Source organism: Choloepus didactylus, chromosome 18 (assembly GCF_015220235.1).
Source record: "Choloepus didactylus isolate mChoDid1 chromosome 18, mChoDid1.pri, whole genome shotgun sequence".
NCBI classification, from domain to species: Eukaryota; Metazoa; Chordata; class Mammalia; order Pilosa; family Megalonychidae; genus Choloepus; species Choloepus didactylus.
In genome coordinates, this window is record NC_051324.1 from 21,028,487 (window position 1) to 21,306,069 (window position 277,583).

The following is a 277,583-nucleotide window of genomic DNA, read 5'->3' on the forward strand; positions in this document are numbered from 1 at the left end:
AAAGCCTGGTTGGTGTAGACTGCTGTGTAAACATCAATAAAACCCCAAAGTACCACATCCTCAGCATTCTTGGGCACAATGGCTTTTTGTTTTTAGTGTTTTCCTTCTTTTAAAGATGAATTTCAGGGTTGCAAACATGAAGAAGAATGATCGCCATGCCTTGGACTCATCTTTGAGTCTGTAATGAGTTAACATCTCTCCCAAGTGAACATTGATTATGAAGGCTAATTAATCGCTTTCCAGTTACAAGAACCCTCTGCATTTGCATTCAGAGAAAGTAGAATCCATAAGCAGAGAAGATACTGTTTATTAAAATAAAGCAAGGGAAACAAAGGGCTTCTCCCTTCAAAATCCTTTCTATTTAACAAAGTTTTAATCAAGAAATGAAACACACAAACACAAGAAATATGTACAGGTAGAAAAAGTGTGTATTCTCCAAGCCAAAATGCAGTATTAATTGAAGAGAAAACTAAAGCAATGCTTTGTAGTTGCCTGGATTTCCCTAGGGGACAGCAAGTCAATGCTTATCAGCCTTCCTCAGAAGAGACTATTTTGATTAATATCAGACCCATCTGACTCAGTCTATTAAACCCTGAAGGAAGGATATTCTTCAGATATAAAAGATATGTCTTTGATTAAGAATTCTACCATATTGCCATTCCAAGCATTAACAACCATGTGGCACCTCTAGAAAGAGAGAGCCTTTGAATTCTAGGAAGACACACTTACTAAAATACCCAGGTTCCATTTTGTAACCTCTTCTCAGCTCTCTGCCTCAGGAAGGAACCCGAGATGCAAAAGTGTCCCCACTGGAGAAGGAACACACTAGTTACATAATTTATTTCACGGTCTGCAATTTAGGGTCAATTACTTGTGACATAATTCCTGCTTAAAGATGATGAAATATTAACAAAACTGACAAAAGCCTGAAGAGAGAAGGAGCGTTTGGTACCACACGACCTGCTGGTTGACTCCCTACATCTGACACACACAGCTGATGTCCAGACATCAGAGCATTATTTTCTCTTTGCCTCCCAGTGTGTTCCAAGAGCCTCGATGCATTGTGCAGCTAATGTGGAAATGTTACATGGAAGGCAGGGGGTGGGGATGCGGGAAGAGAATCATTTGCATTTCAGCTCTTTATTTTCAAACTTCTGCCCAATCAGCACTGCTTTTCTCACATTACTGCGCGGCATTTCTCCTGATGGCCGTGATCAGCCTTCTGCCATATTCTCTGTAGTCCACGGGTTTCACATCCACCACAGAGGCCTTAATTCGAGACTCATCCTTGAAAAGACAAAAGCAGTTTGTGAATGACTGGAAAGCCTGTGGCATGGAGCAGTGGTAGTAATGCCCTTGGCTTCAGTGGCTTCAATGATCCCAGCAGGAAAAAACACAGAGATGTGCGGGATTCAGTTAAAGAATCCAATTTTAATATTTAATTCCAACAATGAAAAAGTCTGAGCCAAACTCAGAATTTCTGGGACTGGTAGAGTGGACAGAAATGTCCCTTCACCACATGCTCTTTTCATCCTTTCCACACACTCCCGAACACTAGAATGGGACAGATCTGAGAGGGCTTATTTAATTCAACTTATCTTCTTTATAGAGGAGGAGATAAGGGCACAGAGAGACTAAGTGACTTGCCTCTTGCCACACAGCTAGTTCTGAAAGCTGAGCTTTCATTTCAAGAAAAGCTGAATGGGGGTTAAAAGAAAAAGCACTTGGGGCAGAGGAGGAAGACCTGCTTTAGGTCCCACCGCAGCTCTGGGTGAGGAGACCTCTCTGCACCTTGCCATCCTGTCCATACCACGAGGGGACAGACCGGCCCTTCAAATCCCTCCCTGATCCTACTCCACTCCCTCAATCTTTTCCACGATGATGTCTGACCCCTTATCACATTTAAGGCTTATAACAACAAACACACTTATTAACAGGTATTAAGGTCAAGGCCTGATAATAACACAGACTGGGTAAACGCTGCAGTGAGCGGGAGTATTTTCAGAACCCCCCACTCCTCACTCATTTGCATCCAGGGATTGAACGGTGACTTTAGAGGCAGAAGGGATGACGTTCAGAGAGGCCACAAAGTCCAGCTCAGGGCTTTGCCCACCTCAGTGTGCTCGGTGATTACAGCGACGTGTGTAAGTGTGGGCGAAAGCAGAGCGTGGGAGTTGGACTGCCTGGGTTGGAATCTTAGCTCTGCCCCTTGCTAGTACATGACTTCAGGCAAGTAACTTATTCTCTGTAAGCCTAAATTTCACCAGTAAAATGGGGATAATAACAGTTTTTATAAAGATCAAGTGAGATAATACATGTACAGTAAAGGGCTTAGAACATCTCTAGCAGGTAAAAGCGCTCAATAAATGCTATTTTATTATGGCTAGTAAGTCAGCAAATATCTGGCAGCTATTACTATGGCCATGTTGGTGGGTGACAAACAGCAATTTCCCCTTGCTAGCCCGCTGCACTCCGAGTGAGTGTACTTACATTGTAGGTTTCCAGTTTGACCCTGATCTTGAACGTGAAAGATCGAAAGTTGGCGTTCTGGAAAACTTCCTCAAATGCCTGCTCATTCTGCAAAAAACAAAAATTCAGACACGGAAACTACTGGACTATCTGAAAATATCTATAAGACTTCTGGAAAGGCTTTGAGAAAAATCTCTCATAGAGAAAATAATTACCCCAGTGGTTTGCAATTACTTAGGAATGATTCATCTACAGGTGATATTTCATTATATAAAACTGTGTAAATAGAATTTTATTAAAAACTAAAACATTCTTAGGAAACACATTTCTAGATTTCAAAAACTTGAGACAGATCTGAGGCCCAGCATTTTCATCACAAATTAAGTAATGGGGGGAAAAACACTCAAGTCTCAAAAACACAGTCCTTTCTCTCTTTCTCTTGCCCATCAAATACCATAAGATTTAACTTCTTTATTAAAAAAAAAAATCTGGTAAGCAGAGGGGGATTAGAAAAAGCATTTTCCATAGAGTTGTATAAAATAAACTTATAATTTATATAAAATTATAGTTCACATCAGCCAAGTATTATCTTTGTAAGCCACATGGAACATGAAAACAGCTTTTTATGTAGAACTCTTTTTTTGTAAAGGTAACTTTATATATTAAAAAAAGTCCTCTAGACTTTCAGATATGCAAATAAAACATGTTAAACATTCAGAAAATTATACATGCTTTCATTACTCTTAGAAGATGAGGGAGAGCATTGAGCATACTCCAAGAATATCATGGTTTCTGGGGGAAGATTTCTGTAAGTCCTCATTCACCAGCAGTAAAAACAGTCAAACATCATCAGCTAATAAAACAATCCTGAAACGCTGCCTCCAGTCTAAAATTTGATATGAAAATAGAGAACTAGGCAAAACAGACAAAAGATATCATACTTTGAAATTAATTCCAGTTATTTCTGTAAAAGGGCTTGTTGGGACTTTTTTCATTGGGACTATTTTCAGAGATCTCAGAGACAATTTAAAAAAAGAGGTGGGGGGCAGAATCAAACAGAACCAAGGATAGGAAAGAATAAGAAATACATTCCAATACAAATGGCAAATACTTTTTTCTTAGTGGCTGTTATAAGTATTCTAACCAATCTGAATGACATGGGAGAAAATCTATAGATAGATGCTAATTTTTTCCTAAAATTTCAAACTTTAAATTTTGAAATATTTTCAAACTTACAGGACAGACAATAATACAAACCACATACAGAGAACTCCAACATACGCCCATCCCCTCGCCCCAGATCCACCAATTTTAACATTTTGCCACATCTGCCGTATCATTCTACCTATCCATCAATCCATGAATTGATCTATCCATTTGTCTGTCTAGATCAGTTGCTAATTATGTGACTTAGAAAATACTGCTTATATTGGTTCTCTTTACATGTTTTATCTGAGCAACCACCTTTCCTAAGTCTATATGATTAGTAAGCTATTCCCCACAATGAAAAAACATATGTGAAAATACAAATTTATAAAAATGAAATGGATAAATTTATCTTATGAAAGAAAGTCACTTCATAAGAATTCCATCTGTCTCCCTGGAATATCAAGTACCTTATACGTGTATTTGAATCAGGATTTGACTCAACTTTTTAGGAAGGCATTTATTATATTAAAAAATCCATTACCTATACTTGAAGTTATTTCAGAGGACAACTTCCTGATCTCAAGTAATCACAGTTGGTGTGCTAATAGCAACAGAGAAATAAGTGGTTTATACCTGTGAAGTACTTTGTTTTTAAAGCACTTTTATATATATAAGTTACTTCATTGCCTCATTATCAGCACATCCAAAATGGCCAAATTTAGACAAAATTAGATGAGTTCTCAATCATGAGACTGAAAAACTACACACAACACACAAAAGAAACACCCCCCCCCCAAAAAAAAATTAAGCAAAATTGGATCAGTGTTATATAGCATGTTATTATAAAACACGTGGCTAACCTTCTCTTTTAATTCCCCCAGATAAGCAGCACTTTGTCCGAGGATAGCCTCTGCAGACTCCTGGAAAGAAGTCACCCACTGATTCTCTTGAAAATCTGCAATATTTACCTAAAAAAAACCAACTCTATATTATTTCAGCAAAGAAGTAATAAAAGGAAGACATACTCAGGAGACTGGGAATTTAATTCTTTCTACTCAAAGTTAATTCCCAGGTGGAAAAAAAAATTTACCATTAAACATACTACATTTTTTCCCAAAGAATGTGGAAGGCATCATAAAAAAGAAGTTAAAAGAATATGTCTGGATCACAGTAGGAATACAACATCCTACGGATGTGGAATTTCAGACCTCAGAGGAGACATAGCCCAACTAAACTCACCTTTAGATGTAAAATACAAGCACCTGGGACTTAGCTCCTTTCCAGCTGCAATGAGCTTGGGGCTAAAGGTTTTCGTAGCATCTCCAACGAGTCAGAGCAGTCTCTGCATTTTAAATTGATTGTAAATTCTTCAATGAACCAAGGAGTTTTGATATCAAGTGTTATGATGAAAAATAAGATGGCCCAAATGTAAGGTTAATGGCATCATACACTGGGGCTCACACCTAGCTGATCCCCTGCAGTCCACTTAGAGAAAGGGCCTCACTCTCAGGGTGAGAATAGCAGCGCTGCCAGTTTATGGAAATGTGTCACATGAAACAAGTGTGCAGGGAAAGGCTGATGGAAAACTCTCTAAAGCAATTTTCTTCATCTTGGCTCAATGAAAAGTTTATGGTTCATGAAAAATTAGATTAAATGTAGAACTTTCCTGCCGAACTATCATTTTAAAGGACAATCAGAATGTAGAAAAGGTAGAAGGACTTTTACTTTTTTAGTTAAAAAACAGTGCAAGAGTATTCACTGCAAAAAACAGGAAAATGCAGAAAATAAAGAAAGAAAGAAAACCAACCAGAAATAACCACTGCAGACAGCCTGGTCTTCTTCCTCCCTGTTTTCTATGTACGCACCTCAAGACCATGTAAAACGTACCATTTTCTAATTTGCTATTTACAATTAATATAACCTAGCATTTACTTAGGTCATTTAATAGTCTTCATTAACAATGGTTTTAAACATTTTAACTGTGGAAACTTTGTCAAATAAACAGCAAATTCTAATGCCTTCATGGTATTCTGTCATATGGAGAGTCAATAAAGGAATAACCAATAATAGGAAAGATGTTTAACATATATCCAATTTTTCAAACTAAAAAACAGCATAATAGACAATCTTATATAGATATAGCAACTGATTATTTCTTTAGAATAGGTTCCCTTCAGGTGTTTACTGTGTTAGAAAAATAAACATTTTTGAGGCTTCTGATATATTACTGCCAGATCACTTTCTAGAAAAATGAGTGCCTGTTTTCTTGTACATTCATTATCATTTAGTAGGATCATTAAAAAAAACAAACAAAAAAACAAACCCAACTTACACCCATCATTTTAGAGTTTTCTAAAGCAGAAAGAAACAGTTTTTTACAACCCAAAAGGCCACAATCCCACATGAGTACAGTCATGTTCCTCTGAAGTCAGCTCTACCAAATCTTGAGGAACACTATCTACAAGAAAAATAACTAAATACAGGCATCAGCTGTATAAGTTCAATTACTGCTCTCCAGAAATACCATTTCAAATTAATTTATCTTCATAACTGTTAGCAGGCGAGTGCCACCAATGCTGTAATTGTACTACATGCACAGCAGACTAAAATCAGACAGGGTATCTAAACAGTATGAAAAAAGGCTTTTAGTGGAAGAAAACAAGACTGCTATTCATCTGAGTGAAAGATCCCATACTTCCTCATTTATAGAACGATAAGCTCTTCGGTGCTTACTCGCCTGCAGGCTTCCCGCCAAGAGCCGCTTTGTGTTTGCTGCTGGGCCCATTTGCTGCTGGGCCCACAGCAGGACTCGGGAAACACCACAGCGGTTCTCATCTGCCCATTCTACTTACTGACAGGATCATGCGGTACTTGAAATTGGGAAATTCACTGTCACACTTCTCACAGCGGTATAATCCATTCTGCTGATCAATCACTTTCTTGTTGCAGTCCTGAGTTGGGCAGGCCTGGTACATACAACTCTCCTTGCGGAGATACACCACTGTTGCCACACAGCTGAAATAGTCCGCCTTTGGGAGAAAAGACTGACATGAGACGCAGAGCACCAAACCTATTCAGGACCCTGAACCCAGAGCCAGATCAGCAACCTCTGGAGCTTCCTGATATCTCAGACCAAAAGAGGCCAAACAATAATGTGGATGTTTAAAGAGCTTAGGCTAGTGCCCAGGCTAGAAGGCTCTAGAAAAAGTAAGACTCCTAGAAGAATGCCTAAAGGGTTTCTCTGTATTTCCAGGGTAGGTCCAGATTCAAAGCATGACTTGAAAGTCTGGATGCAGATGGGAGCTCTCTACGCCTTTTATTATTTACTGTCTACTCATAGATATAAAAAAGAAAACAGGGTGACAAGAGAACAGGAGAGAGGTTGTTCCTATGACAGATGACACAGATCTGCCCAATGTTTAGTTCTCAAGATACCATATAATAGCATTATCAGTTGCTGTTGATGACAATGATGGATAAGAGAACACAGTGAAATGAGAAAGGAAGGAATAAAAACTATCATGTATATTAGGAAAAGACAAAAAGCAGGGGTTGCTGTTATTTGGGAGCATAAAGGAGAAACAAATGATTCAAATATTGAACTGCTGACAGAATACAAGTGTAGGTTAAGACGGGAGGAGGGTCATTAAATACAAACATTAAACGGACAGCTGCAACTAAAGTCAAATCCCAGAGCCAATCCTTGTCAGAACACTGGCGACTGTCAGCCTACGAAAGGGCTGCCTGTTAAAGAACATGTGGACTTCCTGTCTGACATGGAACCCGATGAATGCTGAGTGAGAGCTAAACCTCGAAAAACATCTTGATGTGTGGACACTTCAATCTCCAAGAGCAATCGCAGAAAAGAAACAGACTTGAAGGCCATTTGTATTATAACACACAGCCTGGTTATTACCACTTCTTCAAGATTCCTCTAAGAATTAAACATTTTTCTGCCCCAATATACATGAGGAATACAACACAGTTCTACTAGTAAACCCGGCTGCTCCCCTCTGGCAGCGATCCTCAGCCATCACATCACGCTTTGGTCAGAACCCCCATGAAGAATCATAGCTTGGAATTAATGCCTCACAGTTGGCATCAGAAATCAGATTTGAAAACTCATCCTTCTGCACACTTGCCATGCGATTAAGGAGAAAGTTATGAACACAGGGTACCTTGTCACCTTGACCCAGATTCTCTGATTTAACCTCATACAGGGTTTTCCAGTTGGTGTTGCCCCCTCCTACTCCTCCACTCTTTAGATCAGAGATGGAAACACCATCTAAGGCTTGTCCTTCTGAGTCAAACCTGAAAAATAAACAAAGACTAATGACAGCAACAGTATATACTGCTCTAATGTGCTACTCTCCAGAGGTAGGCTATCCACTCCTCACTCAACTTTTATAGGTCACGGTCCTGTAGGCTGAAGTTAAGTGTCTTCCTAGTTGTATCTTAAGTCTACTGAAGCATGACCCTTCTTTTTATCTCAATTATTTTGATGCCCCCCAGTGGTCAAGACAGTGCCAAAGCACTACAGAACCTTTTCTTCAATTAGCCTTGAATATCAACACTGGTCAGGGAGCCTGAGGCCTAAAAACAGTAACTGGAACTCTCAACAACAAAAAAAGCAATGATCTAGAGCTCTGGGATAGTTCTTTGGGCTACTGATGCTCATTCTCGGTCAGCAGCTATATTTTGACCATCATGGAAATGTATCAGTATAGAAAAGAGAAGTCAACATAATGTAACAGGTTAGCAAAACTGTTTCCATGGTGAAAGAGCTTTTAAGCCTTACACAGAGTCCAATAGATTATACAACCCAAAGTAATTTATTAGAAGGCATTACCTGGTTTCTTATAGATTTACCTTCTTAGTGAGATTTTACTTATGACAATATTCAAGTTAAAATTAATTTGCATTAAAATTCTTATTAAAATTGATTGTACTTCTTGATCAATATGAAGGGTGGGGGGAGGGAGAAAATGGCTCAAAGCAGGGAGGAGTTGGCCTGAGATTAAAAAAATACCACACGTCCTCCAACAGCTAACCACATACAGAACAGGCTTCTTAAAAAGAATGGCTGCTGCTCTAAGCTGCAGACAATTGCCTTCTCATTCTGTCAGGTAAGCAGCTAAATCCGTCACAGAGGCCCAGCACGGTCCATAAATTTGCTTCACCACCACTAGCTACACAAGTTTACGGTTTCAAAAACTCCAAGGAGATATTTGCCACCGAAGACAGCTCATCAGGAGTCAACAGAGCAAGGAGAGAGGGAGCCCTTCTCACAATAAAAATTCCACATCGTTACAGCCAAGATCTAAACATCTCAAATCCTTGTCTAGTGGTGTATGCGCACTGAACTTCTCTTCAACTGAAGCCAAGTTATTTTATGCTGGCAACAGCAACATCTTATGTGGACTGGGATCACGGCTGTTGACAAGTAAAATATGAAGACCTAAAGTGGGCAAGCAATTAACCTGGGGTCAAGCTCTAGAGACTAAAAGAAAAACCAAGCAATAAGGATAAACCACAGCCATGGTCACTTCTGGTCAGACTACCAGGGGGTGCTACATTAGGATGCAATACAAGCTACAGAAACAGTTAAATAAATACACGTGGCCCACACTCAGACTTAAGTGACACGCACACTCCAGTAAATGTTTCGTGGTACTATTTAAATACTAACACTCCTGGTTCACATTAGACCCAAAACAAAAGTGAGAAGTATATCATATGAGCTAATTCTTTAGTCACTTAAATCCTAAGTGGACGCATCTTCCCAGTAATAAGGACTATTCCAATTATTTAAGCTCAAGCTAGTTAAAGTGTTTTCCCTGACCACATCAATTCTTGCATACCATGTTTCAGTTTGAAGTGGCTCTTTTAAGGCAGAGTTTTAACGCCCTAAAAAGCTAGATATACTGAGTAGACCGTAACAGGCTCTCCTCATCCCTTGAGTGCTTTGGGAATAACAATATAATGCCAACAAAAGCCCATTGTTCCCCACCACACTTTAGCACAGAGTCCAACAAATACACATTTGAAGGCGTGATCAGCAAAAGACTTGAGAGAATAAGAAAGCACTGCCTCCTCCCACACCACAGAAGCCCCCAGTTTTAAACCCAGGAAAAAAAGATGCACTCAGTTTCCAGCCCCTCAGAACAGAGATGCCAAGGCCTGACTGTACCCTGCTTTGGCAGGATCGAGGTCAGCGTGCAGCACTTCCATTCTAATTGCCTCCTCTGACTCTTCAGGTTTGTCATAGGATTAGAGTTTGTCAGTTTAAGGGCTTTAAAGCCATCCTCTCAGAAGGTATAATGCCTCCAAGAAACACAGAAATTGTTCCATTCAGTAACAGAGCCCTCTGCTTGGCAGACAGCTCACATACTGATCGTAACAATTGAAAAGAAGCGGCTCTTCTAAAGCCCAGGATCAAACAACCCCTTTGTTTAGCCCCACATAACCTACCATCCACGAAGCTTATAGGCCTCTGGGATGTCAGGATTCACAATGACAGTGCTTGAAGACAGTACAGAGAGGCTCCGTCCACCAAAATCAGAAACTCTGGCTCCTTTGATAGCCATCACGGGCTGTCTAGAACCATCAAATCTATCAGCCTGCATAACAACAAAAACATCAAACATACACAAACAAGTGTCATTGGCAGGCACATCGGAGGAAGAAATATTTTTACAGAAAACAAGGAAAACAGCGAATAGTAAAGTGAATGCAGTAAATGGAACCTATATAAGATAGACCTCACACTCAACAATATGCTCAGACACACATCAAAACTAATCTATCACTACTTTCCTAGAGATGGAGAAAAGAGCATTTCACTACGTAAAGCTTAAATCAGTCAATCTCACAAAAGTGAATCAATAAGGATTTAAAATATTCCCTAGACAGCCTAACCCATCTCCACCTACATGGCCAAAGCCCCACAACTCACAGAACTTTGGAGCTCTTTTAGGTCACTGCCTTCCTGCCCACACTCGTGAGTGCTCAGTACTTACATCTTCTCCCCACAGAGTAGCAGTCACCACCTTCCCTGACATGTCCATCAGGTAGATCTCTCTCTTAGAAACTTCTCTGTTATTAGATTTCACTGTGATTTTAGTGGCATCTTCATAATTCTTGCAGATTCCAATTATGTCTAAAACAGAGGTATGTTTTAATAAGAGATGGTCAAGTCTCCCACTATAATATGACCAAAGGTTGAATAGCATTTAAGTCTTACACCTTCCCTACAAATTGCAAATAAAACTAATAATCACCTTCTGTTTGTTCCCATATGTGGACTTACCTACAAGTGAGTCTTTAGACTTATTCTCTAGTTCACCAATCCCAGTGAAATCAAAGTGAACTGTAGGTAAATGATGACCATCTTCACAGGGCATGACAGATGTCTCATTATTGAAGGTCATCTCATAGTCATTTTTAACAGCTGTGAATTGCTTGTTAGCAATCTTTAGGGTGCCTTTTGAGAAATAATAAACCTGCAGAAAAGGCCAAGCCACACAAGATGGGACAGTCCATCAAAACAGACGTAAAACCCCTTAAAAACCACACAACTCTCTACCAGACAAGAGTCCCCTCATCCTCACTCCTCCATATAACTAACTGTTTCAGTTTAAGAAACATCCCTACTGTCATACCTTGTTCACTTCAATAAGGGGAAAGAACTTGTCCACTTGCTCGTTGAAAGCAGTAACTCTGATTTCACCCTGTAGAAACATGTGAGAATCAGCCAGAATTGTGGTGTTCAACACCAAGTTTTACCAGTGAAAAACAGGACACTAGTGTCAAAATGACAGCTTTAGAGCAGCAGCACAAGCACAAACAGGATCCATGAAGAGGACTACCGACACTCCAGAAAAATGGTCTTCAACCATTCCAGCTCCAGTGGAACACTGGAGTTTCAACTAACTGATCCCATAATCAGGCTCTAAGTTAGAAACATTAAAAAAAAGAAAAGGGAAAAAAAAAAACAAAACTAAGTGAGCTTAATATTCTGACAACAAAAACAAAACAGTTTTGAATCTAAAGTGACACAACTAAAGCCCAGTGGGAAGTGATACTGCCATCACATAGTCAATACATTTGGGTTGTTATTCCATCTTCAAAAAAAAAAAAAAGGAGCCAACCATTTTGTTTTCACAAGGGTTTCAAAGAAATACGCAGCACTCTAGAAAGAACACTTAAAGTACATTTTAGGAATTCTAAACAAAATTAATGGACATATAAACAGCTATCAGGATTGTCAAAATTCCACAGCTTGGAAATTACTTATTTCATCTTTATGGTTTTGTTTTGTTTAAATAAAACACACTTAAGAGTCTGCACAGTCAGAATCCATTTCCCACAAAACCATTCATTTAGCAAGGTGGCTGGTGCATGCCTTCTACTGTGGCCCAGCACCACTTCACTCATAAGCAGATTATCATAATCTAGGGCTTCAGCTAAGCCTGCCAGCGAGTCAGACATGACATCTCTGGTTTTTCCTGCTAATTTCTACTGTTATAAATGCTTTTGTTTAAGACCAAGAATTTTATTTATAACCTTTAACACTCTGCCCCACACAGCATCAAAAAACTAACAGAGGAAGAACGAGGACAAACACGTTTCTTTTGGCCTGCTCTTATTTTTCACCTGATAGGCCTGCCCTGAGATTAGCTCTCTTTTTTCTCAAAGAGTTGACTACTCCTATTTCCCCACTTGACAATACTCACACTTTCATCAACCAGTTCTAAAGAGAAAAGCTTTCCTTCCCCTCGGGAATTGCTCCAGGTACGGATCTGACTTTTATTGGTAACTCGAGCACAAATAGTCCACCTAAAAACCAAATAGGTTATATTAGTTTTTTGAGTTTTACTTGGAAAAGACCTGAAAGGTTCTCCACCATCTTCCTATGGCCTTTCTTATCTTATATATATTCTGTTTTTCAATGTTGGCTGCATTTTAATCCAACTAATTAAAACCCTAAGGTGGCATTCAGGTTTGACAGTTTAAAGAATAAGCAAATAATAAAACATACAAGGTGACTTAACATTAACTCATTCTCCTGTCAAATAAGTAAATTTACAAACTCCCTTCTTTCTCCAAAGGCATCACCAAGGCAACAATATCCCCTTAATGAAAGGTTCTAAGTTAGAAAAAGCAGTAATATCAACCATTATTTCCCACTATTTTCAATTATGGGAATGCATATAACTGGTGTCAAACTTCTGTTTCATCTCTAATACACAATGAATATGAAAATGATGCTATGGAGCATGGTGTAGGTGAGTCACCAAAGGAAAACAGACCAAAGCCAGGTGCCCTCGGAGAGGGGCCACTGAGAAAGGAGGTGCAGGGTCTGAGACCCAGGCAAGGTGTCCATCCTCATTGTAGGCAGGCAAATTCGTCACCTTATTTATAATGTCACAGAGGAAAGTATCTTCTCTACCTTGCAAAGTAATGGAGAATAAATAAAAACATACCTGAAAGAATTCTGAAAAAAAGAAATCACTAATTTCAACTGCTCCCCTTAATTTTTAATGGAAAAAATGTCATAAAAGAAATGCATGCTAAAGGTGTATCAATGTGGTTAATACAAAGAGTAGATGTTTTTAGCCAACTAAATCAGAGGGACAATTTTTAGACTAAAAGTCACCCATTTGTATGGTAAGATGAAATGCCTTCTGAACTGGCACAAATATTTATCTTTATTCACAGATAAAGAATCAAGTGATTCTTCAGGCAGTAAATATTTTTAACTTCAAATTCTTTCAAAATGAATGACATTCCACAGGCTTTGGCAGATTGCTATTTTTGCCATCATTTTTGGTAAGAGAGTTAAAGGTTGCCACAATCTGGTGGTGACCCTGAAGTTCAAGGATAAATAACCTAAAAGCCCATAATAAATTTTAATACTATTTTGTAAGTATATCCTGAACTAATTCTAAGGAACAACTCACTTGGACTGGTAAGGGGTAAGGCTGGCAATGGGTACCACTTTGGACTGTGTTCCCCCGGGACTGTTCATGAGGTTAGTATTTCCAGCTTTTCCAAATGTCTTTGAGACACCAAAAGACTTAGATACGGTGGAACCTTTAAAAAAAAAAACAACACAAAGGACAATCCATTATTCTGTCTAACTTCTATAACTTTTGCAACGACTCTCAACTACTGAGTTGCTACTAGAAAAATCATTGAAAATGAGAGGCAAAATTTTTCCTTTTTAGAATCCAAGAGATATGGGGATCCAATAGAGACTGAAGGAGGAGGCTAAAAAAAAAGCAACCTAGAGTGAAGACTGGGTACACAGAAGTTCAATATCGTATTTGCTGACTTAAGCCCTGAGGTTCAAGATAACGGTGGGCCTCTTTCTGAGGTCCACCCTGTTAAACTTTCCTGTTCCATCAATGGGCAAGTTAATGGGTCAGAGAAAAGAAAATCAACCTTCTTGATGGCAGATTAGTTGCATAATAAAAAAAGCAAAAGAAGGCCAAGGAAGAAAAGGAAGTAGTGGATGAACCATCTGAAGTGAAAGAAACCTATCACAAATATATCATTTCAAAATGTTCCCAGAAAAATCCCAGTCCTCAACTGGCCTACAAGACAGAAAAGTCTAGAATGACGTCTATGGGATTAGGCTTAGTTGGAACCAAAGTGCAAGAATCAGTTTTTGGTTCAAGGCCTAAGTGGTTACCGAGACCCGTTCTGCCTCCTTTATGTAAGCCTAAGCAGCTACCCTACACTTAGAAAGAATAAGGAATTAAAATAACCATACCTTCTATATGAAAATATTTCTTCAGAAAGGAATTTGGTTAAAAATGTAAATCTACCATTTAGTCAGCATTTACTTACTGAGTTTCCACAGAATGTACACTATTCTAGGTATTTGTAGCACTTAGTAAAAAAACACACAGACTATTCCAGATCCTAACATTTTCTATTCTAACTGGGGAATCAATAGCAGTAATTTCTTCAACAGTAACAATTACCTCAAGATTATGCAACTAAGCACATGTATATACATACATATATACAATTATACAAACACACAACACACACACATCAATTCATCCAATTTTTCGTGCCAGGTAACTTCCTTCAATCTGCATCCAGTTCTTTCATCATCCAGCTGATGTGTGTTTAGGGAACACTGATTTTTAAAAAATAAATTTGAATGTAAGCCAAAGATAGACAACTGGCAAAGTAAACCCATGTGGTGGATGGGGAGGAATAACACAATATTTGTTATTTCAGCCAAAGGAAGTAACTTTTGGATAACTTACCACTCTAGATTATCTAATCTACCCACCCCTGTTCAACAGTACATAAGTACATTCCAACGGGGAAAAGTTGTATGTCTTGAAAAGTTTCACAGAAACATTAATGTCGTCTTAACCTTGATTTTCTTAGAATCTTAGTATATAGAAAAATAGAAAATAATAGTTGAGAGACGAGGGAGAGGTGTATGTGAAGCTGTGACAGAAAAAAAGGACCTTTAAAAATAAATCCAACCAAATTCTACAAATCATAATTTTCAATGGCCGACTTCCCAGATCAAGAGATTCCTAAAGCAAATGCCAGAAAGCAAACAAAATGATTTCATTCAAGCCTCTCAGGACCCACTGCAGAGAAAGTTAAAAGAAGAAACTATTTCTCATCCATGAAAGTAAGAAGCAAAGCCTATGACTAATGTAAATAATACTCTCTTCAAGCAAAGGAAAAATACCCAAGAGAACCCAAAATGGGAAACTTGGAGAGACAGGCTAAATTTAATAAGCTAGATAGTTAAAAGACAAGAACTTAAAAGGAATGCAAATTCAAAGTCAGAGGGTATAAAACCTAAAGGTGTGGGAAACTAATATATAAACTATTAACTGAGAAGAGTATATATATCATTCTGATAAAAAAGGCATATTGTTACTTATCTTTAAAAGACTACCTTTAATCATTTTTTCAATACATCCTTTACAATAAGAATCTGAATTACTCCTTGCAAGAAGCAACTTGGTCATGAATGGCATTTTGAAAACTCCCTTTAGTTCCAGATTAAATTTCAAAACATTATTCAAAAGCCTGACACATACAATCAACAGATGTCCTCACGTGGCAATCTTACCCATTCCTGAACTTCCATTCTGTTGCTGGGGCTTGCTGGTTGGTGGACTGGTTGCTGACACAGGAGTAGGAACAACCTGCTGCTGCCCATGTCCTGAGGATCAAAAGGGAGGGCCATTTTAGTGCAAATAATTTGATTTAAAAGGTTTAAAGTTAAGTGGAAGAAATACTCTTGAGAAGGTGTAAAATTTTGATTTTGTCAAAGACTCTCACAGGTCAGAATTCATGCTGATATATTCAATTGCATGCAGTGAATTTCCTAAGGGGGTTCACGTCTTGTTTTCATTACATAAAAGGTTGGCTCCATTTACCTTTCACCTGCTTATAATGGATAGCTTTCAGTTTTAATGAGGCTCTCCCCTAAAGTCTTGCCCAATTCTCCTGCATGAACTTGCAGTAAAGTCACTGGGCTAAATCTGTGACATTACCATTATTTCCATAGCAACAAATCGATGTCATCAACAGAACTGTGTGTTCACGGCAGGATCTATCAGAAGAAAAAGCTGGGTGGTAAGAAAAACCTAAAAGCAGCTCAATTGTCTCTGAAGTGCTCCTGCTTCAAAGGAAAAGGTGACATTCAGAAAATTTCTACCTGTTCCTTCCCAAACAAAGCAACCTTATTTTGCAACTGACAGTTGGTGGAAAATAAGAGTTGAAAGAGTCTCAGATACCGTGAAGTACTAGTGACCTATCACAGCAGGGAGACAGGAGAATGGAATTCACAAGCAGGTGTGTGAAGGAAATAGGAAGATTAAAGGGCACTGGAGGGGAAATGAACATGTCTCTCAAGCAGAAAATAAGAAATACATACCATAAGAGTAGCCATTCCCCCCTCACTCTTTATACAAATGTTTAAGTTGTAGTATGTTAAAATTGTAAAATATACCTAATAAAAAAAAAATCCAACAGACTTATGGAAATTGATTTTGCTTTTGAATGGCTGCTCACCAACAGAGCTTGCAGCATACAAGAGCAGCTCAAAAACATTGCCTGGGGCCCTTAAGAACTTAAACGGTAAGCACTGCTGGAAAAGTTCCTCACCTGCCACCCTCTCTCTGCCTTCTCCTACTGCTGAGTTTAAGTTTCTCTGGGTATTCCAAGGTCCTAACTCAAATGGGCATTATTACACATGGATTTAATTTGCTTCTGCCAATATTAAACTCTTTAACTGGCACAGCTAAGAGAGTTAACTGTGCCATTAGAGTAAAATAAATTTAGCATAAAATTAAAAAGGTTAAATGGAATTATTTATTCTTTAGTTCTTCCTATGGAGAGAAAAACTGAGACCTATTTACACAGAAAAAATAGCCTAGATTATTGACAATGAAATTTTTGTGTTTTCTTGTTAGCTTTTCTATTATCTCTGAATTTACAAAGTGTCATGTGAAATTCCATGGGAGAATTACTCTTCTTTGACAATGTGTCATGAAAGAACATTTTGAAATTCTACAGCAAACCTTTTTTAAATCAGTAGGGAAAAATGAGTTACTCAGTAAATAGTATTGGGGCTAAGCGACTAGAAAAAAAAAATAAACTGTACCTTTACCTGCTTCATAAAATATATTTGTAAGAATCAAAGATTTAAACATTCAAAAACAGAACCACGAAAATACACAAATCCCTGCTATACTCCATCCCAGTTCTTCCCACTCCTCTACAGTCTCAAAATATCTAAACTGTGAAGTCCCTTCCTCGGCGCCAGACTGCTTCTTCAAGTATCTTGCTGAGCAGAATAGGGTCATGGGATTTTGCTGATCTCATATATTCAATGTTTATCCAAATGTAACTTACCTTACCTATCCTAAAATAAACATTTTTTTCATGTTTTAATATCTGAATTAAAGTTAATGTGCTATAATTTATTTCTTAATACATAATACAATGGCACAGTCTTAGAGTTTTAGATTCAGTGAAGTATAGTTAACAAGTCTGCAATTAAGTCCTATAATAGACATATCAATCATCAATGACTTTTTTTGAGTGCTTACTACACACCAGGTACAAGCCTAATTCTTATTCCATTTAATATTCAGCCTGTGATGTAGATACTATTATTCCCATTTAACAGAAGAGAAAACTGGGTCAGAGAGGTCAACCAACTTGCCCAAAGTCACACACACAGACTAGAAAGAGGCAGAGCCTCGTCTTGAACCCAGGTTTGTATCGCTGGATCCATCCACATCATCACCACCTAGTTATTCTTAATTGTAAGCAATCACAGAAAAACTATGATTACATAAAGCATAATTAATAATTATAAAATCTGATAATTAGAAAAAGTTATCAATCTAGTTATGAGAGCAATCTGTAACTCCTGCTCTGAACCCCATATGCAAATTTGGCACAGGAGACAAGAGACAGCCCCAAACCAACCAGATGGCAAGAATCCTGGTGCATCCTAAATAGCAACAATGGTCCTTCAATTTAATGCTCCGCAACACAAGCAGCTGACCACAAGACTTAAATCAGTCCACGGCTAAATAAAAATCTTTCTGAAAATTAAAATTAAACTCCATGGTAGCAATACAGAGAGACTCAACTTTTGAAAATCTTCTGTTTTGTGCCCCCTGCACATCAAATCATTCCAACGAGATGGATCAAGGTCATAACTCTTTTGCTCTATGCTAGCTTATCACTGGCTCTGACTCAGGAGGGAAATAGGATATTTAAAAGCAGACTTTAGCTCCTCAAGTTACTTGCACTCACATCTATCATTTTTATTACTATTATTATCATTATAATGGTAAATGAACCATCAGCAAAGAAAACTTTTCTAACAGACAACGGAGTATGCAAAATAACAAAAAAACTAAACGTCTACCAGTATATTCTTAACAACTGCAAAAAAAAAAAAAACACAGAGAATGCAATCCAATAATTATTTCCTGTTGGCAGAAAACAGACAGAATAAGGCTGAAAACAATTCCAATTAACATCTCTGAGTAATACCAATAACTATCATGTAAGAAATTTAAGTCTACATAAATTAGAAATAGTGTAGCTAAATAGGACTAACATACATACTTAGAAAAATACACAGAGCTAAATATAAGAGATTTAAAACCATCCAATCCAACAATGTAGAAAGCATGATTGTTTGAAGTTTTTTATTTCTCACATTTTGAAAATTCTGTTAGTATCTTTATTTAACGTTTGTATTACCGTAGACAATGATACATAATAATAGAGGAATTTCATTTTGGAATTCCTCTATTTCTGGGCTGGACTTAGTCAATTAATTTTACTGGTCACCTGCTCTGTCACAGGCTCTGGGTTAGGTGCTGGAGGTTACAAATCTAGCTTTAGTTCTCTAGCCACTAATAAGAGTTTCTTTGACTTCACAATGGAGAATCAGAAACCATTTCTATGAAAAACACTGAAAGGTAGTAGACACTATAACAAAGCTATTTCCATGATGATCCAAGTAACAATGTTGTTACTGATTCTGTTACAATGAAATTCAATAGCAAATAATCCTGAAAATCTTCTCTCATCCCTCTGTACTTTAACAGGCCCTGAAGAGAGGGAACCGTTGGTATAGCTGGGTATTTGGACCCGAGTTTTTCCCATAGCTTTACAGTTCTGACCCCAAGCAGTAATTTTCTTTAAACCCTTTCCTATCCATCTTTATTTCAAGCACTTTTGACCCTGGAACACAAAATGTCCAAAGCAACCATAGCCATTCAATTATATACAACATAAAAAAAAAACATAAAAACTATCCAAAAGTGATAAAGTTAGGCACAATCGCCTTCCCTTTGCCCCTACTGCATTTAAAGACTTCAAAGAGGTGCTAATCATTTGCTTTGTCTCATGCTCTCCTTACTAGAAGAGTAAGATAACCAATGTTATTTGAACAAAACTTCGTAACTGCAAAAAAAAGGAGATGTTCCAATTTAATATTTTAGAACTTTACCTGAACAGGCTTCAGCTTTCCCTCTCCAATTTAAAGCAACAAAATACTAGGATTTGGGTGGGTAACAATTAATACCTAGAACGTTCCATTTCCGGAAGGATCATGGCCATGGCCTAGTCCCGAATCTTCCCACCCCTCTTAAAAACCACACAGAGCAACAAGGAAAACGAATGTCCACCCATACACACTAACCCACACATCATAGTTCAACTACATAACAAGACATTGTCGCAAAGCAGTAAACACCGTAAGAAGAGCCAAGGCTCTGCAATTCATATCAGAGATAAAAGACTAATCCCTCCAAATTTTGAAGAACTCCTAGAAATTGAGAAGAAACAGGCCAACAACCCAAAAGAAAAATGGGCAATAAAAATAGCTCACAGAGAATTAGAAAAAACCAAGAAGTTCTCATATGAAGAGATGCTCACCTCACTCAGAATACAAATTAAAAACTACATTGAGATACTTTTCACTTAATCAACTTGATAAAAATTCAAATGCTGTTGGCATAGATGTGAAGAAGCCAGTATTTTTGTGCACTGTTTGCTGGTGGGAATGCAAAAACAGTACTACAGTATGGAGGAGAATGCAATCTAATCTACCAACCACAGACACATTTAGCCCTGGCCTGGCAATCTCACTTCTGGGAATCTAACCCACTCTGCCCATACAACTATGTATGAATAAAGTTACTCACTACAGCACTGTTTTGACATCCAGAGCAAGGAAACAACTGAAGTGTCCATCAATAAAAACTGGTTAAATAGATCATGGAACAGCCACACAATAGGATCCTGTATAGCTGTTAAAATTAATAAATGAGAAAGTGCTCTAAGCATGTAAATGGAAACATCTCCAGGCTAAAAATCTTAAAAAAGCAAGTTTCCAGGAAGCGTCCCCGGTATGCCACCTTTTTTTGTAAGCATAGTGGAGTATGGAATGAGAATATACAATGTTTGTATTTAGTTATATGTGCACAAAGAAAACACCTGTATGAAAAAAAAAGAAACCACTAAAGCTGGTGACCTCCAGAGGGCAACAGTTGGGGGCAGGGTGGGAAGAGGCTGCTGTAGGGCAACACTCCTCCGAACATACATTTTTGTAGTTTTGACTTTTGAGATCACACTTTCTATTCAAAAACCAAAATTAAAAATAATGTTTACTGAAGAAAACGTCTTATTATTTTAATTATATTTCAATTTTTAAAATGTGTTCAAGTTTCAATGGACAAATATACCAACATGAAATAGAGATAACATTGAATTATGTATATTTCTGTAACAGATTCACTCACATAACCTTTTTACTTAAATACGATTTTCATGACAGGCAAGAATTTTGGTGTGAGAGTTAATCTTTGATGGTCTGGGCAGAGTAGAAAGCGTCCTCAGTTGGAAATCAGGCATACTAAATTTTCATTTCTTGATGCAACTCACTTGCTGTTTGACTTTGGGCAAGTCACTTTATCGCCTGTTCACCTTCACTTTTCTTATGATTAAAATACTCGAACTCTAAGATAGTTTTAACCATTAGAAATAGAACTGATACTCTGCCAGGGTTCAGGCTACCACAATGAAAAAATAAAAAAGAGAGAATGGCCAAAAAATTTCCAAATTTGATAAAAACTATAAATGCACAGATCCAAGAAGCTTAACAAATCTCAATACATGAAACAGGAAAATCAAGGCACATCATAATCAAATTGTTCAATACTAATGATAAAGAGAAAATTTTAAAAGCAGTCAGAGAACAAGTCATGTTAAGTGCCGAGAAACAAAAGTAAGGATGATAGCAGAGTTCTTTTAGGGATAACAATGCAAGCAAGGCAGTATCTTTAAAGTACAGAAAGAAAAAAACTGTCTATTTAGAATTTTATACCCACCAAAAGTATCTTTCAAAACCAAAAGAGAAAACAAACAAAAAACCAAAACAAACAAAAAAACAAAAAACAAAAAACAAAGGAGAGTGTTTGTATGGATCTACATCTAGATGTTCTATTCTGTTTCACCGATCTATATATCTATCTCTGACAATACTACACTGTCTTAGTCAACCTATCTTTATTCTAAGTCTTAAAATGGGGTAGAGTGCAATACTAGGGGTCAAATAAGTGGGAGGATAGGGGTATGAGGTGTTTGGGAATTTCTTTTTTCTTTTTATTTCTTTTTCTGGAGTAATGCAAATGTTCTAAAATTGATCATGGTGATGAATGCACAACTACAGGCATGATGATACTGTGAATCACTGATTATATACTTTGGATGGATTGTATGGTGTGTGAATATATCTCAATAGTTACATTAAAAAAAGAGAAAAGCTGAAAGAATTCATCACCAGACCATCAGTATAAGAAATGTTAAATGATACCAGTTAGAAATATGGATCTACACAAAGGAATAAGGAGCACCAGAAATGGCAACTACTTGAGTAAACATATATGATTTTAAAATTATTTAAACCTCTTTAAAAGATAAAATTGACTTCTAACAAGAATGATAACAATGTAGTGTGGCGTCTCTAACATAAGTAAAATTAAAATGTTTGATCACAGTACAAAGGCTGGGAGGGGAGAAATGGAAGTAAGATTCTTCTATACATAAAGGGGTATAATATCACGCACCGGTAGATTGTGATATGTTAAAGTACATACTATAAATCCGAAAACAACCAGTAAAATAACAAAGAATTATAGTTAGCAAGTCAACAAAAGAGACTAAAAAGCAGAAAAATAAGAAAAAAGGAAAAATAAACACTCAGATGGACAAATAAAAAACTAACAGAAACATGACAGACTTAAACTTAACCGTGTCAATAACTATAGTAAATGGTCTGAACACCCCAATTAAAAGGCAGAAATTATCAGATTGGTTAAAAAAGCAAGACCTACCTATAAACTGCTTATAAGAAATACACTTCTAATATAAAGATAAAAATAAGTTAAAAATTAAAGGATGGAAAAGATACACAAAGCTAACACTAATCAAAAGAAAGCTAGGGTAGCTATATTAATATCAAACAAAGTAAATTTCAAAGCAAAGAATTTCACCAAGGATAGAGAAAATAATTTCATAATGATAAAGGAGTCAATTCATCAAGAGGACATAACAATACTAAAAGTTTATACACTTAATAACAGAGCTTCAAAATACATGAAGCAAAAACTCACAAATGCAAAGAAAAAATAGACAAATCCACAATTATAGTCAGAAATTCCAATATTACTCTCTGAATAACTGAAAGAACAAATAAAGAAGAAATTGGTAAGGATACAGACTTGAACACCAGCAATCAACTTGACCTAACTGACATTTATGGAATATTCCAACCAACAATAGCAGAAAACATGTTCTTTTCAAGTATGTGGAGACACCATAATGGGGACATAAAGTAAGACTCAACAAATGTGACAGGATTTAAGGTCATACAAAGTATGTCACTGACTACAATGGAATTAAATTAGATATCAATAGTAGAAACATCTCTGGGACATCCCCAAATATTTGAAAACTAATAATTTGAAATAACACAATGTCAAAGAAGAAGTCAAAAGGGAAATTAGAAAGTATTTTGAACTGAATAAAAATGAGTACACATATATCAGAATTTTGTGGGACTGTCACTAAAGTAGTACTTAGGGGATATGTATTTTTTGGACTTTTTATTTTTTAATTCGGTTTTATTGAGATATATTCACATACCATACAATCATCCATGGTGTACAATCAATTGTTCACAGTACCATCCTATAGTTGTGCATTCATCACCCCAATCAATCCTTGAACATTTTCCCTACACTAAAAAGAATAAAAATAAGAATAAAAAATAGAAATAAAAAAGAACACCCAAATCATTTCATCCCCCCATCCCATCCTATTTTTCTTTTAGGTTTTGTCCCCATTTTTCTACTCATCCATCCATATACTGGATAAAGACAGTGTGAGCTGCAAGGTTTTCACAATCACACAGTCACATCATGTAAGCCACACAGTTATACAACCATCTTCAAGAATCAAGACTACTGGGTTACAGTTCAGCAGTTTCAGGTATTTCCTTCTAGCTATTCCAATACACTAAAACCTAAAAAGGGATATCTATATAGCGCATTAAGAATGCCCTCCAGAGTGACCTCTCAACTCCATTTGCAATCTCTCAGCCACTAAAACTTTATTTTGTTTCATTTTGCTTCCCCTTTCGGTCAAGATTTTCTCAATCCCATGATGCTGGATCCAGGCTCATCTCCACAAGGCATATTTTGCGTTGCCAGGGAGATTTACACCCTTAAGGGATATTTATAACACTAAACACCTATTTTAGAAAAGAAGAAAGGTCTCAAACCAATGACCTCATCTTCCACTGTAAAAAAAATTAGAAAAAGAGCATATTAAATCCAAGCAGAAGAAAGGAAATATTAAAGATCAAAGCAGAAATCAAAATAGAAAACATAAAAATAAAAAAAATTAAAAAATTAAAAGATAGGTCTTTGAGAAGATTGATAAAATTAACAAACCTAGCCAAACTGATCAGGAGAAAAGAAAGAACACAAATTACCAAGAGAAAAGTGACATCATCACAGATTCTACAGATAAAGTATAACAAGGGACTATTATATATTTTTATTCCACCTGATAATTTCTGCCTTTTAACTGGGGTCTTTAGACATTTAATATAGACCATTAAATTCAAAAACTTAAATGAAATAATTAAATTCCTTGAAACATACAATCTACATAAGCTCACTCAAGAAAAAATCGACAACCTGAATAACCCTATTATCTACCCATAAAAGAAACTGATTTTGTAGTTAAAAATCTTTCTCTAAAGAAAACTTTGGGCTTCACCAGTGAATTCTACCAAACATTTAAGTAATATTAATTCCATACAAACTCTCTACAGAAAATTTAAAAGAAAACACATTCCAACTAATTCTATGAAGCCAGGATTACTCTGATACCAAGATCAGACAGACATGACAAGAAAAGAAAACTACAGACCAATATCCCTCATGAACATAGAGGCAAAAATTCTAAAAATTTAAGCAAATCAAATCTAACAATATATAAAAAAGATCATGAGATCATGAGAACAGGATTCATCCCAGAAATCCCAGGTCAGTTTAGGATCTGAAAAATTAATTTCTTTAATTCACCATATCAATTAACTGAAAAAGAAAAACTATATATATGATCATCAACAGACAAAGAAGAAGCATTTGACAAGATCAATTCTTGATTAAAAAGTCTCAGCAAATTAGGGATAGAAGTGAACTTCTTCAACCTGATAAAAATAAATCTATGAGTGTTAAAAATGGGATGGTACTGGAGGAAAAAAAAATGCAGTCAGTATAAACTAGAGTTTATAGTTAATGGTTACATTATAATATGCTTCCACTAATTGTAACAAAGGCAATATACCAAAGCTAAATGTCTATAATAGGGGGATGTAAAGGAGGGGGTATGGGGATTCCTGGTGTTGGTGGTGTTGTCTGACTTGTTTATCGTATTTTATTTTTTCTTTTGTTGCTTTTTAGTTGTCACTTTTTTTCTTTTTCTTTTTACTTTTTTTTTTCACCTCTTCTTCCTTTGTGGAAGAAATAGAAATGTCCTTATATAGATAGCATTGGTGAATGCACAAGTTGTGCATTCCATTAATTGTTTACTTAGGATGGAATGTATGGTGTGTGAATAAAACCATCTAAAAAACCAACAGAGGGATAAAAGTGCTGGAGAAAAGGTGGAGAAAGGGATGCACCTAATCACTGTTGGTGGGGAAGTAGAATGGTACAGCCCACCTGGAGGGCAGTGTGGTGGTTCCACAGGAAGCTGGGCATGGGGTTGCCATAGGTCCTGCAACTTGGTTACTGGGTATCTACTTGGAAGAACTGAAAAGAGGGACATGAAGGGATATTTGCACAGAGGGGTTTATGGTGTCAGTAATCACGATTTGCAGTGGATGGAGGTGACCTAAGGGTACATCAACCGATGAATGGAATGGCAATCTGTGAATGTAATACTGAACTGCTACAAGAAGAAGTGAAGTTGTGAAGTGAATGGACATTGAGGACAGTATGTTGAGTGAAATAAACCAGAAATGGAAAGAAAAATATTATAATGCCTCAATAATATGGACTAAATATAATGTGCAAACTCTTAGAACTGAGTCTGAGAGCATACGTTTATTAGGGGAAGGCTTATTGTAAAGGTTCCTAGATTGTAAGCTCTTACATCTATCCCTGAGCTATAATGGTTATTTCTAAACTCTGAGATGCTGAGCTCTTTGTGTATAACCTTGTTGGTCTCTGGAACTTTGGGTATCTGTGTGACACCTGAGACTCAGAGCCAGAGTCCGGAAGCTATAAGTATCAGCATTACCCCATACAACAAATGTTAAATAGTCTGAAAAAAAGAGATACTTCAATTAGAGATATGAATGACATGGACTTGGTTAGGACTAAGGTAAATCAGACTGAAGAGTAAAGGATGATACTGATGGTGTTTTTGAAGCTTCAGCTTCTGTATGGGACCAAAGGAAGAGATGTTTATTAGGTGCAAGATCTGTATTTTTTGTAACACACTATATAATTTGACTTGTATGGTCAGTTTATTCAAACAACATAATTACATGGAGTGTTGATTGGGGAGTGAGGTCTGGTTGGTTTGTGCAGGTTAGTGTGAAGCCCCAATACATCTCAGAACAATTCTGGCAGAGAACGAAGATGTATTTGCAAAGCCCCTCTTGACAGGACTATGGGAAAATCCTGGAAATATTAAATTTCTCCACATGGGGAATTAATGATATTCTCACAAGCACTGGGGACTACCAAATTAGGCCGAGCCCTCAATCTTGGAGCTTGCCCTTATGAAGTTTATTACTTCAAGGGAGAGGCTAAGCCTACTTAAAATGGTGCCTAAGAGTCACCCCCAGAGAACCTCTTTTGTTGCTCAGATGTGGCCTCTCTCTCTAAGTCAACCCTGCAGGTAAACTCACTGCCCACCCCACTATGTGGGACATGACTACCAGGGGTGTGGAATGTGGGACATGACTTGTGGTTGATGAGTTTGGCCCTGGCATTGTGGGATTGAGAAAACCTTCTTGGACCAAAAGGGGGAAGTGAAATGAAACAAAATAATTCAGTAGCTGAGAGATCTCAAATAGAGTCGAGAAGTTATTCTAGAGGTTGTTCTTATGCATTATATAGATATCCTTTTTAGTTCTTAGTGTATTGGAATAGCTAGAAGGAAATACCTGAAACTGTTGAACTGCAACCCGATAACCCTGATTCTTGAACACAATTGTGTAACTATAAACGATTGTATAATTTACACTGTGTGACTGTGTGATTATGAAAACTTGGTGGTTCCCACTCCCTTTATACAGTGTATGGACAGATGAATAGAAAAATGAAGACAAAAAGTAAATGAATAATAGGGAGGGTTAGGGGGATGGGATGTTTTGGGTGTTCTTTTCCACTTTTTTTATTCTTATTTTTTTTTATGTATGGTAATGAAACTGTTCAAAAATTGAATGTGGTGATGAATGCACAACTATATAACGGTGCTGTGAACAAATGATCATACACTGGGGATGACTATGGTACGTGAATATATCTCAATAAAATTGAATTAAAAAAAAAATCCATGAAAATCTGCAGCTAATATGGTTAATGGTAAAAGACCAATTGTTTTCCCCCCTAAGAACAGGAACAAGCCAAAGATGACTAGCAAGGCCAATATTTTTTCTTGTGTAATGGCCCTTTAATTTCCTCCTGTAGTAAAACAGTCTATTCTTAGCCCATGTCTGCTTTGCTACTGGGGTATTTTTTTCCTTGATGTATAAAAAATTCAGTAAATATTAAAGATATTGACTCTCTGTCAGTAAATATCAAAGATATTGGCATCATATCTCTTTTAACTATTTTATCCCTAGTTTAAACTCACATAGCTTTTTTTTATTTCAGTGTAGTCCAATAATGCTTTTTGAAGTCTTCCAATCCATTTATGTAGCACTTTCTTCTTCATTTTTTATTATGTTTGATGGTTTGGCCTAAGTGAGGTTCCAATTTTCTTCTTGATGGAGGGGCAGACAAGCCTTCTTCTTTTATAGGGCCAGTGATCTGAAAATGATTCTTTACCTTTCTCAAGAACTATCATCTCTTTTGTTTAAAGTAATAGATTTTTTAAAAATCTAGGCACTAAGGATACAACATAGAACAAAACAAAGATGGTCCCTGCCTTCATGGATGTTACGCATGGCCCAGCAGTAAACAGGTTACGCATGGCCCAGCAGTAAACAGTGATTATTTGAAAAACTACTAGTGTGGTAAGTGCTATCAAATGAGTATTGACTATCTGCTTTATACTTTTTTAAAAAAAATGGGCATAAAACAAACCTTAGGAAAACAAATTTCTCATTAATATTGTTCCTAGATAATTGTTATTTTAAGTTTACTCTAAGTGGGATCTTTTCCAATTACATTCTCTAATTTTTCCCCTTTTCCTCCTATGATCCCTAACGTCATTTTTTTTTTAATAGTGAAAAAAACCCGATGGAATAACATGGTTGCCAGACCCCCAAATCATTATTGTTTTATTAAGACTAACAAATCAAACTGAATGCCAAAAGTAGAATTCTAGATACATACAGAGATCTCTACTTTTTATAGAGTGCTGCGACCTATATGAAGTATTTTACCTTCATTATAGGGTACTGGATTGCCAATCTTTAATCCAACTGCTTCAGCTGATTTCAAAACTTCTAGTTCCATCAAAATAACTACTCTCCTACAAAGGCAAACAAATACAAACAAGTTAGAATTAAAAAAAAAAACCCAGAAGCCCTTCAGTCAAATGACTGAAGCTTTCTCCCAATGATCATTTTTATAAAACTATTTTCCTTTGTCAACTGTTTTTCATTTCTGTATAACTTGAGAAGTATATATCACTTCCTACATAAATATTTCCCTTAATCTTTCACTGCATCATTATCAAGGCTTTTTATGATTGCAGGCTTTCATTTTCCATCTAGTCCCTTAATTAAAATGCAGCATGCTTACTATACACCGTATCTTCAAGGAACAACTGACATGATAAGAATTTAGATTACTAAACACAAGAATATATAGCACAGAAAAAGATGACCTGTTTTCAGAAATATATACTGATCTAAACAATGACTTTTTCCCAGTGAAAACCAATGATGACTGTAGATATTTAAAAATGTAATTATTACCTATAATTAAGAACCTATGGCTCTTTGACCTACCTTTAACCCTGATTAAAATCTTTCATTAATTTCCCAATGACCTTAGACCAGAAATGAAAACTTTTGACCTGGCCTATAAGGCTGAATGGTCTGGCCATCACTAACTTCTCTCTAGCTCTTCTCACGCCACTGCCCCATGGCTCTACGCCCCATATCCAGACAGTTATCTTTCAGTCCCTGGGACATGCTGGTCTCTCCTGCCACAGGCTTCTGTTCACGCTGTGATGCTCTTCTCTCATTCTGCCATCATCTAACATTCATTTTTTTAGCTTTCCTTTCAAACATGACTTCTTCTAGAGACATGTCCTTAATCTTTAGTTCAATGAGTGTTTTTTTTATATATATCCTCTCCTACAGCCAAGATTTCTTCTCTTCAGAACACTTCTCTTAGTTTTTACTTATGTATTTCTTAGTGATTATTTATTATCTCTCCTACTAGACTGTAGTATTTTCAATGAGGGCAGGTATCCTCTGGCACTAAATGCAGCAATGGGTCCACAGCATTTGCTCAATACGCACTTGATTGAGAATGTCATGATCATGCTTGCATTTTAAAAAGAACCACAATATGAAGATGGAATCTGAGGGGAACACAAGTGGAGGCAGGGAGATCAGCTGGAATAGAAATGATGGTGGCTAAATTAGGGTAGTGGCAATGGAGATGAAAAAAGTGGATGGCTCATAGCAATATTTAAGCAATAATAAACCCAATTTCATTGTATATTCTTTAGTCTCATTGCTGTATTTTGGATTTTTACATACAGTTGCTCAATTTGTGCTTTTATCAGGTTTTCATATGGGGATTACATTACTTAAAATAAGCTTGAAATGGCCACTTCTTGAAAACTAGACAGAAATATCCTGTAAAATCTGACAGATATTTAGTGGTAGATATCTAATGACCTTTCAAAAACTGTCTAGAATATACAAAAATGGAAGGGTTGTTAATTATTTAGCATTACCCTTAACATCAAAATCTAAGAGAATACACACACAAAAAAATCAAAACTAAGTTCATCTAGTAATATACATACATCCTAAATAAAAAAGCAAGATTAATCTAGCAGCATATTAAAAGAATATACCAATACCAATTTATAGAAAATACAGGTGACAGAGGAACAAGTTCAATGATTTTACAGGGATACAATCAGCAAAATCCAGACTGTGGTGGGAAACTATGCATTAGGGTAAAGAAAAAATGATCCGGTTTCTTTAAAAAATAAAAAACAAAAACAAAACAAAACAGTAATGGAGGAGGCACCTACAGATTCAGAGACTCAGAAGACACATCAACCTACTGTAAGGTGAGCTTTACTTTGGATTCTGATTCAGATAAATTGTTAATAGTGTGTATGGATATATAATTGAATTTATATGTAAAAATGAACACTGGTATTTGATATTTTAGGTAGAAAAATGGCATTTTTAAAGGGTATCCTTTAAAGATATATACAAAATATTTATGGATGAAATTATAAAATGTCTGGGATTTGCTTCAAAATTAAAGAGCAGGCTACTGGGGAAGGGATATACATAAAAAAAGACTGGACACAAGGTGATAGTTTGAAGCTGGATGATGGGAAAGGAGGGGACGCATAATTCTATTATTCTGTAGTCTATCTACTTTTGTATACATTTAAAATTACCTAAGATAAATAAAAAAAAAAAATGTTTTATAAAAGAGAGAGGCAAAGAAAGAAACTGAGCAAGCGTGTTGCAAAACTCTTTTTTTAAAAAAGCCAAGTTTATTGCAGGAATGCAATCACAGTTCAATATTAGATAACCTATTACAATAATTCAAAATATTAAATTAAAGGTCTAAAAACAATAATTATATCAAAATATAAGAAATGCTTCCGGAAAAATTCAGTAGCCAAAACTATAACACAAGGACCTAAAAAATTAATAATAACTAGCTGTTGATAAGGTTAAGGGGAAACAGGTATTCTTATAAATAACAGCTTTATTGGCATATATTTCACATTCCAAAAAATTTGTCCTTTCCAAGTCTACAATTCAGTGATTATTTTTTTTGTATATTCAGAGTTGTACAAGCATCACCACTATCTAATTTCAGAACATTTTTATCACCCCCAAAAGAATCCCTGCATCCATTAGCAGTCATTTCTCATTCCACTGCTCTTGGAAGCCACTAATCTAATTTCTGTTACTATGGAATTGCCTATTCCAAAGCAGGCACTCTTACACAATGGTGATGAGTATGTTAATCATATACCTTCTACAAACAGATGTCTTTCAACCCCACAATACTAATTCCCGTAATCTACCTTTCAGAAAGAGCATGTAAAGATAAATGTACAAGGATGATTGCTAAAGCTCTGTTTGGAATAAAAAATTATCAAAAAGGTAAAAAGTGGAGGCGGGGCAAGATGGTGGACTGGTGAGCTGTATGTTTTAGTTACTCCTCCAGGAAAGTAGGTAGAAAGCCAGGAACTGCGTGGACTGGACACCACAGAGCAATCTGACTTTGGGCATACTTCATACAACACTCATGAAAATGTCGAACTGCTGAGATCAGCGAAATCTGTAAGTTTTTGCGGCCAGGGGACCCGCGCTCCTCCCTGCCAGGCTCAGTCCCGTGGGAGGAGGGGCTGTCAGCTCCGGGAAGGAGAAGGGAGAACTGCAGTGGCAGCCCTTATCGGAAACTCATTCTACTGATCCAAACTCCAACCATAGATAGACTGAGACCAGACACCAGAGAATCTGAGAGCAGCCAGCCCAGCAGAGAGGAAACAGGCATAGAAAAAAAAAAACAACACGAAAAACTCCAAAATAAAAGCAGAGGATTTTTGGAGTTCTGGTGAACACAGAAAGGGGAAGGGTGGAGCTCAGGCCTTGAGGCGCATATGCAAATCCCGAAGAAAAGCTGATCTCTCTGCCCTGTGGACCTTTCCTTAATGGCCCTGGTTGCTTTGTCTATTAGCATTTCAATAACCCATTAGATCTCTGAGGAGGGCCCATTTTTTTTTTTTTTTTTTTTTTTTTTAAATCCTTTTTTCTTTTTCTAAAACAACTACTCTAAGAAGCCCAATACAGAAAGCTTCAAAGACTTTCAATTTGGGCATGTCAAGTCAAGAGCAGAACTAAGAGAGCTCTGAGACAAAAGGCAATAATCCAGTGGCTGAGAAAATTCACTAAACACCACAACTTCCCAAGAAAAGGGGGGTGTCCGCTCACAGCCACCATCCTGGTGGACAGGAAACACTCCTGCCCATCGCCAGCTCCATAGCCCAGAGCTGCCCCAGACAACCCAGTGTGACGGAAGTGCTTCAAATAACAGGCACACACCACAAAACTGGGCGTGGACATTAGCCTTCCCTGCAACCGCAGCTGATTATCCCAGAGTTGGGAAGGTGGAGCAGTGTGAATTAACAAAGCCCCATTCAGCCATCATTTGAGCAGACTGGGAGCCTCACTACACAGCCCAGCAGCCCAGAACTGCCCTGGGGGGACGGCACTCACCTGTGACATAGCACAGTCATCCCTCAACAGAGGACCCGGGATGCACAGCCTGGAAGAGGGGCCCACTTGCAAGTCTCAGGAGCCATACACCAATACCAAGGACTTGTGGGTCAGTGGCAGAGACAAACTGTGGCAGGACTGAACTGAAGGATTAGACTATTGCAGCAGCTTTAAAACTCTAGGATCACCAGGGAGATTTGATTGTTAGGGCCACCCCCCCTCCCTGACTGCCTAGAAACACGCCCCACATACAGAGCAGGCAACACCAACTACACACGCAAGCTTGGTACACCAATTAGGCCCCACAAGACTCACTCCCCCCACTCACCAAAAAGGCAAAGCAGGGGAGAACTGGCTTGTGGAGAACAGGTGGCTCGTGGACGCCACCTGCTGGTTAGTTAGAGAAAGTGTACTCCACGAAGCTGTAGATCTGATAAATTAGAGATAAGGACTTCAATTGGTCTACAAACCCTAAAAGAACCCTATCAAGTTCAGCAAATGCCACGAGGCCAAAAACAACAGAAAATTATAAAGAATATGAAAAAAACAGACGATATGGATAACCCAAGCCCAAGCACCCAAATCAAAAGACCAGAAGAGACACAGCACCTAGAGCAGCTACTCAAAGAACTAAAGATGAACAATGAGACCATAGTACGGGATATAAAAGAAATCAAGAAGACTCTAGAAGAGCATAAAGAAGACATTGCAAGACTAAATAAAAAAATGGATGATCTTATGGAAATTAAAGAAACTGTTGACCAAATTAAAAAGACTCTGGACACTCATAGTACAAGACTACAGGAAGTTGAACAACGAATCAGTGACCTGGAAGATGACACAATGGAAAATGAAAGCATAAAAGAAAGAATGGGGAAAAAAATTGAAAAAATCGAAATGGACCTCAGGGATATGATAGATAATATGAAACGTCCAAATATAAGACTCATTGGTGTCCCAGAAGGGGAAGAAAAGGGTAAAGGTCTAGGAAGAGTATTCAAAGAAATTGTTGGGGAAAACTTCCCAAATCTTCTAAACAACATAAATACACAAATCATAAATGCTCAGCGAACTCCAAATAGAATAAATCCAAATAAACCCACTCTGAGACATATACTGATCACACTGTCAAACACAGAAGAGAAGGAGCAAGTTCTGAAAGCAGGAAGAGGAAAGCAATTCACCACATACAAAGGAAACAGCATAAGACTAAGTACTGACTACTCAGCAGCCACCATGGAGGTGAGAAGGCAGTGGCACGATATATTTAAAATTCTGAGTGAGAAAAATTTCCAGCCAAGAATACTTTATCCAGCAAAGCTCTCCTTCAAATTTGAGGGAGAGCTTAAATTTTTCACAGACAAACAAATGCTGAGAGAATTTGCTAACAAGAGACCTGCCCTACTGGAGATACTAAAGGGAGCCCTACAGACAGAGAAACAAAGAAAGGACAGAGAGACTTGGAGAAAGGTTCAGTACTAAAGAGATTCAGTATGGGTACAATAAAGGATATTAATAGAGAGAGGGAAAAATATGGCAAACATAAACCAAAGGATAAGATGGCCGATTCAAGAAATGCCTTCACGGTTATAACGTTGAATGCAAATGGATTAAACTCCCCAATTAAAAGATATAGATTCGCAGAATGGATCAAAAAAAATGAACCATCAATATGTTGCATACAAGAGACTCATCTTAGACACAGGGACACAAAGAAACTGAAAGTGAAAGGATGGAAAAAAAATATTTCATGCAAGCTACAGCCAAAAGAAAGCAGGTGTAGCAATATTAATCTCAGATAAAATAGACTTCAAATGCAGGGATGTTTTGAGAGACAAAGAAGGCCACTACGTACTAATAAAAGGGGCAATTCAGCAAGAAGAAATAACAATCGTAAATGTCTATGCACCCAATCAAGGTGCCACAAAATACATGAGAGAAACACTGGCAAAACTAAAGGAAGCAATTGATGTTTCCACAATAATTGTGGGAGACTTCAACACATCACTCTCTCCTATAGATAGATCAACCAGACAGAAGACCAATAAGGAAATTGAAAACCTAAACAATCTGATAAATGAATTAGATTTAACAGACATCTACAGGACATTACATCCCAAATCACCAGGATACACATACTTTTCTAGTGCTCATGGAACTTTCTCCAGAATAGATCATATGCTGGGACATAAAACAAGCCTCAATAAATTTAAAAAGATTGAAATTATTCAAAGCACATTCTCTGACCACAATGGAATACAATTAGAAGTCAATAACCATCAGAGACTTAGAAAATTCACAAATACCTGGAGGTTAAACAACACACTCCTAAACAATCAGTGGGTTAAAGAAGAAATAGCAAGAGAAATTGCTAAATATATAGAGACGAATGAAAATGAGAACACAACATACCAAAATCTATGGGATGCAGCAAAAGCAGTGCTAAGGGGGAAATTTATAGCACTAAACGCATATATTAAAAAGGAAGAAAGAGCCAAAATCAAAGAACTAATGGATCAACTGAAGAAGCTAGAAAATGAACAGCAAACCAATCCTAAACCAAGTAGAAGAAAAGAAATAACAAGGATTAAAGCAGAAATAAATGACATAGAGAACAAAAAAACAATAGAGAGGATAAATATCACCAAAAGTTGGTTCTTTGAGAAGATCAACAAGATTGACAAGCCCCTAGCTAGACTGACAAAATCAAAAAGAGAGAAGACCCATATAAACAAAATAATGAATGAAAAAGGTGACATAACTGCAGATCCTGAAGAAATTAAAAAAATTATAAGAGGATACTATGAACAACTGTATGGCAACAAACTGGACAATGTAGAAGAAATGGACAATTTCCTGGAAACATATGAACAACCTAGACTGACCAGAGAAGAAATAGAAGACCTCAACCAACCCATCACAAGCAAAGAGATCCAATCAGTCATCAAAAATCTTCCCAGAAATAAATGCCCAGGGCCAGATGGCTTCACAGGGGAATTCTACCAAACTTTCCAGAAAGAACTGACACCAATCTTACTCAAACTCTTTCAAAACAATGAAGAAAAGGGAACACTATCTAACTCATTTTATGAAGCTAACATCAATCTAATACCAAAACCAGGCAAAGATGCTACAAAAAAGGAAAACTACCGGCCAATCTCCCTAATGAATATAGATGCAAAAAATCCTCAACAAAATACTTGCAAATCGAATCCAAAGACACATTAAAAAAATCATACACCATGACCAAGTGGGGTTCATTCCAGGCATGCAAGGATGGTTCAACATAAGAAAAACAATCAATGTATTACAACACATTAAAAACTCGAAAGGGAAAAATCAATTGATCATCTCAATAGATGCTGAAAAAGCATTTGACAAAATCCAACATCCCTTTTTGATAAAAACACTTCAAAAGGTAGGAATTGAAGGAAACTTCCTCAACATGATAAAGAGCATATATGAAAAACCCACAGCCAGCATAGTACTCAATGGTGAGAGACTGAAAGCCTTCCCTCTAAGATCAGGAACAAGACAAGGATGCCCGCTGTCACCACTGTTATTCAACATTGTGCTGAAAGTGCTAGCCAGGGCAATCCGGCAAGACAAAGAAATAAAAGGCATCCAAATTGGAAAAGAAGAAGTAAAACTGTCATTGCTTGCAGATGATATGATCTTATATCTAGAAAACCCTGAGAAATCGACGATACAGCTACTAGAGCTAATAAACAAATTTAGCAAAGTAGCGGGATACAAGGTTAATGCACATAAGTCAGTAATGTTTCTATATGCTAGAAATGAACAAACTGAAGAGACACTCAAGAAAAAGATACCATTTTCAATAGCAACTAAAAAAATCAAGTACCTAGGAATAAACTTAACCAAAGATGTAAAAGACCTATACAAAGAAAACTACATAACTCTACTAAAAGAAATAGAAGGGGACCTTAAAAGATGGAAAAATATTCCATGTTCATGGATAGGAAGGCTAAATGTCATTAAGATGTCAATTCTACCCAAACTCATCTACAGATTCAATGCAATCCCAATCAAAATTCCAACAACCTACTTTGCAGTCTTGGAAAAGCTAGTTTTCAAATTTATTTGGAAAGGGAAGATGCCTCGAATTGCTAAAGACACTCTAAAAAAGAAAAACGAAGTGGGAGGACTTACACTCCCTGACTCTGAAGCTTATTATAAAGCCACAGTTGCCAAAACAGCATGGTACTGGCACAAAGATAGACATATAGATCAATGGAATCGAATTGAGAATTCAGAGATAGACCCTCAGATCTATGGCCGACTGATCTTTGATAAGGCCCCCAAAGTCACTGAACTGAGCCATAACGGTCTTTTCAACAAATGGGGCTGGGAGAGTTGGATATCCATATCCAAAAGAATGAAAGAGGACCCCTACCTCACCCCCTACACAAAAATTAACTCAAAATGGACCAAAGATCTCAATATAAAAGAAAGTACCATAAAACTCCTAGAAGATAATGTAGGAAAACATCTTCAAGACCTTGTATTAGGCGGCCACTTCCTAGACTTTACACCCAAAGCACAAGCAACAAAAGAGAAAATAGATAAATGGGAACTCCTCAAGCTTAGAAGTTTCTGCACCTCAAAGGAATTTCTCAAAAAGGTAAAGAGGCAGCCAACTCAATGGGAAAAAATTTTTGGAAACCATGTATCTGACAAAAGACTGATATCTTGCATATACAAAGAAATCCTACAACTCAATGACAGTAGTACAGACAGCCCAATTATAAAATGGGCAAAAGATATGAAAAGACAGTTCTCTGAAGAGGAAATACAAATGGCCAAGAAACACATGAAAAAATGTTCAGCTTCACTAGCTATTAGAGAGATGCAAATTAAAACCACAATGAGATACCATCTAACACCGGTTAGAATGGCTGCCATTAAACAAACAGGAAACTACAAATGCTGGAGGGGATGTGGAGAAATTGGAACTCTTATTCATTGTTGGTGGGACTGTATAATGGTTCAGCCACTCTGGAAGTCAGTCTGGCAGTTCCTTAGAAAACTAGATATAGAGCTACCATTCGATCCAGCGATTGCACTTCTCGGTATATACCCGGAAGATCGGAAAGCAGTGACACGAACAGATATCTGCACGCCAATGTTCATAGCAGCATTATTCACAATTGCCAAGAGATGGAAACAACCCAAATGTCCTTCAACAGATGAGTGGATAAATAAAATGTGGTATATACACACGATGGAATACTACACGGCAGTAAGAAGGAACGATCTCGTGAAACATATGACAACATGGATGAACCCTGAAGACATAATGCTGAGTGAAATAAGCCAGGCACAAAAAAGAGAAATATTATATGCTACCACTAATGTGAACTTTGAAAAATGTAAAACAAATGGTTTATGATGTAGAATGTAGGGGAACTAGCAGTAGAGAGCAATTAAGGAAGGGGGAACAGTGGTCCAGGAAGAACAGATAGGCTGTTTGGCGTTCTGGGGATGCCCAGAAATGACTATGGTCTGTTGGATTCTGATGGATGTGGTAGGAACAAGTTCACAGAAATGTTGCTATATTACGTAACTTTCTTGGGGTAAAGTAGGAACATGTTGGAAGTTAAGCAGTTATCTTAGGTTAGTTGTCTTTTTCTTACTCCCTTGTTATGGTCTCTTTGAAATGTTCTTTTATTGTATGTTTGTTTTCTTTTTAACTTTTTTTTTCATACAGTTGATTTAAAAGAGGGGAAAGTTAAAAAAAAACAAAAAAAAGAAAGAAAAACAAGGAAAAAAAAAAAAAGATGTAGTGCCCCCTTGTGGAGCCTGTGGAGAGTGCAGGGGTATTCGCCTAACCCACCTCCGTGGTTGCTGGCATGACCACAGACATAGGGGACTGGTGGTTTGATGGGTTGAGCCCTCTACCATAAGTTTTACCCTTGGGAAGACGGTTGCTGCAAAGGAGAGGCTAGGCCTCCCTATGGTTGTGCCTGAGAGTCTCGTCCTGAATGCCTCTTTGTTGCTCAGATGTGGCCCTCTCTCTCTGGCTAAGCCAACTTGAAAGGTGAAATCACTGCCCTCCCCCCTACGTGGGATCGGACACCCAGGGGAGTGAGTCTCCCTGGCAACGTGGAATGTGACTCCCGGGGAGGAATGTAGACCCGGCATCGTGGGATGGAGAACATCTTCTTGACCAAAAGGGGGATGTGAAAGGAAATGAAATAAGCTTCAGTGGCAGAGAGATTCCAAAACGAGCCGAGAGGTCACTCTGGTGGGCACTCTTACGCACACTTTAGACAACCCTTTTTAGGTTCTAAAGAATTGGGGTAGCTGGTGGTGGATACCTGAAACTATCAAACTACAACCCAGAACCCATGAATCTCGAAGACAGATGTATAAACATGTAGCTTATGAGGGGTGACAATGGGATTGGGAAAGCCATAAGGACCACACTCCACTTTGTCTAGTTTATGGATGGATGAGTAGAAAAATAGGGGAAGGAAACAAACAGACAAAGGTACCCAGTGTTCTTTTTTACTTCAATTGCTCTTTTTCACTCTAATTATTATTCTTGTTATTTTTGTGTGTGTGCTAATGAAGGTGTCAGGGATTGATTTAGGTGATGAATGTACAACTATGTAATGGTACTGTAAACAATCGAAAGTACGATTTGTTTTGTATGACTGCGTGGTATGTGAATATATCTCAATAAAATGATTAAAAAAAAAAATGTAGCTTATGAGGGGTGACAATGGGATTGGGAAAGCCATAAGGACCACACTCCACTTTTTCTAGTTTATGGATGGATGAGTAGAAAAATAGGGGAAGGAAACAAACAGACAAAGGTACCCAGTGGTTCTTTTTTACGTCAATTGCTCTTTTTCACTCTAACTATTATTCTTGTTATTTTTGTGTGTGTGCTAATGAAGGTGTCAGGGATTGATTTAGGTGATGAATGTAGAACTATGTAATGGTACTGTAAACAATCGAAAGTACGATTTGTTTTGTATGACTGCGTGGTATGTGAATATATCTCAATAAATGATGAGTATAAAACTTAAAAAAAAAAAAAGTAAAAAGTAAATAAACTCTGACACAAACACAGGCTCTCAGCAGAGGCAGGAAAGATTACAGAGGACACCACTGCACCAAAGTGAGGGAATAAGCCAAGGCCACGGGAGTGCAAATCTATCCTTGACTGGACAGAATGGGCTCTGAAGGTCAAGTTTCCCAGTGTGGTGGTTTGGAGCTATGTACCCCAATTTTTAATCTTAATCCATTCTTGTGGGTGTGAACCCATTGTAAATAGGAACTTTTAATGATGATATTTCAGTTAAGGTACCGGCCCAGATGAAACCTGATTAATAGGGTCTTAATCTTTACTTACTGGAAATTTTAAAGAGAAGGTCACAGAGGAGTGTGGAAACCATGAAGATCAGCTAGAGGCTCAAAGTCAAAGGGAACTCAGAAGAGAAAGAAAGATGGCCGCCATGTGCAATAGCCATGTGACAGAAAAGCCAAGGAACCCCAAAGATTGCCAGCCAGCCAGAATATACAGACCCCAGGTCAGGAAGCAAGACTTCTAGTCTCTGAAACTGGGAGCCAATAAATTCCTGTTAAGAGCCAACCCATTGTATGATACTTGTTTTTAGTAGCTGGGAAACAAACACCCAGCAAGGACTCTACTCAAACCCCAGCAAAGCTCTCCACTCCTTTCCACAACCAAGACCTAGATGGCAGACAAGTGGATAAAAAAGCACCATTTAAGCACTCAAAGGTAGCCTAGAGTAGAAGGTAACCAGGTCCGAAGTGGGAAGGTTGACAGAGGAGATTTACTTTAGCCTAGATTACCATCAGAGCAAACATGAAGTCTGGACAAAACTGTCCATGTTAAGCATGAGTAGGAATAAAAAGAAATGACAGCAACAATGCAACATACAACAGCACATAAAAATGAAAGAAACATGGGGGTGGGGACAAAAGACAAATAACCCAATTCAAAAGAAAGCATAAGTCAAAAAAAGTGAATAACACTCCCCAGAGGAGTTTTGCCAAAATAAGTAAGACTATAAATGCAATAAAATAAAAGCCAGATAATGAGATAAAATAAGAGACTGAGAATGAAAGAGAGCTTGAAATGCTAAGGAAATACTGAAAACAAAAGTAATGCCATTACAGACCTAAAATCTTAAATTAAAAACATCAAGGAACAGAACAGAGAAAGCCAAAAACTGAACAGCTATTATGCTGTAAAGGCTTCAGATAATTCAATATATGCGTTACCAAAAAGGTTAAAGCAAGCTGAACACATATATATGGAAGACAAAGTCACCTATAACATGTAACTGGTATCCCTAAAACACTGAACTCAACAGACGAAATGGAAAGAGCATTAAGGAATAACACACAGAAAAAATTTGTCAAAAAAAGGGAAGAATGGAGTTTGTGGGCTGCAAGGGCAAAAACCACACACCAGAAAAAAACTGACTTAGAATAAATGACATTGAGACACAGCCTGGTTTAGTTACTGAGCTTGAAGTAAAAAGACAGAATTCCTCAGGATAATGATAGAATAAGCAAAGCAACTACAAGGGAAGAAATTCAATCAATTTGGCCTTAAGATTTCTCTAGCTCAACATTCAACATCAGAAAGCAAAATTCTGAGGGTAAAACTATGTAACCCAAGAATATGGTATCCAGCCAAATTATCATCTAATATAATGGCAAACAAGTTGATATCAGGGAATAAGGCACTCCAGAAAAAAAGCTTCTGAATGAAATCCAACCAAAAGAATCAAAATAAAGAACTCAGAAATCAAGAGGCCAAAGTAAAAAGACTAATGGTGAACATTAACCCTTTTAAACACAGAGCTAAAACTGAAAAACTGTGGGAATTATGGCTACAGAATAGCATATAAATATTATAAACCTTGAAAAGATAAAAATGATATTAGCAACAAAATTCAAGAGGTGGAAAGGAGGAACGCTAGAGAAAATTTAAGAGTCCTAATCAGATTAACATAGAATTTGAAAAATTAATTGAACATTTTAGTATTGTTCACAGTTGTTTTTTTTTGTTTGTTTGTTAGTTTTAAACTTTTTATTTTGAAATACTCTGAAACTTACAGGACAGACCCAAAAACAACTCAAATCCCATACTCCAATTTACCCCTATCCCCCCAGATATCTGGATCCACCAATTTTAACACTTTGCCACACCTGCCCTATAATTCTATACGACAGCTATTATCCATCTATCTATCCAGTTGTTTTGTTTGTATTTCTACTTAACAAGCTAATGTCTGAACACTTGAGTGCATATTGTATACATCATGCTCCCTGAACACTTAATACTGTCATGTGCATTTCCTACGAACAAGGATATTCATTTATGTATAATCACCTTAACTGCATTACCAAGTTCAAGAAATTAAAAACTGTTATACCACTTGCAGTCTATATTTCATTTTCTCCCCTATGTCCTAATAATGCCCTTTTGAGCCTTCTTTCCTTCCATGTTAGATCCTGTCCAGGATCATGCATTACCTTTAATTGTTGTGCCAGTTTGAATGCATTATGTCCCCCCAAATACCATTATCTTTGATGTAATCTTGTGTGGGCAGACTATCAGTGTTAATTAGATTGGAATTCTTTGAGTGTTTCCATGGAGATGCACTCCACCTAACTGGGTGATGACTCTGACTGGATAATTTCCATGGAGGTGTTGGCCCACCCATTCAGGGTAGGTCTAAATTAATCACTGGAGCCATATAAATGAGCTGACAAACAGAAGGAACTCAGTGCAGCTGTGAGTGGCATTTTGAAGAGGAGCTACAGCCAAGAGGGACACTTTGAAGAAAGCACAGGAGCTACAGATGAGAGACAGTTTGAAGACAACTGTTGAAAGCAGACTCCTGCTCTGAAGAAGCTAAGGGAGGACAAATGCTCCAAGAGCAACTGAGAGCGACATTTTTGAGGAACTGCAGCATAGAGAGGAACATCCTGGGAGAAAGCCATTTTCAAAACCAGAAGTTGGAGCAGACGCCAGCCACATGCCTTCCCAGCTAACAGAGGTTTTCCGGACACCATTGGCCATCCTCCAGTGAAGGTACCCGATTGCTGATGTGTTACCATTGGACACTTTATGGGCCTTAAGACTGTTACTGTATAACCAAATAAACCCCCTTTTATAAAAGCCTGTCCATTTCTGGTGTTTTGCATTCCGGCAGCATCAACAAACTAGAACAACTGTCACTGTCCCTTTAGTTGCTTTCTTTTTCTTTTTTAAAATTAATTATGGGATTTAATTAATTATGGGAACATCTATGCAACAAACTTTCCCATTTCAATTACTACATTCAGTAGGATTAATCACATTGATTAAATACTGGTACCCTCACCACCTTCCATTACTAAACTTTCCCATCTCCACAGAAACCCTACACCTATTCTGCATTAACTCCCCATTACCCCTAACCCCTACTGCTGGCAACCTATACTCTTAATTTTTGTCTCTATGAGCTTGCATATTCTCTGACACTTTCATTATAGTTACCATAAGGCTTAAATTTAACATCCTAAATCTGTTAACAATCTTGTTTGCTTTGATACGAATGTAACTTCAACAATAAACACAAACTACTTCCCTATAATAACCCTCTATCACCCCACCTTTATGTAGTTCTTGTTACAAATTACATCTTTTTAGATTACGAGTCCAAAGCCACTGATTTCTCATTACATTTTATGCATTTGCCTTTTAGATCCTACAGGAAGTAAAAAAAAAAAGCAGAGTTATAAACCAAAAGCACAATGGTACTGGCATTTACCTTTCATTCCCTGTCATTATCCTTACCAGATTTCTTCATGCAGCTACAATCTATTGTCTATTTTTTTCAACCTGCAGAACTCTCTTTGGCATCTCTTGTAGGACTGATTCTAGTGGTGAGGAATTCCTTCTGATTTTGTTTATCTGATAATGTTTTAATCCTTCCCTCATTTTTGAAAGACAGTTTTGCCAGACAGAATTATTGGTTGGCAGTGTCTTGTTTTCAGCACTTTAAATATGTCAACCTACTACCTTCCTTCTTTCCTCCACGGCTTCCAATAAGAAACTGACACTTAATCTTACTGAGGCTCCCTTTTATGTGACATGTTGCTTCTCTTTTGGGGCTTTCAGAATTATTTATCTTTGGTGTTCAACAGTTTGATTGTAACATGTTGCAGTGTAGGTCTATTTGGATTTATCCTGTTTGGATGAGTGTCTTGGATGTGTATACTTACGTCTTTCATTAAATTTGGGAAGTCTCTTCAGCCATTATTTCTTTGAATATCTTCTCCTCCTCCTTCTGGGACTCCCACAATGTGTATGATGGTGTCCCCACAGGTTTCTCAGACTATATACTCTTTGTCTTCATCCTTTACATTGGATGACTTCAATTATGTATCTTCCAAGTTCATTGATTCTTCTACCCAGCTCCAATATACTGTTGAATCTCTCTAGGAAATTTTTAATTTCTATTACTGTGGTCTTCAGCTCTGTTTGGTTCTTTTTCATAATGTCCATCTCTCTACTGATGCTGTTTGTATTCACCTCTCATTTTCCTGATTTCCTTTAGTTCTTTGTCCATATTTTCCTTTAGCTCATGTGTAGGACCATTTTTAAAAGTCTTTGTCTAGCATGTCCCAGGTCTGGTCCTCGTCATTTTTGGTTTCTTATGCTTAATTTTCTCCTTTGCCTGGGCCATTGCTTCCTGTTTCTTTGTATGATTTTTATCTCTTGTTGAAACTTGGACATTTTGATATTTTACTGTGTTACTGATGGAATTCAGACTCTGAGGTGTCTATTCCTCATGCTTGGAGTTAAAAAATAAGAAACCTTTTCCAGTCTTTGCAGACTGACCTACCTGAGCTCTCGCCTTCAAGGCTCATCCATACAATGAGTTTAGGGAATAGCTCCAGGCCAAAGCATTAGGGCTGCCCGATCCTTTCTGCACCTGCCTCTTGTCTTGGACATGCCCACGTGTCCCTAAGAATTCCCCCATCGACACGGATACAAATGTCCCTTCCTCCATAGGAAAAGTTTCCTCATGGTCTCAGGCACTGTTGTGTGTGTCCTACAGCCAGCAATCCCTCACCCCAGGCAGCCACTTGACTTCTCTCCCATGATGTTCTTCAGGAGAGCTCGGTGAGCTACCATCTTATACACAGGGCAAGTTCTGGGACAGTGAGTCCCTCAGGCCACCACCAAACAGACTGGGCCAGACATACATGCTCCTAATATATGCACAAGGGTTACTCTGCTCCCTTTGGACCTGGACCAGGTTATCTGCACTGGGAGTCTGGGCCAGCTGCCCCGAGCCAGTGAGTGGATACGAGGAGGGCCAGCCAGGGCCCCTGAGATCCTGCCACTTTTAAGTAGCCTTTTTCTTGATATGGAGCTCGCCCTGTTACTGAAGTCCTTTAATTGTTTTCTAGAGGTTTGAAAAAGATGTTTCTGCCAGTTCTTGCTAGTTGTTCAAAGCTTCTGTCCACAGGTTTTTGTCTTCTTTTAATCTTAATGGGATCTTAAAGAAAGTGCTCTTATGGTAATGAAATATGTATCTGATTAAATTTAGTGGTTTCCTTCAGTTTCTGTGTGTTAAAACATAAAAATTTTTTTTAACTTAAACACATTACATATTTTTAAATTGTTTTGTATAACTGAAAAGTAATTTCAAGCTTACAGAAAAGCTGCAAGAATAGTACAAAGAACTTCCATTTCCTGAACGATTTGATAGTTGGTTCCAACATGATGTCCCACAGTCAGGAAATTTTCCTACCTAATACAATACAACCATCCAAATCAGAAAATTAACACTGACACAGTACTTACATCTATATCCACAGAACCCATTCAAGTCATTTGTCTTAATGATCATTTGTCTTAATGATGTCCTTTATAGCATCCAATCCAGGATGACTCATTATATTTAGACTCCTTCAATCTGGAACAGTTTCTTTCCTTGACTTTCATGCTTGAGACTTTTGAAGATCAGAGGCCAGTTATTGTGTATAATGTTCCTCAATTTGCCTGAGCTTTCTCACTTTGGAAAGAATATCACAGAAGTCTTCTCCTTGCATCCTATCCAAATGACTTCCACTTGTCCCCTTACTGGTAATATTAATGTTTATCCTAAGAGTAAGGTGCTATCTGCCACGCTTCCCCACTATAAAGTTACCTCTTTCCCCTTCACAATTAATAGGTATTTTGTGAGGAGGTGTTTTAAACTATAAATAACTTGTTTCTCATCAAACTTTCAACCAGCGGTTTTAACATCTGCAGTGGGCTGAAGAGTGGTCTCCCCAAAAGATAACCATGTCCCAATCCCGGGACCCTGTGAATGTTAATTTGTATGACAAAAAGGACTTTGCAGATGTAATTAAATTAACGCTCTTGAGATGGGGAGAGTCTCCAGGATTACCAGGGTGGGCCTTAAATTCAATCATATGTATCCCTGTAAAAGGGAGTCAGAGGGAGATTTCACCACACCGAGGGCAAGACAATGTGATCACAGCAGCAGAAATTGGAGCGATGCCGCCATAAGGAAGGTTTGCCAGCAGGCTCCAGAAGCCCGAAGAGGCTCCCCTTGAGTCTTTTTTTTTTTTTATCTTCATTTTATTGAGATATATTCATATACCACGCAGTCATACAAAACAAATCGTACTTTCGATTGTTTACAGTACCATTACATAGTTGTACATTCATCACCTAAATCAATCCCTGACACCTTCATTAGCACACACACAAAAATAACAAGAATAATAATTAGAGTGAAAAAGAGCAATTGAAGTAAAAAAGAACACTGGGTACCTTTGTCTGTTTGTTTCCTTCCCCTATTTTTCTACTCATCCATCCATAAACTAGACAAAGTGGAGTGTGGTCCTTATGGCTTTCCCAATCCCATTGTCACCCCTTATAAGCTACATTTTTATACAACTGTCTTCGAGATTCATGGGTTCTGGGTTGTAGTTTGATAGTTTTAGGTATCCACCACCAGCTACCCCAATTCTTTAGAACCTAAAAAGGGTTGTCTAAATTGTGCGTAAGAGTGCCCTCCAGAGTGACCTCTCGGCTCCTTTTGGAACCTCTCTGCCACTGAAGCTTATTTCATTTCCTTTCACATCCCCCTTTTGGTCAAGAAGATGTTCTCCATCCCACGATGCCGGGTCTACATTCCTCCCCGGGAGTCATATTCCACGTTGCCAGGGAGATTCACTCCCCTGGGTGTCTGATCCCACGTAGGGGGGAGGGCAGTGATTTCACCTTTCAAGTTGGCTTAGCCAGAGAGAGAGGGCCACATCTGAGCAACAAAGAGGCATTCGGGAGGAGGCTCTTAGGCACAACCATAGGGAGGCCTAGCCTCTCCTTTGCAGCAACCGTCTTCCCAAGGGTAAAACTTATGGTAGAGGGCTCAGCCCATCAAACCACCAGTCCCCTATGTCTGTGGTCATGTTAGCAACCATGGAGGTGGGGTAGGTGAATACCCCTGCACTCTCCACAGGCTCCTCCCCTTGAGTCTTTCAAGGGAGAGGGGACCCTGCTGATACCTTGATTTGGGCCCAGCGAAAGCAATTTCAGACTTATGGTATTCAGAATTGTGAGAATAAAATTCTATGGTTTTAAGCCACCAAGGAAACAGCAACCACAGGAAACCAATACAGTATCCATTGATGTTTCTTGCCTAAATTAATTATTACTATGATAGTTGCTGAATGTTATTTTCTAATTCCATTATACCTTCTACATTCATTAGATGGCATTCTATTGTAAGGAAAAGCTTCCTCTTACCCCCACATATTCATTTATTCCAGCATGGACTTGTAAACTCCTCTTTTATTCAATAGATCTGTTACCATGATTATTTACTTTGATTTTTAAATTGTCCTAGATTTGGCCAGTGGAAGACCCTGCAAGCTGGTACCCCTCACCCACACCACTCTGAGTGCTTCCTTACTTTCAGGCACAAGATACTTGTTGCTCATCTTGTAATTTCCCAGCCTGTAATAAGTCACCCTTCAAGGAACTCTAGCTCCTTTTAGTGGAAAATGGCATTTAGAAACCAAGAGCTGGGTGCCCCAAGATCGGGGCATTACTGCTCCAAAACTCTCTCAATAGACAGCTAGGAATTACATATGCATATAAAAATACATGTAAACACATGTACAAACCAAATGTAATTTACATCTGTATTTATTTCTACATCTAGCTCTGGATATTGAAAACCTTGAATTCACTCATATACCTCCAATTCTATTCCAGAATCACAGACTACTTCTTCCTAGGGTGGCTCTCATTATCCTGAATATATTTTACTTACTCGACCCTCCCCCATATGCAACCAATCTCCTGTTGCCACCACACAAACACCACATACACACCCTTCTCACCACGCTCAAGGTTCCAACACCCAGCTCCAGGCCACCACCACCCCACTAGGAACAAACATCCTCCTCTCTCCACATGCATTCTATCTAACACCTTCTACTAAGCTGCCATGCCCTGTCCCCCAAACTGAAACCCTCGTTATCTCGCTTGGACTCTGTCCTCGCTCCACTCAGTCTCTAATAACCTCTTGCTGGCCCATCTCCCCCAACCCCAGACGCCCTCTTCCCTGTATACTGGCTGAATAAAGTACTTACTACAAAAGATTCAAAACTGCAAAAAAAAGGGCCAGTATTAGCTAATTTATTTTATCTTTTTTTTACTCTAATAAGTGGCCCTTTCCATTAAAAGATACTCTGGGAGGGAATCATAGAATCAGTGCTTCTAAAGAGATTAAAAATAAAATTTCAGCATTTTGTTTTAATCTTGTGCTCTGAAATTTCCAATTTGTCTCCAAATTTCTTTCCTTTCAGGACTGTTTTAGTTTCCTAGCTGATACAACAAATTCTATACAATGGACTGGCTTAAACAACAGGAATTTATTGGTTCACAGTTTTGAGGCTAAGAGAAGTGTAAAATCAATCAAGGTGATACTTTCTCCCCAAAAGGAGGCTGTGGCATTTTGAGGCTGGCTGCCAGCAATCTTTGGTTCTTGGCTTTTCTATCATATGGCAATGCACACGGTGACGTCTTTTCCTTTCTCTTCAAAGATCTGTGACTTCCAGCTTCTGGATGCTACCCATGGATTTTCTCTCTCTCTCTGGACTTCTCTATGATGCTTCCAGTAAAATAGGACTAAGAACCATCCCAATTCAGCTGGGCCACACCTTAACTGAAGTAACCTCATCAAAAGGTCCTATTCACAGTAAGTTCACATCCACAGGAATGGATTAAGTTTAAGAACATGTTTTTCTCAGGTACCTAACTCCAAGCCACCACAAGTACCATATTTTAAGTACCTGAGTTCAGAAGTAAATAGCTGTAAATTCTAAGATAACAACTTATCACTGACTTTTTAATTCCTAATTGAATTCTGGCAACCAATCAATTTCTCTTTTCAAAAATTAGAGGCCCCACTCAATGATATAATAAATCAGAAAAAACAAACAAACAAACAAAAAACACTTACCTTCCATCTTTCAGAGTGTTCACAATAAATCGGTTAATCTGGCAAATACAGTGGCTGGACAATTGTTCGTTCTCAACAAGAGGGTTCAACTGTGTTGCCAACATGAAAGCTGAAAAGCAGAAATTACTTCAGCCTCCAAAACATTTCAGTTGTAAAAATCTGAAAGCCAATCACACCAGTGCTAACAACAATAAAAAAGCCTTAAATATGCTCATGAAATTAAAACCAGTCAGATTCTGCATAACGTAAAACAGTATAATTTGTTTTTTCATTAATCACTTACTGCTATTTTTAATGTATATATTTCTTAAAGTACCCAGAATCATGTTTTCTTTCATTCGAGTTTCATAACAAGGACTAAAAAGAACTTGCTAGGTCCTTCACACTGTGACTAGAGGTAGCAAGTACATATTCTGCAAATTCTTTCCTTTCTTCCTTTAAAAGCTTTCAACACAGAAATAAAACCACCAAAAAGCAAACATAGGACAGTTAACCCATCACATTCACTAAATGTCAATATCTTCCTGAGGGAAATTAATCAAAGAATACCAGTTAGAGAAAATTAATTAAGCCCAGTGGCAGCTTTCCACTATAATCTAGTCTACTGTGAGAATGCTCTCTGTCAGCTGCAATTCTGTCTGAATGAACTGCATAGCCAAGCAAATGTTGACTTCTGGAGTACCCAAAATTATTGCAATTCAAAGTGTAGGGTATGCTTTTATTATTTAAATACAAATCCCTAGATAATATACATCATACTCACAGGATAGAGTGTTCAATCCATCACTCATAAGCAATCGATAACGGGGTGGACTGTTCCCTGTAGTAATGGGGCGGATATTCTAGGAGAGAAAAGCTGATTTATTAGCCAGGTTGTCTGCCCCATCCCCAGGGATAAGTAAACCTAAGTGGCAGGAGAGTAGCTTTGCCATTAGTTTCAACATAAACTGATTACTTGACCCTTCTCTTGACACCTAAATTCAAGTAAAAGAAATTTGGATTTGACGATTCTCCCATATAACCTCTCCACTAAGAATAAAATCAGCTGCCAATACTCTTCAGTTCTCTCTCCTCTAATTCAAATTTGATTGAAAATCAACTTTTAAAAACATATATAACAAGATACCTAGTATATGCAAGGTATTGTTTAGGACATTATGCTAAGAATACAAAATGAACAAAAAAAATCCTTGCCTTGAAGGAGCTTACAATTGGGGTGGGGGTCAAGGCAGAGACAGGAGAAAGGCCTGACATAATGATATGGGGGCACAGGGCCAAGACATTTATCCCAACTTGAAGATCAGAGGCAGCTTTCTGAAGGCAGTAAAATAAAACAGAACCTGAAGACGATAACTCTAGGAAGAGTGGGGAGACCATGTAGCCAACTGACTCAGAATGTCTGATGGTATGATCCTGGAGAACCCCTTAAGTGAGTGATAGGAGTAATGAAGAACTATAAGCAGAGAAGTTCACTTTACATACATCTCTTGGGAAGTCATCGATAAGGTAGATTTGAGCAAAGAAACACGGGCAGGAAGGCAAGTTAGGAGGTGATATAGTAACGCCACTATAACTAATCTATCACTGGAAAGAATGCAGAGGCAAAGCCTTAAATCTGTACGTCCAATGGTCTAACAAAGGCAAATGAAATATTCTTTAAAAAAATAAAAATAAAAAAGCCTGGCTTCTCTGTCAGAGTCACAGTTTGCACTGCCATGTGTTTTGTGATGATGGGGAGAAATTCCTGAAGGAGACAAATCTATACGGCCTTTATGAAAACATAATTTGTAATTATATATGTTAAAAAAAAAGTTTGACATAAAACATGTAGGTACTTACAATGACTTGGAGAACCGGTTTTATGGATGTATCTCCCTGTTGCATTATAACCTGAAAGAGTAAAAACAGATTATTGTGAGATATGCGCTTGAATCATGATTGACAACTGACATATGTCTGTAGTTAGGGAATTGGAATAATCTTTTAACACTGTTAAAAGAGCCTATTCAGAGCTTATCATTTGAAAGTCTAGTTAAAGGTCTGTCACTGGACAAATCATAAAATCATAAAAATGAGATAAATGTTTGCTGTCAAGGATAGACTTATCATAGCTAAAATACTGTTATCATATATGTACTCATTATTCACAGCAGCACACTATTGTCTCTCCAGTGTCCATTAACATGGAATTAAACTAATTACGGTAAATCCTTACAACAGAATACTATGCAGCCTTAAAAAGGGGATGCTCTTTATTTAACACTGGTTTCTCCTTATGAGAGAAAGTAGGTGAGTAGGGGACAGCTGTGAGATGCAGACCTTCCACTGTACCCTTTTTTTAGGTACCTTATGAATTTTAAATCTCACGACTCTATTAGCATTTATAAAAATAATTAAAAAATAGAATAACTGTCAATAAGGTTTTTAATTTAGTTTTTTTTTTTTAAAGCCATCATTTAAAGATAACCACCAGAAAAACTAAAAATAGAAATTTTAAAGTGGTTGTCTGATTTCTGCTTCTGGCCATGCTGAAATAAACGGTAACAGGCTAGCACTTTCAACAGCAGACTGAGAAAACTGGCAAAAATATATTCTGTTTTCAAATACCAAACAACAAATAGAGCAAGACAGTGATCCCAGAAAGAAGGGAAACAAAAGGAGTGCTATAATCAGCCCAGCTTTCTGAAAAGAGGCTCTTTCTGGACAGTGGTGCATAGAGGGGAACCCAAGCAGAACATGACAGTCTTGTTGAGCTGAGGAAAAAGATCAGAGTTCAGGGAAGTGAGGGGGCTAGATTTTGCAGATGCAGAGTACCAGAGAGGAGGCAGCAACACAAAGATTGAGCTCCAATAATCTACACGGGGGGTTCCCTTGAGTCTTCAGCTGAATACTAAGATGTGCAAACAAAAAATGAGATTCCACAAGTCCAGGCAAAGAATAACAGGGAGCCAGAAGCCGAAAAATTACCAAAGCTCACTTAGGGCTTGGATATGTTTGCATTCCAAACAGCTAGAGTGGAGAGAACTCAATGAAAACCTGGCGCATTCAGGAGAGACCCCAGAAAGGCCATGCCTTACCAGCACTAAATTAGCCCTAGACTAAAAGCTACTCTAGACCCACTCTAGTTTCAAAAGGGTTAAGCTGATTTGCAAGTGAGCCCTCAATCTGGCGGCTTTCCCTTGTGAGGTTTGTTGCTCCAAAGAAGAGGCTAAGCCTACTTATAATTGTGCCTAGAAGTTCCCCCCAGAGAACCTCTTTTGTTGCTCAGATGTGGCCCCCTCTCTCTCTAAGCCCACTCAGCAGGTGAACACACTGCCCACCACCCTACATGGGATGTGACTCACAGGAGTGTGAATCCCCTTGGCAATGTGGGAAATGACTCCTGGGGATGAGCCTGGACCCAGCAATGTGGGAATGAGAAAATCTTCTTGACCAAAAGTGGGAAGACAGATGAAACAAAATAAGGCTCCAGGGGCTGAGAGATTCCAAACGGAGTCACGAGGTCATTCTGGAGGGTATTCTTATTCTTGTATCTTATTCTATATAGATATCACTTTTAAGTTTGTGGTGTGTCGGAATGCCTAGAGGGAAATACCTGAAGCTGTCGAACTGCAACCCAGTGACCTTGATTCTTGAAGACGATTGTATAACTATGTAGCTTGCACAGTGTGACTGTGTGATTGTGAAAACCTTGTGGTTTGCACTCCTTTTATCCAGTGTATGCACAAATGAGTGGGAAAATGGGGACAAAAATTAGATGAATAGGGTGGGATGGAGAGGATGGAAAGTTTTGGGTGCTCTTTTTTGCTTTTATTTTTATTTTGGAGTAAGGAAAAGGTTCAGAAATTGATTCTGGTGATGAACGCAAATTGCATGATGGTGCTGTGAACAACTGATTGTACACTGTGGATGACTGTAGGGTATGTGAATATATCTCAATAAAGCTATTTTTTTAAAAAGTAAATGAACAATGGGAGGAGGAGTGAAATGGGATGTTTTGGATGTTCTTTTTATTTTCATTTTAATTTTACTTTTTGGAGTAATGAAAATGTTCAAAGATTGTGGTGATGAAAGCACAACTATACGATGATACTGTGAAACACTGATTGTACACTTTGGAGGATTGTATGTTACATGAATATATCTCAACAAAATTGCATTTAAAAAAAATTAACAGCCAGGCCAAAACAGCTCAATACTCTTTAAAGAGATACAAATAATTCAGACAATAACATAACATTCATAATGACCATTATCCAATAAAAAATTACTAGACAAAATATTACTTGAAGGTAAACTGTGATACGTTGAAGATGAGAACTGCAACCCTGGAGCAGCAGTTCTCAATTGCCATTCCAGGATTCCTATGGGATGCAAGATTCTTTCTGGGAGATAAAGTCAAATTTGTTTTTATAACAGCAAGACTTTATTTGCCCCTTTCCCTCTCGTTCGCTCAAAATAAAAAAAAAATTGAGAGATCAACAAAATCTTATACTGTTAACGCTGCTGAATTCCTGATGAATGAAAAATCAGTAAAATAAATCACAGCTCTGCCACTTTACAATAACACAACTACTTGCTAAATTAAAGAATATAAACATTCATTTACCATTTCATATGTCAAATTTTACTTTTGTCTTACAAATGGGTGAATCTATAGATGTTGCTGGACTTGTTTTGCTTGTATTCATCTGGGGCCAGCACCAACAAATCATCTAATAAGGTCCTTTTTAAAAAAATTTAACTTTTAATTTTGAGATTACTGTAGATTCACATCCAATTTTAAGTATTAATACAGAGAGATCCACATACCCTTCACCTAGTTTCCCCCCAACAGTAACACCTTGCACAACTGCAGTCCAGAATCACCACCAGGAAATTAACACTGAACATTGATCTTGTTCAGTTTTATAAGATTAACCCAGTTTTACATGCACTCATTTGTGTGTGTATGTGTGCATTTAGTTTTATCACGTGTAGATTCGTGAAAAGCATCTTAAAAAAAGACAAGACTGCAAGATGTATAAAAGAATATGTATGTGATAAAAAGCAAATATAGTAAAAGGATAATTGTAGAACCTAGTTGGTGATTTCAAAGGCTTTCACTGAAAATTCTCTCAACTCTTCTGTATGGTTAAACATTTTCAAAATAAAATGTTGGGAAAAATAATCAGAATTAAAAAATGTTACAGCCTCCGTAGGCAACTGATTGTGCAATTTGGATCTTTGGATGCTTGTATGGTATGTTAACAGTCTCGATAAAATTAAATTAAAAAAAAAAGTTACAGTCTCCCTTCATGAGGGTCTCCCTGTATTGAAGTAACTTTTTTCCTGCTCTGGCATAGGCCTCACTAGCACTGGAACGATCACCTTTAAAGCTCTTCTTCCTCTTAGAAGAATTCACAGTCGAGGCAGCAACTCTCACTTACTGGGCTAGCAGCTACCATACCAGATTCAGGCAGTGCACTCAGTTCTTTTTACTGACACAATAACACCATGTCACTGAGAACTGCAAGGCACCTTGGAGATCCTTTGGTCTAGACTCATGGGTTTTGTTTTGTTTTCTAATTTTTACTGTGGTAACATACATAAAACACAAGATTTCCTATTTTAACCACTTTTAATAAGATCTTTTATGACAAATAAAATACCGAATAGTCAAAGCATGGAATAACTTTTTTGAAATGCATGGGTTATCCTGGAACAACTGTGTTGGCATTTGCACGGATAATGCAAAGCAGTAGGAGATAAAACTACTAGTACCTTACATACCTACTATACTAGAAGTCATATTCTTCACTGCCTTGGACTTGTGGAGGGTTGGACTGTTTCACTTAAGTATGTCCTTGATGAAACAGTAAAAATTACCCAGTATATTTAATCTCAACCCTTGAATACATAAAATTTTAATATTCTGTGTAACAGTATGGGAAGTATGCAAAAAGTACTTCTGTGGCAAACTGAAGTATGATTGTTGTCTCACAGAAAAGTACTTGTGCACTTATTGTTTGAGTTGCCTAAGGCACCTGTGGGACACCATCAAGCCCACCAACACATGCATCATTGGAATTCTAGAAGGACAAGAGAGAGAAAAGGGCAGAAAAAGTATTTGAAGAAATAATGGCTCAAAACTTCCCAAATCTAATGAAAGACATGAATATATATATTCAGGACAGACTACGAGAAATACACCAAGACCCCTTAGAGTGAAATCGCCAAAACCTGAAGACAAAGAGATTTTGAAATCAGCAAGAGAGAAGCACTTTTCACAGACAAGGGATCCCCATAAGATTAACAGCAGATTTCTCATCAGATATTATAGAGGCCAGTAGATAGTGGGATGGTATATTTAAAATCCTGTCAACCAAGAATTTTCTATCCAGCAAAATTCTTTCAAAAATGAAAGAGAAATTAATAAAATGTTTACAGATACAAGCTGAAAGAGTTCACTACCAGAGGACCTGCCTTACGAGAAATTCTAAAGGGAGTCCCTCAGGCTGAAATAAAAGGACACTAGATAGCAACTTGAAGCCAAGTAAGAGAAAAAAAAAGAACACTGGTAAAGATAGCTTACATAGTTAAATATAAAATCCTGTATTATTGTACTTTCGGTTCATAACTGCTCCCCCCCCCCACCATGTGACTTAACAGGCAAACGTGTAAAACAACATTTTAAATCTGTTAACGGACATAGAAGTAATCCGAGCTGTGCCAGTTTGAATGTATTGTGTCCCCCCAAATGCCATTATCTCTGATGTAATCTTGTGTGGGCAGAGGTTATGGGTGTTGATTAGATTTGCCTGGAAATGCACCCCACCCAACTGTAGGTGATAACTCTGATGAGATATTTCCATGGAGGTGTGGCCCCACCCATTCAAGGTGGGCCTTCATCAGCGGAGCCATATAAATGAGCTGACGGGCAGAGAGAACTCAGTGCAGCTGTGAGTGATGTTTGAAGAGGAGCTACAGCGAAGAGGGACACTTTGAAGAATGCACTGGAACTGAGACAGGAGCTTCAGCTTACAGAGGCATTTTGGAGACAGCCTTTGAAAGCTGACTTTTGCTCTGGAGAAGCTAAGAGAGGACAAATGCCCAAGAGCAACTGAGAGTCACATTTTGGAGAGAAGCTGAAGCCTAGAGAGGAATGTCCTGGGAGAAAGCCATTTTGAAACCAGAACTCCGGAGCAGACGCCAGTCACGTGCCTTCCCAGCTAACAGAGGTTTTCCGGACACCACTGGCCATCCTCCAGTGAAGGCACCCAATTGTCGATGCATTGCCTTGGACACTTTATGGCCTTAAGACTGTAACTGTGTAACCAAATAAACCCCTTTTATAAAAGCCAATCCATCTCTGGTGTTTTGCATCCTGGCAGCATTAACAAACTAGAACACAAGCCAATAATAATATAAAGGGAGAAGGATGAAGATATATAGGAGTTTGTACACTGAAACTAGGTTGGCACTAGTTGAAATAGGTTGCTATTGGTTTAAGACCATTTATCCGATAAGCATTTAATAAGCAGAACATATGAAGAACTCCTAAAACTCAACAAAAGGCCAAACAACCTAATTAAAAAAATAGGCCAAGGATCTGAACAGACATTTCCACAAAGAAGGTATTCAAGTGGCCAATAAATACACGAAAACATGCTCAACACTGATAGTCATTAAAGAAATGCAAATTAAAACTACAATGAGATACCACTCCACACTCACTAGGTGGCTATTACTAAAAAAAACAAAAACAAACAAACAAAAACACCTGAAAACAAGTGTTGTCAAGGATGTGAAGAAACAGGAACCCTCGTATATTGCTGGTGGGAATGTAAAATGGTGCAGCCACTGAGGAAAACACAATCTTATTTTATGTTAATTCTTGACCCAAAAGCCCCTATTATTTCTGTGCTATTTCTTACCCTTTTGGGTCTGTGCCTTTTGAACTAAAATGATATTATCTACTTTGGCCAATGATAAAAGTTGACAAAGGTTCTACACACACTGCCACAACCAAGATACACACACACACACACACACACACACACTCTAAAATGTCTTTTTTCATGTATGAGTAAAATGCAATACTTCACCTAACATTGGAAAAGAAAAATGTTTCTAAAGATTTGAATATAGGGAAAATTCACTTATTAAATTGTTTAAATAAAAATAACTTTTTAAAAGTGAAGAACCATTCCTAATCTGTCTTAAAGGTGCAAACGTGGCAACTGTAACATGAATGAGGACTACAATTTGCAATCACTTCCCAGGTCCCAAAACTCATGCATTCCTTCATTTATTCATAGATTTACTTAACTCCACCAATCACTTTTTCCAGTCCTATTTCCCAAGCTCCCTTCTATTTCAAACACCCCTTTCTTTTCACTGCCTCATTCATTCATGCAATTAGCAAACCTGAAACTTGCTGGCACTGCTCTAGGTAATAGGAAACTAGACCAACTGAAAAACAGAAGTGATTGCCATCCTCATGGAATTTAAAAATCCAATAGAGAAGACAGATAGTAACTGATATGAATCAAATAAGCAACAAATAAAATTACTTCAGTGGTTATTAATAATTAATAATAGGTAAGTTTATTGAGCATTTACTATGGATCAGGCACTGGGCTAAGCATTTCAAATGCAATAACTCATTTAATCCTCCCACTAACCCTATGCAATAGGTACTAGGTACCATTGCCCTCAGTTTTCAGAGAAGAAAAGAAGCAGAAAGAAATTTCGCTTCTTACTTTATAGAGGAGAAAAGAGGCAGAAAGAAGTTTAGCACCTTGCCCAAAGTCACATAGCTAGTAAGTGAAAAGGGATTAGGGTTCCAAAATAAAGGAATTTAGCCTAGTAAAGGAAATTGAAGAAGGCTTCTCTGACGAAGTTAACAACTGAGCTGATATTTCAAGTTTATGTTAGCTAGTGAGAGGACGAGTGAAGACCCACCCAAGCAGTAGGCAAAGGAAAAAACATGTTCAAGGCCCTGGGACATGAAAAAACATGTTCAAGACAAGAGTGTGACAAATTCCAGGAACTTAAATTTAAAAACACAAAAGAAGATAAAGACTTTATCTTTAAGGGGTGAACAAGTGAAAACACTACTATGGGGCTATAGAGGCAAGTAGGCACCCCACCAACTCTGACCCTGAATCCACAGTAAGAATTCTGTTCTCTATCCCAAGACCACTGGGAAGCCACTGAAGTGGTTTTTATTTTTTGCAACAGGGGATGGGAATCAGCAGGGAGTGGAGGGAAGAGGGTATGCTAAGAGGGTATGCTAAGAGGAAGGGTGTAGTACACGCTAGGATTAAGGGTGGCAGTGTGTATGGAAAAAAGTAGGTGCATTTAAGAGATCTATGTAGAATAAAATTTACAGGATTGGACATCCAGGGTGAGGGAGGATGTAATAAGAATGATTCCTCAATTTTTGGCTAGCAAACCTTAACGGGTAACGGTGCCATTCATGGAGACAGGGCACATCAAGACGCCCAGCCACACAGAAGAAGATAACAGATTTGCTTTTGAACATATTGAATTTGAGACTGAGATGTCTTTGAGACATCAGGTAGGGAGACACATTATAGAGGTTTGTCTTTCAGAGTAAAGGCAATTCGGAACAAATACATTTGTGAGCAACTGATAGATGATAACGGGAATGCTTCCGGGAGAAGAAGGCCTAGAGCAGATTGAGCCAACAAAAATTTACAAAGAGAAGCCTGCAAATAGGACGGGGAAAGACCACCCAAGATGAGTCACAGAAGCCAAAGGATGAGTGTTACCAGAAGGAAGCGATGCACAACAGACTCAAATTGCTGATAATTCAGGAAAATTGAAAACTGAAAAGTGTCAGATTTTGCAACTCCTTGGACACTGCTAGTAACTACAGCCAGAGTTTTTCTACAGTGATCAGGGGGATTACTTATTGGAATGGGTTAAAGAGATAATGGTAGGTGACAAAATGAAATAGCTAAAAACAGACAACCCTCTGGAGACGTTTAGCTGTGAATTGGGGAGGGTGAGTGGGTGGGGAGACTGCAGGTGGAGGGAGATGGGGAAAATCAAAAGCTCATTTTGTTTTGCTTTCTTGGGTGGGAAAAACGTGAGCATGTCTAAAAGACGATGCGGAAAATCCTTTGAGGAGAGCGTAACGGTAACTGAGAGGCACTCGCAGTCCCCCCACCGCTCCCCGCAATCTTCTCCCGCCCCCACCCGCGTTCTCAGACCGCCCCGTCCCAGTTCCCCTCCCCCTTCTCCACTCCGCACATGTCCGGGCTCCCCACCTCCAGGGCCCACAGCCACCCCGACCCGCCGGCCCGGCTTCCAGGAGTCTCCTCACCGCAATGGCTCCCTCGCTCAGCTGGCCCACCATGGTTCCGCCGGGCTGACTCACGCGCTCGAGCTCCTCCGCAGCTCCGACTCCACTCCCGGGGTCCCGCGCGATCCGAAGCGATTGGCCCAAGCAGTTGTGCGCGCCACTCCAGCCTCCCTCCGTGCGCGTCGCGCAGGGGCGGGCCTAGGGCGGAGCTGCACCCGCATAGGCCGCAGCGCGGCGGGCGGTCCACGTGACCGCCCGAGGGGCTCGCGGCCTAGTCGCGGGATTGCGGAGCCTGGGGGAGGAGCCCGGAGTCGACGGGCGCGCTAAGGGTTACACGAGCGCAACTGGGGGCAGCAGTGGCCCAGTTCCGGGAGCTCTCCCAGCGGGCTCTCAGCCTTTGGCTGATGGGCAAGACTGGGAGAGGACAGTTAGAGCTGCTCCCTGTTAATTCTTCTGCTAAAATAGTCAAAGCTGCGTCTTGCTTCCTTCGGCCACCGGGTTTGAGCGCCTGCCGGTGCCAGGCTTCCAGCTTAGCATTGTAGGGGCCTCTGAAGGTAAATAAGACCTGGTCTCAGCCCTCAGAGAAGAGCACAGTCTGTCGGGGGAGTTTCCGTTGTGAGTTGCGGTAGCTCAGGGTAGACATGGTACCCGCCACAGGAGAGACAAAGTGTGTTGCGATCACAGGTGGAAGATCAGGGGAAGGCTGCCCAAAGGCTGCAGTTTGAACCGAATCTTGAAGGACATGTGGGAGTTTGCCAGGTGGATCTCAAGTGAGACCTCAAGTGGGGTGTTCCTAGCATAATGAGAAAAAAAAAAATGCAAAAACATTGGAGATATGAAATAGTTTGGCAGCCTGGGAGACGGGGGGAGTCGTGAATAGCTCAACATGGTCGTGAACAGAGGAAGGAGAGGCGGGACTTGAGAATAAGAAAGGAAGCCAAAGGTCAAATAGTGAAGAGTTTGTTCTGGGCTTTCCTATGTGCTAGGAGGAATATTTATGAACTTAAGGCAGAGGATTGAGCTCTGTCAGAATGTGGAGGATGGGGGTGGAGGGGGACTGAGGTCAGGGAGACTATTTTTGATACCCTGGAAAGAATGTCAGAGGAGAGCTGGTGAGGGCCGGAACTGAAAGAATGACCTGGAGATTGAAGGAGAAAACAACTATATAAGGGATAGAAATGTGTAGTTAACTCAACAGTTACTAGAATGAATGAAAAAAATTTGGGGCGACTCCTAGGTTTCTGACTTCTGCAACTAGGGTAGATGGATGTTTCAAGAAAACAGGGATGGTAGCTAACTAATTTGATTCCTGGTTGCATAACTATTACCTTATCATGGTGCCTAGAACCCAAGCTTTCAATAAATATTTTTGAAAGGATGTTGAGTGAGTGGGTGTGAGAGAACTTAGATCCTTCCTCAGACTTTAGTTATAAGGCAATAAAACATCCATATAAACAACTAAAGAAAAGACCAAAAGAATTGATTTTGTTGCTTCTCACTGACCTAGAACTTGTGCATTTGTAGAACTCTCATTCCTTATTTTCTTATTCATTTTACAGATCTAAAGCATGGATCTGCCTGTGGATGAGTGGAAATCATACGTCCTTAGGAAGTGGTCTTTGCTTCCACTTTCCAGTCAGGTCACAATTTCAACGGCTGAGACTTTGAGCGATATATTTCTTCAGTCCTCTTTGCTTCTTCGGTAAGTGACTAGAAATTTTGATCTGGAAAATTTTCTCATTTGTTATTTGCTCTGAAGTAATATCCCTTTGTGATGGGTTAATTTCAGATTTTTATATTGAGGGGGCATTAGGCAGCTCTTCTTGCTGGTTTTGCCGTATTTTCTAATGTACAGTCACAGAACAAGTAGTGATGACTATTTGACTTTCTTGGTGTCAATGTTATGTTTCAATTATTAAGTGCCTTACTATAGTCACTGTGCTCTTAGCCTTGCCATCTCCCGGAGGATATGGTGGAGATTTATTAATTGCACATGGAAATTCGTAAGCATTCAAATTTGGAAAAGGCTTTAGAGATAATATAGTCTAACCCCAGTAGTTTTCAAATTCTCTTGACTATAGCCCTCAATAAGAAAAATATTTTACATTACATCCTAGAATACACCAAAACAGGAGTTTCTCAAAACTTCATTCATTCAGTGAATATTTATTGATTACCTATGTTGTGCCAGATACTGCTAGATGCTTAAAAAGTGACTAAAATAGATAAAGATCCTTATCCTTGAGAAGCTTAATTCTAGCAAGGAGAGATAGATAACAAATATCATAAATAACTAAAGCATATAATATGTTAAAGGTGATAAGTACAGTAAAAAAAGAAAAGAACAAGTAGAACAAGGTAGGGAAAATTGGCAGTGCTGCGAGTGAGAGTGCAGATTGTAGTATTAAGTAGGATGGGTCAGGGTATGCCTCCCTGAAAAAAATGAAACTTGAGCAGAGTTGGAGGTAAGGGAATTAACAAAGTAGGTATCTGAGAGAAGAGCATTCCAGGCAGAAATTAGAGCAGAAAGACCCTAAGGTAGGAGTGTGTCTGGCATTTTCAAGGAGCCACAAACAGAGTAAGCCAGAAAGAAAAGTAGTAAATAAAGTCCAAGAAGTAATCAGACAGGCATGAGAGGTGGGGGAAGCAGGTGGCACAAATCATGTAGGCCCTTGAAAGGCCTTGTCTTTTTATTCTGAATAGTAACCTATTGCCTGGTGTGGTAGGCACGCCCCACCCCACCGCAAGATTCCTGTACTTAAAAGAATGAAATTAAAGTTCTAAATTATTTCACTTTGAGATATGGAGATTATCTGGGTGGGCCTGACCCAATCAGGTGAGGCCTTTAAAAGCAGAGTTTTTTCCAGCTGGTAGCAGAAGGGGAAGTCAGAGAGGTTCAAAGAATGAGAAGGATTTGACGTGCAGTTGCTGGCTAAAGATGGAGGGGGCCATGTGACAATGCGGGTGGCCTCTTGAAGCTGAGAGTGGCTCCTGGCTGACAGCCAGCAAAGAAAGGGGCCCTCAGACCTACAACCACAAGGAACTAGGTTCTGCCATAAACCTGGATGAGCTTGGAATCCTTCCCCATATCCGACAAATAAGACTTGGCCTTGTAATACTCTAGGCAGAGAACCCAGTTGAGTCCACTGACTTCTGACCTACAGAACTGAGAGAGAAAAAAATGGGTATTGTTTTAGCCACTAAGTCTGTAGTAATTTGTTATGCAGTGGTAGAAAAGGAATACAGAAGGTTTTGAGAGAAGAGTGAGATGATGGGATTGTATTTTAAAGCAGGGGTCAGCAGAATGCAGCCTGCAGGCTAAATCCAGCCTGCCACGTGTTTTTCTGTGGCCCACAGCTAAGAATGGTTTTTACAGATAAACATTTGCAATTCATTTGGTGATCAGGAACACTGAGTTTAAACCCCAATTAAGCAAAATGTTATCCATTAAAAAAAAATTCCATTTTTCTCATTAGTAGACCTTTATTACCCCCCCCCCAAATGTACTCAATTATTATTATCACACTTTGAATTTTATTGTGGAAATTTTTTCTCTCTCTTGTTATATAAATACCTGTGTAGTGTCCTTGATTTTGCCTCTTGGCCAACAAAGCCTAAATATTTACTGTCTGGCTCTCTAAAGGAAAAGTTTGATGGGTCTGTTTTAAAGGTTATGCTGATCACTGTGTTGAGGATAGACTATAAGAGAAACAAGGGTGGAAGCAGAGAGATCTCTTGGAAAACTATTGCATTAATCCAGGTGAGAGATGAAATGAAGGTAGTTTGGACCAGAGTGGTAATTGTGGGAATGGTGAGAAGTGGTTGGATTCTGAAGGTAGAGTCAATAGAATTTCCTGACAAGTGTGATGTAGTGTGTTAGAGAATGAGAGAAGTAAAACATGACTCGAAGGATTTTGGCCTGAAGGGCCAAAATTGGAAGGACGAACTTGCCCTCACCTGGACAAGTTGCAAATAGAGGTGTTCGGGAAAGGAAGATGAGTTCATGTTTAGAACTGTTGAGTTTGATCCAAACGGAGATTTCTAAATGAGTATGGAATTTAGGAGAAAGACCTGGGCTAGAGATATAAATTTAGGAGTTGTGTATGAATTTTAGAGGCTTGAGACTAGATGAGTTTACCAAGGAAGAGAGTGTAGATGCTTAACTGCATGTAATGTACTTTGATATTTTTCTCTTCTACTTAGTTCACTAAATTGATTTCATGTCTCCCGGAATCATGACCTTCAGTTCGAAAAACAATGTTTAAATCTCCACAGAATCTGTGGATTCCCTTTACAGAATTTCCAAAAATGATGGAAAACCGCTGATAAAAACTAGATAATACGCAGAGTTTTTCCAGGATAAATTGACATACCTTACTAACAACAAAGCATAATAATCCGCATTTGAATTATTTGAAGAATCATTTGAAGTTTTGGTGCACAGAACAATCAAGCCTAAAAACAGGATTCCCATATTATTAACACATTGCTTTGGTGTCGTACATATGTTACAATTGATGTAAGCACATTTTTATAATTATACTATTAACCATAGTCCATCCATGGAATTTTTAAAAATTTTTATTCTAGTACCATAGATACAACCTAAAATTTCATCTTTAAACGACATTCAAATAATGTATAATTCAGTGCTGTTAATTACGTTCACAATGTTGGGTTACTGTCCAGCCCAGGCTACCTTTCCTTTCCACTCTGTATTCTCTCCTTAGGCAACCTCATCCACACCCTGGATATCAATTACCTTCAATATGCTGACTACTCTCAAAATTATGTTTTCAGCCCTGACCTCTTCTCTGAGACACAGATCTCTAAATCCAGTGCCTACTCCAGAGTCTCAAAAATACCTAAAATTCAACATATCCCAAACCAACTCATGATCTTCCCCCAGAATTAAATCCAGTGGTCCCTGTATCAGTGAATTGCATGGGCTCTATGTTCAGTTCCTAAAACTAGAAACCTAAGATCCAGTCTACATTAAAAACTGAATTCATGATCTCCCCACCACCACCACCTATATCAGATCCTCTTCTGTAATCCCTTAGCGAATTGTACTGCCATCTGTCCAGTGTTATCCAGAAGCTAGGAGTCATTCCTGCTTTCTCCTTCTCCCTCATACTGCATGTTAAATCCATTCTAAGTCTTGTCTATTGTACCTACTAGTTTCTCTTCAAATTTGGCAAAGGACTTAGGCTTCTGAATAGGATATAATGGATCACAGCAGGAAACACTCCCACTACAACTAAAAAAAATTGATAATGAATGGATAAACAAAATATAGTATACATATTTAATGGAATATTATCCAGCCTTAGAAAGGATTGAAGGTCTGATACAAGTGACAAAATAAACCTTGAAGACCTTATGTTGAGTGAAATAAGCCAGATAGAAAACAATAAATATTGTATGATCTCACTTATGTGACATAATTAGATTATGCACATCCATAGAGACAAAGATCAAAGGGTACCGAGGGCAGGGGAGGAGGTTGGGAATGGGGAGTTAATTCTTAATGGGTACAGAGTTTCCAGTTGGGGAGATGGAAGAGTTTTGGTAATGGATGGTGGAGATGGTAGCACAACATTGTGAATGTAGTAGTACTACTGCATTGGGTACTTTAAAGTGGTTAAAATGGGAAACGTTATGTTGTATGTATGTTACCACAATAAACTTTTTTTAATTTGATAGACTGTAATAATCACATTTTTAGACATCAAAAGTAACAAGGACTACTAGACGAACTGAAATTCCAGAGAGGGATGACCCCTTCCTAGGTCGTCACCAGCCATTTTCTTTCTTAATAATTGATAAGGCTTATCAGTCTTCATATGTTTATTGTCCATATGGTTGTTTTCTTCTTGGTTTTAATTAGAGCAGTTATAGATTTACAGAAAAATCATGCAGAAAGTATACTTTCTATATACCTCCTCACACACACACAGTTTTCCCTATTATTAACGTTTTTCATTAGTGCAGTACTTTGTTACAATTGATAAAACAGTATTATTATAATTATATTATTAACTATAGTCTATAGCTTACATTAGGATTTACTCTTTGTGTTGTACAGTTCTATATGTTAGTTTTTTTTTTTAAATTCTGGTAATTTATATACAACCTAAAATTTCCGATTTAATCCACTTTCAGATAGATACTATTCAGTGGGGTTAATCACATTCACAGGGTTGTGCCTCCATCACCACCATCCATTGCCAAAACTTTTCTGTCACTTTAAACAGAAACTCTGTACCAGATAAACATTAATTGGCAGTTCCCTACCCCTACCTGACCCCTCATAACTTGTATTCTAGTTTCCAACTTTATGAATTTGCAAATTCTACTTATAAGTAGGATCCTACAATATTTGTTTTTTTGTGTCTGATTTATTTCACCCAACATGATGTCTTCAAAGTTCATCTATGTTGTGATGTGCTTCAGAACTTTTTATAGCTGAATAATTTTCTATCATATGTATATTTCACATTTTGTTTATCCATTCATCAGTTGATGAACACTTGGGTTGTTTCCATCTTTTACAATTGTGAATAATGCTGCTACGAACATTGGTGTGCAAATACCTGCTTTCAGTTCTTTTGAGTATATACCTAGAATCTAGTCTTTATGTATTATCATATATTTGTAGATAAATAGACACAAATCTTATTCTTTATTATATATTAGATTATATTATGTGCATTTTTCTGTAAGGCTTTTTTTCCAACATCACACCTCAATCTTTTTACCAATCACATGATATTCTAGTTTAATTATACCACAAATTAGATATCCTTTTCCCTACTGATGAGTAATTAAGTTACTTCCCCAGTTTTTTTTTTTAACTGTTACAAGCAATGCTGCAGCGAACAATCTTTATGTATGTTTTTGTACACATATTTAAGAAATTAAGAGATGGGTTCTTAGAAAAGGAATTACTGCATCAATGGTTATGAGCATTTTAAATTTAATAGATGCTGCCAAATTGCTTTCCAAAAAGGCTTTACCAGTTTACCATGAACAGTGTATAAAAACAATCACTTTCCTATACATTAACCAACATTAGAAAGCAGTAGTCTTTATTTTTGCCAATCTTAAGAGAAAAAAATTTTTCACTGTTTTAATTAGTGTTTTTCTGATTACTAGTGAAGTAACACATCTTTTCAGATGTTACAGGCCATTTATATTTCTTCTGTGAATAACTTATGTGTGTCCTTTATCCATTTTTCTACTGAATTATTTGTCCTCTTATTATTTTGTAGGAAATCTCCATGTCTGACTATAAAATTCTTTGTTGTATATGTTACTGATTTGTCTTCTAATCTGTTGTTTACCTTTTTTACTTTACTTATGGTGTCTGTCATTGTAAATAAATTGTGTATGCGTGTTTTAACTTTTATATGGTTGTATCTGTTATTTTGTTTATGGCTTCTGGGTTATATTTTTGCTTAGAATGGTCTACTCTACCTCAAGATTATAAAAATATTCTTTATTTTCTCTAACATTTTTTGTAGTTTTGTGTTTTACTTTTAGCTCTCTAACCCATCTGAAATTTATTTTTGTGTCTCATGTGAGGGAGTGTTCTAACATGGTTTTTTTTTTTCGGATAGACAGTTTTTCCACAATACTTATTGGATGGTCCATACTTTCTCGAGTGCTTCAACACACCATATTTATTAAAAATTAAATTCCCACTTACCCGTAATCTGTTTCTAGACTCTATTTCTATGCTATAATCACAGAGTTTTAATTATCATTATAATATCATTAGAACTCTCATTTAGGAACTATGTTATAGGCTATAAAACAAGGGTGTCCAAAGATGGACTCTTTCTCCTAGTAGGGCACTATAACCATTGGCAGCCCTGGGCACACCCTGACAGCTTAATAACTCTGGGGAAAGAGTCCATCTTTCCCAGCAGTTTTGGGAGAAAAGTTCTGGGTTGGACTCTGACCAACCTAGCTTTGCTCATGTGCTCATTCCCTTCAACCACAGGCGCAGGGCTCCTCTGATTGGCCGGGGCTATGTCATGCCCAGCCCTGCTGCAAAATCGGCCCTACTTCAAACACATGGAATGGTTTCCCCATAAAGATTTTATTACCAGGAGTAAGGGAAGGGGGCACTTAAAAGCTGGGAAGTCTCTAGTACTAATGTAGCTTTGCTGTCTGTTAGGCCAAGTTCCCCCACAAGCACTCATTATTCTTTAAAAAAAAAGTCTTGGTTATTTTGTATACATTCACCCCATGTGAACTTTAGAATTGGCTTGTCAAGTTCCATAAAATGTATTTGGTTTTTGATTGGGATCGTTTTGGATTTATAAATTCATTTAGGAAGACCTGACATCTTTACAATATTAAATTTCCTCATCTAAGCAAAGAGTATGTCTTGCCATTTATTTAGAGGTTCTTTTATGTCCCTAAGTAAAGTTTTATAGTTTTCTTTATATAGGTCTTACACATAACCTGTTAGATTTATTCTTACTTATTGTAAGGCTTTGTTACTGTGAGTAAGACTTTTTTTTCCAATTATATTCTCTAATTGATGGTTGCTGGTGTAAATAAAAGCTAGAATTTTAAATTGTCTTATAACTTGCCACTTTACTTTCACATTATTTAATCATTTTTATTTCGATCCACTTGGAATTTTTAGGTAAATGATTATATCTACAGATAGTAATCCTCCTTTCCAATATTTGTATCCATTTTATTTTTTAAATTATCATAGCATTATCTAGAACTTTCCAGTGCTTTATTGAATAGGAACAGCCATTTAGGTGGCAGTCATTTGTCATTGTTTTTTGGTAGGTACCCTTTTTGGTTTATAGATACTAAATATAGATACTGCCAACAACCTAAAGTTTTTATCATAAATAGGTGTTGAATTTTATCAAATGCTTTTTTATATATATTTTTGGAAAAATGATCATTTTCTTCTTTAATCTATTAATATTAGGATTAATATTAATCTGTTAACGTAAGATTTATAGGTAGACTTACTATAGTTGAAACTGTTTGGAGGATAAACCCTATTTGGTTATAAGTATCATTCTTTTAACACATTGCTAGATTCAATTTGCTAATATTATTTTTAGGATTTTTGTATCTATGTTCAGAAGTGCTGTTCCCCTAAATGTTCTTTTTTTGTGTGCTGTATTTGTCTACTCTTGGTATCAGGTTTATGGTAGCCCGATAGATAAATTGGAGTGCTTCCCATCTTTTTCTATGCTCTGAAACAGTTTACGTATGGCAGGCATTGTGTGATCCCTAAAGGCTGATAGAAAAATCCTGTAAAACTATGTAGACCTGGTGCCTTATATAAGTAGACATATTTCTCTTTTTTATTTTAATTTTTTTAGTCAGAAATATGTATATATCATTTAAGTTAAATAGTAATTCAGAGCTTATAAGGTGAAACAGCAACCCTCTGTCCCACTCTTCCCATTCCTAATTCATGAGACAGCTACTTTACATTATTTTAACTGTTTTTTTCTGGATTTACTTTCATATTTCTAAACAATAGCTAATACTGATATTTCTTGACGTTTTTGTTTTGGATGTCAAATTTAGCTGTCTTAGCCAAAGCTCACATGTATATACTTTGTTTTTCCCTCATTCTCTCATTATAACTATATTATAATTTATACTATAATATAACCAATACAGTTAAATGTTAGTAAACCAGTATTCAATGCACACATTATGACTGTGTATTACTCACATGAACCAGAAAGTATGCTTTGGATTCCAACCACTGTTGTTTTCTCTGGGGTTAATAATTGCTTCCATTATTATTTGCTCTATGTATCTCTCACTTATTCACTCCTAAACTTCTCTACTTAAGAACAAGTAATCTCTGAGGAGCTATTTCTAAGACTATTTAATCATAATGTAAAGGGACCCTAAAAGATTTGAGTTTCTAATCTCCATATGAGCATGAATTGGTCCTTTAAAGTTTAAAGTCAGGCATACTCTTTTTTTCTTTCTGCTAATTTGCATTCTTTGAGAAATGTCTTCCCAAAATAGATGCCTTTCATCAAGATTAAAAACCTTTTGAGGCAACCCCTCCCACCCACTTAATTAATAATCTTCTAGAATGTTCTTGGGCATCCTTAACAGCCTCATAATCGACGCTCACTGCCTTATTGTTTTTGATTCAACTGGGCCTTGAAACTTACAAATCATCTCTGGCTTTTACAAAAATTCATCAGCACCTTCACCATGCTTAGCCTTTAAGTTATAGAGTAAATGTGTAATCCAGCCATTCAAAATTAATGCTGATCCTGTAGCCACTCAAGATTTTTTCATTTTTTCTATCTCTATCTTTGTCTCTCATTGACTACATCTATTGCATAGGCAATAGCTCACTGATTTTTAAAATCTTTTTAATATGGAAATTTTCAAATATATTTAAAAGTAAATTAGGAAGTTGAGTGAAGTTAGCCAGAAACAAAAGGACATATTCTGTATGGTCTCACTAATATGAACAGACATTAATGAACAAACTTTGGGAGTTAAAAGCTGACAACACAGGCGACCAGGAGATAGAAAGAGGGCAGAGATCAGCCATTTGATGCTGAAGGACTACAGAATGTTTAGGATTGATTGCATAGATCCAGAAATAGATAGCATAATACTGTGTGATGGTAGCACAGTATTGTAAGTACACTGAACAAAGATGTCTGTGAGTAAAGCTGAAAGAGGTGGGATAGGAGAATGTATGACACCAGAGGTAAAGATAGATGATAAAGACTGGGACTGTATAACATGGCAAAAACTGGAGTGGCCAATGACTGTTACTAAATATACAAATATAAAAATGTTTTTGCATGTGGGAAAGCAAATGAATGTCAACCATGTAGAAATTTGAAAAAGGGATGGTATTCAGGAAAAAACATAATCAAAGCAAACTGGAGTCTATGGTCAACAGTAACATTGTAATATACCTTCATTAAATGTAACAAAGGCAATACGCCAATGCTAAATGTATATGAGAGGGGGATATAGGGGAGTAATATGGGATTCTTGGTAGTGGTGTCATTTGCTGTCCTTAGTAGTATATTGTATTGTATGACATGTTATTTTTCTTTTTATCATTTTTTCTTATTGCTAAAAAAAAAAAAAAAAAAAATTTTTCTTGTAGTAATCAGTATGTTCAAATGCTGATTGTGGTGATAAATGTACAACTTTATGATGATACCATGAACAACTGATTGTACCCTGTGGATAAATGTATGGTATGTGAATATAACTCTATAAAATTGTAGGAAAAAATATATATAGGAGTAAAAGTGTTGGAGAAAACATGGTGAGAGGGATGATGCCTCACTAATATGGACTAACTACAATGTGTAAACTCAGAATTGAATCTTAGGACATAGCCTAACGTGGACACAATAATTGTAATAGTCCAGTCCCTAGATTGTAAGCTCTTACAGCAGTTAACTCTATCCCTGAATTGTAAGGCCTATCTCTAAACTTTAAGATGCTGATCCCCTAGCATATGTTGTCACAAACATTGGGACTGGCGGTTTGATGTGCTGAGCCCTCAAGCATGGGACTTGCCCTTATGAAGCTCATTACCACAAAGGAGAGTCTAGGGTTGTATGTAATGGTGCCTAAGAGTCTCCCCCTGAGTACCTCTTTGTTGCTCAGATGTGGCCCTCTCTCTCTCTAACTGAGCCATCTCGACAGGTGAACTCTCTGCCCTCCCCCCTACGTGGGACCCAACTCCCAGGGTTGTAAATCTCCCTGGCAACGCAGAGAATGACTCCCGGGGATGAATGTGGACCCGGCATCGTGGGACTGAGAGTATCTTCTTGACCAAAAGGGGGATGCAAAATGAGACGAAATAGTTTCAGTGGCTGAGAGATTCCAAATGGAGTCGAGAGGTCACTCTGGTGGATATTCTTATGCACTATATAGATAACACCTCTTAGGCTTTAATGTATTGGAATAGCTAGAAGTAAATATCTGAAACTACCAAACTCCAACCCAGAAGTCTATAATAATGTAGATTAAAAGGGGTGACAGTGTGATTGTGAAGACCTTGTGGATCACACCCCCTTTATCTAGTGTATGGATGAGTGGAGGAATGGGGATAAAAACTAAAGGACAAATGGGGTGGGATGGGGGGATGATTTGGGTGTTTTTTTCACTTTTATTTTTTATTCTTGTTCTGGTTCTTTCTGATGTAAGGAAAATGTTCAGAGATAGACTGTGGTGATGAACGCATAACTATGTTATCATACTGTGGACAGTGGATTGTATATCATGGATGATTGTATGGTGTGTGAATGTATTTCAATAAAACTGAATTTAATAATAAAAAAAAAACTTTATTGGTGCACACTGAAAAAAAAAAAAAAAAAAAGTAGGAAGAACCTAAGATGGCGGCTAGGTGAGACAGGGCAAAAAAACACCTCCGTGAAAAATACTAGATAAAAACCAGAAGGTGACCGAGAATACCAGTTTCAGCGATGCAGCAGCTGGACAAGGTCTGCTAGAACCACAGGGGCCGTACACTTGGTGAAACCGGGAGTCTGCATTCTGAAATGAGTGAGTAAGCCGGCTGAAAGACCCACGGCCGTGCTGCGGTGTGGGGAAGCCAGGGGTTGGCATTTGGAGACGGACTGGTTCTTTTGAAAAAAAAATAAAAGGGAAAAACCCAGGAGTGGCTGCAGTTGCGACTGTGGGAACTGCGCAGTGAAGCATGGCAGGAGCGGGCTGAACTGGCCTCTTGGTGTCTGGTGTGGAGGATAGCCTGCTGCAGATTCCCTCAGGGCCAGGGGAGCGGAGGGGAGAGCCAGAAGGAGAAAGAAACCCCGCTGCTTGCAGCTGGCTCCCCAGTGGGCTGGAGACACTCCTGCCTGGGGCTGTGCCCACAGCCCAGAGCAGCGCCAGTTGTCCCGGAGCTGGGAAGGAGGAACTGTGCGACGGGGGGCAGGGTTGAGACGCCCCATTCAGCCATCTTTGCATCCGGCTGAGAGCGCCCCTGCACGGCCCAGCGGCCTGGGACTTCCCTTGAGGGACAGCGCGCACTTGTGATGTAGCACAGCCTTCTCTCAGCAGAGGTCCTGGAAGATCACAGCTGAGAAAGGGGACCCACTTGGAAAATCCAGGGACGCTACGTCAATGCTGGTGGTTTGTGGGTTAGCGACAGAGAGGGTCTGGGGCAGAACTGAAATGAAGGCTTAGACTCTTGCAGAGGCCTTGAATCTCCGGGAACACCTGGGGGGTTTGAATATTAAAGTTGCCCTGCCTCCCTAGTCACCCGGACACACACCCCACATTCAGGGCGAACGGCTCCGGCAACACACCCAAACTGAGTTCACCAACTGAACCCAAGAATCATTTCCCCACACACCACAAGGACAAAGTTGAGGAGAACTGACTTGAGGGGTATAGATGACTTGCAGATGCCATCTGCTGGTTAGTTAGAGAAAGTGTACGCCACCAACTTGTATTTCTGAAAAATTAGATTGGTATTTTTTTTTTTTTACAACTTGAAAGAACCCTATCAAGCAAAGCAAATGCCAAGAGGCCAAAAACAACAGAAAATCTTAATGCGTATGATAAAACCAGACAATATGGAGAACCCAATCCTAAACACCCAAATCAAAATATCAGAAGAGACACAGTACTTGGCACAATTAATCAAAGAACTGCAATCGAGGAATGAAAACATGGCAAAGGATATAAAGGACATGAAGAAGATCATGGCACAGGATATAATGGACATAAAGAAGACCCTAGAAGAACATAAAGAAGACATTGCAAGAGTAAATAAAAAAATAGACGATCTTATGGAAATAAAAGAAACTGTTGGCCAAATTAAAAAGACTCTGGATACTCATAATATAAGATTAGAGGAAGTTGAACAATGACTCAGTGTCCCAGAAGTCCACAGAACAGAAAATGAAAGAACAAAAGAAAGAATGGAGAAAAAAATTGAAAAAATCGAAATGGATCTCAGGGATACGACAGATAAAATAAAACATCCAAACTTAAGACTCATTGGTGTCCCAGAAGGGGAAGAGAAGGGTAAAGGTCTAGAAAGAGTATTCAAAGAAATTGTTGGGGAAAACTTCCCCAACCTTCTACACAATATAAATACACAAAACGTAAATGCCCAGCAAACTCCAAATAGAATAAATACAAATAAACCCGCTCCAAGACATATTCTGATCAGACTGTCAAATACTGAAGAGAAGGAGCAAGTTCTGAAAGCAGCAAGAGAAAAGGAATTCACCACATACAAAGGAAACAACATAAGACTAAGTTGTGACTACTCAGTGGCCACTTTGGAGGCGAGAAGGCAGTGGCATGACATATTTAAAATTCTGAGAGAAAAAAATTTCCAACCAAGAATACTTTATCCAGCAAAACTCTCCTTCAAATTTGAGGGAGAGCTTAAATTTTTCACAGACAAACAAATGCTGAGAGACTTTGCCAATAAAAGACCTGCCCTACTTCAGATACTAAAGGGAGCCCTACTGACAGAGAAACAAAGAAAGGAGAAATAGATACAGAGAATTTTAGCAGACACATATATACCTTACATCCCAAATCACCAGGATACTCATGTTTCTCTAGTGATCATGGATCTTTCTCCAGAATGGACCATATGCTGGGACATAAAACAAGCCTCAATAAATTTTTTTAAAAAAATGAATATATTCAAAGCACGTTCTCCAACCACAATGGAATACAAATAGAAGTCAATAATTTTTGAATTGTAACTCCACTATTTACTTCCTATATGATATAAAATACACAAACTCTAATGACAAATCAGTGGTTTTGAACTCAATGTAAAATATATAACTTTTGACAAGAACTATATAAAGGTGGGGGAATGGAGGAGTATAGGAACATAGTTTATGTGTCCTATTGAAGTTAAGCTGGTATCAAAGAAAAACAAGATTGTTATGTTATGAGGTTAATTTTAAGCCCCACAGTAAACACAACAAAACTATCAGAGAATATGACCATAGAGTATGGGTTAAGAGAAATGGGGAAAGGGGCAATGGGGAGTTAAGGAATGAGTGTAGGGTTGCTGTTTGAGTTGAAGGGAAATTTCTAGTAATGGATGGTGGGAAGGTGATAGCATTACACCATTCTAAATGTGATTAATCCCACTAATGGAATGCTAGGGAGGGGGGGTGGAATGGGAAGATTCAGGCTGTATATATGTTTCCACAATTGAGAAAAAAAAAGAAAGAAAGAAAGAAAGAAAGTCTAAATAGATGACAGTTGAATGCCAAGGATGACCCTGGATGGGATCTGAGGATGGAAGACAGGAGGCTCAAAGGGACACAGTTGAGACATAAGGGGAAAAAAAAAAAGAAATATAGACTGTAAGCTTTGTATCAATGTTGAATCTCTTGTTCTCCTTAGCTGCGTTTAATGGGATTGCATAGAAGAATGTTCTTGTTCATGGGAATTGTATATGTGAATTATAGTGTTTGTTCAAGGATGTGTGCAGCTAGCTCTCATATGTTCAGAAGACAGAGCAATAGATGATGGATGATAGATAGGGAGGGAGGGAGGGAAAGAAATAGTGTGACAGCATGTTAAAGTTGGTGGAGTGGGGTGTCAGGGGACGGGGGTCAGGGTATGCTGGAGTTCTGTGTATGGGGTTTGTATTTTTTTTGCAACTGTTCCTATAACTTTGAATTTATTTCAAAAAAAACTTACTAGGAAAAAAAAAAAGTAAATTAAATATTATAATGAACCCCTGTTTAGTTATGAAAAACCCACAGCAAACATTGTACTTAATGGGGAAAGACTGAAAGCTTTCCCTCTAAGATCAGGAACAAGACAAGGATGTCCACAGTCAACAAGTTATTCGACATTGCACTGGATATTCTAGCCAAAGCAATTAGACAGGAAAAAGAAATAAAGTCATCCAGATTGAAAAGGAAGAGGTAAAATTTTCCCCATTTGCAGATGACATGATCCTATGTACATAAATTCCTGAAAACAAAAACAAAAACAAAAAAAAAACAAGAAAGCTCCTAGAGCTAATAAATGGATTCAGCAAAGTGGGGGTACAAGATCAATACCCCCAAATTGGAATGTTTCTATACACTAGTAGTGAATAATCAGGAGAAGAAATTAAGAAAAAAAATCTGTTTACAATAAGAACTGAAAGAATCAAACATCTAGGAATAAATCTAACCAAGGATGTTATTTTAGTTGCCTAGGCTGCTCAAGCAAATTCCATGAAATGCGTCAGGTTAAACGATGAGAATTACTTACTCGTGGTTTTGAGGCTGGGAAAATGTCCAAATCAAGGCAATGTTTAATCCCCAAAGACTGTGGCATTTTCTCTGGTTACCAGTGGTCCTTGGTTCCTCTGTCACATGGCAAGGCACAAGGTGGCATTTCCTGGTCTCTTCCTTCTCTTCCAGCTTCCATTTCAGCTCTTACTTCCTGTGCCTTTCTCTCTCTCCGTCTGAATTTCATTCTCTTATAAAGACCCATCCTGACTGATACGGGGCACTCCTTACTTAGGTTTATACCCACAGGAATGGATTCAGTTTAAGAACATGTTTTTCTGAGATACATACAGCTTCAAACCACCACAGATGTAAAGGACTTGTATGCAGAAAACTACAAAGGTTGGTAAAAGAAATCAAAGAAGACCTAAAAAAAAGGAAGGGCATTCCATGTTCACGGATTGGAAGGCTAAATATTGTTAAGATCTCAATCTTGTGCAAAGCAATGTATAGATTCAATGCAATCCCAATAAAAATTCCTACAGCCTTTTTGTAGAAATGGAACAGCCAATATTCAAATTTGTATGGAAGAGTTTAGTGCCCCAAAGAGCCAAAACCATCTTGAAAAAGAAGAACAAAGTTAGAGGACTCATACTTCCCAATCTTAAAACTTATTACAAAGCCATAGTAATCAAAACAGCATGTTACTGCATAAGGACAGACATATATACCCATGCAATCAAATGGAATAAAATTGAGAGTTCAGAAATCAACCCTCATATTTAGGGCCAACGGATTTTTGACAGGAGCAAAGACCATTCAGTTGGAAAAGAATAGTCTCTTCAACAAATGGTGCTGGGTAAACTGGATGTCCATTTGCAAAAGAATGAAGGTGGACTCCTAATTCACACCATATACAAAAATCAACTCAGAATGGATCAAAGACATAAATATAAGAACCAGAACTATAAAACTCCTAGAAGAAAATGTAGGGAAGCATCCTCAGGACCTTGTGTTAGGCAGTGGTTTCTTAGACTCTATACTCAAAGCTCAAGCAACAAAAGAAAAAATTAGATAAATGGGACCTCCTCAAAACTAAAAACTTTTGTTCATCAACAAACTTTATCATGAGAAAAACAACACCTATCCAGTGGGAGAAAATATTTGGAAACCACATAACCAATAAGGGTTTAATATCCAGAATTTATAAAGAAATCCTTCAACTCAACAACAGAAAGACAAACGACCTAATTAAAAACTGGGCAAAAGACTTGAATAGACATTCCTCCAAAGATGATCTACAGATGGCAAAGAAGCACATGATAAGATGCTCAACATCATTAGCCATTAGAGAAGTGCAAATCAAAACCACAATGAGATAACCATTTCACACCAACTAGAATGTCTGCTATTTAAAAAATGGAAGATTACAGTTGTTGGAGAGGATATGGAGAAAAAGGAACACTCACTCATTGCTGCTGATGATGTAAAATGATGCAGATGCTGTGGAAGACAGTTTGGCAGTTCCTCAAAAAGCTAAGTATAAAATTACCATGTGACATGGCAATCTCACTTCTAGGTGTATACCCAAAAAGAATTGAAAGCAAGGACTTGAATAGATATTTGTACATAATGACATTATTCACAATTAACCCAAGTGTCAATCAACTGATGAATGGATAAACAAAATGTGGTATATGCACACAATGGGATATTATTCAACCATAAAAAGGAACGAAGTCCTGATACATGAGAGAGCATGGATGAACTTTGAAGACATCATATTGAGTGAGATAAGCCAGACACACAAAAAAACAACTATTGCATGGTCTCACTGTTACAAAATAATTAGAATAAGCAAACTCATGGAGTCAGAATATAGAATATAGGTTACCAGGGGATGGGGTGGGAATAGGAAATAGGGAGTTAAGGCTTAAAATGTAGAGAGTTTCTATTTGAGGCAATAGAAAAGTTTTGGTAATGGATGGTGGTGATAGTAGCACCACGTTGTGAATGTAATTGACGGCACTGAATATTTATTTAAATTTCGTTAAAAGGGGAAATTTTTGGTTGTACATATGTTACTGACATAAAATTTAAAACAAAATCTATGAACCTGCACAACACGGTGAACCCTAAGTTAAACCATGGATTATAGTTAATAGAACAATTATAAAAATGTGCTTTCATCAATTGTAACAAATGTACCACACCATTGCAGGGTATAAAAATAGGATGGTATATGGGAACCCTGTATTTGACACATGAATTTTCTGTAAACTGAGATCTTCTCTTAAAAAAAAAAAAAAATGGATAAAGCATCCTTTTCCTTTTCAAAACTCTGAATCAATGAGTTAAACTTGGTGCCTGAAGAAAACAATGAATTATTGCATCTTGTTTCTTAATTACACTGAAGAATAATTATGAAACATTGCATTTATCATTTTGGATTAAGATTAACAAATATCTATTGTTAGGTAAAAAGAGTTTTGCTGTTAGTAGTCTTCACTATAACCTTTTTTTTCAATTCATTTTATTGAGATATATTCACATACTATGCAGTCATACAAAACAAATCGTATATTCGATTATTCACAGTACCATTACATAGTTGTGCATTCATCACCAAAATCAATCCCTGACACCTTCATTACCACACACACAAAAAAAACAAGAATAATAATTAAAGTGAAAAAGAGCAATTAAAGTAAAAAACACTGGGTGCCTTTGTTTGTTTGTTTCTTTGTTTTTTCCCTTCCCTCATTTTTCTACTCATCCATCTGTAAACTAGACAAAGGGGAGTGTGGTCCTTAAGGCTTTCCCAATCACATTGTCCCCTCATAAGCTACATTTTTGTACAATCGTCTTCAAGATTCATGGGTTCTGGGTTGTAGTTTGATAGTTTCATGTATCTACCGCCAGCTACCCCAATTCATTAAAACCTAAAAAGGGTTGTCTATATTGTGCGTAAGAGTGCCTACCAGAGTGACCTCTCGGCTCCTTTTGGAATCTCTCTGCCACTGAAGCTTATTTCGTTTCCTTTCACTTCCCTCTTTTGGTCAAGAAGATGTTCTCCATCCCATGATGCCGGGTCTGCATTCCTCCTCGGGAGTCATATTTCACGTTGCCAGGGAAGTTCACTCCCCTGGGTGTCTGATCCCACATAGAGGGGAGGGCAGTGATTTCACCTGCCAAGTTGACTTGGCTAGAGAGAGTTCACTATAACCTTTTTGTTTGAACTAGGTCTTTCAGATTTAACCTAATTTAAAATAAACAAACAAACAAAATAAACACAAATAGAATAAAGAACAGACTCTGTATTGTGCCAGATATGTATGGGGTGTTTTCCTCATATGTTCTGGACTGGAATGAATTTAGAACAGGCAAGCACACCTTTAGAATTAAGTAAAGCCTTTCCTAATTTTTCTGTTTTTGTATTTATTTTTGGAATTTTTTGTGTTATATTTAAATATTAATAAAATCACATTTGTTAATAACTTTATTTTGTCTTATGCAAAGTAAAGGTAAATAATATGAAATTTTGATGTACACACAGAGAGACATCTTTCTGATTTATAATGCAGAATGTGTTTCTTACTGTTTGTAAACAGAAATTTGAAAACCACTTTTCTAGGCATTCTGCAGTTTTGGTTTTGATTTCCTTTTTGACCCAAACGTTGTTTCAAAGAGTATAGTCTAAGTTATTCTATATTATTTTTCCTTCTTGGAAAAAAGGTGTACTTTCTATTGCCAGTTTGTATGTTTGGTTTATATATGTATTAGACCTGCTTTATTAATTTTATTATATAGATCATTTGTATACTTTTTAAACTTTTTAGTTTGAAATAATTTCACTTAAAGAAATGTTTCAAAAATAGTACAAAGAGGCGGGTCCCAGCAGCTCCCGTAGCAGGAGGAGGAGCGGGTAGCGGTCAGCAGCCAGCAGCCGCGCTCAGCAAGGGCTCAAGGCGCGCCTGTGGAAGCAGCACCCGCGGACGCAGTCCCCGGCACTCGCCGGCTCCGCCACCAAGATGCCGGAAGGGTAGGGAAGGTCGGCGAGGCTGTCTGCTAAACCCGCTCCCGCAGAAGTGGAGCTGAAGCCGAAAAAGGCATCGGGAAAGGATAACTCTTAAGACAAAAAAGTGCAACCAAAAGGGGAAAGGGGAGCAAAGGGGGAAAAGGCAGGAGTGGTTAACCAAGAAACTAAAGAAGATTTACCTGCAGAAAATGGAGAAACCAAAAATGAGGCGAGTCCAGCCACTGATGAAGCAGGAAAGAAAGAAGCCAAGTCCGGTTAATATCATATACCATATATATCAGTGGTTCCTGTTTCTCCCTTGGTATACAATCCAGAGGAATATTTTTATCAATTATTTTGTAAATGCAAATTTTTTAGTAGCTCTAGAAGAAAGCTTTTTAAGGAGATTGGAATCCCACCTAGTCCCATTTTTTAAGTGTAAATGCTGCTTTTTTAAGAGGAAATCGCTGTGTTTTTTTTGTTTGTTCCAAACAAATAGTGGGATATTGAATTTTGGGAGGCTTTGACTGTCTTGGATGTTAACATTCCTGGGTGGGGTGGGTGTGGTGTGTGGCAGTTTTTATACACAGTACATACTAAATTTAAAAAAATAGTATAAAGAATTCCTGTATACTCCTCTCCCTCCCTCTTCCTCCCTCCCTCTGCACACACATACATTATTTTTCCTAACCATTTGGGAATACTGTAGATATATTTTTGCCAACCTGATCTGACATAGGTTAATAAAGGGAGTTAAAGACTCCTACTATTGCTATGTTTTGTGTTTTAAATTTTATTGTGGCAATTATATATATATATATCATATATGATATTTATACACACATATATCATAGTTTGCTATTTTAACAATTTATTTTACTTTTTATTTTGAAGTAATTTCAAACTTATAAGACAGTTGCAAAAACAATAGAAACTCCATAAAGAGAACCCCAACATATCCCCATCCCACCCCAGATACCCAGATCTTCCAATTTTAACATTTTTCCACCTTTGCACCCTTCTTTCCCTTCCCTTCTCTCCCTCCCTCCCTTCCTTCCTTCCCTCCTTCCATCCATCCATCCATCTGCAACATTTGAAAACAGATTGCACGCATTCATACTCCATGAACACATAATACTTCCAGGTACATTTCCCAAGAACAACGATATTCACTTATGAATATGCAACTATCAAGTTCAAGAAATTTAGCATCAATATAAAGCTTACATTCTATGTTCCAGTTTTTTCTTATGTCCCAGTAATGTCCTTTTAAGCCTTTTCTCCTCCATTCTTAGATCCCATTAAGGATCATGTATTTCATTTAATTGTCATTCAAAGAGTTTCTCTTTCTTTTTTTTTTTTTTTTTTAATTGTGGAAACTTCCATACAACATAAATCTTCCCATCCCAACCCCTCCCAAGCATACCATTCAGTGTGGTTAATCACATTCACCATGTTGAGGTATCCTCACCACCATAAATTACTGGAACTTTACCTTCATCCCAAACAGAAACCCTCCATTCATTATGCATTAACTCCTTTCACCCAACTGTGGTAACCTGTACTCTACTTTCTGTCTCTATGAGTTTGCATATTCTTTGATATTTCCTTTGTGGTTACCATAGGGCTTAATTGTAACATCCTAAATCTATAATGATCTTATTTGGTTTGATACCAAATTAACTTCAATAGCATACATAAACTGTGTTCCTATACCTCTCCATCTCCCCAACTTTATGTAGTTCTTATACACTGAGTCCAAAACCATTGATTAATCATTGCATTTTATGCTTTTGCTTTATAGATCCTGTAGGAAGTAAAAAGTGGAGTTACAAATAAAAAATACAGTAGTACTGGTATTTATATTTACCCATGTCATTATCTTTACCAGAGATCTGTATTTCTTCATGTGACTTCAGTCATTTGTCTAATATTCTTTCCTTTCAACCTACAGAACTCCTTTTAGCATTTCTTGTAGGGCCAGTTATAATAATGATAAAGTCCCTTAGCTTTTGTTTATTTGGGAATGTCTTCATTCCTCCCTCAATTTTTTTAAATTCAGTTTTATTGAGATTATTCACATCCCATACAGTCTTCCAAAGGGTACAATCATTTGTTCATGGTACCATTATATAGTTGTGCATTTATCACAATTAATTTTTTTTCAATTTTAGAACATTTTCATTACTCCAGAAAAGAAATAAAAATTAAAAAGAAAGCTCAAATCCTCTCATACCCCTAACTCCCATCCATTATTGGCTCATAGTGTTGGTATAGTATATTTCTTACCGTTCATGACAAAATATTAAAATATTACTAACTATAGTACATTTATTCTCCATTTACCCCTCTATTATTAACTTCTAACTGTAGTGTCATACATTTGTTCTAGTTCATGAAAGAAATTTCTAATATTTGAACAGTTAATCATCGACATTGTCCACCACATGATTCACTGTGTTATACATTCCCATGTTTTAACCTCCAACTTTCCTTCTGGTGACATACATGACTCTAAATTTCCCCTTTCCACCCCATTCACATGCAGTTCAGCACTGTTAGCTATTCTGTCAATAACATGCTACTGTCACCTCTGTCCATTTCCAAATGCTTAAGTTCAACCTAGTTAAATGTTCTGCACATATTATGCAACCACTCCCCATTCTTTAGCCTAATTCTAAATCCTGTTAACCTGTATTACATGTGTACGAGTTTACATATTATAATTCGTTCATGTCAGTGAGATCATACAATATCTGTCCTTTTGTGTCTGACTTATTCAACATAATGTCCTCAAGTTTCATTCATCAACCTGTTTTTTTTAAGACGGTTTTGTTCATGCACCATATATTCCGTCCTAAGTAAACAATCAATGTTCCCTGTATAACCACGTAGTTGTGCATTCACCACCTCCACCACTGTCTATGTAAGGACAATTACGTTTCTTCCACAAAAAAAAGAGGAACAGTAAAAAAAAAACTAGAAAGATGAAAGAAGAAAAAAAAGAAAAAGAAAAAATGACAGCTAAAAAGCAACAAAAGAAAAGATTGAATTCAAGTACAATTAAAAAGTCAGACAACATCACCAATGACAAGAATCCCACACCCCTCCCTTATATCCCCGCCTTTTAGGCATTTAGCTTTGCTATATTGCCTTTGTTACATTAAAGGAAGCATAATACAATGTTTCTGTTAACTATAGACTCAAGATTGCATTGATTGTATTTTTCCCCAATACCACCCCATTTTAAACACCTTGCAAGGTTAACATTCATTTATTCTCCGTCATGTAAAAACATATTTGTACATTTTCTCACAATCATTGACCACTCTAGTTTTCACTCAAGTTATGCAATTCCAGTCTTTAGCTTCCCTCTTTCCTTCTGGTGTCCCACATGCCCCTAACCTTCCTCTTTCAACCATACTCACTATCATCTTTGTTCAGTGTGCTTATATTATTGTGCTACCATCACCCAAAATTGTGCTCCAAACCTCTCACTCCTGACTTTTCCTATCTGTCTGTAGTGCTCCCTTTAGTATTTCCTGTATAACACGTATCTTGTTTACAAACTCTCTCATTGTCTGTCAGAGAATATTTTAAACTCTCCCTCATATTTAAAGGACAGTTTTGTTGGGTATAAAATTCTTGGTTCGCAGTTTTTCTCTTTCAGTATCTTAAATATATCACACCACTGCCTTCTTGCCTCCATGGTTCCTGCTGAGAAATCCACAAATAGTCTTATCAAGCTTCCCTTGTATGTGATGGATCACTTTTCTCTTGCTGCTTTCAGGATTCTCTCTGTCTTTGACGTTTGATAATCTGATTATTAAGTGTCTTGGTGTAGGCCTATTCAGAGCGCTTCTGATTGGGGTATACTGTGTTTCTTGGATCTGTAATTTTATATCTTTCATAAGAGATGGGAAATTTTCAGTGATTATTTCCTCCATTACTGCTTCTGCCCTTTTTCCCTTCTCTTATCCTTCTAGGACACCCATGACACATACATTCATGTGCTTCATGTTGTCATTCAATTCTCTGAGACATTGCTCATATTTTTCCATTCTTTTCACTATCTGTTCTTTTGTGTGTAGGATTTCAGGTGTCTTGTTCTTCAGTTTCTGAATGTTTTCTTTTGCCTCTTGAAATCTGCTTTTGTATGTCTCCATTATGTTTTTCACCTCTTGTGTTGTGCTTTTCATTTCCATAGGTTCTGCCAGTTGTTTTTTCAAACTTTTGAGTTCTTTTCTTCATATCCTTCATCTCTTTTGCCATATGTTCCCTCATCTTGTTGAACTGGCTTTTGAATTGATCTAGCATATTTATTTGAAGATCTTTAATTAGTTGTTTCAATTCCCATATCTCACTTGAAGTGTAAGTTTTTTCCATTAACTGGGCCATATCTTCATTCTTCCTGGTGTGATTTGCAGTTTTCTGTTGTCTTGGCATCTGGTTTCCTTGATTACCCCAATCAGATTTTCCCAGACCAGAAGGGACTCAGGTCTCAGGAGGGGGAAATATTCAGTATCAGGTTTCCCTGAGGGTGTGTCCTAGAAAAGTGACTGACTTTACCATGAGACCTCTAGATGCTGTGCTTTTCCTAACCTGCCCAGCAGGTGGTGCCTGTCAGCCCATCAGTCCCCACTGGTGTAAAGAGGTGTGGTCCCTTTAATTCACAGTGGACCCAGTTATGGCCAGAGACCAAGGGTGTCAGAAGCCAAGGTTAAGTTGTTTCTGGTTTGATTGTTTGTTTTCCCCCAGGTCCTGGGGTCTGAGTTCTTAAGGGAGGGCGGCCACTTGAGCTGGGACTGGCACCCCTCCTCTTAGGGAAGATACACCCCCTAGGGAATTATCTTCTGCATTTGGATTATTCCTTTATCTCTCTGATTCTGTTAACTCCAGCCCTACATGAGTCAGCCCACCGAGAACTGAAAATGCCTGAGGCTTTCTCCACTGAGCCATTCAGATTGAGAGAGAAAAAAAGAAAGTGAGAAAACCCCTTTTTAGAGCCAGTCCCTGCCCCCCCCCCCCAGTTTCACCTGTTGACCGAGATAGTACTCAGCCCTCTGTGCTCCTTTTCTTGGGATACAGCCGGTTTCCAGTATTCTAAGCTCAGCTATCTCCAAAAGCCTCTGTATTTTTTTCTCTGTCAGCCCCACTCCTCTCCATTGGGAGCGACCTCAGGGTACTTTGCTGCTTGTTAGCGGTTTGTCTGTGTTTGGAACTCGTATTCAACTGTCCACATTTGTTAATTAAAACCCTAGTTGGAGCTTGGTTGAGCTATATTCGCTTGCTCCCAGCAGGGACTGCTTCTTTCTCCCACAGCGAAGTTTTGCAGCTTAGCCTGCCATGGGGGCAGGGGCACTGGTTCCGCAGTTTTTACTTATAGCTTTTATCCTGTGATCTCAGCCATTCCACCCATTCCAGGCTGCTGTATGATGTGTGGACAGTCAAGGATGTCCCCCAATAGCTGTTCCAGACTATTTACTAGTTGTTCCTAGCTATTTACTAGTTTCTCTTTATGCTGCCATTTTGCCCTGCCGTCATTTTTGAAAGACAGTTTTGCTGAATTTAGAATTCTTGGTTGGCCATTTTCTGCTTTCAGTGCTTTAAATGTATCTTCCCACTGCCTCCTTGCCTCTATAGTTTCCAATGAAAAATTAGCACTTAATCTTATTGAGGATCTCTTGTATGTGACATGCTGGTTTTCTTTTGAAGGTTTCAGAATTTTCTCTTTATCTTTGGATTTCACCAGTTTGATTATAACATGGCATGGTGTGGCTCTATTTGGATTTATCTTGTCTGGAGTTCACTGAGCACCTTAGATGTGTATTCATGTCTTTTGTGAAATTTGGGAAGGTTTCATCTATTATTTCTTTGAATATTCTCTCTACTCTTTTCTCTCTTTTCCTCTGGAAATCCCACAATGTGCATATTGGTATGCTTGATGGCACCCTACAGGTTTATCAGGCTCTGTTGACTGTCCTTCATTATTTCCTCTTTCTATTCCTCAGACTGGATGATTTCATTTTTCTTATCTTCAAGTTCACTGATTTTTCTTCTTCCAGCTCCAATCTGCTGTTGAGCTCCTCTAGGGAATTTTTCATTTCTATTCTTGTGGTCTTCAGCTCTGAATAATTCCTTTTCATAATTTCCATCTCCCTATTGATATTTTGTTTTTGTACACCTGTTGTTTTCCTGATTTCCTTTAATTCTTTGTCCATGTTTTCCTTTAGCTCTTTTCGTCCATGTAAGACCATTTTTTAAAAAAAGTCTGACTGTTATGTCCCAGGTCTTTTCCTTCTCTTTGATGGTTTCAAATGTTCCAGTCTTCTCATTTGCCTGGGCTATCACTTCCTGTTTGTTTGTGTTTTTTTGGTATGTTTTGTAAGCTTTTGTTGAAACCTTGACAATTTGATATTTTAATGTGTTATAAGACTGGAATTTAAACTCTGAGGCTTCTGTTCCTTAAGCTTGTACTCAGCTAGTATTATTGTAGAGCTTTCCTTGAATGCCAGGAGCTTAAAAAAAAGCAAAAACACCTTTCCAGTCTTTGCAGATTTACCTGTGCAAGTGTTCTCCTTCAGAGCTTTTCCATACAGTGAGTTTAAAGAATAGCTCTAGGCCAAAGAATAGGGTCCTCCCTGTTCCTTTGTGTGCATGCCTCTTGTCTTGGGCACACACATTTGGCCCAAGAATCCCTCTTGTTTACATAGATACAAATGTCCCTTCTTCCCTAGGAAATAGTTTCCTCATGATCGCAAGTACTGCACTGTAAATCATAGAGCCTGTTATCCCTTGCCCCTGGTAGCCACTTAACTGCTCTACTACAGAGTTGTTTAGGAGAGCTCTGTAAGCCACCTTCTATACACAGCAAGTTCTGGGACAGTGAGTTCCTCGGGCCCTCATCAGACAGGTTGAGCCAGACATACATACCCTAGTATGTGCACAAGGCTCACTCTGTTCCCTCTGGAACCCACTGTTCTAGTTTGCTAATGCTGCCAGAATGCAAAACACCAGAGATGGATTGGCTTTTATAAAAGGGAGTTTATTTGGTTACACAGTCACAGTTTTAAGGCCATAAAGTGTCCAAGGTAACACATCAACAATCGGGTACCTTCACTGGAGGATGGCCAATGGTGTCTGGAAAACCTCTGTTAGCTGGGAAGGCAATGGCTGGTGTCTGCTCCAAAGTTCTGGTTTCAAAATGGCTTTCTCCCAGGATGTTCCTCTCTAGGCTGCAGTTCCTTAAAAATGTCACTCTTAGTTGCACTTGGGATATTTGTCCTCTCTTAGCTTCTCCAGAGCAAGAGTCTGCTTTCAACAGCCGTCTTCAAACTGTCTCTCATCTGCAGCTCCTGTGCTTTCTTCAAAGTGTCCCTCTTGGCTGTAGCTCCTCTTCAAAGTGTTACTCTCAGCTGCACTGAGTTCCCTCTGCCTGTCAGCTCATTTATATAGCTCCACTGATCAAGGCCCACCCTGAATGGGTGGGGCCATGCCTCCATGGAAATATCTAATCAGAGTTATCACCTACAGTTGGGTGGGGCACATTCCATGGAAACACTCAAAGAATTCCAATCTAATCAGCACTAAAATGTCTGCCCCACAAGATTGCATCAAAGATTGCATTTGGGGGACATAATACATTCAAACCAGCACACCCACACTGGGAGCATGGGCTGGCTCCATGCCAAGCCAGAGAGGGGTGCGGGAGGGGTCAGCAGGGCACCATGAGATCGTACTGCTTTTTTCTTAATTGAGGTTGTTCACATGCCATACAATTATCCAAAGTGTACAATAAATTGCCCCAGTACCATGATACAGCTGTGCATCCATCACCACAATTAATTATGTTTCTCTTTTGCCTACGGTTTTCTTATTGGTTGTTTCTGATCTCTGTCTTTTCTTTGTTTCTCTTGTTGGCTGGTTGTCAGATTGGCTCTGCTACCCAGTCTTCCCCCAGAAATCAGTCACCCACTGTGGCCTCCTGTAGGGATGGGAGGTAGGCACTGGGCACCCCAACAGACTCACTGTATGTGGGAATACAAATCTGCTGGCTTCCAGTAGTGCTCTGTTTTCTACTGGCCAGCAAGACCTGGGTTTGTTTTAGACCCTGTTTTAACAGTTGGCTCTTTCATATTTCTCAACCCAAACAGGGCCGGGTTTCCATACAGGGCATGTAGACCAGCTCCTGTGGTCCTAAAAAAGGGTCTGAAGCATCTTTTTAAAAGTGTTTCAATTTTGTTGCATCTTCTGGACTGTTCAGCACATGGCACTGTTTGGTAACTTAATCATCCTCAGAAGCTGCTTTGCCTCTGAGCACAGGCTGTGTCTATACAGGTGAGCTGAAACTGTGGGATTCCTATGCCTTCACTTTGCCGGCCAAAATTTGGCATGTGTGGGGCTCCACCTGTGGCAAAGTACTCCTTCAGCTGACCCAGTACTCTGGCTGTCCCCAAGGCATGGAAACAGCTGCCAGCTGCTGCTTTCCTGAAGGATTGGGGAAGGGCTTACAGACCCAAGGCTGGAAACACAATCTCTGTCCAGGTTTTCTAAGTCTCTTTGTCCCTCACTGACCAGGGCCTTGAAATGTCCTCCCCTGTCCCCTTGGTCTTCAAATGGCGAGGGTATGACTCACTGCTGTGAGAGATTTTATAGTCTGTGTCCCTGGTGGAAAGGGTCCCACCTGCTGATTCTGTGCCTTTCCCACACTGAGACTGAGTGAGGGAGAGGGAGAGGACCAACTGGTCCAGGATGGAAGATTCCTACCTGATATTTCTTCTCTTTCTTCAGTTTAGCATTTGCAGGGTCATTCTGCAGTCTACATCCTCCTCCAGAGTTTCAAACAATTCAGAATTGTCCTTTTTTTCATTGAATCTCTGGAGAGAAGTTTTCAAGTAGCTATTTACATCACCATGTTGATGATGCCACTCCTATCCTACCACTTTTAAGTGATCTTTTTCTTGATTCAACTCTCATTCTATTACTGCAGTCCTTTAACTTTTCTGGAGCTTTGAGAAAGATATTTCTGCCAGTTCTTGCTGCTTGTTCAAAATTCTATAGAGGAACAGAGCCTTGAAGCTTCTCACTCCACCATCTTAATTGGGGCAGGCCATTTTACCATTTTTAAGTGAACAATTATATGGCACTAATTGCATTTACAGTGTTATGCTACTATCACCATCATCCAGTACCAAAACTTTTTCATCACCCCGAACAGAAACTCTATACCCTTTAGGAAATAACTCTCTATTAAGCCCAAGCCCCAGCCTCTGGTAACCTCTAATCTACTTTCTGCCTCTGTGAATTTCCTTATTCTAGATATTTCATAAAAGAAAATTAATGCAATGTTTGTCCTTTTGTGTCTGGCTTATTTCATTAGCATAATGTTTTCAAGGTTCAAACATGTTGTGGTATGTATCAGGACTTCATTCCTTTTTGTGGCTAAATAACATTCCATTATATGGATATACCACATTTTGTTTATCCATTTATCTGTTGACAGACACTTGGGTTGTTTCCACCTTTTGGCTATTGTAAATAATGCTGCTGTGAACGTTGGTGTACAAATATGTATTTGATTCCATGTTTTCAATTCTTTTGAGGAGTGGAATTGCCAGGTCATAGCATAATTCTATGTTTAATTTTTTGAGGAACTGCCAAACTCTTTTCCACCATATAACTATGTTTTGATCCATTTCTCCTTGCATGTCTTGCAATTTTTGCTTTATGTACTTTGATGTTGTTATTTAATACATAAAGATCATGACAATTACCTCCTCATTGTATATTGCGTCTCTTCATTTCGTTTAATAATTTTAACTTAAAATAAATGAATTTAATATGTCCTTTACAGTGATACAAGAAGGAAGAACTCAAAGGATCCCATCTGCCAGCATTATGAATGTTTTCAAATGCTTTTTGGTTCAGAAACACTTTCCATTCTTAACAATTTTTGAAGACCACAAAGAGGTTTTGTTTTTAAGGACTTTTGTTTATGTGAGTTAAATCTACTCATAGTCACCATTTACCTTATTAGAAATAAAAGATAGAAATTTAAGAATATTTATTATCTCATTTTAAAAATAAATCCATTATATAGTAGCATAATAACATGTTTGAAGGTAACTGTATTAGTTAGGGTTCTCTAGGGAAACAGAATCAATGAGAGATATCTGTGAATATAAGATTTATAAAAATGTTTCATGCTACTGTGGGTATGCACGAGTCCAAATTCCGTAGGGCAGGCAGCAAACTGGCAACTCCAATGAAGATGTTCACTGAACTCCTCAGGAAACGAACTGGCAACTTCGACGAACTCCTCAGGAAACGCTTTACTGGGCAGCTGAAGAAGAAGTGAAGGTCCTCTATCTCTCTCACTTTAAAGTCTTCAACTGATTGATTGGATTTAATCCAGCCAACTGCATTCTCTCATTGCGGAAGACACGCCCTTCATTGATGTCATCAGTCACAGCTGCAGCCAATTGGTTTATTACCCAGCCACAAACGTCCTCACAGCAACAGTTAGGCCGTTGCTTGCTTGACCAGACAGCTGGGTACTATCATCTGGCCAAGCTGACATGTAAACCTAACCATCAAAGTAACCATTTTACAAAAGAAAATAAAAGTGAAAAGAATGGCATTGTTTTACGTTTTTGCAAATCTCTTTAATGTTTGGGTTAACAAAAAACAACTGGATGCTCCTAGATATGCCTGTATTCAATCTGTAGCTGTGTTGATTTGGTTAATGTACATGAAAAAATTCTGTCCTCTCAAAGATAAGTAGTTGGCAAAGGGAAGGATATTTTAATAGCCTTTTCAGATAATTGAGGACATTCTTTATATGTGTGTGTGTGTGTGTGTATGTATATATCTATATATATGTATTATTGAGATTGTTCACATACCATACAACTATCCAAGAATCCAAAGTGTACAATCAGTTGCCCATGATACCATCATACAGCTGTGCATCCATCACCCCAACTTTTTTTTCAATTTTTAGAACATTTTCATTACTCCAGAAAAGAAAGACAAAAAACGAAACTCAAATCCTCCACCCCTAACCACCTCCCCCTCCATTATTGATTCATAGGTTTGGTATAGTACATTTGTTACAGTTGATGAGGAATGTTAAAATACTACTAACTGTAGTATATAGTTTGCAGTAGGTATATATATTTTTCCTATATGCCCCTCTATTATTAACTTCTAGTTATAGTGTCATGCATTTGTTCTAGTTCATGAGAGAGATTTCTAATATTTGTATAGTCCATCATGGACATTGTCCACCACAAGACTCACTGTTTTATACATTCACATCTTTTAACCTACAGCTTTCCTTCTGATGACATACATGACTCTGAGCTTACCCTTTCTGCCACCTTCGCATACCTTTCAGCACTGTTAGTTATTCTCACAACATGCTACCATCACCCCTGTCCATTTTCAAACGTTTAAGTTCACCCTAGTTGAACATTCTGCTCATAATAAGCAGCCACTTCCCATTCTTTAGCCTCATTCTATATCCTGGTAACTTATATTTCATGTCTATGAGTTTACATATTATAATTAGTTCATATCGGTGAGACCCTGCAATATTTGCCTTTATGTGTCTGTCTTATTTCACTCAACATAGTACCCTCAAGGTTTCTTCATCATTCCCTTTGTTTTAAGACAGTTTTGCTCACACACCATACATTCCGTCCTAAATAGACAATTGTTGGTTCCCTGTATAGTCACATATTTATGTATTCAGCACCATTGACACTATCTATATGAGGACATCTCCATTTCTTTCACAAAGAAGGAGGAAGAGTCAAAGAAGGCAGAGAGACAAAAGAAAAAGAAGAGAGAAGAGAGAGAAACAACAACATGACAGCTAGAAAGCAACAAAAGGAAAATAGCATTAACATAAAGTAGAATAAAGAGTCAGTCAACATCACCAATGCTAGGAGTCCCATATCCTTCCCCTATTCCCACCCCTCCATATGCATTTTGCTTTGGTATATTGCCTTTGTTATATTAAAGGAAGCATAATACAATGTTTCCATTAATTATAGTCTCTAGTTTGCATTGATTGTATTTCTCCCCAATCCCACCCTATTTTTAACACTTTGCAGTGTTGACATTCATTTGTTCTACCTCATGTAAAAACATATTTGTACCTTTTATTACAATCGTTGAGCACCCTAGGGTTCACTGAGTTATACAGTCCCAGTCTTTATCCTTCGTCTTTTGTTCTGGTGTCCCACATGGTTCCAACCTTCCTCTTTCAACTCACAGTCATCTTTGTTCAGTGTACTTACATTGCTGTGCTACTGTCTCCCAAAATTGTTTTCCAAACCTCTCACTCCTGTCTTTTCCTTTCTGTCTGCAATGCTTCCTTTAGTGTTTCCTGTAGAGCAGGTATCTTGTTCACAAACTCTGTCATTGTCTATTTGTCTGAGAATGTTTTAAGCTCTCCCTCATATTTGAAGGATAGTTTTGCCAGCTTTAGGATTCTGGTTGGTGGTTTTTCTCTTTCAGTATCTTATATATATCACCCCACTTCCTTCTTCCCTTCATGGTTTCTATTGAGAAACCTGCACATAGTCTTATTAAGATTCTTTGTATGTGATGGATCACTTTTCTCTTGCTGCTCTCAGGATTCTCTCTTTATCTTTGACATTTGATAATCTTATTATTAAGTGTCTTGGCATAGGCCTATTCAGGTTTGTTCTGTTTGGGGTACGTTGTGCTTCTTGGAACCGTAATTTTATGTTTTTCATAAGAGATGGGAAATTTTCATTGATTATTTCCTCTGTTATTGCTTCTGCCCCTTTTCCCTTCTCTTCTCCTTCTGGGACACCAATGACATGTACATTGCTGATTTTCATTTTGTCCTTAAGTTCCCAGAGACGTTGCTTGTATTTTTCCATTTTTTTCTCTATCTGTTCTTTTGTTTGTAGGCTTTCAGGTGCCTTGTTCTCCAGTTCCTGAGTGTTTTCTTCTGCCTCTTGAGATCTGCTGCTGTATGTTTGCATTGTGTCTTTCATCTCTTGTGTTGTGCCTTTTATTTCCATAGATTCTGCCAGTTGGTTTTTCGAACTTTCAATTTCTACCTTATGTATGTCCAGTGTTTTCATTATATGGTTCATCTCTTTTGCCATATCTTCCCTAAACTTTTTGAATTGACTTAGTAATACTGACTTCCTGTATCTCAGTTGAAGTGTAAGTTTGTTCCTTTGACTGGGCCATAACTTCGTTTTTCTTAGTGTAGGTTGCAGTAGTTTTCTGTTGTCTAGGCATGGTTTCCTTGGTTACCCCAATCAGGTTTTCCCAGACCAAAACAGGCTCTGGTCCCAGAAGCGAAAACTATTCAGTATCTGGTTTCCCTGAAGGTGTGTCTTAGAAAATTGGTATACCCTGTGAGGCCTCAGGTCACTGTGCTTTTCTGCCCAGCAGGTGGCGCCTGTCAGCCTGTAACTCCTGACTGGTGTAAGGAGATGTGGCCCGTGGCTGTTTTCCCCCAGGCTCTGGGGTCTGGTTCTGAATGGAAGGCGAGTAATAGAGCTGGGCCCCACCCCTTTCTTCTTAGGGAAGATAGATCCCCTAGGGAGAAGTCATTAGCATTTCAATGGTCTCTCTCTGCCTCTGCTATCTCTACCCTTGTCTGAGTCAGAGCACTGGGAACTGAAAGTGGCTGAGGCTTTCTCCACTGAGCCAAAACAGGGCCAGTCTGCTGCTACCCTCTGGCTCTCTGAGGTCAGTCTTCACCCAAAGCCTCTGTTGGCTTGTTGATTCGTATGGAGCAGTCCACGCTTGTTAAAACCCTAGTTGGAGCTCAGCTGAGCTATATTCGCTTGCTCGGAGAGAGCTGCTCTAGCTCCACAAGGCTTTGCACCTAGGGCTGTGGCAGGAGGGGACTCCTGGCTTGGATCCACAGTTTTTACTTACAGATTTGTGCTGCAGTCTCAGGCATTCCTCCCAATTCAGGTTGATGTATGATGAGTGGACGGTCACGTTTGTCCCCCCACGGTTATTCTGGATTATTTACTAGTTGTTCCTGGTTGTTTATTAGTTGCTCCAGGGGGATTAACTAGCTTCCACTCCTCTCTGTGCTGCCATCTTAGCTCTCCAAGGACATTCTTTTTTGATGCTACACCAAAACTTAACAAATGGTAGTTTCTTAAAGGTTAATTGGAATGTAGAATTTGAAACCAGATGAATGAAATTTCAAACTCTGTTACGTTAAAATCCATTGGTCTTAAAAGGGGGATGTGAAAGGAAATGAAATAAGCTTCAGTAGCAGAGAGATTCCAAAAGGAGCCGAGAGGTCACTCTGGTGGGCACTCTTACGCACACTTTAGACAACCCTTTTTAGGTTCTAAAGAATTGGGGTAGCTGGTGGTGGATACCTGAAACTATCAAACTACAACCCAGAACCCATGAATCTCGAAGACAGTTGTATAAAAATGTAGCTTATGAGGGGTGACAATGGGATTGGGAAAGCCATAAGGACCACACTCCACTTTGTCTAGTTTATGGATGGATGAGTAGAAAAATAGGGGAAGGAAACAAACAGACAAAGGTACCCAGTGTTCTTTTTTACTTCAATTGCTCTTTTTCACTTTAATTATTATTCTTGTTATTTTTGTGTGTGTGCTAATGAAGGTGTCAGGGATTGATTTAGGTGATGAATGTACAACTATGTAATGGTACTGTAAACAATCGAAAGTACGATTTGTTGTGTATGACTGCATGGTATGTGAATATATCTCAATAAAATGAAGATAAAAAAAAAAAAAAGTACCCCAAGGGGGGAAAAAAAAAATCCATTGGTCTCAAACTACCAAACTCCAGCCCAGTAGCCTTTATTCTTGAAGGCGATGATTTAACAATGTAGATTACAAGTGGTGACAGTGTGATTGTGAAAACCCTGTGGATCTCAGTCCCTTTTTCCAGTGTGTGGATGGATGAATAGAAAAATGGGGACAGGGAAGTCAACAGAATCCAAAGGAGAAAAGAGAATATGATGCTATAAAGCCTAGGACAGGGGGCAAGATGGCAGACTGGTGAGCTGTATGTTTTAGTTAAACATTGAAAAAAATGGAACACTACCTAACTCATTTTATGAAGCTAACATCAATCTAATACCAAAACCAGGCAAAGATGTTACAAAAAAGGAAAACTACCGGCCAATCTCCCTAATGAATATAGATGCAAAAATCCTCAACAAAATACTTGCAAATCGAATCCAAAGACACATTAAAAAAATCATACACCATGACCAAGTGGGGTTTATTCCAGGCATGCAAGGATGGTTCAACATAAGAAAATCAATCAATGTATTACAACACATTAACAGGTCAAAAGGGAAAAATCAATTGATCATCTCAATAGATGCTGAAAAAGCATTTGACAAAATCCAACATCCCTTTTTGATAAAAACACTTCAAAAGGTAGGAATTGAAGGAAACTTCCTCAACATGATAAAGAGCATATCTGAAAAACCCACAGCCAGCATAGTACTCAATGGTGAGAGACTGAAAGCCTTCCCTCTAAGATCAGGAACAAGACAAGGATGCCCGCTATCACCACTGTTATTCAACATTGTGCTGGAAGTGCTAGCCAGGGCAATCCGGCAAGACAAAGAAATAAAAGGCATCCAAATTGGAAAAGAAGAAGTAAAACTGTCATTGTTTGCAGACGATATGATCTTATATCTAGAAAACCCTGAGAAATCGACGATACAGCTACTAGAGCTAATAAACAAATTTAGCAAAGTAGCGGGATACAAGGTTAATGCACATAAGTCAGTAATGTTTCTATATGCTAGAAATGAACAAACTGAAGAGACACTCAAGAAAAAGATACCATTTTCAATAGCAACTAAAAAAATCAAGTACCTAGGAATAAACTTAACCAAAGATGTAAAAGACCTATACAAAGAAAACTACATAACTCTACTAAAAGAAATAGAAGGGGACCTTAAAAGATGGAAAAATATTCCATGTTCATGGATAGGAAGACTAAATGTCATTAAGATGTCAATTCTACCCAAACTCATCTACAGATTCAATGCAATCCCAATCAAAATTCCAACAACCTACTTTGCAGACTTGGAAAAGCTAGTTATCAAATTTATTTGGAAAGGGAAGATGCCTCGAATTGCTAAAGACACTCTAAAAAAGAAAAACGAAGTGGGAGGACTTACACTCCCTGACTTTGAAGCTTATTATAAAGCCACAGTTACCAAAACAGCATGGTACTGGCACAAAGATAGACATATAGATCAATGGAATCGAATTGAGAATTCGGAGATAGACCCTCAGATCTATGGCCGACTGATCTTTGATAAGGCCCCCAAAGTCACTGAACTGAGTCATAATGGTCTTTTCAACAAATGGGGCTGGGAGAGTTGGATATCCATATCCAAAAGAATGAAAGAGGACCCCTACCTCACCCCCTACACAAAAATTAACTCAAAATGGACCAAAGATCTCAATATAAAAGAAAGTACCATAAAACTCCTAGAAGATAATGTAGGAAAACATCTTCAAGACCTTGTATTAGGCGGCCACTTCCTAGACTTTACACCCAAAGCACAAGCAACAAAAGAAAAAATAGATAAATGGGAACTCCTCAAGCTTAGAAGTTTCTGCACCTCAAAGGAATTTCTCAAAAAGGTAAAGAGGCAGCCAACTCAATGGGAAAAAATTTTTGGAAACCATGTATCTGACAAAAGACTGATATCTTGCATATATAAAGAAATCCTACAACTCAATGACAATAGTACAGACAGCCCAATTATAAAATGGGCAAAAGATATGAAAAGACAGTTCTCTGAAGAGGAAATACAAATGGCCAAGAAACACATGAAAAAATGTTCAGCTTCACTAGCTATTAGAGAGATGCAAATTAAGACCACAATGAGATACCATCTAACACTGGTTAGAATGGCTGCCATTAAACAAACAGGAAACTACAAATGCTGGAAGGAATGTGGAGAAATTGGAACTCTTATTCACTGTTGGTGGGACTGTATAATGGTTCAGCCACTCTGGAAATCAGTCTGGCAGTTCCTTAGAAAACTAGATATAGAGTTACCATTCGACCCAGCGATTGCACTTCTCGGTATATACCCGGAAGATCGGAAAGCAGTGACACGAACAGATATCTGCACGCCAATGTTCATAGCAGCATTATTCACAATTGCCAAAAGATGGAAACAACCCAAATGTCCTTCAACAGATGAGTGGATAAATAAAATGTGGTATATACACACGATGGAATACTACGCGGCAGTAAGAAGGAACGATCTCGTCAAACATATGACAACATGGATGAACCTTGAAGACATAATGCTAAGCGAAATAAGCCAGGCACAAAAAGAGAAATATTATATGCTACCACTAATGTGAACTTTGAAAAATATAAAACAAATGGCTTATAATGTAGAATGTAGGGGAACTAGCAATAGAGAGCAATTAAGGAAGGGGGAACAATAATCCAAGAAGAACAGATAAGCTATTTAACGTTCTGGGGATGCCCAGGAATGACTATGGTCTGTTAATTTCTGATGGATATAGTAGGAGCAAGTTCACAGAAATGTTGCTATATTAGGCAACTTTCTTGGGGTAAAGTAGGAACATGTTGGAAGTTAAGCAGTTATCTTAGGTTAGTTGTCTTTTTCTTACTCCCTTGTTATGGTCTCTTTAAAATGTTCTTTTATTGTATGTTTGTTTTCTTTTTAACTTTTTTTTCATACAGTTGATTTAAAAAAGAAGGGAAAGTTAAAAAAAAAACAAACAAGGAAAAAAAAAAAGATGCAGTGCCCCCTTGAGGAGCCTGTGGAAAATGCAGGGGTATTGGCCTACCCCACCTCCATGGTTGCTAACATGACCACAGACATAGGGGACTGGTGGTTTGATGGGTTGAGCCCTCTACCACAGGTTTTACCCTTGGGAAGACGGTTGCTGCAAAGGAGAGGCTAGGCCTCCCTATGGTTGTGCCTAAGAGCCTCCTCCCGAATGCCTCTTTGTTGCTCAGATGTGGCCCTCTCTCTCTAGCTAAGCCAACTTGAAAGGTGAAATCACTGCCCTCCCCCCTACGTGGGATCAGACACCCAGGGGAGTGAATCTCCCTGACAACGTGGAATATGACTCCCGGGGAGGAATGTAGACCTGGCATCGTGGGACGGAGAACATCTTCTTGACCAAAAGGGGGATGTGAAAGGAAATGAAATAAGCTCCAGTGGCAGAGAGAATCCAAAAGGAGCCGAGAGGTCACTCTGGTGGGCACTCTTACGCACACTTTAGACAACCTTTTTTAGGTTCTAAAGAATTGGGGTAGCTGGTGGTGGATACCTGAAACTATCAAACTACAACCCAGAACTCATGAATCTCGAAGACAGTTGTATAAAAATGTAGCTTATGAGGGGTGACAAGGGGATTGGGAAAGCCATAAGGACCACACTCCACTTTGTCTAGTTTATGGATGGATGAGTAGAAAAATAGGGGAAGGAAACAAACAGACAAAGGTACCCAGTGTTCTTTTTTACTTCAATTGCTCTTTTTCACTCTAATTATTATTCTTGTTATTCTTGTGTGTGTGCTAATGAAGGTGTCAGGGATTGATTTGGGTGATGAATGTACAACTATGTAATGGTACTGTGAACAATCGAAAGTACGATTTGTTTTGTATGACTGCGTGGTATATGAATATATCTCAATAAAATGAAGATTAATAAAAAAAAAAAAAGACATAATGCTGAGCAAAATAAGCCAGGCACAAAAAGAGACATATTGTATGTTACCACTAATGTGAATTCTGTGAAAAATGTACAATGTTTTATACTGTAGAATGTAGGGGACCTAGAGATACCAATTAGTGGAGGGGGAATGATAATCTAATAAGAACAGATAAACTATGGAGGGTAATCTCAATGTTATGGGAATGCTCAGGAATGATTATGGTTTGTAAACTTTCTTGGATATACTAAGATCATGTTGGATGCAATAGAGTTATTTTAGGTTTTTTTTTCTCTTATTCCTTTGTTTTCTTAGGGGTTGTTAATTTTCTTGGGGTATGATAGGAACATGTTGGAAGCAATGTAGTTATTTTAGATTATTTGTTTTTCTTACTCCTCTGTTTGGACATGGTTTATTAATTTTCCTGGGGTATGGTAGGAACATATTGGAAGCAAAGTAATTATTTTAGGTTATTTGTTTTCCTTAATCCATTGCTTTGTTTGAAATGTTGTGGGGTTTTTTTGGTTGTTGTTTGCCTGTTTGTTTTTAATTTTTTGATAAACAAAGTTAAAAAATTGAAAAAAAATCAGTAGAAAAATGGGAGTAAAAACTAAATGACAAATAGGGTGGGATGGGGGGATGGTTTGGGTATTCTCTTTTCACTTTTATTTTTTATTCTTATTCTGATTCTTTCTGATGTAAGGAAAATGTTCAGAAATAGATTGTGGTGATGAACGCATAACTATATGATCATACTGTGAACAGTTGATTGTATACCATGGATGACTGTATGGTTTGTGAATATATTTCAATAAAACTGAATTTAAAAAAAAAAAAAAAAAAAAAAGAAAAGAAAAATGGGGACAAAAACTAAATGAAAAATAGGGTGGGATGGAGGGGATTATTTGGGTGTTCTTTTTTATTTTTATCTTTTATTCTTATTCTGATTCTTCCTGGTGTAAGGAAAATGTTCAAAAATTGATTGTGGTGATGAATGCACAACTATATGATGGTACTGTGAACAGTTGATTGTGCACCGTGGATGATTAATGATATGTGAATTTATCTCAATAAAACTGAATTTTAAAAACATCATATTGGAAAAGACAAGTTTTCTAACATATGATATTGAAAATCACAGAGAAAAAAATGAGAATTTCCTTTGAAAAGGAAGTCTGTACTTGATTTCAACCCTTCTTTTGTTTCTTTCTTTCTTCGTGTAGACCTGAGGATGAGATGTTTTTAAAAAGACTTTCTAGCAGTTGCTTGGTAGGAAAGGATCCTGATGCTCCTCTTTTCTACAGAGAAGAAGGAAACAAAAAATTTCAGGGAGAGGACTATGTGGGAGCTGCAGTGCTGTACTCTAAGGTAAGCCACTCTCAGCCCAGCAGGAGGTGCTGTCTCAACAATTTAACAATGCCTATTTCTTCAGAAGACAGAGCCAAATTGCTGAATTTTGTAGCCAACGTTAGCCTTGTCTATAAATTTCGGTTTGGGTTTGAAAAAGAAAACTTGGCAGAATTCTGCTAGTGGTTATATAATAGTTGGTATTATATATCCTGAATTCCATCAAGAAACATCTTTCAGCAGTTGGCTTATTGGACCCCTTGTCATGTCTTGTCCATGCTTGTCCGCTTTCAATTGATTTGTGTGCCATTTTGTCTGAATGACTGATGAAGTTTATTGGTTTGATAGTCTTGATCTAGAGAACAAGTAGATCTTGGGTAGCCACAGGGTTAGCTTGCAACCAGTTTGACTTAGATTGTCAAAAAGGAAAATGAGCTCATTGGCCACAACCCGGTTGAACTCCATTTTGAAGGTTGTTAGCAACCTACTAATATTAGTGGCAGTCAGCAAATAGTTATTGTGTAACTACAGTTTAACCATCACCTAGCTAGGTTTTGAGGAGTAATCATGGCTTTTAACAATTTGTTATTTTTATTGTCCTGCTTCCATAATAGGAACTGGACCAAAATCCCGAGAGATTTCCTTCCATAATTTTTATGAAATTTATATGGACATAAGGCGAGAATGTATCACCTCCTTCCAAGTCTGTGACCTTGTATAGTAAAAGAATTAGGTAAATTTGAAGGGTGTTCCCTTAGTTTGAATTTTGCACAAGCCTATGCTTAAAGTTTAGAATTAGTTTTCCCACAACCATCAGACCTATATCAGCAACTTCTACAGGTGATAAAAGCCTTGCTTTTAGTATTATAACAAAGTATGTAGCTAAATAATATAAGTGTTAGTGATTGCTGAAGGATTAAAATCCATTAGATGTAACGATCCAGTGATAAATGACTTAATAGTTCTTTTTAAGAGCTAATCGCTTCAACTTTATACATGTGTATCATAAATATAATCAAGGGGGAAATTTAAGGAAACAGGTAGAATAAACATTGAAGTCAGACAAAAGATTAAGAATGTGGAAGATGAGCCTTCCTATTTCATGAAGCTAGTATTTTGGTGATTATGGTACTTGCAATTTTACATAAAACTGCTATTTTCATTCTTCTTAAAAATAATATTTGTTGTTTTTGTCTGATTGTAAGTAATATATGCTTACTTTGGAAAATAAAAAGAGGTGTAAAGAGTAAAAAAATCCCATAATCAGTGATACAGACACTGTAAACATTTTTACTTACATCCATCCAGTCAGACTTTTTCCTCTAAAAAATATGTTTTTCTTTTACAAAATTGGGATAATGCTGCATCTACTGTTTTGTAACTTGCTTTTTTCCCTCAACAATTTATTGTGACCGTTTTCTCATGTTATTAAATTTTCCACTAGAACATGGTTTTTTATAGCTGGCTTAGTGTTCCATTACAGAAAAATACTGTACTTGATTTAACATCTCCTAATGTTGGCAAATTGTTTCGTATCATAATGCTACAATAAACATCTTTCTATGTAAATATTTGCACACATCTGATTATTTTCTTAGGATAGATTCCTTGAAGGGCAATTGCCTGGTCAAGGTGAATGTATTTTTTAAGGTCTTTGGTACTTGATGCTGAATTGTACTCGAGAAAAAAAACTAGTTAACATCCCTTATAGGGGAATATGGGAATGTTTATTTCTCTATATCCTACGCAGTACTTATTATTATGGTTATATTATTATATCTATTTTTAAAATTATTTACTTGGTTTTAATTGCAGTAAAATAGATATAACAAAAATTATTTTAACCATTTTAATTATTTTAAACTCTTTGTCTGGAGGATGGGGTGGAGTTGGGGGTTTTAAGCATTTTAAGTGAACAATTCTTTGCCATTAAGTATATCAACAATACTGTGTAACTTTCACCACCCTCTATTTCCGGACTATTTTCATCATCTCAAAGCAAAACTCAAGCTCGTTTAGAAATAACTCCCCATTCCACCCTCCTCCCACCCCAGTTTACCACTATTCTGTTTTCTGTCTCTATGAATAGGCTTATTCTAAGTATTTCATGAGAGAAATAATACAATATTTGTCCTCTTATGTCTGGCTTATTTCATTCAACATGATGTCTTCAAGGTTAATCCATGTCATAGTATGTGCTAGCGCTTCACATCTTTTTACAGCTGAATAATATTCCATCGTGTGGATATGCCACATTTTGTTTATCCATTCATCTGTCAATGGACGTGTGGGTTGTTTCCACCTTTTGGCTATTGTTAATAATGCTGCAGTGAACATTAGTGTACAAATATCTATCTGAGTCCTTGCTTTCAGTTATTTGGGTGTATACCTAGGAGTGGAATATGGTAATTGTGTTTAACTTTCTGAGGAAAAGTGGCTGCACAATTTTAAATTCCCACTAACAAGGTACAAAGGTTCCTGTTTGTTTCTTTTTCTCCAACAGTTGTTATTTTCAAATTTTTTAATAATTCTTATCCTAGTGGATGTGAAGCAGTATCTCATAATTGTTTGAATTTGCATTTCTCTAATGGCTAATGATGTTGAGCATGTTTTCATATACTTTTTGGCCATTTGAATATCTTCTTTGGAGAAATATCTATTCAAATTCTTGACCTGTTTTTTTTTTAATTCAGTTTTATTGAGATATATGCACATACCATATAATCATCCATGGTGTACAATTAACTGTTCACAGTACCATCATATAGTTGTACATTCATCACCCCAATCTATTTTTTAACATTTTCCGTATACCAGAAAAAATCAGAATAAGAATAAAAAATAAAAATAAAAAAGAACACCCAAATCATCCCCCCATCCTACTCTATTTTTCATTTAGTTTTTGTCCCCTTTTTTGTACTCATTCATCCATACACTGGATAAAGGGAGTGTGATCCACAAGGTTTTCACAATCACAGTCACTCCTTATAATCTATATTTTTTTATTAAATTCAGTTTTATTGAAATACATTCACACACCATACAATCATCCATGATATACAATCCACTGTCCACAGTATGATAACATAGTTATGCGTTCATCACCACAATCTATCTCTGAACATTTTCCTTACATCAGAAAGAACCAGAACAAGAATAAAAAATAAAAGTGAAAAAAAGAACACCCAAATCCTTATAATCTATATTGTTATACAGTTGTCTTCAAGAGTCAAGGCTACTGGGTTGGAGTTTGGTAGTTTCAGGTATTTACTTCTAGCTATTCCAATACAGTAAAACCTAAGAAGTGTTATCTGTATAGTGCATAAGAATGTCCACCAGGGTGACCTCTCAATTCCGTTTGAAATCTCTCAGCCACTGAAGCTTTATTTCATTTCATTTTGCATCCTCCTTTTGGTCAAGAAGATTTTCTCAATCCCACGATGCTGGGTCCGGATTCATCCCCAGGAGTCATATCCCACGTTGCCAGGGAGATTTATACCCCTGGGAGTCGGGTCCCACATAGTGGGGAGATCACCTGCCAAGGTGGCTTAGCTAGAGAGAGGGGGCCACATCTGAACAACAAAGAGGCGCTAAGGGGGAGACTCTTACGCACAGTTATAAGGAGGTTTAGCCTCTCCTTTGCAGTAACAAGCTTCATAGGGGCAAGCCCCAAGACAGAGGGCTCACATTGGACCTGTTTTTAATTGGGTGTTTGTCTTTTGTTGTTGAGTTGTAGGAGTTCTTTATATATTCTGATATTAAACCCTTATCAGTTATAGTTTCAAATATTTTCTCCTATTTCTGTAGATTGTCTTTTCACTTTCTTGATAACGTCTTTTGATGAACAAAAGTCTTACATTTTGATGGTTTATTTTATCTATTTTTTAAACATTTTTCATTTTATCTTTTTTTTTGTCTTTTATAACTTGTCCTTTTAGTCCAAAAACTAAAAATCCTTTTCCTACTACCAGGTCCTAAAGATATTTCCCTATGTTTTCTTGTAAGAGTTTTATATTAGTTCTACAGGTTGTTGATCCAATTTGAATTTTTGTATATGGTGAGAGGTACAGGTCCATTTTCTTCTTTTCCATGTGGGTTTCCAGTTGTCCCAGCACCATTTGTTAAACAGACTATTCCTTCCCTGTTAATGGACTTAACCCCCTTGTTGAATATCAGCTGGCCATAGATGTATGGATTTATTTCTGGATTCTCAATTCTGTTCCATGCCATTGGTCTGTATGTGTAACCTTATGCCAGTGCCATACTGCTTTAGTTTCTGTAGCTTTGTAGTAAGTTTTTAAATCAGGAAGTGTGAGTTTTCCAACTTTGTTCTTCTTTTTCAAGATTATTTTAGCTCCTTGGGACCCTTTGCAATTCCATAGGAATTTGAGGATCAGCTTTTCCATTTTTGCAAAAAAAAGTCTGCTGGAATTTCTATAGGGATTACATTGAATTTGTAGATGAATTTAGGCAGTGTTGACAACATAATATTATGTCTTATAATCAATGAACATGGTATGTCTTCCCATTTATTTAGGTCTTTTTAATTTCTTTCATCATATTTTGTAGTTTTCAGTGTGCAAGTCTTTCACCTCCTTGTTAAATTCATTCCTAAATATTTTATCTTTTATATGCTGTTGTAAATGGAATTGCTTTCTTGATTTCCTTTTCAGATTGTTCATTACTAGTGTATTGAAACCCAGTTGACTTCTGCATGTTTATCTTGATCCTGCAATTTTGCTGAATTTGTTTATTAGTTTTAATAGCTTTCTTATGGATTCTCTGGAATTTTCTATGTATAGATTTGTACCATCTGCAAATAGGGATAATTTTACTTCTTCCTTTGCAATTTAGATGCCTTTTATTTATTTCTTTTACCTGATTGCTCTGGCTAGTACTTTCAGTACATTGTTGAATAATAGTAGTGACAGCAGGGTATCCTTGTGTTCTTGATCTTAAGGGAAAAGCTCTCAGTTTTTCCCCATTGAGTATAATTTTTGTTGTGGGTTTTTCATAAATGTCCTTTATCATGTTGAGAAAATTCCCTTCTATTCCTGCTTTTCTGAGTATTTTTATCATGAAAGGATATTGGATTTTCTCAGATGCCTTTTCTGCAGCAATTGAGTTGATCATGTTTATTTTCCCCCTTCGTTCTACTAATGTGGTGTATTACATTGATTTTCTTATGTTGAACCATCCTTGCATTCCTGGAATAAATCTCATCTGATCACGGTATATAATCCATTTAATACATGGCTGGACTTGGTTTGCCACTATTTTGTTGTGGCTTTTTGCATCTATATTCATAAGGATATTGGTCTATAATTTTCTTTTCTTGTGCTGTCTTCATCTGACTTTGGTAACAGGGTAATGCTGAATGAATTAGAAAGTAATCCTTTCTCTTCTAGTTCTTGGGAGAGTTAGGAAATGTTGTTGTTATATTTTCTTTAAATGTTTGGTAGAATACAGTAGTGAGTCTCTTGTAGACAGCATTTAGATGGATCGAGCTTTTTCATCCAATATACCAATCTCTGCCTTTTAATAGGGGAATTTAATCCATTCATATCTAAGGGAATAACTGAGAAGGAGGGAATTACTTCTGCCATTAACTATTTATTTTTTGTATATCTTATGTAAGTTTTTGGTTACTACTTACTCCATTAGTGCATTTTTTTGTATTTAGTTGTTTTTTTGTCATGTACCATTTTGATTCCCTTCTTCTTTCCTTTTCTCTATATTTTTTAATTATTTTCTTAGTAGTTATCTTTGTGATTACGGTTAACATCTTAAACTAATAACAGTCTAGTTTGACTAGTACAACTTAGTTTCAGTAGTGTACAAACTCTTTACTCCTATATCTCCATCTCTCCCTCTTAATAATATTATTGGCTCAGATTATATATTTCTGCATTGTATGTCCATTAATATAGACTTAAAATGTTATTTCACACATTGCCTGTTAAGTCATATAGGTGGTGGTGGGAGGTACACACAAACCAAAGTAGGTACCTTTACCAATGTTCTTTTTTTCTCTTATGGCTTCACGTTACTGTTTAGCATCCTTTTATTTCATCCTGAAGGACTCCAGTTAGCATTTCTTTCAGGGCAGGTCTTCTGGTAATAAAGTTTTTCAGCTTGTTTATCTGTACATGTCTTAATTTCTCCTTCATTTTTGAAAGATAATTTTGTTGGATAGAGAATTCTTGGTTGACAGTTTTTCTTTTCTTTAAGGACTTTAAACATGCATCCCACTGTCTTCTGGCCTCCATGGTTTCTGATGAGAAATCCACTGTTAATCTTACTAGGGATGCCTTGACTGTCAAAGTCATTATTCCTTTCTTCATTATTTTTGTCTTTTGGCTCCTCACACTGTATAGTGTCAATTGTCTTTTCTTCATATTCGCTGAGTCTTTCTTCTGCTTGTTCAAATCTATCGAATCCATCTAATGAGTTTTTCAATTACTATTCTTTGCAGCTCCAAAATTTCTGTTTGGTTCCTTTTTATAATTTCTGTCTCTTTATTTTGTTCAGACAATATTTTCCTAATTTTCTTTAGTTTTTTTGTATGTGAATTTCTTTTGCTCATTTAACATAAGACAGTTGATTTAAAGTCTGACAAATAGTTCCAATGTATGATCTTTCTGAGCGATGGTTTCTGGCTATTTTTTCCTGTTAATAAGCCATACTTTCCTGTTTATTGGTGTGTTTTGTAATTTTTTATTGAAAACTGGTCATTCTGAGTATTATGTTGTTATAACTGGAAATCTAGGTCTCCCACTTCTCTGAGATTGCTAGGTGGTGGTGGTGGTGGTGTTTGGGGTGGGGGGGGGTGGTGGCTGGAGTCATCAATCTGTGACTTTTCCTAACTATTTTTACTCCCAAACATGGAATGGAAAGAGGGGAGAGAGAGAGTGAAAGAGAGAGAGAGGGAGATTCTGCCCCTTTAAAATCCTCTGCTGGTTTTGCCTGAATTGCAACAATGGCGGTCCTCCAAGCCAGCCCTCCAGCAATCTGAAATAGCTAATCAAAAGCAATGATCAATGATCATACACAAATGCATACAACTCCAGATTTTCAAGGATTAGATTTTTAAGGCCCATCCTGGCACCAGCAATCTGCCTCAGGAGCCAGGCTGCAGTCCCCACTATTGCCTGCCATGCAATTGGGGAGTGGGGGTGGTAGCTGCTGTACCGAGGGTGAAAATTCACTGATAATTACTGCAATTTACCAGCCTCTTCCTCCAGCTCTTTCCTGGATGAGGCATAGTGTCCCACTAGACTCCAGAGTTTCAAATAATCGTCAAGACAGTTCCTGCCAGTTCAATGGTTGTTTTGGTGGAGGAACTCATTCTTGGACCTTCCTACTCTGCCATCTTCTCACAATCCTCATTGCTATTTATTTATTTTGTTTTTACATTTTTTATCGTGAAATAGAACATGTACTAAAAAGTGATAACTTTCAAAGCATGGTTTAACAAGTAGTTAGCAAATTTCAAAAGAATGTTATGGGTTACAGTTCCACCATTTCAATTATTTCCTTATTTGAAGTATAACTTATAAACCAAAACGGGATGAATTTCAAAGTACGATTTAACAAATAGTTATAGAGCAAATTTCAAAGAATATTGTGAGTTACAGTTCCACAATTTCAATTATTTCCTTATTGTGAAATATAACACATATACAGAAATGTAATAACTTTCAAAGTATAATTTAACAAATAGTTATAGAATAAATTTCGAAGCATGGTATATGTTAAAGTCCCACCGTGTCAAGTATTTCCTTCTAGCTATTCTAGTACCCTACACACTAAAAAAGCAACTATCTATATAAAAAATTCAGTATTCATAATCCTTTGTTAAATCCTATCTTGTCAGTTGCTATTCCTCTCTCTCATTTGATCACTGTCTCAATCTTCAAGGATATCTGGGCAGTGACCACCCTAACTTGTTCATATTGGAAAAGGGTGTCAAAATTATGGGGAAGGAGAATGCATCTGTTTGATGTTCTTGGAGAGGCTGTTGCCTCTGAGTTGGGAACTTATCTGGCATAGGAGCACTTGGGATTTAAGCCTCTGAAAAGTAAACTTAGTGAGTCAAACTTTTATAGAATCTACTTTAGGGACCTGGGTATTCTTCAGTATTTTTGGGACTACTGTTGCTTAGGGCTTGGCATACTGTGGGCATTTGGAATTTCTAGCTGGAGCTTGCATGAAAGTAACCTCCAGGATAGCCTCTAGACTCTATTTGAAATCTCTTAGCCACTGAAACCTTACTTTGTTACTTTTATTTTCCCCCTTTTGGTCAGAAAGGCATTCTCAATCCCTTGATGCCAGGGCCAGGCTCATTCCTGACAGTCATGTTCCACGTCACCAGGGAGATTCACTCCCCTGGGAGTCATGTTCCACATGGAGGCGAGGGTGATGAATTTATTTGCCGAGTTAAGCTTAAAAAGAGAAAGGCCACATCTGAGCAACAAAAGAGTTTCTCTGGAGGTGACTCCTAGGCGTAATTATAGGTAGGCTTAGTATCCCCTTTGCATCCATAAGTTTCACTGGAGCATGCCTCAAGATTGAGGGCTTGACTTATTAAGTAAGGGGTTCCTAATTTCATATAACATACATTATTCTAAGATGAATAATCACTGTCACACATTATGTTCACTTAGTTGTACAATCATCATCACTCTCAATTTTAAACAATTATCATTACCCAAAATACCCCAAAGCTCTTATCAGCCCCTACTTATTTGTCCCTAGTATTAGTGTGGTTCTGGTAAGGTATTCCTATTAAATATATCTATACTATACAATATGTAGTTTTTCCCATATACCATTCTGTCGTTAACTCTGCACCAGTGTCATACCTTAGAAGTAGATCATACACTGAGGATGGAGGAGAGGAGGCTCAAAGGGACACAGTTGGGACATAAGAAAAAAAAGAAGAAAACATAGAATGTAAGCGTTGTATCAGCGTTGAATTTCTTGAACTTCTTAGCTATGCTTAATGGGATCACATAAAAGAATGTTCTTGTTCATGGGAAATGTATATGTGAATTAGATTGTTCAAGGATGTGTGCAGCTTGCTCTCATATGTTCAGAAGACAGAGCAATAGATGATGGATGATAGATAGGGAGGAAGGGAGGGAGGAGGGGAGAGAAATAAAGAAATGCTGTGACAGGATGTTAAAGTTGGTGGAACGGGGTATCGGGGGAGAGGGGTCAGGATCTGCTGGAGTTCTGTGTATGGGGTTTGTATTTTTTTTTAAATTCATTTTATAGAAATATGTTCACATACCATGCAGTCATACAAAACAAAGCATACATTCGATTGTTCATACTACCATTACATAGTTGTGCGTTCATCACCAAAATCAATCCCTGACACCTTCATTAGCACACACACAAGAATAATAATTAGTGAAAAAGAGCAATTAAAGTAAAAAAGAACACTGGGTGCCTTTGTTTGTTTCTTTTTTTCCTTCCCCCATTTTTCTACTCATCCATCCATAAACTAGACAAAGGGGAGTGTGGTCCATATGGCTTTCCCAGTCACATTGTCACCCCTCATAAGCTACATTTTTGTACAACCGTCTTCAAGGTACATGGGTTCTGGGTTGTAGTTTGATAGTTTCAGGTATTTACTGCTAGCTACTCCAATTCACTAGAACCTAAAAAGGGTTGTCTATATTGTGCATAAGAGTGCCCATGAGAGTGACCTCTTGGCTCCTTTTGGAATCTCTCTGCCACTGTAGCTTATTTCATTTCCTTTCACATCCCCCTTTTGGTCAAGAAGATGTTCTTCATCCCACAATGCCGGGTCTACATTCTTCCCTGGGTGGCATATTCCATGTTGTCAGGGAGATTCACTCCCCTGGGTGTCTGATCCACATAGAGGGGAGGGCAGTGATTTCACCTGCCTAGTTGGCTTACCTAGAGAAAGAGGGCCACATCTGAACAACAAAGAGGTATTCAGGAGGAGGCTCTTACGCACAATTATAGGGAGGCCTAGCCTCTCCTTTACAGCAACAGTCTTCCCAAGGGCAAGTCCTGTGGTAGAGGGCTCAACCCATCAAACCACCAGTCCCCTATGTCTGTGAGCACATCAGCAACCATCGAGGTGGGGAAGCCCAATATCCCTGCATTCTCCACCAGCTCCTCAAGGGGGCTCTGCATATTTTTTTCATTTTTTTTAATTAACTTTTTTTTTTTAAATCAACTATATAAAAAAATTAAAAATTTTAAGAATTTTTTAAAAATACATTAAAAAAAAGCATTTCAAACAGACCATAACAAGGGAGTAAGAAAAAGACAGCTGTTCCTGTAAGTTTGTATTTCAAAATAAAATTAAAAAAAAAAAAAAGAAGTAGATCATACAAGCACTTGCAGGGTACATACCTTTTAACAAACCCTTTCAATCATGTTTGCCTTCAGTGTAGCACTGATACTTCTAATCCCATTAACAAACTATCATCACCTCTGTCCATTCCCATACCTTTAAGTTCACCCTAATTAACATGTCTGTACATATTAGGTAATCATTCCCCCTTTACTAGCTTCTGACTATCTCTAGTTCCCCTATATTCTACATTAAAAAACACTGACTTTACGTTGTTCAGGGAATTCATATTAGTGATAACATACAAGCTCTCTCTTTTTGTGTCTGATGTATTTCATTCAGCACTGTCTTCAAGTTTCATTCACGTTTTCATATGTTTAGGACATTGTTCCTTCATACTTGTGCCAGTTTGAATGTATTGTGTCCCCCAAACGCCAGTATCTTTGATGTAGTCTTGTGGGGCAGACGTTTTGGTGCTGATTAGATTTGCTTGGAATGTGCCCCACCCAGCTGTGGGTAATGACTCTGACGAGATATTCCCATGGAGGCATGACCCCACCCATTCAGGGTGGGCCTTGATCAGTAGAGCCATATAAATGAGCTGACTCAAAGAGAAGGAACTAAGTGCAGCTGTGAGTGACGTTTTGAAGAGGAGCAAGCTTGCTAGAGAGGAACATGCTGAGAGAAAGCCATTTTGGAACCAGAACTTGAAGCAGACACCAGCCACGCGCCTTCCCAGCTAACAGAGGTTTTCCAGAAACCATTGGCCATCCTCCAGTGAAGGTACCCAATTGCTGATGTTACCTTGGACACTTTATGGCCTTAAGACTGTAACTGTGTAGCCAAATAAACCCCCTTTTTATAAAAGCCAGTCCATCTCTGGTGTTTTGCATTCCGCAGCATTAGCAAACTAGAACAATACTGCTACATCATATTCCATCATATGTATATACCACATTTTGTTTATCCACTCATCTGTTGAAGGACACTTGGGTTTTTTCCACCTCTTGGCAGTTGTGAACAATGCCACTATGAATACTGGTGTACAAATGTCTGTTTGTGTCACTGCTTTCAGATCTTCTGGGTATATACCAAGAAGTGAAATTGCCAGATCATAGGGTAACTCAATACTAGTTTTCTGAGGAACTGCCAAACTGTCTTGCACAGGGACTGTACCATTATACATTCCCACCAGCAATGAGTAAGAGTCCAAATTTGCCATATCCTCTCCATGCCTCTTTGTTTAATGGCAGCCATTCTTCTTGGTGTGAGATGATATCTCATTGTGGTTTTGATTTACATCCCTAATAGCTAGTGAAGATGAATATTTTTTGTGTTTTTTTTAGCCATTTGTACTTTCTTTTCAGAAAAATGTCTTTTCATATCTTTTGCCCATTTTATAATTGGGCTGTTTGTGCTATTGTTGTTGAGTTGTAGGATCTCTTTATATATGCAAGATATCAGTGTCTTATCAGATACATGGTTTCCAAATCTTTTCTCCAATTGTATTGGCTGTGTCTTCACCTTTTTGACAAATTCCTTTGAAGTACAGAAGCTTGTGATTTTTAGGAGTTCCCATTTATCTATTTTTTTCTTTCATTGCTCATGCTTTGAATAAGTTCTAAGACGGTACCTCCTAATACTAGGTCTTGAAAGTGTTACCCTACATTATTATCTGGGAAATTTATGGTATTGTCTCTTATATTGAAGTCTTTGATCCACTTCAAGTTGATTTTTGTGTAGGATGTAAGGTAGGGGTCCTCTTTCGTTCTTTTCTATATGGATATCCAGTTCTCCCAGCCTCATTTGTTGAAGAGACTGTTCTGTCCCAGTTCAGTGGATTTGGGAGCCTTATCAAAAATCAGTCAACTGTAGATCTGGGGATCTGTTTCCAAACTGTCGATTCAATTCCATTGATCGTTACATCTGTCTTTGTGCCGGTATCATGCTGTTTTGACCACTGTGGCTTTATGGTAGGCTTTAAAGTCAGGAAGTGTAAGTACTCCCACTCTGTTCTTTTTTAGGATGTTTTGGGCAATTCAAGACCCTTTTCCCTTCCAAATAAATTTGATAACTATGTTTTCCAAGTCTGGAAAGTAGGTTGTTGGAATTTTGATTGGAATTGTGTTGAATATGTAGATCATTTTGGGTAGAATTGACATCTTAACTATGTTTAGCCTTCCTATCTATGAACACAGAATATCTTTTAGGCCCTCTTTGACTTCTTTTAGTAAAGTTTTGTAATTTTCTATGTAGAGGTTTTTTGCATCCTTGGTTAAGTTTATTTCTAGGTACTTGATTTTTTAGTTGCTATTGTGAATGGAATTTTTTTTTTTTTTTTTTGAGTGTCTCTTCAGTTAGGTCATTTCTAGTGTATAGGAACATTAGACTTTTTCACATTAATCTTGTATGTTGCTGCTTTGCTGAATTTGTTTATTAGCTCAAGTAGCTTTATCATTGATTTCTCAGGATTTTCCAAATATATGATCATATCATCTGCAAATAATGACAGTTGTACTTCTTCCTTTCCAATTTGGATGCCTTTTATTTCTTTCTCTTATTGCTCTGGCTAGAACTTCTAGCACAATGTTGAATAATAGTGGTGACAGTGGGCATCCTTGTCTTGTTCCTGATTGTTCTAGTTTGCTAATGCTGCCGGAATGCAAAACACCAGAGATGGATTGGCTTTTATGAAAGGGGGTTTATTTGGTTACACAGTTACTGTCTTAAGGCCATAAAGTGTCCAAGGTAACATCAGCAATCGGGTACCTTCACTGGAGGATGGCCAATGGTTTCCGGAAAACCTCTGTTAGCTGGGAAGGTGCGTGGCTGGTGTCTGCTTCAAGTTCTGGTTTCAAAATGGCTTTTTCCCAGGACATTCCTTTCTAGGCTGCAGTTCCTCAAAAATGTCACTCTCAGTTGCTCTTGGGGCATTTGTCCTCCCTTAGCTTCTTCAGAGCAGGAGTCTGCTTTCAACAGTTGTCTTCAAACTGTCTCTCATCTGCAGCTTCTATGCTTTCTTCAAAGTGTCCCTCTTGGCTGTAACTCCTCTTCCAAATGTCACTCTCAGCTGCATTGAGTTCCTTCTGTTTGTCAGCTCATTTATATGGCTCCAGTGATTTAATTTAGACCCATCCTGAATGGGTGGAGTAACATCCCCATGGAAATTATCCTATCAGAGTCATCACACACAGTTGGGTGGGACATATCTCCACGGAAACACTCAAAGAATTACAGTCTAATCAACACTGATAGGTCTGCCCACACAAGATTACATCAAAGAATATGACCTTTTCTGAGGGACATAATACATTCAAACCAGCACACCGATCTTAGGGGGAAGGCTTTCAGTCTCTCACCGTTGAGTACTATGCTGGCTGTGGGTTTTTCATATATGCTGTTTATCATATATTAAGAAGTTTCCTTCAGTTCCTGCTTTTTGAAGTAAAAAGATGTTGGCTTTGTCAATCATTTGATTTTTCCCTTTCATTTTGTTAATGTGTTGTATTACATTGATTGGTTTTCTTGTGTTAAACCACCCTTGCCTGCTTGGAATGAACCCCACTTGGTCGTGGTATATGATTCTTTTAATATATTGGATTAGATTTGCAAGTATTTTGTTGAGAATTTTTACGTCTGTATTCATGTAGGAGATTGGCCTGTAGTTTTCCTTTTTTGTAATGTCTTTATCTGGTTGTGATATTAGGGTGATGTTAGCTTCATAAAATGAGTTAGGCAGTTTTCCATTTTCTTCAGTGTTTTGAAAGAGCTTGAGCAGGAATGGTGTCAATTATTTTTGGAAACGTTGGTAAAATTCCCCTGTGAAGCCATCTAGCCCTAGACTTTTATTTGTAGGAAAACTTTTGATGCCTGATTAGATCTCTTTGCTTGTGATTGGTTTGTTGAGGTCTTCTCTTTCTTCTCGGGTCAGTCTGTGCTGTTTCCTGTTTCAAGGAAATCATCCGTTTCCTCTAAATTGTCTAGTTTGTTGGTGTAAAGTTGTTCATAGTATCCTCTGATGATTTTTTAAATTTCTTTGGGATCCACAGTAATGCCCTGCCTCTCATTTATTATTTTGTTTATTTGGGTCTAATCTCTTTTTAACCATGTCAGTCTAGCTAAGGGTTTATCAATCTTGTTGATTTTCTCAAAGAACAAACTTTTGGTTTTATTTATTCTTCTATTGTTTTTTGTTCTCCTTATCATTTATTTCTGCTTTAAACCTTGTTATTTCTTTTCTTCTACTTGCTTTAGGGTTAGTTTCATGATCATTCTTTTTTTTTAACTTAGTTTTATTGAGATATATTCACATATCATACAATCATCCGTGGTGTAAAATCAATTGTTGACATTACCGTCATATAGTTGTACATTCATCACACCAATCAATTTTTTGAACAGTTTCCTTATACCATAAAAAGTAAAAATAAGAATAAAAAATAGAAGTAAAAAAATAACACCCAAATCATCCCTCTCATCCCACCCTATTTTTCATTTAGTTTTTGTCCCCATTTTTCTACTCATCCATCCATACACTGGATAAAGGGAGTGTGATCCATGAGGCTTTCACAAGCACACAGTCACCCCTAGTAAGCTACATTGTTATACAATTGTCTTTAAGAGTTAAGGCTACTGGGCTGCAGTTTGATAGTTTCAGATATTTACTTCTAGCTATTCCAATACCTTAAAACCTAAAAAGAGTTATCTATAGAGTACGTAAGAGTGCTCACCAGAGTGACCTCTCGACTCCATTTGATATCTCTCAGCCACTGAAACTTATTTCATTTCATTTCATATCCCCCTTTTGGTCAAGAAGATGTTCTTAGCCCCACAGTATCAGGTCCGGATTCATCCTTGGGAGTCATATCCTGCATGGGCAAGGAGATTTACACCCCTGGGAGTCAGCTCCCACATAGGAGGGAAAGCAGTGAGTTCACCTGCTGAGGTGGCTTAGTTAGAGAGAGAGGGCCACATCTGAGCAACAAAGAGTCACCCAAGGGGAGACTCTTAGGCACAATTATAAGCAGGTTTAGCCTCTCCTTTGCATTAATGAGATTCATAAGGGCAAGCACCAAGATAGAGCTCTCAGTGTACCAAACCGCCAGTCCTCAATGTTTGTGAGAACATCAGCAACAATCCAGGTGAGGAAGTCCAACACTTGTGCATTTTCCCCCAGCTCCTTAGGGGAACCCTGCTTATATATTTTTATTCTCTGTCCAAATTACTTTGGGATGTGTTGCTATGTCACACTAACCTGTACAAATCTACCAGGTCTCACTTCCTTTTCAAAGTTCCATGTAATTATGGTATTTGAACATACTATATGAGTTAAACTGTTCAGGAAATATAGATCCTGCACCAAACAAACATCTTTTCCCCTGGTTTCAAATGAAGTTGAAGTTTTAAAACAGTCAGTATCATCCCTTACCCTTTGGCCCAATTTGCCCTAGTCTTAACTAGATCTACTTCATTCATATCTCTAATTGAAGTCTGGAATCTTTTTCAGCTTTTTTAACAGTTGCTGTATGCTCTAATACTGACATTCGTATCTGCCGAGCTCTAGCTCTGAGTTTCAGGTGTCACACAGATAACCAAGGTTCCAGGGTCCTGATCATTCGTCAGCTTCTTCAGTTGTTCACTTAGGTCTTTGATTTTAGCTCTTTTCTTCCTTTTTAATGTATGCATTTAGAGCTATAAATCCCCCCCCCAGCACCACTTTCACTGCATCCCATAGGTTTTGATATGTTGTGTTCTTATTTTCATTCATCTCTAGATATTTACTGATTTCTCTTGCAATTTCTTCTTTCACCCACTGATTGTTTAGGAATGTGTTCTTTGACCTCCACATATTTGCGAATATTCTGTTTCTTTGGTGGTTATTGATTTCTTGTTTCATTCCATTATGGTCAGGCAATGTGCTTTGAATAATTTCTATCTGTTTAAATTTATTGAGGCTTGTTTTGTGCCCCAGCATATGATCTATCGTGGTAATTTGGGATGTAATGCTCTATACATGTCTGTTAAGTCTAATTCATTTACCACATTGTTTAAGTTCTCAGTTTCCTTATTGGTCCTCTGTCTGGTTGTTCTATCTATAAAAGAGAATTGTGTCTTTAAGTCTCCCAGTATTGTTGTAGAAACATCTTTGCTCCCTTCAATTTTGCCAGTGTTTGTCTCATGTACTTTGGAGCACCTTGATTGGGTGCATAAACATTTATGATTGTTATTTCTTCTTGGTGAATTGTCCCTTTTATTAGCATATAGTGTCCTTCTTTTTCTCTTATGACATCTTTGCATCTAAGGTCTATTTTGACTGATATTAGTATTGCTATCCCTGCTTTCTTTTAGTTGCAGCTTGCATGGAATACTTTTTTCCATCCTTTCACTTTCAATCTCTTTGTGTTGCTGGGTCTAAGATGAGTTTTGGTAAACAGCATATCAATGGATCGTACTTTGAAGTCTTTTAATTGGGGAGTTTAACCCATTTACATTCAGTGTTATTACATGAAGGCAATTCTTGAACCATCCATCTTATCCTTTGGTTTTTATTTGTCAGATCTATTTTTAACGCTCCCTCTCTTTTTTTTTCCCTTTAAGTTACCCTTACTTGTACTCTTCAGTTCTGTGCCCTTCTCCTGATCTCTCTCTCTCCTTTCTTCTTTTTTTTTTTTTTTTTTTTTCCCCTGAGCTAGTAGAGCGCCATTTAGTATTTCTTGCAGGGCAAGTGTGTTAACAAATTCTCTCAGCATTTGTTTGTCTGTTAAAATTTTAAACTCTCCTTCAATTTTGAAGAAGAGCTTTGCTGGATAAAGAATTATTGCCTGACAATTTTTCTTTTTCAGAATCTTAAATATGTCATACCACCGTCTTCTCGCCTCCATGGTGCCTGCTGAGTACTCAGTACTTAGTCTTACATGGTTTCCCTTGTATGTGGTGAATCGCTTCTCTTCTGCTGCTTTCAGGACTTTCTTCTTCTCTTCAGCATTTGACAATCTGGTTAGGCTTTACTTGGGTTTATGCTATTTGAGGTTTGTTTGAATCTTTGATTTGCATATTGATGTCATTTAGAAGGATTGGGAAGTTTTTCCCCGTTATGTCTTCAGATACTCTTCCTAGCCCTTTTCTCTTCTCTTTCTGAGTCACCAGTGATTCTTACATTTATGTGCTTCATGTTGTCCATCATTTCCCTGAGATCCATTTCAGACTTTTCCATTTTTTTCACCATTTCTTCTCTTGTGTGTTTGCATTCAATTGCAAAGCAATTGACAGATCCTCTAGTTCACTTCTTCTTTCTTCTGCCTCTTCAAATCTGGTGTTAAATGTCTCAAGAACCTTTTCAATTTGATCAACAGTATCTTTTATTTCCATGAGATCTGCTATATTTTTATTTACTCTTTCAAATTCTTCTTTATGCTCTTTTTGACTCTTCTTGACTCTTCTTGATGTCCTTTATGTCCTTAGCCAATTCATTGAAGTTGATTTGGAGATTTGTGAGTAATTCTTTGATTAATTGCTCCAAGTTCTATGTCTCCTCTGGATTTTTAATTTGGTTGTTTGGCTTGTCCATATCTTCTTGTTTCTTCCTGTGCTTTATGATTTTCTGTTGGCTTCTGGGCATTTGCTTATCTTGATAAGGTTATTTTGGGAAATGCAGGATTTTTTGAACATTTATCTATTTTTTTTTTGGCAGAGCCACAGCTTGCTGGAGTGTACTTTCCCTGTCTTCCCAGCAGATGGCACTATTGAGCCACCTCTCACGCTCAAACCAGCCTTCTCCCAACTTCGCCTGTGCACTGGGCAGTGTCCAAAGCGGGTGGAAATCCATTCAGCACACCTGTTCATGTGCACTGGGGACTGCTGGCCCTGGGGGTGCGGTGTGGGCCCTCTGTAGTTTGGCAGGGAGTCCTCTCAAGGGCATCATGTGTCTGGTGATTCCCAGGCCTCCAGGTGGGTCACTCTCGGGCTGTGGGGCTGCGTATTTTACCCTCAAGCTCAAACCCTTCTGCTCTGTGCCCACCATGCTCCTGGGAGCCTCTGGAGTATTGGAGGGGCTCCTGGTGCTTCCATGTGGTACCCTCGCCTATCCCTGCGTCTCACTGGTGCACAGCACAGAGTTCCACAGAGGGAGAGTAAATGCGGTCAACACTGGTCTGCTGCCTCCTGGGTTCCCTCATGGGAGCTCCCAGCCATGTGGCTGTGGAGGATTATCTCCCCAACTAATTGCTGAGATGGGTACATGGAAGTGGAGAGCTGCTCAGCCCCTGCTCAGCAGCTGCCTCACCACTGCCAGCCCCCCGGCAGCAGTCCCAGCTGAATAAACCCACCCCATCCTTTGAGACACAGTTTCTCCACTTTTTTGTCGAAGTCCCCTCCTCTTATTATAGAAGTCCCTCTCTGGCTGCCCACACCCTGAAACTGCTGTCTGGGACATCTTCCAGCCCTTCTCTAGTTTCTTTCCCTTATTTATTTACTTTTTTAAGTTAAGTATTCTTTTATTATAACCATCTTACAGATAAGGAAACCAAAACTCAGAAAACTTATGTGACTTGTCCAAAGTAAGATTTTATCTTCATCTCTCCTGTCTCATAAAACATCATGTTAGAGAATGAATTGACACTACATTGAAAATACTTAGTATAATTTCCTTTTTTTTTCTTTTGAATCTGCTGACTGTATGTCTGTCTCTTGTCTGTCTTTGTCGACAACGGTCATTCTAACTAAACTGAAATCAGGGAGTACTTCTTCCCTTGACATTTCATGTACCATGCCTGGTACTGTAGCCACTGGCATTTGAAGAAATGAACTGTCATTTTCAAATGGACTTGAATCAAGACATGGAAGAGTAGTTGAGAAAAGCCAAGTAGAACTTACAGACCTTAATTTAATAAGCAAAGATATAAGGCCATTAAAAATAGAATAGGATCCAGTATCTGAATTGGATCAGGTCAATTTTGGAGGCAAGCAAAGTTAGTTCCAGCTACAGCTGGAATCCATCAATTTCTCACTACTTTCAATGCTGGTTTAAGTCACAATCATCTCATCTCTCATTTGGAGTTCTGCAATAGCCTCCTAACAGGTTACCCTGTGTCTACCCTTTGCCTCCCTACAATTTATTCCCAATACAGTAGTCAGAGTGGGCCTTTGAAAACATAAGTCATACTGTCACTCCTTTGCTCAAAATCTTGCAGCAACCACCCCCTCCCCACATTTCAATCATAAAAAAAAATGCAAGTCATTAAATTGGGCTACAAGACCCTATGTTGTATGGGCCCACTTCTTCTAAACACTCAACTTCAAATCACACTACTGTGCTCCTTGCTCATTGTGCTCTAGTCTCACTGGGTTGTCGCTTTTCCTCTAAAACTCTAACATGTCAGACACACTCTGTCTTGTGGTCATTTTCTGTAGCCAGTCCTTTGCCTAGGTCAAATCTTCCCGCAGGATCTGTTTGGCTAATTCTCTCACCTCCTTCAAGTCTTGGCTCAACTCTCACCTTCTCAAGGAGACCTACCCTATACTGAAGATTGCCCAACCATTGCCCACCCCTACTCGCAGAGTCTTCACTTACCCTGATCTACTTTTTTTAAATTTTTTATTGAGATTGTTCACATACCATACAGTTATCCAAAGATCCAAAGTGTACAATCAATTGCTCATAGTGCCATCAATCAGCTGTGCATCCATCACCACAATTAATTTTTTTTTCAATTTTTAGAACATTTTCATTACTCCAGAAAAGAAACAAAGACCAAAAAAAGGAAACTGAAATCCTCCCATTCCCCTAACCACCTCCCCTCCATTATTGACTCATAGTATTGGGGTAGTACATTTGTTACTGTTGGTGAAAGAAGGTTAAAATATTACTAATGGTAGTATATAGTTTGTAATAGGTATATTTTTTTCCTATATGCCCCTTTATTATTAACTTCTAGTTATAGTGTCATACATTTGTTCTGTTTCATGAAAGAGATTTCTAATAGTTGTACAGTTAATCATGGACATTGCCCACTACAAGATTCACTGTTTTATACATTCCCATCTTTTAACCTCCAACTTTCCTTCTGATGACATACATGACTCTGAGCTTACCCTTTCCACCACATTCACAGACCATTCAGCACGGTTAGTTATTCCGACAACATGCTACCATCTCCTCTGTCCACTTCCAAACGTTTAAGTTCACCCTAGTTAAACATTCTGCTCATAATAAGCAATTGCTCCCCATTCTCTAGCCTCGTTCTGTGTCCTGGTAACTTATATTTCATGTCTATGAGTTTACATATTATAATTAGTTCATATCAGTGAGATTCTGCAATATTTGTCCTTATGTGTCTGACTTATTTCACTCAATATAGTGCCCTCAGGGTTTCTTCATCAACCCATTTTTTTAAGATGGTTTTGTTCACACACCATACATTCTGTCCTAAGTAAACAATCAATGGTTCCCTGTATAATCTCATATTTATGTATTTACCACCATTACTACTATCTATATAAGGACATCTCCATTTCTTCCACAAAGAAGGAGAAAGAGTCAAAGAAGGTAGAGAGACAAAAGAAAAAGGAAAAAAAAAAAAAGACATGACAGCTAGGAAGCAACAAAAGGAAAGATAGCATTAAACTAAAGTAGAATAAGAGTCAGACAACATCACCAATGCCAAGAGTCCCATTCCCCTCCCGTATATCCCCTCCTTGTGTGCATTTAGCTTTGGTATATTGCCTTTGTTACATTAAAGGAAGTGTAATATAATGTTTCTGTTATTATGGTCTCTAGTTTGCGTTGATTGTATTTTCCCCCAATCCCACCCTGTTTTTAACACCTTGCAATGTTGACATTCATTTGTTCTCCCTCATGTAAAAATATGTGTACCTTTTTTCACAGATGTTGCGCCCTCTAGGTTTCACTGAGTTATACAGTCCCAGTCTTTATCTTTCCTCTTTCCTGTGGTATCCCGCATGGTCCTAACCTTCCTCTTTCAACCATAATCACAGTCATCTTTGTTCAGTGTACTTATATTGCTGTGCTACTATCACCCAAAATTGTGTTCCCAACCTCTCACACCTGTCTTTTCCTATCTTTCTGTAGTGCTCCTTTTAGTATTTCCTGTAGAGCAGGTATCTTGTTCACAAACTGTCATTGTCTGCTTGTCAGAGAATATTTTAAGCTCTCCGTCATATTTAAAGGACAGTTTTGTTGGATATAGGATTCTTGGTTGGCGGGTTTTCTCTTTCAGTATCTTAAATACATCACCCCACTTCCTTCTTGCCTCCATGGTTTCTGCTGAGAAATCTGCGCGTAGTCTCATCAAGCTTCCTTTCTGTGTGATGGTTCACTTTTCTCTTGCTGCTTTCAGGATTCTCTCTTTGTCTTTGACATTTGATAATCTGATTATCAAGTGTCTTGGCATAGGCCTATTCAGATCTATTCTGTTTGTGGTACGCTGCACTTCTTGAAACTGTAATTTTATGTCTTTCATAAGATATGCGAAATTTTCATTGATTGTTTCCTCTATTATTGCTTTGCCCCTTTTCCCTTCTCTTCTCCTTCTGGGACACCCATGACGTGTACATTCATGCATTTCATGTTGTAATTCAATTCCCTGAGATGTTGCTCATATTTTTCCATTCTTTTCCTTCTCTGTTCTTTTGTGTGTAGGGTTTCAGGTGTCTTGTTCTCCTGTTCCTGAGTGTTTTCTTCTACCTCTTGAGATCTGCTGTTGTATGTCTCCATTGTGTCTTTCGTCTCTTCAATTGTGCCTGTCATTTCCATAGATTCTGCCCCTTATGTTTTCGAACTTTTGATTTCTACCTTATGTATGCCCAGTGTTTTCATTATATGCTTTATCTCTTTTGCCATATCTTCCCTAAACTTTTTGAATTGATTTAGCATTAGTTGTTTCAGTTCCTGTATCTCAGTTGAAGTATAAGTTGTTCCTTTGACTGGGCCATAACTTCATTTTTCTTAGTGTGGGTTGAAGTTTTCCGTTGTCGGCATCTGGTTTCCTTGGTTACCCCAATCAGGTTTTCCCAGACCATAATGGGCACAGGTCTCAAAAGGAAGCAATAGTATCAGGGTTCCCTGAGGATGTGTCTTAAAAGATTGACACACCGTGGGAGGCCTCAAGCCACTCTGCTTTTCTGCCCCGCAGGTGGCGCCTGTCAGCCTGTTGCTCCTGACTGGTGTAAGGAGGTGTGGCCTGTGGCTGTTTTCCCTCAGGCTCTGGGGTCTGGTTCTGAATGGAAGGCAGGTAGTAGAGCTTGGCACCACCTCCTTCCTCTTAGGGAAGATAGACCCCCTAGGAGGAGGTCATTTGCATTTTAAGTCTCTCTAACTCTGCTATCTCCGTTCTTGTCTGGGTCAGAGCACTGGGAACTGAAAATGGCTGAGGCTTTCTCCACTGAGCCATAAAAGAGACATAAAGCCCCCCTTCAGGGTCAGTCCGTGACCCCCTCAGTTTCACCCTTCGGCCAGAGTTAGCACCTGGTCCTCTGGGCTCCATTTCCCTCCCAGAGAGGTCCTCCGGTTCTCCGAGGTCAGTTGTCACGAAAAGCCTCTGTCTGCTTGTTAGGGATTCATAGCTTGTATTGAGCAGTCTACATTTGTTAATTGAAACCCCAGGTGGGGTTGGACTGAGCTGTGTTTGCTCACCCCAGGAATGCTGCTTTCTGCCACGGGGAGGTTTTGCAGTTCGAACTGCCATGTGGGGAGGGTGCTCCCAGCTCGTTCCACAGTTTTTACTTACAGACTTTATGCTGCAATCTCGGGCATTCCTCCCAATCCCGGTTGGTGTACGATGTGTGGACAGTCACAGTTGTCCCCAGCAGTTATTCCAGGTTATTTACTAGTTGTTCCTCATTGTTTATTAGTTGTTCCAGGGGGACTAACTAACTTCCACTCCTCTCTATGCCATCTTCTTCCTCCTCTCCCCTATTTATTTTTTAATAGAAAACATGTTCACATAATTAGAATTCAAAAGATAAGAGTATACAGTGAAGTCTACTTCCCCTTCCCCTTAAGAACCAGTTTCCCAACCCTAGAAACTACCTCGTTAAATGTATCCTTCCAGAGATATTCATGCATATACAAATAAATGCAAAATCTTCCCCCACACATGCACACACACACACACACACACACACACCTTTATTATATAAATGAATTTATAACATTCTATACATACCATTTTGTTCCATGGTGTCTTCACTTAATATCTTGAAAATCATTCCACATCAGGACATAAAGAGCTTCCTCATTCTTTTTTGTGGCTCCATGTTATTTCAATGTATCATAGTTTATTTAATCAGTCACCTGTTGATCAACATTAAGTTTTTCTCTATCTTTGGCTATTTCAAACAATTCTGTGTTGAGAAACTTTGCACTTATATCATGTAGACTAAGTGATTATATCCATAGGATAAATTCCTAGAAGAAGAATTTCTGGGTCAATGAGTATATATGTATTTGTAGTTTTTATGTATATTGCTAATTTGCCTCCATAATCCTGGGATCAATTTGTACTCCCCAGAGCAATGTATGAGGCTACCCATTATCCTAGCCCTTTGCAACTCAGTATGTGATCTATTTTATTTTTCTTTGTCAATCCGATAGGGGAAAAAAAAAATCTCAGTAGAGTTTTAATTTGTATTTCACTGATTATGGATGAGACTGAGCAATTTTTATATGTATAACAGTTATTTGTATTTTAAAAACTTCCTATTCATATAATTTGCTTATTTTCTTATTGATCATCATTGATTTGTAGGAACTCTTGATATGAAGAAATTAGCTCTTTGTCTGTGATATGACTTGCAAATATTTTTTCCAGTTCAGTGTTTGTCTCTTGATAGTCCTTATGTTGGTTTTTGCTGTGAAGAAAGTTTTTTATTTTTATGTGGCCGAACTTATTAACCTTTTCTTTTATGATTTCTGGGTTTTGTGTCATTGGGTAGAAGTGAATTCCTCACTCAAACTTTACTTTAAATTCATGTAGTTTTTTTTTGTACTCTTATGGTTTCATTTTTTACATCAAGATTTTGATCCATTTGGAGTTTATACTAATGAAAAATTTATCATATACAGAACCAACTTTATTTTTTCTCAGTGGTTACCTACTTGTCCTGACACTTTTATTGAATAATACGTCCATTGTCTCCAGTGATTTGAGATGCCACCTTTATGGTTATTATTAATCCCTACCAATTTCATTGTAGAAAGAAATTCATCCCCTCCCCCCCCTTTTTTTTTGCTTTCATTTTCATATATTTGGCTATCCATGTGTTAATTAACTGTTTTCCATATATTGATTAACCATTTGTACTTCTTTTGTAAATTCCAATTTGGGCCATTCGCCCTTTGTTATACATAGGATTATGCTTGCAAATATTTTCCTCAGTTTTTCATATTTGTTCAGTATTGTTTGTGGCATTCTGATGGTGTTATCTTCAAATCTTTGAATGTTTTTTCCTTACTGGTATCCTACCTCTAAGGTACTTAGAAATGAAACTGAAGCATCTGAAGCACAAAGAGGTTCAGTAACTTTTCTAGTTTCATACACTCTGTAATAGTACAGCCCCTGTTACCTGAAAAAAAAATACATTAAAGATGCTAGATTCCATTTATACTTTTAACCTATTCATTGTTTTGCAGGGAGTATCACATTCAAGGCCTAACACAGAGGATGTTTCATTGTGTTATGCCAATCGCTCTGCAGCCCTCTTCCATCTGGGTCAGTATGAGGTGAGTATCAGGATGCCTGGTGTTATTTGAGAGAACTGTGTGGGGTTCACTTGAAGACTGGCCCTTCATCTCTGCTTCTACCTCAGAACGCTAAATCAAGCCATACGGTGATTGGTTGAATTGGAAGCACATTGGAATCCACCCAGATTTGTTCTTTCTTCTGACTCATTTCACCTGTTGCAGGTGATTGCAGGGTAGTGTTGGTTGACGAGAAAGAGTTATGGTACATTCCACAAGGCCATCAACTGTATCCAGTAGGTCAGCATTCTCAGTGTCGAGATCGTTTGTGAGATATGTTGTTTATAGTTCAGATTCCAAGTGTTTGCAAATTATTTGCTTGTTTTTTTTTTTAAGTAGAGCATACAATAGCTGCTCGTTGAATTGTGCCTTGAAGGTCTTCACCTTTCTGTGTATACCTTGTATTGCATAATAGGAAAGGGACTGAGACTATGGAACTGTAACCCATAACAGTTTTTGAAATTACCTATATAACTGCTTGTTGAGCTATACATCAAGAGTCAACACCTTTCTGTGTGTATGTTACATTTTTCAGTAATGGAAATGGCTGAAGGTGTAGAACTGTGACCCATGACATTCTTTGAAATTTGCTAACAACTTGTGAAATCGTACTTTGAAAGTTGTCACTGTTATGTATATATGTTAAAGTTCACAATTTTAAAAAACAGTTTAAAAATATATTTAAAAAATAAATAAAGTAGAACATGTACAGAATTATCCTTGCAATAATATAGCTCATCCTCAATATGCTTTTTTGAGTGGGAAAGTAAATGGTGTACTGAAATGTCTGTGTATGCCTATGAGGGGGGTGGGCTTTATTTGAGTGGCTTTCTTCTTATACCCTAATTGTGGCAACAGAAAAAAAATATTGAGAACTGTATTAGTGGAGTTTTTTAACCAGGAAGTGACCATAATCAAATGTATCTTTCAGGAAGATAATTCTTAGGCATCTTTGATTTCTAATAGAGAGGTCTAAGGTCAAATTCTAAAATACCATTCTGGTACATCCTCAGAAATTCAAATTATACCCTATAGTTTAGAACTATTTGAATAACCACAAGTTCATACTTTATTGCCCTTAGGACTAAAAGAGAGGACCAAGAATCTAACTCCAGGCCCTAAGAGAGTCCTGGACTAGTGAGGACAATTACTGGAAGATCTTGGAAAACATTTAACTTTTTATAGCTTCCTTATTTGTTGTTTCTATTTCCCTTCTTATAATAATGATTACCATTTATTGAGCACTTAGTGTATTCTAGGCACTCTTTTGAGCACTTTAGACATATTATCTTGTTTTATCCTCTAAACAACCTTGTGAGGTATTATTATCCCTATTTTTCAGGTGAGAAAACAATGACTTTGAGATATTAAGTCACTTGCTCTAGGTTATATAACTAGTAAAAGGCAGCATCTGTATTTGAATGAAGGTCTGTTTGACTTCAAAATCAGTCCTCTTACTCACAATACACTAGTTCTTTTTCCTTAAAAACATAAATTTTTAACATGACAATTAAACATAATATCCTCAACAAATATTAAAATATCACTCAGGTAGAACATGAAATAAGCATGTGGTTGTAGTTGCTCCATTTTTAATAATCCTTAACTTTCCTGTAGATTCTTTGAAAGATTTTCAGTGCACATTGAAGAGTAGGAACCAAGGGTCACTTTGGGATTTCCTTTCTGTTTTCAGGCATGTCTTAAAGACATCAGCAGAGCACAGATACATGGGTATCCAGAAAGATTGCAACCCAAGTTGATACTGCGTAAGGCAGAGTGTCTGGTGACCCTGGGGAGGCTACAGGAGGCAAGCCAGACCATCATTGATCTTGAAAGTAGCTTCGCTGACAATCCAACCCTAGCAGCTTCCCACTTTCAAATTCTGCAGAGAAATCTCAGTCATCTGAAAATTAAGGTACAAGAAAAGGAGACTTTCGCAGAACCCTTCCCAGCAGCTCTAACCAAAGTGTTGAAGGATATGGACCTAAAGGAGGAGAATGAACGAATTCCCAGTGCTTCATCATCTGTCGGTTTAGGCACAGACCCTTTGAGAGGTCGTTATCTGATTGCCACGAAAGATATTCTACCAGGAGAGCTCCTGGTGAAGGAGGATGCTTTTGTGAGTGTCCTTAACCCGGGAGAAATGCCACAACTACATCGTGGCCTAGAGAACAAGTGGGACACAAGAGTCACTACTGGGGACCTCTACTGTCACCGATGTTTGAAGCACACTTTGGCCACAGTTCCCTGTGATGGATGCAGCTATGCCAAGTATTGCAGCCAAGAGTGTATGCAGCAGGCCTGGGAGCTCTACCATAGTATAGAGTGTACTCTAGGGGGGCTGCTTCTCACACTGGGTGTCTTTTGCCACACTGCCCTGAGATTAACTCTTTTAGCTAGGTTTGAGGATGTTGGCGGAGTCATAAGGAAGATTTGTGGTGAGATTAGTAACAAAGACATCTATTTACCTGAAAGGAAGAATCGGGGCAAAACACCCAATTATGACCTTGAGCAGAATGAAGAAAATGGTAAAATAGTTGAAACCCCAATTTCTGGATGTGATATTAATGAAAAGTATGAAAATAATTATAATGCTGTCTTCAACCTTTTGCCCCATACGGAAAACCATAGCCCAGAGCACAAATTCCTCTGTGCCTTAAGTGTTGCTGCACTGTGCAGACAGCTAGAAGCAGCCAGCTTTCAGACCCTTACACCAGCTTTGAAATCTTCTAAGCTGAAAGCAGCAGTGGCTCTTGCATTGTCTCCAGAGTTGAATATTTGGGGAGTGGCCATGCTGAGACACATGTTACAGCTGCAATGTAATGCTCAAGCAATAACCACTATACAGCAGAAGGGTAAGAAGGAACTTTTTTTGTTTTTGTGTGTGTTTGTTTTTTACCTAACAACATTGTCCTTGATGCAGCGGATATTTGGGAAAAAACTGAAAGGAGTAGAGTTCAAACGAATTAGTGGTCTAATAGGAAAACACAGGTGCCTTGTATTATTATTATTATGCCGTTGAGAAGCTGTGTGACGTAAACAATTTATCTGATCCCATTCTGCCTCAGTATTCTCATCCATAAAATGGGTAGTTTAACCCCACCCAGCTTTACAGAATTATGAGGTTGACATATTTGTTTGTAAAAAAAATACCTTAAAAAATTAAAAGCACTATTGTGGAGGTTTTTTATTGCAAAGGAAAACTAACTCAAATAATACCAGATTTATTAGAAGAATGCATGCACAGGAATCCAGAGAAAGCTAAATAGTTTTTTTTCCTTAGAAAGGGCAGAAACAGTAGTGTGCAGTACAGGCTGCAGAAAGAGCAGAGTCTGGAGTCAAGTAAGCTATCAGAATTCTAGCTCACTCCTGTGACTTAGCTGCTGTCTGTCTCTTCTGTTCCCAGCTGACAGACGTTTTCTTTTCTTCTGTTTTAAATTTCCAAGAGAGGAACCCAGGCCCCCATAGTACAACCACACGCTGCTGGCCAGCCTATGCAGGAGCTGTCCTTTTGTCAGGAGGCCAACTCAATCCATCTAGGGCTAGACACAGACCAGCCTATCCCTGCTTTCCTGAACTGGGCTCTAGAGAAAAGGCTATTTAAGCTGGATGAGGAGGTTGGCTGTGCCCAGCATCATGACTGAGGTCTCTGGTACAACTGTACTAATCATACAACCATTATTAGAAAAGAAATAATGTTTCCTGTTTTTCTGTTGTATGTTCTCCATTTTAGCAGAAATGTCTGTCACTTCAATCAGTTCCTTATACTTTTCTTAATTTTCTAGTTAGTTCTATTTAAGGAGGGAAACTAGGTGTCAGCTAAACCTAGGATTTGTAGACATATTAATACAAATTTGGCTTAACTAAACTATACATGCTTAGCTCTTTTGATCTTTTCCCATTAGGTAATCTAGAATTTTGCCAACTTTTTTTGTGTATTTTTCCCTTTAATTTTTATTCAGCTACCAAGTTATATAGTATGTAGGTATCTCACTAGAGATGCTTTTGAGTGAGACTCTCTTCCCCATCCTTGAAACACATGGAACATCCAAAAATAGCACTAACCTCCCATCATATTGCCAAATGACATTGCAAATTGGTCTCTTTTCTTATCTGTCTTTTGTTTCTTTGAGCCATTAATTGAATGTTTTTACAGAATTATGTTTTCCCATGAGTACATTTACTTGCATTTTGTTCTGTTTTTCTGAATATAAAACTGTAATATGTGGGCCTTCTAGATTATAATGACAGGAAGTTATCTACTCTTTATTATCTGTCTTCCTTTTGAAAGACTTAACAGAACACACAAAAAATGTACACATTTCAATAGATCTGGAAACTGTTGTCCAGGTAAACAATAGCAATGACACTAACTAAAGCATGGCCGAGTCCCTGAGGCAGAATGTCAGAGCCAGGTGGGCAGAAGAGTTTTACGTCCACTTTCCTCCTTTGGCCTGCCTCTCACGGTAAGAGGATGTTAGCCTAAATGTTTTTGTTCCAGGTACATGACATTTCCTTACAATTGATTTTTTATTTGCATAGTGAATTTTTGGTGAAATTTCTCACAATTTGTTAAGAGTAAATTTTTGGATAGTATCGATAACCAGGAATACCTGTATTTTCTGTGGCTAATAAGGACTATAAGAGTAAACACAGAGCATAATAGAGACATAGCTTCCTGGGTAATAGAAAGGGGATTGGAGACTTCGGCTTTACCTGTAAGGTTATAATTTTTTTTGCATGATCTATTCTTATTTATCAATGTTTTAAAAATATCTACATTAAAAAAACACTAAAACAAAAATACCAAAATCTTAATAGTGATTAATTCTGAAAGTGGAAATATGGGCATTCTGGTATGCTAATGCTGCTGTTATGCAAAATACCAGAAATGGATTGGCTTTTATAAAGGAGTTTTATTAAGTTACAAGTTTACAGTTCTAAGTATCCAAACTAAGGCATCAACAAGATGATACCTTCACTGAAGAATGGCTGATGGCGTCTGGAACACCTCTGTCAGCTAGGAAGGCATGTGGCTGGTGTCTGCTGGTCCTTTGTTCCTGAGTTGTTTCAAAATGGTTTTCTCCAAAATGTCCCTGGGTGTCTGTCTGAGCTCCTCTATCTCAGCTCCTGTGCATCCTTGCTTTTTTCTCCCAGGGCAATTTTCTCTAAGCTTCTGGGGGTCCTTTCTTAGCTTCTCTGGGGCAAGCTCTGGGCTTTCATCTCTTAGCTTAGCATCTCCACACATCCTTGTGTCTGCATCTCCAAGCATCTCCAAGTATCAGCAAGCATCTGGGTCTCTCTTATAGGACTCCAGTGATTTAGTTAAGACCCATCCTGAGTGGGTAGAGTCCACACCTCCATGGACATAATCCAATCCGAGGTTCCGCCGTAATCAACAGACTGATCAATCTGTCTCCACAAGATCGCATTAAAGAATATGGTTTCTCTGGGGGACATAATAATCCAAACTGGCACAATGGGTGATTGCTGTTTTCTTCTTTGAAGTTTTCCATGTGAGTTATTTAAAACTTTGAAGGAACAGATTGTTTCTAAACTGCATAGGGTCTAAACCAGACCCTAGGGGAAAACCTAGAACTCATTCCTACTCACTTTACAAAGCAAAGAATAAAATTTATGGACCAGTCTCACTTGTGAATATGAAGGAATCTGAATCAATCTCTGCTGTATCACATCCAGCAGTTTATTAAAGGAATAATAATATATGACCAAGTTGGGTTTGTTCCAGGAATGCAAGAGTATTTTAATTTGGAGGGGTATGAAACAAGGCTTGAATAAATGCAGAAATGTGTCATGTTCTAAGACGGAAAGACTGAAAAATGTAAAAATGGAAGTTCCCCCCATTAACCTCATAAGTTTGATGCAATTTCAAACAAAATCACAATTGGATTTGACAGTGATTCTAAAGTTCATCTTGAATGAGTGGGTAAGTATAGCCTTTTTTGTTGAGAAAGAGAGTACTGTAGGGGCCTAGTACTCTTGAGAATTCATACCAGCATTGAAGCTACAAAATGGTACTGCTATGGTAGCCCTCAAAAAAGTATTAGATTCTTTCTTCAAATCATTAAAAAGTTAAATATTAAAAAACTAAACCAAACTGCCTATGGGGAAAGGTATATGGGAACCCTGTACTTTCTGTATGCTTTTTCTATAAACCTATAACTACTATAAAATTTTTTATTTAAAATTTTTTAAATTAAAAAACTAAAATAGAAACAAACAAAATAATTAAACCATACACATATTTACAAAAAGATAAGTGAACATATAGCCTTAGAGTAGGAAACGCCTTTTTAAGTATATATACCAAGTTTAGTTAATTAAAAAACAGCTGTATTTAACTACCTAAATACCAAACATCAAAATCACCATACTGGGTAAAGAATATAGGGGATGTAGGTGAAAGAGGTCCTTAAAGGAATGAAAACATTGGATTGGGAGGCAGAAGACCTGGATTTCTGTTCTGGATGTGCCACTAACTCTTTGTATGAACTTGCGCAAGTTAGTTAACCCATGTGTGTCTCAGTATTCTCATCTGTAGAATGAAAGGACTAGATGAGCCTCAAAGCCTCTGGGGTAGCTTGTTTGCAAAGATGGCCACAACAGTGTCTCCATCCCTATATGTGTGCCCCTCTGCCTTTTCTCCCATCAAGAGGTGGAGTCTTATTTCCCGCCCCTTGAATCTGGGCTAGCCCTGTGACTTGCTTTCACTGGGATGCAGTAGAAGTGACATTCTGTGACTTTTGACTTGAAGCTTTAAGACTCCTTGTAGCTTCCTTGTGACCCTCCTGAAATAATGTGGCAATGTGAACAAGCCCAGGGCTAGCCTCCTTGAGGATGAAAGACCATGCACCAGGTAAATGCAGTCATGAACCATCTCAGGTAAGAATAGCAGAAAAACCACTCACCTGAGCCCAGACAAAATTGCTGACCCACAGAACTGTCAGCAAATAAAAGTTATTGTCATAACACCCCCCCCAAAAAAAACAAAAATTAATTTGTGAATGACAAAATGAAGAACATTTCTAGCAATATACAACTCTTAAAATTAATATGCATAGTAATGAAAATGTTCTGTAATGGGTTGTGGTGGTGGTCGCACAACTTTGTAAGTTTCCTAAAAGTCATTGACTTAAGTCCTCAAAACAGATACTATCATATGTAAATTATATCTCAGTAAAGCTGTTAAAAAAAATACATGTAAACAAGCACTTTATCAAAATAGTATTAAAATGGCCAATAAATTCACATCTAAACCCTCTCTAGTAATTAAAACAAGAAACTATTTTTTACCTATCAGATTGGCAGAGTTGGTTTTATTATTATTATTATTATTATATGTATTTATAGGTTAGGGTGTAAAGAAATCACCACTTTTCATACATTTCTTTTCATACCCATCCTTTCTGGAAAACAGTTTGACTAAGTATAACAAAGAACATATCTTTTAACCCTGTTATTCCACTTACAGGAGTTTATCCCAAAGAAATAATCAGGAATTTGTTTAGCGATATATAGAGTCTCATCATAATGTCATCATAGTGAAAAGTTGAAAACAGCCTAAATGTCCAACAATAAGGAATTAAATATGAAATATCCCTGTAGTGGAATGAGTCATTAAAATTGCATATGTAAAAATGTTCATAATTTATTAGGTGAAAAGAAATAAGTTACAAATCACAATGTATATACCATGTTGCCAACTATGTTAAAAATTCTATATATAAACATAGAAAGACTACAAGAAAATACACCAAAATATTATCCCTGGTGATGGGATTACAGATGACTGTTATTTTCTCTGTAATTTTGTTTTTAAATTTGTTTTCTGACTACCATGTATTTCTTTTGTAATTTTAATTGGGTTTTTTTTTTAATAATAAAAGCAATTAAAATGCTGTGAATGTTTTTAAGGCACTTGATACATATTGCAAAATTGCCCTCCAGGAAAGTTGTACCAGTTACACCCACCAGCAATGTTCACCTTCATTTTTGAATCCAATCTAATTTTGTTTTAGTCTGCTCATATTTCTAATCTTGTTATATCCATTTTTATTATTTCTTTGGGGTTCCAACACCTCCCAATTTAGTGTTCTCATTGAATTTCATTAGCAGCTATTTCGTTAGTAGCACAGAAGGATTAAAGTGTTAAAAAGGATAGACTTTGACAAAAACCGGTTAAGATGTGTGTTATTATCTTTGCATAAATCCTATTTAATCAAAATTCCTTAAAAAAACTCTCTCTGGAGCTTATCTCAAGGGGCAGAACTGGCCACGGATGATATTTTAGACCTTGATGTGTGTGGTTATATCTCAGTAGGAATGGCAAATTCATGACATATCCAAACTCATGTCATAACAAGACTTCAAGAGGTTCTAATGTATCTTCAGATCAATTCACTGCCCTTTGCTTTCATTGGTCATCCACCAGGAATCCACCTTTAGTTTGGGTACTTAATTACTTGCCATACACACAAACTTCTGATTTTGCAGAATATGTACCAGAATAGATGTGGTATGGAAGTATTGTGAATGAAACTTGTTTTCTTTACTTGAATCCTATTTTTAATGCACTAGTGATATTAACAAAGACCACTTTTGGTAAAATAAAGAATCATTCCCTCATATATATATATTTTTTTAATACAAAATGTCACATTAAACTTGTTTAATAAGGGACATATATGGTCTCACTTTCTATTATCTCTACTAATAGATGACTAATGCAAAATATTGAATAATTTTTAAAAATCAATACTTGATTTTTTAGGAATAATTAGAGAAATACTCTGACATAAATACTCACCCCAGTCAGTTCCTGGGCTTACTTCTGTTAGGGAATAATCTATAAATAATTCACGAAGCTGACATTAGTCACTGTTTTGTGATAATTTTTTCTGGGAAAATTTTAGCACCTATTCTAATATAGATTGCCAGTTATCAGTAGTTGGGAATGCAAGTCAACTCTTAATTATGCAGAGGCTGATTACTCAGACTACAGATTGTTCATGCCCTGTACTGCTCCTTCCTGCTGCCTACCTTTTAGCATTTTCACTGCTCATTAGCACATACAGCAGAAGGCAGTCATCAGACAAGGAGGGGGAAGGGAGGTGAAACTAAAATCAGTTAAACATTTAGGAGAATCTCTGATGGAAGATTTTAGTACAATTTGTAGAATGGTAAACAGAAATTGAGTCATTTGGATTCTTTGTGAATTTTATTTGCTTATTCTATTCTTGCCCTCCGTTGCAAAAGACAATAGAGTTTTCGGTGCAGAGACCACAGTATTCCTATCTTTAATAATTTCCTTTACCAAATGTTTTCACATCATGATTCATGATATTTTCTTTATTCACGGCATTTGTACCTAGGTAACTTAGTTCTTTGGTGAATGGCATATTGAGATTCCTGGTCTATGTACAGTGTTGCCGCATTATCTGATAGAGGAATCTGGCTTTTCTGTATATAAATGAGTTTTCCAGACATCTGAAGGTTTCCCTGTTAGTGCCAATAGCTTTTGCATTACAGCCTGTTTTGTTGGATACACTGTTTCCTCAGACTTCATCCAAGGCTACTGAACATAATTCAAGCCTTCTGGATACCCAGAGTTACCTTATACTGCATGTGCTCCTGGTATATATATAGCTATTACCAAAACCCATGCAGGTATCCTGTCAGTATAGGAATCTCTAGCTAAGTGAAATGTTACAACTGTAGTAAAACTTGAGTGATGCTAGTGTTTTCATTTACTCTCAGTCCTTTATTCTTATATAAGTTTTCTGCTTTCTTCTCCAGTCTGTTACCTATCTCATCTGCCATTTCAGAAAACCTGCCTCATATATATTTTTTCCTGTTTATTAATTCTCTGCTTATCCACTGTTGTGGTCTGAGAAACTGAGTAACTAATCTGGTTAGAGCAAATAAGCCTGCTTGAGAGTACGAAGACCCCACATAGGAATATATAAACACATGAGCTTTGGTGCAGAAACAACTTCACTGCTTGAGTCATTATTTCCCTTCTTCCTGACTTTCAATCATGTAGTTAAGTCTCTGATTAAGTATGTTTCAAAAAAGAGATTATTTGGGACATGAGAATGTCTTGAATAGAGCTAATGCAGAGAGTTTTTACAATGAGAGCTACTGCTGACTGATTTCTCAGAAATATAGGACAAAGGGCAGAATGAATATGGAAGCATAAGGAATATTGACTTTTTAAAAATATATTTAATCCCAGGAATGAGCCTGGCCCTGGCATTGAGGGATTAAGAATGCCTTTTTGACCAAAAGGGGGAAAAGAAAGGTAACAAAATAAGGTTACAGTGGCCAAGAGATTTCAAATAGAGTTGAGAGACTATCCTCTTATGCAAGAGGATATTCCAAAAGCCCACTGTTTGCTAATGCTGCCAGAATGCAAAACACCAGAAACGGATTGGCTTTTATAAAGGGGGTTTATTTGGCTACACAGTTACAGTCTTAAGGCCATAAAGTGTCCAAGGTAAGGCATCTACAATAGGGTACCTTCACTGGAGAAAGGCCATTGGCGTCCAGAAAACCTCTGTTAGCTCAGAAGGCATGGGACTGGCATCCACTTGCTCCCACGTTGCATTTCAAAATGGCATTCTCCAAAATGTTGCTCTTGGGGCATTTTGTCCTCTCTTGCTGCGGCTCCTCTTCAAAATGTCACTCTCAGTTGCTCTCCAAAATGTCACTCACAGCTGCACTGAGTTCCCTCTGTTTGTCACCTCATTTATATGGCTCCAGTGATTTAGTTCAGACCCACCCTGAATGGGTGGGGTAACACCTCCGTGGAAATTATCCAATCAAAGTCATCACCCACAGTTGGGTGGGTCATATCTCCATGGAAACATCCAATCAAAAGGTCACACCCTACTATGTGATGGTGCTGTGAACAGTTGATTGTACACCATGGATGACTGTATGGTATGTGAATATATCTCAGTAAAGCTGAATTTAAAAAAAAAAAGAAAGGGAGAAGGCACTCAGACATAGAGGAGGAGGCCATGTGATGATGGAGGCAGAGAGTAAAGTGCTGCAGCTACAAACCAAGGAACACCAAGGATTGCCAGAAAACAACTAGACACCAGGAAGGAGCAAGGGAGGGTTCTCCCCTTCATGTTTCAGAGGGAGCATGGTCCTGCTCACACCTTGATTTCAGACTTCCAGCCTCCAAAACTAGAAACAATAAATTTCTGTTGTTTTAAGCCACCCAGTTTGTAGTACTTTGTTACAGCAGCCCTAGGAAACTAAGACAGCAAGTGAAATTTATTGGAGAAATTGTGTAATCACCACCAATCCCACTATCCAGAGATTATTAACATTGGATATGTACTTCTGTATATTTTTTTCCTATGCATGACTTTGTATATATGGATATTTTTCTTTCCACAAAAATTGGTATTAAACTGTATATTCTAGTTTGTAACCTGCATATTTCATATAGAATTATATTGTTAACATTCTTCCCATATCAATAAATATTCTTCTATGGTATTAAAAAAAAAAAGTCACACTCTAATCAAAAAGATTAATCAATCTGCCCCCACAAGATTGCATCAAAGATAATGGTGTTTTGGGGGCCATAATACACACAAACCAGCACACCCACCAACCAACAGTAGTCCTAAAAATACTAAAGAATACCTAGGTCCATATCTGAGATTCTATAAAAGTTTCACTCACTAAGTTTACTTTTCAGAAACTTAAGTCCTCCAGAGTGTTCCTATGCCAGATAAGTCCCAGAACCCAGAGGCAACAGCCTCTCCAAGAACATCAACCAAATGCATTCCCCTTCCCCATAATGTCGACACCCCTTTTCAATATTGTGCCAGGTTGAATGTATTATGTTCCCCCAAACGCCATTATCTTTGATGCAGTCTTGTGTGGGCAGACATATTAGTGTTGATTAGATTGTAAGTCTTTGATTGAATGTTTCCATGGAGATGTGACCCACCCAACTGTGGACGAGATCTTTCATTGGATAATTTCCGTGGAGGTGTGGCCCCACCCATTCAGCATGGGTCTTGATTAGTTTATTGGAGCACTGTATAAGCTCAGACAGAAGGAACAAGCTTGCTATAGCCAAGAGGGACACTGAAGAATGCACAGAAGCTGAGAGAGTAGCTGCAGATGAGAGACAGTTTGAAGACGGCCGTTGAAAGCAGACTCTTGCTCCGGAGGAGCTAAGAGAGGACAAACACCCCGAGAGCAACTGAGAGTGACATTTTGGAGAGAAGCTGCAGCCTACAGAGAAACGTCCTGGGAGAAAGCCATTTTGAAACCAGAACTCCAGAGCAGACGCCAGCCACGTGCCTTCCCAGCTAACAGGTTTTCCAGACACCAACTGCCATCCTCCAGAAGGTACCTGATTGTTGATGCGTTACCTTGGACACTTGATGGCCTTAAGACTGTAACTGTGTAACCAAATAAGCCATTTTATAAAAGCCAATCCATTTCTGGTGCTTTGCATTCCGGCAGCATTAGCAAACTGGAACAAATATGAACAAGTTATGGTGGTCATGGCATTGAATCTTTATATAAATAATTTTTTCTTAGTTTCTAAGGTACTAGAATAGCTAGAAAGAAATAACTGACGATATTGACTCGGGCAAGATGGCGGCATAGAGAGGAGTGGAAGCTAAGTAGTCCCCCTGGAACAACTACAAAAAACCAGAAACAACTAGTAAATAATCCAGAATAACTGCGGGGGGACAAACAAGACCATCCATTCATCATACACCAACCTGAATTGGGAGGAATGCCCAAGAACACAGCATAAAATCTGTAAGTAAAACCTGCGGAACCAGGTCGGGAGACCCCCTCCCCCATAGCCCGAGCTGCGGAGCCTTGTGGTGCCAGAGAGAAGCTCTCTCCCAGCAAGTGAATACGGCTCAGCTGAGCTCCAACTGGGGTTTTAAGTAGCGAGTGTGAACTGCTCACTACAGGTACGCAGCCCCAAAAAACAGACAGAGGCTTTGGGTGACGACTGACCTGGGAGAGCCGGAGGATCGCCTTGACTGGGTCTGAAGGGGACTATCTGTTTCTTTTTCGGCTCAGTGGAGAAAGCCCCAGTCATTTTAAGTTTCCAGGGCTATGACTCGGGGAAGGGCGGAGACAGCACAAGCAGAGAGCAAGACCATTGAAATGCTAATGACCTCCACCTGGGGGGTCTGTCTTCTCTAGGAGGAAAGGGGTGGGGCCCTTTCCATTCAGAACCAGACCCCAGAGCCTGGGGGAACACGGCCATACCTCCTCACACCAGTCAAGAATTATAGGCTAACAGGCGTCACCTGCTGGGCAGAAAAGCACAGTGACCCGAGGCATCAAAGGGTGGAGCAATTTTCTAAGACACTCCTGCAGGGAAACCAGATACTGAATATTTCTTCCCTCTGGGACCTGAGCCTGTTCTGGTCTGGGAAAACCTGATTTGGATAACCAAGGAAACCATGCCTAGACAAACAAAGTTATGGCCCAGACAAAGGAACAAACATACACTTCAACTGAGATACAGGAATTTAAACAACTAATGCTAAATCAATTCAAAAAGTTTAGAGAAGATATCGCAAAAGAGATAGAGGCTGTAAAGGAAGCACTGGACATGTATATGGCAGAAATCAAAAGTTCAAAAAACCTACTAGTAGAATCTATGGAAATGAAAGGCACAACGCAAGAGATGAAAGACAATGGAAACATACAACAGCAGATCTCAAGAGGCAGAAGAAAACACTCAGGAACTGGAGAACAAAACACCTGAAAGCCTACATGCAAAGGAGCAGATGAAGAAAAGAATGAAAAAATATGAGCAACGTCTCCAGGAACTCAAGGATGAAACAAAGTACAATAATGTACGTATCATTGGTGTCCCAGAAGGAGAAGAGAAGGGAAAGGGGACAGAAGCAATAATAGAGGAAATAATCAATGAAAATTTCCCATCTCTTATGAAAGACATAAAATTGCAGATCCAAGAAGCGCAGCGTACTCCAAACAGAAGAGATATGAATAGGCCTACGCCAAGACACTTAATAATCAGATTATCAAATGTCAAAGACAAAGAGAATCCTGAAAGCAGCAAGAGAAAAGCAATCCATTACATACAAAGGAAGCTTCATAAGACTATGTGCGGATCTCTCAGCAGAAACCATGGAGGCAAGAAGGAAGTGGTGTGATATATTTAAGATACTGAAAGAGAAAAACCACCAACCAAGAATCCTGTATCCAGCAAAACTGTCCTTCAAATATGAGGGAGAGCTCAAAATATTTTCTGACAAACAGACAATGAGAGACTTTGTGAACGAGACACCTGCCCTACAGGAAATACTAAAGGGAGCACTACAGGGTGATAGAAGACAAGAGTGCGTGGTTTGGAACACAATTTTGGGAGATGGTAGCAGTGTAAGTACACTGAACAAAGGTAACTATGAATACGGTTGGGAGAGAAAGATGGGGAGCATGTGAGACACCACAAGAAAGGAGGAAAGATAACAACTGGGACTGTGTAACTTGGTGAAATCTAGAGTATTCAACAATTGTGATAAAATGTACAAATATGTTCTTTTACGAGGGAGAACAAGCAAATGTCAACCTTGCAAGGTGTTAAAAATGGGGAGGCATTGGGGGAGGGATACAATCAGCATAAACTAGAGACTGTAACTAATAGAATCATTGTATTATGCTTCCTTTAATGTAACAAAGGTGATATACCAAGGTGAATGCAGATAAGACGGAGGGATAGGGGAGGCATGTTAGACACTTGACATTGGTGGTATTGTCTGATTCTTTATTCTACTTTGATTTAAGGTTATTTTTCCTTTTGCTGCTTCCTAGCTGTCATTTTTTGTTTGTTTGTTTCCTCTTCCTTTTGCCTCTCTACCTTCTTTGACTCTCCCTCCTGCCTTGTGGAAGAAATGTAGATACTCTTGCTTAGTATGAGCCGAATGTTCAATTAGGATGAACTTAAATGTTTGGAAATGAACAGGGGTGTTGGTAGCAAGATGTGAGAATAACTAACAGTGCCGAATGGTGTGTGAATGAGGTAGAAAGGGGAAGCTCAGAGTCATATATGTCACCAGAAGGAAAGTTGGAGGTCAAAAGATGGAAATGTATAAAACTGAATCCTATGGTGGGCAATGTCCCTGATCAACTGTACAAATACTAGAAATCACTTCGTGAACCAGAACAAATGTATGACAATACAATTAGAAGTTAATAATAGAGGGGCATATAGGGAAGAACTATATACCTATTACAAACTATATACTACAGTTAGTAGTATTTCAACATTTTTTCATAAACAGTAACAAACGTACTATATCAATACTAGGAGTCAACAATTGAGGGGGTCGGTTAGGGATAGGGGAGGTTTAGAGTTTCCTTTTCTTTTTTTCTTTTTTCATCTTTCACTTTATTTCTTGTCTGGAGTAATGAAAAGTTTCTAAAAATTGAACAAAAATTAAGTGTGGTGATGGATGCACAGCTGTATGAGGGTACCCAGGGGCAAGTGATTGTACACTTTGGATCTTTGGATAATTGTATGGTATCTGAACAATCTCAATAAAAATGAAAAAAAAAAAAAAAGAAATAACTGACATGGTGAAACTAATATATAACATGCTTCAAAATTTGCTCTGTAGCTACTTGTTAAATTATACTTTGAAATTTATCACATTTCTGTATATATGTAATATTTCACAGTAAGGAAATAACTGAATTGTGGAACTGTAACCTATTAACATTCTTTGAAATTTGCCCTCAAACTACTTGTTAAATCTTACTTTGAAAGTTACCACTTTTCTGTAAATATGTTGTATTTCACAATAAAAATGTAAATATATATATACGTATATATATATTTAAACCTGCTTAGTTTGGGTTAGTAATTATGTCACTTGTTCTAGTAACCTACCAAAGACCAGTTAAACAGAAGTACTTGGATTATGAAAGTCTTTGGGGAAAAAAAACCTCAACAGGTACTCTGCTTTCTGTGTCCTTATGAACATTATGAAACTGTCTGGCTGGAAAGCTCCCTACTGATAATTCCTTTTTTATTATTTTTTTATAAATTCTCATCTTTGTTTTTTTTATGGTTTTGAGAGACAATGGTTGGGTTCCAGGATGCCAGTGGACTTTCTGTGTGTTCATTCACCTTGCTTCCTAGGGACCGTGGTTTGCTGTGAGTCATGTTGCGTCTGATTTATATTGGATCCGGCTGTGGAGCTGTGACTCAGCTGGGCTTCAGGCCCAATTTCCCAGCTCATCTTCTGAGGAATGGATGGCGAGGCCAGGACTAATGTCCTGACACATTTTTCCTTTTTCCTCTTGTACTTTCAGGATCTAAAGAGAACATCATTACTGAGAGCAGGCAGGTTCGCCTTGCCACAGGCCTCTTCCCAGTTGTCAGCCTCCTGAACCATTCCTGCAGCCCCAACACCAGCCTGGCTTTCACTGGCACTGTCGCCACCATTCGGGCATCACAGCAGATTGGAAAAGGGCAAGAGATTCTCCACTGCTATGGTGAGCTAGCCCTCCTCACTATCATCCTGCCCTTTTCCAGTAGAAAAGGACAAAATGGATAGAAATGAACAAGCCACTGTGCAGGTGCCCTTACCTGAAAGAGGCAGTGCATGCTTAGACACACAAACACACACACACACAGGCCTTTACTAGGGCCTTTTTGTGCCTAGCTATCATGAATCTCACAGCCTTATCCCTAAATGTCCTATTCTGAAAACGGATCCTATTCTGAAAATGGGGAAGGCACAACTTCTTGGCTTCTTTTTCTTCTGTTCCAGCAACTTGGAAGCTTATTTCTAAATCTAGTGTCAAAAATGTTGAATGAAGAGTACCTGTCACATGATGAATAATTGACCAGACCCTCTGCTAAGCTGAAATTTTTAAAGTAATGCTTGACTCTCTCTTTTTTTTTTAATTCAGTTTATTGAGGTATAATCACATATCCTACAATCATCCACAGTGTGCTTGACTCTCCCTTGCTTTAAATATGGACTGAGGGTGGTCTCTCTGCAGGACCTCATGAGAGCCGCATGGGTGTTGCTGAAAGGCAGCAGAAGTTGAGGTCTCAGTATTTCTTTGAATGCAACTGCCCTGCTTGTCAAAATGAGAAGCACAGAACCACCGCAAGGCCCAGGTGGGAAGCATTCTGTTGTAACAGTTGCAGAGCCATCATGCAGGTAAATCGCTCCCTCCCCTCTCTTCTCTGCATTTCAGGTGTACAACACAAAATCTCATAAATCTTTAGGATAAAGCCATGTGGGAACTTCTATGAGATGCAGATTCTCTGGTCCCACACCAGACCTGAAGAGTCAGAGACATTAGGGGTGGCTCCAGTAACCTATGTGGGGGCTTATAGGTGCCGAGAGTATTAACGTCTTCCCTCCCAGCCAGTCTTCCCTACATGGTACATTGATTGTCCATCTAAAGGAAGAGTAGAAAGAGGTTGGATTTAGTCAAGTTTCACTTGCAAATGACAGAAAATCCCACCTAAACTGGTTTAAGGGTGGGGGTGGGGGAAGACTGGGAATTTATTTGCTCAAGTAAGTCACTAAAAAGTCCCCCAATATGACCATTTCAGATACAGCTTAATCCAGGGGCTCACACAGTGTCACCAGGACCCAACTTTCTCTCTCCCTCTCTCAACTCCATTTTCTCTGTTAGTCCCAACCTCAGACAGGCTTCCCTCCATGCTGACAAAATGGCTGCCAGCAGTTTCAGCCTCTGTGCCACTCTTCCAACAGTGTGGGCAAAATTTTTATTGTGTTTCATTGATTCAGTAACTGTGGCTGGAGGAAAATCATGGTCAAACAGCCTTCCTCTAGGCATTTGGGCTTGGGGTGTAGACCACACTGAGCCCCATGCCCAGCCCCTCAGCCACAGGACACTGCCTATGGGAAGGTCCTTGGGAGAAATAGGGTTGCCGTTGCTGAGTGAGAGCTTAGATACTGGCATCTAAAAAAATAAACAGTCCACCTCAAAGATTTTCTCCTCTGCCAGAGGATACAGTTTATTTCTTAGGGGAATCGTAAGTGGAACATAGAGCTGGTTGTGTTGGCAAGCCAAAGTTACAAACCTAAATTCAAACGTGGGGGTACCTCACCCTCACACCTTTTTCTGTTGGTTTTCTTATAGCCTTTTCAAAACCACTAGAAATATTTCTGTCATGTAGAGTTCTGGCCCAAAAGAAAGATAAGAGACAGGCCATAGAGATGGAAAGAAATGTGGACTCTACCAGTTTGGTTCCAAAATTAAATCTCAAGGTGGGATCCAGGTACTGTTTTCAATAGAATTGCTGCCATCAAACCAAATTAAGTCAGGCTTTAATTATGATGTATTATTGCAGGAGTCTCTTTCCCCGTAGGGTCAGATATTGTGGGGCTGTACTATAATGCAAGCACATGAATGTTGATAACTGACTCAGGTATAGGAATAAAGATAAAACTGACTTCCACAGGGAGATGATGTGCTGAGCTGTGGTAACAGATCTTGTACACAATCGGTCAGCAGGGATCACCTGGTCTCTCGGTTACAGGGCCTTCAGCAGCAGGTTGGAGTGGCCCAGAAGCTTCTCAGAAATGGTAAACTAGGTGAGATTGGCTTCCTGCTTTGGTTTGCTAACTGTCTCCTTTTATTCATTCTCAGATCACCTTGGACTCAAGGATACCCAGTAATGATTGAAGAATTGAATTTAATTATCCTCATGCCAGCCACAAGATGGCTATGTAGTCCACTGAGACCCAAACCAACTCACTTAGTATGGTGTCCTTGAAAAAGGGCCAGATGATTTAAGCTGTTGTTCTCTTATATATCAGATAGCGAAGTTAAAGTTCCCATGACGACTAAAGGGTTATCTCTGACATTGATGAGCTTTGTGCATTTCCAGAAGTTCAGTGTCATTTATTTTATTTCCAGGGCCTAATGACCTAACTTCCTAGAAAGATTGTTCTGCCCTCATTAGAGTCAGTCTCTTCTAGAGAGTAGTGGGATGTGTGCCCAATAGATAAGAGTATCCTAATTTTTTTTAGAGAGTGAGTATGGAACAACCCCCATCACCATGAAAACTCTGCCTTAAGAGTGATGTCATGGGAATTTACCTGCCCTGTTTTATGGAAGTTGACCTTTAACTTAGTTTTCAGAGTCAAGAGAAATAATGACCATAAATGGAATGTAGAGCTGGTTGTGTTGGAAAACTTAAGTTGCAAACCCAAGGTCAAATGGGGCCTTACTTACCACCTTTTTCTATTGATGAAAAAGAAAACAGAAAAATAAGAAAACAGCAGCTTTGTAGGAACAAAGAAATACACCATTGCAAACCGGGACAATACAGGGACACAAAGGGGGAGTTTCCACATTCAGTCCAGCTATTTTAGAATTCAAGATCTGGGTTCTCACTTAAGGACTGGGTTCGTGTGTATAGTGATGCTGTTTTCCTTTGAATTGATAGAGCAAGCCATTCAGCAGTTGCTGGGGTGCCAGCGTGATGCTGAGAGCTTCCTGTCAGCAGAACACACCATGGTGGGCGAAATTGAGGATGACCTGGCCCAGGCCTATGCTGCCTTAGGTACAGCATGTGCCTTCATTTTCTACTCTGAGGAACAAGTCTGTCTGGTGTGGTTCACCGTGACCCTGGCCTTGGCTGGTTGGTTATCTCTTAGTCTCTAAACCAAGGCTGTTTTGCCTTCCATGCAACTTTACTCACCCTGAAAATATTTAACCACAATAGAGTGAGGTTCTTTCCTGGAACAAGACTTTTCTTTCCTTGCAGGAGATTGGGGAATGTCAGCTACCCACCTACAGAAGAGTCTCCGAATGGTTGAGGTTCGCCATGGGCCATCTAGTGTTGAAATGGGCCATGAGCTCTTCAAACTGGCCCAGGTCTTTTTCAATGGGTGAGTTTTTTTCTTGTTTCCTGGCACTTAACCAGGGCACATATTCTTTTGTCTTTTTTTAGGCTCTTCTATGTATTACTTTTATTCTGTTGTGCTTTTAAAAAGCATGTTGAAATAAAGAAATTTCTTTATTTCCCCTTTAGGAGAGATCCTTGCTTTCTGTTTTGCTGACAAACTTGAAGCTTTAGAATTTCCTCCTGAGAGATATGGGGAAAGCTCTTAGATCTGAAGCAAGTTCCCCAGGGAGAACTTGTCAAGCAGCCCTGCCCACCCACCATCACCACATGCCTTCTCCTTCCTCTCTGGTTAATCACACCCCTGTTGGCCCTCTCATTCCCAGCGTCCTCAACACCAGAGTCTCTGCCTTCACCCTACTCAGCATCCTATTCTTTTAGAAGCAGGGATTTTCAACCAGGGAGAATTTTGACTCCCAGGGCAGTCTGGAGACAATTTTGATTATCACTACTGACATCTAATGGGTAGAGCCCAGGGATGCTACTGAACACCTTATGGTGCACGGAATACCCCCTCCACCAGCACCACGAAGAATGTCAGCCCAAAATGTCAGTGGTGGTGAGGCTGAGAAACCCTGCTATGCTATAAAGGTTAAAAGGAAAGAAAAGTAGAGTTGATGAGCTGCCACCACATCCATTTTTACCACTGAGATTATTGGGAGGCCCAAATTTCAGTATGTTTGGATGGAATACCTCCAGATTTGAGAAAACTGCCACTGATGTATGTTGCTGTGACACAGTGTTTGAAGCTTGATCCTACGATCATGAATGGAGGGTGGACCTAGTGCCTGAGAAACATTTTTTCTCTCTCTCTGGCCAAATGGGAGAGAGAAAAGGGCTACAGAGCTAGGTCAGGGTTCAAATTTGTTATCCTAAAATGGAGACTCCTGAGTAAACCTTGGGATAAATATCATATTAAAGCTTTGCGCTCCCTAGTTTTCTCTGGATCCTGGAATTTTGATACTTTTTTTCATAACTTTTTTCTCAAACTCTGCCTTGTACTGTGCTTGTGAGTGAATCTTATCTACCCTTCTAGATTGTACGATCCTTGAGAACAGAGTGGTCTTATATAACTTTTCACAATATGTAGGCACTCAATTAATGTTTGCTTGATTGAATAAGTGCATTAACTTCTCTTACCTCCCTTGGTTCAGGTTTGCAGTACCTGAAGCTCTGAACACGATACAAAAGGCAGAAAAGGTTCTGTCAGTACACTACGGCCCTTGGAATGATGAGATTCAGGAGCTACAAAAGATGAAATCCTGTTTATTGGACTTGCCACCCATACCTATGGGGCCTTCAGTGTAGGGTGCCAACAAGACTTTGACCCACAGGAGAGGAGCCTCTGGAAGATGAGTTAAAGCCAAGCTGTCACCAGGAAGGACAGGATTTGCCTGCAAGTCACAAACCTAGTGTTTGAGGGGAAGGAAGCACTTCAGTTGGAAAGAGATGCTCACCTATTTTGATGACTGTTTCTGAAAATAATTAACTGCCCTCCACTAAAACTCCCAGTTCCCAGAAAAGATTTAAATGAGTATCTGGAGAGTCCAAGCTCTTTAAAAGGATTTTAGCTGATCTGCAGGCATCTGGGTTTTAGCCTTGGGTTTTGGCTAGATTCCATCTCACTAAATCATGATAGTTGGTTTTTGTGAAACATTCCTATGGCTTCTAGTAATGATGAAATGTTACATACCACTCCAGTGGGAACCTAAACTCTTTGTAGTTATCCTGTAACTTGGAAATAATTATAAAGCAAGTGAGGTTCCTTACCTCTAGAGACACACATATCTAGCTTCCTCTAATCCTTTGTTAAAACTGGTGGAGTATAAATTGTAAATAGAGAAGTAAGACGGGGCCATCCTATTGTTGGGCAGTTTCTTCCTGGGGTGGTATCTCTAAATATGTTTTCTACCAATTTTCCAATCCTTATTATTTGACTTTCATTCTATACTCTTGGTAAACTCACTGATGAAACACTAATAAAGTTAAACTTCTAGTAAAGATTTTATAACACATGTGCCTTCTTTCTCAGTTCTTCTATTTATTAGCAAGCCTGAAAGGAGACTTTTTTCCACCAGACCTCCCCAAGCTGGCAAATGAAAACAGACTGCATGAGTACTGACAAGGGAAAAAGCCTTCAGAAGATGCTGATGGAATGGGCACTGCTGCCTGTGGCTAGAGATAGGCGGTAGGATGGCAGCTCCCTTCCATGCTGATGTGTAGCGATAGTCCAGACCTCATCCCAGGCAGAAGACCAGGAGACTAAGTCAGAACCCTGGTTGCTGAATCACCTGTGGTGACAGGTGATCCGGATGAACTTGTGGGAAAGAATGCCAGATCTACATTGCTTTGAGAACATGCCCACCCTGGCCATGCCCAAGAAGTGCCAGTTGTTACCATGATTTTATAATCAGAAAATGAATAGCTCAGAAGATGCCTGGTGGGTGCTTTTCAGGAAGCTGAGTGTTTGGAACAGTTAACACTCAGGCATTTATTAAATGAAGGTCAGGATTTCATTTATCTTTCTTTCTACTACCTCACTGTGGCAAGGCAATGGCTGATGAGACTTTTTGGTAGAGCTAACTTTTCCAAGAAAAAAAATTAGTCCTGTGGGCAATTCTATAGTTACTCTGTTCCAAGCACTTGGCATGTTTCATGTTCTCAAAAAGGCTCTCTTGTGCTATGTAAAACAGGCACACTTCCTTTAAAAGAATGTGTGTAGAATTTTTGCATACTGGATGCTGCTTTATGCATACTTGAGAACTTTCTTTAAATGTTTTGTAAAGAACTATTTCCTGAAGTTACAGATTACCTCCCTCATCTGTCCATGTGTTATCCTATATTGTCACATGTGAGGATATCCGATATTAAATGAAGGCTGTCTTTGCTCACATTAAAACCTAACATCTGATCAACTGATTGCAGGGAGAGGACTTGTCCTCCTAGAGGGATTAATGGTCCTAGTACATGAATATCCTGAGAGCAGAGAAGCAGTCCCCACATTACAAAATGCAGATAACCAAAAGTTCTTGTAAATGATGACTTTCTGCAGAGTTTAGGTAGAACAAGGCTGTAAGTACAGGACCAGCAAATTCCTGGTCTTCATATTGAATTTAACATAGTCAAAAGAGGAGGAACAAGGTCAGAAGAGTAAAGGATAATCCGTACTTCAACACCGTATACAAAAATCAACTCAAAAAGGATCAAAGGCCTAAATATGATGACTAGAATGATAAAACTCCTAAAAGAAAATGTAGGGAAGCATCTGCAGGACCTCGTGTTAGTCAGTTCTTTCTTAGACTCTACACTCAAAGCACAAGCATCAAAAGAAAAAAAAATAGATAAATGGGATCTCATCAAAATTAAAAATTTTTGTGCATCAAAGGACTTTATCATGAAAGTAAAATGACCCCTACACGTTGGGAGAAAATATTTGGAAACCACCTATCTGATAAGGGTTTAATATCCAGAATATATAAAGAAATCCTTCAATCCAACAACAAAAAGACAAATAGCCCAATTAAAAACTGGCCAAAAGACTAGAATAGACATTCCTCCAAAGATGATCAAGAAACTCATGAAAAGATGTTCAACATCATTAGCCATTAAGGAAATGCAAATCAAAACCACAAGATACCATTTCACACCACTAGAATGGCTACTGTTTAAAAAAAAAAAAAATACAGTTGTTGGAGAGGATGTGGAGAACTAGGAACACTCACTCATTGCTGATGGGAATGTAAGAGGGTGCAGCCACTGTGGAAGACAGTTTGGCAGTTCCTCAGAAAGTTAAGTATAGAATTACCATATGTACCGGTTTGTATATATTATGTCCCCTAGAAAAATTCATGTTCTTTGGTGCAGTCTTGTGGGGGCAGATGTATTAGTGCTGATTAAGTTGGATCCTTTGGATTAGGCTGTTCCCATGGAGATGTGACCCACCCACCTGTAGGTGATAACTGATTAGATCATTTCCATGGAGGTGTGGCCCCGCACATCCAGTGTGAGCCTTGATTAGCTTACTAGAGCCCTATATAAGAGCTCAGACAGAAGGAGCTTGCTGCTGCAACTTACAGAGACATTTTGAAGACAGCCATTGAAAGCAGAGTTTTGCTGACGCTTTGGAGGTGCTAGCCCAGAGTTTACCCCAAGAGGCTGACAGACATTTTGGAGAACACCATTTTGAAATGCAACCTGGGAGCAAGTAGACACCAGCAACATGCCTTCTCAGCTAACAGAGGTTTTCCAGATACCGATGGCCTTTCTCCAGTGAAGGTACCCTATTGTTGATGCCTTACCTTGGACACTTAATGGCCTTAAGACTGTAACTTTGTAACTATATAAACCCCCTTTATAAAAGCCAATCCATTTCTGGTACTTTGCTTAACAGCAGCATTAGCAAACCAGAACACCATATGATCCAGCAATCCTACTTCTAAGTATATACCCAAAGGAACTGAAAGCGAGGACTTGAACAATTTGCACATTGATGTTCATATTGACATTATTCACAATTGCCAAAAGATGGAAGCAACCTAAGTGTTTATCAACCAATGAATGGATAAACTAAATATGGCATACGCACACAATGAAATATTATTTAGCCATAATAAGGAATGAAGTTCTGATACATGCAGCAACATGGATGATAAACCTTGAAGACATCATGTTTAGTGAAATAAGCCAGAAAAGGACAAATATTGTATGATCTCAATGAAATGAAATAATTAGAATAAGCAAACTCATAGAGTCAGAATCTAGAATACAGGTTACTGAGGTGGGAGTAGGAAGTGGGGAGTTAAGGTTTAAATTATATAGTTTCTATTTGGGATGATGGATAAGTTTTGGTGATGGATGGTGGTGATGATAGCACAACATTATGAATGTAATTAATTGTAATATATACAATTATATATTTAAATGTAGTTAAAAGGGAAATTTTAGGTTGTATGTATGGTACTAGAATAAAAATTAAAAAACAAAAAAAGTCATGTGGAAAACCTTATGAAAATATTCTGACTTACTAGGGCAAAAATGAAGCCCAGAAATCCTTAAAATCTTCCCAGGTGATTCTGATTAATGGCCAGTTTCAGGAATCAAAAGTGTAACAGAAAAAACATTTTGCCTGATCATCAGTATTTGAGTAGTGTTATGTCTAATAGCTGTGCATGCATTCAACATACATTTATCAACCATCTACTATGTGTTGGCTCATTGGTGGGTTTTGGTATACAAAGAAAAATAAAATATGGTCTGTGTCCTCAAAGCATTTACATTTCAAGCAGGGATGCTGTTATGTATTAAATCATGTCCCCCAAAAGACATGTTCAAGTCCTAACCCCCAGTCCTGTGAATATGAACTTATTTGTAATAGGATCTTTGACTATGTTATTAGTTAAGATGAGGCCAACCTGGATTGGGGTGAGTCTTAATCCCATATGACTGATGTCGTATATGCAGAGTAAACTTGGAACACAGGAAGTAGGAGACAGACACAGAGAGAGAGACATGGCATGTGAAGAAGGCAGAGATTGAGTTGTGCCACAAACCAAGGAACATCCTGGATTGCTGGCAAGCCACCACTAGAGCCCTGCAGGCTTCAGAGGAAGCATGGCCCTGCTGACACCTTGACTTTGGACTTCTAGTCTCCAGAACTGTGAGACTATAAATTTCGGTTGTTTTCTTTTTGAAAACATAAAAAAAGTTAAGGATAAAACTCTTTTATTGCAAAGTAGACATTGAAACATTATAGGGGCAGCCTTCATGTAATATATAATCTGCCATCCCTCTGGAGTTATCTTCTTCTACGGTATCTGAACATTGAACTGGGGCATTAAGTGCTCCTGGGATCCAGAATTTTTCCTATGAAGAGAAGGGCTCCTGTGTCTGAATCCCTCAGTACAAAGATGAAGGGTTGGTTAAGGTGATAGTCCAGGGAAAAGGTGAGACTGGCCGGCTGGAGCTCCTGGGTTGGGGTGGTTCCTGCCCCATCCTCATTCCACTCAATGCCAGCCCGGTGTTCCACCTGAGTAAGTTTGATTGGTTTGCCTGTGATCTTGCTAAAGTCTGGAGAATCAAACAAGGATTGGAGCTCTGCAGAGATCAAGAGAAATTTCCATTAAAACACTGCCTTACCCAACACCCCAAGGGGAAGTACAGTCTTGATTCTTAAATCCAGGTTCTCAAGAAGGCAGGCAAGCTGGGAGTGGAGCACAGCTTTTGGCCATCTGTGAGGTATGCAGAATTCTAAACTGGTTGGGGGTTGAATTGATTTCCCCAAGAGCACAAAGCAAATGAGGTGAGGATTAGAATCTAGGTCAAACATACCTATTTTAAGAAGCAGTGATTTAGCTCCTGCTACAGGATGTATACTCATGGGATTGAGGAATGAGTCTGATAAGGAAGGTAGTTCGTTCACCCTCCAGCACTATTAGAATTAAGGAACCCTTGATGGCCTCCCTACAAGGCCATCATGCTCTTGAGCTCTGCTTAACAAACCAAAAGTCTCAAAGACTCAGTCCCCCCAGAACAAACAGGTGTTGTAGACATACTCATCTCTTGCATGGACTTGGTGACTTCACCGTCGTAACTTAGCTTCAGCTTGGGGATAGTCAGGACTGCTTGAACGGTCTTCAGTTCTCGGTCTATGTCATGAATGAACTCAGAGGTGAGACTCTCTTCTATCATGGTCAAGTTCTGGGTTGCTTTCATGGTCAGGAAGAAGATGATACTCATGCTTCCAGTTAAGGGCAGCTGGGCGATCTGGAACAACAGGGAGGAAGCACATGCCTTAGTCCTTTAGGGCCAGCAATCCATGATGTTTCATCAGAACCCTACGGACTTCAGAGGAAGCACTGTCCTGACACCCACTGAGAAGGGCTTTCTTCTCTCCTGTGCTGGAGCCCTGGCCTCTTGCTTTGCCCCAGCCATCAATCTATTTAGCAATTGTCCCCATAGGCTGTTGCTCTCTAGTGACAAGTCATTTCTTGCTGTTTCCTTAAAAAGTCTGCTGTTGTCTTTTCCTACATCAGCCTAATGCTGGTCAAAGTTATCTGCTGAAAGAATTTTCTCCTCTGGTACTAAGAGCTAGAATTGAATTCCAGGTCTGTGTTTTCCCCCAAGTTTTACTGATATCTGGACTAGACTGGACTCTAGAAATGGGGCCAGTGGGTACAGCAAGTACAAAAGCAGCAATAAATGGGTCCTTGGGCAGAGGTTCTTAGACTAAGGTACATGGAATGAACGGCATCGGGGTCCCAAGAGCCCTGAAATCATAGAGAGATAGATAGAGAAGGAGGGAAGGAAGAAGGAAGGTGAAAGGAAGGAAAGAACGAACACCAATATTTGAATGCTTACTCTTGAGGGCCCATTTCATATTGCCTTATTAATCCTTACAACAAACTCTGAGAGGTTAAGTTTTGATAACTACACTCTCATTTTAAGAAGTGAAAGGCTGAAAGAGGTCATTAGCTTTGTTCAAGCACACAGCAGATAAAATTTTGACAGTTGTCTCAAAGCTCATTCTATTTCCACTGTATCATTCTGCCTCTATGTCCTCTCCCCACAACCCCCAGTCCTCTTACCTCCCACCCATCTTGCCCCACAGACCTTGCAGTTGAGGTCAGAGTCCAAGCCATAGCGTATAATGGCCTTAGGATCTGACATCATGGGGACTTTCACAGTCCTCTCCTCATCCAAGTGGAAATCCTCAAGGGAAGTCTTTCTGGAGTCAAACTTTGTTACCCATTGCCCTGGAATGAAACAAACAGTATCCTGAGGCCCAGACCAGAAAGGCAGTGGGACCATGCTGTGTCCCCAAAACATGTTGTTGAAAATTGCCCAGCTGAAGGAATCTTTGTCATCAGAGACCCTGACACATCAGGAAGTGGTTCTATCTCAGAACGTGTGCCTTGGAACACTGTGACCGCGGGTACATTCCACAAGCATTTTATTGATTTTACTCTGGATTATATAAGTTCTGTAATAGCCTGGGAGAAGGGTGTACTCTTTTACAGTGTTGTCTCTGGGAGATGCAATTGAAGGATATCAGAACTGGAGGGGACCTCAGAGATCATCTTATCACCCTACTCATTTTGTAGCAGAGAAAGCTGAAGCCCAAAGAGGTGAAGTGACTTGTCAGTGTTCACACAGAGAGCTGACAGCCACGCACACTTGGTTATCTGTAGCCTTTAAAATATCAGTGTTTAACCACATCTTTCAGTCACGGAAATCAGTGCTTGAAGTTGGAAACCATCTGGGTCTCTCTGGGAGTTTGGGGGTTCACTCTAACCAGTATTTGATAGGTGGTTCACAAGCATTTCAAGGGGGAGGTGGACCCAAAAACCCACCCAAGGCCTTATCGAGTGGGGCTGGTATCAAACGAGGCCTGTGGCATGACCTCTGGGCACAACTCCACAGTCTAGAAGAATAAAGTTAGATGATACACAAGTGGTTGACAACCACCTGCTGTGGCCCAGATACAGTATGGGATTGTTGTGAAGATGAGAAATGACATACACAAATTGCCTATGAAGGAGTGGTTTTATCCTCCTTTTAAAGATGAGAAAATGGGCCCAAAAAGGTTTTGAAACTTGTGCAGGACTCTACAGCTAGTAAAGGCAGAGCTGGGATTTGAACTTTATCTGACTCTAAAGCCAGAGATCTCACCCAGTGCCCAGCCCCAAATAGGCACTCAAGCACTGAGTTCCTTGACCCTCTCTGCTATTCATTCTCCACAAGCCTCTTAAACTTGGTAGACACTTATCAATTGTTTGCTGATATCTTACATCTGATTGTCATCAGCAGATAACCCTCGGGTGAGTCTTTCTCAGCTCCCGCCACCCCCGGCTTTGCCTCCGAGTTCACTTTGGGCACTTCTCTTTCCCAGTTCTCTCTGATACCTCCTGACACCCTTGGCCAAAGGAGAAGTGGAGAAGCCCTCACCCTTGAAGTAAGCCACACCGAGGAGGAGAATGCTGATCTCACTGGGCATCTCCCTTGTAGACCTAGGGATTTTCCCTTTCATCTGGGCCTGCAGCCAGTTGTTAACCTCCTGAAGGTCCATGCGAGGGTTGCCAGTCAGGATTCTGGGCCTGGTGCCATATGACTTTTCCAGTGGTGCGACAAAGCTGGATTTTATCCTCAGCTCTGGGAAGAAGTGGAGCAGAGTTTAGTGCATGAAAGCTAAACCAGCATGCTCTCCAAGAAACCAGGCTTCAGAGTCAGAAGGCCCCGACTTCCTGCCCAGCCTCCTCCTGGGACTTGCCAGGACTTCACACCAGTTTCCCCAGATCTGGACAGGGAACAACTGATTTTGCTCATTGCTGTTTCTCTTCTTGCTATTGTCCTCCCCCCACCCTCCCACTGTCTCCTCCAGCCCACTTCCTCTCTTTGATCCTCTTTGAGCTCAAGGGGCCCTTCCGGGTCTGGCCTGAGATACATGGTCTCTGGTTTAGAAAGAAGCCCCCAGGGTGTAGTTCAGTTTGCCCTACACTCCTCAGGCAGCCCAAGGGAGGTGACTCACTCTTCTCAAAGATGAGCCGGGAAGCGCTCTTGAAGTTCTTTTCAGGGGCGGTGACGGTGGCAAGGAGTTCCTTGTAGGTACCGTGAATGTCTGGGTTGCTGATCAGGTCGTAATAGAGAGCCCGGTGCATGATGGTCTCTGTTCGCTGATCCGCTCCTGCCACGGAGACGAGGACGTGAGCTTCCATAGCTGCCCAACTCAGGCCGTCTCCCAGGACAGGGAGTACTGTTACTCCTTTTGATCTGCTGAAAGCCTGAGTGGGCTGATATTGGAGATATTCTAGGGGGGCAAGGAATTTGAAGGCATTGGAAGAAATGGGGACTCGATCTGAGAGATCTTCCTAAAGGAGGCTATAAGCATGAGGCCTAGAGAGATGAGACTGAGGGATCCTAGTCCCTGTACTTTCCCTCACAGCACTTACCAGGCTGTTTTGTAGCTTCCTGTTTGTTCCTCCTGTAAAGTTGACTGTGACCCCAGCTGAGGGCAGAGACCACATCTGCTTGTATGCGTTTATATACCCAGCACCTGGCCTACTGGTTGACTCCTAGTAGTGGCTTGTTCACTTCACACATGGTGAAGTTACCGTGTCAATAAGTGGCCCTCAAGACCGCATGCCAGCATCGGTGGTGCTCCGCACCATTCCAAGAAGCGAGGGAATTGTGTGTGTCCAGCCTTTGAGCTCCCACTCACATGAGTTGGGACCCCACTGAGGCCAGAGCTCTCAGAGCCTCTTGGCCCCACCTTAAGGCAAAGTGTCCCTAAGGCGTAGAGCACACAGGTGCACAGGCCTTATGGGGCCTCTCTAGGGCTGTCACAATTCCGGGGTTCTGGGACTTGCTGCATCTGAGAGCTCACCCAGCGACAGGGCAGAGAATGCTGTGGCCACGCTGAGTGGGGACAGGAGCACGTTGGCAGTAGGGCTCATACTGGACTTCATACGATACAGGTCATAGCCAAAGTTGGAGACCGCTGCTGCCAGCTTATTCACGGGCACCTTGAAGAAGGGATCCTCCTCCTCCACTGGCACCCCCGTGTCGGGGGCCACAGAGGCCTGGAAGAAACAGGAAGACCTGGTATTGAGTTCAAGGACGAGTGGCGATGAGTCCTGAGCAACATCTCTCCTAATTGCTCTGATTGGAGTTGTCATGCTGGCCCCAGATCATCTTTCCTAATGTCAGTAAGTTTGGCTGAATGTTGGAATGAGTTTGTGCCCCCTGGGCGTGCCTGCACTCGGCTGGAGAGAGGCAGGCAGAAAAGAGGTTATTAGCTGGCCAGGTGTAAACACTTGTAACCTGTGAGCCTCCTATCTTCATGGCCCTGATCACATACCTCCTCCACCACAGAGTTCCCTGATCTGAAGGGACCTTTGGGTTTTCTGACCTTTTTCTTCAGAGTCAGGTGACACATATTAACCACCTGCCATGTGCCCGGCTCTGTGCTTGTTCTTTTCATTTGTACTTCATCTCATACTTGTTCGTGGATTTGCCTGGTACCCCAGAAAACTAATATCCCCAAACACTAAGTTCCTTGAAGATAAGAGCTGAATCTTTTATCTTTCCTCAACACCTACAGTGTTGGGTATTCAGTTGGTGAGAAATAACCAAATGGCCACAGTGGGCCTGAAAGGATGGATGTTATTATCCCATTTTAGAGATAAAGAAATAGAGACTCAGGTAAAAGTGACTTGCCTAAGGTCACAAAGCTAGCGAGAGGTAGAGCTGGAGTTCTAACTTGGAACGCACAACAGAGTCAGGTCTCCAGCCGATATGCCCCAGCCCCTCGTGTGACAGCCACCCCCCACTGCCACCTACAGAGACTTCCACCAAGCATATGATCTGGCTTCGCAACCAGTCTGTGCTCTCCCTGGGCAGGGAAAAGCTCTGTCCAACTCTTACATCCTCTGCTGCATCCCTGGATAGAGTCTGAACAAATGCCCGAGAGCAATGCCCACTTGATAAGACCACGAGTAGAACAGGTAATGAGACAAGGTCCTCCCTGAAGGGATGGCCCTGGACTTGTTCAGGTACTCTTGAACTTCACTCTTTTGAATCTTATTTTTGTCCCCACTGTGTTCTGTGAAAGATGGAGCAAGATGTTTTCTCTCTGTTTTGCTGTTGGAGAAACAAAGGCCCTGCCTAGATGCAAAGGCCAAAGCCTGACCTGGGACCTGGGTGCCCGGCTCCCATGCTGCCTGCCGAGGAGGAGCTCAGATGTCTCCAGCCCCCACCCTGCTCACCGACCTCCTCCTCGCTGCCAGCGGTGTTCTGGGAGCTGCCGTGCCCGAGGAGGGCTCCAGTCCAGAAGAGTAGCACAAGGGCCTGCATCCCGGGGCCTGAAAGAGAAGCGAGGCAGCAGGCTGCTCCCCTCACCCCACCACCCTGCACCCCTGTGCCACCCTGGGCAGGAGCACCTTCTCACCCGCTTTCCAGCCTGGAAGTAAATCCTTAGCTTGATTCTCCCTCCCTCCACCTGCCTCATGGCCCACTGTCTTATCGTGGGGTTGTGCTTCTATCCGGGTCAGAGGACCCACCTTCAAATCTAAAGCCACAGTGCAGTGAGGATCCAGCAGTGGACTTCTCTGCAGAGTACCCACTAGCAAAAATGCATAATAAGGCTTTTCCCTAGAGGAACCCAACCAGCTCATTTTACAGATCTGGGGACAGAACCCAGGTCCCATACGTAGACTCATAGAACACTGAAAATGGGGACACCGGTCCGGCCTCTGCTTGTCCCAGAAGCTCTTCAGGGCTCTTTGTGAGTCCTTCTGACCAGAAGCTTGTGGCGTCGGAAGGGAGCTCCCTCCCTTCACAGACAGGTCTGTTCCAAGACTCCCGCTGTCACGTTTCAGAGCGCAGTGTCTGGGATCAGACAGCCTGGCTTCAAATCTCAATTCTGCCTCTCAATAACTCTCTGAGTCTTTTTTTTTTCCCTTCTGCAAAATGAAGATAAAATAGTACTTACCTATTTTTATGAGACTTAAATTAGATAATGCCTTAAGAGCACTTAACAATGCCAGAGACAGAGTAAGTGCTCCCTATAACTCCAATCCTTTGGCTCTACTTCTCCCTCACAGAGCCTCATTGTCTTCCCCCTACCAGCCCCTTCAGGTACTTGAAAATAGCTCTAAATTCTCCAGAACCTACTTGACTCCAGGTTGAACGAGGCTGTTTCATAATTAGACAAGCCAAATGCCTTCACTTCCCCAGCAGTGGGCCTCTCTGACCAGGCTCTGGTCTGGTACCTTGACCGCAAGGTAAAATTCGGAAAGCCAGGTGCAGGGCTCCAGGTGCACACCAGCCCTCACCCTCTTGGCCCTCCTGCATTCACCTCGACCACGAGCTTGTCCCTGGAGTCAGGATCTGGGGGCGGGAAGATGAATGCAGAGGGTGAAGTTCCCAGTATCCCAAGAGGCCTTCTGGTTAGAGAGTGGAACAGGGCCTCAGCAGCCAGGGCCCTCGGCTGCTCTGTGCTCTCCCTCCATACATTAGGCCAAGTTAAGAACTTACAATCCTAACCACTTTGTCTCCCCACCCCACTACCTCCACCACCACCCCACACACAGGCCAAGGGTTTTTGGGCTCCTTCATTATCCTTTTACACACACGTACGTACATACTTTTCTGATTTCCCAGAACAAGTTGGATCAGGAAAGTTGGGAGTGCCATGTGTGATTTTTGGCAAAAGTTCTTAGAATTAAATCTGCTAATCCACTGGACAACATTGTAGAGCATGACAGGCAACAAAAGAAAAGACTGCATCCTGAGCTTGCTCAGCTGAAGGCTGGACTGCCTTTGGGAACCAGCCTGGTTTGCTTTTCTAAACACTGATCCTGAGCTTGCATCTCAGAGTGAGAGTTCCAGCTACCCCGTAGATATTCTCGGTCAGCTGCTCTTCCCCATGGCTGCCCTGCCACTTAAGGAGAAATCTGTTGAGAAATCAGGAAGAGCTTTCTGCAGTGCAAGACAGAGAACTTAACAGCAGCCAGACTTAAAGCTGCTCCCTCCACCCTGCCAGCCCCACCCAGAGCCAACCCCACTTGAGCCTCAGCAGAATGGTTTACTTGGAGACTGAAAGCTCAATGAGACTCAGGGAGATGAGGCTGGAGGAAGTGCTGTTAGCTCTTGTCCCTCTGGCTGGGTTAGGAAAATGAGAGAAGGGAGGAGATTCTGGCAAAGCTTTTAGAGAAACTAAGTTCACAATTCAAATGCCCTTGAAAGTGGTGCCTTCTGGTGTCCCTGCAGAGCCTGAAATCATGTGACTGATCACTGTCACCTCCGGGTAGGCTGAGGACTGAGAATGTAGTGAGGGAGTCAGGCAGGAAAAGGCACAAAAGCTGGCGCAGGGCCAGACATGGGGCCGTGTAGTATTAATTGCATCTCTGAATCTCCTACCTTAGAGATGAGGGAAGGGGAGAGACTATTGATCCCCCTATAAGGGCAGTGAGGTGGCAGGGGGGCCCTCAGGGCACCCTCGACTCCCCGTCGAAGGCAACTGTTCTGTTGGCTGGTGTGGGCAGCCATTGGCCGGCCAGGGACACAGGGACAGTGGTGCCATCCTGTCCAAAGGGCAGTATCCAAGCCAGGTGCCTGCCCTGTCAGGTGGGGGAAGGGTATGTGGAGGAGGTAGATGTCCTCCCTGTCCAGCCAAGGTCAGGCTTTGCTTTCCCCCATGTTGCCCAAATCAAGAGAGACTCAAGGAGCTGGGATTTTGTGATCTTGCCTCCAAGCTGGGAGAACAAGTTGTAGCCAATACATGTGTTTCAGATTAAACCCAATTGCAAGACAAACACCATCCCTCCTCCTCCTAGATCCACAAGGCCTTCAAACCACATGGCTGGGACTTCGTGGGCAGTACAGGGAGGCCCCTCCCTCTCCCTTGGTCTGGGAGGAAGATTCCAATGGGTTCCCTCCAGGTCCACCCAGCATGAACCCACCAGCCCCCAGGCAGGTTCCTTCTGAAGTCTTCAAAACTCAGTGAGACAGGCCAGGGTCCCCCAGAGGTATATCGCCCCCCTATACCCCAGAAGGACCAGCCCTAGAAAGTAACCCCCTGGCACCTTTCCCCTCCCACCCTCAGCCTGGGGTGAACTGGTGGACCTGCATGGGGCATGAGCCAGATAGTGACAGGGTTTCTGGGAACTCTGCAGCTTTTCTTTGGCTCCTGGCTGTGGCTTGCCCCAGGGAGCAAAAGAAGTGGACAGCCATTCTCTCCAACAGTGGCAGCTGAGCCCCCCAATCCCTATAAACAGGCTGGGTTTTTAAATAGTGGTCATTTTTTGTGAAAAGCCAAAGCCTCAAGGGTCCCCCAGATTTCATTGCAGCTAATTGGTCCTAAGAGAAAGGGTGGGGTGGAGTAGAAGGACCCAGCTATCCTCCTTCCAGTTGTAGAGCAGGGCTCACAGGGAAGTTATCTTTGAAATCAACACCAGCTGATTTTGAAAACCAAGCAGAGAATTGGGCTGAAGCCAAGGCCCGGTTGCAGGAGGGGCTACCTCCCTGGCTGCCCCTGGTGGGCTCAGAATCCCTTTCAAGTGCTCCTGGGACCTAGACCCATCTGTTTAACTTTTTTAGCTTCTCTTAGCTTCTTCCCCACGACTGCCCGCCGCCACTGTTTTGCACGCACTTCATTCAAAACTCTTTCCAGCCTCTTTTCCCATTGGTGCAATGGGGTTCGGGGATATTTGGGTCCTGGCCTTTTGACACCCCCCTACTCCATCTGCCCTCTTTCATCTACTCACCCGGGTGCCCAAGCTGCAGGGGCTACTGTCTCCCCACCTCCTCTCTCTGCACCCCTCTTTTCTGCTCCCAGGGGTACCCCTACCTCTCCCGAGCACCTCCTGCCCCGGGGAGCCTTTCCCATCTTCCCCTGACATGCAGACCAGACCGGGAGCTGCTTTACCTGCGGGTGTGCTGCGACTCCACTCCCAACCTAGGTCCGGCTAAGCCGTGCACTGAGTGGGCTCCAGCTAGCAAACAGCTTTTTTTTTTTGAGCCCTCCCAATCCAGCAGCCAGCAGGCTTCAGATTACAGCTGCTCCTTTCTTAAAGCGACCTGCACTCAATTGAATTCTGTGATTGCATCATTGTCTGGAGTAAACTTTAACCCACTGCTGTCCTTCCACTGCACACCCCCGAGACACACACATTTGCAACTTGTTCTTCTACCGCACCCTCCTTTAGGGCACTGGCCTTCCTCACTGCCTGCTGGGGCTCCCCGGCCAGCCCTTGGTGGGAGACAGGACTGAGGAATCAACTCTTGCAGGAGGAGGCCAGGGGGACCTGCTGGTGGAGTGGAGAAAACACTGGCCCCCTACTGGGAGTCTGGTTTCTTCCTGGGCCTGGGCGCCGGCGCTAACCGAGGGCTTTGGGGTCAGGTGGTTCTCACGGCTCCTCCCTTTCCTACGTTGAAAAACGAAGGAAGGAACTGGGATGTCTGCTTGGTTTCTGAAGACTCAGAGGGCAATGGGATATTTGGAGGAAGACGTGAGACCCCCCCCGTATATGCTAATGGTGAGAAGAACTACGATGCACTGCACACCAAGCTAGGCACGGGAGAAAACTTGGGGCCTGCCTGCCTCGGGGTGTTGGGGCACTTGAAATGAGGTTGTGAAACTAAACATTTGCATAAGAAATAATTAATTAGACCATATAACAACGTTTTCTGAGTAGGTATAGGTCCTGGCCAAAAGTTTAATGGAAGAAGAGATCAGCAAAAAAAAAAAAAAAAGTGCTCCGAGGAAGAGAAATTTTAGGGAAACCTGCAAGTGTCCTTACATGGGGCTCAGGGAGCAGAATGAGGCCCCTGGGTAGAACAGTCCAGTGGGCAAGGTTCAGCTTTGTGTAAGGGAGAGCATGTCAACAGTCAGGGGTCAGTGTCTTTCAGCCAAAAATCGTCAAATATGTCTGTGCCAGGCACCATGCTAGTGGGAGGAGGCGGAGTACACAGACAAAGAAGACACAGTGTCCACCCTCCAGAAATGTACTGGCTAAGGGAGGCTGACGTGAGAACAGAGCATTCCAGTATAACGTGGCTCATCCTGTAATAGTGGCTCTGTAGCCATGCGGCCCCATATGGTATTGGCCATGGAACCCTTGAAATGTGACTAGTCAGAATTGATATCTGCTGGAAGTGAAAATACACACCAGATGTTGAATGCATCCATTGAAGATGAGAAAAGAATAATCTTAATAATCTTTATTTTGCTTACATATTAAATTATAATATATTGGGTTAAATAATATATGTTATTAAAATTAATTTAACCTATTTCTTTAATTTTTAATGTGGCTACTAGAAAATGTAAAATTACATATGCAGCTTGCATTTGTGACTCACACTTTATTTCTATTGGCTAACAGCTCTCTGCAGGATATTGTGGCAGCATAGTTGAGGTAAGCGTTAGTACAATTTCCTAGAATTTATGAATCTAAGCTGAGCCTCGAAGGATGCGTAAGAGTGGCTAGGCATAGAAAAGTGGGAAGGGCAATCAGGTGGAGGCCAAACAGTGATCATCCATGTGGACAAATTAGAATTAGATCCCTATCTCACGCCATATACAAAAATTAACTCCAGGCACATTAAGGATTTAAATGAGAAAAACAATTTCTGTTTCTGCAGAATCTTTTCTAATGAATTTTATTCAAATCATTTACTTATTTTTGAGTAGGTATTTATTCACATAGTTCAGAACTCAAAAGCAGTAAAAGGTATCCAGCAAGAAAAAGCCCCCCTCACTCTGGCCTCTAGTCACCCAGTTCCACTCCCTGGATGCAGCCAATGCTAATCTTCTTGTGGACCTTTTCAGACATGTATTACACCTAGGCAAGAAAACACACACACACACACACACACACACACACACACACACACACACACATATATAAAACTTGCAAAATTATAAGTTTTAGAAGAAAATATAGATGGATACCTTTTTGACCTCTGGGTAGACAGAATTTCTTAAATAAGACACAAAAAACACAGATTATAAAAGAAAAGACTTACAAGTTGGTCACTGAAATAAAAAGAAAACTTGTTTCATGGACAGATGATATAAAACAAAGTGAAAAGATAAGGCTCACACTGGGAAAAAATATTTGTAACACATATAACAGGCAGAAAGATTACTAACTATATATTATAAAGCACTACAAATCAATAAGAGAAAAGAAAACTATTTGAAAGGAAAATAGGCCCAGGTAATTCACAGAAGAATCCTAAGTGGCCAATAAATTTAAAAGATGTTTTATCATCACTAGTAATCAGGGGACCGCAAATTAAAACCATAATAAGATTATATTTCATACTCATCAGGTTGACAAAATTTAAAGATCTGACAATATCGAGTGTTGGTGAGGATGTGGACAACCAGGATCTTGTATGCTCTTCTGGTGAGACTGTGTATCAGTACAACTACTTTGAAGAAAAATCTGGCAGTAAGTAGCAAAGTTGTTCATATCTGAATGTGGCAGCCCTGGCAGGTAAAGATGGGCAAGCTCAAACCCACAGCTCAGCAATTCCACTCCTAAGCACGTGAGCCGAAAAGATTCCCACATGGGTGCACCCGGAAGCACGTACAAGAATGTTAGAGCAGCTTTATTTGTACTGGCAAAAGAATGAATGCTACCTAAATATCTGTCAACAAGAGAATAGATAGAGGAAAAACCTACGGCCATAAAAATAATCCACTGAGAAGCCCCATATATCAACACAGATTTATCTCACAATCTGTATGTATAGTTTATGTATAGTTTAAATACATGCAAAACGTTTATGTATAGTTTAAATACATGCAAAACCATACCATATATCACTTAGGAATAAAAATGTATATGGTAAAAATTAAAGAAATGCAAGAAAATAATAGCCAAACTCAGGATGGTGTTTATGGGGACAGGAAATAGATTGGTGAAGAGTATCTAGGGCCGTAGCTATATTGAGAGTATTTCTTAAGTTGAAAAGTGGCATTATATTATTCCTTATACCTTTGTGTATGTCCTAATTACTTCATAAATTATAAAAAAAGATTTCTCTTTCCTCCTATGACCGTGAGGGGAGTGTGTCCTACTCCTCTTACAGGCCTTTGTTCCTGCAAACAGTCCCTCTCCTGCATAATCGCTGTGTCCTCTCTGCAGGATCTAAAGGATCATCCCACAACCTTCAAACATTCCCTATTACTCCCCTCTTTAAAAGAACCCCCCTTTCGCTACAGCCCCTACAGCTACTGCTGCATTTCCCTGTTCTCCCTCACAGCCACCCTGGAGCCTCCACTGCCTCAGCCCCCATTCTCTTCTCAACCCACTCCAGACTCGCTTCTGTGCCCAGCTCTCTTTTGCAACTGCTGTTGCCAAGTCCACGGAAGTGTTGACAGCCAAGTGGATCTCTCCGTCCTTGGCAGCAGGCAGATCCTCCCTCTTGAAACTCTGGCTCTCCACACCCTCTCGGATTTCTCCCCTCTTTGCTGCATCTTTTGTGTTCCTTTGCTGGCTTGGTCCTGGGACCCTTTCTCCTCTCTGCATCACTTCTTCGGTGATTTCAACCGGCTCCATGACTTTAAGGTCCCAAATATATAACCCAGCCCTGACCAAAACATCCAATTGCCCAGTTGACATCTCCATCTGGATGCCCAAAGAGTAAGATAAACAAATAATTTCTCATTCAAAGAGACACTTTTAAGAGCTAAAGGGGCACTATTAAGCTGGAACCACAGACATAACCCAGACGGTCCTGGACAAGCTGGGACATACGGTTACCTGACTCAGAGGCACTTCAGTACTCACATGTTCAAACTGGAAATCCCCGACCCGGCTTAACATCTGTCCCTCACTCTGCTTCCCGATTCAGTACAAGGCACTGCCACCTATCCATTTTCTCGAGACACAAACCCAGGAATTTGAACAATGAGCACAACCATCCTAACACTTTCTTTCCCCTCATCTCCCATATAATCTACCCACAAATTTCATAAAGTCTGCCTCGAAAATACATCTTAATTCTGACCATTTTCCTCCACTTGCACAGCCAGTACCCTCCACCAGGACTTCTCTGTCTCCTGCCTCCTCCTAACAGGTCTGTCCACTCCCACTTCTGTCCCTTGACAGCCTGTGCTTCACACAGCAGCGACGTGAGCCTTCTAGAGCTTAAATCACGCCATGGCACCTCTCAATTAGAAGCCTTCTGCAGTGAATGACGTATTGCCATACGCAGCAACACAGATGAATCTCACAAACATGAGGTTGAATGAAAGAAACTAGACACAAAAGAGCACAAACTATATGATTCCTATGATTTCTTTATATAATGTTCAAACACAGTGTGCTGGTTTGGATGTATTATGTCCCCCAAAACTCCATGTTCTTTGATGCAATCTTGTGGGGGCAGGCGTATTAGTGTTGATTAGGTTGGAACCTATTGATTGTTTCCATGGAGATGTGACTCAATCAACTGTGGGCAAGACCTTTGATTGGATAATTTCCATGGAGATGTTGCCCCACCCATTCAGGGTGGGTCTGAATTAAATCACTGGAGCCATATAAAAGAGAGCAGCTGTGCGTGACATTTGGAGAGCAACTGAGAGTGACGTTTTGAAGAGAAGCTGCAGCTAAGAGAGGACAAAACGCCCCAAGAGCAACATTTTGGAGAACGCCATTTTGAAACACAACCTGGGAGCAAGCGGACACCAGCCACGTGCCTCCCCAGCTAACAGAGTTTTTCCGGATGCCACTGGCTTTCCTTTGCTGAAGGTACCCTATTGTTGATTCCTTATCTTGGACACTTTATGGCTTTAAGACTGTAACTTTGTAACCAAATAAACCCCCTTTATAAAAGCCAATCCATTTCTGGTATTTTGCAAAATGGCAGCATTGGCAAACTGGAACACACAGGAAGAACTAATCCATTATGAGAAGTTGGGAGACTAAGTTCTCTTCCTGGATCTGGGTGCTGGGTACAGGGGGGTATTCGGTTTGTGAAAAATTCATTAAGCTCATGTACATTATGATTTGTGTGCTTTATATATGTATATTATGTTTCAATTTAAAAATTTAAAACAAAACCTCCCTTTCAGTAGCTTCCCTTTGTACCCCAGCCTACCTCACCAGTGTCATCTTGCAGTTTGTTCTCTGGCTGGTCGCACTCAGCCACAGCGGGCTTCTTTCTCTTTCTCCAAGGATGCAAGCTCTTTTCTGCCTCAGGGCCTTTGCGCTGGCTGTTCCCTCTTCCCAAACACTCTTCCCCTGACTCTCTGAATGGTCAGGTCCTTATCATCCACCTCTCAGCTCAAATGTCACTTCCCCTGATCTCTCCAACCAGAGTAGGTCTTTCCCAGTTACTCAGAACCACAAAACTCACGAATTTCCTTTATGGCACTTTTTGTTCTGTATACTGTAGTTTGTGTTTTTATTCATTTGCTGGTTTATGGTCCAAGCCACCCCACCACCAAATTTAGCCTCTGGGTGAGTATGGATCTTGACTGCTTGTTTGTTGTCTCATCCCAGAATTTGGTGCACCGCCGGGCACATGGGGTGCACTCAATAAGGACGTGCAGGCTGGAGGATGGAGTGAGGGCAGCAAGACAGGGGAGGAAGAGCCCAGGGGCAATGGCAGTGACCCTAAGAAGTGATGATGAGGCCCAGGCCAGGGCCCTGGGAGCAGAAAAGGGGAGGAAGAGAGAGCCAAGAAACACCTGGAAGGTACAATAACCTTGGCAGGCATGGGGATCTAACCTTCCAGCAACTTCTTACACTCAGGATAAAAACCATGTTTACAATGTTCTTAAAGCTTTGCATGGTCTGTCCCTGCCCACCGCGCCCCTCCACTCCAGCCCCATGCATCTCGCTCATCTTGAAGTCTGCAGACACGCTCAGGAACTCTGCACTCGACATTCTCTCTGCCAGGAAGCTCGTCCCCAAAACTTCCACGACACCCTCACTCACCTCTGTCAGGTCTCATCTTGGCTCAGTGTCACCTTGTCAACGAGGCCTTCCCTCCTAACATTCCCTATCCCCCCTCTTTCCCTGCTTTATTTTCCACCGGAGCTCTTATCACCCTCTGACATACTATGTGTTTCACTTGTCTGTTTATTACCCATCTTCCCACACTGCTGGTAAGAAACAAGGGTCCATCCCAGGTCTCTCTGACCCCAAGGCACTTGCTCTCAACCACTACACTTCGGGGCCACAGGTGGCTGCTGCCACATGGCACCCTGCGCCCACAGCCAACCCCACCAAGAAGCATGCCCACCCACACCCACACCCATGCTGCCCCCGGGTCCTGGGTCTTGGCACAGTGGGAGGCATCAGCCCTGTGCCAAGCTGCCCTCAACTGCCGCCCCCAAACCCTCAGGTGCTGACAGCTTCCAGCTGGTGCCGGTGCTCCAGGCAGCCTGTCCCCGCCTGGCAGGCACCAGCTCCTGGCAGAGGGGCCGGTGTGTAATTAGAAACTCCACAACTCCCTAATTGCCAGTTCTTCTCCCAAACCCGGAGGCTGGTGCTATTCTGAGCCAGCCTTGTTGCTGGCTGCCTAAGGCATGTAGAGGGGACAGGCTGCGAGCAGAGCCAGCCTGGTGGAGGTGGCCCTGGAGGGGGCTGGCATGGGAGGGCTACACAATGGAGTGGGGTCTGGTGAGTGGCTGGCGAGACCAAACGTGGCACAGAGGGGAGCTGTCCCGTTTGCAGTCGGCCTCTCCGGTAGGCCCTGGAGCCTCCTCTGGGCCTTGCTCCCACCCATGCCAGAACAGTGACATCAGACCAGCCTGGCCCATTCATTCTTTATTCAGGTGGCGTAAAAATCACTACAAAAACTTTACAAAAGAGGCTTTGGGAGCTAACGAGGCCCTTCCCTGCCTCAGCCCCGAAGCTTCCATGCAGAAGAGGAAGGCAGGAGAGAGGAAGGAAGGGAAAAGCTGGCAGTGTTGGCATCTCCAGGGACCAGCAGGGAGGCCAGGGTGACAGGGCAGCAGGGGAGTGGACTGGGGCCTGGCAGGGAGGGCATCCCCAGCTTTCTGCCAGTGAGGTCACAGTCAGGCCATGTCACATTCCCAACCTCCTTGTACAGAGCAGGACACAAGTCCCAAGAGGACAGTGCTCTGCCCCCAGGGCCACCACCAGGGCCCGTCTTCCCTCTGCCCAGTCAGGGTGTCCTGAGAGACACCCAAAGGCAGCCTGTCCCTCCTGTGCTTCCCTCACTTGTAAACAAAGGTGGAGGTGCCCCAGCTGACTTGGGGAATAACCTAACCTACCTCACTGACAGAACTGGATCCACAGCTGCCCTCCCACCCGGGCCCCCCGAAAGCACAGCCTCTGAGCCCCTTTGGAAGAAATGATGCAGGATCAAGGCGCAGGATTTCCCTGATGCCCGTCCTCCTCCCAGCCCCACCCCAGCCCAAACTCCCCAAGAGGAGACGGGAGAGATTGGCTCCTCCCCGCCCCACCCACTGCCCGCCTAGGCCCCGCCCCTCGGCCCCCAAGCTGGCTGGAATGAGTCACTTGAATTGAGAGGCGTGTCCAGGCCGGGACTCGGGGTGCTGGCGGCCGCAGCCCCTCACTTGGGGCTGCTGGGTTGGGAGTAAACCTCCTCCTCCGAGGGGGGAGCAAGTTTCAAGTCAGGAACCAAGAGCTTGTCTCCGCGGTGGAAGGGCTTCCGGTTCCAGAAGGGGACCCTGTTGTCGGGGGAATCCTGCTGCTCCTTGCGCTCCCGCTTTGCGTTAGGGTTGGGGTTTCTCACGCTGCCCACGAAGAGGGGCAGGCCCGTGTGGTCCTCGCAGATGAAGAAGAGGAAGGGGCGGTTCACGCTGAAGGAGAAGAGGGACATGCGGGACATGGCCGTGCTGGTTGCCGCCGCCGCCTCCACGCCGGCCTCGCCGAGCTCCAGGGTGGACTGATGCTGCACGCTGGACACCACCAGGCTGTGGTCGGAGATCCCACGCAGGTCTGGGGCCTGGAACAGCTCCTCTAGGCCTGCCGGGGGCAGGAGACCACTGGTCAGAGCGGCCCTCTGCCCACCGCTGCCTGGACCTGCCTGCGAGGGTGTGGGGCACCCGGCTAGGGAGCGCCAGAACCCACAGATCTCTGGCTAACCCCTGTTTAACCTTCAAGTCTCAGCTGTAATGTCACTTCCTCCAGGAAGCCTTCCCTGATTGCCTGCTCCAAAGTCCAGACTAGGTGGCTTTTCAATGTCCTCCCGCAGCTCCCCTCTCTATCTTATCACTGTGCTGAATTCTAAGGGCCTGGTTCCCTGTCTGCCCACACTATTGGATGGAGCTCTTCGCACACGGTGTGCTCCCAGTGCCCAGTGCAGTGCCTGGCACATAGGAGACACTTAGTAAATGGCTGATGGGTGAATGCATCTCCTTAATGTTGTGACACCCCAGCTTCTCTTCTTCCTCATTCCAGAAGAACCAGCAAGGCTCGCAGGCCACCCCGGGCCCTCCACCTGGGTCTTTTTGATTTTCAGTCTTGAGCAGAGCAGGTCTCCATTCCCTGCACTGCCCCAGCCCACTCCAGGACAAAGGGGCTCAAATCAAACCTCCTCACCCTCCCTAAGCCCCAGAAAAGTCCAGAACACAAGTCTAGCTCTGACCCAGACCCTCTAGCAGCTGGGGGCTTCTTCCTCACCCACACTGACCCAGTCTCCTTACCCATCTGGCTAAGGGTGGCCACGAGGTCCAGCTGGTGCTTCAGATGCAGCTTGGGCAGCCGGACCTCGGTGGGCCTCTCACGCAGCAAGGGCTGGTGCAGGGTGTCCCAGCTCAGGTTGGCCAGCACCTGGGACACGTTCCATTCAAACTGGCTGGGCACAATGACCACAAAGCTCATGTTGTTCTTGAAGGGGAACTGGGCCACCTGCAAACAAAGGAGGGAGACAACGTGAGGACAGGGAAGCCCCCAACCTAGGCGGGGGTCTGGGACAGCCTGTGCCTTTGAGACAGATGAACTGGGGTCCAGTCCTTTCTTACTGGGTGTGTGCTTCACCTTGCTGAGCCTTTGTTTCCTCATCTGTGAAATGGTGTGACATTGCCTGCCACCCTGCAGGCTGACATGTGATCCATGAGATAACACTTTTCAAAGCTTCAGCAGAGTGTCTGCACACAGGTGGTGCTCAGTAAGTGCTGTGTTTTTTCTGTCCGTCTGCAACCAGCTAGTTGTGCAATGGGGTGAGGAATCCCCTGCCTTCACCCAGCAGTTGCTCCATGTGCACAGTGGATGGGATCATGGTTTTCAAACTGCCCCTGGGATCTGTGGAGGAGCCCCTGAAATGGGGGGTTCCTCCCCAGCCCTCTTACAACTTCAACCCAAATGACTGTGCTTAGCTATGATTGGGGGTAAGGTTCCATTTGAAAGGGGTTTCTGCAGCTAAAGAAGTGTCTCTTTGCATCTGGGACCCTGTACTGGTCCTGGCTGCCTGTGCCCACCTGCAAAATTTCTGAGGAAGAAGAAGGCTGAAGATGACAAGGAAATGGAGGGGCAAAGGAGGAAGAAAGGGTGGGCAAGGACAACCTGGAAGGGAGGACCTGCAGGAAGAAAAGAACTGGTGGGGGGTGAACCAGCCAGCCCTCCTTTCAGGGCAAACTGGAGAGAAGCCAGGATGCCACTCCTAGGGCCTGCCTGGCCCACAGCCCCCTCTCAGGAGGGCTGCTGGGCCACTCGCCTGCCTCGTGCTCGCCTTGTGAAACCAACACTGCCGGCTCAGGGCTCAGAAGCAAGGGAGTCAGCACCCAAGACAGCTAGCTGTGGAACTCTACCCAACCAGCATGTTCCAAGCAGGAAGCTGACAAATCCAACCCAGCTGGGTCCTCCATCCTAAGGAGCACTGCTACTTGGTGCACAACCCGTCACCCAGGTCGTGGCTCCCAGGCCTGCAGTTGCTGAGCCCCTAAGGGGATTCATGGCTGCTGGGTGGTCCCTGTGCTACAATAAACCCACATCCCCAAGGTCACCTGGGTCTCAACTCCATGTCTTTCCTTAGAGAATTCCCCTCCCCCACTAGTCCACCTAAATCACCTTCCCAGTCACTAACAGATCACCTTCCTTTTTTTGGTTTTCCCTTCACAGCATTTACCAGTCTGAAATTGTGGCATTGACATACGTTTGCCGTGCATTGTATGTCTTCCCTCCTAAGGGCAGAGACCCCGTCTCTCTTGTGCACCACTAAATCCTGCATGCCTAGAACAGTATCTGGTACAAAGTCAAGGTCCTACATATTTTTGTTGAATAAATGAAACTTTAAGAGCCTGCAATCTAAGTGGGAGCACAGAGGACCTTCAGAGCTGCCAGCCCCAGGGATGTGACTGCCCAATGGAGTGACCCCCTCCCCCGGCCTCACCCCTGTACCTGCTCCACCTGCCCCACAGCCTGCCCACTCCCTCCCTGCTTCCCAGCACCCAGGCTCAGCCCGGGCAACCAAGGGTGACCTGAATCTCAGGCTGCTCCAGCAAGATCCAGCGCAGAGGGTACTTGTGGGCATGCATCATGTCCACTGGCACTGTGAACTGCTCATCCAGGTGGAAGGTGTCTCTCTGGGTGAGGCTCGCATCAAACTTGCTCCTCCAGAAACCTGCATCCATGCAGAGGTCAGGGGCCACGTGGGCTGGCACCAGGGTGGGCTTTACATCACCAGCCTCTTCCCCATCCTACCCAGGACCGATAGGAGGGACAAGAGATGGGGGTCAAGCCCCCAGGGGTGCAGTGCCAATTGACACCCAGATGATCTGGGGCCTCTTCCCTGCAGCATCTTTCAAACTGGGCTTGCATTCTCCCTTCCCCTGCAACAGTCCTAGGGGCCTCCCCCTGCGTCTTTTTCATGCCCCCTTCCTCTGATGCTACCTTCTCCACAACCCCACGGCCACCCAGTCCCTGGGTCCCTCCCCATACTCCACTACCTGTCCCCTGCCCGCCTCCCCCAAGCAACAACCCAGAGAGCCCCCTGTCTCACAGCCCAGGTCTGAAGAGGAAAAGGGACCCTCAGAAAAAAGTCTGCAGGGTCCAGCTCAGCCCACAGGGCGAGGGAGAGAAAGTGAGGGCGGGGGGGCTGCCAGGGTGGGGATTCTAGAAGAGGAGGATCGCACCCTGGAAGTGGATGGCATTGAGGAGCAGCAACACGGTGTTCTCTGGCAGCTCTGAGAGGAAATGCTCAATCTTCCCATCCGTGGCCTCCTTCACCCACTGGTTGATGTTCGCCAGGTCATCTCCCTGCCTTCCCGTCAGGCTCATGGGCTTGGCGCCAAAGAGCTGTTCCGACTGTTCCAGGAAATCCTCTTTGATGGGAAATTCTACACGGAAGGAGCCACAAGCTATCCACCAGGCTCAGGGCCCTGCTGGGCAGAGGACCCTGTCCCCGCCAGGCCAAGCCCATCTTCCACACTCCTAGCCATCTGCAGGGTACTGCCGAGGCAGTGCCCTGCCCTCGGCACCTACCTTTCTGCAGGTACATCCTGGCAGCCAATCGGAATGCCTCAGGGCCCAAGTCCTGGTAGAGGCGGCTCAGTAGGTGGGGGAGGCAGGGCCCCACGTCTGCGTGCAGCGCCTGCTGCAACCTCTGAAGCGTCTGGTTCCGAGCACCTGGATGGGACCACATGGGCTGTGGCCCGGGCTGGGGGTTCTTCCCCACCCCCACCTAGTTACTCTTGGAACCCCACGAGGAGCCCACCCACAGCACCACCAACCCTCCACCCATGTCCATCGAACCGGACTGAGTGACACGTTCCTGGAGTTCCAACATCTCTGCTACTGGCAAGCTGGGTCACCTCACAACACGCAAGTTGCTTTCCCTCTCCGGGCCTCAGCTTCCCACAGAGAGAGATACTGTAGCTATGAAACTCTTGCATAAAAATCACCAGGGAACTTTGAATATGCAGATCCCTGGGCCCCGGCCCCAGGAGTCTGATTCAGAAGGACTGGTGATGCGGCCCAGAAATCTGCATTTTCACCAAACACCCACGTGATCCTGATGGAGCAGCCACCCACAGATAACCTCTGGGACGGTGGGTTCCTGCTGGCCTCCCAGCCCTGCCAGTCTTTCAGGTGCTGCCACGGTACCTAGCGCCAGGTGAGACAATGCCAGGGCCACGCTCAGGGGTGACAGGATGAGATTGGGGCTGGTGGACCTCTGGGCCACCAAGGAGAACAGGTCTGTGGTGAAGGCCATCAGGGCCTGGGCCAGCCTGCGGGTCTGCTCCAGAGTTGGGGCCCCTTTGCAGTCTGCTGGGACCCTCTTCAAGACAGGGAGCAGTGGCAGTGGGGTAAAGGGGTTGGCTTCAGGCTCTGTGTTGAATGCCGTCTCCAAAGCCCCGGTGTCTGGGGGCGGCACGACCTTGTTCCCGTCCTGAGGGAAGAGGGCGGCACGTGGTGGGCACTGGCACTTTGGGCACTTGGCCGCTGTGTTCCTTCCAACCCTGACCTTGGGGCTCCCAGACGCCAAAGCCTCCGCCTCCGCCTCCCAGCCACGCCCCCCGGTTCCCCGGCCCCTGGTGATTGGCCCGCCTCCCTCTGGCCCCGCCCACTCTTCCCCAGCCCCACCTGGTTGTACCTGGTTGTCCAGATGGAGGAAGACAAGCGGGGACAGCCTCTCCTGGTTCTGCCCGTCCATCAGCTGAGGAAAGGAGGCGGCTGATGGGAAGCGCCCTTCGCGCAGGGCCCCGCCCCGCACAAGCCCCAGGGGAGACCTTCCTCCCCGTCACACACGCCGCACCCCCCAGTACCTCCTGGCCCAAGGGCTCCACGGCGCTCACAGGAGAGAACTGATGAGAAAGGGATGGGGAGGCAGACGCACCCCTCAGAGCCAAACCCTCCCCCGGCTTCCAACCCCCTCCTCCTGCCCCCAGCTCCTCTGGCTGTCCCCCCAAGCCTCCTCTCCCCTCCCCCCCAGCCCCTCAGGCTCTCCCACCCCAGCCCCCTCTTCTCCCCCCTCCCCAGCTCCTCTGGCTGTCCCACCCCAGCCCCCTCCTCCTGCCGCCCCAAGCCCCTCTGGCTCTCCCACCCCGGCCTCCCCAGCCTCTACTTCAACTTGACAGAACCCTCCACCACCACCACCACCACCGCCGCCGCCACCAGGACCCAGCCTCACCATGGAGAAGGGGCCTTGCAGGCAGGACAAGCTGAGCAGCAGGAACCCCCGGAGTAGCGCCATGTTCCTGTCAGGACAGGAAGCCTCAGCGCCCACCGCTCGCCCCCGCACCCGGCCCTCCGCATCCCACCCACCCGCTCGCTGATGCGCAGACTCCCCAGCAGCAGCGGGACACACACCCACACGCCCAAAACGCTCTCGGAGGGGTCGCCCCCACATGACTTTTTGTTTCCCGTATTTTTTCTGTTTTTTCATAATTCCTGCACTGAGACTGTTTGGTTAATAAGAGATACCAATTATTAAAACAAACCCAAAAAGTCCTCATTCTTCAACGCCTGGTGTTTTGAGTCAAACCTGGGTTGGAATCCAGGCCCTGCCTCCTGCCAGGGGGCCTTGGGCACCTCCCTTAACTTTCCTGGGCTTTGCCTTATTTTGTAAAAAGGTGGCAAATGTCCCTACTCCTCCTACATGTGTCATGAGGACCAAATTGAGACAGCCTTTGTAAACCTGGAGCAAGCACAACGCCTGGCACTCAGTTAATGCCTGTTGCCAGCCAAGTGCAAGACCCCCTCCTCCAGGAAGCCTGCCCTGAAGCCCCTCCACACTAGGTCCCCTCACCAGAGCTCCTAGCCAACCTGCTGTACCTTTGTCCAGTCTTTCTCAGGCTGGTCTGTCTTGCACAGGTGGACAGGCTTGTGTGGCCCAAGGCACCTGGACACAGGCAGATGGTGGGATGGCTGGAGAGCTGCCTTGTTGACCCAGCAGGACAGCCCAGTGAAAAACTTTGGCCAGAGCCCTGAACTTACGGGAATCACAGACCTCTCTCTGTACCCTGCCCCAGGCCAGCTCTGCAAAGCTAGGATAGCAGGTGGGGACTGGCAGGTCATGGCTTGGAGGAGGATAAATCAGGGCCAGTCCATCTGGAGGATCCTACAATCATCCCTGTCCCCCCCAACCACCACCACCGCCACACACAAAGGCTGTTGCCCAGGGCCCTGAGCATCATCCTGGGCTCTGGAATCTTCCAGGCAAGAAAAGGCCTCCAGTTTTCAAGTCCCAGAGGGAAACACTGAATCCTTCCCTCCCCAACCCACACCCCCACCTCCAGCTTTGGCTCCTCAGCACCCTGGGGGGCTGGTGAACTAAAAGCCTCTTGAAGAAATTCAGCCCAGACCCCCTCAGCCGGGTGACCAGCTCCCATCCTCTCTCCTGCCCCAAGGAGCAGGCCAACCCCCCCCCCCCCCAACCCATACCTCTGCGTGCTCCTTGCTGCTGTACGCGATATTCCGGGCCTTCCTCTGGGGCTCCCCACGCTCTGCCCAGGCTCCAACCCATCCAGCCTGGCCCTCCCCTCCCACCAGGACCTTTGCTCTTAGCCAACCCCTTTTCAGATAGCTTTCTATTCTGGTAAATATTGACCTGCACATCCGGTTAAACATTGAAATCAGGGCCAGGTGCCCCTTTCCATCCTTTTCCCACCACAGCATCAAATTCTGGGACAGCCAACCCAACCCCCCGTGGGTTCCGGACCCACCTGGGTCTGCAGAAAGGAGGTTCAGGAGGGGATGGTTGAGGAGGCTGATCTGGCCAATCAAGAGGGCAGATCCAGGAAGAGCGGGAGGCTGGCGCTACGGCAAGCCTTCAGCAACCCCACGAGGTGGGGATTATCCCTGGCTTAAGCCAGGCTTGGAGAAGTGACGTGACCCACCCAAGGACACAGAGCTGGGCCCAGAGCCACTGCCCGTTTCCCGCTTCCAGTGTCCTCTCCTCTCCCCTGCCAGCTGCCACCCCCCTCCTGAGGGGAGGCAGGGGAAGCAGCGGGAGGCTGTGCAGGGAACCCGGGATGGGATACCCACCCCTGAACCTCGCAAGCCAGGATCTTGGTTGGCTGCCTTCACCCTGGACCCGGCTGGGGAGAGAAGAGATGCCAAGGATGCAGTGTCTCCAGCATCGGACCGTGTCGGAGCAATGCCCTCCTTATCCTCCTCAGAGTGAAAGCTTCCGGAAACTGGCTGGCAGGAACCAGAAGCCCCCTACCCTGTGCCACCCAAAGAGAGTGACTGGGCTGCCACCCTACCCTCCTGCACCCGTCGCCCTCCTCGCTGCTGAGTCTCAACTCATCCCCACCCCCAACACCACCATCAAGGAAGAAAAGCCTCAGTCTGTTCCATGGCTCTTCCTAAGGATTTATTGATCACATTTACATCTATTGCAAACAATGAGGAGGCAGTAGGGGCCGAGCCTCAGACCTCATCTCTGCTCTGGTGGGTGAGGACCAGGGGATGCCTGGATCTTCCTGTTCCCTGGGAGAAACCTGAGATGCAGAGAGGATCTTCTTGCCCCTTCTCTCGAGTCTTGGAAGCAAGCCTTCCCCCCAAGGGGTTCTGGGCCCAGGGGCTGCCTCCTCAGCTCAAGGCACAAACACTGTGGCTGGGGGTGGGCAAGCAAGGCGTGGGGCCACTCCTGGCAGGCACCAGTTGGCCCAGCCCATCTTCCCAACCCTGAGCCTGCCCCCCTTTTCCCCCACGGGTCCCACACTGGGCAGGGCCTGGCTGGGTGGACACTCACAGCCCAGACCAAGGCCCTTAACTCCTGGACCACAGCCAGACCCCCTGAGAGGCTGGAGTCCAAGCACCATCAGTGCCCTGGGCTGGGGCAGATCCCCAGTCCTTGCAAGGAAGGGGCAGAGAGAGCCCAGGAAGGGGGCTTTGGCTGGCGATGGGCTGGGCAGGGCCAGTCTCCCTTCTCCTTCCTCGAGCTTCCTGTTCCCATGTGGACCCAGAGGGCAAGTGAGGGAGAAGCAAGGGCAGAGGTGTCCATGCTCGCCTTCTTGCTTCTAGCCAGCTCAGAGCTGCATCTCCCCAAGCCACAAACACCTGTGAGACCTTTCTGGCAGCCCTGGTGGCTCTAGGAGATCAGGAGCCTGGGAACACCCCAGATGGAGGCCCTCGATGTCAGGTTATGTGGGTACACAAGGCTTAGGACCTGGGGGAGCAAGGGTCGAGGGAAGATTCCCAGGGGATGTCTGCCCACCCTTGCTGGGTGGGCCCCTGACTCAGCCTACGCCAGGAGGCGGATGACCCCATTGTCTGAGCCCAGCAGGAGGTGGCGCTTGGTGGGCAGCAAGGCCAGGCTGGTGAGCGTGCCGCGGAAGTTCTCGGAGCTGAGTTTGGTGGTCGCCTGGGAGGGCGGCTCAAGCAGGGAGCAGACGCCGATCTTGTTGGCCACGGTGCCAGTGACCACCTCGCTGCCGTACAGGTCAAAGGTGTGGATGGGGTCGGATGCTGACTTGTAGTGGTGAATGGGCTTCTGCTCTAGCTCCTTCCAGATGGTCAAGGAGTGGTCAGAGGAGGAACTGACCAGGATGCTGTTGTCCACCGCCTGCTGGGAAGAGGAGAGCCTCAGCAGGGGCCTGGGCCCTCTGGTGTGCCCACCAAGCCCCCGGGGTCTTCGCATCTCCTCCTGCAACATCTCCCAGGGAAGACGAAGCATCCTGAGTGGACAACAGGCTGACACCCGCTCAGGCTGGGCTAATGTTAATATGCTAAAGTGCTACTAACCTAATCACCACTATCATTCTAGAATTTACTATATTCAGGCTTTCGGTATGGCATGTCCCTCACATTTAATCTTCATAACAAACCTGAGGTAAATGCTGCCATTGTCACCATTTTACAGAAGAAGAAAAAAAACCAAGGCTCAGAGAGGTCAAGTAGTCAGCCCAAGGTCACAGAGCCAGTAAATGACAGAGCCAGGACTAATACCCAGGCTGACCCCAGAGCCCTCCTGGCCATTTTATGGAACATCAGAGGAACCTGGAGCTCAGGGTCCCCAGGGTATATTGCCCTCAGTAGTGGCAGTGTCTGTCCTCTGGCCTCTGCCCAGGATGGGGATGAGAACCCTGTGAGCCTGGAGAAATCCTCCCACAGTAGCCCTGTTTCTCCCTTCCAGTACCTTCCTGAGCGGTTCCCTGAGACCCATGATTGAGAACAGGGGGTGGGGGCAGGAGAGGGGGTCAGGATCCCCATGCCGAGGCCTGTCCCTGACCCGACCAGGGCAGCCCAGTAGGGGGGCATGGACTCTGCTCAGTGGTCTGGGGGTAGTAAACAGTTTCCCGGCTGAGCTTTAGTTAACCCGAACTGGGTCACGGACAGGGCCTGACCCCTGATCCTCCAAGCAAGACAAATATGGACAAGGGTTATTCATTAGAACAACTCCAGGGAACAGCAGGGTCAGCTCTGCCCCCTCATCCCCGCCCCCGTGGCCTGCTCCTGCTGAGGCCCCCACAGTACAGCTGGCTCCCGAGTCGGCCCAGGAGGGCCGCCTGCCCTGCCCGTCAGGCCTCGGGGCAGGTGGACGGAGAACCAGCCTGGTCCTGTCGCTGGATGGGTCTTAAGCGGAGGTGAGGAGCTGGGGCTGGGTGGTGAGGAGGGGACGGAGACCCGGCCCTTCACCTTGATCTGCAGGATGTCCCCCTCGTGGGCCGGCCAGCCGCGCAGAACCAGGCCCGTGCGGGTGTCCAGGAGCACCACGAAGCCCGAGGAGAAGCCAGCCACGACGCTGCGGCCATTGGGGCTGACGGCCAGGGAGCGGACGAGCCCAGGGTTCAGCCCGCCGCCCAAGCGGAACTCATGCTGCAGAGGCGGGAGAGTGAGCTGGTGAGACCACTGCTGCCCATCCTGCTTCCCTCTATGGGTCCCACCCCACCACCCGAGCCCACACAACAGGAAGGCCTGAGCCTCTGTCCCCCATCAAAGGAAAAGCCCAGGAGCCCTCCCATCGGCTCCTCCATCCCCTTCATCACAGGCCAGAGTCCCACCCCCAGGGTTGGCTGCTGTGGGCAATCTATTGCCGAGGAAGAATGTTCAGTGACCCAGGGATGACACCCCGGCTTTCTTTCTTCAGGGGTCTCCCCTCCCTGCCAGGTCCCCAGGCCAAGCTCAGGGAACTGGATGTCCCCTGACCTGCAGACCAGGTTTCCTGCAGTCCACAAAGCGCAGGGTTGAGTCTGAGCTGGCCATGGTGATGCTGGTGTGGGGGGCAGGCATGACGGCCACGGCAGTCAGGGGCACCCGGCTGTCGGAGGGCTCCACCGTGCGAAGGGTCTTGCCTGGGAAGGAAGGGGACAGTGGACCTGGGGTCCCGGCAGCTGAGGCAAGAGCCCTGACCCTCCAGCCCACTGACCAACCCACAGCTGCTTCCTGTGCCCCGGGGGCCTTCAGAAAATGCCTAAGACATTTCTTGACCCTCCCACCTTCCTGTTTCCATGGCCAGTCCAGGTGCCCACCCCCAAAGCAATCTCTTCTCTTCACACAGCACCCCCTGATCAAAAGCCATCTTCCTCTGTCCACCCCACCACTTCAACCCCTTCCCTTTTTAAACTGCATTTCTCCCCATAACAATGTCAAAAAAAACCCAAAACAATCAAAACATCACTGACTGAACAAGTACCATATGCTGCACGTTAAGCCAAACCCCTACATGCGTTAGCTTCTTAAATCAGCATTTCTGATTCCCATTTTACAGGAGGGGAAACTGATGCTTTCAGCAGCAAAGTGACTTGCTCAAGATCACTCAGCAGGAAAGCTGGTGGAGCCGATTTAAACTGAGGTCTGACCGATTTCAAGCCCCTAACTGCCTCTCTGAGTGGCCTCATTTGGCCTCCCCCAGGCACTTCCACTGCACCCCAACCTTCCACCCTGAAGCCCCATTCCCAGAGGCCTGGCAGGGTAAAGGACAGCAGCAAAGGAACAGGCCTCACCTGGGCTCGCTCACCTGTGAAGGGGTCCCAGAGGTGCACAGCCCCGTCACAGCTCACCAGGTACTGTGGGGCCTCAAGCTGGCCCACGTAGAAGACACTCTTGCGGTGCTGGGCATAGACCAGGCGGGCAGCTGTCTCGCTGGTGCCATCCCCACAGTTGTAGAGTGGCCAGAGACGCACGGTCCGGTCCTTGCTGCCACTCAGGAAGAAGTCCTCACTGCTCAGAGGTGCCACACACTTGACAGCCCCCGAGTGGCCAGGGAAGCTCTGCAGGCGGATCTGGTGGAAGTGAAAGTGGGCATCCTGCTGGCTAACGCCAATCTCGTACTGCCAGTATGCCAGCCAGTTCCCGCTCAGCCCATGGACACTCCGCGGCAGCTCCCGCTTCAAAATGTTGTCCTCACTGCCGCCGCCGAGGCCCCCGCTGCCTGCCCCGGAGATGGGGCCCAGCAAGCCTGGGCTCTCGGGCTGAGAGTCCGTGGGGATCTGGATGCGATTCCCAACCAGGACGCTCCCGAAGGTCCCCGAGTGGCTGTCATCTAGGGGGCTGCCCCCATGCTGGGGGTCCCACTCGGGGCTGGTGCTGGGCACAGTGGACTCCATGCTGGCAGGGTTGTGGCTGCTGGGGCTGATGCTCTCCAAATACAGCCCTGCCAGCTCCCCAACCAGCTCGTGGTTGGGGATGATTTTCTGGATGATGTCACCTGCATGGGGGTGGGAGAGGTCCAAGATCAGGGAAGCTGCCGGGGGGCTGTAACCACCCACCCAAAGACTTGGGAACCACAGATGACAAGGCAGGTACTACCTGAGTCATTCTGGGAAGGTAATTCTTCCTCTCTGAGCCTATTTCCTCCTCAGTAAAATGTGGATCTCTTCATTGACTATGTACAAACAGGATCTTTTCCTTTATGTCCTGGGTGCCACGCCAGGCACAGATACAGAACAATAACTGAGGCAACTGGCTTGCTGCCCTCACAGAGCTTAGATTTTGGTGGAGGGATGATAACAGTACTTAACTCCAGGGTTGTTTCTCCTATTCAGTCACTGTTTAGAGGTTGCCTTGGGACTCGAGATCTGAGGCCAAAACCCTTTGCTCTGACCCAAATAATTGTGCTCAGCACCCACTGCTGACTCTGTCTGCAGCGGGGGAGCATAGGCCCCTCCCAAGGAAAGACACACAGCCACAAAGGCCGTGCAAGGGAAACATGACAGGGCCTTACCCAGCAGGCAGGAGAAGGGCACGTAGATTGTGTATGCCATCTCCAGGGTGAACACCTTCTGCAGCTCATCCAGCAGGGTGGGGTCCACTGGCCGCTGCTGCCCATCAGAGAAGGCCACCTCCGGCAGGGGGCCTTCATTGCGGCCACCGGGCTCCAGCTTCAGATCCTGTGGGCAGGACGCCCAGGAGGTCAGCAGAGTCCACACCCCCTGGCCCCAGCCCACCGCGGCCGGGCAGGCCAGCCCACCTGGTGCCGAAGCTCATGCAGCAGGGAAAACACCTGAAAGAAGGTGGCCACAGGCTCACTGAGGTGCTGCTGGACCATCTCCTGCCCAATCCGCAGGCAGATGAGGGCAATGAGGCTGATGGTTTTCACACAGAGGACGGTCCGGGCCTGGGCCCCACTTGGGAACCTGGAAACAGAGCTCATGAACTCCACTCGCCAGGACTTGCCCAGAATCTCTCAAAAGCTTTCAATGGAAGGGAGCTACAGCACCAAATGTCCAAACCAGCTGAGGACACTGAGGCACAGAAAAAGGGTGTGGCTTGCTCAGGGTCACACAGCTGATTCCAGAACCCGGGACCCCTGACACTCAGTGAGGGGCTGGTACCTCTCCCCCAAGCTTCCCAGCCCCTCCTGGGAGCCCCCTCGGCTGAGGCCTACCCCGTGACGAGGGAAGTAAGAAAGCTGAGCACAGGCAGCAGGACCTCGTGGCTGATACGGGGCAGGATGTCCATGAGGGTGGTGTCCGAGAGGTACACGATGATCTTCTGCGTCAGCGTCACGGCTGCCAACAGCCCCGCCTCCTTACGGCTGTTCAGTCGGCTGGGACCCGAAGTGCCACCCGGGGCCACCTATGGCCACAGAGCGGGTGAGGGCCAGGCTGCCCCAGAGATCCGGCCGGCCCTCCTCACCCCCAGGCCTGCCAAATCGGGGACTGACCAGGTAGCTGATGTAGGGCAGGTACTGGTAGGTTAAGACGGGCTCCCCGTACAGGTGGGCGATGTGGAGGAGGCAGCTGAGCACAGGCCCGGACACCATGTCACCCAGCACCGGCCTCTTCTGGTAGATGTTGCCAGCGCTCAGCGGGGGGCTCTCGCCGCTGCTCACCGTGAACTGCTGCCGCGTGGGCCCTGCCAAGGAAGGGCCAGCAGCCTTGAGCCTCAAGCAGAGGGCAGTGGGGAGGACTGAGGGAGCTGCTATTACTCACTCTGGCCTAGGGTCCGGCCCACCCACCAGCCAAGGAAGGAAGGAGCTCTGAGACGGGCCCAGAAACTGGGCTGGAGGTGGTCTGAGGTGGGAGTAGAAAGCATCCCTGAGAGGGAGCTCAAGATGGGGAGAGGGCCTGGACAGAAGTGCCCTTCTCCAGGAGTGACCACAACCTTACCAACATAACAAGATGTCAACAGGCGGAGCAGGTTCCGGGCCACGTGGCGGGAGGCCACAGTGGGCCCAAGCTTGGCGGACAGCCAGCGGACCATCTTGCAGGCCGTATCTACAGGGTGGGAGCAGGCCCTGAGCTCATCAGATAACAGTGGCTCCCACTCCTCCCGCTGCACCGCGCCCCACCCAGCCGTCTCTGGAGGCAACGCACTGCCAAGGAGCCCAGCCCATCCGGCCGCCCCACCCAGCCCCACCCTCCACTTGGCAGTGGCTAAAGGTTGCTGGCCTGTGGGACCCTGAGTTTGGGGCTGCTCTAGGTGCAGGGAGGTTACTTATCCTTTCAGTGGAAAAGCTCCTTGATGAGGTCTGGCGTGGCCCTGGCCACCTTCCCTTCCGGCCTCTGCTCCCCCCACCCCACCCCACCCCCACTCTCTCAGTCTAATCATAAAGGCCTTTCACTGATTCTTTTACTGGAACTGTGACAGCCTCTGAGCCTTGCACATGCTGTTCCTTCTGCCTGGAATGTTCTTTCCACTTCAGACCTGGCCATTTTTGTCAAGTTACCTCCTCTTCATCGAACCTCAACTGTCCCTATCTTCGGGGAATACTTCTCTGACCCCTGAAACGAGATCTAAGCCCCATCTTACATTCCCTAGTAGCAACCCAGACATGTTTGCTTGAGAGCACTGACATACAATTGCCTACGATGTGACATCTCTGCTAGGCGGGAGCTCCGAGAGGGAAGGCCACCCCCAAGTTGTGTGTGGACCCAGCTCAGTCCACTGCTCAGCACAGAGCAGGTGCTCGGCCAGTGCTGCCGAGTGACCGGCAGGATGAGTGTGGGCCAAGTCCTCCCCGGCCCAGGAACTTACCAAGAAGGATCTTCTGTTCTTTGCCCTCTGACTGCTCGGTCGGCGGCTCCTCCTCTCCCTCCTCATCTCCCCCGCCACCGGCCACGACCGTGTCCATGGACAGCACCGTGTCGGAGAGGGTGAGCTCGGATGTCACTGTGACCTCGTCCTGCTCCTCCCCCTCCTCCTCCAATACCACGCAGCCTTCCTCTTCCTCCTCTTCCTCCTCCTCCTCCTCCTCCTCGGAGCCCTCGCTTTGCTTCAAGTCCTGGCTGCTGTCGCCCGAGTGGAGGCTGCTCTTGTCCAAGGGGGCAGCCCCCTCGTCCAGGGCCCGCTCCTCGCCCAGGGAGGTCTCGCTGGCACTGCTCTTGTCACTCAGCCGGCCCAGGCTCACTGCCTCGGCCTCCTGAGGCTGCGGAGACCCAGCCACGAAGAGCCCGGCCTGGAAGTCCTCGGTCTCGGGGAGGTCGGCCTGGTCGTGGAAGCTGACGCCAGACGTGTAGTCCAGGAGCCCCAGTCCCGGGGCGGCGGCAGGCTGCCCGTCCATCTGGATCTCCTCCCCAAAGGCGCAGGGCCCTGGCCCGACCCCCGGCAGGCCATTCTCCTCATCCTCGGCAGCCCCCGCCAGGCCCTTGCTCTCCTCCTGGGAGGCCTCCACGCCAGCCAGCACCTGCAGGACGTGCGGCAGCAGGTGCACCAGGAAGGCCTGCAGGCCCAGCCGCACCATCAGCTGGGCCACAAAGCAATCCGTGTACAGGTAGAAACGGCCGTGTAGCTGGCAGGGGCTCTCGTAGGCACCAATGAGGGGCTTCAGCAGGTACTTGTTGGCATTTCTGGGGCCCAGGGCTCTGGCAACCGGTTCAAAGAGGTACCAGGCCGTGTACACGGCTGTGTGCTCCTCAGACATGAGTGACAGCACGAAGGGCAGCAGGATCTCCAGGCCCTCGGGGGTGATGTCGCTCAGCACTGCACCCAGCTGCTGCCACAGAGTAAACACCAACTCCCGCCCCTGGGCCTCGTCCTCCACGCGCCTGGCCTGGTACAGGAGGATGAACTTGTGCAGCGCTGGGAAATACGGAGGGAAGGGAACCACGGAGCTGAAGGGGCTAAGGAGCTGGGCCGGGCAGGGTGGGGGCAGTCCCTGATTGATGGGCTGGTACTCAAACAGCAGGTCCGGCTTGCCCCTCTGCACAGCCATGGGGCCTGCAGGTCCACTGAGCTGCAGAAGCGTGTCCAGCACAGGCTGCAAAGACACAGGGATCTCCTTGGGATGCCGGATGCAAAGCCCCCGAACAGCCTCAAAGCGCACCCACAAAGGTGCATCAGGCTGCAACGTCCGGACCCTGGTGGCAAACACCATCTCAGCCATCAGGACCCCCAGTGCCTGCATGTCCCGATGGAAGAGGTCCCGCAGCTGCATGGGTGGCCGGACCTGGGGCTGCTCAGGTACCTCCAACCGGCCCCCTACACCTTTGGCCAGGAAGTTGCCCAGTTTCTCCAGCTCCTCCAGGGCCTGCAAGGGATTGAAGCTCTCGGGAAGAAGGATCTTCCCCTCCTCCCCTTCCCCAGGGTCCACCCCAGCAGCTTTAATCCTGCGGCCCGGTCGAGAGGCTGGGGCTACCGAGAAAGACAGGAGGCCAGGGGGGACTTGACTGGAGGAGGAGGAGCTCAGCTGGTCCCCCGCTTTCCCAGCGAGGGAGATGGAATCCAGAGCTTCTGTGGCCTGCTCCAAATCATCGTCCCCTGCCACAGGCCTGTCTCTGGTCCAGCCAGCCTCACAGGGAGTGGCCTCCAAAACCAGCCTACTTGCCCCGTTCGTAAGCTGTCCTGGGAAGTCCTCCTGGCCTGTGGTCTCCTGGACGGTCTGGACCAACAGTCTGGGGAGGGGCAGAGGCTCAGGGGCAAGGGCAGGAACCCCAGCCAGGCGCTGGGGGTGCGGCTGGTTGAACAGCTGCACCACCCCATAGCTGCTCAGGTGGGTGTGGGCGTCCACCAGATGCAGACACACGTTCTTCTCCTTCACGGCCTCCTTGCCCTGGAGCTTGTAGCCGAAAGTGAGGTCGATCCAGTGGTGCAGGTCCTGGGACACCTCACGGCTCTCCAGCAGCGCCCGGTGGGCAGCCACGAACTCCTGGCTGGAGCTGCACCAGGCCGGCACGTCCAAGTCAGGCATGTCTGGGTGGATGGAGCAGAAGATAGTGGGATCGGTGTAGAACTCGGGAATGCACTCGTCGGGTGTCCAGTTCTGCATCCGCTCCATGCTGGCAGGATACTCGTGGGGCTCCCACTGCGCCCGGACATGTCCACAGAGCACTGACCGGGGTGTGCGCCGCGCCTTGTACACATAGTAAGTGATGTCGGACAGCACGTCGGAGATGTGGTGAGGCACATGAGGTGGTTCACTGCCGCCCGCGCCGCCTGCCACGAACGCCTGCCGCGTCATCTCGTATGTGAAGTCCAGCTGCTTATCTCCCTTGTTGAGGCGGAACTTGGACTTGCGCAGGTCTCGGAAGCGCCCATGGGGCATGGTAAAGTCCACCACCCAGGGCAGCACCGGGTGGTAGTTGGGATCCCCCTGCCGCCGACCTGCCAACCGATTCAGCTGCATGAGGTAGTGGAAGTTGCTGATGCGCCCGTGGACCCAGTCCAGCACAAGGCCCCTAAGTTCTTTCCGGCAGGAGGGACACCCAGTCCCCCCTCCCTGCTCCTCCCCTGGCTCAGTGCCTGCCCCATCCCTTGCTCCAGGGTTCTCCTCATTCTCGTCCTCCTCGGGCCTCTCGTAAGCACTCAGATCCAGCCGGAGCTCGCTGCAAAGCTTCTCGTCCACAGCGATGTGGTGCAAAGACAGGGCCCCGCAAGCCAGCCCCTGGCGGTGACAGGCATCCATGGCCTGCAACACCCGGAAGAGAATGAAGAGCACCTTGGCTTGGCTGTTGGTCAGCTTGGCAGGGCTGAAGGTGACCACATCATGTAAGGAGAACTGCACATAAGGGTGCACTACGTACAGCATCTCCGGTGACTCCAGGAGGGTCTCAGCTCGCAACAGACTGGGGCAGGCTGGGCTGCCCCGAGGGGGACAGGGGCCATCTCTGGTATATGACGGGCATTGGGTAGCTTCACCCACTGGCAGGAAGGAGCAACCATAGACCCTCTGCAGGGCCTGACGTACTGAGTCCAGGGCAGGGACAGCAGAGTGGGCAGGGCTGTGACTATAGGGCTGCCCATAAGTATGATATGCATGCTGCCACAGGTTGCGATAATTCTGGGCAGCTATGTCCTGCATGAAGCGTGTGAGAGTCTCTGGGCCGCAGGAGGCCTCCTCAAAGGGCAGGCCCCCGCCCAGCGGGTAGGACAGCCTCTGTTTCTGCAGCCCGTGCACCTCGATGCGCGTCCAGCCCGGCGGCAGCCTCTGCACGGATCTTTGCAGGAGAGTTCTGACTTCCGCCTCGCCCAGGCCCTCTGCTCGAGGGCAGGGTCCCGGGGGCAGCCGGCGCTCGCGAAGGCTGGTCAGCCAGCGCGCGGGCACTAGGGCCACCACGTGAGTGCCCCCCGGGGCCAGAGCCAGCTGCCGGGCATCGATGTTCAGGTCCCTCTCCACGCTCCGGAGCAGCCCCTCCATGGAGGAGCTTGGGGGCGGGGAGCAGCCCTCAACCCCAGCGGTAGGAGCGACTTCCCGCCCCCTGTTCCGCTGGGCCATCCCCTCCTGGCCGCCTGGGGACAGTGCGGGGCTGAGCCCCGTCACGGCCCTCTTTGCGCCGGCTTCCGGGGTGCCAGGCCGGACGGGGAGGGTGGGCGAAGGAGAGGAGGAGGGGCCGAGGCGGCCGGGGCGAGCCCGGGGGGCAGGAGGGGAAAAGGCGGGGCGCTCTTACCACCCGGCAGGGTCCTGCGCTGCCGGCGCAACAGGGCTGGGGCTGCGGGGTGTCAGCGCGGGGCTCCGCCGTGAAGGGTCAGCTGACGCTGGTCACGTGACAGCCCCGGCCCGGAAACAACAGCACGTGGCTCTGATGGGCCCGGCGGGCCCCCGCCTACCGCAGGCACCACCGCTGGGCGGGCTTGGGCGCCATCCCTTCTTTCTGCTCTGTTCGGCCTGGTCCGGCTTTCGCTTCCTCTTCGCAGGGGTGGAGAGGGCCCAACGGCCCGGGAGGTTTCCCCTCCCTCCCTGCTTTCTCTTGCTCGCGCCAGAACGCTCATCCAGGAGGGCTTTTCTCAGAGATCCCAGCCTTTACTAGGCTTATCTCCCTTCTGGTTTTACAGATAAGAAAATTGAAGCCCGGAAAGGGAAAGTTAGTTGTACAGCCAAGGGCAGAGCTAGAGTTTTTGACATCGTCCCCCCAGCGCGCCTCCGTGCTGCTTTCCAATGGAAGGAGCTGTTAGGTTTCCAAAGCATTTCATCAGTATTCTAGTTGGCCCTCACAGCACTCTGTGGGGAGGCGAGGACGGTGATTACGGGTTATATTTTACTGGTGATAACCAAGAGACACCAAAGTGGTTTGCTCAGGTAACCGAATGGAGACTAGAAGCTGGTGCACAGTTTCTGCCCTCGGAGCTCTCCCTCCCGACAGCCCTCCAACCGCATTTAAGAAACAACAACCACCTTGGGAAATCTGAGGGAAAGAAGTGGCCCAGGCCGAGCAGCCTGGAGCTCTTGGGAGAAAATGTTCCCCCAAGACTTCCTGTTGAAGGCATCCTGCCTCTGTGGTGCCACAGAGGCCGCCTGCTGTGGTCAGAGCCTTGCAGATGCCACGGTGGCTGCGTGGAGGGGGGAGGTGCAGCACAAGACAGGAACGGAAACCAGAAACTTGGCACCAAAAGACATGACTCTTTCAAGGGGTCTTAGTTCAGACTCATGTGCAGGACAGATAGGCCATTGTCTGCAGTAAACCACTGGCTCTGAGTTTTTTGTCTTTTTGTTTGTTTGTTTGTTTGTTTTGAGTCTCACTTCTAAGAGAGTTTGCCTATGTAGGAGTCTGATGTAAAAGTATGAGGGTCCCATAAAGACATTCAAGAAATCTAACACAGGAATGGCTCAGCCATGATCTGATTCCGTCTGTCTCCTCTTTATTTAAGGGGCAGCTGTAGCCGCAGATGTATTGGTCACATGACCTTGGACAGTAATCATTTAGAACCACCATTTATGGGGCACTTACCAGGAGCCAGGCACCATGCTAAACTGTTTACATGCCTTGTTTTGTCCAGTCCTCACCACAAACCTTTTAAGAAGATATTTTTATGCTCACTTTAAGATGAAAAAGCAGACTACTCTAGGTAATTTGCCCAAGGTCATGTAGCTAGTAAGTGGTAGAGCCAGCATTCAAACCCAGACCTCTCTCATGCTAAAACCAGTGTTTTCTGTACTCCTTGGCCATGTGATGGTGGCCACACACTATTGTTTTCCCACATTGAAAATAAGGTGTCCTGTGACAATCCCTTGTATTCCAGCCTTGGACTGAGAACCTGAGTCTAGGGGGTGAGGTTGATGATCAGAAGGTAGTACCTGCTTCTTAGGATCAGTAAAACTGGGTCCACCTGGTCTTTGCTCTGGTCTTTGCTCCGGTCTCCGTTTATCTACAGAGTAGGCACTACTTTTTTTTTCTGCAAGTCTGTGTATGCCCTGCCCTCTATTGGTTTTGGTGTACACTGCAACAGTGACCTTACCTGGTAGAATTCTCCTTTCCCTCCCTTGCAATGCTGGGCACTGGTGCACTGAGATTTCTTGGGCACTGACACCTTCCCCAGTCTGACCCTAGAGTAGTGGTTTGCAAATTTAGGTTGTACTTCTGAGTCAGTAAATCTGGGGTGATAACTCTGAAATCTAAATTTTCAACAAACACCCCCAGGTAATTCTGATGCAGCCAATATGCAGGCCACATCTTGAAAAATAATGCTCCCTAATTTCCCTCTCCCTCCCTCCACAAAAGCTCCCTCTGAATCCCAATCCAAGCACCCTTGGGCTTTGGGGAGTCTGGGACCATATTAGCTACTCCCTTTCACCAACCTCAATATTGGATTTCCTGAAGGTCATGGCTTGTTTGGTCAGGGAGGGAGGCTGCAGCTGCCCCGGCAGTCAGCAGGCACTGAGTGAGGTCAGCTCTTGCTGATCCAGCCAGTAGAGAAGTGAAGGAAGCTAACCTTGAGTCATTTAGTGCACCAGCCGTGGGCCAGAGTGCCTGGCCCTGTGTTCGGTGTTTTCAAATGTTAATTTTTTTTAATCCCCACAACACATCATGAATTTATTATTCACTCTATTTAGTAGATGAGGAAACTGATGCTCAGAGATGTAACTATCTTCAAAGAGCTCACAGCTAGTAAGAGCTGAGATTTGAACCCATTTGTCTAACTCAGTGTTTCTCAACAGTGGGGAAGATTTTGGCCCTCAGGGGACATTTGGCAATGTCTGGAGACCATTTTGATTGTCATGAGGTGGGGAAGGTGTGGGGGCTGCTGCTGGCATCTAGTGGGCAGAGGCCAAGGATGCTTCTAAAGCCACCTCCTACTTTGTACAGGACAGTCCCCTTAAAAGAAAAAATCACCCAGCCACCAATGTCAGTAGTGGTGAGGCTGAGAAATCCTGGATTCAAAGCAGAACAAAATGGTAAAGGGTTTAGTCTAAGGGCCTTAGGTGGGAAAGGGATGGGATTTCCATGCTAAGGATAATAGAGAATGGGGGCAGCTGGTGAGGCTTTCATTTCTTCCAAGTTTGGCCAAGGCCCTGCTCAGTTTCTCCCAACCTTGCCAAGTTAGTCCTGGGACTCCACACCAAGCTTGTCCTGGAGTGACCCTGACTTCCAGTTCAGGGCTGGGGAAAAAATTCTGCAGGATTCCCCAGCCAAAGGCCCTGGTTCCTGGGGCCAGTGTGTCCACCTGCAGCCCCTTAAAAGTTCCACATTAGCACCTTTGCTTTGAAAAGTGTGGGGATGTGGGCAAAGTACCTTTGAGTGTGAAAAATGGAGCAGACAAGTGCCAGGTGGTTTCTGAAAATAGAAGAGAAGTGAATGGGTGAAGTCAGGAGGATCCTTTTAGCGGACCCTAGTCTGGGGAGGGAGAGAGGAACTTGAACACGGAGTGGGGGGCAGCCAGCCCAGGGAGCAGGGTTCTGGCCCCAGGGCTTGCTTTCCACAGCCATTCCTCTCCCCTAAGCTTAATCCTCAGCTTCACTGTACCTTGCCCCATACCGAGTCCACTCATTCAGCCACCATTCTGGACCTCCCCAATACAGGCTTCCCCACTAGACCAGGGAGGTGGGGTCTGAGCTGACTATGTGGACAGAAAAACCTCTCCTTTCAAGCTCAGAACCTCTGAAGAACTAGCAAGCAGATGTGGGGGAGGGAGACAGTCTTGGAATGAGGGGGAAAAGGAAAGACCATACTATCAAGTCCTCCATATTTGGGGTTCTATCTCTTTTCTCCCCTCACCACCCAAGGGGTGGGGGAAGGATAAGGGATGGAGGAGGGCAGGCAGAGAGGAGGATGTGGTAAAAGCTGATTTGTCCCCTGAGGTCACACTTTCCTACAATCAGCTGTTACTGGGATGGAAAGCAGGAAGTTTCGTTAAAGGCATAGAGTTCTGAAGACAGGCTTTCAATTCTGAAGCTCCAAAGAACTGTAGCACTCACTCCGTGGAGCCCATATTTAACCCATTAGGTACTATTTCACACCCCAGGCCCCATCCTTCCGGCTCAGTGATGCTCACCGCAATTTCGAGCTTAGGGAAAAGTCATGGATCCCTGTCCACAAGGTCCTCTTTGGTGGCGGTGGTGGACGTGGGGCGTGATTAGGTAGCGTGGGTCCCAGATTTGCCCCTTTAATTAAGCAGTTCAGTGGCTTTTGCCAAGTCACTGGGTTCGGTTCAGTTTTTTGCCCATCCCCCGCCCCTCTAAGCTCTGACTGGCCCCTGGGGAAGGAGCCGTCTCCTCATTGGTCTCCACCTTTGAAATCTCTTCCTTAAGTAGGCCTGAGTCGAGAGACGCTTTCGCGGGGCGGGACGGAGTGAGGGGTCAGCCGTAGCATGGGGTTGCTGAGCGGTTGAACTTTGGCACGGCCATTCCCCTAGTTTCTCACCTGCAGTCTCCCCTCTACCGTCAGGTATGAATCGTTTGTTAGCTGCTTCCTGAGAGGCTCTGGGGCTCTTCTGCGGCTGGTACAGATATCTACAAGAAAAGACTTTTCTGCCTAGGAAGGGGCTCCCACAGAAGGGGAAGACCAGGACTCCCCAGTGAAAGCTGGGGCTAGGCGAATTAGGCCATCCTCCTTTCTCCCAAAGGACTCGGGAGTCCTCATCCAATGGAAGAATCTCTGTTGTCGTGGGTGCTGATTTCCACCTTTAGCTCTGCGCACTCCTGCCGTTTCGTCTGCTTCACCTTTACCTTAGAGAGCTATTGCCTCCTACAGAGTCCTGCCAGTCAGTTTTGGGAGCGTCTAAAAGCAGCACTCACGGGACGCAAAAACGAGGGGCTGTAGCCCTTTAAGAATTTCGCCGGGATGGATTCAGAGCTCAGTTTAAAAATGCCAACTCACAGAGCGCACTGGATTCTGGGAACGAGGGTGTCAGACCGAGAACTACCTTGACCAGTATGCATTGCAAACACACTCGTCTTCACTTCCTTCTGCTCTTTAGGTCTCTGGTTTGACGTAGAGCTCTTCCAAGCAAGTAGCTCAGGCAGAGGGCTGGGCCACACCATTTCACCTATTGGCCAGCTTGGCCGTTGGTGGGCGTGGTTTAGTGTGACTCCCACTAGGGGAAGGGGTGGCCTCCTTGCCAATCCGAGCTAAGAAGGCGGAGAGGCGGGACGAGGGCGAAGTGCTAACGTCCCCAGAGGGTGTGGCCACGCTGCCTAGCAGTGGGCGGTGATTGGCCCTAGGCGGTGCAATCGCAGCTTGTGCGTCACGACGCTGCCAGCTGATCGGAGACTGGAGCCGGTGTGTGCTGGGCGCTGGGAAGAGACAGAGCCGCCGGCCGTGGGGTGCGGACGCTCTCTTTTGCTCTCCCACCTTCAGCACCCCTCAACCCACCACCAGGTGGGTGTGAGCTGGGGACCCGGCCGCATGGGGTAAGGAGCGGAGCCACGGGGTGATGGGGAAAAAGTAGAGTCCTGGTGGCCACACCCTGCTCTTCCGGGGGAGGGAAAAGGAGGCGGCGGGGGCAGGGGCGCTCTGGGAGAGGGGGCCGTGGGCTGGCTGGAGTAGTGTGTCAGGAGGTTGAAAGAGAATCCGAGACAGGAGTCGTGGCGGAAGGTCTTGCGGAGTAGCTGGGAAGAAGCCGAGGGGCCGGAGGGCTGGGGGCGGCTAGCCCGAGAGCCCTCAGGTCGGCGGATTCGGGAGTGGGCCTCCCAGCCTGGGAGGATCTGGATGGGGCGGGAAGGAGGTGGTGCTTTGCCTCTGCCGGCGCTCACTGGGTCAGGGCCAGTGCAGCGCCCTGGCAGGGAAGGGGTCGCTGGGCGGGCCGGCCCCTCCTCTCGTTCCCTCCAGGGAATGTTATGTAAGGGGGGAGGGGAGAGGAGTAGGGGGCGGCGGTGCGAGGGCCTTATGCAACCCAAAGGTTAGGGTTTCACCGCGGTTGAGGGGTAAGGAGCGGGCAGCGGGAGGGCCTGGAAACTCTAGCCCCCCCTACCCAGCCTAGCTGGCCTTCTTGGGCCGAGAGAAGGTCACCTCGGCACCTCCCCCCAGCCTGTCCGGTTGTGGGGCCCCTAGCCCAGGCCTGGCCCTGACCGTCTGGGAAGCCGGCTGGCTGGGTGGGGCGCCTGGGTTAGTCATCGCCCGGCTCCCTCTCTCCTCCCCCACCTCCCGGCCAACTCTTGGCCCCTCCCCGTGGCCTCCGGCTAGGCTATCACCCCCACCTCCCTCTGGCCCTACTTCCAGCCTCTTCATCTGGCCTGTCATCCTGGCTGTCAGACTGGGGTGGGGGCTGTCAGGGTGCCAAAGGATTGATGAAGCAGCTGGTTAGAGGGTCAGTGCCCTGGACCCACCCCGCCCTGCAGCCAAGGGCACCTGCTTGGTACAGACTCTGAGCAGCCGCTGAGTCCTATGGGCTGAACGGAGCGGCCTCAGGCAGCTGGGAGTTGGACAGAGTTGGACTGGGTCACCTGGAGGAAGGAGGATTCCACAAAGTTCATCCCTCCCAAAAGGGCTTTGGGATTTGAAAGCTTCCCACCCCCACTCTAATCTTTCCTACGCTCTGAGTACAGAGATCCCAAGGCAGGACCGCCTGGGCCCCTCACTTAGATTTGGGCCATGCCCTTGGACTGAGTGTCATCACAGACCTGTCCTCTCAGCTCCCAGCCCTCAAGCCTGCCACACCCCCAGCCCCCTCCTTAGGCCTTGCTGCAGGGCCTGGCTTTTCCTGCTGATTCATGCGTTGGAGCTGTGGGGGCGGGGCTTGGAACTTGGAACAAAGTTCAGACATGGAGGGGCCGGCAGACAGCCTGGAATTCATACCAGATGTACCCGGAATGCGCAAGCGGAATGCCTGGCATCTGAGAGTCCTGGGGAAGCTGCCCAACCACCCTGCCCATACCTCTCACTCCTTTAGCCCTTGGTCGGCTGTCCTCTCCCTCATAGTCCCAGGAGTCTGTTGACCTTCCAGCCTCAAGACCTCCTCCCTTCCTCACTGTTCCCCAGATCCAGGGCCCCCAAACTCTCCTTCCAGCTGAACTCCCTGGGAACCAATCAGCGGAGCTGATCACTGATCTCAAATTTCCGGACCTGAGGTATAACTTCTCACCTAGTTCCCTGGTGGCTTGTGGTGCCTTGGGTCTCAGGCCCTGCCCTCTCTGGCTGGGAATGATGATGTGGCTGGGCCCCGGGTGGGTTGCTGGGGCAGTGGGGTGAGAGCAGGCCTAGGTTTCTGTAGCCTCCACGTCTGGGAAGAGGAGCAAGGAAAGTATGTTTAGAGCTGCCTCTTCTCAGTTCCTGTGGTCCCAGGTCAGAAACGAGAGCCCTTCATTAGAAGGTCTGGGGCTGGGCTTTAATGGCCAGTTGGACAGTGTCCCTGTGACGATGGCCCTGCTCAGATCTTTCCCATTTTTCTTCCCTTTTCCTCTAGGAGCCTGTACCTCCCATATCTTCACCTGGCTGAGCCGCAGTAGTTCTTCAGTGGCAAGCTTTATGTGCTGACCCAGCTAAAGCTGCCAGTTGAAGAACTGTTGCCCTCTGCCCCTGGCTTCGAGAAGGAGGAGAAGGTAGAGGAGGAGGAGCTGCTTTCGCCATCATCTGGAAGGTGACAGAACTGGGGCTGGGCAGGACTAAGCAGTGGGGATGATGATATGTTTTGGTGAAGGGAGCCCTGCTCACTTGGGGAGCCTTCAGAAAGAGAGAGCAATTTTAGATTAGAAACCCTGACTGAAGTAGTCAAAGATAGTCAGTCTGTGTGTGACAGAAGGAAGAAGTGGGGAGAAGAAAACTGACCACCCTGATTTCCTTCTTGACCCTCCTTCCTTGTTGGCAATTCTTCTGTACTGGCCTTTCCAGGTGAGGTCCCAAAATTTAGGGAACTAGCAATACTGAAACTCATCTGAATAGTCATTCCCCCACTCATACCTTTCCCTGTATTCCTTTTGACTGGCCCAGACTCTAGATTCAGGGGTGTTCACCATATCTGGGACCCTTAGACCTCCTGTCTCGGCATTTCTACCTGTGAGATGGAGAATCATGCAGATAAGAATGCATGAGGGAATCAGAAGCCCACTTGTGCAAACTAGAGCAAGCCTGAGCTCTCTTCCACCTGTGGGTGGAAATAAAAAAGCTTTTCACATAAGCTGTCACCCTCTCCACACCCCAACCATAACCCAGGTGCTCTCTGGGGCAGTGGGGGCCAGGGTTAGACCAATGCAAGAGGCCAGTGGAAGCTTGGTCTCTGTGCTGACTTCCCACCATGCCAAAGCGGTCCCAGGCTTCCTCTGCCACCCAGAGCAGGACTGTAGCCCCGAACAAGGTTCCAGCTGCTGCTGCGCTGTTTCTCCCCTCACTTTCTGTGCTGTTTCTCCCCTCACTTTGCCGACCAGGATTGTGCATAGGCAGGATATTCTCCCCTTTAGCAACCAGGGGAGAGATGGGCTGTGGGATGTGACCCTGCCGCCCCCAGTTCCTGATCCAATCTCAGTCAGTCTCTGGTGTGGTTCAACCTTGGTCCAGTCTCCCTGCCTGAAGGCAGCCCAATTCAGGGACTGCAGGGAGCTGGGTCATATCCTCTATTTAGGAAAAGCTGAAAGGTTTATGGGAGAGTAGACTGTTGAACCCAGCTCCTCTGCAGCCTAAGCTGAGGTTGTAGGACATGTTGGGGGTGGGGGCTGTGGTAGAGGAGGTGGGTAGACGAATCTACACATAGGCTGCAGCAAATACTGCCCTGTCCCCATGCATGCTTCTGTCTTTTCTTCCCCCCTCACTTCACTGGCCATGGGGTCTCCCTCCAGCCCGGGATATGTGGTTCTGCCATCCTTGCCCATCATGGGCAGAGGTGTGGAGGGGCACCTTGGGAACACACTGGCAGGCAGAAGGCCCGTGAAGGGCTAGGTCTGGAGAACACAGGTCCTGCCTGGGCATCCCATGGAGGGGACCCATGATGGCCTTCAGCACCCCAGGAGAAGGGAGAGCTTCCAGTCGTCTCCTACTCTGCTCATTTCCCTCCAGTCTTTCTGCCATTCCCAGAGATATGGGATCATATTAAAGTGTCCTGTGGCTTCACCCTCCTACTTCTACTCTTCCCCTTCCCTGCATAATTTTTAGATGAGCAGCCTCAAGGAGCAAGAGCCAGCTGTGAAACGGCAAACTCAGGAAATTCACAAAAGAAATCAAATGGATAAAACCATGAAAGAAATGTACACTTCATTAGTAATTAAAGAAAGGCAAATATACCTGAAAGCATTTTCCCCTTGACAAGGTATAACAGAAAAGAGTAAGACAAAGGAGTACTGAAATGACACCCCCATCCATTTCATGTGGGAGTATAAATTGTACAGCCTTCCTGATGGCGATTTGATAATATGTATCAAACACCCCAAAAGTTCTCATGGTCATTGACCTAGTAATTCTCCACTTGGGAATTTTCCCTATGAAAATAATTAGGGATTTAGTTACAAGATGTTCATCCCAGTATTGCAATAGGGAAAAATGGGAGGCAACTGCTTGATTGGGAATTCATTTCTGCTGTAATGAAAATTTGCAATAGGGAATTGCTTAAGTAAATTATTGTATATCCATCCAGATGGTACGGTACCATGTAGCCATTAAAAGTCATGTAGAAGAACAAATATTAATATGAAAAGGATATAAAAATAGTACATGTATTATGTGATCTCAGTTTTGTATTTTTAAAATATGGGTGTATCCTTGTGTACATAAAACAGATGAGAAAGACCGAGGACACAGTTCAAAAAGTTAAGAGTGGTTATCTTTGGATGGTGTAATAAAAGTCATTGCAATTTTTCTCCTTGTGTTTTTCTGTAATTTCTGAATTTTATACACTAATCTGGTGTCGCTTTTGTATAATAAATAAAATTTAAAAGATCTGTGTAATTTTTAAGACCTTTGGAGAGTTGGATGTGGAAGAATGGGGAGATGCCCCTAACCCCATGGGTCTTGGTGGGATTTTGGCAGAGAAAAGGGGATTGTGAGAATGTTTGTGGGGGAGGAGCAACTGTTGGTTTATGAACTTCATTTTTTTAGAAGTAACTGGAATCCACCCTCTCAGCATACAGGAAACAGCTCTCTGAATTGCTGACTGTCAGCCAGCTAGAGAGGTATGGAGTAAGAAGGGAAGAAAACTGAAAACCTGCCACCCTTCATGGTTTGGGGGATGGGGGCTTGGGGAAGATTTCCCTTTGGGGCAGAGGGGTTCTAGGATCCTAATCGTCCTGCTGCCTAAAGCAGGTTGAATCTTTGTTTTTGTCATCTGATTCTGCCCCAAACTTGAGATGACCCTGTGTGACCTCCCCCTGCTCCCTCAGATTGGAGGAGACTATCTCTTACCCAAGGTACAGGTAGCAAGTCCTGGGGGAGGGGATGTTTTTCAGGATTAGGGTGGTGAGGGATTCCCTCTTGCCTTCCTTCCTAATAAGGCTCCTAGGGATGGCCAATAATAACAATCAATAGTGGGTCACTTTTCCAAAATGGGGGCTGATGTTATGTTTAGGAGGAATATGTAAGGGGCAGGACTCCTGTAATTGTACGTTTGCTGGGATATCTTGAAGGTCTGAAAGCCTCGGGGGGTGGGGCAGAAGGGATGATTCCAAAGAATTGAGATGCCCCCACCCCCACAACTGACACAGAGTAGGGGGGCGGGGCAGGGCGGTGGTAAGGTTTAAGCAAGTGGGAGTGGGTTGCGTGTTCTTCTGCCTTCAGGGAAGTGAGGGTGGGTGGCAGGGACGACCTGCAGGTGAGAGGTTTAGAGAATAGGGAAGAAAAGATGAAAGTTGGAGCGGGGTCCCCGGGGGCATCAGGTGAGATCAGACTAGCGACCCATTTCTGGTACCTCCAACGGGTTCAGGACACAAGGAGTTAGGGGAGACCCCTAGCTATATCTCGAAGCCTTCATGGGTTCCGGAGAGCAAGGCTTGGTTCCTGGGAGCCCCCAAACCGCGAACCCCGCTAGGGCCGGATGCGATCGGTTGCCATAGCTCCAGGGCGGTGGCCCCACGGCTGCTCCAATCACCGCCCAAGTGAGGGATGGGGGCGTGGATGAGCCCGGGAAAAGTAACAGCAGATGCCCAAGGCACGGCGGGCGGGGGAGCCCAGGGCCCCGACCCTGCGGGGAAGCCACTTCACAGTCCAAAGGGACCGATCGGGACCTCCCCTAGCAGCCACACCGTGGCTTCCTCGGGGTTCCTCGTGACCCGCGCCTCCTCCGCCGCGTTGCGGGGGCTGCACTGGGGGCTGCAGCCGCCGCCCACGCCGGGATCTGCTGCTCAGGACCGTAGGAAGTGGCGGAACATCTGTGTCTCCCTGGTGCTCAGCCTGCTCACGGGGGCCCGGGCGCTGCTCGGATGCGGGATTTGGGGGTTCAGGGGATGGAAGGCTGAGGTTAGAAGAAGAGCATCTTTAGAATCGATGCGAGACCTTGAGCGTCTGAGATCGGGGTCGGGGCGTGGATGGGCGGGAGGGCGTGCACCGCGGGAGGATGCGGTCCAGGAAGGGTCTGCCTGGCGCTGACCATAGCGCCCCCATCTCCCCCAGGCTATCTCAGTACCCTCAGATGGCTACAGACCCGACTCACGGCCACCCGCCATGGGCGCTGGCACTGGTGGCTGAGTCTGTGGGTGAGCCTGCAGGGAGGGCTGGGCCTGTGGGAGTTGGGGGGCGGGGGACCTTCCCACGATAATTTCAGGTCCCTTTCCCCCTCCCATCCAGAGCTAAAATGTTTTCTGGCGGCTTTACTGAGGGAAACAAAAAACTTGATTAAAAGGGGGTGGAGATTCCTCTCTAGGCTGCGCACCAGCTTGGGGAAGGCCTAACACACACAACCCTCCACAAGTTATTTCCTGGCCCATGGAGCTGGTATGCTGTGGAACCAGACCTTGGGCCAGGCCTGGGCTGGGACCTGCTCTGTCACCATTTGGTGGCAAGGCTGTGAAGGGAGAGGCCAGATGGAAAGGGAGGTGACTTTCTGTCCTCTGACTTCCCGGAGAGTTTCTGACCCCTGCAGCTTGAGCTTCACCATCTTGGGCTGAACTGGGGGCAGGGGGGTGACTAAGGAGGAGCCTGGGTCCCTGGCAGCTGTGGAGCTGCTTGTGATGTGCAGTTGGGGAACGGTGCTGGGGCATGCAAGCCCAGGGATAGAAGCTGGGGAGGTACTGAACAAATGCAGCAGCTCTAGGGTGAGACAGCCCCTGGGCCAAAGATGCTTTCATCCCAAGGAATGGTTGTTTTAAGGTCCCTCAGGCCCCAGAGGTAAGGGTAAGCATAAAGGCCAAGTGTTTGGGAGGGTTCCCGCAAAATGCTTGGAGACCCCTTTCTTAAGGACTAGGATGTTGGGACATGATGTGTGGCAGGTCCTGGGAGGTCCTCAGACCTCTGGCCCGACTGACAGGTAGTGAGCTGCCACAGCACCGCCATTCTCTCCAGCCACTACATGGGCTTCTCCATGTTGTCTCTACTTCTGGAGCTGAACTTGGCCTGCCTGTACCTGCACAAGTTGCTGCTGCTTTCTCACCAGGTGCCATCCCTAACCTTCAGCATGGCAGCTGGGCCACCCTGGCCACACTAGCCCTCTTTTGCCTGGTGTCAGTGGGGTGGATGAGTCTGTGGCTGTTCCGGTAGCACCACCAGGTGCCTCCTGCTTTGCTCATCCCTGGTGGAACTGGGCTCGTCACTGTGCATGTCACGAGCATCATATTGGGTGTCCACATCCTGGTCAGTGATGGCCTGTGGTCTGAGCCCCACCCACACAACCCTGGGCACAAGGAATCTGGGACCAGGACATGTTGTGATGGTGAGCCTGTCGGGCCTCACCACAGGGTTGATTCCGCTCTCAGCCTGGAAGACTAGAGAGAAGCCACAGGCTTGTCTTCTGCCAGTGCTGGGGGAGGTAGGGCCAGGACAAGGAGGTGGTGGTCCTTCAGTGCACATTCCCCCATTGGGGTGAGGGCTGGACAGAATATTCAGTATCTCAGTTTCTCTTCCAGCTAACTCACACCCTCCCCCATTCCTAGGACCTAAGAAGAACTGCTGATATTTTTGGGTGGAGAGAGACCTGGTCACCGGATTCCATTATTACATGATGGTTCTTTCCAGCAGACTAACTCAAGAGGCACAGTGGTGCAGGAGGGGGGTGGCAGGGGACATGAAGCTAGAAGAAACTCCTGAAGAGAACAGACACCTTTGCTTTAACACAAGACAGATGATGAAAAGTGAGGTCCTACTAGGATCAAGGAGCTCTGATATGGAGGGGCTGGGGTCGGAGAGAAGAGATACCTCACCTTTGGCCAAATTCTGGCAGGAGGAGGAGGCTCACAGGTGCTGTTGGTAGCCAGTAGGGAAGGAAGTAATAATTGCCAAGAGACAGAAGCACCTAGGCCACATAATTGCTGTTGATATTTCTGGGTCTCGGAGCCACACTATTGTGTTTTCACTTAACCCTAGTCCTACTATATCTGACTTATTTTATTTTATTTTATTATCTTCTTACTGTTTCATAGAAAATGCAGCATCTTAGAGGGATGAGCATGGATGGGGCTAGGTCTGTGTTCCAGTTTGCTAATGCTGCCAGGATGCAAAACACCAGAAATGGATCGGCTTTTATAAATGGGGTTTATTTGGTTACACAGTTTCAGTCTTAAGGCCATCAAGTGTCCAAGGTAAGTCATCAACAATCAGGTACCTTCACTGGAGGATGGCCAATGGCATCCGGAAAACTTCTGTTAGCTGGGAAGGCACATCTGCTCCAAGTTCTGGTTTCAAAATGGCTTTCTCCCAGGACGTTCCTCTCTAGGCCGCAGCTTCTTCTCAAAATGTCACTCTCAGTTGCTCTTGGGGCATTTGTCCTCTCTTAGCTTCTCCAGAGCAAGAGTCTGCTTCCAGTGGCCGTCATCAAACTGTCTCTCATCTGCAGCTCCTCTCTCAGCTCCTGTGCATACTTCAAAGTGTCCCTCTTGGCTGTAGCAAGCTCACTCCTTCTGTCTGCGCTTATATAGTTCTCTAGTAAACCAATCAAGGCCCATGCTGAATGGGCGGGGCCACACCTCCATGGAAATTATCCAATCAGAGTTATCACCCACAGTTGGGTGAGGCGCATCTCCATGGAAACAACCTAATCTAAACATTCCAACTTAATCAACACTAATATGTCTTCCCCCACAAGATTGCATCAGAGAACATAGCTTTTTCTGGGGGACATAAAATATATAAACCGGTACAGTCTGTCTTCTTAGGACAGTACTGAAGTCCAGAGACACGGAAGAGACTCCAACCCCCATCCTGGGGGCAGTGTAGGGGCCCAGGCCCAGGCTTCCAGGGAGTACTGAGGGCAGAAGCAGGAGCAGGTGAGGGAGGCTGCCTCTTGGCTGCAGAGGGTTTCAGGAATATCTGACCCTCTTCTGGGATTTGCTCCAAGCCCTCTTTCCTCTCCTGCCATTTCTGCCACATTCTTTCTCCTGTGTGAGACCCCACCCTTCTTCCAGCAGAACATCTTGGTTACGGGCAGTGCAGAGCAGATTAAAGTTGCTTTTTTACTAAACAACAGACAGAAAGAGATACCCTTTAATCACCCGCAGACAAGATACATGAGCAAAAGCAAAAGACAGGAAGATTAAAAAAAAAAAAACAACCTGCCAAGAAGCTGAGGTAGAGAAAGAAAAAAGAGATGATTAAGACAGACAGACATAGATTAAGGGACAGATAGAAAGAAAGAGGGAAGGATTAATTGCATAGAGGAGACAGAGGCAAGGAGAGATTGTGGGCAAGGGAGAGAGAATTCTCGGCAGAAAGATAGAGAAAGACAGTCACAGATGCTGAGAGGAAACAAAATCATGGATGGGTAACATCGTCATAAACAAAGAAGACAAGAAAAATAGAAATCGAGACGGACAAGAAGGGACCCCAAAGGTGGAAGGTACAGATAGTCTTGACAATGAAATAATGAGAGTGACAAGGAGGAACTGTCAGACTCAGAAGAGATGGAGGGAACAGTGGCAGATGAGAAATTAGCAGAGGGAGGTGGAAACGGAGCGAGGAGGGGGTTAGGCAGGGGAGCCGAGAAGCTGACGCGCAGAAGGAGAAGCAGGCGGTCAAGGGAAAGATTCATTGACAGAAAGAAGCAGGAAATATGTTGAGTTGGAGACGGGCAGAAAGACAAAGAACAAACAGCTACAGTACAAAACACAAAGATAGAGGCTGACAGTGACTGATAGGCAGAGACTGGTGGGAGACAGGAGAGTGGGGATCAGGAATGTAAATTAAGAAAGGAGCAGAAGCAAAGGGGCCAAGAAGGAGAGGAAAAGGGGGACAGGGAGAACAGAACACTTAAATATCCAAAAGAAGAAACAAGAAAAGGCGAGAACACAGAGATGAAGAGAGAGAAAAAGGTACAATAGGGATATGAAAAAAAAAATGAGAGCAAGGGATTGTGAGGGAGCACAGTAATAGAGTCAAAAACTGAGGCACAAAGGGGAAAAATCACACCTAGAGACTGAGCAGAAACTGCGGTGGTTGGAAATAAGTGAACACAGAAAGTAAGAGCAAAGGGTTTAAACGCAGCAAGACCAAAACTGGCAAGGCCAAGGCATGGAGGTGGCAATAGAGAAACAAAATAGATTTTTGTCAGAGTTTGTCCTTAATGGAAGTAGTATCTACAAACCTCGGTTTGCCATCTTGACTGCTTAAGAAACACGTCTGCCTTGAGTTTTCAAAGCAAAAGAAATGTGACAAACCCACCTGAGAAATCTGTTCTGCAAGGATGTTCTGAGGTCAATGTCATTTTACTCCAACCTTTTTTTTTTCCCTCTCCACGGTCATGCACTCACAGTCTAAGTGAATAGTCCTTCTTGGTAGTACTTAATGACATTGATGAGGGATGCCCGAGAACTTGACCATTAGAGAAATATGGCTGATTCTGTGGGTTAACTAGTAAAATCCATAGAAGGTGGGTGAGATTAGCAGGGGCAAGATGTAAGTGTATATTGAAGAGCTTGGGATCGATCGTAAATATCTATCGGGTGAGCCTGTGAAATTTCAGGAAACACAGACTGGACTGTGGTTATACTTGAGTAAGTGGGGATATTATTGACTGGAGTGTGGATCAGATAAAGATGATGTGAATCAAAGAGGGTTAGGCAGTTGGGATCCTAGAAAAGGGAAGATCAAAAATACAGAGGTCAGCAGATGCCACATTTGGTACCATTAGTCTGTTTACTAGGCCGGTGCTTTGTGGGCCCTCCCCAGACTCGCCCCGTGCCTACCTAGATATTTACGGTGAATCATTTGTCTTCTGACATAGGGAAGGGGCTTTCCTGGATGGGGAGATGGACATTTTATGATCTTTGTGACCTGGGAGCACTGTCCTGGTTATAAATTAATAAATCATTCTGCAGGTAACTACATTGGTTTCTTGCTAATGTAGGTACTTTGAATCCATTTTCTTGGCTGCAACAGTGTCCTGATTTCCAAGGCAATGGACCAGAAGGCAGATTGTGGAACCTTTGCCTTGAGAAGGGCATTGCCTGACACCAAATGTTTTTGACTTTCGAAGCCCTGAATTGTTCTAAGATCCATGGCTATCAGAGAGGGAACACAATTTCTTAAGTAGAATGGACTTAGAGCAAGAGAGTGGATTCAGACAGTTTAGAATGATTTTCAATGCTACAGTATGGTAGATTGAGTTATGGACCCCAATCTTAATCTTAATCCGTTCCTATGGGTGTGAATCCATTGTAAATAGGATCTTTGGAACATGTTATTTTTAGCTAAGGTGTGACCAACTGAATCAGGATGGTCTTAATCCTATTACTGGAGGCCTTATAAAGAGAAGGCCACAGGGAGAAGCTGGAAGTCAGCAGGAACCAGGAAGAGAGATGAGACATGTGACAGGAGAGCCAAGGAGAGCCAAGGACCCCAAAGATTTCTGGCCAGCCAGAAGGCTACTGACCCCAGGAGGAAGCAAGCCTCCTAGCCTCTGAAACCATGAGCCAATAAATTCCTGCTGTTAAACCAACCCATTGTGCGATAATTGTTACAGCAGCCTGGAAACTAAGACCCTGGGTTGAAACGAAAATGACTTTTTAGCCAGATGAGAGAATTAATTGAATAGGAATCCTCATAACTGAATTTCCAAGTCTTTACCAAATATAAAATTTGGATTTTCCAGGTTGAAAATTAAGAGTCTTCAGTCTGCATGAGATTACACAGGAAAGTTATTCTTAAAAGAGGAGCTCCATTTTTGAAATGAAATGTTTGCTTAAGGATCATTAACTTAGAGTCATAGCATTCCAGGCTGAACATTTGTTGAGTTCCTACCACATCAGGTAACTTTTATATGGTATTCCACTTAATCCCATGCAATAGAGACTCAGCCCACTATTTGGATGAAAAAAGTGAGGCTCTGAGAGGTTGAGTAATTTACTCAGGGTTATTTAGTGGCATGGCCTAGACTCAAACATATATTTTTTTCTATTACACCTATGGCAGATATCTGCCATTTTTACCTACCCAGCAGTGTTGGGACCCACACCTAGCCAATCAGAACCCCATATCCTCTTGCCCATGAACGAGTTCATGCTATAAGCAGAAACCATGAGCCTCAGCACTTTGACACTTGCTAGAACTTTTGGTGAAGACGCACTCTATGTGTGCTGGCCTTGCTAAGCTGGTAGGATGTAAGAAAGCTTCCCTGGGCATGCAGCCAATACAGAAGTAAAGAGGACTCAAGATACAAGGAGAGATTTCTAATACCGTTTGAGTTTCTGCTCTACCTGAAGCTAGAGTTTCCCTTGGACCATTCAGTTACATGGGCCAAAAAATTCCCGTATTTGCTTAAGAGAGGTTGAGTTTTTCACATGTAACTGAATCCTGATTAATACATAATCTTAAAAATAATCCAGTCTCATCATTTCATTTTGCAGAAAATTGAACCCTAGAGAAGTTACGTAACTTATACAAGCACACTCACCTCATTTGTGGCACGGCCTGACTCAGAATGCAGTGGTTGATTTGATTCGGGGATCCATCCTATATTCTAGTTTGCCTCTTTCTTTAGAGAAAGGCTGAGGAGTAGAGAGACTTCAAAGCAGAACGGAAGGAGTCACCTGACAACCAAAGATCAATCAAGTCAGCTAAATTGCCTCTGAAGGGGTATTTGTAAGTCAAGAGGCTTCAATTTGAAAGCCAGACTTCTATTCACCAAGTATTGATTCCTGTACTTTTCAGGAACGCGGCAACTGTAAAGGTCAGAGGTTCGTTTCAGCTTTCCTCTGCAGACATGAGCACCACTTACCTGGTGAGTGTGCAGTGCACCCTTCCACTTCCTATAACCTGGTGGGGACCAAGCCTTCACCCGACACCCCTTCTACAGGATCTGGACACAGAAGTGATTCACAAACTGAACGAGTTCTTTCAACAGAGATAAGGGTGCAAGCCGTGTGGTATGTAGGAGTTGAAGAATGGGAAGTCATTTGTGCTGCATGATATGATGGTGCCTGGAAAGGGCTTCTGCCTGCCACCTCCCACCCAAGAAAAGCAAACTCTGAAGAGAGTCTGACATTTCAGGGATAGTATTTGATTTATTAGGGTTAAGCTTTGCCCTGTCACTCTGGCCTGCCTGCCAGTGCTCTCAAGAGGATTCCTTTACCTCCTTGATATTCCACTGGTTGTTGGCATTGCTAAATCTGGGCACTGAGTGACCAGCTCGGCCAGTTCTCTCTGCTTCGGCTCCTGGGTCTGGGCACTGCTAGAGGAAGACAGAGAAGCCCACAGAACTGGGAGCCACACATTCCTGCTGCTGCACTGCCCAGTTCAACTAATCACCAGTTCCCCTCATCAGCAATTCCAGATGTCATTTTCTTCAAGCCTCTGCCCTTCCTTCCTTCACCCCAATCCTTAGTAGAATTCCAGTGTCCCTACCTTGGCAGTAAGAAGAGGTGGCATACAGGGCTGGGGGTTTGGAGAGGGTTGGGTGAGGGAAGCACAGCAGCTACAGTAAGCATTTTCTTTGACATACAGAGAATCTTAAAAATTCACATGAACTTTGCATTCTACTTCACAATCTACCCATATTTGTTTTAATACAAAATGCCATTTGAAATAACTTAAAAGTTGTTTTACTCGATTTTTTAAACTTCTACAAAATGTCATGTGAAACTGTCAGTTTCACAATCTAGAAAGATTGCCATTTTATTCTGTGGGTCCCGGTATCCTTGGCACACTTTTCTTTATTTCTCCTTTTGACAGATATTTATAAAGGGCCTATTATGTGCCAAGCAGTGAGTAAAAGAGCCAGAGCCCTGGCCTTGGGGAGTTTGCAGACAGGATTTTGTTAAAGTGGGAAATTTGGAAAATAGGAGTCATCCAGAGGAGAGAAACCAGAGGGGAGGGATTTAGACACAGGTCATCAAAGACCCACAGCCTGAGAACAGACAGCTTGCAGAGGGTGGGATTGTTGCATTCTGATATCCAAGGGGTTGTCCAAAATCTAAATCAGGATCTTTCCTCCCAAACCTGCACCCTGCCCAGAATTCTCCCAATGTATGCCCAGCACTGCTATCAACTGACTGGATAAGTCAGGAACTTAGGAGTCAGCCCCTAGCCAACCCAACCCACTCCTACCCCAAACACACACATCCAAGTGATCACTGAGTTCTGAATGGCTTTCACAGCCATCCCTTCCTTTCCATCTCTGCTGCCCATCCTGGTCTAGTCACTGTCATTTCTAGCCTGGGTGACCTGATGATGGCTTCATTACTATTCTCCGCATAGCAGCCAGTATGTGATTATTAAAATGCAAATCTGATCATATCATTCCCACCCAGTGGCTCCTCCTTCTTCTTAAAATAAAGGTATAACTCATAACATGACCTGCAAGGTTCTGCATGATTTGCCTTTGTTTGCTCTCAAGACTCATGGTATTTTATGCTTCACTCTTTGTGTGACCTTATTCAGTTTATGCAACATGCCATGCTCCTTCCTCTCTCAGGGTCTTGCACAGGCAGTGTCCTCTGCCTGGTGGACATTCTACTCTCCCCTGCCCCCATCTCTCTGGCTCCCTCCTTCCTACTCCACTCCCTTTGCCCAATACATTCTCATTCTTCAGTGCTCATTTCCAACATCTCTTTCTCCAAAGAAGCGTCCATGATCCCCCCCACAGACAGGTCAAAAATCAATCTGTAATTCTCCTTGGTAGCACTTATCACAACTCTAATTGAAGAACAAATGATGGGCATTTTAGGAAAGTCTGTAACATGAAATATATAAATAAAAAAGAAAAACATGAAGAAAGCAAAGACTATTCATAATAATAGTCTTTAAAAATAATAGTCATAAAAATCTCATTACTTCCCCCAGAGAAACAAGAACATGCTACTACTAAAAGAAGCATTCAGAGAGAACTAAAAAGAATATTTGGAAATTAAAACTGTAATACTGGGAATTAAAAACTCATGGAAGGGTTGAAGATAAAGTTGAGTAAATCTCCCAGAAAGGAGACTAAAATGACGGAGTTAGAATTAGGGAGAAAAAATAAGACAATCTTTGGATCAGTCCAGGGCACTCATCAGAATAATGGGAGTCCCAGAAAGAGAGAACTTAGAAAAAAGAGGAAAGTACATCATCAATGAAATAACACCAGAAGATTTCTCAAAACTAAAGGACAAATCTCCCTAATGAATATAGATGCAAAAATCCTCAACAAAATACTTGTAAATCGAATCCAAAGACACATTAAAAAAATCATACACCATGACCAAGTGGGGTTCATTCCAGGCTTGCAAGGATGGTTCAACATAAGAAAATCAATCAACGTATTACAACACATTTACAAATCAAAAGGGAAAAATCAAATGATCATTTCAATAGATGCTGAAAAAGCATTTGACAAAATCCAACATCCCTTTTTGATAAAAACACTTCAAAAGGTAGGAATTGAAGGAAACTTCCTCAACATGATAAAGAGCATATATGAAAAACCCACAGCCAGCATAGTACTCAATGGTGAGAGACTGAAAGCCTTCCCTCTAAGATCAGGAACAAGACAAGGATGCCCGCTGTCACCACTGTTATTCAACATTGTGCTGGAAGTGCTAGCCAGGGCAATCCAGCAAGACAAAGAAATAAAAGGCATCCAAATGGAAAGGAAGAAATAAAACTGTCATTGTTTGCAGATGATATGATCTCATATCTGGAAAACCCCGAGAAATCGATGATACAGCTACTAGAGCTAATAAACAAATTTAGCGAAGTAGCGGGATACAAGATTAATGCACATAAGTCAGTAATGTTTCTATATGCTAGAAATGAACAAACTGAAGAGACACTCAAGAAAAAGATACCATTTTCAATAGCAACTAAAAAAATCAAGTACCTAGGAATAAACTTAACCAAAGATGTAAAAGACCTATACAAAGAAAACTACATAACTCTACTAAAAGAAATAGAAGGGGACCTTAAAAGATGGAAAAATATTCCATGTTCATGGATAGGAAGGCTAAATGTCATTAAGATGTCAATTCTACCCAAACTCATCTACAGATTCAATGCAATCCCAATCAAAATTCCAACAACCTACTTTGCAGACTTGGAAAAGCTAGTTATCAAATTTATTTGGAAAGGGAAGATGCCTCGAATTGCTAAAGACACTCTAAAAATGAAAAACGAAGTGGGAGGACTTACACTCCCTGACTTTGAAGCTTATTATAAAGCCACAGTTGCCAAAACAGCATGGTACTGGCACAAAGATAGACATATAGATCAATGGAATCGAATTGAGAATTCAGAGATAGACCCTCAGATCTATGGCCGACTGATCTTTGATAAGGCCCCCAAAGTCACTGAACTGAGCCATAATGGTCTTTTCAACAAATGGGGCTGGGAGAGTTGGATATCCATATCCAAAAGAATGAAAGAGGACCCCTACCTCACCCCCTACACAAAAATTAACTCAAAATGGACCAAAGATCTCAATATAAAAGAAAGTACCATAAAACTCCTAGAAGATAATGTAGGAAAACATCTTCAAGACCTTGTATTAGGCGGCCACTTCCTAGACTTTACACCCAAAGCACAAGCAACAAAAGAGAAAATAGATAAATGGGAACTCCTCAAGCTTAGAAGTTTCTGCACCTCAAAGGAATTTCTCAAAAGGTAAAGAGGCAGCCAACTCAATGGGAAAAAATTTTTGGAAACCATGTATCTGACAAAAGACTGATATCTTGCATATACAAAGAAATCCTACAACTCAATGACAATAGTACAGACAGCCCAATTATAAAATGGGCAAAAGATATGAAAAGACAGTTCTCTGAAGAGGAAATACAAATGGCCAAGAAACACATGAAAAAATGTTCAGCTTCACTAGCTATTAGAGAGATGCAAATTAAGACCACAATGAGATACCATCTAACACCGGTTAGAATGGCTGCCATTAAACAAACAGGAAACTACAAATGCTGGAGGGGATGTGGAGAAATTGGAACTCTTATTCATTGTTGGTGGGACTGTATAATGGTTCAGCCACTCTGGAAGTCAGTCTGGCAGTTCCTTAGAAAACTAGATATAGAGCTACCATTCGATCCAGCGATTGCACTTCTCGGTATATACCCAGAAGATCGGAAAGCAGTGACACGAACAGATATCTGCACGCCAATGTTCATAGCAGCATTATTCACAATTGCCAAGAGATGGAAACAACCCAAATGTCCTTCAACAGATGAGTGGATAAATAAAATGTGGTATATACACACGATGGAATACTACGCGGCAGTAAGAAGGAACGATCTTGTGAAACATATGACAACATGGATGAACCTTGAAGACATAATGCTGAGCGAAATAAGCCAGGCACAAAAAGAGAAATATTATATGTTACCACTAATGTGAACTTTGAAAAATGTAAAACAAATGGTTTATAATGTAGAATGTAGGGGAACTAGCAGTAGAGAGCAATTAAGGAAGGGGGAACAATAATCCAAGAAGAACAGATAAGCTATTTAACGTTCTGGGGATGCCCAGAAATGACTATGGTCTGTTAATTTCTGATGGATATAGTAGGAACAAGTTCACAGAAATGTTGCTATATTATGTAACTTTCTTGGGGTAAAGTAGGAACATGTTGGAAGTTAAGCAGTTATCTTAGGTTAGTTGTCTTTTTCTTACTCCCTTGTTATGGTCTCTTTGAAATGTTCTTTTATTGTATGTTTGTTTTCTTTTTAACTTTTTTTTTCATACAGTTGATTTAAAAAAGAAGGGAAAGTTAAAAAAAAAAAAAAAAGAAAAACAAGGGGAAAAAAAAGATGTAGTGCCCCCTTGAGGAGCCTGTGGAGAATGCAGGGGTATTCGCCTACCCCACCTCCATGGTTGCTAACATGACCACAGACATAGGGGACTGGTGGTTTGATGGGTTGAGCCCTCTACCATAAGTTTTACCCTTGGGAAGATGGTTGCTGCAAAGGAGAGGCTAGGCCTCCCTATATTTGTGCCTAAGAGTCTCCTCCTGAATGCCTCTTTGTTGCTCAGATGTGGCCCTCTCTCTCTGGCTAAGCCAACTTGAAAGGTGAAATCACTGCCCCCCCCCCCCCCCCACCGTGGGATCAGACACCCAGGGGAGTGAATCTCCCTGGCAACGTGGAATACGACTCCCGGGGTGGAATGTAGACCCGGCATCGTGGGACGGAGAACATCTCTTGACCAAAAGGGGGATGTGAAAGGAAATGAAATAAGCTTCAGTGGCAGAGAGATTCCAAAAGGAGCCGAGAGGTCACTCTGGTGGGCACTCTTATGCACACTTTAGACAACCCTTTTTAGGTTCTAAAGAATTGGGGTAGCTGGTGGTGGATACCTGAAACTATCAAACTACAACCCAGAACCCATGAATCTCGAAGACAGTTGTATAAAAATGTAGCTTATGAGGGGTGACAATGGGATTGGGAAAGCCATAAGGACCACACTCCACTTTGTCTAGTTTATGGATGGATGAGTAGAAAAATAGGGGAAGGAAACAAACAGACAAAGGTACCCAGTGTTCTTTTTTACTTCAATTGTTCTTTTTCACTCTAATTATTATTCTTGTTATTTTTGTGTGTGTGCTAATGAAGGTGTCAGGGATTGATTTAGGTGATGAATGTACAGCTATGTAATGATACTGTAAACAATCGAAAGTACGATTTGTTTTGTATGACTGCGTGGTATGTGAATATATCTCAATAAAATGATGATAAAAAAAAAGGAAAAAAAAAAAAAAAGATATGTTGACATACTAACCCCTTGTACCTGTGGATGTGACCTTATTTGGAAATAGAGTCTTTGAAGATGCAATTAAGTTGAGATCCTACTAAATGGGGTGGGCCCTAATCTAATATGGCTGGTGTCTTTATAAGAAGCGGAGAAGAGACGCAGACACAGAGAGGAGAACCCCATGCGATGATGGAGACATACAGAGGGAAGACAGCACCGGGAAGACAGAGGCAGGGATTGGAGTCATGCTGCCACAAGCCAAGGAATGTCAAGGTTTGCCAGTGACTTCCAGAAGCTAGGAAGAGGCAAGGAAGAGTCCTCCCCTAAAGCCCTCAGAGAGAGCATGGCCCTGCTGACACATTTATGTATTTCAAACCTCTAGTCTCCAGAACTATGAGAGAATAAATTTGTTATTTTAACACACCCAGTTTGTGGTACTTTATGACAGCAACCCTGGGAAACTAAAAATAGACATACAGATCATTGGAATAGAACTGAGAGTCCAGAAATCAAGAGTTGATTTATTCTGGATGATTTTTCTGTAAAGCTACAACTGCTGTAAAAAATAAAGTAAAATAAATAAATAAACTAGGCAATGACAAATATTGGTGAGTATATTAGTCAGTGTTCTCAAGAGACAGAACCAGCAGGATATACATATATAAATATTAAGCGATTTATTACAGGAATTGGCTCACATGACCATGGGGATTGGTAATCCAAATTCTGTAGGGCAGGTTGCAAGTTGAAGGTCAATGAAGGTGAGAAGCTGCAGGTTGGGAATGCCAATGAAAGTGACAATGAATCTCCCAGAAGCTGGCTGTCTGGAGTAGAGAGAGAAATTATTCTCTCTGACTGCTGCAATCATCAGTTCTCCCTTTAAGGCCTTTTACTGATTGGATGAGGAGATTTCTCTCATTGTCAAAGGCAATCTTCTTTGTTAACTGCAGATGCAATCAGCCATAGATGCAATCAATGACTAATGATTTAAATCCATGAAATAGCCTCACAGTAAAAATGAGGTCAGTGCTTGCTTGACCAAACAACTAGGTACCATAATTTAGCCACGCTGACACATGAAGTTAACCATCACAGTGAGGCTGCGTAAATTGGAATCCTCATAAATTACTGGAGGAAATGTAAAATTGTGCAACTACTTTGGAAAACCATCTGGAAGTTCTTCAAAGTTTAAACATGGAATAACCACATGACCCAGCAATTTCACTCCTAGGTATATGCCCAGGAGAAATGAAGACATATGTCCATGCAAAAACTTGTATACAAATGTTCATAGCAACATTATTCATAATAGCCCAAAAGTAGAAACAACCCAAAAGTCTAACTAATGAATGGATAAACAACATCCATTCTGTACAATGAGGTATTATTTGGTCATAAAAAGGAATGAAGTACTGACACATGCTATAACAAGAATGAACCTTAAAAACATTATGCTAAGTGAAAGAAGCCAGTCACAAAAGACCACATATTGTATGATATTGTTACATGAACAATCCAGAATAGATGAAATCTATAGAGACAGAAAGTAGATTACTGGTTGCCTAGGGCTGGAGGTTAGGAGTGGGGAGGAAATAGTGTGAGTGCTAAAAGATAAAAAGCTTCTTTTGGGGATGATGAACTAGAAAGTGATGATGATTGCACAGCTCTGTGAATGTACTAAAAACCCATGGAATTCTACACTTTAAATGAGTGAACTTTAAGATTTGTACATTATATCTCAATAATGCTGTTAAAAAAAGAATTTCCATGTACCCTTTGCCCAGCCTAATAACTTCTTAGGTAATCACCGTATGACTGGTTTTGATAACCAGGAAATTGACATTGGTGCAATACTATTAAAGAAATTGCAGACTGTATTTGGATTTCAACAGTGCTTAGAACAACGCCTGTCACACAGTGAAGCTTATACAGATGTTAAAGACTTAACTACATAATAATAATGACAATAACAATGACAAAGTTGATGATGATGGGTCTCCTCACTCTTCTCAGAGCATGCCAAGTTCATGCCTCTTTCTAAACTCTTACTCTAACAGTTCTCATCACCTGGGATTCCTTTTCCCTCCCTCCCTTTATTCCTATCAAATCATTCGCATCCTGCCAACTCCCCTTTAATAATTCTCTTCTTTTTTTGAACTGTATGAAACTCCAACACCAACTAGCACTTGCCTGAACTCTTACATTTTCCTCTACTTATTTCGTTTGAGTCCTAAATTCCCAACTAGATTGAGAGACTGTGTGGGTTACATGTCTTTCACATCCTCCACTATAAACCTGCTTGTTGACTGAGTTGCATTCAAAGTTGTATCCAGAAATAGTGTAAAGGACAGAGCAAGAGGCAGGAGGTGGAGAGCAATTCAGGCAGCAGGACATAGGCAGAGCTTGAGGGACTCCAGAAACTTTTATAGGGTGTCCATTATTTACCCCATGGTATAATAAAAATCATTGCCAGAGAGAGAACAGAGGGGTGTAGCTTGAGGGGAGAAAAGACATCCAGCAAAGGAGTTTCTCATGGCCTTTCTTTTTCTAAGTTCATTGACTAACTCCTCCTTGACTCCACGGGTAGGATTAAGTGCCTGGCCCGGGAGCTCCCATCACACTGCACCGTAATTATCAGGTTTGTTGTCTGCTTTCCCCACTGCCTTGTGAACTCGGTGAGAGCTTGAGGTTTTCTGCTCCCCTGCTATGTATCCCCAACCCCTGGTACTTTGTGGCACTCAATGGTTGATGGCTGAATGAATGAATGCATGAATAAAGGACTGATTGACCTATAGTTCTGCATCTCAAGTCTGCATTTATGAGAATAGATTTAAAAAGTATACTTTTTTTTTATTAGCGCAGTTTTAGGTTTATAGAAACATCATACAGAAAGTTCTCATATACTCCCCCCTCACACACACATTCTTGCCTATTAACAACATTTTGCATTAGTTTGGTACCTTTGTTGTAATTCATGAAACTTTTATAATATTAAGTTTTTAACTTTAGCTCACTGTTTACATTAGGTCTCTCTCTTTGTGTTGTAGTTCTACAGGTTTGTGTATGTGTGTGTGCTAACTTATATACAACCTAAAATTTCCCTTTTTACCCCTTCTCGAATATAAAATTCAGTGTTAATTACACACCCCAAATTGCACCTCCATCCCCATCATCCATTTCCAAAACTTTTCCATCACCCCAAACAGAAACTCACTACCAATTAAACTTCAACTCCCCACTCCCCTTCCTGGTAACCCATGTTCTAGTTTCTGACTTCACGGGTATGCGTATTCTGCTTATTTCATGTAAGTGAGATCATACAATATTTGCCCTTTTGTGCTTGACTTATTTCACTTCATGCCATGTCTTCAAGGTTCATACATGTTGTAGCAAGTATCAGAACTTCATTTCTTTTAGGACTGAAAAAAATTTCATTACATGTTACAGCACATGATGCTTATACCATTTATCTGTTGACGGACACTTGAGTTGCTTCCATCATTTGACAACTGTGAATAATGCCGCTACGAACATCAGTGTGCAAATGTCTGCTTGAGTTCCTGCTTTCAGTTCTCTTGGGTATATACTTATAAGTGGGATTGCTGGGGCATATGGTGATTCTATCGTTAACTTTCTGAAGAATCGCCAAACTGTTTTTCACACTGACTGCACCATTATACATTCCAATCAACAATACTGTTTCGATTTCTCCACATCCTTTACGGCAGTTATTTTTCGTTTTCTTTACTAGTAGCCACTCCAATGGGTGTGAAATGGTGTCTCGTTGTGGTAAAACAACGAGCAATTTTTTTTTAATTTATTAAAACTCGGAGAACTTTGGTCTTCTCTCCTGACCAGGCTGGCCAGTAGCCCGTAACCGACTCTGACTTGTAGAAGTCGGGATGTGCCCCTACCCCTACTACCTCTCCTCGCGTTCAAAGCCTTTCCGCACATGGCCCCGCCCCCTCCGCCGACTATGCAACTTTAATTGGTGCGCTCTCTAATCCATCCGACGATGTCGGCGCCTATTGGATTAACCGCTAAAGCCCGTTTGCGCACTTCCTGTTTGGAACGCGGAGCGGACATATACTTGCCGCCATTGTGTTGCGGTAAAGCAGCGGTCTCTGAGAGAGGCTGTGGGGGTGCGTGGTGGGCTTTAAGGGTAGGACTGCGGGACGCGGGGTGGAGTCGGGCGGAGCGGCGGGAAAGGTTGGGCCGGCCCGAGTGGGTGCTCCCTGAGCCAGGCGAGAGTGTAGCAAGGGTAGAGGGCCTCAGAAGAGCGTTCGTGCGGCTCCTGTTGTGGGCCCCGACTTCTGGTTGATTTTTCTCTCCTGCCACTCCCCAGATTCTCCGGGCATGGCCGGAGTATTTCCTTATCGAGGGCCGGGTAACCCCGTGCCCGGCCCTCTCGCCCCGCTGCCAGACTATATGTCGGAAGAGAAGCTGCAGGAGAAAGGTGAGGAGCGAGTGCGGGACCTGCGCGTGCGGGCCTAGAGACGTGCGGGCGGGTGTGCGCGTGCGCGGAAGCGGGTTCGAATTCCAGCTCCCCGTTTTGGCAGGTCAGCCTCTCCTGTTTTTTGCCCACCCCCCCCCCATTAGCCCCATTTATTTTTTTTCAACTAATCGATTGCTTTTTAAGTGCCTACTATTGGCAGGTGCTGATCAAGCGCTTGGGATACAATAGCGATGAACTAGTCGTCACGCCCTTATAGGGGTTAAATTATAGTGAGGGAAATTAATAATAAAAAAAAATTAGAAATCTGTAGCGTAATGTCAGGTAAGTGTGATGAAGAAGAAAATGAAGCAGAGTAAAGTGGCAGAGGTTTAGCGGGGGAGTGGTCCTTCTACATGGGGAGATCAAGAGTTCTCACACTCCCTGCTGGATGCCCTGCCCCTCTTTCGCTGGCCCTGATAGCAGGTTACCCTAGGGCAAAAGGTGGGGATGATTAGGCTAAGGGTGCACAGTCCTTTAACTGAGGGTGCCTTTGTAGCCCGAAAATGGCAGCAATTGCAGGCCAAGCGCTATGCAGAAAAGCGGAAATTTGGATTTGTGGATGCTCAGAAGGAAGACATGCCTCCAGAACATGTCAGAAAGATCATTCGAGACCATGGAGACATGACCAACAGGAAGTTTCGGCATGACAAAAGGGTCTACTTGGGGTAAGGAACACCCTGGAATTAATTCATTGGAGTTTGGCTTCTTTCTTTCTCCCTATCCCATAGGTTGCAGTCCTATAGATAGACCAGATAGCTGCTCCATCATTATGGAACCAGATGGTACAATGATAACCCATCTCAGTGGTTTACAGAATTTTCAGATTCTTTGGGATTCTGTGATAATTTTCAAGGCTTCTGGTTATATTCTTTTTGGTTCTGATTTTTCTTCCTGATCTGGTACTGAAGCTTTCATTTCTTCTGTTGCTGCTCTCACTTTTCTTCAGATGTCTCTCTGAATGGGTTAAAGCCCAGAGAGGGAGACTTTGCTCATTCTGGCTGCACTGTGGATACATTCTCAATGATCAGAGTTCTGAGATTTGGGATATCGAACTCTGAGGACTCTGTACTTTTGTGTTTCTTTGGTCCCAAGGTGGGTGAGTACAGGTACAGAGGCCTTAGCCTTTGAAATGTGTCTCATTTGAAGTCAGAAATGTAAGCCACTTAATGAACTGGTCTAAGCCAGCCATGGAAATTCTTTTTATTTCAAAACTATTTTTTGAGAACTATTCTTGGGCCATAACAGTGAACAAGGCAGTAAAGATCTCTGCCTTTGTGGAGCTTATGGTCTAATGGTATGACAGACATGAAACAAATAGTTACAGTAAAGTATGATGACTATTTTATCATCATTTTGCGGGGTGGGGGGGTGGTGTCGTACAGAGAATGTGAGACAGCCTGGAAGCTAGACAAGAAGGTATTGATTTGGAGGGACTGATAACCCAGTATTGTGAGACTGTGGAATGTAAGAGGAAGCGGTATACAAGGTGAAGTTGGAGGGGTGGGGTGGGGCAGGGTTCCTAGTCATGGAAGAACTGTAAGGCAGGGTTTTCTGTAGAATTTGGTATTGTGATACTGTGTGTCTCCTTGGCATAGAACAGGAGCAGAACACTTATCATGCCTAATTACCTTCTCTTTTCTTCCTAATACTGCAGTGCTCTAAAGTACATGCCCCATGCAGTCCTCAAGCTGCTGGAGAACATGCCTATGCCTTGGGAGCAGATTCGGGATGTCCCTGTGCTTTACCACATCACTGGAGCCATTTCTTTTGTCAATGAGATTCCCTGGGTCATTGAGCCTGTCTACATATCCCAGTGGGGGTGAGAAGGGGTGGAATATGGTTTGTGGTGGTGGTAGTTGGGTGCAGTGGGTAGGAACCATTATGTAACATTTCTGGCTTCCAGGTCAATGTGGATTATGATGCGTCGAGAAAAGAGAGACAGGAGGCATTTCAAGAGGATGCGTTTCCCCCCTTTTGATGATGAAGAGCCACCCTTGGACTATGCTGACAACATCCTAGATGTTGAGCCACTGGAAGCCATTCAGCTAGAGCTGGACCCTGAAGAGGATGCCCCTGTGTTGGACTGGTTCTATGACCACCAGCCATTGAGGGACAGCAGGAAGTGAGTGATGGGTGGAGGTATCATTTCTTGAGAGTTTATAAACACAGATGAATACCTGGAAAGCAGTAGGTGGTGTGGCTTAGCTAGCTAGAATAACTCCTGACTCAGGCTTCCTCTTTTTTTTTCCCCTAGGTATGTGAATGGCTCCACTTACCAACGCTGGCAGTTCACACTGCCCATGATGTCCACTCTCTACCGTCTGGCCAATCAGCTCCTGACAGATTTGGTAGATGACAACTACTTCTATCTTTTTGATCTGAAGGCCTTCTTTACCTCCAAGGCACTCAATATGGCCATTCCTGGAGGCCCCAAATTTGAACCTCTTGTTCGAGACATCAACCTACAGTAAGTTGGAGAAAGTAGGATTTTAGGTTCCTTGGGTTGAGTAAAATCTACTTTTTGTCCAGTATAACTTCCAAATTAATATGCTCATCCTTGGTTTTGTATTCTAGAGATGAAGACTGGAATGAATTCAATGATATTAACAAAATCATTATCCGGCAGCCTATCCGCACTGAATACAAGATTGCTTTTCCTTACTTGTACAACAACCTTCCACACCATGTCCACCTCACCTGGTGAGAAAGCCAGAACACAGCTGGGACAGGAGAACACAGTTAGTTTGGACAGGAGATCTTTGACTGACTTTTACTTTCATTTTAGGTACCACACTCCTAATGTTGTATTCATCAAAACGGAGGATCCTGATTTGCCGGCTTTCTACTTTGATCCTTTGATCAACCCAATCTCCCATAGGCACTCTGTTAAGGTGAGAGGAAGGGCACCTGACCTCAGCTCTTGCAAGAGAAATTTTCCTGAGCTTGACTGAGGTGTTAGAGGTAGACCTGTTTTCCATCCTAAGTGTTTCCCTTGAGCTGTTAGCTAATTTGAGAGTTCAGCAACTGACTCAGACCAGGTTATTGATAGAACCTTGGTTTCTGTGATGATCCATCTGGGCTTTATTATTACTCCTTCTGGGCTCTTTCTGTAGTCTTTTCTGGTCTGTTTCCATTGTGGTAGTGGTCTTTTTTTTTAATTTCGTCTTCATTGAGCTATAGTTTGCATACCATACAATTCACCCATTTAAAGTGTACAATTCAATGGTTTTTAGTACGTATGTTCAAACTTGTACAACCATCACCACAGTCTGTTTTAGAACATTCACCCCCAGAAGAAACCCTGTGCCCATTAGTAGTCACTCTGTTTTTCCCCAACCTCCCCAGCCTCTGGCAACCATTAATTTACTTTTCCTCCTATAGGTTTGTCTGTTCTGGGCATCTCTTAAAAATGGAGTCATGTAATATTTGTTCTTTTGTGACTGACATCTTTCACTTAGTTTAATGTTTTTAAGGTTCATCCATGTGCCAGTGTGTTCTTCGTATGAAAAAATTTAAATCTCTAAGCCCAGTTTTTGGAGCTTGGGCAGGAGGTGATTGCAGTGTCTACCTCCTATGGCATTTGGGCTCCTTTGGGAGACCTTTTGGTGGTGAGCCAGTTTGGATGTGATTAGTGATGCTTGCTTTCCTGGTTAGCCTTGGCTTGTTCTCTGCTCCCTTGGTCCCCTTTGCCCAGGCCCTTTAGGGCTTCTCGTCAGGTAACCAAGTTTCCATGACAGTTGTAGCCACTGTGCCTGTCCTCAGAGGGTTTCTCTTTTATTGCAAGTCTTTGCCCACTTCAAGAAGAGCTAAACTCTTGGGTGTTGTTATTTCAGAGCCAGGAACCGTTGCCAGACGATGATGAAGAGTTTGAGCTCCCCGAGTTTGTGGAGCCTTTCCTGAAGGACACACCTTTGTACACAGACAATACAGCCAATGGCATTGCTCTGCTTTGGGCCCCACGGCCCTTCAATCTACGCTCTGGTCGTACTCGCCGGGCCCTGGACATACCCCTTGTCAAGAACTGGTAAAAGCTTCCCCTTGGGAGGATGGTAGTGGATATAAAGGAGAAAAGACTCCTATGGGGTTGCCATGCAGCCTTTATCAGGGTGCCTGAAAGGAGAGATTGGCCAAGATTTGCTGGGCTTATTTTCCCAGGTATCGGGAGCATTGTCCTGCTGGGCAGCCTGTGAAGGTGAGGGTCTCCTACCAGAAGCTGCTTAAGTATTATGTGCTGAATGCCCTCAAGCACCGGCCCCCTAAGGCCCAAAAGAAAAGGTAAGGTATCTCTGGCCTCTGCTCAGATTTCTTCTGTTCCAAAGATAACCTGTAGGCTAATTCTACCCTTCTTTTTATTTCCACTCCAGGTATCTGTTCCGCTCCTTCAAAGCCACCAAATTCTTTCAGTCCACAAAGCTGGACTGGGTGGAGGTGGGGCTACAGGTTTGTCGCCAGGGCTACAACATGCTGAACCTTCTCATTCACCGTAAAAACCTCAACTACCTGCACCTGGACTACAACTTCAACCTCAAGCCTGTCAAGACGCTCACCACCAAGGTGCTTGCACTGGGACCTTAGGGGTCTCCTGGATTTGAGGAATAGATGTTTAATTTTGCTGTGTCTCCTGAGCAAGGCATAGATCTGGTCAGGGCCGTTGCTAATTAATGTTCTTTCTGTCCTTGACATCTCCACCAGGAAAGAAAGAAATCTCGTTTTGGGAATGCTTTCCATCTTTGTCGAGAAGTTCTGCGCTTAACTAAGTTGGTGGTGGACAGTCATGTGCAGTATCGATTGGGCAATGTGGATGCCTTCCAGGTGAGGCTAGGTATCCTGATCCATGCCCAGGTAGAGAAGCTGATAGAGAAGCTGGTAGAGAAGCTCAGGGCCTGATAGGAGCAATTGTGTTGCAGCTGGCAGATGGATTGCAGTACATATTCGCTCATGTGGGGCAGCTGACAGGCATGTACCGATACAAATACAAGCTGATGCGACAGATTCGCATGTGCAAGGACCTGAAGCATCTCATCTATTATCGCTTCAATACGGTGAGACCCTGTCCCTGCAGACTCATTTCCTCAGATCCATTTCATTTTTCCATCTAGTCTGGGCTCTTTCCAAGGGCCTATTCCGAGAGAAGCTCTAAGTGTGTCAATTCTGCCTTCATTTTGTGAATTTCACCATTTCCCCCAAAACCTATTTTTAAGTCCAGTCAGAGACTCTCAGTTCCTGGTTTCTGCCCTGAAGTTTCTCATTTACCACCTGTTTCAGGTGTTGAGACCCCAGAGTTGCTCCTTTTCTTCTCCCTCCAATGCCATACATGCATTTCTCCTGCCCCACTTCTGCCCAGTTTTCTGTCATTTAGATAAATTGCTAACTTGTGTTCTTGATTTCTGCTTGGGATCATAGGGACCTGTAGGGAAGGGCCCTGGCTGTGGCTTCTGGGCTGCTGGCTGGCGGGTCTGGCTGTTTTTCATGCGTGGCATCACCCCTTTGTTGGAGCGATGGCTGGGCAACCTCCTGGCCCGGCAGTTTGAAGGTGAGTGGTTTTCTGTATGTCAGTTTCTTCCTTTATCATTTCAAAGGGTAGATGATGTGTTTTTCTGTCTACTCCAAATCCTTGTTTGAGTCTATGAGAACCTCTGCCTACTGGACTTCCTCCAAGTCCCATTCTCAAATGAGGCTGACCTAGTGTCCTCTTTCCTTGGGCTTTCCCCTGGGGCCTTGATGATCTCATGGACCCACAGAAATCAGAATCTTCAGAAGCATAGTTGTGAACGTCTGAGGTAGCTTGCCTTTGTGTTCTGGGCTTATAGACGCTTTCTTAATACTTACTGATTTTATTGTAATTGTGGTTAGTGAAGGGGCATGAAGGTACAAACCTTTACGAAAAGCAAGGAATCCATAACTTGGGCCACTCCATAACTTCTAGGCCGACACTCGAAGGGGGTGGCAAAGACAGTGACAAAGCAGCGAGTAGAGTCACATTTTGACCTGGAGCTTCGGGCAGCTGTGATGCATGACATTCTCGATATGATGCCTGAGGGGATCAAACAGAACAAGGCCCGAACAATTCTGCAGCACCTCAGTGAAGCCTGGCGCTGCTGGAAGGCCAACATTCCTTGGAAGGTGGGTTCCCCACTCCTGGGAGACATGTACAACCATCTGACTGGGGTTAGGATTATTACCTCCAGCATCTCTTAGGAAGCCATCTGGCTGCCATCACTCTCTCACTCTGCCTTTGTTCTTTCAGGTCCCTGGGCTGCCAACACCCATAGAGAATATGATCCTTCGCTATGTGAAGGCCAAGGCTGACTGGTGGACCAACACTGCCCACTACAATCGAGAACGGATCCGTCGTGGAGCCACTGTGGACAAGACTGTTTGTAAAAAGAACCTGGGGCGCCTTACCCGGCTTTACCTAAAGGCAGAACAGGAGCGGCAGCACAACTACCTGAAGGTTGGGCAGAGTAGGCTTGCCTGGGTTTTGGGAGTGGAGTGGCCAAGAGGATGGACTGCAGAATTGGGACCACGGTTTTCCTGGGGTATTGGGTTATAGTGGGAAGCTAATTATCATATCCACTTATGCAGGATGGTCCTTACATCACAGCAGAGGAAGCAGTGGCGGTGTATACCACCACTGTGCATTGGTTGGAAAGCCGTAGGTTCTCGCCCATCCCATTTCCTCCACTTTCCTACAAACATGACACCAAGTTGCTCATCTTGGCCTTGGAGCGGCTCAAGGAAGCTTACAGGTAGGGAGTAGGGTAGATAGGTTTCTGTTGGGGAGGCAGCAGGGTTGGGAATGGACTAATCGTCTGAGTCCAAAGAAAGAAGGTTTAGCCTGAGTCCTTTGCAAGTTTGACTTCCTCATGGTTTTCCTATTCACCTTTCCTGTTGCTTTGTCAGTGTGAAGTCTCGGTTAAACCAGTCTCAGAGGGAGGAACTTGGTCTGATCGAACAAGCCTATGACAACCCCCATGAGGCATTGTCCCGCATCAAGCGTCACCTCCTCACACAGAGAGCCTTTAAGGAAGTGAGTGAGATATGCCTCCCCAAAGCACCCCCCACCCCCCACCCCCACATTACTTGTTTGCTTTGGCTTTCATTCATGTTACTGAGAGTGGCAGATTGCCTCAGGCGATTGGTAGATTGGTGTGAGCCAGCTTCCCTGTCCCACAGGTGGGCATTGAGTTCATGGATCTCTATAGCCATCTAGTGCCAGTCTATGATGTGGAGCCCTTGGAGAAGATAACTGATGCCTACCTGGACCAGTACCTGTGGTATGAAGCTGACAAGCGCCGCCTTTTCCCACCCTGGATCAAGCCTGCTGACACAGAACCACCTCCTCTGCTTGTTTACAAGTGGTGTCAAGGTAAAACCTTTTTGGGATTGCCCCCCACCCAGGAAGTGGGGTGAGTTGGTGTCTTCATCAGAATTCCCAACCAGGCGGCGTGATTAGTTTAACTCTTTTGCTGCATGGTAACAAGGAAGTAGCGTTGACGTTAAACTGATCAAAGTTGGCACACCTGGCAATCCAGGTGAATACATAGAGTGGTAGTGGGATTGAGTTATGGAATATGACAATAGCCACTGTTGGCACTAGGTCCCGAGGAATTAGTAACCTGCTGCAAAACTCTCTTGCCTCCTCCTCAGGCATCAATAATCTGCAGGATGTGTGGGAGACAAGTGAGGGCGAATGCAATGTCATGCTGGAATCACGCTTTGAGAAGATGTATGAAAAGATCGACTTGACCCTGCTTAATAGGCTGCTGAGACTTATTGTGGACCACAACATAGCTGATTACATGACAGCCAAGAACAACGTTGTCATTAACTACAAGGTGTCTAGGGGGGTGGGGCAGGGTAGCAAGGAGTTTGGGGGGAAGTGTCTGGCCCATTGGATTAGGGTTTGCTGAGGGGAGGAGAAAAGAGTACGGTCCCTGAAGAAGCCTGAGACATGGCCGTGGGTTGTTAAGAGTTCGTCATTTTTTCTTTCTAGGACATGAATCATACGAATTCATATGGGATCATTAGAGGCCTCCAGTTTGCCTCATTCATTGTACAGTACTATGGTCTAGTGATGGACTTGCTTGTACTGGGACTGCACCGGGCCAGTGAGATGGCTGGGCCCCCACAGATGCCAAATGACTTTCTCAGTTTCCAGGACATAGCCACTGAGGCTGCCCACCCCATACGTCTCTTCTGCAGATACATAGATCGCATCCATATTTTCTTCAGGTGAGGGCTTGCGTAGCTTCTCTCTGAAGTATATGCACTGCTTCTGAAAGCAGTTGTGCCTTGTTTGGTTTGCTGCTGGGGTTGGGCTTCTAAAATGGAATGGAGTCCTGTGAGTAGGGTATGGGAGGCCTCTTTATTTAGAGCTTTAGGTCTCTCATTAGATCCCAGTATGTTTGAGCCTCAGCAATGCACCTTGCCTGGTATAGGTTCACAGCAGATGAAGCTCGGGACCTAATCCAGCGTTACCTGACAGAGCACCCTGACCCCAACAATGAAAACATCGTGGGCTATAATAACAAGAAGTGCTGGCCCCGAGATGCCCGCATGCGCCTCATGAAGCATGATGTCAACTTGTGAGTCTAAGATGGGGTGTGGGAGCTAGAAGAACATCAGCCTGAGGGACCCCAAGAGCAGTTAATGGGAAATTATGGAGTTGTTCCTTGGTGGGAGGATGGGAGGAGTATAGCTCTGAGGGGATGTGATCAGCGTGGCCTTTGAAGGAATGTTCTTCCCAGGAGACTGATGTGACCATATGTTGTTTGTGGGCAGAGGTCGGGCAGTGTTCTGGGACATCAAGAACCGTCTGCCACGGTCAGTGACTACAGTTCAGTGGGAGAACAGCTTTGTGTCCGTGTACAGTAAGGACAACCCGAACTTGCTGTTCAACATGTGTGGCTTTGAGTGCCGCATCTTGCCCAAATGCCGTACCAGCTATGAGGAGTTCACCCACAAGGATGGGGTCTGGAATCTACAGAATGAGGTACATCCTAGGGAGGGGGTTAGGAGTAGCATTACCACTCCTGCACCTCCAGGGTAAAAGGGGGTGAGGAACAGAGCTACACCTTTTCATAATCATGAGTTGAGCCTTGTTGGTTGCGTAAGGCTCAGTGGTGGTCAGAGTTGGTCCTTGGTCCTGTGGCAATTCCAAAAACAAATTAACATTGACCTTGTGTTTAGGTTACTAAGGAGCGGACAGCTCAGTGTTTCCTGCGGGTGGACGATGAGTCAATGCAGCGCTTCCACAACCGTGTGCGTCAGATTCTGATGGCCTCTGGCTCTACCACCTTCACCAAGGTACATGAGGCATTCGTCCCAGTTTCCTTTGTGTCCTCTGCCCATTTCACATTCCTTTCAACTCATACCTGGGTTTCTCTCCTTTCTTCCCAGCTTTGCTCGGTGTACTGGTCGCCATCGTTTATGATACAGCAGTTTAGAGTGTCAGGTCAATTCATGGTTATTTTTTGAGTGTTCCCTATAAGAATTCTGCAGCCTGTGGTGCAGTTGTGACTAAATAATGGCAGAGTAGAAGTTGAATTCTTTAATTTAAACAAAAAGCATTAATTTTGTATCTTCCCAATGGCTTATTGTCCAAGTCATATAGCTCACCTCTTCCTCCACCCCCCACATTTCCTGTAAAGTTTATTCCAAGTTATTTTTTTTATTATTTATATATCCCTTTTCATTTTTTCAGTGTATTTTTGGATTATTTTTTATGTACCAGACACTATTCTATGCATTAGTAGAGACCTGTGATCTATAGCCAGGGCACTGCTCTTTAGCATAGTGTCATTTCTGTGCTAAAGAGGGCAAACAGTTATTTCTACATCTATAGTTTTTTTATTAATTTATTATTTTTAATTGTGGTAAAATAAACATAACAAAAATCATTTTAGGTAGGTAATTCTTTTACATTAAGTACATTGACAATACTTTGTAACTTTCTATGTCTAGACTATTTTCATCATCCCGTAGCAAAACTTAATACTCATTAACAGTAACTCCCCATTCTTTCCTCTCCTCAGGCCTGGTAACCACTATTCTGCTTTCTGTCTCTATAAATTTGCTTATTCTAAGTCAAATAAAGAATTTGCTTATTCTGTATAAGAGAAATCATACAATATTTGTTTTTTGGGGCCTGGCTGATTTCACTTAACGTCTTCAAGGTTCATCCATGTTGTAGCGTGTACCAGCACTTCGCTTCTTTTTGTGGCTGCATAATGCTCCATTGCATGGATATACCACATTTTGTGTATGCATTCATCTGTTTGATGGACACTTGGGTTGCTTCTGCCGTTTGGTTATTGTGGATAATGCTATGGTGAACAATGGTGTACAAATATCTGTACAAGTCCTTGATTTCAGTTCTTTTGGATATATACCTAGGAGTGGTAATTCTATGTTTAATTTTCTTAGGAGCTGCTGAACTGTTTTCCACAGTGGTTGTATCATTTTACATTCCCACTAACAGTATACAAGGGTTCCTGTTTCTCTGCATCCTTGCCAACACTTGTTATTTTTTGTTTTTTTAGTAATAGGCATCCTAGTGGATGTGAAGTGGTATCTCATAGTTTTAATTTGCATTTCTCTAAATGGCTAATGATGTTGAGAATCTTTTCATATACTTACTGGTTATTTGAATATCTTCTTTAGAGAAATGTCTATTCAAATCTGTGGCCCATTTTTTAATTGGGTTTGTTCTCTTGTTGAGTTGTAGTGCTTTATATAGTCTGGATTTTAAACTCTTATCAGATAGATATTTGGTGTTAAACTAATAATTTTGTTTGACTAGCACCAACCTAGTTTCAGTATACTATACAAATGTTCTACTCCTATAATCTCCGTCCTCCCCCTTTATGTTGTTATTGTCTTAGATTACCTCTTTATGCATTATATGTCCATTAACATAGATTTTTATTTTGCCTATTTGCCTGTTAAGTCATATGGGGGGAAAAGCAGTTACAAACCAAAAGTGTTTTTATATTTACAGTGTTTTTAAATATACAGGATTTTATGTAAGTGTTTTTATTTATGTAGGATTTTATATTTTATATAAGTGTTTATATATGCAAGTGTTTTTATATATACAGGATTTTATATTTACCTATGTAGTTACCTTTACCAATGTTCTTTTTTTCTCATATGACTTCAGTTCTGTCTAGTGTCATTTTTTTTATCAGCTTGAAGTATTACCTTTGGCATTTCTTGTAGGGCAAGTCTTTTGATAATGAACTCCCAGATATAGAAATCTTGGTTGACAGTTTTTTTCTTTAAGGACTTTAAATATGCCATCCCACTGTCTTCTGGCCTTCTGTTTCTCTTGAGAAATCTGCTGTTAATCCTATCAGGGATCCCTTTGTGACAAGTTGCTTCTCTTGCTGCTTTCAAGATCCTCTTTGGATTTTGACAGTTTCACTCTAATGTGTCTTGGTGTAGATCTGGTAGAGTCTATCCTGCTTGGAGTTCACTGATCATCCTGGATGTGTATATTCATGTCTTTCATCAGTTTGGGGAAGTTTTTTCAGTCATTATTTCTTCAAATACTTTTTCTGCCTCTTTATCTCTTGTCCTTCTAGGACTCCAGTGATAGCATGTGTTGCTATGCTTGGTGGTATTCCACAGGTTCCTCAGACTCTCTTCATTTTCTTTATTGTTTTTTCTTCCTGCTCCTCACACTGGATAATTTCAGTTTTCTTGTTGTCTTGAGACTCTTCTGTCTATCTGCAGGATAATGTCTAATGAGTTCTGTATTTCCATTACTGTACTTTGTAGCTCCAAAATTTCTGTTTGGTTCCTTTTTATAATTTCCATCTCTTTATTTTGTTCAGACAATGTTTTCTTAATTTCCTTTAGTTCTTTGTAATGGATTCCTTCAGCTTATTGAATATATTTAAGATAGGTGATTTAAATGAATGGGCCATACTTTCCTATTTATTTGTGTTTTGTAATTTTTTTGTTGAGAAGTGGACATTCTGAGTATTACGTTAACAATATTCAGCACTCCTGTGGGATTGCTAGGTGATTTTTGTTGTTGACGGCTAGAGCCATCAATCTATGACTTTTACAAACTATTTTTTGCTCCGGAATAGGATATAGAAAAAGAGGGAAAAAAAAGTTCTGCCTCTTTAAGACTCCTCTGAGGCTTTTCCCTTAGGGGGGTTATAATAATGACTGCCCTTAGAACTGGCCCCCCCAGAGTCCTGAAGTAGCTGATCAAAAGCAGTCATCAGTGATCAGAGCACACAACTCTGGATTTTGGAGAACTAGGTCCTTATGGGCCACCCTGGTGCCCACAAGCTGCCCCAGGAGCCCAGGCTGCTGTCCCCACTGCTTCCTGCCACATGGTTGGGCTTGGGGGATGGTAGCCCCTGCACTGACAGTGAAATTCCCTGGTGTTTATCGCAATTTTCCAGCCTCTTCCTCCAGCTCTTCCCTGGATGCCACACAGTGTTCTGCTATACTCTGGAGTTTCAAAATAGTTGATTCAGACATTTTCTGCCACTTAAATAGGTATTTTGGTGGAAGGACTGATTCCTGGAACTTGTACTCTGCCATCATTTCAGCATCCTCCACCAGTAGTTTTCTTTAGAAGTACCGCTTAAGCCAGTTTTTATTATTCATGTTAATGGTGCAGTCAACATTACTTAGGTACTCTGCTTCCTGGTAAGCACAATTTTGATAACAAGTCAAAGAGAGGAATTTCTCAGCCAAAAGGTGCAAGCAAGGAAGGAATTCAATTGGTGAAAAACGAGATTAGAAATGGTAAGGAAACAGAAGAGGGGAGGAAGATAATTGATGATAAAGAAGAATGAGAGTTTGCCTTGATTTTTTGAGCATAGAGAATTAGGAGAAAATATGCAGTTCTTCAACTCTGTATACAAGAAAATCAGCATAAGACATATCCATTTCATCCCAACTCCAGGAAGCCAGAATATACTCTCCTAAGTTGAGATTTAGATTCAATTAAAGTATACCGATAATTTTCTTAATAATGTGCTAGGTGCATGTGCATTTTACCTCAAGTGGTCGTAATTGTTTTTTTTTTTTTTGTTTTTTTAGAACAGGTTGTAGGTTTATGGAAAAATCTTGCACATAGCTAATCTTTTAATCAGTAGTGTAGAGATCTGTTGGAAAGCAGACTATCTCAGTAATTATTTCCCATTTCAGTTGCTTCAAAGGCCCAACTATGGTCATCTGGAATTTAGAAAGAATAGTCAGAAGATTTGTTAACTGTGTCTGTACTTAAGTGTTTGCAAGGTTTAAAAAGTCACTGCTCCCTGCTTTCTTTTTTTTTTTTTTTTTTAATCATCATTTTATTGAGATATATTCACATACTACGCAGTCATACAAAACAAATCGTACTTTCGATTGTTTACAGTACCATTACATAGTTGTACATTCATCACCTAAATCAATCCCTGACACCTTCATTAGCACACACACAAAAATAACAAGAATAATAATTAGAGTGAAAAAGAGCAATTGAAGTAAAAAAGAACACTGGGTACCTTTGTCTGTTTGTTTCCTTCCCCTGTTTTTTTTTTTTTTTTTTAATCATCATTTTATTGAGATATATTCACATACCACGCAGTCATACAAAACAAATTGTACTTTCGATTGTTTACAGTACCATTACATAGTTGTACATTCATCACCTAAATCAATCCCTGACACCTTCATTAGCATACACACAAAAATAACAAGAATAATAATTAGAGTGAAAAAGAGCAATTGAAGTAAAAAAGAACACTGGGTACCTTTGTCTGTTTCCTTCCTTCCCCTGTTTTTCTACACATCCATCCATAAACTAGACAAAGTGGAGTGTGGTCCTTATGGCTTTCCCAATCCCATTGTCACCCCTCATAAGCTACATTTTTATACAACTGTCTTCGAGATTCATGGGTTCTGGGTTGTAGTTTGATAGTTTCAGGTATCCACCACCAGCTACCCAATTCTTTAGAACCTAAAAAGGGTTGTCTAAAGTGTGCGTAAGAGTGCCCACCAGAGTGACCTCTCGGCTCGTTTTGGAATCTCTCTGCCACTGAAGCTTATTTCATTTCCTTTCACATCCCCCTTTTGGTCAAGAAGATGTTCTCCGTCCCACGATGCCGGTTCTACATTCCTCCCCGGGAGTCATATTCCACGTTGCCAGGGAGATTCACTCCCCTGGGTGTCTGATCCCACGTAGTGGGGAGGGCAGTGATTTCACCTTTCAAGTTGGCTTAGCCAGAGAGAGAGGGCCACATCTGAGCAACAAAGAGGCATTCAGGAGGAGACTCTTAGGCACAAATATAGGGAGGCCTAGCCTCTCCTTTGCAGCAACCATCTTCCCAAGGGTAAAACTTATGGTAGAGGGCTCAACCCATCAAACCACCAGTCCCCTATGTCTGTGGTCATGTTAGCAACCATGGAGGTGGGGTAGGCGAATACCCCTGCATTCTCCACAGGCTCCTCAAGGGGGCACTACATCTTTTTTTTCCCCTTGTTTTTCTTTTCTTTTTTTTTTTTTTAACTTTCCCTTCTTTTTTAAATCAACTGTATGAAAAAAAAAGTTAAAAAGAAAACAAACATACAATAAAAGAACATTTCAAAGAGACCATAACAAGGGAGTAAGAAAAAGACAACTAACCTAAGATAACTGCTTAACTTCCAACATGTTCCTACTTTACCCCAAGAAAGTTACATAATATAGCAACATTTCTGTGAACTTGTTCCTACTATATCCATCAGAAATTAACAGACCATAGTCATTTCTGGGCATCCCCAGAACGTTAAATAGCTTATCTGTTCTTCTTGGATTATTGTTCCCCCTTCCTTAATTGCTCTCTACTGCTAGTTCCCCTACATTCTACATTATAAACCATTTGTTTTACATTTTTCAAAGTTCACATTAGTGGTAACATATAATATTTCTCTTTTTGTGCCTGGCTTATTTCGCTCAGCATTATGTCTTCAAGGTTCATCCATGTTGTCATATGTTTCACAAGATCGTTCCTTCTTACTGCCGTGTAGTATTCCATCGTGTGTATATACCACATTTTATTTATCCACTCATCTGTTGAAGGACATTTGGGTTGTTTCCATCTCTTGGCAATTGTGAATAATGCTGCTATGAACATTGGCGTGCAGATATCTGTTCGTGTCACTGCTTTCCGATCTTCCGGGTATATACCGAGAAGTGCAATCGCTGGATCGAATGGTAGCTCTATATCTAGTTTTCTAAGGAACTGCCAGACTGACTTCCAGAGTGGCTGAACCATTATACAGTCCCACCAACAATGAATAAGAGTTCCAATTTCTCCACATCCCCTCCAGCATTTGTAGTTTCCTGTTTGTTTAATGGCAGCCATTCTAACCGGTGTTAGATGGTATCTCATTGTGGTCTTAATTTGCATCTCTCTAATAGCTAGTGAAGCTGAACATTTTTTCATGTGTTTCTTGGCCATTTGTATTTCCTCTTCAGAGAACTGTCTTTTCATATCTTTTGCCCATTTTATAATTGGGCTGTCTGTACTATTGTCATTGAGTTGTAGGATTTCTTTGTATATGCAAGATATCAGTCTTTTGTCAGATACATGGTTTCCAAAAATTTTTTCCCATTGAGTTGGCTGCCTCTTTACCTTTTTGAGAAATTCCTTTGAGGTGCAGAAACTTCTAAGCTTGAGGAGTTCCCATTTATCTATTTTCTCTTTTGTTGCTTGTGCTTTGGGTGTAAAGTCTAGGAAGTGGCCGCCTAATACAAGGTCTTGAAGATGTTTTCCTACATTATCTTCTAGGAGTTTTATGGTACTTTCTTTTATATTGAGATCTTTGGTCCATTTTGAGTTAATTTTTGTGTAGGGGGTGAGGTAGGGGTCCTCTTTCATTCTTTTGGATATGGATATCCAACTCTCCCAGCCCCATTTGTTGAAAAGACCATTATGGCTCAGTTCAGTGACTTTGGGGGCCTTATCAAAGATCAGTCGGCCATAGATCTGAGGGTCTATCTCTGAATTCTCAATTCGATTCCATTGATCTATATGTCTATCTTTGTGCCAGTACCATGCTGTTTTGGCAACTGTGGCTTTATAATAAGCTTCAAAGTCAGGGAGTGTAAGTCCTCCCACTTCGTTTTTCTTTTTTAGAGTGTCTTCAGCAATTCGAGGCATCTTCCCTTTCCAAATAAATTTGATAACTAGCTTTTCCAAGTCTGCAAAGTAGGTTGTTGGAATTTTGATTGGGATTGCATTGAATCTGTAGATGAGTTTGGGTAGAATTGACATCTTAATGACATTTAGCCTTCCTATCCATGAACATGGAATATTTTTCCATCTTTTAAGGTCCCCTTCTATTTCTTTTAGTAGAGTTATGTAGTTTTCTTTGTATAGGTCTTTTACATCTTTGGTTAAGTTTATTCCTAGGTACTTGATTTTTTTAGTTGCTATTGAAAATGGTATCTTTTTCTTGAGTGTCTCTTCAGTTTGTTCATTTCTAGCATATAGAAACATTACTGACTTATGTGCATTAATCTTGTATCCCGCTACTTTGCTAAATTTGTTTATGAGCTCTAGTAGCTGTATCGTTGATTTCTCAGGGTTTTCTAGATATAAGATCATATCATCTGCAAACAATAACAGTTTTACTTTTTCTTTTCCAATTTGGATGCCTTTTATTTCTTTGTCTTGCCGGATTGCCCTGGCTAGCACTTCCAGCACAATGTTGAATAACAGTGGTGATAGCGGGCATCCTTGTCTTGTTCCTGATCTTAGAGGGAAGGCTTTCAGTCTCTCACCATTGAGTACTATGCTGGCTGTGGGTTTTTCATATATGCTCTTTATCATGTTGAGGAAGTTTCCTTCAATTCCTACCTTTTGAAGTGTTTTTATCAAAAAGGGATGTTGGATTTTGTCAAATGCTTTTTCAGCATCTATTGAAATGATCAATTGATTTTTCCCTTTCGAGTTTTTAATGTGTTGTAATACATTGATTGTTTTTCTTATGTTGAACCATCCTTGCATGCCTGGAATGAACCCCACTTGGTCATGGTGTATGATTTTTTTAATGTGTCTTTGGATTCGATTTGCAAGTATTTTGTTGAGGATTTTTGCATCTATATTCATTAGGGAGATTGGCCGGTAGTTTTCCTTTTTTGTAGCATCTTTGCCTGGTTTTGGTATTAGATTGATGTTAGCTTCATAAAATGAGTTAGGTAGTGTTCCCTTTTTTTCAATGTTTTGAAAGAGTTTGAGTAGGATTGGTGTCAGTTCTTTCTGGAAAGTTTGCTAGAATTCCCCTGTGAAGCCATCTGGCCCTGGGCATTTATTTGTGGGAAGATTTTTGATGACTGATTGGATCTCTTTGCTTGTGATGGGTTGGTTGAGGTCTTCTATTTCTTCTCTGGTCAGTCTAGGTTGTTCATATGTTTCCAGGAGATTGTCCATTTCTTCTACATTATCCAGTTTGTTGCCATACAGTTGTTCATAATATCCTCTTATAATTTTTTTAATTTCTTCAGGATCTGCAGTTATGTCACCTTTTTCATTCATTATTTTGTTTATATGGGTCTTCTCTCTTTTTGATTTTGTCAGTCTAGCTAGGGGCTTGTCAATCTTGTTGATCTTCTCAAAGAACCAACTTTTGGTGATATTTATCCTCTCTATTGTTTTTTTGTTCTCTATGTCATTTATTTCTGCTTTAATCCTTGTTATTTCTTTTCTTCTACTTGGTTTAGGATTGGTTTGCTGTTCATTTTCTAGCTTCTTCAGTTGATCCATTAGTTCTTTGATTTTGGCTCTTTCTTCCTTTTTAATATATGCGTTTAGTGCTATAAATTTCCCCCTCAGCACTGCTTTTGCTGCATCCCATAGGTTTTGGTATGTTGTGTTCTCATTTTCATTCGTCTCTATATATTTAGCAATTTCTCTTGCTATTTCTTCTTTAACCCACTGATTGTTTAGGAGTGTGTTGTTTAACCTCCAGGTATTTGTGAATTTTCTAAGTCTCTGATGGTTATTGACTTCTAATTGTATTCCATTGTGGTCAGAGAATGTGCTTTGAATAATTTCAATCTTTTTCAATTTATTGAGGCTTGTTTTATGTCCCAGCATATGATCTATTCTGGAGAAAGTTCCGTGAGCACTAGAAAAGTATGTGTATCCTGGTGATTTGGGATGTAATGTCCTGTATATGTCTGTTAAATCTAATTCATTTATCATATTGTTTAGGTTTTCAATTTCCTTATTGGTCTTCTGTCTGGTTGATCTATCTATAGGAGAGAGTGATGTGTTGAAGTCTCGCACAATTATTGTGGAAACATCAATTGCTTCGTTTAGTTTTGCCAGTGTTTCTCTCATGTATTTTGTGGCACCTTGGTTGGGTGCATAGACATTTACGATTGTTATTTCTTCTGGCTGAATTGCCCCTTTTATTAGTATGTGGTGGCCTTCTTTGTCTCTCAAAACATCCCTGCATTTGAAGTCTATTTTATCTGAGATTAATATTGCTACACCTTCTTTCTTTTGGCTGTAGCTTGCATGAAATATTTTTTTCCATCCTTTCACTTTCAGTTTCTTTGTGTCCCTGTGTCTAAGATGAGTCTCTTGTATGCAACATATTGATGGTTCATTTTTTTTGATCCATTCTGCGAATCTATATCTTTTAATTGGGGAGTTTAATCCATTTACATTCAACGTTATAACTGTGAAGGCATTTCTTGAATCGGCCATCTTATCCTTTGGTTTATGTTTGCCATATTTTCCTCTCTGTCTATTAATATCCTTTATTGTACCCATACCAAATCTCTTTAGTACTGAACCTTTCTCCAAGTCTCTCTGTCCTTTCTTTGTTTCTCTGTCTGTAGGGCTCCCTTTAGTATCTCCAGTAGGGCAGGTCTCTTGTTAGCAAATTCTCTCAGCATTTGTTTGTCTGTGAAAAATTTAAGCTCTCCCTCAAATTTGAAGGAGAGCTTTGCTGGATAAAGTATTCTTGGCTGGAAATTTTTCTCACTCAGAATTTTAAATATATCGTGCCACTGCCTTCTTGCCTCCATGGTGGCTGCTGAGTAGTCACTACTTAGTCTTATGCTGTTTCCTTTGTATGTGGTGAATTGCTTTTCTCTTGCTGCTTTCAGAACTTGCTCCTTCTCTTCTGTGTTTGACAGTGTGATCAGTATATGTCTCGGAGTGGGTTTATTTGGATTTATTCTATTTGGAGTTCACTGAGCATTTATGATTTGTGTATTTTTGTTGTTTAGAAGATTTGGGAAGTTTTCCCCAACAATTTCTTTGAATACTCTTCCTAGACCTTTACCCTTTTCTTCCCCTTCTGGGACACCAATGAGTCTTATATTTGGACGTTTCATATTATCTATCATATCCCTGAGGTCCATTTCGATTTTTTCAATTTTTTCCCCATTCTTTCTTTTATGCTTTCATTTTCCATTCTGTCATCTTCCAGGTCACTGATTTGTTGTTCAACTTCCTCTAGTCTTGTACTATGAGTGTCCAGAATCTTTTTAATTTGGTCAACAGTTTCTTTAATTTCCATAAGATCATCCATTTTTTTATTTAGTATTGCAATGTCTTCTTTATGCTCTTCTAGAGTCTTCTTGATTTCCTTTATATCCCGTACTATGGTCTCATTGTTCATCTTTAGTTCTTTGAGTAGCTGCTCTAGGTGCTGTGTCTCTTCTGGTCTTTTGATTTGGGTGCTTGGGCTTGGGTTATCCATATCGTCTGGTTTTTTCATATGCTTTATAATTTTCTGTTGTTTTTGGCCTCGTGGCATTTGCTGAACTTGATAGGGTTCTTTTAGGGTTTGTAGACCTATTGAAGTCCTTATCTCTAATTTATCAGATCTACAGCTTCGTGGAGTACACTTTCTCTAACTAACCAGCAGGTGGCGTCCACGAGCCACCTGTTCTCCACAAGCCAGTTCTCCCCTGCTTAGCCTTTTTGGTGAGTGGGGGAGTGAGTCTTGTGGGGCCCAATTGGTGTACCAAGCTTGCGTGTGTAGTTGGTGTTGCCTGCCCTGTATGTGGGGCGTGTTTCTGGGCAGTCAGGGAGGGGGGGTGGCCCTAACAATCAAATCTCCCTGATGATCCTAGAGTTTTAAAGCTGCTGCAATAGTCTAATCCTTCAGTTCAGTCCTGCCACAGTTTGTCTCTGCCACTGACCCACAAGTCCTTGGTATTGGCGTATGGCTCCTGAGACTTGCAAGTGGGCCCCTCTTCCAGGCTGTGCACCCCGGGTCCTCTGTTGAGGGATGACTGTGCTATGTCACAGGTGAGTGCCGTCCCCCCAGGGCAGTTCTGGGCTGCTGGGCTGTGTAGGGAGGCTCCCAGTCTGCTGAAATGATGGCTGAATGGGGCTTTGTTAATTCACACTGCTCCACCTTCCCAACTCTGGGACAATCAGCTGAGGTTGCAGGGAAGGCTAATGTCCATGCCCAGTTTTGTGGTGTGTGCCTGTTAATTTGAAGCACTTCCGTCACACTGGGTTGTCTGAGGCAGCTCTGGGCTATGGGGCTGGCGATGGGCAGGAGTGTTTCCTGTCCACCAGGATGGTGGCTGTGAGCGGACACCCCCCTTTTCTTGGGAAGTTGTGGTGTTTAGTGAATTTTCTCAGCCACTGGATTATTGCCTTTTGTCTCAGAGCTCTCTTAGTTCTGCTCTTGACTTGACGTGCCCAAATTGCAATTCTTTGAAGCTTTCTGTATTGGGCTTCTTAGAGTAATTGTTTTAGAAAAAGAAAAAAGGATTTAAAAAAAAAAAAAAAAAAAAGGGCCCTCCTCAGAGATCTAATGGGTTATTGAAATGCTAATAGACAAAGCAACCAGGGCCATTAAGGAAAGGTCCACAGGGCAGAGAGAGATCAGCTTTTCTTCGGGATTTGCATATGCGCCTCAAGGCCTGAGCTCCGCCCTTCCCCTTTCTGTGTTCACCAGAACTCCAAAAATCCTCTGCTTTTATTTTGGAGTTTTTCGTGTTGTTTTTTTTTTTTCTATGCCTGTCTCCTCTCTGCTGGGCTGGCAGCTCTCAGATTCTCTGGTGTCTGGTCTCAGTCTATCTATGGTTGGAGTATGGATCAGTAGAATGAGTTTCCGATAAGGGCTGCCACTGCAGTTCTCCCTTCTCCTTCCCGGAGCCGGCAGCCCCTCCTCCCACGGGACTGAGCCTGGCAGGGAGGGGCGGGGGTCCCCTGGCCGCAAAAACTTACAGATTTCGCTGATCTCAGCAGTTCGACATTTTCATGAGTGTTGTATGAAGTATGCCCAAAGACAGATTGCTCTGTGGTGTCCAGTCCACGCAGTTCCTGGCTTTCTACCTACTTTCCTGGAGGAGTAACTAAAACTTACAGCTCACCAGTCTGCCATCTTGCCCCGCCTCCCTCCCTGCTTTCTCTTAGGATAACATTTAGCTATTAACATTTTCTTTTCATTCTGACCTTCATGCTCCTTTAAATAACCATATGCAGAATGCTTTATACTTGTTAGTAAGGCTTCTGTTAAGAATATGTTTTATTGTCTTAATATTCCTTACTCAAAATTCCTCATGATGTTTTTTTTTTGGAGTTTAGTGCAAAGAAAAAGTAATTGTTTTAGGTTGGTCTGTTGTCCCCAGGGATCAGACAACAGGCATTATTAACTTATCCATTCCATTAGCATTTGTTTATAGCTACTGTATTCAGGGCATTATGTACATATTGGATGTAAGATCCAGTGCCTGCCCTCACTGAGCTTACTGTCTAGTTGGAGAGACAGATGCATCGTCAGATAATTATAATAGAATGTTGCATTTGTAGAGCTGTTGTATTATTGGGAATCTGTGGGAATACTGGAGTTGATGACTTTCACCCAGTCTGGGAGAGGGAGAAGGAGAGGAAGAGGAAAGGCTTCCTGGAAGAGGGGCATGTGATGAGGAAGATGAGGAAGGGCATTCCCTAAGCTGGAGGCATGAAGATGTAACTAGAATGGTATATGTGAGGCTATAAAAAATTCAGCTTTTATTGAGTAAAATTTTGGAGTTGGGAATGTTAGGAGACGAGGCTCGATAAATAGACAAGAGCCAGATCATGGAGGGTGTTGCCTGCCTCATTAAGAATCCTGTAAGGCCTTAAGGACAGCAGTGATTTTTTCAGATATCTGTGTCAGGTGGTTCACTCTCCCAGCTGTGGGAAAGATGGATTTAGAGGGATAGGATGGGAGACTAGATTTGGGAAACTCCTGTAGAAGTTGAGATAAAAAGTGATGAGAGCAGTGAAAGTAGAAGGTAAGGAATGAGGAACAGATTTGGTAAGTAACTAGCAGGTAAAATCAGCAGAACTTCATTTTGGTGGGATGTGGAAGGAAAGGGGGGAGTCAAGAATAATGTTCAGTTTTTGGCACAGGTGACTAGATGCGTGTTGGTACTGCCAACTGGAAGAGTACAGTTAAGAAGAGCAGGTTTAAGAGAGAAGATAAATGAATTTCCTGTAGAACATATAAAGTTTGAGGTTCCTGAGAACCTCCAGATGAGGGTATCCAGCAGATAATTTTAAATTTTATATTTCTGAGATGCATGCATGTATTCTTTAGTAATTTAATATATCTCAAATTGGGAAGTATTTTTAAATCAATGGTAGGTCACTGTTTAAGTGGCAATACTTTTTTTTTTTTTTTTGGTCTGGTGTGTCTCTTAAATTGATGGTACTTAAGATTTGATGAAAAACTGAGTTTGACACTCTGGGGAGAGAAATTAGGTGAGAAGTAAGAGCAGTTGGGGTAATTTTTGAGCTCCTATGGGATGTTCATTTAGAGATACTTAGCAGTTTGAAGAGTGGAGAAGAGGTCTGGGCTGAAGATGTAGATTTAGGAGTCTGTTATCATAAAGGTGATGGTTAAAAACTTAGGAGTGAGTGAGATCACCCAGGGAAGGTATAAAGAGTGAGAAGAACAGAGGGAAAGGTTTGGAACTGTGGAGAACACCAAAGAGCATTGTGGCCAGACCAGGACAGTGCAGGATCATGGGAGCTAGGGCTGTAAGAACGTGTGTTAAACATTGAGGCAGGTGCTTATCAATGTTATTTGCCTGAGACCATTTTGGTACTATAAGGGCTGAAAAATGTACACTGGGTTTGGCAATTAGGACGTCATTGGTGTCCTTAACAGGTGCTGTTTCAGAAATAGTGGGGATGGATGCCAGATTGCAGTGGGTGAGGCTTTATGGGAAGTAAGGAAGTGGAGACCACAAGACAGTAGTCTATTGGCCAGAGTCCGAGTCAGAGGAGAGAGATCAGATGCCATCTAGAGGGAGATAGAAGTCAAGGCAGATACTTTTAGAATGAGTAGCTTGAGTATGCCTAAATTAAGAAGGAGCCAGTAGCAGTTGAAAGTAAAGAGCGAAGTATGATAATTGATGGAATAGTATGCTGAGGAGTTAGTAGGGATAAGGTTAAAAGTCAAGCAGAGGAGAACAGCCTCTGAACCTACTAGAAAAGAGGTCTGGAGAGATGTGATGTAGATCAGTTAGGTGGGAAGTTATAATTGAGGATTTTAAGTTTTCAGCTTTACAGTGGCTGGAGTAAGACACATGGGGTGTCCAGAGTAGATTTGAAGACAGTGGTGGGAGTATTAAAGGATTGTTGAAGAAACTGAAAAGGATTGGCAGTTACGCTGAGAGCCCAGGTGGATTTCAAGAAAACACAATTGCAGGTGAATGTGAGTTCTTCCCAGAGCACTCAGCCTACTTAGTGATGGAGAAAACAAATAGATTATAGTGGTAATTTAGGATTGGGATTTTGTCAGAGGGGTGTGGTGGAGTGCTGAGGTACAGAGGAATCAAGGGTGTGGACCCCATTGGGATCCCAGATGATGGGAGAGGGAAGAAAAGGAAGAGACCAGAAGAGGCCAATTGCCTTGGGGAAAAATGCAGGGATCCAGGAGATAGACATGTGAGATACAATGGAGTATCTGAATGAGAGGTGAGGGAGGCAGTTTTCTGTAGCAGTTAGAAGCACGGGGTCTGGAGTCAAATCTGGTTCCGATCACAGCTCTTCTGATCTCATGTTACTAGTTGGGACCTTGGGCATGTTACCCACTCTCTTAGTTCTCTCATCTAAAATAGGATACTGATAGAACTTAGATTAGAGGACTTTTGTGAGAATTGACTGAAATATTCATATACCGAGTCATGGTACTCATTAAATTGCTTAATAAATGTTTGCTTTTAATACTTGGAGGAGTCAGAGATTATGATCAGACAGTAGAATATTGGAGTGATGTCTATGCTGGCTTAAGGTAAAGCAGTCATTCTTGTAATAAAATATCTTGGCCCCCAAGGTGGCTAGTGGAAGGAAAATCTTCAGTAAGGCTGGGAGTTCCTGAATATCATGGCCCTTATTCTCATTCCCTGAAATTTTCCTTCCCCTTGAACTTTTTTAATCATTGTTGCCACTACCACTCTTTCCTTAAGTGCGTGCTTGCATTTAGTACTCTAGCCCAGGCTTGAACACAGGATCCTTCCCTTCCTTCATTGCTAGTAGCAACTATGAAGTAAGCCTGGAACATTTAAACAAGACTTTGATAAGGTCCAGAAATAACAGAAAGAAAGTAGAAGCATCATGTTAGATAATCGGGCATACAAGGTATGGCTTAAAAGCTTTTGCTTTTATACCTGAAACTATCAAACTACAACCCAGAACCCGTGAATCTCGAAGACAATTGTATAAAAATGCAGCTTATGAGGGGTGACAATGGGATTGGGAAAGCCATAAGGACCACACTCCCCTTTGCCTAGTTTATGGATGGATGAGTAGAAAAATAGGGGAAGGAAACAAATAGACAAAGGCACCCAGTGTTCTTTTTTACTTTAATTGCTCTTTTTCACTTTAATTATTATTCTTGTTATTTTTGTGTGTATGGTAATGAAGGTGTCAGGGATTGGTTTTGGTGATGAATGTACAACTATGTGATGGTACTGTGAACAATCGAATGTACGATTTGTTTTGTATGACTGTGTGGTATGTGAATATATCTCAATAAAATGATTAAATGAAAAAAAAATGCAGTGATAAAGTCTAGTCCAATTCTAGAAAAAAATTTTATGGTGACTTTTGAGCCAAACAAATACAATTTTATTCTACTAGGTTAAATTTGGTTCTCCCAAAATTTATACAAGTTTACTGATAAAATAAGCTACCATTATACCTATGAGATCTTTAAGATGGTTGAAAACTGTTTGTGTTTAATGAAATTATTATTTTGACAAACTATTTTTTAAAGAATTATATTTCATAGGATGTTTACAGACAGTATCAAAGATCTTTCTGGCAACTTAAGGTATGCAGGTATGTAAAGTATACAGGATGTGCTTTGTTAAAGAAAGGTGTGTAGTTTTGTCCTTGAGAATGTGTAGGACAAAGCCTGGGTGAATAGGGAAAGTTCTGGAAGTTTTTGGAAGTGAATTTTGGTTAGTCAATGCTGATTAAGATTTGATAAGTTTGTCTAAGGTACTGCAGTTTGTTCTAAAGTAAAATAGCTAGTTTTCATGAAGTAAGAAGCACGGATATATAAGACAAGACCGGAATGGATATGGAAAGTTATAAAGGGTTTGTGAGAGTGAATTTTGTTTGTCATAGACAATGCAGACCAGAAATTTGATAGGCTTGTTTATAATAACTTTTAAGAGCTTTTTGTGTCAAATTATATTCATACAAAACTGGAGTTTAGTTTTCTCTCTGTTAAAATAATGCAGATTGTTGGTCTTCTCTTAATGAAAGGTTATAAAAAGTTTTTCTTAGCCATCTGAGTATTCTGTCTAGAAGACAAAGATTCTATGTCATATCAGACTAATATCCTTGTTGATGTTTGTGTTGACCTTATCATCCTTTATTTTAGAAGACAAGTCTTACTTTTAAAAGAACTAAGTCTTTTTCTTACAACAATATTAACTCCCATTTTCACTTTGGTTAAATAAGGAATCAAATACTGTTTCACAGTAACCCAGTTTCCTGTTTAACATAATGTTTAAACCTAACAACCTTTTGACATTTTGACCTCCCAAAATTGAACCCTAAAGGATAGCTGTTTATTTCAAACTGTTGCAAGAGATTGTTTTTCCACCTTGTAAAAGTAAGGAGCTAACAAGTTAGTTTAATATACTACAAGAGAAGTGTTTGGGAAGTGTTATCAAAATTAAAAGGTTAATTTTAATCTTTAATTAAATTAAATCTTTAATTTAATTTAATTTAATTAATCTTCTGTTGGTTAATGTTCACGTTATATCCTGATAGTGATCTGCACGATGTGAGACAATGGTATGATGTTGTTAATTGTGTGGTTTTACTTATCATTAGAAGAATGTTACATGTCCTGGAAACAACCAAATTAACCTGTCAGTTACACTTCTTTGCTCTAATGCTTCTCTAAAAGTATACGTGGTCAGCTATAAGTCAGAACTTTGTCTTCAAAAAAAGAGGGGGCTTTAAAAGAGAAGCAAAGCAAGGATATAAATTATGTTCTACCTGTTAATTAACCTAACCCTGGTAAATGTGTAAAGGTGGGTCAAGACAAACCTTCTGCTTTGGTTTGTGGTTGACCCAATGTAAGTCAACTGTCAAATGTTCTTATTTCTGGAAACAGCTTCATTTATAAAATGCTCATCAGAAAATTAGGGCCTAGATTGTAAGCTCTAATAACAGTCACATCTATTCCTGAGCACTAACTGTTATTTCTAAATTCTGAGATGCTTTGCTTTTGTGTATAACCTGGTAGCTCCCTGGAACTCGGGGTATCCATGTGACACCTGAGACTCAAAGACACAGAGTTCTGCAGCTCTGGAAGTCAGCATTACTTCATACAGCAACTGCTAAAGAAGCTGAACAAAGATTAGACTTCAATTAGGGATGTGAATGAGGTTGATCTGGTTAGGGGTTAACGTAAATCTGAATACAGGGTAAAGATGATAACATCTGTATTTTAAGACTTTGGTTTGTGTGAGACCAAAGGAGGAAGAGATTTATTTTCTCCAAAATTAAAATTTTCTGTGGCACTCTAAAAAAAAAAAAAAAAAAGCTTTTGCTTTTGAAGGACCCAAGACTACCTTCTTGCTTAGTTCCCTGCCTTCCTGCAAACAGAAGAGGCTGTCTGTCCCTCTCGCCAGAGAATGCTGTTAGGCATGTCTAGACCTCTTGAGATCTAAAGCCAAGAGGGAAACCTCAAGAGAACATCTTTGCATGACAGTAAATGTATTTTTCTACTCTTTTGTTTTGTTTTTGCTTTTATTTTACAAGTAAAAAAAAAATTGTTACATAATGTACCGTAGTTCAAAAGGATACAGTTAAAAAGTTCTCATGAATTTTCTTCAGTTTTTCATTTACAGTAAAAAGATTACAGTGCATATTCTTAAATTGGAAGGATACAGAGATGATTAGCATGGCCCCTGTGTATGGATGACCTGCAAATTCATGAAGTGTTCCATATTTTTCTGCATGTTTTTATGTACAACTTCTCTAATAAAAAAATACATATTTAAAAAAAATTACACATTAACAAAATCAAGAAAATGCCCATAATCCCATCGTCCCCACATTGTTTTTATTTTTCCATGTTCCCTTCCAAGTTGTTAATATGTATACACAGCTCTTTATGACATCTGCCACCTACAAACTGTGTGATGGGCAAGTAATGTAAAGTGAGTTTGTTTTATGAAGACTTAAAGTCTTAATGTATATAAAGTTCTGACCATGGTGCCTAGTACCTGGAGGCTCTCCATAAATGTTATTTTCCTTCCTGCCCCCCCTCATCCTCAGGATGAGGAATATTGGGCTACTTGGGAATTCATGCTCCCTTACCTCTAGGAATAAAGCAGTGGTCACTCTGCAATAGAACTGGAATGTTTTGTGATACAAACCATGCAGTTGGCAATTCCAATTACCAAGTACAGTTAGAGATCTTAATAAGCCTGGGAGATGTCATACTTGAGTCTTTTTGCCGTTTCCCCAGATCTAGCCCACTCTGGCCCCTGGCCTGTAGGTCGGCTGCCTTGGTTGTCGTAATCCTGAACACAAGCTAGATGCTCAGTCTAGCTTTTGTGATTTGGTACAGGCTGTTACTTCACTCTGCTGTTCCTTCTCCCTGCCTGTGTGACTATTACTATTTGCTCAAGGCAAATTTCTCTAATTCCAGCCAATGTGATCTTTTACTTCAATAATTGTCCGGAAAATATATTCTTTACCTTAAAGGCTCACTGTATCTTAATGTTACTTTGTGGCTTGCTGTTTCTTTCTGTTTTTTTTTTTTTAATATATAGTTCTTAAAATTATTATTAGACAAGTTGTAGGCTTACAGAAAAATCATGCAGAAAGTACAGAGTTCCCATATACTCATCCTCTCACACACAGTTTTCCTGTTATTAAAACTGCATTATTGTGGTATGGTACTTTTGACACAAAAGATGAACAATATTATAATTATACTATTAACTGTATACCATACTTCACATTGGGTTCACTGTTTGTGTTTTATAGCTGTTTTTAAAGTTTTTATTGTGATAACATATATTCAACCTGAATTTTCCCATTGAAATCATTTTCAGGTATACAATTTAATGGTGTTAGTTACAGTCTGAATGTTCTGCTGCCATCACCATCATCCATATCCATAACATCTTCATCACCCTGCTGTCTCTTTTTATTGATCTTTTCAAAGAATTGGCTTTTGGTTTTATTGATTTTTTTTCTTTATTGTATTTCTCTTTTCTGTTTGAGTTCTGTTCATATATTTTATAATATCTTTCTTTCTGCTTACCTTGCATTTAATTTGCTCTTGGTGTCCTAGATTCTTACAGAAAAAGCTTAGATTATTAATTTGGACATTTTCCTTCCTTAAAAGCTTCAATGCTATAACATTCTTCTTAAGCACTGCTTTTGAGGCATCCCTCAAATTTTGATATGTTATGTTTTCACTTTCATTTGGTTAAAAATATTTTCTAATTTTCCTTGTGAGTTCTTATTTCACCCATAGATTATTTAGAAATATGCTCTTTAACTTTCAAATATTTGGGTGGTTTCCAGATATTTTTCTATTTCTAGTTTAATTCCATTGTGATCAGAACATACTATCTGATAAAGTTTTAGTCTTATAAAAGTCAATTAGATCAAATCGATAGTCTTTAAGTCTTTATTGTTAATGGTTTTTGTGTACTTCTGTCAGTTACTGATTGAGGAGTGTTAAAAATCTCTGACCTTTGTGGGTTTATGTATTCCCTTTTTAGATCTATCATTTTTTCCTTCATATATTTTGAAGCTCTGTTATTAGGTACATGTGTATTTAGGGTTATTTTGTTTTCTTGACAAATGAACTCCTTTCTCATTATGAGATGTCCCTTTTTATTCCTGATAATAAATCCAGTTTAACAGTCTATCGATATGGTTGGTTTTAAATCTACTGTCTTGTTCTTTGGGTTTTCTCTTTTCCTGTCTTCTTTTGGACTGAGTGTTTTTATGATTCTAAGTTATCTCTACTCTTTATTTTTCTACTTAATATGTTTTATTTTTTCTTTGGTTGCAATAGGATTTAATTGTACATATATTATAAACTCCACAATACGTTGTTAATGCTTTTGTTTTTAAAAAACCTTTTTCTTTTATAGAAATTGCAAAACAAGGAAAAAAATGTTCTACATTTTGCCCACATGTTGCTATTTCTGGTGGTCTCTATTCCTTTGTATAGATCCACATTTTATCTGGTGGTGGTTTCCTTCGGCTTAAAGAATGTCCTTTAACATTTCTTGTTATGCAGGACTGCAGGCAATGAATGGGGCTCAGTATTTGTCTGAAAGTGTTTATTTTGCCTTCATTTCTGTTGATATGTCTTCAAGTTCATTGATATTTTCTTCTGCAGTTTCTAATATGTATTGCTCCCATCCAGTGTATTTGTAAAGTTGCAGATGTTGTATTTTTAGCTTTAGAAGTTCCCCTTGGGCTGTTTTAAAATATTCTCAATGTATTCATGTTTTTCTTTAAATATAACTTTAAAATTTATAGTATCTGCTTTAAGATCCTTGTCTCTTAATTCCATTATCTGTGTTGTTTCTGGGTCTGTTGATTGATTTTTTTCTTCTGGTTATGGGCCATTTATTCGTACTTCTTTGTATGCCTCATGATTTTTGATGGGGTGCTGAACGTGGTGAATTTTATATTACTGATTGCTGGATTTTGTTATGTTCCTTTAAAGAATGTTGGGTTTGTTTTGTTTTGTTTTTCTGATACGCAGTTAAGTTAGTTAAGTTACTACTGGATTAGTTTGATCCTTTGGAGGATCATACTTAAAAGCTTAGTTATTGCAGATTCAGAGCAGCCTTTGTCCTGGGGCTAATTTACCTCAGGTGATACCTGACTGGGGACTCTACCCAATTCCCATGTATTACAATTTTTACCACTCTGGCTGGTGGGAACACAAACTGTTCCCAGCCTTGTATGAGCCATGGAACTTTTTCAGCCTACTGCTTTCTGGTGGTTCTTTCCCTGGTCTCAGGGTGTTTTACCCCATACAGATTGATAGTCAGCCAGAAGCTCGAGGAGAACCTTTCATAGATCTCTGAAGATCTCTTTCTATACATCTTCCTTTCCAGTACTTCTACTCCACAAGGTCTAGCTGCCTCCATCTCCCCAGAATCTAGACCGTCTCTTTGACTGATGCATGGTAACTACCACCAGGCAGTAAGCTGGGGCAGTTGTAGGATTCAGCCTCAATTATTTTCCTTTTCTCAAGGGTTGTGGTCTGTGTTGCCTGTTGTCAGATTTTGGAAAACCATTTTTTTTTAAATTCAATTTTCCTAAGATACATCATATAACATACACTCTTTCAAAGTATACAATCAGTTGTTCACAGTATCATCATATAGTTGTGCATTCAACACAATCTTTGAACATTTTCATTACTCCAAAAGATAAAATAAAAATTAAAATAAAAAAGAGCATCCAAAACATTCCATTCCCTTTCTCTCCCCATTGTTGATTTACTTTTTTTTAATTACATTCCGTTTTATTGAGATATATTCACATATCATACAGTTATTCGTGGTGTACAATCAATTGTTGACATTACCATCATATAGTTATGCCTTCATCACCCCAATCTATTTTTGACCACTTTCCTTACACCAGAAAGAATCAGAATCAGAATAAGAAATAAAAGTAAAAAAAAAACACCCAGATCACCCCCCATCCCACCTATTTTTCATTCTGTCTTTGTCCCCATTCTTCTACTCATCCATCCATACAGTGGATAAGAGGAGTGTGACCACAAAGTTTTCACAATCACACTTTCACCCATTGTAAGCTACACTATTATGCAATTGTCTTCAAGAGTCAAGGCTACTGGGTTGGAGTTTGATAATTTCAGGTATTTACTTCTAGCTATTCCAATACGTTAAAACCTAAAAAGTGTTATTTATATAGTGCGTAAGAGTGTCTGCCAGAGTGACCCCTCGACTCCATTTGAAATCTTTCAGCCATGAAGCTTTATTTCGTTTCATTTTACATCCCCCTTTTGGTCAAGAAGATGTTCTCAATCCCACTATGCTGGGTCCAGATTAATCCCCAGGAGTAATATCCTGCGTTGCCAGGAAGATTTACGCCCCTAGGAGTCAGGTCCCATGTAGGGGGGAGGCAGTGAGATCACCCGCTGAGGTGGCTTAACTAGAGAGAGAGGGCCACATCTGAGCAACAAAGAGGTACTTGGGGAGACTCTTAGGCACAATTACAAGCAGGGGGAAACCATTGTTTTTAATACTTTGTTCAGTTTAATACTTCGCTAAACAGCTTTTCCCATCCCTTCTTTCTCCGCTCTACCTCCTACTCCAGGGTTACTTGTATTTGGTCTTACTTTAACGATGTTTATACTGTCTCAATTAATTTTAAATTGAAATATAATCCACACATAGCATAATGTTGTACTGTATAATTCACTGATTTTTAGTATATTCACAAAATTGTGCAACCATCACCACTAATTCCAGAGCATTTTCATCACCCCCCAAAAACCGCATTCCCATTAGTGGTGAGTAGCTTCTTATTCCTTCCTGCTCCAGTCTCCCAGCCCCTGGCAATTACTTATTTATGTTTTATCTTTATGAATTTGTCTATTCTGAACATTTCATATAAATGGATTCATACTATATGTGTTCTTTTTTGTCTGGCTTTCACTTAGCATAATGTTTTTAGGAATCATCCATGTTGTAGCATGTATCAGAACTTTGTTCCTTTCTATGGCTGAATAATATTCCATTGTGTATATATACCACATTTTGTTTATCCATTCATCAGTTGATAGACATTTGGGTTTTCATCTTTTGCGTATTATGAATAATGCTGCAATGAACATTAGTGTACAAGTTTTTGTGTGGGCATAGGTTTTCATTTGGGTGTATACCTAACTAGATTTGTTTGGGTCATAAAGTTGTTTAACCTTTTGAGGAACTTCCAGACTATTTTCCAAAGTGGCTGTACCATTTTGCGTCCCCCCTAGCAGTGTATGAGGGTTCCATCCTGTCTAATACTTGTCATTATCTGTCTTTTGATGATAGCTGTCCTGGTTGTTGGGAAGTAGTATCATAGTTTTGATTTACATTTCCCTGGTGACTATCAGTATTGAGCTCAATTCTTTAGAGAACTAGGAAGAATGTAACTAAAGTATCAGCAGTCCTTAGCTCCCTGTCTCACATGGCATAATTCTTTTCTACTGTCTTCAGATTGTGAATAAGTGGAACACAGCTCTCATTGGCCTTATGACATACTTTCGGGAGGCTGTGGTGAACACCCAGGAGCTGCTGGACTTGCTGGTAAAGTGTGAGAATAAGATCCAGACACGTATCAAGATTGGTCTCAACTCCAAGATGCCGAGTCGGTTCCCCCCTGTTGTGTTCTACACCCCTAAGGAGTTGGGTGGACTTGGCATGCTTTCCATGGGTCATGTGCTCATCCCCCAGTCTGACCTCAGGTAGGCCTTGCCTGAAAATCCTACTGACCCCTGTTGCTTATTTGGGGGTGTGTGCTTCTTTTCTTTTAGGTTTTATGCTTTTTCTAATCTTGGTGGTGTCCAAAACAGGTGGTCAAAGCAGACAGATGTAGGTATCACACACTTTCGTTCAGGAATGAGCCATGAAGAAGATCAGCTGATTCCCAACTTGTACCGCTACATACAACCATGGGAGAGTGAGTTCATTGATTCTCAGCGTGTCTGGGCTGAATATGCACTCAAGCGACAAGAGGCCATTGCTCAGAACAGGTGGGCATCCAGGGGAGCGCAGCAGTCCTGATGGGCGAAAAGGGTGGTGAACTTTTGAGCCTTGTGTGGAGGTCAGGATCAGCATGTCATACTTTTCATGGAGACAAGACAGGTTCTGCTCCTGACTCTATCCTTGATCAGGAAGGAATGCTGAGCTCTTCATATGAGAAAGTATTTGACTTTAATCTTTTTTTCTTTTTCAGACGGCTGACTTTAGAAGATCTGGAGGATTCATGGGATCGTGGCATTCCTCGAATCAACACCCTCTTCCAGAAGGACCGGCACACATTGGCATACGACAAAGGCTGGCGTGTCCGAACTGACTTTAAACAGTACCAGGTACATATGAGGTAGCGGGAGAGATTTTCCCTCAATCAAGGTAATCCACGGCCATAATGGGATACCTGCGGCAGTGGGAACCCAGAACATTGACTGGTATTGCCTTGTCATCTAGGTTTTGAAGCAGAACCCTTTCTGGTGGACACATCAGCGGCATGATGGGAAGCTGTGGAACCTGAACAACTACCGTACAGACATGATCCAGGCCCTGGGCGGTGTGGAAGGCATTCTGGAACACACACTCTTCAAGGGCACGTACTTCCCTACCTGGGAGGGGCTTTTCTGGTGAGGATTCTCTTCTCCTCTATCAGTCCTCTTAGCTCATCCCTTGTGCACTTGTATGGTTTACTGTGGTGTTTCCCAGCTGGCCACCCCAGGAGGTCAGCAGTGCTCTGGGAGATGGCTTGGGACGACCTCACCTGGTTTCTTTTGCTTCCCAGGGAGAAGGCCAGTGGCTTTGAGGAGTCTATGAAGTGGAAGAAGCTAACTAATGCTCAGCGGTCAGGATTGAACCAGATTCCCAATCGTAGATTCACCCTCTGGTGGTCCCCAACCATCAACCGAGCTAATGTGAGTGTGATTGGCAGACATGGGAGATTGGAAGCTAAAGGCTAGATTACTGTCTTAGTTCTGTCCTGAGAATCAAAGTTCTTTGGTCTTTAGTGTCACATTCTCCTCTTGTCAGGTATATGTAGGCTTCCAGGTGCAGCTGGACCTGACAGGTATCTTTATGCACGGCAAGATCCCCACACTGAAGATCTCTCTCATCCAGATCTTCCGAGCTCATTTGTGGCAGAAGATCCATGAGAGCATCGTAATGGACTTGTGTCAGGTGGGCTAGAATCGAGGGGAGAGGATACCAGAAAAAAAGACGTCAGCTTGTTCTTTTGGGTATGGGAAATCCACCCTGGAAGCTCTGAGGCTGAGGCTACTTTTGTCGTACCGGGTGCCACATTATCTTAAATTCTCCAAGCCCTCACTCTTAAGTGGACTTCCATAACAACAGTCATAATCTTTTCACCTTTGCTTCCAGGTGTTCGACCAGGAACTGGATGCACTGGAAATAGAGACAGTACAAAAGGAGACAATCCACCCCCGGAAGTCCTATAAGATGAACTCTTCCTGTGCAGATATCCTGCTTTTTGCCTCTTATAAGTGGAATGTCTCCCGGCCCTCACTGCTGGCAGACTCCAAGTGAGTGCCTTATGACCCAGGAACCTGAGTTTTACTGTTCTTCTAGCAGTATTATTTTGGGAATTGTCCCTGCCTGTCTTTCTTTCAAACTCAGAGCCAGTATTACCCCAGGATCCTCTTAATGCCCTCAGCCAGGTCTGCTGATTCTCTAAGGGACCTGCTGATCTGGAACAGGCAGGGGGGTGCTTTTTGGGTTATTAGGAGTAGAGTTTGGAGTTTTTTATTGTGGTTATGGGGACATCAGTTATCCCTGTGATTTGCTGGAAACCTGACTCTCTGACCTGCCTCCGCCTGCAGGGATGTGATGGACAGCACCACCACACAGAAGTATTGGATTGACATCCAGTTGCGCTGGGGGGACTATGATTCCCATGACATTGAGCGCTATGCCCGGGCCAAGTTCCTGGACTACACCACAGACAACATGAGTATCTACCCTTCGCCCACGGGTGTTCTTATTGCCATTGACCTGGCCTATAACCTGCACAGGTGAGTTGGGCTCAGAAGCAAGTATTTTCCATGACCCCCATACTTGAATATAGGCATATTTTTCAGTTTGCCCAGGTGAGGTGAGGTTAACCCTTTCCTCCCCTTGGTCACTTGCTGACTCTTCTTTCTGCTGATACGCACATGAGCAGGCTTTTGTCAGCCTGGCCAGCTACCGGCTCTGGTGAATTGGTCTGTCTTCCTCTGTGGCGTTTCACATTATCTTGTGCTTGGAACTATCGTCTGGCCTTAACTTTTCTTGTTCCTTCCACCCTCACAGTGCCTATGGAAACTGGTTCCCAGGCAGCAAGCCTCTCATACAGCAGGCCATGGCCAAGATCATGAAGGCAAACCCTGCCTTATACGTGTTGCGTGAACGGATCCGCAAGGGGCTGCAGCTCTATTCATCTGAGCCCACTGAACCCTATTTGTCCTCCCAGAACTATGGTGAGCTCTTCTCCAACCAGATTATCTGGTTTGTGGATGACACTAATGTCTACAGAGTGACTATCCACAAGGTGAGTGTTGGGAACGATGTAGGGATTTGGGACCCTATATATGACTAGGGGAGGGTAATAAGGAAATGGGTGTACATATTAGGATAAAGTGGGCTGTTTGTTTCTAGACCATACTAACTGATGTAATTCTGTAGACTTTTGAAGGGAATTTGACAACGAAGCCCATCAATGGGGCCATCTTCATCTTCAACCCACGCACAGGGCAGCTGTTCCTCAAGATAATCCACACATCTGTGTGGGCTGGACAGAAGCGTTTGGGGCAGGTGAGTGGGTTAAAGCATACAAAGACTGTAGATCATTACTGCCTCTTATTCTTTTTTGGGGGGTGGGTGGGGTGAGAGTATATCTGTTATTTCTTTCTGTTGAAAAAAATGAGGGCATCTCATGTGAATGTTTTCCCTAAATTAACTTGGGACGTATTTTTCCATAGGAAGCCCAAGAGTGTGTAAGGTCCTTCATTTCCTGCAGTTGGTCTATCTGCTTCCTGAATCTCCCCTCTCTAATCTTTCTTGAACACAGCTACCAAAAGTTATATTTCTAAACATTCATGTAATTATGTCACTTTCATCAAATCTCTTTTCTACCTCAAAACCTTTGGTAGAACCTTCCTTCTTGCTGAATTTGCCTCTTCTTTTTGTTCTTAGACATTTGATTTCTGGCTATGCTATACCTGTCCAGCCATATTTTGCTCTTCCTTTAAAGCGTGTTTCCTTGTGCAGTCAGTCCAGGGTCCTAGTATCCTGAGGACATGGTGTTCATTTCTACCTCTGTGCCTCTGCTCATCTTTCTCTTTCTAGAATGAACTCCCCTCTTTCCTCTGTTAATGTCTTCAGACCCATTTCTTTGCACAGCTTCTTATAAACCTAGTAGTCTTAATTCCTTTTGTCTCTCAACTCCTGAAATATATAGTTTAGCATATGATCATATACTGACTTGTGGTATTTTCTTGTATGAGCTTTGTTTGGCTAGCTAGATGGAAAAACCCTTTGGGGCAAGGCCATTTGGCACTTCTTTTGTACCTCCTATAGTATCTAACGTTCAAGAACAGTGCTCAATATATAAACGTAATCTTATTATTTCAAGACTAGGATCTTCTGTTCTGGTTGATCTGAGAAGGTGGGAACTCGGTTTCCATTCTCTTCTCTTGTCCTTTAGTTGGCTAAGTGGAAGACGGCTGAGGAGGTGGCTGCCCTGATCCGATCTCTGCCTGTGGAGGAACAGCCCAAGCAGATCATTGTCACTAGGAAGGGCATGTTGGATCCATTGGAGGTGAGATGGTAGAAGAGGTAGAAGAAATGAGGGCTGAAACCCTAGGCTCTGTTTCTAATCTTGGACTTTACCTTGTCTTAGGTGCACTTGCTGGACTTCCCAAATATCGTGATCAAAGGGTCAGAGCTCCAGCTCCCCTTCCAGGCTTGTCTCAAGGTGGAAAAATTTGGGGACCTCATTCTGAAGGCCACTGAGCCCCAGATGGTTCTCTTCAACCTCTATGATGACTGGCTCAAGACCATCTCATCTTACACGGTGTGAAGCCACCTCAGGAAGAGGGTCACTCCAGGAGGAGTGGGTTTGGGGCAGGAAGGAAGATCCTGTGCCTCAGCTTTTCCCCATAAGCCCTTCAAATGGGACCAATTTCATATCTTTAGCCTGTGGATGAGGCAGGGACTCTATGCTGTCCATATCAAGTTGACTCACTCATGGTGGGGGGCGGGTTGAGGCCTTAGAGTTTGAAATCAGTTCTTAGATTAGCAGAAACGATAGGATAGAGCAAAGAGAGAGAACCTCAAGTGGCCGACTTCTCACTCTTCTCATCTCTTCCAGGCTTTCTCCCGCCTCATCCTGATTCTGCGAGCCCTGCATGTGAACAATGACCGGGCAAAGGTGATCCTGAAGCCAGACAAGACTACTATTACTGAACCACACCACATCTGGCCCACTCTGACTGATGAGGAATGGATCAAGGTGGAGGTGCAGCTCAAGGATCTTATTTTGGCTGACTATGGCAAGAAAAACAAGTGAGCAGTGGTGATGGGGAGACAGGAGATCCAAGAAGGGTGAAGTGGGTGGCTCAGTATATGGTTTCTGGGCTTTTCTGGAGCATCTGCATCTCTGACCTTTGGGCCCAAGTGAGTGTGTTCAACTAGGCCACATTGTGTGTGCAGTGATTTATGTGCCTGAAACTCAGAGGTTTCTCAAGAAATTGTCTGTTCTGGAGATGCCTATAGGAGAGAGATAGGCTTGTTTACAGGTAGTATAGGAAGCGTCAATGTTTCTGGGCTTCAGTCTGATTTTCAGGCATTATTCTCAGTGGGGCACTGTTACCATTTTGAATAGGGTATTTGTTTACTGTCCATATACCACAGGAAGTTTGCCATCCCAGACCCCAAGTACCGCTAATAGCAGACACTCACACCTTTCCTCTCCTCTTCATTGTGACAACAGAGAATGTCCAGATACCCCCAAGGGTGTATTGACTCTGAGAACCATTGTTCTAGGGTTTCCATTTTTGAGAATTTCCTTGTGCCTAGGGCACTAGATATGTTACGTGGGGATTGTCTGGGGCAAAAACTTGGACTCCCCTGCCCCTCCCAAGTTAACCTTGCATTGAAGCAGAAGTGACCAAGGAGTTGGGATCCTTGTGGTGTGACCCAAACTGTCCCCACAGCGTGAATGTGGCATCATTGACACAATCTGAAATTCGAGACATCATCCTGGGTATGGAGATTTCAGCGCCATCCCAGCAGCGGCAGCAGATAGCTGAGATTGAGAAGCAGACCAAGGAACAGTCACAGCTGACCGCAACACAGACTCGCACTGTCAACAAGCATGGCGACGAGATCATCACCTCCACCACGAGCAACTATGAGACCCAGACTTTCTCATCCAAGACTGAATGGAGGGTCAGGTACTGCGAGAGCGGGAGGGAGGGATGCAAGGGGTACTGGTTCTACTTGAGATGCTTGAGCTGAGAAATGCTGACATATTCCCTGTGTGTTTTCAGGGCCATCTCTGCTGCCAACCTGCACCTAAGGACCAATCACATATACGTGTCATCCGATGACATCAAGGAGACTGGTTACACTTATATCCTTCCCAAGAATGTACTTAAGAAGTTCATCTGCATCTCTGACCTTCGGGCCCAAGTGAGTATGTTCAACTGGCCACATTGTGTGTGCAATGATTTGTGTGCCTGAAACTCACCTGAGATTTCCTGGAACCTGAGATGCTGGTTTCAAAGTTCATGGAAGAGTAAACCTACAAGGATAGCCAAAACAATGAGGATTTTGATCTCTACTAGTTATCAAAATATATTATAAAGTTATGGTAATTAGAATGACATGTTGGCATAGAAGTAGTATTGGTGTAGAAGACAATAGCATATAGCAGTTAGAAATGCATTTATATATATGTAATAAATGTGGGGTATGAAATCTGTGGGATTCTGGGATTAAGGAAGCCTTACCATGTTAAAACAATGAAAAAGGAGGTTAGATCTCTGCCTCACATCACTCACAAAAATAAAATCTAGGTGGAGATCCAAATGTAAAATACTAAACTATAGAGCATTAGAAGGAAATATTTAGGACTTGAGTATTGGAATAGCCTCCTTAAACAAGACTCAAAACACAAAGCTATTATGGCAGTTAATAATTTGTGTGTGACAAAAGGTACTACAAAAGATAACCTAAAAATGGGAAGAAAATATTTCCAAAACTAAGAGGTAATTAGCATCTAGAATAAAGAATTTTGAGAAGTCAATAAGAAAAAGGTAATTTGAGAAGAATGGGCAAAAATATGAAAAGGTAGTTCAGATAAAGAATTGCAAATGGTAAATATATTATGAAAAGATGTTTAACTTTACTAATAATTAGAAAAATCCATATTTTATGAAACACCATTTGGTAGCCATCAGGTTGACAAGTTTGAAAAGATTGCTAATATCCTATGTGGGTGAGGTTATAGGAAACAGGTACTTTTACTTCATTGATGTTGATATAAAATTAAAAATACTACCTAGTGCTGTTTACAAATATGTGTTCAACTTGTGAATATTCATTAAGCTGTATGCTTATGTGCTCTATTTCATTACATATATTATACTTAAGTAAACTGTAAAAAATCAACCGTAGAACCTGTGAACAGTGTAGATCCTAGACCCCACGCACACGATTCTGATGTGGTGCATCTGAGATGAGGTCCATTCATAATTCCAATGCAGGAGGTTCTGAGTGTATTTTGAGCAACACTGTTCTTGTTCTTGGAAGAGGGGGAAGCACAGGGCTGACAGCATCTAGACTCTGGGCTAGTGCTAAGAATAATTTTGGCTCCTGACCCACTTGTCTTCAGATTGCAGGATACTTGTATGGGGTGAGCCCACCAGATAACCCTCAGGTGAAGGAGATTCGCTGCATCGTGATGGTGCCACAGTGGGGCACACATCAGACTGTGCACCTGCCGGGCCAGCTGCCGCAGCATGAGTACCTCAAGGTAAGTAGTGGTGGTGTACCTTGGGGTTGGGGAGAACTATCAGGTGGTGGAGGGGAAGCAGGCATGTTCCTCTCAAAGTTGGGAATTCCTGCTTGCAGATGGGATTCTAAGCAGTTGTTTATTGCTCTTTGCCTATAGGAGATGGAGCCCTTAGGTTGGATCCATACTCAGCCCAATGAGTCACCCCAGCTGTCACCCCAGGATGTCACCACCCATGCCAAAATCATGGCTGACAACCCATCTTGGGATGGTGAGAAGACCATTATCATCACCTGCAGGTGGGCTTGGGTCCCCCCCCCCCCCCAGTGGAGGCAAGCATTAGAGGCCAGGACCCCAGAATGGTGGTCTGAGCTCTGACTCTGTCCCCATCCCTCCCCCCAGCTTCACACCAGGCTCCTGCACACTGACAGCCTACAAGCTGACTCCCAGTGGCTACGAGTGGGGGCGCCAGAACACAGACAAGGGCAATAACCCCAAGGGCTACCTGCCCTCACACTATGAGCGGGTCCAGATGCTGCTGTCCGACCGCTTCCTTGGCTTCTTTATGGTCCCTGCTCAGTCTTCATGGAATTACAACTTTATGGGTGAGGGAGGTGTCTTGGGCAAAGGGTGGCATGTTGTGTGGGTTGGGGAAGCAGAGGGAATTGGGGATGGGATTGGGCCATCACCCTTAGTACTTGGGGCCTGGCTCTGGCTTGGTGGTGGCCAAGGGGCCCAGGTTAGGAGAGGCAGGTGGACCCCTTGTCAGTATTTGGTGTTTCCTTCTATCCCAAGGTGTCCGGCATGATCCCAACATGAAGTATGAGTTGCAGCTGGCAAACCCCAAAGAATTCTACCATGAGGTGCACAGACCCTCCCACTTCCTTAACTTTGCCCTCCTACAGGAGGGTGAAGTCTACTCTGCGGACCGCGAGGACCTCTATGCCTAGTTGTTTGCTCACCTACTCCTGCTTCAGATGCCCCCAAAACTGGAGACTTTTAGCCCCCATAGACAAGCTGGTGACATTCAGCAGCTTGGCTCCTTTTCCCTCTATTTCTTGCATGTTTTTGTGTTTACCTCTTGGTGGCTTGTAATCCTGAACAAAATATAACAATAAATTTTGTATAAATTGGAGTTTTGCTCCTTTTCTTTTTGTTTCGTTTTGTTTCTTTTCTTCCTGAGCTCAATTTCGGGGTGTAGGGTTGGTGGGAAGCTGAACTGGGCCCTTATTCACAGCAAGGTGCTGAGCTCAGCCTTAAGGGGGCCAGAGGCCCAGGCGCTGTGGGCTAGCTATCCCCCAGATTCAGGAATGAGCTGGGGTTGGGATTTTTCACGCCTACTGCCCTAACCACATTCCAAACCATCTCCCCTTTTACAACACAATTTCGAACAGTTGCCATTTTCTGTGGCTGGGAGCTCTGTGGCTTGTGGCCTGCAGCTGTGGGCCCTTGTTAAGCTTTCCCTGTCACTCCTGGTTAGGAAAACAGACCCACGGCTGGGCCATTTGGCTTTCTCCACTGGAGGCCAGTGACGGCCCTACCTCACCTCTAGCCTGGAGTACTTGGCAGCCTACGGGCCCCATGACACTGGGGCGGAGCCTGGATTGGGTTCTGTGGGTCGGGCTTGACCAAGTGTCTCCCTGCAGCTCTGAGTTTCAGCTCCTGGACACCTGACTGACCTTGGGGATTGAACAGGACAGGGCCCGGGGGCCTAGGGCACTGCCACCTTTACCCACGCCCTTTCCCCCAGTCGCTCCTCCCCCTGCCGCTTCTTCCCCGCCCTTACAGCCCTGACCCGCTTCCTGGGCTGCAACTGTTTGGCTTTTTCCTGCCCGTTTGCGGGGGTGTGGGAGAGGTTTCGGGTAACATGGAGCCCAGGAAGGCGGCGCCTGGGTGGCACGGCTGGGGGCCTCAAGCGGCCTCAGGGTCGGAAACGGCCGCGGAGCTCGTGTACCACCTAGCGGGGGCCCTGGGCGCTGAGCTGCAACAGCTGGCGCGCCGCTTCGGGCCGGAGGCGGCAGCGGGGCTGGTGCCGCTCGTGGTGCGGGCGCTGGAGCTCCTGGAAAAGGCTGCGGTGGGGCCCGCACCAGACTCGGTGAGTCCCTGTCCCCTCCCCTCGCCACCCGCGGGGCCAGCGGGGGCCTAACCCTCAGACCCAGACCTCTCCAGCTGCAGGTCTCGGCTCAGCAGGCGGAACTGGAGCTGCGGCGGCTGCGGGAGGAGAACGAGCATCTCCGCCGGGAGTTGCGCTCCGGGCCACAGGGTGAGTGAGGACCCGGACCAGGACAAGGGCGGGGTTGGGGACTTTCCAGGGCTTCCCCTCCCGTGCGCCGCCGCTAAGAACGCCCCCTTCCCCAGAGGAGCGCGCTCTGCTGCGGCAGCTCAAGGAGGTGACTGACCGACAGCGGGACGAACTCCGAGCGCACAACCGCGACCTGCTGCAGCGCAGCCAGGAGACCGAGGCGGTGAGGGCGCGCCGCGGGGCTGGAACGCCGGGCACGGGGCAGGGTTTCCCCGGTGCCCCGCCCATTAGCCCCACCTCTTGCCCCGTCCCCAGCTGCAGGAACAGCTGCAGCGCCTCCTGCTGGTGAACGCGGAGCTGCGGCACAAGCTGGCCGTGGTGCAGACCCAGCTGCGCGCCGCGCGGGACCGTGAGAAGGAGCGGGAGCTGGAGCGCGAAGGAGCTCCTCGGCTGGAGCCAGAGCCCGCGCGGGATGCTGGAGCCCCGGGGTCCCCTGAGGACCCGGTGAGTGCTCAGTATTCGTAGCGCCTGGCACTTGGTGGCACTCAGGAAAGGTTTGCTGTGCTGCATAGCAGGTCCAGCGGGAGATTGGAAGGTGGCAGACAAGTGTGCAGCCCCAGCTAGCTTCGGTCCCACTCTCAGCCAGGGCACTGGTCTGTCATCTCTTGTACCACCCTCGCCTCCCAAGTCTCCTGCCAGGCATTCCTGTGTTGTCCCAGGGGCAGGAGAGAGCTAGGGAGGTGGCCCTCTGACCCACCTGCCCTTCCGCAGGCAGAGGCTGGGCAGCAGCCAGGGCATCCCCCGGAGGTGGGGCAGTGCGGCTTTAGTCGAGAGGAGCTTGAGCAGATCCTTCAGGAGCGGAATGAGCTCAAAGCCAATGTGTTCCTGCTGAAGGAGGAGCTGGCATACTTCCAACGGTGAGGGTGCTGGGCAGGGACTGGGAAGCTGAAGGGCCTCTGCTCCTGGGTGCCAGGCACCATGCTGGGCACTGGGAAGACATGAATGAAGCAGCGCCTGCTCTCTCGGAGTGTCATCCACATGGGGCAGAGCGGCAGTGCAGAGGGCCATGGGGACCCACAACAGCATCCTTCAAGGAGGGGTGACCCCTAAGCTTAGGTCTGATGGGTGTTGACAAGGGAGGGCATTTCAGAGGCGGGGAACAACATGCTGGTGCTTGTGGTGAGACCCACTGTTGGCAGATTGATCCCCACCACTTCCTCTGCACCCCTCTCCTGGTAGGGAGCTGCTCACAGACCACCGGGTCCCTGGGCTTCTGCTTGAAGCCATGAAGGTGGCTGTCAGGAAGCAGCGGACGAAGATCAAGGCCAAGATGTTAGGGACCCCAGAGGAACCAGAAAGCAGGTAAGTCTCTGCCCTCATCCCCACTGAGTCAGTAGTCCTCCCTCCCATGTCCTATTGAGTCTGATGACACGGCGTGGTCATCCTCTGAACCAGCCTAGATACCCCCTAAGCCTGCTGACCCAGCCTGGTCACCTCTTGAACCTGCTACCCTGGTCTGGTCACCTTCTAAGCCTGTGTACAGTCTGTCCTGCTGAGCCTGCCACACTGGCCTAATCACCCCTGGGCTTGCTGACCTGGTCTGGTCACCCTCTGAGCTTACTGTCCGGCCTGCTCCACTGAGTTCGCCACCCTTCTCTCAGGATCCAGCACTGCTCCCATTCGTCCTGCTTGCTGTGTATCCTGCTGAAGAAACTTGCCAACACTGTTTCTTTGCATTCATTTTCTTGGTTTCCTGCCTTGGCTGCACCTGTTTGTCCTCAGAGGGATGAGACTACAGCTGTAGCCTTGTCAGCGGTCTGCTGTCTGTCGGGCTAGCAAACAAAAGCCCCAAGCTTCCTTCAGCTCCTCACTGTCTCCGGGGGCCTTGCAGCCACCTGTCCTCCCCTGCCTGCTCCTGGGGGCTGTGCAGAAGGCCAGATGGGAGCTGGACTCTTGTCCCTTGGGGCCTTGATAAATGGCCCTCATGCATCCTCTCTCTTCTGTCTCAGTGACGTTGAGGATGGCTCCTGGCTCCTGCTTCCCAGCGATAAGGGAGACCACCCCCCACCCCCTGAGTCCAGAATACAGCATTTGTATGTTGGGGAAAGGGAAAGGGCCAGAGAGGGGGAAGGGATGGTGGGGGTGAAGGAGGTTCTCCTCCCTTCAGCACCCTGTTGTCCCAAGCTCTACCCTGCCCCTCCTGCTTCTCCATCCCTGGGCCCCCTCACCTCCTCACTACTGCATGCTGCCTTTTCTTTCCTCTGTACCCCATTTTCTCACCACCCCCTTCACCTTCAGCCCACATCCTTGACTTCTCGGCTTCAGGCTTAAAGCACTTCTTGGCTCTCCCCAGCTTTGGCCTCTGGTATCGGGGTGAAGCAGAGGCCCCAGACGCTGGGACCAGCAGCCTCGCTCCTAGCAAGCCAGGGGGAGAAGTGGAGGCCCCACAGCAACCTCACCTGCAGCCCGTGGGCAGTGCCACCACCCCCAGCTCCTGACTGGCCCTGCTCATCTGCTTTCCATGAACGGCTTTGTCTGGGGGCCCAAAGTTGCCACAGAGGCCTGACTTGGGGCTCTGGCTGTGGGTGGATATGTGACCTCAAATGAAGACAGGGTTCCCCCTTCTCAGCCCTCCCCAGGGCTCTTCCCTGATCCTGGCTTGAGCCAGGGCTGGACGGGCTGCCTCCCTCTCCATCCCTGCACCAAACCTCCAGGGCCAGATGAAAGCACTTCCTCTCAGTCTCAGTTTCCCCATCCGTGAAACAGAGAACTGACTGTCTTCTTCCCAGGGGTTTGTGTGGATGGACTGAGCTAATGTAATAAAGCACCTGCCCATTATAGCCAGAAAGTGCTCCGTGTCTGTCTGTCAGTCATCTGCCCCCACCTCCCGGCTCCACAAGGAGCTATGGCACGCTGAGGTTTCCTCCCAGGGTCTGCTTGGTTGGTCCTGGGTGGGGAGGCTTCTCTGAGCTCGGCCTCCATCTGGGAATATGGCTAATAGAAAGCCATGCCTCCCCCGGGGCTCCCACGCCACCCCGCCCTCTTCCCCTGTCCCCAGACCCCAGGAACCTGCAGCTTCCTTCTTCTGCCCTCCATCTAGGCTAAGACCAGCCCTGTAAGCCCTCACTCAGCCCTTGCCACCGGCCTTCCTTTCCCTGTCGTTTCTCTGTTGTCTGCTCTTCCCAGCACCCGCCAGCCCTCTCAGGGAGGTGCCTCATGGCAGCCCGCCCCTCCAGCCTGGCTTCCTCAGGAAAAGCCTTGGGAGGAAGCAGGGAGGGGGTTGGGAGCTGTGGGGGCCAGACCAACCCAAGCCCTCCCGCTGCACTGGCCGCCATGGGGCTGGGGCTACTGCTCCCACTACTGCTGCTCTGGACTTGGGGGACCCAGGGATCCGAGCTGGACCCCAATGGGCAGCATGTCTGCATGGCCAGCAGGTGGGTCTTGTGGGAGTCTGATGGGAGTGGTGGTGGCTGGACTGGTGTGAAGGTATTGGGGGGAAGGAGGACGTGGGGGAAGAGGCTGTAGGTCTGAGGAGGGATTTGGGGGGCAGCCTGGAGGGTGGTGGGTAGTCAAGGCAGATGGTGGACGACCAGGGAAGGGGAGGGAAGGAGCTGTGACACTCAGCTAGGCCCCCCGGATGGGGCTGAGGGCAGCCTCCCACACCTCAGCCAGAGACTGACCCACCCTGCAGGGCCAGGCTGTCCCCTAGCCCCCCAGCTGACCTCTGTCTGCCCACAGCCCCTCTGCTGAGCTCCAGTGCTGCCCAGGCTGGAGACAGAAAGATCAAGAATGCACCATCCGTGAGTAGCCAAGAGGAAACCCCCAGAGAGGAGAGGGAAGCATTTAGCCCAGTGACCCTGCCTTCGGGGGCCTATTTCCCCTCCTAAGCCTCAGAGCCAGGGTCCATCCTGTGACACACAAACCCAGTTCTGAGCGAGCGGTTCCTGTTGGGGACACAGCCCCAAAAACCAGTGGGAGGGGCAGGGGTGTCCCCTGGTTGTACCCAGCCTACTGACCTAAGGGGGTGTTTTCCAGCCATCTGTGAAGGGCTGGACGCCTGCCAGAAAGACGAAGTATGCATAAAGCCGGGCCTCTGTCGGTGCAAACCTGGATTCTTCGGGGCTCAGTGCAGTTCCCGTGAGTCTCTGACTGGAGGGTGAAGTTGCTGGGTAGCACTGGGTAGGGGGAGCAGAGCAGGCAGCAGTGCAGCTTAGAACAGCAGGACCAGAAACCCTCTGAGCTTCAGTGAGGAAATTGAGGCCCAGAGGCTGGAAGTGACGCAACCCTGGGAGATTCCTTGACTCATGTGGTCTTTACTCATGCCCACAAAGCCCATCACCTTCCTTTCCAACTTCTCAGAAAAAGTGCCTGTGATCCCTGTTAATTGCGAAATGGATGCATTTCTACTCTCCACCCATCCCCCCACACCCCCAAACATTTTATGCCCTGGGGACTGGACGTTGGAGGGTGGAAGGAGGTTGGGGGCTGGATTGTCTGCCGTCTCTGGCAGAAGGAAGGGGGATGGGGAGAGGCGTGGTGAGCAAGCAGGCTGTAGTCCCCAGGAGCGGCCAGAGGAGACACTAGAGGACAGGTGGCTTCTCCTGCGACCCCGGCGGGCAGCACCGAGGCCTGAGATCGGGATGAACCTCCCCAGCGTACCTCCAGCCCAGTGGGAGGGAGGAGGGGGCGTGAAGGAAGCCCCGCCCACCTCCTGGTGACTCTGGGCAAGCCCTTTCCCACTCTGGATCTCTAGGTGTTCTGGAATGTGAAGTGTGAGGCAGGGCCACTGCTGAGGGGTTTTTTTAGCTCACAGTCTGGGGCAGGAAGTGAGTTGCGCCCAGGAGGACAGCTGCCGGTGTTCCAAGGTTCTGCCCCTGCGGTTGGAGGGCGGGCGTGGCGTCCCCTTTCCTGGCGGAAGGGGCTGGGCGTGGGGGTGGGACAGGGATCCATGCCCGGCCTTGAGCCCGCGGAATCTCTCCCCGCCCCACCCCCACCCCCCGCAGGCTGCCCGGGCCAGTACTGGGGCCCCGACTGCCGTCAGAGCTGTCCCTGCCATCCACACGGCCAGTGCGAGCCGGCCACCGGTGTGTGCCACTGCCACGCCGACCGCTGGGGCGGCCGCTGCGAGTTCACCTGCGCCTGCGGCCCCCACGGGCGCTGCGACCCGGCGACGGGCGTGTGCCGCTGCGAGCCGGGCTGGTGGACGCCCACGTGCCGCCGCCAATGCCAGTGCAACCCGGCGGCGGCGCGCTGCGACCCCGCCACGGGCGCCTGCCTGTGCCAGCTGGGCTGGTGGGGCCGCCGCTGCAGCTTCCGCTGCGCCTGCAACGGCTCGCCCTGCGCGCAGGAGTCCGGCCGCTGCGCCTGCCGGCCGGGCTGGTGGGGCCTCGACTGCGCGCAGCCGTGTCAGTGCACGCGCGGCCGCTGCGACACCTCCTCGGGCCAGTGCGCGTGCCCGCCCGGCTTTCGCGGCGCGCGCTGCGAGCTGCCCTGCCCCGCCGGCAGCTACGGGGCGCGGTGCAAGGACAGGTGAGCCCCGGCGCCCGGGCGGGAGGAGGGAGGACGCGAGGGGGCGGTAGGGAGGAGGAAGGCGGGCTGGCGAGGTGGGGCCTGGAGGGAAAGGAGAGAGAAGGGAGGGGAGGAGGGAGGGAAGAGGGGAAGGGAATAGGAAACGGAAGGAGAGGGGGAGGCGGGGGCGCTGCGACAGGGCGGGGAGAAGGGATAGGGTTACATGGTGTTCACAAAAATATGCAAGGCAGGGATGAAAGGAAAAAAAACACCTCGATGCCACTTGCTCGAGTCGCGCCCTGCCTCATTCATTCGATTACTGTTAAACAAAAAGTACTCTTATTAGCAGCCCCACTTAGAAGCAGATAAAGAATGAAAAACGATTGCAGAGTCCCTTTAACACCCAGGGGCTTTCAAACTTTGACCAGCTCCACCTACACTAAAAAAAGAAAAAAAACACATTTTTACATCATCACCTCACACACACACACACACACACACACACACACTTAACTGAAATAAAACTTTAACAAGTTTTAAATATGATACCTTGGAATGTTTTCTATACCATTTCTTTTTTAAAATGCTGCTCAAGTTTCCTCTAAATTGATTTTATGAACTCCTCCCACCACATCCCACTAATGGGTCTGACTCAGGTATATGACCCCAGATAATTAAGTATTGGGGTGGAGAAACTTCATGTTGTTAAGCATCAATGAGAAATTAAGATAAAGCAAACCTGAAAAAATAATGATGAAAACACACACTTATATTTTTAGTTTTACACATTTTCATGCTATGAGATAGAAGCTAAAATATTTAGTCCCATTCATGCCTGCTCTCAGGCACATGTGGAAGGGAAAAAGGGGAAAGGGATGGGAGGGAAAGCTGAACAGATAGGAAGCGGAGGTTGGGGTGGGTGACTTGGCTGCCCTGGCTGGGACCCCAGGAAGGACAGGTCAGACTGGGGGATTAGAAGGAAGGGGATGGAATCCTACAAGAGTCCCCAGAGGTCGCCTGTCCAGACTCTTCATTGTACAATGTGGGGAAACTGAGACTCAAATATGTCTTAAGTGACCCAGATGGGACCTGGATGCTCTGCAGTGTCCCTGAAGGCCTGAGTGGGCACTGTGCAAGTTGAAGGGCTTGGGCACTCCGTCCATCCATCCCCAGTACTCCCTTGCACCCCTTCTCTTCCCAGCTGTGGCCACTGCAAGCAGAATGAGCCGTGCTCTCCAGACACAGGCAGCTGTGAGTCCTGCGAGCCAGGATGGAATGGAACCCAGTGCCACCAGCCCTGCCCACCTGGCACCTTTGGCGAGAGCTGCAGGCAGCAGTGCCCCCGCTGCTGGCTTGGGGTGGCCTGTCAGCCAGACACCGGGCACTGTCAGCGCTGTGACCCTGGCTGGCAGGGGACCAGGTGAGGGGGCTGGACTGCTCAGGCAGGGTGCACCTTCCTTTAGGATCCCACCCCAGCTGCTACACACACACACACACACACACGCACACACACAATCACACTGCCCTCTGGCGTCTGCCTCCCTGGCAAAGACAGAGGAGACAGATGGGTGCTGAGGAGGCCCTGAGCAGGATTCTCTCCCAGCTTCCCCTCCACTCGGGCTTCCTGCCTCTTCCCCCTGCAGGGCTCTGTAGTCTGTCATCTACTGGGTGTGGCCCCAGTTTGCACCTGAGCTTCATTGATGAGGAGGAGCCAGTTGGGTCCTTAAGTCCAGGAGCATGGGGGAAAATGGGCAGGGTTCCCCTGTTGGGGACCAGGCTAGCTTTATCCTCCCAATTCATGAGTCTTGCTTCACCCCAGGTGTGAAGATCCCTGCCCTCTTGGCACCTTTGGGGAGGGCTGTGGCTCTACCTGCCCCACCTGTGTCCAGGGCACCTGCGATGCTGTGACCGGGGAATGTGTCTGCAACGCTGGGTACTGGGGGCCCAGGTGAGCCCCGGGGCCCCGGGTGGGGGGAGCACAGGTGCCTAAGTCAGGCTGCTGCACAATCTGTTTCCTAAACTTCCCTTCCTGGGCCTTTCCACCTTCCAGCTACCCGCCCTGTGTGCTCATAACTAAGAAGTTATTTCTCCCATGGGAAGGTGGATGGGCTGTTTCTTCCAAAGGAGAGTCAGGGCAATGCCTAATGTAAAGGGACCGGCTCCCTAACTTGATGGGGAGCTTATTTAGGGGCAGGCCTACAAGGCCCTTTGTTGTTTCTCTAAAGTCTTTAGCATCTCCAATCAGCTTTTCCATCTTTAAGACAAACTGTAATGTCAAGGAAGAGACCTCATTTTGCAGAGGAGGGACCGGGGCCCAGGGAGTTTGTGCTGGGTGGGCAGGGGGGTGAGGTTGGTCGGAGGTGAACCCTGCCCCAAGGGTTGCACTCTGGGGGGTTGGGGACCGAGGAGCCTCTGGGCAGCTTGTGGGTGGTCTCCCTGGACATGGGCTTAGGAGCCGAGAGATTCTCCCAGACACTGCCAGGGGTACTTGGAAGTGGTCAAAGGTCAGCAGGGGTGTGTTTAGGCAGCAGGTAGTGCCCAGCGGTCTACCTTCCCTCTTCCTGCCCCACCCAGCCTTGGGCCTGCCTTTCCTTGTCACCCCACAGCTGCAACACATCCTGCCCCCTGGGCTTCCATGGAGTCAACTGCTCAGTTCCCTGCCAATGCCCAGAGGGCGCCTGCCACCCTGTCTCCGGAGCCTGCCAGCTGGGTAAGGTGGAGGGGGTGTGTGGGATGCGGTGACCATGGAGAGACTGGCCCGTCACTTGCCTGGGAGACTGTGTGTACAGATGCTTTGGGGGTCCCTGAAGATGTGCCAGAGCCCCTGCCCCTGAGAAATCAGTCCAGAGCCCAGGAAATGGGCAGGGGTCAGGGGCTGGACACTGGTGTGTGCCTCAGACATGAGAGTTGGGGGCACTTGTGGAATAGGCCAGGGACCACCAGAGGAGACAGAGCAGCAGAGGGGCTGCCTGGAGGAGGGGGCCTTCAGGCAGAGCAGAGGCTCTATCTCAGAGGAGAGGCAGGTCTTGCGGGAGGGGGCAAGTCCGCTGGAGATGAGACCTGATGTTCGGGGAACAGGAGGGCCTGGAAGTTAGATCTCCTCCTGTCCCCGCAGGCCTCGGCAGGCGGGACGTGGCCCTCCTCGCGGGCATCCTGGTGCCTCTGCTGCTGCTCCTTCTGGGCATCGCTTGCTGTGCCTGCAGCTTCTGGGCCGCCCGGACGGACCCCAAGGAGGGGTGAGCGCTGGCCGTCCCCTCCCCACCCCACAGCTCAGGACGAGGATGGTGCAGGGTGGCCTCTGGTTTCCCCCAGGTGTGGGGAAGGGCTGGCCTTGTCCCCACTCAGGTAGGAGACGATGCAGGTAGTTGGCAGTGGCGGTGGCCTGGAGACACCAGGCGGGCAGCCAGCCTCCTCAGAAACCCTGATGGAGGAGTTTTCCAGCTGCGGCTGCGTGAGCCAGCTCAGGCCACGGGCTGGTGAAACTGAAACCCAAGCAGGAGGCTGAGGATTTACTAATAAGTCTGGAGGAGAAGGAGGGTGGGGAATGCAGGAGCTGTGGCTCGAGCTCCCCACAAAGAGAGTGACTTGAATGTCTGAGCAGGGGGTTGGCAGAGAGTGTGGCTTTCGGAGAGGAGGCAGAGAGGAGGCAAGGGGAGGAAGGACTTGCCTGGTGGGGGCTGCCGCAGTGGGACACAGCTCACTCAGAGCTTTGCACCTTTGCAAAACCTCTTCACTCCTCTTGGCTCCTTCAAGACTGACAGCAGTTGGAGGTTTGGAGCAGGGAATGTCGGGGGTGGGAGGATTCTCCTTCCCTCCTCACAGAGGAGGAAACAGAGGCCCAAGGGGAGCCGGCTAATCACCGACACGCACAAGGCCCTTGTCCAGCTTTCTGGACTCTCTGTCCAATGTTCTTAGTTCATGCAATAATCCTTGAGCACATCCTCCTCTGTGCTGGAGGTGGGGGTGACATTCACAGAGGAGCAGACCCAGGTGCCTCTCCCCCAATGCACAGAGCCTAGGGGGTGGGGAGAAGCCCCCCATACAAGCACTAGCTCCAAGATGCTCAAAGGCTGACAGTGGGATGGTCACTTCCAGCCTGGGGATAGGGAGAGTAGAGACCAGGGTGGGCTTCCTGGAGGGGGTGCCATTTGAGTTGGTTCAGCTGGGGCTCTGCTATGATGATCATAACAAATAGGTGCATTTCAAGGAGTCCCCACCAGTGCCTGGCACTGTGCTAAATGCCAAGAAAAACTCCCACAGTTAGGGGTTGCTACCCCCATTTTACAGATGAGGAAACTGAGGCCCAGAGAGGGAAAGTCTGAGCCAGAGTGGAACCTGTCTGTCTGACCCCAGAGCCACATGCCCTCTGTGGCAGGTCCACATCTCGGGCTCAGTGGCTTGGATTTTATTCTGTAGTCAGTAGGGAACCACTGAGGCTGTGGGGGCAGGAGAGGGATGTGGTAGAAGTGCTGCACTCTGTCCCTCAGCCTCCCTCACACTAGTCCCAGGACCCTTCTCCTGCCCCCACCCTGTCCCCAGTAGGGTCCCCTGGACTGAACATCCTCCCTACCCTCTCAGGCCAGCAAGGGACGGAGCTGCCATGTCCAGGATGAAGCTGCAGGCCTGGGGGGCCCTGAACAGCCTGGGCTCTGCGCTGCCCTGCGGTTCCCTCAGCAGCCACAAGCTACCGTGGGTGACGGGTAAGTGGGGGCCGAGGGCTGGGGGCTTGGGCGGGACATGGCTTCCCATCAGGCTCTGCTCCTGACCCGGTGACCCCACAGTCTCACACCACGACCCGGAGATCCCCTTCAACCACAGCTTCATCGAGCCGCCCTCCGCCGGCTGGGCCTCTGACGACTCCTTCTCTTCCGATCCCGAGTCTGGAGAGGAAGACGAGGGTCCCGCCTACTGCATGCCACCCCAAGAAGGTAGCCCCCAGCAGCCCACCCAGCGTCTGCTTTGTTCATTCCACAAACCTTCCTCAAGCACCTGTTCTGTGCCCGTCCCTGTTCCTGGCTCTGAGGATGCAGTAAAGAGCAGGCGAGACAGACGCCTGCCCTTGCAAAGCTTAGAGTCTGGTGGGGAGACAGTCATCAGATGATTCTAGGACCAAGTGAGAGAGGCTTTAATGGGGACATGGAAGCAGGGGTTCACAGTCTAGCCGTGCCGGGGATGGCTGGGACCAGGGAATATGTCCCAGCACTGGTGATGCCTGAGTGGAGTCCAGCAGAATCAGCAGGAACATTAGGGAGAGATGGAGATGGACGGGGCTCTGCAGCCTTGAAAGAGTTTGTACATTAGTTCAAGGTGGGGAGGGGTGGGGAGAGGTTGCAGTGTCTACTGAATGGGCCCTTCCCCAGCCTCTCTCTGCATCCTCACCCCCTTCCTGCCCCATTTCTGAGCCCCCCAGGAAGACACTGTGCTGGGTAAGTAGGATGGGGTGGGGTGGGGTGAGCGGCCTGGCTCTGGCCAGCCCCCTCCCTTCCATCTCCTCCATCAGGGATGGTCTCGGTGGAGTCTCCGGAGGCTGGGCCGGCCCCTGAGGATACCTCCACGCCTTTCACCATCCCCCGTACCTCCAGCCTGGCCCGGGCCAAGCGGCCATCAGTCTCCTTCGCTGAAGGCACCAAGTTTGCTCCACCGAGTTGCCGCGGCTCAGGGGAGCTCTCCAGCCCTCTCCGAAAGCCCAAGAGACTTTCCCGGGGGGCCCAGCCGGGTCCCCAGGGCCAGGAGGCCGAGGAGCCCACAGGCCCAGAACAAACAGAAACAGAAGAGGCCCCTGCTGGTGCCGCCAGCCCCAGAGATTCAGCCACTGGCCGCCGGCGACTCCCGCTTGGTAGCCGGACAGTGGCTGAGCGTGTGGAAGCCATAGAGGGCAATGTCCAGGAGAGCTCAGGCCCTGTGACCACAATTTACATGCTAGCAGGGACGCCACGGGGATCTGAGGGCCCCGTCCGGTCTGTTCTCCGCCGTTTTGGTAGCTTCCAGAAAGGCCAGGCAGAGCCCAAGGTCAAGAGTGCCATCCCCAAGCCTCCACGTCGGGCCCTGAGTCGGAACAAGGGCAGCCCCGGGCTGGCGTCGAGCTCTGCCAGCCAGAGCCCCGGCCCGGCCCCCTGTGAGCAGCTCTCCGGGGCCTCAAATTCTGTGGGAGCCGGGCCAGAGGAAGGGGCCCAGGGGCTGGGGGGTGGTGCTGAGAGCCCAGTGAGGGCCCAGGAGCCGGCCTGTGGGGCTGGCCCCCCAGGACAGGATCCCCCGAAGCTGGCTGCAGAGGAAGGACAGGAGGAGCCCCAGTATGAGAATGTTGCTCCCATCTCTGGGCCATCGGAGCCCTGCGGACCTTGAATTGGGGGAGTGGGAAGACTGTGGAGAAGGGGGACCCCAGAACTACCACTGGACCAGACTGCTGTGTGTGCTGGGAAAGGATTGCAGGGCTGGGACAGACATGCCAGAGGCCCCATCCCTAGGGAGAAGTCAAAGGTTAAAGGATAGGGTTGGCTTTGGCCCTGATGGCACTCTGGGGATGGGCCTGAAGGTTGGGGCAGCAACCCCACAAGCTAGGGGCCTGGGAGGGGGGCAGATGGCTGCAGAGACTTTCTCCTTTATACTGGACTCGGTTTGCCCCAAAGGACTATTCTTTCCTTCATTTACAAAGCATTTTTCTGAAACTGGAAACAACCTAAATGTTTGATAATAAAAGATTAAATAACGATTTCTTATGATAGGTTTCTACACGACCACTAAAAATCATGTTGTGCAAGAATATTTAATGATATTGGAGAATGTTCATGCTCTATTGTTAAGTGCAAAAAGTAAGTTATAAATTAGGATACACAGTCCAATCCCATTGTTTTCTTTTTATGAACCTTATTTCATTTTGCCTCAGGATACATGTTTAAAATTCTCCCTTTTGGGGGATGTGTTGTGATTAGTTTACCACCTTAGTTTTTTTTTTAAAAGAAGGATGTATGTGCATTAAAAAAAAAAAGATTCGAGAGGAAGGCATCAATGGTAATTTTCTCTAGCAGATGACATTGTGGGTGATATTTATTTTCTCTTAAAAGCTTTGTATAATTTGCAAATTTTCTGTAGTGAACCTGCTTTTACTTTTTCACTAGATTGAATTTTTTTAAAATTATGAAAGTGATACATGTTCATTGTTTAAAATAAAAAAGTACTAACATTGCAGATGTGTGTAAAGTAAAACTGAAATTTCCCTTCTCAGAAGCAGCCTGGGGGACAAGGAAGGAGCAAGAATTACTTTTTACTGGTGCCTCTTGGTCTTGTTTGAATTCTGAGCTCACATACTTGTATAACTTGAAAGGGAGGGAGGGAAGAAGGAAGGCGGAAAGAAAAGGGAAAAACCTTCCTCTTCTATCCTAGTTCTCAGAGAATCTTATTAACAGTTTAGATGCTTCCTTTCAGATGTTTTTCAGTGCATGTATAAACAAATATTTAAAACAAAAAACAAAACAAGAGTATACTAAGCATACTGTTGTGTAACTTGCTTTTTTACTTAATACATCCTGGGTATCTTTGATGTCAGTAAGTATAGAGCTACCTCTTTTATAAAAATTTACTACATGGGATTCCACTGTGTGTAAGAGCATGGGTTATTTAAATCATCCCCTACCTATGAACTGTGAGGTTGTTTCTAATTGTTTTGATATAGTAAACAATGATTCAGTATATAAGTTTGCCCATATTTCTTTTTGCACTTGTGCAAGTCCCTGCTCCCAATTTTTTAAAATTCAGTTTTATTGAGATATAGTCACATACCATACAATCATCCATGGTGTACAATAAACTGTTGACAGTACCATCATATAGTTGTGCATTCATCACCCCCAATCAATTTTTGAGCATTTTCCTTACACTAAAAAGAATAAAAATAATAAAAAATAAAAGTAAAAAAGAACACCCAAATCATTCCATTCCTCCCATCCCACCCTATTTTTTAATTTAGTTTTTGTCCCAATTTTTCTACTCATCCATCTATCATTGGATAAAGGGAGTGTGAGCCACAAGGTTTTCACAATCACAAAATCACACCATGTAAGCTAGATAGTTATGCAATCATCTTCAAGAATCAAGGCTACTGGGTTGCAGTTCGACACTTTCAGGTATTTCCTTCTAGCTATTCCAATACACTAAAAACTAAAAAGGGATATCTATATAGCGCATAAAAATGCCCTTCAGAGTGACCTCTCGACTCCATTTGAAATTTCTCAGCCACTGGAACCTTATTTTGTTTCATTTTGCTTCCCCCTTTTGGTCAAGAAGATGTTCTCAATCCCACGATGCCAGATCCAGGATCCAGGCTCATCCCCGGGAGTCATATCCCATGTTGCCAGGGAGATTTACACCCCTGGGAGTCAGGTCCCACCTATGGTGGAGCCCACCCCCAATTTTTTAGTTTGAAACTTTCAAATCTATAGAAAAGTTACATGAATAGGACAATAAACATCCACCCATACTTTGGCTAGATTCACCAACTGCTAACATTTTGCAAAGCGGTTGTCTCCCCCACCCATCCCAAATATAGATACATACTTTTTACATACACGTACACAATTGTGCAAGTTTTTTTGTAGACTAGATTCCTAGAAGTGGAATTGCTGGGTTGTGGAGTAAGAACAGGAAACATTTTTATACCTATTCTAAATTGCCCTCCAAAGAGTTGTCTGGGTTAGTACTCTCACAAATCACGGGAATTTCCATTTCTCCACATCAAATCTTATAGGTTAAAAATGGTGTGCCAGTTTGAATGTATTGTGTCCCCCAAATGCCATTATCTTTGATGTAATCTTGTGTCCGCAGACGTTATCAGTTTTGATTAGATTTCTTTGAGTGTTTCTATGGAAATGCACCCCACCCAACTGTAGGTGATAACTCTGATGAGATATTTCCATGGAGGCCTGGCCCCACCCACTCAGGGTGGGCCTTGATCAGTGGAGCCATATAAATGGGCTGACAAACAGAAGGAACTCGGTGCAGTGCAGCTGAGAGTGACATTTTGAAGAGGAGCTACAGCCAAGAGGGACACTTCGAAGACTGCACAGAAGCTGAGAGAGTAGCTGCAGATGAGAGGCAGTTTGAAGACGGCTGTTGAAAGCAGACTCTTGCTCTGGAGAAGCTAAGAGAGGACAAACACCCCAAGAGCAACTAAGAGTGACATTTTTGAGGAACTGCAGCCTAGAGAGGAACATCCTGGAAGAAAGCCATTTTGAACCCAGAATTTTGGAGCAGATGCCAGCCACGTGCCTTCCCAGCTAACAGAGGTTTTCAGGACACCATTGGCCATCCTCCAGTGAAGGTACCCAATTGTTGATGACTTACCTTGGACACTTTATGGCCTTCAGACTGTAACTTTGTAACCAAATAACCCCCATTTATAAAAGCTGATCCATTTCTGGTGTTTTGCATTCCGGCAGCATTAGCAAAATAGAACAAACGATATTCCATTATAATTTGAATTGCCATGTTTATTCTAAAATTGAGGTTTTTTTTCCCAGATCTTTAATAACCATTTGTTTTTCTCCTACAGACTATCTGATTATATGCTTTCCCTTATTTTCAGTTAAGGTGTTCGTCTTTGTCACATTGATTTATCAGTTCCTTTTATATTTCAAGGATATTAATTCCTTGCCCAGTTTTCTAAGTGGTCTTTTAATGCTGATTATAGTTTCTTCTTTTTTTTCCTCTATAGATATTTACATTTTTATTTAGACAATCTCGTTCTTTATGACTTCTTGGTTTCATGTCATGCTTAGTTGGAAAGGTCTTTTCTACACTAAAGTCAGTGAAATAATCATCTACATTTTCTTCTAGTACTTCAGTGGTTTTATTTCTTTATGATTCATCAACAATGCTGGTATTGGGGCTTTAGCACTCCTGCTAAAAGACTGAGAAAAAAGAGTTTCACTCAAACAGACCTGGGTTCAAATCCCAGTTCTTACATACTTTTTTAAAAAAATACAGTTTTATTGAAATATGTTCACATACGCACCATCATCCACAGTGTACAATCAATTATTCACAGTACCAGCATAGAGTTGTGTATTCATCACCAGATCAATTTTTGGACATTTTCCTTACTCAAAAAAATAATAAAAGTAAAAAAGAACACCTAAAACATTCCACGCCCCCATCCCACCCTATTTTACGTTTAATTTTTGTCCCCATTTTTTTACTCATCTGTCCAATACCTGGATAAAGGGAGTGTGAGCCACAAGGTTTTCACAATCACAAAGTCACACCATGTAAGCTACATAGTTATGCAATCGTCTTCAAGAATCAATGCAACTAGGTTGCAGTTCGACAGTTACAGGTATTTCCTTCTAGCTATTCCAATACACTAAAAACTAAAAAGTGATATCTATATAGTGCATAAGAATGCCCTCCAGAGTGACCTCTCGACTCCAATTGAAATCTCTCAGCCACTGAAACTTTATTTTGTTTCATTTTGCTTCCCCTTTTGGTCAAGAAGATTTTCTCAATCCCATGATACTGGGTCCAGGCTCATTCCCCGGAACCATGTCCCACGTTACCAGGGAGATTTACACCCCTGGGAGTCAGGTCTCACGTAGTGGGGAGGGCAGTGAATTTACCTGTCAAGTTAGCTTAGCTAGAGAAGGCCATTTTTTTTTAAATTCAGTTTTTTTGGGATATATTCACATGCCATACAATCATTCATAGTGTACAAGCAGCTGTTCACAGTACCATCATATAGTTGTGCATTCATCACCCCAATCTATTTTTGAACATTTTCCTTACACCAGAAAGAATCAGAATAAGAATAAGAAATAAAAGTAAAAAAGAACACCCAGATCACCCCCCCATCCCACCTTATTTTTCATTTAGTTTTTGTCCCCATTTTTCTACTCATTCATCCATACACTGTATAAGGGAAGTGCGATCCACAAGGTTTTCACAATCACACTGTCACCCCTAGTAATCTACATTGTTATACAATTGTCTTCAAGAGTCAAGGCTAATGGGTTGCAGTTTGGTAGTTTCAGGTATTTACTTCTAGCTATTGAAATACATTAAAACCCAAGAAGTGTTATCTATATAGTGCATAAGAATGTCCACCAGAGTGACCTCTAGACTCCATTTGAAGTCTCTCAGCCACTGAAGCTTTATTTTGTTTCATTTCGTGTCTCCCTTTTGGTCAAGAAGATGTTCTCAATCCCACTATGCCGGGTCCAGATTCATCCCCAGGAGTCAAATCCTGCATTGCCAGGGAGATTTGCACCCCTGGGAGTCAGGTCCCACGTAGGGGGGAGAGCAGTGAGATCACCTGCCAAGGTGGCTTAGTTAGAGAGAGAGGGCCACATCTGAGCAACAAAGAGGTACTCAGGGGGAGACTCTCAGGCAAATTATAAGCAGGTTTAGCCTCTCCTTTATAGTAACAAACTTTATAGGGGCAAGTCCCAAGACAGAGGGCTCAGCATATCAAGCCGTCAGTCCCCAACGTTTGTGAGAACATCAGCAACAATCCAGCTGAGGAAGTCCAACACCCCCGCATCCTTCACCAGCTCCTTGGGGGGGCCCTGAATATATATATTTTTATTGTCTGCCCAAATTAGTTTGGGATGTGTTGCTATTTCACTCTAACCTATTCAGACCTACCATATCCTACTTCCTTTTCAAAGTTCCATGTAATTGTGGTGTTTGAACAAACTGACTGTAGAAGCCATATTGTTTAGAAAATATAGATCCTACACCAAATAAACATCTCTTCCCTTGGTCATACATGGAAGTTGAAGTTTTAACACAGTCAGTTTCGACCTTTACCCTTTGGCCTGATTTGCCCTAGTCTTAACCAGATTTGCTTCATTCACATTTCTAATTGAAGTCTGGGCTCTTTTTCAGCTTTTTTTTTTTTTTTTTTTTAACAGTTGCTATATGCGTTAATACTGACATTCATATCTGCCGAGCTCTAGCTCTGAGTTTCAGGTGTCACACAGATACCCAATGTTCCAGAGGCCAATCAGGTTATACACAAAGGGATCAATATCTCAGAGTTTGCAGATAGCGATTACAATTCAGGAATAGATTTGACTGCTGTAAGGGCTTACAATCTAGAGACCATTACTATAATCGTTTCCCTGTTAGGCTGTGCTCTAAGGTTCAATTCTGAGTTTACACATTGTAGTTAGTCCATATTGGTGAAGCATTATAGTGTTTGCATTTGTTTCCAGCGTTATTCACTCAAAATGCTGTCTACAGGATCCATTCACCTTGTGTGTCTCACAGCTTCACTCCTTCTCTTAGTTGCTCAATATTCCTTTGCATGCATACACCACACTTCACCATTCTGTTCCTCAGTCCATGTACCCTTAGGCCACCTCCACCCACTGCAAATCATGAATACTGCCTCCATAAACTCCAGCGTGCAAATGTCCATTCATGTCTCTGCTCTCAGATCTTCCAGGTACATACCCCGTAATGAGGTTGCAGGACCTTATGGCCCCCACATACTTAGCTTCTTGTGGAACCACCACAGTGACTTCCAGAAAGGCTACAACATTCTGCCTCCTCATCACAGTAAATAGGTACATTGAGAGGGCCACCTATGAGCAACAAAGAGGTTTTCTAGGGGAGACTTAGGCACAATTATAAGTAGGCTTAGCTTCTCCTTTGCAGTAACAAGCTTCATAAGGGCAAGCCCCAAGACTGAGGATGCATCCTACTAAATTGTTAGTCCTCAATGTTTGTGAGAATATCAGTAATTACCCAGGTGGGAAAGTCCAACATTTATGCATTTTTCCCCAGTTCCTCAGGGAGGCCCTGAAAATATATTTTTATTCTCTGTCCAAATTACTTTGGGATGTATCAAGGTTTCACACTAACCTGTACAAACCTACCAGATCTCACTTCCTATTCAAAGTTCCATGTAAGTATGGTATTTGAATAAACCAACTGTAAAACTTAAATTATTTAGTGTATTGCAGAAAATATAGATCCTGCACCAAACAAAGATCTCTTCCCTTGGTCTCACACAGAAGGTGAAGTTTTAAAACACAGTCAATATCATCCTTTACTGTTTGGCCTGATTTGCCTTAGTCCTAACCAGATCTGCTTCATTCATATCTCTTAATTAAAGTCTGAACTCTTCTTCAGCTTTTTAACAGTTGCTGTATGAGGTAATACTGACATTCATAGCTGCTCTGAGTTTCAGGTGTCATACAGATACCCAAAGTTCCAGAGACCAGCCAGGCTATACACAAAGAGCTCAGCATCTCATAATTTGGAGATAACTATTACATCTCAGGAATAAATGTGACTGCTATTAGAGCTTACAATCTAGGGACCTTTACAATAAACATTTCCCTAATAAGCTGTGCTCTAAGATTCAATTCTCAGAGTTTACACATTATAGTTAGTCCATACTAGTGAGGCATTATAATGTTTGTCTTTTCCTTTCTGGCATACTTCACTCAAAATGTTGTCCTCAGGATCCATTCACCTAGTTTTGTGTCTCACAGCTTCATTCCTTCTTGCAGTTGCTCAATATTCCATTGTATGCATACACCATGGTTCTCCATTCTGTTCCTCAGTCCTTGTACCCTTAGGCCACCTCTATCCATAGCAAATTGTGAATACTGCTGCCATAAACACCAGTGTGCAAATGTGACATACTTTTTTTATGACTTTAGAAATGTCACTTAAAGCTGCACTTTCTTCACCTGTAGGATGGGAATCGTGCCCATCTTCCTGGAGTGTTTAGGGATTAAATAACACAAAGGAAGCACCTAGTCTAGTTTTCAGTTCTCAATAAAGGGTGATTAGTGGCATAACCATCACCTCCCAACATCTGGTTCCTCTTGGCCTTTTCATTTGTTCATGTTTTCATTCAACAAACTTATATTGTGTATCTGCTTTGTGCTTACAGTATTAAGGGCTGTATGTACAAAGTTAAGCAAGACGCAGTCCCATCCCCCCCACCCCCAGTAAGTCCACGAGAAAAGGGAAAAGAGGCAATCAATGGACAAAGATGGTGATATGTGAAGGGTATTGGGGGCGGGGGGTTAGGGAAGGGCTCCCAGAGGGGGTGCGGTACAAGAAGGGACCATGTTTGAGGTCCAGCAGTGCAAGGAACAGCATGTGTGGGCAATGTGGCTGGAACATCTAGGGCCAAGCAGGTCCACCAGCCTCCACTGGTGAGGAGTGCTGGACAGGCCTGGGTTGGTCAAGTTGGGGAACTTGAACTTTATCCTTCAGGACACATGGTAAGGAGTTTCTGAAGGATTTTTATGGATTCCTGCCAAGGTCAGGTTTACATTTCGCTTAGCTCACTTGGGACAGCCTGTGGGTGGATTCAAGAGCCTGAGATTGGAAGCCAGATGAACAGTGGTTGCAGTCCCAGGGAGAGAGAAGACTAGGGCTGCACATAGATTAGGGAAGTATGTGGGAGATGCGGCTGTATTGGTGGGGTGGGGGTGAAGGAAATGGAGAAATCACGGTGGGTGACTAACAGGTATTTGTTAAAAGGCTGGTTCATGGTATCTAACTTCAGTAGATAGTAGTGCTGTTATCTGGGAGAAAACGGAGGGAGAGGGGGTACAGTTTTGGCCGGGTGAAAAACTGAATTATTTTAGAGATGTATTTGAGATATATATGGAAAAGCTGCTTGGAGACACTCCTCAGGCAGCGGCTTTAAGGAGGAGAGAGGGAAGGGCTGGAGATTTGCCAGGAGGCCCTCGAAATGTTGTGGGTGGGTGAGATTCTGCATAGTGGCAACCTGCTAGGACCCCCAAGTCAACAGCACTAAGCGCCGTTTGGGCGAGATTGCCCTTG

The 277,583-nt window shown here is 43.0% G+C and overlaps 9 protein-coding genes, 2 long non-coding RNA genes and 1 other non-coding gene across 29 annotated transcripts; 8 read left to right on the plus strand and 4 right to left on the minus strand.

Annotated features, from left to right (window-relative positions):
- Positions 1 to 278: 278 nt before the first annotated feature.
- RPA1 (replication protein A1) lies at positions 279 to 59,431 on the minus strand. 3 transcript variants are annotated; one of them, XM_037809447.1, is made up of 17 exons: positions 59,282 to 59,431; positions 50,785 to 50,835; positions 49,709 to 49,787; positions 48,946 to 49,054; positions 28,340 to 28,428; positions 15,737 to 15,829; positions 13,581 to 13,713; positions 12,354 to 12,456; positions 11,280 to 11,348; positions 10,928 to 11,120; positions 10,638 to 10,777; positions 10,090 to 10,238; positions 7,797 to 7,929; positions 6,471 to 6,647; positions 4,479 to 4,586; positions 2,491 to 2,577; positions 279 to 1,287 (listed from the first exon to the last, which is right to left on the minus strand). In XM_037809447.1, exons 1-17 carry the CDS (start codon positions 59,312 to 59,314, stop codon positions 1,183 to 1,185), a joined length of 1,851 nt encoding a protein of 616 aa, XP_037665375.1. In that variant the 5' UTR covers positions 59,315 to 59,431; the 3' UTR covers positions 279 to 1,182. The 3 variants fall into 3 exon arrangements, with proteins under 3 accessions (XP_037665375.1, XP_037665377.1, XP_037665376.1); XM_037809449.1 differs by having other exon boundaries at positions 59,336 to 59,354; XM_037809448.1 differs by lacking the exon at positions 59,282 to 59,431 and adding an exon at positions 59,226 to 59,246.
- Positions 59,432 to 59,531: 100 nt separating this feature from the next.
- SMYD4 (SET and MYND domain containing 4) lies at positions 59,532 to 146,638 on the plus strand. 3 transcript variants are annotated; one of them, XM_037809650.1, is made up of 11 exons: positions 59,532 to 59,814; positions 60,820 to 60,962; positions 99,465 to 99,609; positions 124,572 to 124,661; positions 126,373 to 127,534; positions 141,045 to 141,227; positions 141,741 to 141,904; positions 143,182 to 143,314; positions 144,172 to 144,366; positions 144,493 to 144,616; positions 145,785 to 146,638. In XM_037809650.1, the coding sequence occupies exons 2-11, from the start codon at positions 60,829 to 60,831 to the stop codon at positions 145,936 to 145,938; spliced, it is 2,484 nt and encodes an 827-aa protein (XP_037665578.1). In that variant the 5' UTR covers positions 59,532 to 59,814; positions 60,820 to 60,828; the 3' UTR covers positions 145,939 to 146,638. The 3 variants fall into 3 exon arrangements, with proteins under 3 accessions (XP_037665578.1, XP_037665579.1, XP_037665580.1); XM_037809651.1 differs by having other exon boundaries at positions 144,172 to 144,288; XM_037809652.1 differs by having other exon boundaries at positions 143,260 to 143,314.
- Positions 146,639 to 150,334: 3,696 nt separating this feature from the next.
- SERPINF1 (serpin family F member 1) lies at positions 150,335 to 160,187 on the minus strand. 3 transcript variants are annotated; one of them, XM_037809924.1, is made up of 8 exons: positions 160,052 to 160,187; positions 156,394 to 156,485; positions 155,009 to 155,204; positions 154,154 to 154,309; positions 153,574 to 153,777; positions 152,239 to 152,381; positions 151,182 to 151,392; positions 150,335 to 150,723 (listed from the first exon to the last, which is right to left on the minus strand). In XM_037809924.1, exons 2-8 carry the CDS (start codon positions 156,475 to 156,477, stop codon positions 150,464 to 150,466), a joined length of 1,254 nt encoding a protein of 417 aa, XP_037665852.1. In that variant the 5' UTR covers positions 156,478 to 156,485; positions 160,052 to 160,187; the 3' UTR covers positions 150,335 to 150,463. The 3 variants fall into 3 exon arrangements, with proteins under 3 accessions (XP_037665852.1, XP_037665853.1, XP_037665851.1); XM_037809925.1 differs by lacking the exon at positions 160,052 to 160,187 and adding an exon at positions 157,297 to 157,512; XM_037809923.1 differs by lacking the exon at positions 160,052 to 160,187 and adding an exon at positions 157,395 to 157,502.
- A 369-nt stretch (positions 160,188 to 160,556) lies between these two features.
- On the plus strand, positions 160,557 to 164,545 carry LOC119514338. Of its 3 annotated transcripts, none has more exons than XR_005212798.1 (4): positions 160,557 to 160,661; positions 161,511 to 161,543; positions 162,463 to 162,584; positions 164,218 to 164,545. It is a non-coding gene; the product is annotated as an uncharacterized LOC119514338 (long non-coding RNA). The 3 variants fall into 3 exon arrangements; XR_005212796.1 differs by having other exon boundaries at positions 164,250 to 164,545; XR_005212797.1 differs by lacking the exon at positions 161,511 to 161,543 and having other exon boundaries at positions 160,566 to 160,661; positions 164,250 to 164,545.
- A 2,358-nt stretch (positions 164,546 to 166,903) lies between these two features.
- On the minus strand, positions 166,904 to 174,555 carry SERPINF2 (serpin family F member 2). Of its 2 annotated transcripts, XM_037810236.1 has the most exons (11): positions 174,462 to 174,555; positions 173,853 to 173,919; positions 173,209 to 173,275; positions 172,844 to 172,882; positions 172,672 to 172,734; positions 172,182 to 172,467; positions 171,561 to 171,704; positions 171,212 to 171,415; positions 170,558 to 170,700; positions 168,785 to 168,989; positions 166,904 to 168,104 (listed from the first exon to the last, which is right to left on the minus strand). In XM_037810236.1, exons 1-11 carry the CDS (start codon positions 174,541 to 174,543, stop codon positions 167,689 to 167,691), a joined length of 1,716 nt encoding a protein of 571 aa, XP_037666164.1. In that variant the 5' UTR covers positions 174,544 to 174,555; the 3' UTR covers positions 166,904 to 167,688. The 2 variants fall into 2 exon arrangements, with proteins under 2 accessions (XP_037666164.1, XP_037666165.1); XM_037810237.1 differs by lacking the exon at positions 173,853 to 173,919 and having other exon boundaries at positions 174,462 to 174,552.
- An 820-nt stretch (positions 174,556 to 175,375) lies between these two features.
- On the minus strand, positions 175,376 to 186,747 carry WDR81 (WD repeat domain 81). 2 transcript variants are annotated; one of them, XM_037809293.1, is made up of 10 exons: positions 182,445 to 186,747; positions 181,577 to 181,684; positions 181,132 to 181,322; positions 180,853 to 181,043; positions 180,436 to 180,601; positions 180,190 to 180,355; positions 178,984 to 179,673; positions 178,173 to 178,318; positions 177,663 to 177,842; positions 175,376 to 176,589 (listed from the first exon to the last, which is right to left on the minus strand). In XM_037809293.1, exons 1-10 carry the CDS (start codon positions 186,118 to 186,120, stop codon positions 176,269 to 176,271), a joined length of 5,835 nt encoding a protein of 1,944 aa, XP_037665221.1. In that variant the 5' UTR covers positions 186,121 to 186,747; the 3' UTR covers positions 175,376 to 176,268. The 2 variants fall into 2 exon arrangements, 1 of the variants encoding a protein (XP_037665221.1); XR_005212698.1 differs by lacking the exon at positions 175,376 to 176,589 and having other exon boundaries at positions 177,705 to 177,842; positions 178,970 to 179,673; positions 182,445 to 186,746.
- Positions 177,317 to 179,850, plus strand: LOC119513843. The gene is made up of 2 exons (XR_005212699.1): positions 177,317 to 177,866; positions 178,735 to 179,850. It is a non-coding gene; the product is annotated as an uncharacterized LOC119513843 (long non-coding RNA).
- A 10,342-nt stretch (positions 186,748 to 197,089) lies between the features above and the next one.
- On the plus strand, positions 197,090 to 198,895 carry TLCD2 (TLC domain containing 2). The gene is given in 6 exon segments (XM_037810471.1): positions 197,090 to 197,409; positions 197,585 to 197,671; positions 197,883 to 197,937; positions 197,940 to 197,969; positions 198,438 to 198,585; positions 198,588 to 198,895. Coding segments are annotated over 6 exon segments (948 nt in total).
- A 15,455-nt stretch (positions 198,896 to 214,350) lies between these two features.
- Positions 214,351 to 256,166, plus strand: PRPF8 (pre-mRNA processing factor 8). 4 transcript variants are annotated; one of them, XM_037809160.1, is made up of 43 exons: positions 214,351 to 214,419; positions 214,623 to 214,733; positions 215,269 to 215,437; positions 216,427 to 216,591; positions 216,676 to 216,894; positions 217,027 to 217,239; positions 217,347 to 217,472; positions 217,558 to 217,663; positions 218,606 to 218,796; positions 218,928 to 219,047; positions 219,137 to 219,326; positions 219,465 to 219,584; positions 219,680 to 219,814; positions 220,176 to 220,305; positions 220,699 to 220,895; positions 221,020 to 221,226; positions 221,358 to 221,521; positions 221,676 to 221,802; positions 221,949 to 222,141; positions 222,423 to 222,610; positions 222,769 to 223,007; positions 223,214 to 223,360; positions 223,557 to 223,767; positions 223,965 to 224,081; positions 247,492 to 247,739; positions 247,848 to 248,027; positions 248,231 to 248,366; positions 248,482 to 248,651; positions 248,807 to 248,936; positions 249,052 to 249,198; positions 249,400 to 249,560; positions 249,858 to 250,049; positions 250,327 to 250,564; positions 250,699 to 250,827; positions 251,720 to 251,833; positions 251,915 to 252,088; positions 252,386 to 252,579; positions 253,230 to 253,469; positions 253,566 to 253,707; positions 254,912 to 255,052; positions 255,191 to 255,330; positions 255,434 to 255,636; positions 255,827 to 255,981. In XM_037809160.1, exons 2-43 carry the CDS (start codon positions 214,634 to 214,636, stop codon positions 255,979 to 255,981), a joined length of 7,008 nt encoding a protein of 2,335 aa, XP_037665088.1. In that variant the 5' UTR covers positions 214,351 to 214,419; positions 214,623 to 214,633. The 4 variants fall into 4 exon arrangements, with proteins under 4 accessions (XP_037665088.1, XP_037665090.1, XP_037665089.1 ...); XM_037809162.1 differs by having other exon boundaries at positions 214,368 to 214,386; XM_037809161.1 differs by having other exon boundaries at positions 214,369 to 214,439.
- Positions 242,118 to 242,223, plus strand: LOC119515073. Its single transcript, XR_005212968.1, has one exon. It is a non-coding gene; the product is annotated as a U6 spliceosomal RNA (small nuclear RNA).
- Positions 256,167 to 256,542: 376 nt separating the features above from the next.
- On the plus strand, positions 256,543 to 260,117 carry LOC119514041 (Rab interacting lysosomal protein). 4 transcript variants are annotated; one of them, XM_037809579.1, is made up of 9 exons: positions 256,543 to 257,126; positions 257,201 to 257,294; positions 257,390 to 257,496; positions 257,589 to 257,777; positions 258,045 to 258,190; positions 258,513 to 258,635; positions 259,283 to 259,366; positions 259,627 to 259,719; positions 259,751 to 260,117. In XM_037809579.1, exons 1-9 carry the CDS (start codon positions 256,899 to 256,901, stop codon positions 259,878 to 259,880), a joined length of 1,194 nt encoding a protein of 397 aa, XP_037665507.1. In that variant the 5' UTR covers positions 256,543 to 256,898; the 3' UTR covers positions 259,881 to 260,117. The 4 variants fall into 4 exon arrangements, with proteins under 4 accessions (XP_037665507.1, XP_037665504.1, XP_037665505.1 ...); XM_037809576.1 differs by having other exon boundaries at positions 259,627 to 260,117; XM_037809577.1 differs by having other exon boundaries at positions 257,222 to 257,294; positions 259,627 to 260,117.
- Positions 260,118 to 260,267: 150 nt separating this feature from the next.
- SCARF1 (scavenger receptor class F member 1) lies at positions 260,268 to 269,966 on the plus strand. Of its 2 annotated transcripts, XM_037809574.1 has the most exons (11): positions 260,268 to 260,707; positions 261,012 to 261,073; positions 261,309 to 261,410; positions 262,277 to 262,802; positions 263,983 to 264,201; positions 264,601 to 264,729; positions 265,388 to 265,491; positions 265,897 to 266,017; positions 267,360 to 267,481; positions 267,563 to 267,709; positions 268,282 to 269,966. In XM_037809574.1, exons 1-11 carry the CDS (start codon positions 260,490 to 260,492, stop codon positions 269,121 to 269,123), a joined length of 2,592 nt encoding a protein of 863 aa, XP_037665502.1. In that variant the 5' UTR covers positions 260,268 to 260,489; the 3' UTR covers positions 269,124 to 269,966. The 2 variants fall into 2 exon arrangements, with proteins under 2 accessions (XP_037665502.1, XP_037665503.1); XM_037809575.1 differs by lacking the exons at positions 260,268 to 260,707; positions 261,012 to 261,073 and having other exon boundaries at positions 261,337 to 261,410; positions 262,027 to 262,802.
- Positions 269,967 to 277,583: the final 7,617 nt, after the last annotated feature.

Excerpts from the sequence above, each read along its gene's own strand:
- RPA1 (XM_037809447.1), bottom strand. The coding sequence starts at position 59,314 with ATGGTGGGCCAGCTGAGCGAGGGAGCCATTGCG. Across the intron at positions 49,055-49,708 it reads TGGATTGAACACTCTATCCT|CTTTCATGTTGGCAACACAG; the intron begins GTGAGTATGATG and ends TCTGCTTTTCAG. Across the intron at positions 28,429-48,945 it reads AACACTCTGAAAGATGGAAG|GAGAGTAGTTATTTTGATGG; the intron begins GTAAGTGTTTTT and ends TTGCCTTTGTAG.
- SMYD4 (XM_037809650.1), top strand. The coding sequence starts at position 60,829 with ATGGATCTGCCTGTGGATGAGTGGAAATCATACGTCCTTAGGAAGTGG. Across the intron at positions 99,610-124,571 it reads CTGCAGTGCTGTACTCTAAG|GGAGTATCACATTCAAGGCC; the intron begins GTAAGCCACTCT and ends ATTGTTTTGCAG. Across the intron at positions 144,617-145,784 it reads GCCCAGGTCTTTTTCAATGG|GTTTGCAGTACCTGAAGCTC; the intron begins GTGAGTTTTTTT and ends CCCTTGGTTCAG.
- SERPINF1 (XM_037809923.1), bottom strand. The coding sequence starts at position 157,476 with ATGCAGGAGGGCCAAGAGGGTGAGGGCTGGTGTGCACCTGGAGCCCTG. Across the intron at positions 156,486-157,394 it reads AATTTTACCTTGCGGTCAAG|GCCCCGGGATGCAGGCCCTT; the intron begins GTACCAGACCAG and ends CTTCTCTTTCAG. Across the intron at positions 155,205-156,393 it reads CCGCTGGCAGCGAGGAGGAG|GCCTCTGTGGCCCCCGACAC; the intron begins GTCGGTGAGCAG and ends TGTTTCTTCCAG.
- SERPINF2 (XM_037810236.1), bottom strand. The coding sequence starts at position 174,543 with ATGGGTTGGAGCCTGGGCAGAGCGTGGGGAGCCCCAGAGGAAGGCCCG. Across the intron at positions 173,276-173,852 it reads CTGAGAAAGACTGGACAAAG|GAACATGGCGCTACTCCGGG; the intron begins GTACAGCAGGTT and ends CTGTCCTGACAG. Across the intron at positions 171,416-171,560 it reads CAGGATGTACCTGCAGAAAG|AATTTCCCATCAAAGAGGAT; the intron begins GTAGGTGCCGAG and ends CCTTCCGTGTAG.
- WDR81 (XM_037809293.1), bottom strand. The coding sequence starts at position 186,120 with ATGGCCCAGCGGAACAGGGGGCGGGAAGTCGCTCCTACCGCTGGGGTT. Across the intron at positions 181,685-182,444 it reads AGAACAGAAGATCCTTCTTG|ATACGGCCTGCAAGATGGTC; the intron begins GTAAGTTCCTGG and ends CCCACCCTGTAG. Across the intron at positions 181,323-181,576 it reads GTTGACATCTTGTTATGTTG|GGCCCACGCGGCAGCAGTTC; the intron begins GTAAGGTTGTGG and ends CTTCCTTGGCAG.
- PRPF8 (XM_037809160.1), top strand. The coding sequence starts at position 214,634 with ATGGCCGGAGTATTTCCTTATCGAGGGCCGGGTAACCCCGTGCCCGGC. Across the intron at positions 220,896-221,019 it reads AGGCCAACATTCCTTGGAAG|GTCCCTGGGCTGCCAACACC; the intron begins GTGGGTTCCCCA and ends TTGTTCTTTCAG. Across the intron at positions 255,053-255,190 it reads CGCAGCATGAGTACCTCAAG|GAGATGGAGCCCTTAGGTTG; the intron begins GTAAGTAGTGGT and ends CTTTGCCTATAG.
- LOC119514041 (XM_037809579.1), top strand. The coding sequence starts at position 256,899 with ATGGAGCCCAGGAAGGCGGCGCCTGGGTGGCACGGCTGGGGGCCTCAA. Across the intron at positions 259,367-259,626 it reads GAGTCCAGAATACAGCATTT|CTTTGGCCTCTGGTATCGGG; the intron begins GTATGTTGGGGA and ends GGCTCTCCCCAG. Across the intron at positions 259,720-259,750 it reads GGGGGAGAAGTGGAGGCCCC|GCCACCACCCCCAGCTCCTG; the intron begins ACAGCAACCTCA and ends CCCGTGGGCAGT.
- SCARF1 (XM_037809574.1), top strand. The coding sequence starts at position 260,490 with ATGGCAGCCCGCCCCTCCAGCCTGGCTTCCTCAGGAAAAGCCTTGGGA. Across the intron at positions 264,202-264,600 it reads CCTGGCTGGCAGGGGACCAG|GTGTGAAGATCCCTGCCCTC; the intron begins GTGAGGGGGCTG and ends GCTTCACCCCAG. Across the intron at positions 267,482-267,562 it reads CAAGCTACCGTGGGTGACGG|TCTCACACCACGACCCGGAG; the intron begins GTAAGTGGGGGC and ends GTGACCCCACAG.